Source organism: Bos indicus x Bos taurus, chromosome 2 (genome assembly GCF_003369695.1).
Source record: "Bos indicus x Bos taurus breed Angus x Brahman F1 hybrid chromosome 2, Bos_hybrid_MaternalHap_v2.0, whole genome shotgun sequence".
Taxonomy (NCBI): Eukaryota; Metazoa; Chordata; class Mammalia; order Artiodactyla; family Bovidae; genus Bos; species Bos indicus x Bos taurus.
Genome location: NC_040077.1, coordinates 46469609 through 46757966, shown reverse-complemented (window position 1 = coordinate 46757966; position 288358 = coordinate 46469609). Strand labels below are relative to the sequence as shown.

General features: G+C 41.3%; 1 protein-coding gene and 1 long non-coding RNA gene across 3 annotated transcripts; one reads left to right on the top strand and one right to left on the bottom strand.

The window, feature by feature from the left end:
• Positions 1-101763: 101763 nt before the first annotated feature.
• Positions 101764-128448, bottom strand: LOC113904262. The gene is made up of 2 exons (XR_003514457.1): positions 128230-128448; positions 101764-103125 (listed from the first exon to the last, which is right to left on the bottom strand). It is a non-coding gene; the product is annotated as an uncharacterized LOC113904262 (long non-coding RNA).
• Positions 128449-128610: 162 nt separating this feature from the next.
• LYPD6 (LY6/PLAUR domain containing 6) lies at positions 128611-262183 on the top strand. 2 transcript variants are annotated; one of them, XM_027561163.1, is made up of 5 exons: positions 128611-128770; positions 222557-222745; positions 235770-235868; positions 255813-255943; positions 257997-262183. In XM_027561163.1, exons 2-5 carry the CDS (start codon positions 222628-222630, stop codon positions 258162-258164), a joined length of 516 nt encoding a protein of 171 aa, XP_027416964.1. In that variant the 5' UTR covers positions 128611-128770; positions 222557-222627; the 3' UTR covers positions 258165-262183. The 2 variants fall into 2 exon arrangements, with proteins under 2 accessions (XP_027416964.1, XP_027416972.1); XM_027561171.1 differs by lacking the exon at positions 128611-128770 and adding an exon at positions 130658-130677.
• The last annotated feature ends 26175 nt before the right edge of the window (positions 262184-288358 follow it).

Genomic DNA, 288358 nt, shown 5'->3' with positions numbered 1-288358 from the left:
AGCATTCAGATGCTTATATCTTTCCTTTTCTCCTTTGCTTTTCACTTCTCTTCTTTTCACAGCTATTTGTAAGGCCTCCCCAGACAGCCATTTTGCTTTTTTGCATTTCTTTTCCATGGGGATGGTCTTGATCCCTGTCTCCTGTACAATGGCACAAACTTCATTCCATAGTTCATCAGGCATTCTATCTATCAGATCTAGGCCCTTAAATCTATTTCTCATTTCCACTGTATAATCATAAGGGATTTGATTTGGTCATACCTGAATGGTCTAGTGGTTTTCCCTACTTTCTTCAATTTAAGTCTGAATTTGGCAATAAGGAGTTCATGGTCTGAGCCACAGTCAGCTCCAAATCTTGTTTTTGCTGACTGTATAGAGCTTCTCCATCTTTGGCTGCAAAGAATATAATCAATCTGATTTCGGTGTTGACCATCTGGTGATGTCCATGTATAGAGTCTTCTCTTGTGTTGTCGGAAGAAGGTGTTTGTTATGACCAGTGCATTTTCTTGGCAAAACTCTATTAGTCTTTGCCCTGCTTCATTCTGTATTCCAAGGCCAAATTTGCCTGTTACTCCAGGTGTTTCTTGACTTCCTACTTTTGCATTCCAGTCCCCTATAATGAAAAGGACATCTTTTTTGGGTGTTAGTTCTAAAAGGTCTTGTATACCTATGGCTGATTCATGTTGATGTTTGACAGAAAACAACAAAATTCTGTAAAGCAATTATCCTTCAATAAAACAAATTTTAAAAATCAACCTGATGTTATTTTAATTGTAATATTAATATATTATATAACAAATATATATATACAAATATATAAACAAATATATAACAAAGCCAGAATAAAGGTTTATTTTAAAAATCCAAGTTAAAACGGAAGCACATGGTCCTTACCATTCTGAACTGAGGTATTTTTTAAAAGCCTCTGTAAACATTTTTAAGACTTGTGTTTATCTAATTGCTCTTGTTAGCACCACTTGCATTCTTTTCTAGAAAGATGACTACAATAAGCAAACAGGTATGTCTTAATATGCATCCTAGTTAATCCTCTGAATTGACAAGTTTAAAATGGATGGAGTATGCTCTTTACAAAAAATGTTGAATGTACAATTAAACAGAACAGGAACACTCTCACAGCCTCTGGGCCACTCAGATTTGGAGTCAGATAATGTCCCTGTCCTTGTCAATTCCACGTCATCAACACCTATCAGAAGGACAATGCTGAATAGTCTTCGAGGGCAAAGTGAAGCAGGAATCCTAGACAAGTCACCCTGAAGATGAACATGGGGGCTGGTGTTATATTACCCCAGCCAGACACAACAAATGGAGCCAGGAAGTGGACTGAACATGGATTGCCTCTCTATGGAAAATATTGTGCACGTGTATGTCTGTGTGTGTGATAACATTTGAGAGAAAGATGAGAAGAGTTGCAAATAAGAGACAACAGAATTGTTGAATAAGGTAAGAGGTTCCTCCTATCGAAAAATGTGAGGTCAGATAAAAGGACTTACAAGCCTGTAGTATGAAAATTCTTTGATTTCTATGGGGTAGAAAGTGAATGAGATCCAAACTGAGATCCAAAAACTCTAACGGTGAGCCCACTTCTTCTGAAAGGTTTCCCTTTGATGGGAACCACTTGCTAGAATACTAAACTTCCTGTTCCCTGTCTGTCTTCCCCAAAAGACTTCTCCACAAGCACCCTAAGGGCACAGCCTATGTTTAATTTATCTCTGTGATCTTACACAGTACCTGAAGTATACAGTGGGAGATAAAAAATGTAGAAATATAGGGTGAAAAATTTAATTTAGTAGGGACAATTTAAATTTTATTTTAAAATAATAAACACATATATACTAGATGTTAATCAAAATTCTTGGCACCTAGATGTTATATGAATAGATTCCTCAATTAAAATATGTCTTATCTGGTAACTACTATGCCAAACCTCCCAATGCATAGGACAAATGGAATTTTTATTGTGTGATTTTTTTATTTGATTTTTTATTATTCCTCCTTCCCTTGGAGGAACCAAGCAGCAACTCCACCTCATCAGTCAGATTCCTAGAGTATAAAAACAGTCATCAAATAATAGCATAAGTAATACTGGCCATCTCGCTAACCAGGAACATTAGACAGGAGCAAGACATAGAATCTGCTCTCATCACTTCTATTCAACATTGTATGATCACTTCTAGCCAAGGTAATTAGGCAAGAAAAACAAAGGAATCTATGTTGGAAAGAAATTAAACCATCGCCATTTTAGATGATCTTGTATATCAAAAATTCTAAAGAACTAACTAAAAAACATTAGAGCCAATCAATGAGAAAAACTTCAAGATTTCAGGATATGCAATCAAAACACAAGAATCAATTGTATTTCTATGCACTATCAATAGAAAATCCAAAAATAAAATCGGGACAGTTTCATATACATTGCAGCAGAAGGAATAAGAGGCTCAGTAATAAATTTAACAAAAGAAGTGCAGTACTTGAACACTGAAAATTAATAACATCATTGAAAGAAATTAAAGAAGACATAAATAACTGGAATAATATTCTATGTTCATGACTGGAAGACACTACTATTGAAATGAATTAATCCTCAAATTGATCTCCAGATTCAATGTAATCCCTATCAAAATCCATACTGGAGTTATTGCAAAAATTAACAAACTAATCCTAAGATTTGTATGGCAATATAAGGGAACTAAAATAACAACAAAAAAAAGAAGAATGAAGAAGATTTATACTTTCAGAATTCAAAATTACTACAAAAGCATTCAAGATTGTGTGGTAGTGGCATAAGGACAGATATATAAATCAATAGACTAGAATTCAAAGCACAAAAGTAATTGTATATATTTATATTGATTTTTGACAGCGTGCTATGACAATTAATGGGGGAAAGAATACTCTTGTCAACAAATAGTGCTGGGACTGCAACACGCTAAAGAATAAATTTGGATCCCTAATTCACATCATATACAAAAATTAATTCAAAATAGATGAAATATCTAAATATAAGAGTTACAATTATAAAACCTTTGAAGTAAACCTCTGTGACTTTGGTTAGTCACTGGTTTCTTAGCCATGACAACAAAAACACAACTGAACAAAAAAAAAAATAGATATATAACAGGATGTTGTCAAAATTAAAACTTGGGTGTTTCAATGGATATTAGCAAGGAAATGAAAAGATAACCTACAGAATGAGAAAAAATATTGGTAAATCATGTATCTGATAGGGTATATCCAGAATATATAAAGAACACTTACAACTCTAAAATAAAAAGACAAATAACCCAAATAATTGGCAAAGTATTTTAATAAACATTTCTCCAAAAATGATTTTAAATGGCCAATAAGCACATGAAAGATACCGGACATCATTAGTAGAAAAATGCAAACTGAAACCCTCAAGAGATACTACTTCATACCACTAAGATGCCTATAAGCAAAAAGATGAACAATAAAACATGTGAACGATGTGAAGAAACTGGAACATTCACACATTGCTGGTGGGAACGTAAAATGGCACAGTTGCTTTGGATACAGTTTGGCAGTTCCTCAAAGAGTCAAATACAGACTTTCGTCATGATCCAGCAAATCTCCTCCTAGGTATATATCCAACAGACATGAAAACACAAAGTCTACATAAAAATTTTTGCATGGATGTTCATAGAAACGTTATTCATAATAGTCAAAAAATGAAAACAAATCTCCATCAAGATGAATGGATACAGAGAATATGGTATATCCATGCAACAGAATATTTTTCAGCCATAAAAAGGAATGAAGTACTGGTTTACGAAACTTAAATCTTGAAAATATTACGTTAAGAAAGCTAGACACAAAAGGCTGTGTACTGAATAATTCCATTAATATGAAATGCCCAGAATATGCAAATCCATAAGGTAGAGAGGAGAGCAGATATTGCCAGGGGCTGAGGGAAGGAGGGAAAAGTGAAACTGTTAGTCGGTCAGTGGTTTCCGACTCTGTGTGACCCCATGGACTGTAGACTGCCAGGCTCCACTCTTCATGGAATTCTCCAGGCAAGATTATTGGACTGGGTTGCCATGCCCTCCTCCTGGGGATCTTCCCAACCCAGGAATTAAACCTGGGTTTCCCAAAGAGGAATGAAAAAGCCTCTTGATAAACGTGAAAGTGGAGAGTGAAAAAGTTGGCTTAAAGCTCAACATTCAGAAAACGAAGGTCATGGCATCCGGTCCCATCACTTCATGGCAAATAGATGGGGAAACAGTGGAAACAGTGGCAGACTTTATTTTTTTGGGCTCCAAAATCACTACAGATGGTGACTGCAGCCATGAAATTAAAAGACGCTTACTCCTTGGAAGGAAAGTTATGACCAACCTAGATAGCATATTCAAAAGCAGAGACAAGGCTATGGTTTTTCCTGTGGTCATGTATGGATGTGAGAGTTGGACTGTGAAGAAGGCTGAGCACTGAAGAATTGATGCTTTTGAACTGTGGTGTTGGAGAAGACTCTTGAGAGTCCCTTGGACTGCAAGGAGATCCAACCAGTCCATTCTGAAGGAGATCAGCCCTGAGATTTCTTTGGAAGGAATGATGCTAAAGCTGAAACTCCAGTACTTTGGCCACCTCATGCGAAGAGTTGACTCATTGGAAAGGACTCTGATGCTGGGAGGGATTGAGGGCAAGAGGAGAAGGGGATGACAGAGGATGAGATGGCTGGATGGCATCACTGACTTGATGGACGTGAGTCTGAGTGAACTCCGGGAGTTGGTGATGGACAGGGAAGCCTGGCGTGCTGCGATTCATGGGGTCGTAAAGAGTCGGACACGACTGAGCAACTGATCTGATCTGATCTGATCTTCCCAAATTGCTTCCCTGGTGGCTCAGACGGTAAAGTGTCTGCCTGCAATGGGGGAGACCCAGGTTCGATTCCTGGGTCAGGAAGATGCCCTGGAGAAGGAAATGGCAACCCACTCCAGCACTCTTGCCTGGAAAATCCCATGGACGGAGGAGCCTTATAGGCTACAGTCCATGGGGTCGCAAATAGTTGGACACGACGAAGTGACTTCACTTCACTTCCCAAATTGCAGGCATTCTATACTATCTGAGCCACCAGAGAAGCTCAAAGGCAGGAATGGGGAGTGATTATTTATGGCATGAGATGTCTTTGTGGAGTCATGAAAACATTCTGGAATTAGGTAGTGATGATAGTTGTACAACTCTGTGAATATACTAGAAACCACTGAATTGTATACTTTAAAAGGGTGAATTTTATGGCGCATGTATTTATCTCAATATAAAGTTACAGTAATAATAGTAAGATACTTTCACATAATGCTGGTAAGAATGTTCACTAGAAGAACTTCTTGAAAGAGAGGTCTGGAAAAGGTTATCAAATTTTACCTAACAAATCAAATTATAAGAATTTATCCTCCATAAATAATGTCACAACTTTAGTTCTAAAGATTGTCTGCAATGTTGTTTATCGGAAATACCCTGAAGGCACAACAGAGATTTTGTTAAACCAATTATGGTACAGCCATTCAGTTTAATACAAGTCACCTATTAAAATTGTTTCCAATATACTTTTAACCAGGAAAAGGATACAAAATACAGTATGAAGTATGATCCTATTTTTGCTTTTTCAAACTATACATGTATGTATTCATGTCTCTGTATTAGAGAAATAATAGAAATGAGGCAGCCTAAACTATAGCCACTAGTGTATGTGCATATTTAAATTTAAATTCATAAGATTAACGAAAATTAAGAATTCAGATCTTCGCTTACACTGGCCACATCAGGTGCTCTGTAAGCACATGAGGACAGTGGCTACTGTGCTGAACAGCACAGAACACTTCCATCCCTGCAGAAACTTTCACTGAAATGAGCTGTTACAGAAGAATACACACCAAGAGGGCTTATGGGTGCTTTTGATTTTCTTATGTTTATTTTCTACTTTTCCTGTAATAAATAGAAATGTTTATGATTCAAGAACATTATTTTTATTTTTCAAAGATTCAAAGTAAACTGAAACAGGGAGAAGGGATCTGGAGAAACACCCACTGGGAGCAGGCATCGCCCACCACAAGTGGAGCAAGTCCCTCTGATCTGGGCAGCGAAGGGCGGGGCCTCCCCCTGCTCAGACAACACCTCTGCACCACAGGGCGGGGCAGCTTGACAGACTGGTGTGATGGATGGGTTACCAGAATGATGAGAATTCTATTTCTGCTCATTTCATCCAGATTTAAAGTTGCTTTCTGGGGAAGAGGATGTGCAACCTCATCACTTGGCCACAGCCAGAAAGAATCCTGCTTCCTGACAGAGATTCTGAAAAATCATCACCTTGGAACTTGGGGAAGAGGCACTCTCAAACTTTAGACGATTAGCTCGTGCTTTCCAGACATTTAAATACATGCCTAAATATATGAAAATATGTCTAAAATATGGATATTGTGGTGCTAGTGGTAAAGTATCCGTCTGCCAATGCAGAAGACATAAGAGACGCAGGTTTGATCCTTAAGTTGGGAGATCCCCTGGAGAAGGAAGTGGCAACCCACTCCAGTATTCTTGCCTGGAAAATCTCATGGATAGAGGAAGTCTGGTAGGCTACAGTTCATGCGGTCGCAAAGAGCTGGACATGACTGAAGTGACTTGGCATGCACACACAAAAAATCACATTCCTTTACATTCTTGAAACTCTTTTCTAAGGATATAATCGTGGATATGCTCAGAGATTTAGCTACAGGAATGTACATGACAGAGTTGTTTATGAGAGCAGAAGGCTAAATTCAAGCTAAAAGTACAAGATGTGGCCTCACAGTGGAATATTATACCAGCTGTTAAAAAATAATGCCACGCAGAACTAGTTAAAGACATGGAAAATGTTTGTAAAGGTTAAGCTTTTTAAAAAAAAATTTTAATATTCTGTGAAAGACATTTCATTTTTAAACAAAAATATATACATACACACATATGCCTAGAAGAAATGAAATGATTAAAACAGTGTCAACTACTATGCAGTGGGAAAATATCTGATGTCGGAGGCAATCTGTTATTTTCCACATTTTCTACAAAGAACATGTACCACTGCAGTAACAAAAGAATAAATGTTAGTGCTTTGAAAACAATAACTTGTCTGATTGAAGACAAGAAATCTTTGTGCTTAGAATTTGAAATAAAATCATCAATATAGTTGAGGATTTTTACATTTAGCTCTGGGCTTCCTGGCTGCCAAGGGGCAAAAGGAAATAACGACTTTTATAGGTCTCTAACGCTTGACTGATCAGTTCTTCTCAGGAGATAAGCTACCATCTTGGCACTGGATTCTAGGAGAAAGGTATAATGTATTAACACATCATAATACCTATCCTATAGTGCAAGGTGGCAAGGGATTACTCACAGTCCTCATCTTTGTTCTAACTACTTTTGTAGTTGCTTAAGAGCTGTGGTCCTCACCTTTCACTAAAGAACAAATACCACCACTCAGTGCTTTTTTAAAAAAAAATTCATAATATACTTCTAGTTCTATTTTCCTACCATGGCAAAAAAGTCCCACAATGAATGCTCTCATAAGACAATAATGATGCAATATCCAGCTTTTATGCAATACTTTGATGGTGTCACTTTCACAAGAATACTCAGAAGAGTGTCTCACAGATGCAGTGGAGCACAAAACGTGGTAGATGCGACATATTTTAAGAATGTACGCTTCTTAACAAAACATTTAAGAGCCCGCTGAGGAGAGAAAGTAGAAAAAATTAGGTCAGTGGCCATGGATGCTTGCTCCCAAAGCTGATGGAAGCCACAGAGAGGCAGCGCTGAACCACCAGCCCTGAGTGGCCCCTGGCAAGCTGAACCCTCACCACGGCAAGAAGCCCCACGGCATCTGTCAGCATCGGTGTCCCTGAGGATTCAGACACTGGGGACGGTGGCCAGGGGAGTTTAGCCTGTTACCTTCTGTTGATGTCTATCCTTCCTACAACAACAATGTAGATTAGAGTTCCCTCTGTATCTCACCTACAGTTTCTCTCAGATCCTACAGATCTAAGTCACTCTGAGAGACAGCAAAGATGCTGTAGAACTTGGGAGACTATTAACAGAGTGTCCCTCTCCTTGCTAAGCTCCCCCACCCCCAAATACCTTCCATTCCATATGCCTGATGCTTACCTTCAAGGTCAAAATCAAGACTTTCCTGACCAGTGGTGTGACCTGCAAGAGAACATAACCCTACACAACTCACTGACACACATCCTGCATGGCATGTGCCCCCGATCAGGCTGCAGGCTGTGACATATTGGGCATCTCACCCAGGACCTGCTATAGTGCCTTGTGCACGAGTACCAAGGTGACAGTCCATCCATTTCCCACTTTGTCCACCGCCCCTTTGGTAGGTTAGAGATAAGGTTGATAGCACAACTGTGAACAAAGCGATGGCGCTAAAAGGCCAAAGTTCATTGACTGGGAACACAGTTTTCTTTTTTAAATTTTTTTAAAATTTAAATTTATTTATTTTAATTGGAGGCTAATTACTTTACAATATTGTATTGGTTTTGCCATGTATCAACATGAATCCGCCACGAGTGTACACGTGCTCCCCATCCTGAACCCCCCTCCCACCTCTCTCCTCATACCATCCCTCTGGGTCATACCAGTGCACCAGCCCCAAGCATCCTGTATCCTGCATTGAACCTGGACTGGTGATTCATTTCTTATATGATATTATACATACTTCAATGTCATTATCCCAAATCATCCTGCCCTCTCCCTCTAAGAATAACTCAGCAAATGAAATTTTGTGTGTTTACTATGAAGAAAAAGAAAGAAATATTCTTTTCAACATCTCAGGAGTTCAGTCTCTTGGAAATTAAAGACTCATATGCAGCTAATTAGAATAACATGTCATCAATATGAAAAAAAGTAAGAGGACACATAAAAGCTACAAAGAAAAGCCATAAGCAATGCTACTCAAGAGAAGGCTTCAATTTACATCCCACTGAATTTGGGCCATGGGAGCAGAAGTGCTATCTACGAAAAAACAAGGGGCCTTCTTTACTCTGAACTGATCTGCCACTTGCAGGGCCCTGGCCTCTGAACTAGGCCATTCATTTGCAGAGGACGCCACATGCTGAAGTCCATCTGGTGCAGGGCACTGGCCAGGGCAGTGAGGAAGCTGAACACAGCTGAAAGAACCAGTACAGCACCAGGCACATGTAAACGCTTGGGGAGCCAGAAGAGCGGTCATGAACGTTTTGAAAGCTTGTCTAATGGAAGATGGGCTCAGTAAGCATTTCTCATCCTACAAGAAACAGCCCACAGTGGGGTCATGAGGTAAATTTAAAGACAGAAGACTTGCAGTAAGTGCTGTTTCATAAAATGCTTGTCATAAGCGTGAGTGTGTGTGTGCACACATGCATGTGCACTGTGTCATGCAAATGGATTTCTTTCAAAACAGTTTGCAAGGCTGTGAAATAGACACAGTAGTATTAGAAAGACATATTTCAATACAGTAGAAGGAAAACACCTCAAACAAGTGAAACTGCCTCAAAACAGGGTTTATTATTATGAATGGCAGACAGCTTCCAGCCTCTGAAAGACTCCAAGCAGCGCTAAAGGGATAGATTGTCAAGGAGGATATTGACGTTGGTGGAGAGTTAAATGTAAGGAATTCTCAGTGTCTGCCCCATGCTATGAGACTGTCAGTCTAGACCACAGGCACTTAACTACTACTGAAGGAACAATTACAAGGGAAACAACTCCACGAAGTCACAGGGATGAATGTATATGCAGCATGACATTTCATTTGGTCATTTATACTGGAATAGAATCTCTGTGAAAGGAAACGTTGTAAATGGTACTTAAGACTGAGGTTCTCAACCTAGACAGACACCAGAATCACCTGGGGAACTTGTAAAAGGTACCCATGCTCGGATCCCAACATATCTCAGTTAAAACACTGGGGCCCAAAATTTGTATTTTGTTTCATGTTCTCTGTTGTAAACCACTGATTTATATGTAAAAAGCATAATGATGATGATTTATAAAGCACAGAGGGACATGAAGATCATGAAAAGAAAGGACTGGAAAACATCAAATGAAGGGTTTTGGATTCTACTCTGGATACAGAGAGCTGAAAAGAGAATCACTCCCATGCTCACAAATAAAACAGATAAACTGCAAGTTCATGACTCTCTTGAGTCTATTAGACAGCTGAGGTCACAGGGGGAACAAAGTAGCCCAGAATCTGAGAGAACCAGGCACCTGAAGAAAGAGACAAGATATGGCACTTCTTTACCCGAGGCAGATGTGCCTGGACACAAGCATCAAGTAACAAATAACAATGGAACCCTGGTGGGGGAGTTGAAAGAGCGTGGACACACATCACATGGAGGCACAGGGCGCAAGGAAGACCCAAGCCTCACACTGAAACAATGAGAAAAGTCCTGCTGCAAACCAGCCCCAACTCTAAACTCAAGGTGTCACTAGAGGAAGCTGAAGTCTGTGGGTCATTGAGAAGAAGTACACCCACAACAAACCTCAAATCCAGTCCCAACCAGAACGATCAACTCCCCACACAAAAGGCATAGTGGAAACACAAAGGCATTCTCATTTACAGGCATAAAAACTATCTCAGTCTCTAATGTCCTACAGAAGATGTCCATGTCTTAACAAAATATTATACAGCATACAAAAAGCAAGAAAAAACACTGCCAAGAGACACAGCTATTAATAGAACCAGATTCAGAATTGACACAGATGGGGAAGCAATCAGACACAGTATTTAAAATAACCATAATTAGCACAAAAAGACCCTAATGGAAAGAAGAGTGGACAACATGAAAGGTCAAATGTATAATTTTAACACAGATAAAAACTATAAGAAAGAATCAAAAGGAAATGCTTGAACATCTAAACACAGTAACAGAAATGAAAAACATTCTCCACAGGCATCAGTTCAGTTCAGTAGCTCAGTCGTGTCCGACTCTGCAACCCCATGAATCGCAGCACGCCAGGCCTCCCTGCCCATCACCAACTCCTGGAGTTCACTCAGACTCACGTCCATCGAGTCAGTGATGCCATCCAGCCATCTCATCCTCTGTCGTCCCCTTCTCCTCCTGCCCCCAATCCCTCCCAGCATCAGGGTCTTTTCCATTGAGTCAACTCTTCGCATGAGGTGTCCAAAGTACTGGAGTTTCAGCTTTAGCATCATTCCTTCCAAAGAAATCCCAGGGCTGATCTCCTTCAGAATGGACTGGTTGGATCTCCTTGCAGTCCAAGGGACTCTCAAGAGTCTTCTCCAACACCATACTTCAGTAGATTTGATGCATCCAAGGAAACAATCGGTGAACTTGAACATAGGTCAACAGAAATTACAACAACTAAAACAAGAAGAATCAAAAGAGTGAAACAAAAACAAATAATCAAGATTTCAGAAGAGGAAAAAGAGTATAGGGCAGAAAAAATATCTACTGAGAATTTTCTAAAAGTAATGACAGATACCAAACCACAGAACCAAGAAGCTCAAAAACACTATGGAGAATAAAAATCAAGCATATAAGCACAAGCTGAAATCAAGATTGCAGGGAGAAATATCAATAACCTCAGATATGCAGATGACACCACCCTTATGGCAGAAAGTGAAGAGGAACTAAAGAGCCTCTTGATGAAAGTGAAAGAGGAGACTGAAAAAGTTGGGTTAAAGCTCAACATTCAGAAAACAAAGATCATAGCATCTGGTCCCATCACTTCATGGGAAATAGATGGGGAAACAGTGGAAACAGTGGTAGACTTTATTTTGGGGGGCTCCAAAATCACTGCAGATGGTGACTGCAGCCACGAAATTAAAAGACGCTTACTCCTTGGAAGGAAGGTTATGACCAACCTAGATAGCATATTAAAAAGCAGAGACATTACTTTGCCAATAAAGGTCCATCTCGTTAAGGCTATGGTTTTTCCAGTGGTCATGTATGGATGTGAGATTTGAACTGTGAAGAAAGCTGAGTGCCAAAGAATTGATGCTTTTGAACTGTGGTGTTGGAGAAGACTCTTGAGAGTCCCTTGGACTGCAAGGAGATCCAACCAGTCTATTCTAAAGGAGATCAGTCTTGGGTGTTCATTGGAAGGACTGATGCTAAAGCTGAAACTCCAATACTTTGGCCACCTCATGTGAAGAGTTGACTCATTGGAAAAGACTCTGATGCTGGGAGGGATTGGGGGCAGGAGAAGAAGGGGACAACAGAGGATGAGATGGCAGGATGGCATCACCGACTCGATGGACATGCGTTTGAGTGAACTCTGGGAGTTGGTGACAGACAGGGAGGCCTGGCGTGCTGTGATTCATGGGGTCGCAAAGAGTCAGACATGACTGAGTGACTGAACTGAACTGAATATGCCTGTATGTGCACATGCGTGCGCGTGCGCACACACACACACACACACAGAGGCTGAAAACCAAAGACAAAAAGAGAATCTCAAAACCAGTGGGAGAAAATGAAACGTTAAATACAAAGGAACAAAGATAAGAATTTCAGAAGACACTTTGTCAGAAGGTATTCAAATAAGAGAAAGAAGCAACATCTTGGAAGTACTGAAAGAAAACTGTCAACCCATAATTCTATACCTAGTGAAAATATATTTCAAAAAATGAAGGGGAAATGACTGCAACAGGCAAACAAAAACTAGAAAATTCACTGGCAGGAGAGTACACTACACGAAATACTAAGGTTTTATACGCAGAAAGAATATGATGCCAGACAGAAATCTGGATCTACACAAAGAAATGATAAGTCCTAGAAATGGAATAAATGAAAGTCAAATACAATCCTTTTTCTGATATTAAAATTGCTATAAAAAAGTAACTGAATGTTTAATGCCAACAGTAAGCAACTATGGCGTGCAAAGCAAAATCCATTCTACAATCTGTTTTAGTATTACCTATGAGCAGAGTGGTTTTTATATTTGTAAAGTGCTGTTTAGGAATAAAAGAAGTATATGTAGCAGAAACCATATATGGCCTCAAAGCAAAATGTTTACTTTCTGGGCCTTTACAGAAAAGGGGGGGGTTGCTGACTCCTGGTCTAAAATAATAATAGTAACAATGTTTTGTTTATAGCATATGTAGAAGAAAAATGATGACAACAATAGCAGAAAGAAAGGATTATAAATATACTGCTGAAAGCTCCTTAGACTACACATGGAACAGTCAATCACTAAAAATGTTAAAGAAGCATAAGTAAGAAGTGGAGATAAAAGGGAATCATAGAAATTCTCAGGTATTAGGGAAACAGAGAGAACATAACTAGCAAGTGGTAGGTTTGTAACTAGCCAAATTAATACCATAGTAAAAGTGAATGGTCCAACACACCACTTAAACACAGATATTGTCAGATTAAAAAAATAAGACCCAACTATCTGAGTTCCACAATGAACCTGTCTTACATATACAGACACAGACAAGTTAAAATTAAAAAAATAGGAACAGATATGGATACAAACACTAAGAAAAAGAAAGCTGAAGTAGCTAAAGTGTGGTTGTTTAGTTGCTAAGTTGTGTCTGACTCCTCTGTGACCCCATGGACTGAGGTTCACCAGTGACCACTGTCCACGCGATTTCCCAGGCAAGAATACTAGAGTGGGTCATCATTTCCTTCTCCAAGTAGTATATTATTAACACCCAAAGTAGACCCCAGAACAAGGAATATTAACAAGGGTAAAAATGAATATTATCTAATGAAAACAGGATCAATTCTCCAAGAAGACACAACAATCTTAATGTATATGCACTGTGGAATTAAAGAAACTTCAGCTAAAATTGAAGTTGGAATGGCACATATGGGGAGCTCTCAGGCCCCTATCATGCAGTACCAATTACTCCAAACAACAAAGTACTTCTGCTGCTCCCACCGCTGGAAGACAGCCCAGGCAATCAGAGACTAAAGCAGCACAACTGATGAGAAGTCTCCATACACTGAACTCCTAGCTTCCTTCGACAGGTGTGTGTGTGCATGCTAAGCTGCTTCTGTCGTGTCCAACTCTTTGCAACCTCATGGACTGTAGGCCACAAAGCTCTTCTGTCCATGGGATTCTCAGGCAAGAACACTGAAGTGAGTTGCCATGCCCTCCTCCAGGGCACCTTCCCAACCCAGGGATTGAATTCATGTCCCTTATGTCTCCTACATTGGCAGGCAGGTTCTTTACCGCTAGCACCATCTGGGAACCATCCTGCAACAGGACTCTTTGGTTATTACAGTCTCTCCCAAGTTCCTGCTTTTACCCATAAAAGCAAGTTCCCCTTCCTTGTTCTTTGGATTTGCCTATGGTCCACCATGGTTCACATATCCTGAATTGCAACTTCTCTGGCTATTCACAAATAAACTTGCCTTCACTGGAAGAATAACTGGCTATTACATAAGCTGCACTTAGAAACAAATGGTCAAAATATATGAATCAAAAAGTGCTAGAACTGAAAACAGAAGTTTAAAATCAACAACTGTAGTTGGAGAGTCTAACATGCCTCTCTGTGATTGACAAAACAAGTAGGCAGTCAGGACACAGGACACTTGAACAACCCTATCAGACAACTGGAACTAATATTTCTGGAACATTCCACCCAACAGTAGCAGAAAGCACATTCTTTTCAAGTGCACACTGAACATTCACCAAAATAAACCATATTTGGGACCATGATACAAACATGAACTAATTTTAAAGAATAAAAGTCATGCAAACTATAATATGGAATAATAATAAGAGAATTAAACTAAAAATCACTAACAAGAAGACTTCTGGAAAATTCCCAACTACTTGAAAAGTTAATGACACACTTTGAAATAATACATGGGTCAAGAGGAAGTCTGAAGGAAAAATTTAAATATATAAAAATGAAAATATACATATCAAAATTGTGGAATGCAGGATAAAGCAGTAGTTAAAGGGAAATTTAAAACATTAAATGCGTAGCTTTTAAAACTGAGGAAAAATCTCAGATCAGTAATATATGCTTACCCCTCAAAAAACAGGAGTGTTAATTAAACCCAAAGCAAAGTGAAGGAAATAAAAAGGGCAGAAACTCAATAAACTTAAAAATGGGAGAGGGAGAGGGTGGGGAGATTTGGGAGAATGGCATTGAAACATGTATAATATCATGTATGAAACGAGTCGCCAGTCCAGGTTCGATGCACGGTACTGGATGCTTGGGGCTGGTGCACTGGGATGACCCAGAGGGAGGGTATGGGGAGGGAGGAGGGAGGAGGGTTCAGGATGGGGAACACATGTATACCTGTGGCGGATTCATTTCGATATTTGGCAAAACTAATACAATATTGTAAAGTTTAAAAATAAAATAAAATAAAAAAAAATAGAAGAACAGGCAAACTTTATGAAATCAAAATCTGTATCCTTGAAAGAGCAATAATGATGATAAACTTCTAGACAGACAAAGAAAACAGTTGAAGACACAAATTACCAATGTCAGGAATAAAAGGGGAAACATAACTACAGACCCCAAAGACATTAAATGGATAAGAGGAGAATACCACAAAAATTCTATATCCATACATTTGACTACTTATGTTAAGACAACAAATTCCTAGAAAGATATAAACTATCAAGACTTATTAAGAAAAAATAGGTGACCTGAATTGTCCTCTATGGATTCAAGAAGTTAAACTGTAGTTTAAAAACCTTCCGTCAAAGAAAACTCTAGGCTGAGATGGTTTCACTAATGAATTCTACCAAACACTGAAGGAAGAAAAAATAGCAATCATACACAGTCCCTTCCAAAAATACACCACAACCAAGTAGAATTTATCCTAGGAACACAAAGCTGGTTCAACATTTGAAAATCAATCAGTGTAACTTATCACAGTAAATATGAATAAATTGCATGATCCTGTCAATAGAGAAAAAGCATTTAACAAAATTCAAAATCTATCCACAATAAAAACTTTCAGTATATAACAGATACAAGTGAAATTTCTTAACTTCATGGGGTATCTACAAAAAAATCTCAGCTAACATCACACTTCATAATGAAAGATTTAGTTCAGTTCAGTTGCTCAGTCGTGTCTGACTCTTCGCAACCCCATGAACCGCAGCACGCCAGGCCTCCCTGTCCACCATCAACTTCCGGAGTTCACTCAAACTCATGTCCATTGAATCGGTGATGCCATCCAGCCATCTCACCCTCTGTCATCCCCGTCTCCACGTGCCTCCAATCCCTCCCAGCATCAGAGCATTTTCCAATGAGTCAACTCTTCGCATGAGGTGGCCAAAGTATTGGAGTTTCAGCTTTAGCATCAGTCCTTCCAATGAACACCCAGGACTGATTTCCTTTAGAATGGACTGGTTGGACCTCCTTGCAGTCCAAGGGACTCTCAAGAGTCTTCTCCAACATCACAGTTCAAAAGCATCAATTCTTCAGTGCTCAGTCTTCTTCACAGTCCAACTCTCACATCCATACATGACCACTGGAAAAACCATAGCCTTGACTAGATGGACCTTTGTTGGTAGAGTAATGTCTCTGCTTTTGAATATGCTGTCTAGGTTGGTCATAACTTTCCTTCCAAGGAGTAAGCGTCTTTTAATTTCATGGCTGCAGTCACCATCTGCAGTGATTTTGGAGCCCCCCAAAATAAAGTCTGACACTGTTTCCACTGTTTCTCCATCTATTTCTCATGAACTGATGGGACCAGATGCTATGATCTTCGTTTTCTGAATGTTGAGTTTTAAGCCAACTTTTTCACTCTCCACTTTAACTTTCATCAAGAGGCTTTTGAGTTCCTCTTCACTTTCTGCCATAAGGGTGGTGTCATCTGCATATCTGAGGTAATTGATATTTCTTCTGGCAATCTTGATTCCAGCTTGTGCTTCTTCCAGCCCAGCGTTTCTCATGATGTACTCTGCATAGAAGTTAAAGAAGCAGGGTGACAATATACAGCCTTGATGTATTCCTTTTCCTATTTGGAACCAGTCTGTTGTTCCATGTCCAGTTCTAACTGTTGCTTCCTGACCTGCATATAGGTTTCTCAAGAGGCAGGTCAGGTGGTCTGGTATTCCCATATCTTTCAGAATTTCCTACAGTTTATTGTGATCCACACAGTCAAAGGCTTTGGCATAGTCAATAAAGCAGAAATAGACGTTTTTCTGGAACTCTCTTGCTTTTTTGATGATCCAGCAGATGTTGGCAATTAGATCTCTGGTTCCTCTGCCTTTTCTAAAACCAGCTTGAATATCTGGAAGTTCACAGTTCACATATTGCTGAAGCCTGGCTTGGAGAATTTTGAGCATTACTTTACTAGCGTGTGAGATGACTGCAATTATGCGGTGGTTTGAGCATTCTTTGGCACTGCCTTTCTTTGGGATTGGATTGAAAACTCACCTTTTCCAGTCCTGTGGCCACTGCTGAGTTTTCCAAATTTGCTGTCAGGGGCGGTGACCAAGAGGAGCTACCCCGTGCCCAGGATCAGGGTCGGCAACTGAGGGGAGCAACCCCACGTCCAAGAAGCAGCGGCTGCGTGGGAGCAGGAGGGCCTAGAGGAGCTACTTATTACACGGTCCTGGCGGCCATGTAATAAGTGACACCTGGGACAGTTAGTGCTTGGGAGGGTTGGGAGGGAGGCCAGGGTAGCCGTCTAATAGATGACACCTGTGCAGGTGCAGGAGGGCCGAGAGGAGCTACTCCACATTCAAGGTCAGGAGGGGCGGCTGTGAGGAGATACCCCTCCCCCAAGGTAAGGAGCAGCAGCTGCGCTTTGCTGGAGCGGCCCTGAGGAGATACCCCACGTCCAAGGTAAGAGAAACCCAAGTAAGATGGTAGGTGTTGCAAGAGGGCATCAGAGGGCAGACACACTGAAAGCATAATCACAGAAAACTAGTCAATCTAATCACACTAGGACCACAGCCTTGTCTAACTCAATGAAACTAAGTCATGCCGTGGTGTGGGGCCACCCAGGACGACTGGGTCATGGTGGAGAGGTCTGACAGAATGTGGTTTGCTGGAGAAGGGAATGGCAAACCACTTCAGTATTCTTGCCTTGAAAACCCCATGAACAGTATGAAAAAATGAAAGATTATTTCTCTCCTATTATAAGAAAAGGCAAGAATGTTCTCTCTCACCATTCCTATTCAACACTGTACTAGAACTCTTAGTAGAATAAGTCAAGGAAAAGAAATAGAAGGTATCCAGATTGGAAGGGAAGAAATAAAAGTATCTTTATTTACAGATAACATGACTGTCTGTGTAGAAACCCCTCAAAGAATCTACAAGTAAACCTCTTAAATAAGTGACTTCAGCGAGGTAACAGAATACATCAAAATGCAAAAATCGATTGTATTTCTAAACATTAGCAACAAGAACAACCTCCAAAATGAAATACTAAATTATAAATCTACAAGACATGTAGAAGATCTATATTCTGAAAATTACTGAATGCTGATAAAAAAATTTAAATAAAACAGAAATAAGGCATGAAGAGATAAGCAATATTGTGTTCATGGATTGAAATACTGGATATTGTAAAGATGTCAACTCTTTCTAAATGAATCTATAGATTCAATGCAATCCTATTCAAAAATCCCAGAAGGATGTTTCGTAGATATTGACAAGCTGACTCTACAATTTACACGAACAGTCCATGGAACTAGGAGAGCCATGATGATTTTGAAAAGGAATAAAATTGGAGGATTTATGCTACCTGTTTTCAAAATTCATTATAAAGTCATAGTATCTAGACAGTGTAGTGCTGGCACAAAGTAGGCATATAGATCAATGGAATAAAATTGAGAATCCAGGAAAAAAACCCTTATGATTATGGCCAATTGATTTTCTACAAAAATGTCCATACAATTCAATAGGAAAAGGATAGTCTTTTCCATAAATGGTGCTGGAACAACTGAAATTCCACACGTCAAAAAAAAAATCTTCACTTGTAGTTTACATCTTATATACAAATTAACCCCAAACAGATCATAAACCCAAGTGTAAAACAAAACTATGAAATTTCTGGAAGAAAATGTAGAAAAGTTTCAAGACTTAGTTAAGCAAAGAATCTTAAGATACAACAAAAGTCTAATCTATAGAAAGACTGATACACTGGGTTACAGAAGTTAAAAGCACTTTTGCCCCGAGAAAGACACTGCTATGGGAATAAAAGGATAAGGCAGAGACTGAGAGCATTTATCTGAAAATCACATTTATGACACAGAATATGTACCCAGATTATGTAAAGAACTGTGAAAACTCAACAATAAGAAAACAAACAACCCAAGAAAAATAGGCAATCAAAATTACCTCTGGGTAACACTTGTATGCTATACATTTGAATTTATTTATTTCCACAGCCAGTCATGAGTCCAAGCTTAAATCTTCACCATTTTTTATTTATACCATATTACTTGACTCTCAAATTAGGCTTTTGATCTTTGTTAACCTTTAATGAACTTCATACTGATCTAAAAAAAATACTATACTGTTTCTTCCTATCAAATAAAATTGGCTCTTTTCACACACACTCCAGAAATTATAACTTTCTGAGGCATCAAAAATTTACAGAGAAACTTTTAAAATAATGAAACCTAAGCATAAATCACTACATTTTTAATCACTTCCTTCTTCCCCTGCTACCAAATCTAAACGATTCTGGACACAATGATGAAAGAAAGGACCCCCACTCTCCCTTTCTTCGTTCATATTTCTTCACTTATTTCTCATCATCATTTGTGGTGGTGGCTGGTGGGATTTAGTTCCTACGTCATGTCCAGCTTTTGCAAACCCATGGATTGTAGCCCGCCAGGCTCTTCTGTCCATGAAATTGTCCAGGCAAGAATAATGGAGTGGGTTGCCATTTCCCTTTCCAGGGGATCTTCCCAACCCAGGGATTGAACCCACATCTCTTGTATTGCAGGCAGTCTCCTGCATTGCAGGCAGATTTTTTACCACTGAACCACTGGGGAAGCTCCATATATCATGTTTCATAAGTCACTGTAAATCATGTTTGGGAACAATGTGAAGTATAGCAAAGAAATTCTGCATAAAAGAAATCCTTTAAGATCAAGTTATTCAATATGTAATCCTCTTCCTCCAAGTGAAGGTCTTTTTTTAGCCCCATACCATGCTGGCTCAGGCCATATTACTCGGCTATAAACCAGAGAGAGCAAACTTTGATGTTTTCCAACACTGTGCCCAGCTTGTTTCCAAGTACTGCAGTCTTCTCTTTTCATTATAGTACTTTTCATCTGACACAGCAGGCAAACAAACATATCTCCTTCCAGTAAAGTGTGAGCTCCATGAGAACAGAGCCTATGTCCTTCTACTCTTTATATTCCCAGAGCAATGTCTGCCACACAGTGGGTATTCAATAAATATGTGTGAATGAATGACTGTCCAAGGCATCTCTCTACTTTATCCCCTCACACTCTTCCGGGGACCCTGAGCAGGACTGCTGATGGAAACAACAAAATATGCTGCCCTCCACTCCCTTCTTTTTTCCAGGATTAGTGACTAGATCTTTCTGCCAAGTTCTATGTTAAGTAGATACTGAGGATGAAGGATCATGAGAAGTAGCACCCTGTGGCCCAATCGAATGCCAAACACCCACCGTGTCCACCATGTCAAATGGAAACAAACAGCAGCTCACTTCAAACTTCAATGAAAACAGGCGAAATGCTCCAAAAGCAGTGGACAGTAGAGGCTGGTTTCCTACTGACCAGTTATAAAGTATCCACTCACTGAGAATCTTTCTCTAATCCAGGACCTGCAACTACCTGCATCTTCACCAAGTCCCATCCTGTTAGTTTGAAGACAGGTAACACCACCAATGGAGAAGGCAATGGCACCCCACTCCAGTACTCTTGCCTGGAAAATCCCATGGACCTCGGAGCCTGGTAGGCTGCAGTCCATGGGGTCGCTAAGAGTCGGACACGACTGAGTGACTTCACTTTCACTTTTCACTTTCATGCATTGGAGAAGGCAATGGCAACCCACTCCAGTGTTCTTGCCTGGAGAATCCCAGGGACAGGGGAGCCTGGTGGGCTGCCATCTGTGGGGTTGCACAGAGTCGGACACGACTGAAGTAACTTAGCAGCAGCAGTAGCACTACCACCAAAGTCATGACTAAGAGTAGATGTTCTCAATAACGGACAGGGAGAGAGTGATGGGGATGCTGGGGGGTGGGAGGCAGAGTGGAACCAGGTGTGAGGCTTTTTCTACCTATACTCAGCCCCGCCCTAAACCACCCACAGTTACCCCCATAGAGTGAGCTACTGTTGCTGTCACTGGGGAAATATGAAAGACTCAAACACATCGCCAGGTTCTGACTGTAAGTTCTTTGAGGGATGGGACCGAGATTTAGGCTTCTTAGTGATGCCCAGAGTGGTTTTCTAGTCTCTACCTACACCTCCAACCTCAGGCCCTTCCCTCCTCAGTCACATCCTACACTTCTGTTGTCCTGAGCTTCTCCTGTCTGCCCACAAGGCCATGTCTTTCATCATCTGTCACCACCTCTGGCAGACTCGGATGACTGCCTACTAACAGCCCGACAGGCAGTTTCACTTTCTGTCTGGCTAACAGAATTCCGATTTTCAGATATGGGCACCAATGTGCTTAGGGAATGTGACCCTTCCCCAGCTCCAGAACATGGCTTGGCCATGACAGTCACAGGCACTTTCTCCTCCTTTCCCAGTGATGGTTGAGCATGGACATATGACCATTCTGGCCAGCAACACAGGGAACTTCTGAGAAATTTTGACTCTTGTTATCTAGAGAATCATTGAGAAGCAAGCTGTCTCCTCCCCTTTTTGGTTTAGCTGTTTAGCATGTGAAGGCATGATGGAGCTCCAGTCACCCTGTGTCAGGGCAAGGAAAACCAAGAGAATCTTTAAGCAGCCAACCCAGAGCTGTGGCCACTTTGAACCACCTACCTCTAGACTTCTTAAGCATGACAGTAAAGTAACCCAAATTATGTTCCTCAGAACAGAAAGTACCAAACAACAGAAAGAGAACAAGCCTGGCAGTCCTATGGGTGCCCCTGGATCAAGCTATACTGCTTGGCCTGGGAAGTCCCTCCAACTTTTCCTCCTCAAGCGGCCCTACTCATCTTCAATTTACAGCTCAATCAGTTTCCTTGAGAAGTCTTTGATTGTCCCCAGTTAAATATTCACAAACTCTGTTATCTGCATATCTGCCTCTCCAACTAGACTGGGAGCTTCTCAAAGCAAACATTTTCACCCTTGGCAGAGGCACTGTTATATGTTGGGGAATAATTAAATATTGAATGAATGAATAGATGGATGAATAAATGAATGAACCAACAAGCAAACAAAAAAATCAAAGGATAAACATGCAGGACACCTTCCATGCCTTGGATAAAACTTGATGACTGACAGATGGAATATGGCACCCAAACCGTCTATCTTCTACCAAAGACTTCCTTTAGGTGGTGGTGAGTAAAGGCCGAAATAGGACAATGAACAGGTCCTATTTTATCTGCCCAGAAATCAGACCTCTCATCAGAGAAGGTGATGGCACCCCACTCCAGTACTCTTGCCTGGAAAATCCCATGGATGGAGAAGCCTGGTAGGCTGCAGGCCATGGGGTCGACGGGAGTCGGACATGGCTGAGTGACTTCACTTTCGCTTTCATGCATTGGAGAAGGAAATGACAACCCACTCCAGTGTTCTTGCCTGGAGAATCCCAGGGATGGCAGGGCCTGGTGGGCTGCCGTCTATGGGGTCACACAGAGTCAGACACGACTGAAGTGACTTAGCAGCAGACCTCTCATTGGGAACTATTCTTGCCCAGTCCCTGGCAGCTGGGATGGGGCTGTCTATCATAGTGGCATCTGAGCCAAGTACTCACTCCTATGGTGGAAAACCACTCCCTGTCCATGGAGATGGCTTGGCCCCACTTTGGTCCAGTATATCAATAAGATTTGCTGTAAGAATGGAGGAGATGAAAAAAGTGAAAGATATCCCTACTAGTCTCCCCACCCACGCCCCAAAGGAGCAGATAAACCTGAAGGTGCCGGTGCTTTTTATCACTCCATACTAAGAACCAGTCAACATGGCAGGAAAAAGAGCCAAGATTGTGTGTGTGTGTGTGTGTATTTAATATATTTGTTGTTCAATCACCAAGTCATGTTTGACTCTTTGTGACCCCATGGGCAGAAGCATATCAGGCTTCCCTGTCCTTCCCTATCTCCCAGAGTTTGTTCAAATTCTTGTTCATTGAGTTGGTCATGCTATCTAACCACTTGCCGCCCCATAGAGAGAGACAGAGAGAGAGAACAAGCCCAGCAACCCTATGTGAGCCTATAGATCAAGCTATTCCTGAAGCAAACATCCTCAGCCTTTTCGTTTATGTGGCCCAGTCAATTTCTATACTGCATAAGGCAATTTTCAAGGGACCAAAACCCAACTCGAAGAAGAATTCTAACAAATGCAGTCAGCAATGATGAAAGCAGACCAAACACATCCCTTCTATATTCAGGACCTGTGTACTATCACCTCTCAAACTTGGCTTCTGGGATACTGTCAGGAAATAAGATAGCCTGGAGAAGACCTGACCATGAACAGGTCAGAGCCGGAAAAATGCCAGCCCCTGACACACACATCAGGGACTTCCCTTATGTCTCAATAATAGAGAATCCATCTGCCAATGCAGCAGACTTGGGTTTGATCCCTGGGTAGGGAAAACCCCCTGGAGAAGGAAACGTCAACCCACTCCAGTATTCTTGCCTGGGAAATCCCATGGACAGAGGAGCCTGGTGGGCTACAGTCCATGGGTAACAAGGAGCCAAACAGGACTGAGCCACTAAACAACACCATCACACATATCACCACCAACACCACCTAAAGGAGGGTAAATCTGAGCTTTCTGGATCTCCCTTCAATTCAGAAATGAGTTTGAACCTCTGGGAAGCACAGAGTGTTACATTAACACACGGGGGAAAATGGAGAGAAATTTCACCAAGCAAGATGCTATGGGCTTTATGAATACCCTATAACTTAAGGCTGTTGTAAATTGGAGAAGGAAATGGCAACCCACTCCAGTATTCTTGCCTGGAGAACCCCGACAGAGGAGCCTGGTGGGCTGCTGTCCATGGGGTCACACAGAGTCGGCCACGACTGAAGTGACTTAGCATGCATGCATGCATGCCATGATTATAATACTCTTTTTATCTTTGAGCAAATTGAGAAACAGTGAAGTAATTGGTCGGGGTCACACAGCTAGTAACTAGAATTTATATTCTAGACTTTCCCCACTTTATCGCTCTGATGGCCAGGGCTTGGGAGATGGGGCTCGACCCTCCGCCTCCACCGCAACTCCGACAGCGCCCCAGGACACATAGACCGGGATGAAAACTGACAGCCTTAGCCCCCTGCAGTCAGAGCAGCCTGCATACCCAGTTTTTTGGAAGCCGCAGGTAACTAACCCAGGTGTCCGTCGGATTCTCAACACCAGCGCCAGAAGTAAAGACTCGGGCAGAAGGAGCAGCGGCACCTGCGCGGGCCCGGGAAGCGCCGCCGAGAGAGAGGCGGGAGCTCGCCCCGGTTTCCCCCGTGGCTCGAACCCTGCGCCCAGCTCCGCGCTCTCCGCAGCAGCCAGCCCCCCTGCTCTCCCCACCAGTGCCCCGCAAACCCTACCTCCGCACTGCCCAAGCCGCTCAGAGACCCGCGCAGCCCAGGTCCTGCCCCTGCGCCCATCCCAGCCCCGGCCTCGGGCAGATATTCGCATCTGTTCGCCCCCAGGCAGCGACGCGACCCCGACCCTCAGCGCCCCCGGCTCCCTTGCTCCCCCGGCGCGCCGGGCAGGGGGTGCCAGCATTGCCCACCGCGGCCGCGCGGTCCCTCAGGAACCGGGCTTGGGACCCACTGTCCCCCGTGGACCGCCGTCCCCAGCGCGGTGCGCTCGCCCCGCTCACCTGCGCCGCTGTGCCCTCTGGGCCTGTCCTCGCGCCTGCCGGGTTCCCGGCTCCCAGCTCTCGGATCCCAATCCTGGGTCCTGGCTCCCGATTCAGGCTCGGTAGGCGCCCACAGGCGACCCTGCGGCTCCTCCCTGCCCCGAGCTACCTGGGAAACCCGCGAAGGGGCGGAACATGGCCGGAACAGGTGGGCCCCGGCCGCCACGAGCAGCCGGACTCTGGCTCCTCGGAGATCCTCCGCGGGGTGGAAGGGCAGTCCCGGCGGCCCTGTAATAAGTGACACCTGGGACAGTTAATGCTTGGGAGGGTTGGAAGGAAGGCCAGGGCAGCCGTCTAATAGATGACACCTGCGCGGGTGCAGGAGTGCAGAGAGGAGCTACTCCACGTTCAAGGTTAGGAGGGGCGGCTGTGAGGAGACACCCCTTGTCCAAGGTAAGGAGCAGCAGCTGCGCTTTGCTGGAGCAGCCCTGAGGAGATACCCCACGTTGAAGGTAAGAGAAACCCAAGTAAGACAGTAGGTGTTGCGAGAGGGCTTCAGAGGGCAGACACACTGAAAGCATAATCAGAGAAAACTAGTCAATCTGATAACAGAGACCACAGCCTTGTCTAACTCAATGAAACTAAGCCATGCCATGGTGTGGGGCCACCCAGGACGATTGGGTCATGGTGGAGAGGTCTGACAGAATGTGGTTTACTGGAGAAGGGAATGGCAAACCACTTCAGTATTCTTGCCTTGAGAACTCCATGAACAGTATGAAAAGGCAAAATGATAGGATACTGAAAGAGGAACTCCCCAGGTTGGTAGGTGCCCAATATGCTACTGGAGATCAGTGGAGAATGAACGGATGAAGCCAAAGCAAAAACAATACCCAGTTGTGGATGTGACTGGCAATAGAAGCAAGGTCCGATGCTGTAAAGAGCAATATTGCATAGGAACCTGCAATGTCAGGTCCATGAATCAAGGCAAATTGGAAGTGGTCAAACAGGAGATGGCAAGAATGAACGTCGACATTCTGGGAATCAGCAAACTAAAATGGACTGGAATGGGTGAATTTAGCTCAGATGACCATTATATCTACTACTTTGGGCAGGAGTCCCTTAGAAGAAATGGAGTAGCCATCATGGTCAAGAAAAGAGTTCGAAATGCAGTACTTGGATGCAATCTCAAAAATGACAGAATGATCTCTGTTTGTTTCCAAGGCAAACCATTCAATATCACAGTAATCCAAGCCTATGCCCCAATCAGTAATGCTGAAAAAGCTGAAGTTGAACGGTTCTCTGAAGACCTATGAGACCTTTTAGAACAAACACCCAAAAAAGATGTCCTTTACATTATAGGGGACTGCAATGCAAAAGTAGGAAGTCAAGAAACACCTGGAGTAACAGGTAAATATGGCCTTGAAGTATGGAATGAAGCAGGGCAAAGGCTAATAGAGTTTTGCCAAGAGAATGCACTGGTCATAGCAAATACCCTCTTCCAACAACACAAGAGAAGATTCTACACATGGACATCACTAGATGGTCAACACCAAAATCAGATTGATTCTATTCTTTGCAGCCAAAGATGGAGAAGCTCTATACAGTCAGCAAAAACAAGACTGGGAGCTGACTGTGGCTCAGATCATGAATTCCTTATTGCCAAATTCAGACTTAAGTTGAAGAAACTAGGGAAAACCACTAGACCATTCAGGTATGACCTAAATCAAATCCCTTATGATTATACAGTGGAAGTGAGAAATAGATTTAAGGGACTAGATCTGATAGAGTGCCTGATGAACTATGGACGGAGGTTCGTGACATTGTATAGGAGATAGGGATCAAGATCATCCCCATGGAAAAGAAATGCAAAAAAAGCAAAATGGCTGTCTGGGGAGGCCTTACAAATAGCTGTGAAAAGAATAGAAGCAAAAAGCAAAGGAGAAAAGGAAAGATATAAGCATCTGAATGCAGAGTTCCAAAGAATAGCTAGGAGAGATAAGAAAGCCTTCTTCAGCGATCAATGCAAAGAAATAGAGGAAAACAACAGAATGGGAAAGACTAGAGATCTCTTCAAGAAAATTAGAGATACCAAGGGAACATTTCATGCAAAGATAGGCTCAATAAAGAACAGAAATGCTATGGATCTAACAGAAGCAGAAGATATTAAGAAGAGGTGGCAAGAATACACAGAAGAACTGTACAAAAAAGAGCGTCACGACCCAGATAATCACAATGGTGTGATCAATGACCTAGAGCCAGACATCCTGGAATATGAAGTCAAATGGGCCTTAGGAAGCATCACTACGAACAAAACTAGTGGAGGTGATGGAATTCCAGTTGAGCTATTCCAAATCCTGAAAGATGATGCTGTGAAAGTGCTGCACTCAATATGCCAGCAAATTTTGAAAACTCAGCAGTGGCCACAGGACTGGAAAAGGTCATTTTTCATCCCAATTCCAAAGAAAGACAATGCCAAAGAATGCTCAAACTACCGCACAATTGTTCTCATCTCACATGCTAGTAAAGTAATGCTCAAAATTCTCCAAGCCAGGCTTCAGCAATACGTGAACCGTGAACTTCCAGATGTTCAAGTTGGTTTTAGAAAAGGCAGAGGAACCAGAGATCAAATTGCCAACTTCCGTTGGATCATGGAAAAAGCAAGAGAGTTCCAGAAAAACACCTATTTCTGCTTTATTGTCTATGCCAAAGCCTTTGACTGTGTGGATCACAATCAACTGTGGAAAATTCTTCAAGAGATGGGAATACCAGACCACCTGACCTGCCTCTTGAGCAACCTGTATGCAGGTCAGGAAGCAACAGTTAGAACTGGACATGGAACAACAGACTGGTTCCAAATAGGAAAAGGAGTACGTCAAGGCTGTATATTGTCACCCTGCTTCTTTAACTTCTATGCAGAGTACATCATGAGAAACGCTGGGCTGGAAGAAGCACAAGCTGGAATCAAGATTGCTGGGAGAAATATCAATAACCTCTTATATGTAGATGACACCACCCTTATGGCAGAGTGAAGAAGAACTAAAAAGCCTATTGATGAAAGTGAAAGAGGAGAGTGAAAAAGTTGGCTTAAAGCTCAACATTCAGAAAACAAAGATCATAGCATCTGGTCCCATCACTTCATGGGAAATAGATGGGGAAACAGTGGAAACAGTGTCAGACTTTATTTTTGGGGGCTCCAAAATCACCGCAGATGGTGATTGCAGCCATGAAATTAAAAGACGCTTACTCCTTGGAAGGAAAGTTATGACCAACCTAGATAGCATATTCAAAAGCAGAGACATTATTTTGCCAACAAAGGTCCATCTAGTCAAGGCTATGGTTTTTCCAGTGGTCATGTATGGATGTGAGAGTTGGACTGTGAAGAAAGCCGAGCACCGAAGAATTGATGCTTTTGAACTGTGGTGTTGGAGAAGACTCTTGAGAATCCCTTGGACTGCAAGGAGGTCCAACCAGTCCATTCTAAAGGAGATCAGTCCTGGTGTTGATTGGAAGGACTGATGCTAAAGCTGAAACTCCAGTACGTTGGCCACCTCATGCGAAGATTTGACTCATTGGAAAAGACCCTGATGCTGGGAGGGATTGGAGGCAGGAGGAGAAGGGGACGACAGAGGATGAGATGGCTGGATGGCATCACAGACTCGATGGACATGAGTTTGAGTGAAGTCCAGGAGTTGGTGATGGACAGGGAGGCCTGGCGTGCTGCGATTCATGGGGTTGCAAAGAGTTGGACACGATTGAGCAACTGAACTGAACCAGGACAGTGCTCGTATAATGGTGGGAATCAGGGCCAGCCAGTTTCCACATAGCCTGTCCTGCTGAGGAAGTGGATCACAGAGAGTGGGGGCCGGACCCTGCCCAGCCCAAAGAAGGGAGGCCAGTCCCTGTCATTGTGGGCTGTAGAAACCAAGAACTGAGACCCTCAGGGTCAAATTCATGTGGCCAAGGGCAAGTCAGAATTGGAAGAACTCAGAAAGGCTTTGTCTAACCGTTCCACCCTCCCCACCCCCACTTCAAATGATTCTTCCCCTTTTAAAAATAATGGCTTTAAACTATAAATAAAGTCATTTCAGATAGTGATGTTCCCCATACTCCACCCCCAAGACTGTAAGCTCCAGGTGGGGCAGGAACCTCTCCTGTCCATGATGAATCACCAGACCAGTGAACAATCCCAGGAGAGTTAATACCTGGTCAATAAATGTGGTGTGATGAGGTCTTTTGAGTCCAGTCTCCTACTGGTCCCCTCCCCCCAACCCAGTCAAGCTGCCTGGTTTCCAGGCCACCTACCCTCTCTGTTCTGCTTGCCTCCCCTCCCAGTGCCCATCTGGAAGCTGGCTTCTAGAAGGTTTATGCACCCTGGGCACATTTGGAAGCTGTCAGGCAAATCTTTACCTCCTGAAGATGTCACAGGCAGAGGAACTCGGACATACAATGATGTCCTGCCAGCCCCACCCTGTGCAGGCACAGCTCACAGTTTGGGCGACTGACCTGACATCCCACAGCTGATAGCAGAGCTGACTGGGGGGCCCTGGTAGGCTGCTGGGCCTTGTGGACAGGAAGTCTTGACCTGTAGAAATGGTCAGGTTGAAGGAGGAAACAGAACAGGCTTAATCTTGAAAGCAGACTCCATCTTGGGCTGGACTGTGTTGAGCTATATGCCCAGTATCTGTGGAAACAACATGCCAACTGGAAAACCAGGCCCCCGGAAGGAAGAGCCCCAGGGCTCTCCATTGCCTAAAAGAATACCCTAATTATCTGTGTAACTGAACAGAATCATACATTCTATTATGCTTATTGGGGTATGACCACAAGCCTATTGAAATTGTCCACTGTTAACTACCTAGGCTTAAGGCATATGAATCACTGGTTAACTTTGATTGTATCTTTCTTTTTCCTTTGTTCAGACTAGTTTCAGGGAAACTTATACACTTAGGGTATATCAGGTTTTCACAAAAACTGGTCGGGGTCCTTGGCTGAGAGGAGACTCTGCCTTGGGCCCGCCGGAGTAATAAACTGCACTCCACTATCTGCATTGTCCTGAGTAAGTTTGTTTGCCAGGATGTGTGGCTACAACAAGGTGTGACCTGAGTCATTTGTTTTTACTAAAGCTGTGACGGTTTCAGTAACAAAGATGTGTCAAAATAGGAAAGAACAAATGTGGTGTATTTTTTGTGTATGTTCCATTAAACAAACGAATGGTCTTAACACAAACACTCATGCGTGTGCACACACACCCACACAGGAGATGATGTGTGAGGCTGCTACTCAGACAATTTCAAGACTCATTAAAGAAATCCATTCCAGGCCTACTGTAAGAAATGCTATACAATCTTAAAGGTGCATGGAGACTATTCTTCCTTGTAACTATGTCAATGCTTCCCTGGTGGCTCAGTAGTAAAGAATCTGCCTGCAATGCAGGAGATGCAGGTTCGATCACTGGATCAGAAAGATATCCTGGAGAAGGGAAGGGCAACCCACTCCAGTATTCTTGCCCAGAGAATCCCATGGACAGAGGAGCCTTGTGGGCTACAGTCCATGGGGTCACAAAGGGTTGGACATGACTCAGTGACTAAACAACAGCAACAACAACAACAAACTATTTCAATACTCTTCAATGACTGCATATTAAACCTCAGAAGCCGTAACGGGAGGCTGTCTGTTAAGGTGAAGTCGGGGCCAAGTGACCTGCCCACCCCTCCCCCCAACAATAGGCTCAAGACTCTCAAGGGGGACCCCATCCCCCTTCATCAGTAAGGCCTGCACAGATGGGTGTTTAAGATTTGGTGCTGCCTAGTTGACCACATCACACTGGGCAAGACCAACCTGGAAAAAAGTCACAGAGGATGCCCCACCCAGTGTGCCCTCCTCCGCTGCACTCCCTCCATGGAGGTTGGGAAGGCTGGTGTCCTGGGTGGGGCTGTGAAGGGGCCTGCCCTTGGGATCTCCCCTTGTATCAGCAGTTAAGGCTGAGCTCCGGAGCCCCCTGGGTCTCACCCACATGAAATGGATCCAGCCCTTCTTGCGTTCAGTTTCAGTCAGTGGAGTGTGTGATCCCCTGTGACTGAGGATCCTCCTGCTGTGTATATGATCTTGGCTGGGCCAGCCCAGTAGGCGATGCCACCCAGGCTAGCCTGAGAATCATCAGGAAAGTAAATATAAGTTGGGCTCTGTGTGTGTGTATGTGTGTGTGTGTGTGTGTGTGTCTCGCTCTCATATCCCTGTCTCTCCCATCAAGGGAGGAGATCCTATCCCAGGAAGCACTTCACGGAGTGGGGGAACAGGACAGGGGAGGGAGCAAATCCCTAGGAGAACTTGAATGAGCAGGTTACCTTGGGCCACTTAGTCCCCCCAGGACCTTAAGAGACACTTGTGGATCATACTTCGGGACTGTCTCCTTGAGGGGTGAGGAAGTTGAGGCATTTATGCACCAATTCCTGGGATAAACATGCCTCTGGGCTGCTCTGTGCATTGACTGAACAACCTCTGCTCTTCCAGAGAGAGCTGCCCAAGGCTTCCTCCTGTGGGAATTGTCTGTATGTCACCTCAGGGTCAGCCAGGGTCTGTGGGCAGGGCAGTGGCAACTTCAGCACAGGCATAGAACAGCAATTCTTCACTTGTAACTTTCTCATTCAATGTCACTTCTCCCTCCGTTTGTCACAAATAGTGTTCTTTCCTCCTTCGTGGACTCCTTCCTTCCTGGGATTCCTCCAAGAACTTCCACAGTGTTTGCTCTCCCCAGGGATCTAGATCGAACTTGATTATGTTCGGCAGAAATCCAGGAAACCTCAGTCCATCAATAGTCCTCTTATTTTGAGAGTAGTTGTCGCTGGCTCTATGCTGTTGAGACACTGATGATCAGGCCACGTGGCACCATGCCAGGCATTGCTGAAAACTCCACAGTGATGTGGTGAAGGGCACAGCATTCAAGTTTAATAACCTGGCGGCCTGGGGTGACGTGTGTCCATTAAAGTGGGAATTTTGATCCAGGTCCTGGGTTAGAGATGAGAATTCTTCAATTGTTTTGCTCATTTAATGTAATTCTGAGCCTCCCCAGAACGGGGTTCCTGAAGTTACCAGCTCTTTCAGGTTTTAAATAAGTACACATATTCCCCAGGCATTCCTATGGTGCCACAGCAGGTAAATGGGTCCGGGGAGCTTCCAGTTCTGGCTACAGACTACAACTAGAATGAGTCCTCAACATCTCAGGCTTTGAAATCAGATGTGACTCTTTGCTTTTCAGTCCCAAGGACTGACATTCTTTCCCAGCCTCTCAGGGTGAATGACATTGTTGTAAGGCTAAGTCTCTATCTTCTCTCCCAGAGATGCGCTGAAGAAGAGGTAGTACTTAATAAGTAAACTTCTACCCAAGACTATCTCCTGCTGATCCTTCTGCACACTTTTCTCTTTACTCAGTCAAGTTCTAAGACTATGAGAGAGCCTGGGATCTAAGGGTGAGGCTGAGGAGTGGGTAGTAAATAAGGATAGAGATGTATGAACTGAGATAACATCCCTTTTGGAGATGAAATACAGACAAAATTGGAAATTGGAAAGAAAGCTGGAAAGGCAGAGACATAGGAGAAAATAAGAAAAAGAGGAAGCATGTCTTTTTAAATCTTTTCTATATTGAGAAAAAGAGGGCTTATGTATATGACAATATCTTAATGTTCACAGGGAAATACATAAATCAGTGCAAAGTAATGTGGCTGCAGAGGACCATACAGGGAATTGCTCAGTGATCATAGATTGGTGGTAGACCACGGGAAGTATATAACCATTGCTATGCTATGCTATGCTAAGTCACTTCAGTCATGTCCAACTCTGTGCGACCCCATAGACGGCAGCCTACCAGGCTCCCCCATCCCTGGGATTCTCCAGGCAAGAACACTGGAGTGGATTGCCATTTCCTTCTCCAATGCATGAAAGTGAAAAGAGAAAGTGAAGTCGCTCAGTCGTGTCCGACTCTTAGCGACCCCATGGACTGCAGCCTACCAGGCTCCTCCGTCCATGGGATTTTCCAGGCAAGAGTACTGGAGTAGGGTGCCATTGCCTTCTCCGATAACCATTGCTACTGTTAAGCAATCTAGTTGTATAATTTTTTTTTTTGAGGCAAAATCTGGATGTTGTCCTTCAAGATTTCTGCTACTGTGATTTCTACATATTGAACATATTGCCAATTCACCATATTTTTTCTTTTTAAAGTATATGTTTGTACATCAAATTCCTCTTCCTTGAACTGATGTACAATTTATCCACTCTTGTTTTCCATTGGACTAACTGGAAAAGTGTTAGTACATACAGTCATACGAAGTGGCAGCCACGAGGAGAGGCCTAAACCAGAAACGTCCAATGGTGCAGGTAGTGCCAACTGTGATATCCGTTTTATTTGTCACCCTAGAGTACGCCAAGAAACAGTATGCTCAGTTTGGTGTTGGTAGAGGCTATTATGACCTGAATGTTGCTGTTCCCTTCCCCTCCATTCATGTTGAAATACCGACCCCCAATATGATGGTATTGGTGGGGGTGGGGGTTGTGCACTATGAGTGGTGAGTAGGTCATGAGGGTGGAGTCTTCATAAATTACGTTGGTCCCTCTTGCTCTCTTTCTGCCATGTAATGGACTTGCCAGGTGGTGCAGTGGTAAAAGAATCTGTCTGCCAATACAGGAGATGTGGTTTCGATCTTTGAGTCAGGAAGTCCCTGGAGAAGCGAATGGCAGCCCACTCCAGTGTTCTTGCCTGGGAAATCCCATGGACGAGCAGCAGTCCATGGGGTGGCAAAGAGTCAAGCACCACTGAGCGAATGAGCACAAACACAAGGATACAATGAGGAGTTTGCAGTCCGCAAGCCAGGAGAGTGTCATCACCAGAGTATGACCATATTGGCACCTGAATCTCAGCCCTTCAGGCTTCAGGTCTGTGAGAAATAGATTTCTGTCATTTATATGTCATCCTGTCTCTTGCATTTTGTTGTAGAAGCCAGGACTAACTTGAACAGAGATCCACTATCAAGTGTCTCAGTATTTCTACAAATGCTGCAAGAACTTGTACAACCTTTTGATCTAGTCAGCTCTTTGGCACATTTTGGCAAGCCAGTTAATTCTCTTTATTTTCTTTGTCATAGAAGCATTAAGACTCTTTCTCAGGGCATTGCTATTCAAAACTTAGTTCTATGAGTAGGTCTGATCATTTTTCTTACTGATGGCGTTATTTTAACTCTTACTTTTCATGAGAAACAGATGGAGAAACTGAACTATTATGGTCATAGATCCTGGATTCAAGAGGTTACAGCTTTAATTTCCTTACCAGACACATTAGTTGTCTTATTTTGATTGTCTACATCCATTCACTCAACAAATTCTTCCCGAGTACCTACTATATGTCAGACACTGAGGGTGTATACAAGATTTTATTGGGCTTTGTAACAATAGGTCCTACCTTAAGAGCAGCAGAGAAGACACAAAAAAATAATAATACAGCTATAAAGATACAAATTTTCAAGAAGTCAGAGTACATGCAAGCAGTATCTATCATATTATAAATGTGATTGGCTTCACCTTCAGGGCAAAGGTATATGAGATGACCACCTTATTGTATTACTTTTTGTAATAAAGAGATTTTAAAATTTGAAACCGTGCTGCAGTTTGCTTGTTTGGCTTGCAAGCATGAAGGAGGCTGGGCTGTTTGCTTAAGGAGTTATGCTGGACACATTGAATTCAAGTTCTAACATATACTGTCCTCTTCAGTATTACTTTATCTGGTCCATAATAAGAAGAGAGCAGAGTCTCTTCAGTCTACACTTACAAATTACATTTGAGTGTGATAATCTCATTTCAAAAGGGCTCTGGGTATGTGTTGCTGCATTGCTCCTGAATAAACTCAGATGCATGCTGATTGATTAAAATAGTTATAAGACTAACTTCTCCTTTAAATTGAAAACAAAATCTCCATCTGTACATTTATTACACTTACTATGTCAACTTGGTTTAGGGATAGCTGAGGAACTTCAAAGCTAGATATATGACATGTGTTAAAAAAAATCTTTGGGCAGAATAGATATAGCCATTGAGGTAGAGTTCATCATCAGCTTGCCCAAGCCTGTGTCAGAGACCTTCAGAAGAATGGCTCATAATTTTCACAAATCATTTTGCTGCCAGAATGCTTTTGAGCTGGAAGGAGCTAAATATTCAGGCCATAACTTTAGAACTAAGTTCTCACCCTCTAAGGGACCTTTAAAACTTGTTCTATCATGTTTCACCCCTGTTTATTTCTGATCCTTCTAAAAGTCTCACTTTCTTTCCCAACTATCTGTCATCACCTGGACTCTTTTCTACATATTGTTTGATACATCTCCTAATTTCTCTCTTCTCTCCAAAGTCCTTTCTCTGTATCCAGTTTACCTTTGGGCTCCTAAAATTCCTCACCTTCCCAAACACTATTATCCACCTGATACCCTAATATCTTAATTCCTCAATCTCCGCAACCTCAAATGCCTCTCATATTCATAGCCTAATTTTCATCACTGTACTGGATATCAGTGCACTCAAGTCTGGGCCTTCTCTCTACCTGTCTGCAAAACTCCCAGTTCACTCCATCCATGTCACCTAATATGGTGAGAAAATCATGAAAATAGTTTTCATGTAACAAACCTTCCTTATTTCCTTAATAAAGAAACTTTCCTACTTTTGAAGACAACTGCTCACTCCCATCTTCCGTCTTAATTTCCAGTTAATTTGCTGCTCTTAATTTCCAGTTGACAATGTGCTTCCTGTTTCACAGAGAAATAAAAATCTACTGATCAGAATTCTGAAATCTCAGGATAGAACCTAAAAGTCGACCTTCATATGAACCTATCTTCTCTTCTTCCCCCTTTTCATCATGGATTTGTTAACAGCAAATCTCTCCTCTTTTTCACAAGATCTTATTTCCTTTCTTTTCTATACCTTCCAACTCCCTTTCTGGGGGCTTCCTTGATGACTCAGCAATAAAGAATCCACCTGCAATGCAGGAGATATGGGAGTTGCAGGTTTGACCCCTGGTTTGGGAAGCTTCCCTGGAGGAGGAAATGGCAACCCACTCCAATATTCTTCCCCTGGAAATTTTTGAAAAATCTAGAACTAAAAAATATAATAATTGCAATGAAAAATTCACTGGGTGGATGTAATAGCAGATAGAAGAGGGTAGAACAGGAAGTCTGTGAAACTGAATGTCAATAAAAAACATTCAATCTGGAGAACATCGAGAAAAAAGACTGAGGTGAAATGAACACAGCCTTGGTGGCCTATCAAACCATGTGATTGGAGTCTAAGAAAAGAAAGAATGTGTAGTATAATAAGTATTTGAGTAAGTATTGGCTTCAATTCCACACATTTGATTTTTAAAAATATTCAAGAAACTCAGTGGTCCCCAGCAGAATAAACACAAAACAAACCACACTTAGGCACATGACGATCAAGCTGCTGAAATCCAAAGACAAAGAGATAATGCTGAAAGGAGCCAGAAAAAGACATCACATTCCAGAGGAGAATGATGATATGAATGGTGACTGGACTCCCTGTCAAAACCAATGGAGTGAAAGTAGCTCAGTCGTGTCCGACTCTTTGTGACCCACATGGACTGTAGCCCGCCAGGCTCCTCTGTCCCTGAGAAGCTCCAGGCAAGAATACTGGAGTGGGTTGCTTTGCCTTCCTCCAGGGGATCTTCCCGACCTAGGGATATAACCCGTGTCTCCTGCATTGCCGGTGAATTCTTTACAGTCTGATCCACAGGGAAGCCCCAAAACAATAACAAAACCCAAGACAATGGAGACCAAACAACATGAAAGTCAGAGAAAAAGCAAATGTCTCTGCTCTGTATTTTATATATACTGATTTTTTTTAAAAAATGAAGGTGGAATAAAGAGTTTTTCAGATAAATGAAAGATGAGAGAATATGTAGCCAGCAAAACCGTATCAAAAAAGAAAAAAAGGCTAAATGCTTCAGATTGAAGAGAAATGAAACTATGTGGAAACTTGGATCTACAGAAAGGAGTGAGAAGCACATAACATGGTAAATGTGTAAATATAAAAGAATATGGGTTTTCCCCTTCTAAGGACATCTGACCCTTTAGAACAAAAATGATAAAATTTTAAGCTGGAGTTTATGATTAATGTAAAAGATGAGACAACAGTGGCACAAAAGACGAGGGAGCAAGCAAAGCGAAAGTATACTGTCACAAAGTTTTAGATTTTCGAGTGGGAAACAGCAAGTGTGGAGCAGTTTAAAGGTGAAATGTGAAATGATAAATACCAATTCTAATGAGCGGTGACGATTGACAAGCTGTGTTCTAAGCTCTCTCCTAGGTGGTTTGATCTATTTCCAAAGCTTTGAAAATCATCTCTATGTTGGTGCGTCTCAAATTTGTAACTCTACTTCAAATCCCTCCTCTCAAACCTAAAATCATATTTCCAGTTGTGTACTTGACATAAGGCTCAATGGCATTTAAAAAAAAAATGGAAATTTTTATTTACTCCCTTTCCTCCAACCTATTCTTTCTTTAGTCTTTTCTATCTCAGTAAATGACACACCATTCACACAGCTCAAACCAGAAAGGAGGAGTCATTGTGGTTTCCTCCTTTCCCCTCATTCTTTCTGATTTATCACATCAGTAAGCCTTGTTATATCTCTAAAACATATTTCCACCACTACCACCAATCTAGGGCAATCCCCATCTAAGCTTCTCCCTAGACACCCCATTTCTACTCAAGTACTCATAGTGTGAATGATCTTTTAAAAATGCCAACCAAGTTTTACACACCTTTGTTTAAATCACTTAAACAACTTCCTGTGACCCCAGGAATAAAATTCATACTTCTACCACAACCTGAATCGCCCCTACTTCCCTCTCTTATTACTTACCACACTCAAGTCACTCTGTCTTGCTTGTTTCTCACTCCCAGGGCTGAGGCCAGTGTGAGGTGAATGACTCACAAAACATAAAAAATTTAAAGACAGGATCAGCGTTGGTGTTATGCTAAGCTGTACTGGAGCTTGAGGCAAAAGGAAAAGTCAATAATACTACACATCTTTCTTTGAAAGATTGATATTTTGTTATCACAGATGGATTTATTTTTACTTTAATTTTGTAAATTTTGCATTAAAATATTACTTTTTGAGTTTTTTGGCACCCCCTTGAATTTTACAACCTAGGTGAATACCCCCTCCTAATTAATCTCTTCTCTGCTCAAACCACCAATTTCATTTCTGCTTCATAATCTTTGCTCATCCTTTTGTCTTTGCAAGGAATCAACCATCCACCAGCTCACTGCAGGTGAGGTTCCTTCTTGTCCTTAGATCTCAGCCTAAATGATACCTCCTTAGGGAAGGGGATCATCCTAGCTCAACAGTAACCCCACCTGGCCCCTATTTATTATGGATAGCACTATTTTTTCTTTTAAGGGGTTTTTCACAAGCAACAATCATTTGGTTTGCTTATCTGTTTACCTGTCTATTACCTATCTTTCCCACTAGCCTATTCTCCAGCTGAGGTAAGGAGTCCAGCATTATTCTCAGATCATAGGAACATTCAATACACACTTTTGGGGGAGCTATTTGGTTTATTGCCACATCTTCAACATTTAAAAGAGTCCCTGGTTTATAAAAGGCACTTAATAAATATTTGCTAAACAAATAAGGGAAATCAATCTTGAAAGGATACACCATACCCTCACACTGCCCTGGGACAGATCCTTCTTACAGACCATTTCAGTGGGAATTCCTGGGTGACTTCAATACGTACTTTTAAATACCCACTTTTAAAGTAAATTAATGAATAGGCTGAACTTGTGTCGAATAATGTTCAGCCCTTCTCTCCCTGGCCATTGCTTTTTCCTCTATTGTGATCTCCCTGTTTAGCCATGAGAGAATGAGGTCTTCCTGAAACAAATACCCTTGGAGTTTTCTCTAAACAAAACAGAACAGAGAGAGGTTACATGGAAACCAAAATACAATAGCTGGGGGACGGTGGATGAAAATCCTCTTAGGCCTGCCTCAGATTTTTATTTGTTTAGGATTATGAATTAGTAATTATTCCCATGATTGCACAAAAGCTTATAGTTAGAGCTGCTGAATCCAATTAACTGCTGAGGCTATTTGGTACATTCAGTGATTCTTTTTTTGTTTTTAAATTTAACCATAGGAAGAAACTCTTATTAAAATTTCAATATAGAGAACTTGGCTTCTAGGTTTTTCCTCTATGTTTCTAAGATAATAATTCTACCAGTGGTTTATTCATTCAATAAATATTTATCGAATGCCTACTGTATTGCAGGCAGCACTTTCAGGGCTGGGCAAACAGCAAAGAACAAGTCAGTCTTCGCTTTATGGAATTTACCTTCCGGCACAGGGAGACAGTGAGGAAACCAGGAAGAGATACTCTTAGGAAGGAAACCGCGAAAGCACCAGGGAATGAAGAGGAGTGCAATGGATGTGAGTAATTGAGGGGACCTTCTTTAAGGATGTGTGTGTGTGGGTAGCTGCTTCAGTTGTGTCTGACTCTTTGCAATGGTATGGACTGTAGCCGGCTGGACTCCTCTGTCCAAGACAAGAATACTGGAGTCGGTTGCCATGCCCTCTTCCAGGGGATCCTCCCAACCTAGGGATCAAACCTGCGTCTCCTGCATTGGCAGGCGGGTTCTTTACCACTAGGGTCACCTGCGAAGCCCACTTTAAGAACAGGGTTCAGTAAAGGCCTCTTTGGGAATGTGCCATCTGTATAGAGGCCATCGATGTGTTTTGCCTTGAAGTGTTTGTCTTGCTCTGTCTTATATTGTATTCCAGTGCATCATGGATTGGATTCTCCGGGAGGAGATGCTGAAACAGACTTTGGGATGCATGATATTAATTAGGAATCAACATCCATGAAAGGAAGAGAAAGGGGAGCAGGATTAGACAGAGGAGGCGACTGAAGCGTCATGATGCCTCTTGACCTGTCAGCACATAGGCTTTCTCAAAACAGCATTTCCTTCTTACAGCTTTATTCATCTGAAAGTTCAAATAATCAATACACTGTTAAGTGAATCATTGAATAAATATTCAATAAACATCAATTAGACACTAAGCACTCTGGTAGGGACTGGAGAGGAACGAGAAGCACATATTCTGCCTTCCTGTCTGGAGTGATGGATGTGCATGTGAATAATTTTAAATTAATGTGGAAACTGCACTTCAAAGGGGCTCTTGCAGTGCAGCAGAGGGCATGGTTAAATGATCCACCTGGAAGTGCATTTTACAGCTAACCAACCTGGCAGGCTCATTGGTATGCAGGCTTCCTCAAAAATCAAGTATTCTACTGGAACACTATTAAAGTTATATTTTGGAAGAGGCAGAAATCTAATAAACCCTGCCCTCAGAATCTCCCAGATCTAGAACATCTCTTCCATACCTTATCAGTCGGGACTCTGGGGTTTCAGCTGATGGGTTTTTGGAACATTTGAACAAATAATGAATAAATAAAACTCTTTCAGTTAAGAGACTAGATCCTATATACTTTTTCACTTAAGCTCTCACAGTTACAGCCACACACAATCCATAGATACACAATTTGCCTACCCTAGGACATGTCTCTGTGAAGGAGCAATATGCAGATACTTGGAAGGTATTTATATATTGCAACACAGTATGTGTAATCTCTTGGTATTCAAGTGAAGTCTAAAAGGTCTGTTCAACAGGACTAAGGAGACAGTTCTTTCGAACTTAAAATGAAAGAAATCTAGGAATCCTAAAGAAATGAAGAAAGTGAAATAAGAAGTTGAGTAAAAATAAACTTATTGAAGGGAACTACATAAAATTTGCATTTATTAAAGTCCAGAAGCTTTATTTTAGAATAAGAATATATCAAAGGCTTCCCTGGTGGTTCAGTGTTTAAGAATCTGCCTGCCAATGCAGGGGTCCTGGGTTTGATCCCTGGTCCAGGAAGATGCCACGTGCTGCAGAGCGACTAAGTCCGTGTGCCACAATTCCTGAGCCTACATGCTGCAGCTACTGAAGCCCTCAAGCCTAGAGCCCATGCTCTGCAGCGAGAGAAGCCACCACAACGAGAAGCCCGTGCAGCACAACTAGAGAGGAGCCCCCACTCACTCTAACTAGAGAAAACCCACGCACAGTGACAAAGACCCAGAGCAGCCAAAATAAATACATAAATCTTAAAAAAAGGGATATATCAACAATATAACTATTGTGACTATTAGTTTTCTAAGCATCTATTTTTCTTCATGCAAATAAAGTACACATTGAAGACTTCTAGGAATCCTTGAAAAATAAAAATACAAATACTACTCCTAACTTACAACCAAGAATAGCTATTCTTGTCTTACAATCTTATTTCTGTGCTAATTGATTTCATTTAATTCTTAAAAGTTGAGCATATTTTTAAAGTCACTACATAATGCAGAGGTGAAAAGAGAACTCCAATCCTGGAATGGAAGTGTTACAAAAAAGCAGGGGAACTATTTCAGCACCATGAGTTTGAACAGTGACTTGACTGTGAAGGTCTTATATTAAATTTTGGCACTGCCTGCTCAAGCCACAGCAGTCTATTTCAGGCTTTAATCCTATAGAGAAGACGATTTCTATTCAGAAGAGGACAGCGCGAACTTGAGTAATGAGAACAGCTGGACTGATTTAGGGGGTTTTGTTTTTAATATAAGAGTGCAGAGACAGTTCAGGAACAAAAACCTAGTTATTAGAATTGTGTTATTTTCTAATCCCTTTCTCTTCAGGGGCCATTCTGAGTTAGGCATGCCTTTACTGAGAACCCTGTTGAGCTAACTACTGCCTGGGAAGCTTGAAGCAAATCAGCCATAGTTGATGAGGTTGGTCCTCAGACTAAAATAATATGCCTGTTTGCCAAGCAATATACAATTGTAGGCTAGATGAATGGCGCATGTTTAAAAGCAGAACATGTTCAAAAGCAGAACATGTTCCTGTGGCTTTTTGAGACCATTATTGAAGAAGAAATATTTTACCTGCAAGTCTGACTATTTGTCAGCCTTTTCATATGCCTGGACAGGATCCTAAGATTGCTTTTTACTTCTGTGCCTTTCTTAAGATGGCATGTTGATACGTGATCTTTGCACAAGATGTAGTGAATTTAGGGTTCACTCTGAGATCATAGCAGGAGACTGTGACAAGTTCACTTTGCAAGGTACTGAATGGAATTCCTTTTATCAGACAGGTACAAAACTGCCTTTTCACCCTTTAATGGCAATGATTTAAATCTAGAAATAACTTTTTCTGCAAAGCACTTTTCTAATATCTTTACTTATGTCATTATTTCTTTTTCATTGAATGAAAAAAGTCCACCATAAAGGGGATTGCTAAAGAGTCAGGATTGCCCTTATTCATTCATTACATGGGGAATAGAATTTTTTTAATTTTAAGTTGATTTTTTGTTTGTTTTTGAACAATTCAATGTGGACCATAATAATAATAATGAAACACTAAAGATTTGGTTACAAATAGACTAGATTGATTACAGTACATACAGTATCATTTGGGAAGAACATTTGTAAGAGTACCAATCCTCCTCGATAAATGGTCACAGGATCCAAAGTCTAAAAATATAGCTGGGTCTCTCTATTTCTTGGGCATGTTATACATTCATGGAAAGGGAGGCGCTTTCCTAACACATTCTAAAAACTTAGAATAATGGGATTTGTTGTTCAGTCGCTAAGTCGTGTCTGACTCTTTGAGTCCCCATGGATTGCGGCATACCAGGCCCCTCTGTCCGTCACCGTCTTTTGGAATTTTCTCAAGTTCATGTTGGTGATACTATTTAACCATCTCATTCTCTGCCGCCTTCTTTGCCTGTTGCCTTCAATCTTTCCTAACATCAGGGTCTTTTGCAATGAGTCAGCTCTTCATATCAGGTGGCCAACGTATCGGAGCTTTAGCTTCAGCATCTGTCCTTCCAATGAATATTCAGGGTTGATTTCATTTTGGATTGACTGGTTTGATCTTCTTGCAGTTCGGAGGACTCTCAAGAGTCTTTTCCAGCACCACGATTTGAAAGCATCAATCCTTCAGTGCCCAGTTTTCTTTATGGTCCAACTCTCACATCCACACATGACTACCATATGGAAAAACCATAGCTTTGACTATATGGACATTTGTTGGCAAAGTGATGTCTTGGCTTTTTAATACACTGTCTAGGTTTGTCATAGCTTTCCTTCCAAGGAGCAAGCATCTTTGAGTTTCATGGGTGCGGTTACCATCCACAGTGATTTTGAAGCCCAAGAAAATAAAATAAAATCTGTCACTGCTTATAATTGTAATGGGATATAATTATGCTAAAATCCAAGAATCTGGTCTGATTTCCATTACCTTCTACTTAATTAGAGGTTTTCAATATTTCACAAGCTGAGAACATCAGCAATTGACATATAGGTTAATTTCCTGTCCTCAGAGATGTGGGAAAGATGCTTCTGGAAGTGGGAAGATTGGGTCTAATTCTCCGTGAGTGACCCAACATCATCCCCTAAAACATGACACTGAAGCACATGCATCCTTGACCAACTTCGTAAGACCATTTGGTGCAGCAACTTAAGATAGGCATCAGACTTATGCAAATGTGAAAAAATTTTCTTTACCCCACTGTCAATTACTCCAGATAAAAATGAAGATTTAATAATGGAAATAATTTTTTCATGCCAAATGTCAAATCCTTGGCTTTTGGACCTTGGCCATCATACTTTATAAAATCAAAGTCTGACAGGTGTGTGTTTCGCCTTTGGCTGAGAACATATTTAACTCAACATTTACAGTCTATAAGGCATAGTACATATGTATTCCCACCATGAGAAACAAAGTCTTGGAACAGAATGTTGATTTTATGTTTTCAGGTGACTCAGATACTGTCAAAAAAGGATGACAAAGGTTTTTATTGCACATCTGTTTTGACTACTTACCAACCTTCTGAATAAACTTTCAGGACTTTGAGGCATTTTCGTTTGAAGGTACATCAAATGATTTTTAAAATGGGATGCTTAGAGATTATATAAGAGGCAATACTTCATTGTTATGACTTGGAGAGTGAAGCTAGAATAAAGTCTCAAGGCATTTATTCTAGAATTCTCAACTTTGAGAGTATAAATGCCATTCAACCCGACATTCAGGCTGAAATATGTCTCCCAACATCAGCATCCTTGCCTGTAGGTGGATGCTCCTGCTTTGAGCTATGAAATGCCTACTCACTGAAAGACTGACTGCGGGCTCATCCCATGTATAGGGCACTGCGCTATGCACTTTGAGAATACTGACTCAAATGGGCAGTAGAGAGTTTTGTGTCTAATATTGGGATTTGTGAGGATTTAAGTCTAGAGGAAGGATGGTTACTACCATGACAGCTCTTCCTCCTCCTGTAAGTGTGTTCTCAGAAAAGCAGTTCTCCTTCTCCATTTCTAAGACTTTAAGAGGATATTTATGTTTACTGTCATGGACCTGGATTAATGGCAGGTACATCACTTTGCTCACAAAGGTCTATATAGTCAAGGCTATGGTGTTTCCAGTAGTCATGTACGGACATGAGAGCAGGACAATAAAGAAGGCAGAGCACCAAAGAATAGATGCTTTCAAACTGTGGTGCTGGAGAAGACTCTTGAGAGTCCCTTGGACAGCAAGGAGATCAAACTAGTCAATCTTAAAGGAAATCAACCCTGACTACTCTTTGGAAGGACTGATGCTGAAGCTGAAACTCTAATACTTTGGCCACCTGATGCAAAGAGCCGACTCACTGGAAAAGACCCTGGTGCTGGGAAAGATTGAAGGCAAAAGGAGAAGAGGGGAAAAGAGCATGAGATGGTTAGATGGCATCACTGATTCAACGGAAATGAACTTGTGCAAACTCCAGGAGATGGTAAGGGACAGGGAAGCTTCGCGTGCTACAGTCCAGGGGGTCATGAAGAGTTGGACACGACTTGGCAACTGAACAACAACAACGTTTTGTTGCTTACTCAATAGCTAAGCCACCTTCTTCCCGGCTAATGGAAGCCTCTATGGGTGGCAGTGTGCTCGCGGAAGGGGAGTCCCTTCCAAACATCCAGAGCTTCTGGGAAATGCTTTCGTCTCTAATAAGTAAGGCAAGCACATATCTCAGTTTTCCTGAGATCGTACTGGTTTATGTGTATTGTCCTGATAAAATTTCTAACAGTACCTTCTTTTACTTTAAAAAATTCTAATTCAAGTGATAAATTATATGGTCTTCCTGTGAATATGAGAGAAATCACTGCTCCACCTTCCGGTCTGTGTCTGGCTATGTAAAATGAGGGTATGATGCTTGGAGCTGAGGCAGCAATTTTATGTCTAGGAGGATAAGAACCAAGAGAGAATCGGATCCAGAAACAATTGATTCTGGATCTGTAGTGCCTCTGGATTTAAGAGTAAAAATGAAAGTTTGTATCTCTTAAGACACATAGGGGAGCACTCTGTTACCTGCAAGGAAAGGTAAGAAGGAAAGGAGAAACAAGGATGAGGCCTTTTCATGGGAAAGATTTTGAATTGCTCTCAGTAAAATTTCTAAGTTTTAGTTAGTATCATGTTCTCCATCCATGTTTAGAAATTCTGGACATTACATTTGTTTGAGAGGAAGTGGTAGAAAGTAGAAGAATCATGGTTTACTGCTCAATGACAAGGTTGGAAATTGAAAAGGAGTAACTTTTTCTTACCCTCTATGGTGGTTCCTTTTGGGGACCAATACAAATTGGTGGCAATATGTTGAAGGATGGGCTTCTCAGGTGGCTCAGTGGTAAAGAATCTGCCTACAATGCAGGAATCATGGGTTTGATCCCTAGGTCGGGATGATCCCCTGGAGTAGGAAATGGTAACCAGTTCCAGTTTTCTTGCCTGGAATATTCTATGGACAGGGGAGCCTGGTGGGATAGTCCATGGGGTCAAAAAGAGTCAGACATGACTGAGCAACTGAACAGACACACGCACACATACACATGTGTGTGTGAGCACACACACACATAGTCTAGGGATAAAGGTTCTCACTTCACACAACTGAGCCACCACCCCGGCCAAAATTGTTACCAATGAGCTTTGGAGACTCAACAATTTGACTTTTACATCACCAAATTAGCTGTGTTCAGAATTTACATTTTCTTTGTGAATATTCTTCAGAGGAAGACATTTGGTTGAGACATTATGAAAACTGCTGTTGATGTTTTTTTAAATGTATAGAATAGAGAATATAGTTCCACCTACTTATTTGAAATCACTTTAGGAAAATGATTACTGAAACACAAAAATTCTTTTTGGCTTTGACTCATTATCTAGCTAACCTACATACACTCAAAACAAACAAAAAGTGCATTTAAAGACTATTCTTGTATTAATAGCAAACTCCTGGGCACTTCCCTGGTAATCCAGTGGTTAACAATCTGCCTTCCAATGCAGGGGACTCAGTTTCAGTCCCTGATTGGGGAACTAAGATCCCACATGCTTTGGAGCGACTAAGCCTGCACACCATAACTAGAGTAAAGCCCATGTGCTGCAACAAAGACCAAAACGCAGCCATAAAAACAAAAACAAAAACCCAAATGCCAGATTGCTCAGATCTCCGCCGTATAGATTAATACATGTCTATTACACCTTGGCAAGTAAAGCTCCTGGCTCCCAAGGGAGAAAGAAGCACATGGAGAGAGGACTAACATGTAGAGTCTTAGCACCATGCCCGGCATGCAGCTCAGTGGGGCATTTCCTTTCTTACTCTTTTCTTCACTGTGTTACTAGATAATGATGCAGTTCTGACAGGTTTTGGCTTAGCAAGAACTAGATACTTACAGTATTGTTTTCTTTGCTTTAGACAGTGTGATCTTCTTAAGTTTGACTCTTCAAGAAAATAACGTTCTTTTAATTTCTCCTTCTCTGGAAGTCCATAGAAGATGCTGCACTTCCTAATGTCAGTTGAAGAGCAGTGGGGCAGTCCTTGGGTATTGATTTCTCTGAGAGTTCAACATCTTTAAACATCTCTGAGAGTTCAACATGTAGTGATCTAGGGGAACTAAAGAATTAGTCTTTCTAGTGCAATTTCCATATCTCCCCTGTGTTGGATCTACCTTGGGCTTACCTTTCTGGCAAGATAGACATCATAATTGGCAGCCTACTCACAGTAAGACTACACAGAGTGAAGACTGTCTAAACCTTGATACTTCACTAACCACATATAAAAGTGCTTTCACTGTACACTTTCAAAAAATGAAGTTTTTTCTTGCATTGAAATGGCAAAGATTCTAAAAAACTAGTCTCTCATCAATCTTTAAGCTATTTTTTCAATTACTGCACAGGCTGTATTTTTCCTATTTCTTTTCATCTTTTTGAATTGCCTGTTCTATCTTCTCACTTTCTATCAGAGTCTATTTTCTCTTTTTACCTTGAATTTCTCTGCATAAGTGAAATTTTTTGTGTGTATGTTCTTAAGACAGTGGCCCTAAGCTGGGCTTAGGCTTGGGGGAGCAATGTCAGTGTCCTATACCTGATGGATCCTATACCTGATAGGGAATAGGAAGCCCAGATATTAATATTTTGAAAAAGGAAGATATTCTGATACCCATCACAGATTAATTAGCTAATAATAGATCCATTAGCCCATTTGTTATTCCACAAATATATATTGAGTGCCTAGTTTCCTAGACACCTTTCTGGGAGTGGAAGACAGCTGCCGTGAGATGACACGTGCTGCCTCCGGCTTACACTGCCATGGAGACAGTACTCAACCTGCAAATAGCCAAGTGACAGACACTAATGTCCAGTGATAATGAGCACTGTGAAGAAAAATACAGCAGAGAAAGAGGATACAGTGGGGCAGCGGTGGGGATATTTTAGATACTATGCCCTTAGCCTCATCATGAACATCATCCTTGTCTTTTGGACAAAGAAGGAAGAATTGTAATTCCCTCCTTCCTCTCCTCTTTCCTTCCCTCCTTCCTTCCAAGCTGTACCATTGCAGTTAGAATAGATAAGGCAGATTTAGTGGGGAGAGTTGGGGTGGTTATTATTTTTTTCTTCTTGGAAAAGCTTAATCCTGGTGAATATTTTAGTATCATTTCCAAAGAGGTAGTTCTTGGAAAACTCCCTGGGTGAAATTGGCTTACACCTGGGATTCGCAGGTAGTGTTAGGGGTAAAGAATCCACCTGCCGGTGCGGGAGACGCAAGAGATGCAGGTTCAGTCCCTGGTTTGGGAAGGTCCCCTTGAGAAGGGAATGGCAACCCACTCCAGAATTCTTGCCTGGAGAATCCCATGGACAGAGGACCCTGGCGGGCTACAGTCCGTCAGGTCACAAAGAGTCATACACAGCTGAGCATGCTCATGCAGTGTCAATGCAATGAATGAATCTTTCAGGTCCCATCAGCCCTCTTTCTGCATTGCTCAGTTCTCAAAAATAATCTGAGATTTGCACTGGGTATGACGTGATCTCAGAGCTTTCGCATGAACATACTCAGTGAATGAGAATTTCTTGGCCTTTGTATACTAGCTCCTCTCATTTTTTGATAGATGTGTAATTAATTTTGAAGCATTTTCCTTGATTCAGTTACAGGCTCATGATGTAGAGTATAAAAATATTTCTTCTAAAATGAATTCATGCCAGTTCACTTCTGTCTAGCATCACCATCAGACCTCTTCTTGAAGCTCACCTCAAACTCAGCTGTTTAAAATTTGCTTGTCCTCCTTTGAGCCTGTTTTCAAGGAGCAATCTTACTTGGACATTTTCATAGTGACCTCACTTATCTTACCTGTGAAGTTCAAATCTTCCAGTGCACTGGGCTTAGTTTACCTGTGTTTGTATACATTAGTATAATGCCCTCAGTGACCCCTTGCATCTCTTTTTCTCTGGAAGTTTAAGCACTGCTTTCTTGAGACTGCTGGAAATGGATCTGAGTATTTGTCATAATTTTTAATATCAAAGTATGAGCCATACTATTAACATGAAAAATGTGCCTGGCACACTAATCCCATCGTCTCCTTGTATGCTCAGTTGTTTCAGTCATGTCCAACTCTTTGCAACCTCATGAATTGTCTCCTTACTTGAGAATAAAGAATAAGAGAAAAAAAGTTAAGTAACAAAGAAAATTAAAGATACCTAATCCTCTTGCCTACAGATTTGTTTCCTGAAACTCCAGTACTTTGGCTACCTCATGCGAAGAGATGACTCATTGGAAAAGACTCTGATGCTGGGAGGGATTGGGGCAGGAGGAGAAGGGGACGACAGAGGATGAGATGGCTGGCTAGCATCACTGACTCTATGGACGTGAGGCTGAGTGAACTCTGGGAGTTGGTGATGGATAGGGAGGCCTGGCGTGCTGAGATTCATGGGGTCACAAAGAGTCGGACACGACTGAGTGACTGAACTGAACTGAACAGAACTGATATCTTCAGAGCAACAGGGTCACAGTCACCTGCAACAATGAAGTCAGACAAGAAGGGAGGTTCTTTTCTGTTCCTTTGCACGAAACATTTGAGGTGTGTATTTTTTCCAACCAATTCAACCAACAATTTCTTTAAATTGTTTCTGTTTGCACTCAAACCTTGATTACTAATGCTAATGGCAGCGGATAATTTAAGAACTTTCTTCATCCAAAAATAACTTAAATTTCGCTTTGAAATGCATTGTGGTGTTTTAATTTTAATATAGGATAATTAAGGTTCATAATATTTCACAGAAGGTGATGTATCCAGTTAGACTACTAAAGGAAGTTACATTCAAGGGGGAGTAGTGATGTGTCAGTGGTGTAGACAGCAACAATCACACCTGAATTCAGAGCAAGGCTCTGCCAATGAGAGATAGGTGACCTCAGCCTGTTTGTTAAACTTGGAATGGTGACAGTACTCACCCACTGGGATATCTGAAGAGATTAAAAGAGAGAAAAGCATGTAATCACTGATCAGGGTCTTCAACTCTGATTACAAGCTCCTGATGTTACTTGTTGTCATTATTCAGATAAGTGTCAACTACCACATATATGTATTGGATTTTCCAATGGCCATAGATTAGGTTTCATGTTAAAATCTTAGAAAAAACCCAAAAACTATTAATATAGACTTTGGGGAAATGTGGGCTTCCTTGGTGGCTCAGACATAGAGAATATGCCTGCAATGCAAGAGACCTAGGTTCAATCCCTGGGTTGGGAAGATTCCCTGGAGAAGGGAATGGCTACCCACTCCAGTATTCTTGCCTGGAGAATCTCATGGGGAGAGGAGCCTGGTGGGCTACAGTCCATGGGGTCCCAAAGAGTTGGACACGACTGAGCGACTAACACTTTCACTTTGGAAAATGTGTTACCAAGGATAAGAAATCAGACTAATGCCAGGAAATGTCAACTAAAAATTACATAAGTACTTTTTTCAATCAGCAAGGCTAAATGTAGACTTGATGCTGAGCTTATATATTTTTAATTCCTTATAATTGTTTTAGAGGCAAGAATACACACTGATGTCAATTTTACAAAGAAAATCAAGAAACTCGAGGACTCTCTAGTGCAGAAGTCCCCAAACTCCAGGCCTTGGACCAGTACTTTCTGTCAGATCAGCAGCAGCATTAGATTAGAAATAAAGTGCACGATAAATGTAATGCTCTTGCATCATCCTGAAACCATCCCTCCCACCCCAGTGCATGGAAAAACTTTCTGCCACGAAATCAATCTCTGGTGCCAGAAAGGTTGGGTAACGCTGCTCTAGTGGATGTATTTCAAAAAGCAAATGCAAGGCTCTGTGAGTGTTCCGAGAATGAGGCAGACAGATGAGCTGCAGTGTGGCAAATACAAATAATGTATTTCTCAATAACTATACAAAAGGTGAGCTAACAGCTTTGATGCAGGTTAGCCAGGCTGGCAATTTTTATATTCCTGAAAGCTGCCCAAAAGGCTCAGGAAGCTGGGCATGCGAGAGAAGGGTGTTCAGGCAATGTAGAGCTCACCCCCTTCCTTAGGATCACGGACAATGAAACTAGGAAAGACTTCATGAACACAGACCTGGTTCAAAGAAAGCTGCTAAAATGCTCGGGAAGCCAAAGTCCAAATCTGAGGGTCTACCCACAGAGAATAAAGCTTACAAGCATTGAATGTGGGAATATGAGTATGGAGAGACTATACAAAATGTACTGATAAAATTATAAAATATGAATGTATACTTATTCATTAACTTCTGGCATACTAGGATGGGTGGGATACCCCTTGAGGCTTGAAAGAGATCATTTAATACAGAGAAGGCATATTTTTCATAGCAATTATGAATATATAGAACTTGTTAAACCAAATAAATAAAAATACTGTAACTTGAAGAAGGTAATAATGGATTATTAGATTAAAGTGTCAGGGCAGGTTATTTGGACAAAAGACAGAAGTTTAACTTAATGATGACTGCACATATAGCATCTTTAATGAGTGTCTCTTGGTTTCCTTATAGGGAACTTAGATCAAATTGTCCATCACTCTGATACAATAAGGTAATTTCTCCATTTTTTTGTATTAGTCATTTTAGTAAAAATCTGTTTTAATAAAATTTTAAAATTGAAGTATGTGTGCATATAGAAAACTGAACAAGTCAAAGTGACAGTTTGATGAATTAGTACATAGTTAACACACTCACATAACTACCTCATAGTCAATAAATAGAACATCACCAAAATCCCAGAAGCCCCAGTGGGCACTTTCCAGTGGGCACTCATTGACCCCTTCCTTATCCACAAAGGTGATCACCTCTCAAAATCTTCTGCATCATAGATTAGGCCAGCTTGATTTTGAGCTTTTTAAAACAGCAGTCATCAGGTACATATTCTTTTCTATCTGGCTTCTGGACTTTATGTTTGTGAGTTCATTCATATCGTTTTGTGCAGTAGTAGTTTATTCATTTTCATTGCTGATTATCATTCATTTATATGAATATACCATAATTTATCGATCCATAAATACATTGGACCTTTGGGTTGTTTCTGCTTTGGGGCTGTTACAGACGAAGCCGCTGTCGCTGTCTTGTACGTGCTTTTGGCGCACGTACAGGTGGCTGTCTGTTGAGCATACACCTAGGAATGGACTTGTTGGGGCATAGGATATGCCTGGAAAAATCCAATGTTGGACACAGGGAAACTGCATAAGCCTCCTCTACATCAATGCCTTGATGTTTTCTGCATGTTGGAAAGTGCAGCTTTTCTGCCAAATGAGCCAATTGTTGCTCCTGGGTCAACCTTAAGGGGAAGAAAACCAAAACCCCACATTTTTGAAGCTGCTGGGTGTTGCGGCTTGTCGAGGAGCAGTTTCAGACCCTGCGAATTTACTAACTGTGGGTTGCCTGCTGCTTTCACGCCCCTTGCCTTCCTCAGATCACAGGATTTGCTTTCACACTTGGATAAACCTACTTCTCATTAGCAGCTTAAGAAATCTTTTCTATTCATCCAGAATTTGTAATGTTTAGAAGTGGACTTCAATATTTTTTCTTTGCCAACAGATACTGCTATCTAATGAAGGATGAATTGCAAGTACCTGAGACTTGAGGGAGGGCTGGCCACCACACTGCATCACTAATGTTGGATGATCAGACATTTGTAAATAGTAAATACTGTACCCTGTACTCAGGCGTCAGCTAAGGGTTTACAGTAGGAGGCATGGATGCCATCTTGTCACTGAATGCAACAGAAGTGCTGCCTTTTAAATTTAACATCCTTCAAAAGAGACTGAGTTGGCACCTCCAGTTAGGGATGCCTGACTCCTACAAGATTGGTATGCCTTGAGCACTTCACAGAGAGTTCATTTAGCCTTCACACTGTGAGTATTTAAGATACAGAAATGGATTGCCAAATTTACTCTTAACATCTGCAATTTCTGAGCATGTGTGAAGTGCTTTACATGCATTATCTCATTCAATTTCCAAGCAATCCTATGAGTTAGATACTACTATTCTCTCTTGTAGATGGGACAATGGAGACTTGTAGAGGTTAAGTTGTCCTTCCCAATGATAAGTCAGTGACATTAGTTGGTGACAGAATCGGAACTCAAACCCATGTTTTATGGACTGCTACTGCAATTACGAACCACTTTATGTACCATCTCCTTACTCATTTAAAAAAATTAATTTATTTGGCTGCATGGAGTCTTGGCTGTTGCATGTGGGATATTCTTGTGTCATGCATGCAGAATCTTTTGTTGCAGTGTGTACTCTCTAGTTGTGTTGCTGGCACTCCAGAGCATTTGGGCTTCAGTACTTGCAGCACCGGTGCTTAGCCGCTCCGAGGCATGTGGGATCCTGGCACCTAGACCAAGGGTTGAACCTGTGGCCTCTGCATTACAAGGCAGATTCTTAACCACTGGACCACCAGGGATGTCCCCATGTCTCCCTATGCTTGGTTTCCTGCTTTGGTCTTTCACTTGTGATGAATCTAGCTTTGGTTAATAACTCTACAGAATTTAAGTCTCTCTCTCTCCCAGGACTGCCATTTACCACATTCATCATTTCTGTTTTCCTTAGGGCATTGCCTCAGAACTCTCTCAGCCAAAAAGGCTGACACTCCATTCATTCTCAGTTCCATCAGATTACAGTTTGGCACTTTTGTGCAAGGCATATTCAGTACATCAGTTTGTCTCTAGAGGCTTCTGTTTATTGGCCAACATTTTAAGACTCGGGCCTCTCCAAGAATGATGCCACAAACTATGGCATATTACTGGTTTGCAGTAACAGATACTTTCATAATTCTCATTAATACCTGAGAATGGGATATGATGTTAAATGGAAAAAACAGAATATAAAGAGGTAAACAACAGCTAGTTTCCATAGAGAATTATATGCCTGCACATTAATAAAGATTGGAAGATAATTTGCATAAGACTGATATTAATTATGATATTCTTCATTGTGTGCTAAGTTGCTTAAGTCAACCGTGTGTGTGCTGCGTTGCTTTAGTCACGTCTGACTCTTCAACCCTATACACTATAGCCTGCCAGGTTCCTCAGTCCATGGGATTCTCCAGGCAAGAATACTGGAGTGGGTTGCCATACCCTCCTCCAGGGGATCTTCCCAACCCAGGGATTGAACCCACGTCTCCTACATTGCAGGTGGATTCTTTACTGCTGAGCCGCCAGGGAAGCCCCTGAATAAGTCAATAAAACTAATAAATAACAGATTGACTTAGAAAAGAGACATAACAATAATTGAAGGAGAACATAACCAAGGCTCATGAGAATTAGACTAAATACCTTTTCTGGATCACACTTCAGAGCTTTTAAAGTGTATTTGCATTTATTTTCTTACTTGAGCCTTGTAACATACTAGGAAATAAGAAACATATATTATTTGTCCCATTTTATAGATAGAGCATCTGAGGCTCAGAGAAGTTGTTTGCATTGCCCTAGGTCACCAGTGATGGGACAAAGATTGATGCCCCGATTTCATGACTCAGGTCAAAATTCCTCTTATCCTACCACACTGCTTTCTTTCACCAGATGTCAGAGCTACCGGCATTAACTACACAGCAAGTCCATTTATCATGTGATGTCCATTAAAATCTAAAACCAAATCAATGTCTTCAAACCACATCTTCAAAGTCATCTTCATCTAAGAAATTCTGGTCAGTTACATACCTCTAAACTAAAGTGAACAAAATCCCAACTCAATTAATTATTTAAGTTATGGAGATAAAAAGACATAATGTGACCTGAATCCAATCTTCCTTAACCCATCTTTTTGGTCAATAAAATAGTTTCTCAAGTGTATGGTAGGTTTCACATTTTTAAAAATTGTTTAAAAATTTTTAATTGTGATAAAATACACATTAACATCTTAATTATTTTCAAATGTTCAGTTCAGTAGTGTTAAGTACATTCACATTGCTGTGCAATTAACCTCCAGAACTATTTTCACTTTGAAAAACTGAACATCTACATCCATTAAACAGTAATGTCCAGTCTCCCCTCTCCCAGCCTCAAGCAACCACCACTGTACTCAGTCTTAGCCAAAAGAATGAGACGTGATCAAGCAACCACCGTTGTACTTTCTGTCTCTATGAATTTGGCCACTCTGGGTACTTAAGTGGAATCATAGGGTACTTGTTTTGTTGTGACTGGTAGGTGTTGCAAGAGGGCATCAGAGGGCAAACACACTGAAACCATACTCACAGAAAACTAGTCAATCTAATCACACTAGGACCACATCCTTGTCTAACTCAATGAAATTAAGCCATGCCCGTGGGGCAACCCAAGACGGGCAGGTCATGGTGGAGAGATCTGACAGAATGTGTGTGGTCCACTGGAGAAGGGAATGGCAAACCACTTCAGTATTCTTGCCTTGAGAACCCCATGAACAGTATGAAAAGGCAAAATGATAGGATACTGAAAGAGAAACTCCCCAGGTCAGTAGTTGCCCAATATGCTATTGGAGATCAGTGGAGAAATAACTCCAGAAAGAATGAAGGGATGGAGCCAAAGCAAAAAAATACCCAGCTGTGGATGTGACTGGTGATAGAAGCAAGGTCTGATGCTGTAAAGAGCAATATTGCATAGGAATCTGGAATGTCAGGTCCATGAATCAAGGCAAATTGGAAGTGGTCAAACAGGAGATGGCAAGAGTGAATGTCAACATTCTAGGAATCAGCGAACTGAAATGGACTGGAATGGGTGAATTTAACTCAGATGATCATTATATCTACTACTGTGGGCAGAAATCCCTCAGAAGAAATGGAGTAGCCATGATGGTCAACAAAAGAGTCCGAAATACAGTACTTGGATGCAATCTCAAAAATGACAGAATGATCTCTGTTCGTTTCCAAGGCAAACCATTCAATATCACGGTAATCCAAGCCTATGCCCCAACCAGTAACGCTGAAGAAGCTGAAGTTGAAAGGTTCTATGAAGACCTACAAGACCTTTTAGAACTAACACCCAAAAAAGTTGTCCTTTTCATTATAGGGGACTGGAACGCAAAAGTAGGAAGTCAAGAAACACCTGGAGTAACAGGCAAATTTGGCCTTGGAATACGGAATGAAGCAGGGCAAAGGCTAATAGAGTTTTGCCAAGAAAATGCACTGGTCATAACAAACACCCTCTTCCAACAACACAAGAGAAGACTCTATACATGGACATCACCAGATGGTCAACTCCAAAATCAGATTGATTATATTCTTTGCAGCCAAAGATGGAGAAGCTCTATTCAGTCAGCAAAAACAAGACCGGGAGCAGACTGTGGCTTAGATCATGAGCTCCTCATTGCCAAATTCAGACTTAAATTGAAGAAAGTGGGGAAAACCACTAGACCATTCAGGTATGACCTAAATCAAATCCCTTATGATCATACAGTGGAAGTGAGAAATAGATTTAAGGGCCTAGATCTGATAGATAGAGTGCCTGATGAACTATGGAATGAGGTTTGTGACACTGTACAGGAGACAGGGATCAAGACCATCCCCATGGAAAAGAAATGCAAAAAAGCAAAATGGCTGTCTGGAGAGGCCTTACAAATAGCTGTGAAAAGAAGAGAAGTGGAAAGCAAAGGAGAAAAGGAAAGATATAAACATCTGAATGCTGAGTTCCAAAGAATAGTTAGGAGTGATAAGAAAGCCTTCTTCAGTGATCAATGCAAAGAAATAGAGGGAAACAACAGAATGGGAAAGACTAGAGATCTCTTCAAGAAAATCAGAGATACCAAAGGAACATTTCATGCAAAGATGGGCTCAATAAAGGACAGAAATGGTATGGACCTAACAGAAGCAGAAGATATTAAGAAGAGATGGCAAGAATATACAGAAGAACTGTACAAAAAAGAGCTTCACGACCCAGATAATCACGATGGTGTGATCACTCACCTAGAGCCAGACATCCTGGAATGTGAAGTCAAGTGGGCCTTAGAAAGCATCTCTACGAACAAAGCTAGTGGAGGTGATGGAATTCCAGTTGAGCTATTCCAAATCCTGAAAGATGATGCTGTGAAAGTGCTGCACTCAATATGCCAGCACATTTGGAAAACTCAGCAGTGGCCACAGGACTGGAAAAGGTCAGTTTTCATTCCAATCCCAAAGAAAGGCAATGCCAAAGAATGCTCAAACTACCGCACAATTGCACTCATCTCACACGCTAGTAAAGTAATGCTCAAAATTCTCCAAGCCAGGCTTCAGCAATATGTGAACCGTGAACTTCCAGATGTTCAAGTTGGTTTTAAAAAGGCAGAGGAACCAGAGATCAAATTGCCAACATCCACTGGATCATCGAAAAAGCAAGAGAGTTCCAGAAAAACATCTATTTCTGCTTTATTGACTATGCCAAAGCCTTTGACTGTGTGGATCACAATAAACTGTGGAAAATTCTGAAAGAGATGGGAATACCAGACCACCTGACCTGCCTCTTGAGAAACCTATATGCAGGTCAGGAAGCAACAGTTAGAACTGGACATGGAACAACAGACTGGTTCCAAATAGGAAAAGGAGTACATCAAGGCTGTATATTGTCACCCAGCTGATTTAACTTATATGCAGAGTACATCATGAGAAACGCTGGGCTGGAAGAAACATAAGCTGGAATCAAGATTGCCTGGAGAAATATCAATAACCTCAGATATGCAGATGACACCGCCCTATGACAGAAAGTGAAGAGGAACTCAAAAGCCTATTGATGAAAGTGAAAGGGGAGAGTGAAAAAGTTGGCTTAAAGCTCAACATTCAGAAAACGAAGATCATGGCATCCGGTCCCATCACTTCATGGGAAATAGATGGGGAAACAGTGGAAACAGTGTCAGACTTTATTTTTCTGGGCTCCAAAATCACTGCAGATGGTGATTGAAGCCACGAAATTAAAAGGCACTTACTCCTTGGAAGGAAAGTTATGACCAACCTAGACAGCATATTCAAAAGCAGAGACATTACTTTGCCAACAAAGGTTCGTCTAGTCAAGGCTATGGTTTTTCCCATGGTCATGTATGGATGTGAGAGTTGGACTGTGAAGAAGGCTGAGTGCCGAAGAATTGATGCTTTTGAACTGTGGTGTTGGAGAAGACTCTTGAGAGTCCCTTGGACTGCGAGAAGATCCAACCAGTCCATTCTGAAGGAGATCAGCCCTGGGATTTCTTTGGAAGGAATGATGCTAAAGCTGAAACTCCAGTACTTTGGCCACCTCATGCAAAGAGTTGACTCACTGGAAAAGACTCTGATGCTGGGAGGGATTGTGGGCAAGAGGAGAAGGGGACAACAGAGGACGAGATGGCTGGATGGCATCACTGACTTGATGGACGTGAGTCTGAGTGAACTCCGGGAGTTGGTGATGGACAGGGAGGCCTGGAGTGCTGCAATTCATGGGGTCACAAAGAGTTGGACACGACTGAGTGACTGATCTGATCTGATCTGATCTGATTTCACTTACCCTAATGTCTTTAAAATTCATCCATTGTGTGAATAACATGTGTCAGAATTCCCTTCTTTTATAAGGTTGAATAGTATTCCATGGTATGTTTGTACCCCATTTTGCTCATCTGTTCATCCGTGATGGACACTTGGGTTGCTTCCACTTTTTTGCTATTATGACTAGTGCTGTTATGAATACGGGTGTACACATATCTCTTTGAGATTCTGCTTTCAACTCTTTTGGGTATACATCTAGAAGTAAAATTGCTAGAACATTTTGTAATTCTATTTAAAATTTTTTTAGGAGCCACTGTATGCTTTTCCATAGTGGCTTTTCCATTTTACAGTCCCACCAGCAGTGCACAAGGGTTCTAATTTCTCTACATCCTCACCAACACTTGGTACTTTTGTTTTTGTTTTTCTCTTTATAGTAACTATTCCTAATGGGGGTAAAATGGTATCTCATGGTTTTGATTTGCTTTTCCCCAATGGCACCCCACTCCAGTACTCTTGCCTGGAAAATCCCATGGACAGGGGAGCCTGGTGGGCTGCCGTCTATGGGGTCGCACAGAGTCGGACACGACTGAGCGCCTTCATTTTCACTTTTCACTTTCATGCATTGGAGAAGGAAATGGCAACCCATTCCAGTGTTCTTGCCTGGAGAATCCCAGGGACGCAGGAGCCTGGTAGGCTGCCGTCTAGGGGTCACACAGAGTCGGACACGACTGAGGCAACTTAGCAGCAGCAGCAGCAGCAGCAACAGTGTGTTGAAAAGCAGAGACATTAATCTGCCAACAAAGGTCCATATAGTCAACAATTGTGAGAGATGGACTGTAAAGAAGGCAGAGGGCCAAAGAATTGATGCCTTTGAACTGTGGTGCTGGAGAAGACTCCTGAAAATCTCCTGGACAGCAAGGAGATCAGATCAGTCAATCTTAAGGGAAATAAACCCTGAATACTTATTGGAAGGACTGATACTGAAGCTGAAGCTCTAATATTTTGGTCATCTGATGCGAACAGCTGACTCATTGGTAAAGTCCCTGACACTGGGAAAGATTGATGGCGGAAGGAAAAGGGGGTGTCGGAGGATGAGATGGCTTGATGGCATGCAATGGACATGAACTTGGGCAAACTTCGGGAGATGGTGAGAGGCAGGGACGGCTAGTGTGCTGCAGTCCATGGGGTCACAAAGAGTCAGACACAACTGGATGACTGAACAATAAGCAACAGTAATTAGTGATGTTGAGCATCTTTTCATGTGCTTTTTGACTAACCATATATCTTCTTTGGAGAAATATATCACAGAAATCTTTTGCCAATTTGTAGTTGGGTTTTGTTGTTATTATTATTGAGTTGAAGGATTTCTTTATGTATTCTGGATATTAACTCCTTGTCAGATATATAATTTGCAAATATTTTCTCCCATTGCATGGGTTGCCTTTTCAGTCTGTTGATTGTGTCCTTTGATGTACAGAGTTTTAAATTTTGATGTAGCCACCTTCTTACCAGTTTTAGGATTGTGTTCCCTCTGAGAAATCAATGAAATAAATAGACTGTCTCCTAAGGAAAATAAAACATAGTAGGCATTCAAATAAAATCTCATGTACGATCTCATAAGGTTTTCTAATTCCCTGGCATCCATCTGGGGAGCTCCAGGGAAGCTTTCATCACTTGACTATTGTTTATGATGACTTGGCTGGGATTAGGGACAGATGCTGAGTGCTGGGGAGACAGTTCCTATTCCGTGATTTGAATCCCGACATACTAGACCCCTCTATTTCTTCTGGTGGAAGGAAATTAGATCTACAGTTCCTGCATGAACAGGAATTTAACTAGAAAGGCATAATGGAAGGCACAGATTTGTGTAGGTGGTGGCTGAAATGCATGCGCATGCAGGTGTGCAGTACAGATATTAGGAGCTGGGGCTAGACAGAAGCAATGTTGTCTTTTAGAAAGATGATTGCCTCAAAGGGGCAACCAAAGTCCATCCAGAAAAATGGAAATCATGGTGAGAATTTGAAACAGAGGGAATTGAATTCAGGGAACTGGTTTTTTTCCAGGAGGTGCAAGAGGCTGAACAAACAACTGAGGAACAGTTGCCAACTCAGAGTCTTATCTAAAGCAGAAAAGTAGGGGAAAAGGAGTCCAGAGAGGAAAGAAAAGAGGAGAAACACATTTTCTCTGGGCAGTGTCTCCCATTGGCTGAACCCATACAGAAACCAACAGACCTGGGATCCTGGGAAATAGAGCAGAGTGGGTTTGGGAAGGGCAGGGAGTCAATCTAAGACAAATAGGCCCCAGAGAGCAAGGTATACATGGGGCACCTGTGCTGTGGGGGATTCTAAAGATCCGCTTTTACTTTATTTGGAAAACCTCTGCTGTTTATATGCATGTCACCTGCTAGGCTTAGCGGTGCCCCTTGAAATCTATTGACTCAGCTGCATGAATTAGGCTGCTATTAGTTGAAAGGGTTATGGCTGTCCTCTGGTTTCTCCATGTAAAAGTGAAAGTGTTAGTTGCTCAGTCATGTCTGACTTTTTGTGACTCCATGGACTGTAGCCTACCAGGCTCCTTTGTTCATGGAATTCTCCAGGCAAGAATATTAGAGTGGGTTGCTATGTCCTTCTCCAGGGAATCTTCCCAACCCAGGGACTGAACCCAGGTCTCCCAAATTGCAGGCAGATTCTTTACCATTTGAGCTACGTGGAAAGCCCAAGGCTGTGAAAATCTGGGACTAATGCAGATGGATGACACAGGAGGAGGGAGCAGCCCAGTGGCCAAAAGTGACTTTGGCTGAACAAGCAACCAGGTTAATTTATAGAAACAAGCTTGGCTTATGGGTTAGGCAAGATCAGGAACAGCATCCTTGTGAAAGTGCATCCAAGGAGAGCAGGGTGAGAAGTTTAATTCATGGGCTACAGTCCATGGGGTCACAAAGAGTCAGACACCACTGAGCAACTGAGTACACAGGCACACATTTTGAAATGTTTCTTCTTCTGCACTCAAGGAAAATAAGACTTATTTTTCATTTTATATCCTTTTGTCAACATTTCCTTCCATATATAGCCCTTAAATAGAGTGAGCCCCAAAGACTTACAGAAAAACACTACAAAAATCATTATACTTCTAGAAGATTATAGGGAGTGGACAGAAGTGATAAGCAGCAAGGCAGAGGGGGAGGGGGTGGGATGGGAGAGGGTGAAGCAGAGGGAGAGAGCAAAGTACAAGATAAGAAAAGGAGGAAGAGATAATGAAAGGATGAGAGCATTGAGGCATTCTGTAGAAGAAAAATGAGAGATAGTTAATAGAGGAAAGGGGATTTAAGAGAGGCAGAGGAATTTTGAAGGGAGCTTAAGTTGAGGTCAATTGTCAGACACATGAAACTAGGCTCTTAAAACTTTCATTCTACAGAGTTTCAATTTTCAAAGTCAATTTTGACTTCCCTGGTGGTGCAGATGGTAAAGACCTGGGTTTGATCCCTGGGTCGGGAAGATCCCCTGGAGAAGGAAATGGCAACCCACTCCAGTACTCTTGCCTGGAAAATCCCATGGACAGAGGAGCATGGTAGACTACAGTCCATGGGGTCGCAAAGAATAGGACACAACTGAGTGACTTCACGTTCACTTTTCCACTTTCACTTTCTAGGTGCTCTGACCTATAACCTATAAACCACCCACCTGTTGCATTCAGCCAGGACAGACTAGCATAGTGGAGAAGCAATTAAAATATTGCTTAACCAAATGGTCTCAGCCCCGAGACATAAACCACTTTTCCCACTTGTCACCCCCATCACCACTTGCTCCCTATGTCTCAGCTCTGTTGGTTTTCAGGAACTTCCTGAAGTTCCTTACCATCCAACAACTAAAGATCTTCAGATCCCTCCTCCATGCTCCATGCTGACTGGTTGGCAAGCATTTTCAATATAATCCTATTTAATGGAATTGTCACCACACCCAGCAAAGAAGGATTATGCTGTGGGTTTCAGCTGGGCTTCCCAGGTGGCTCAGATGGTAAAGCATCTGCCCACAATGTGGGAGACTTGGGTTTGATCCCTGGGTTGGGAAGATCCCCTGGAGAAAGAAATAGCAACCCACTCCAGTATTCTTGCCTGGAAAATTCCATGGACAGAGGACCCTGGTAGACTACAGTCCATGGGGTCACAAAGAGTTGGACACAACTGAGCAACTTCACTTTCAGTTGAACTGATCACAATACTGTCATCCTATAGGTTGGAAGAAACCAGAATAAGAACTAGATGTGGTCTGAAGGCCAGCTCTGGCCTACATGAAAGAGAAAAATTCAGTCACTAACAGACAACTCCCAGATATAACCTTCATTTTGGAGTTAGGTTATATGCATTTTGGAGTTAGGTTATATGCACTAGAGAACTGAGGTTAAGACAAATATGTCAGCTGAGTATAGAAGGGACGGTACTAAGTTCAAACAGCACCATAACCCCTTCTTATCTGATGATTGCTTCTCTTTAAAGTATTCAAGCTATTGATCAAATCTCATTTATAGAAATTTTACTCAATGGAGTTCCAGAACTGAGAAAAGTATATATTAAGGGTTAGATCATAGATTGTTTCTAAGCTTCAAAAGCCCTGACCAAATGTAGGAATCTTGATGTGTCTGTTTATTTTTGTTTGTCCAGTTACTTTTTCCCTCTGCAGCTGGCCATGTCTTATGAGTAAAAATTTACAGCAATCAGTGTTTCCATAGAATCAAAACACACCATTTTCTTACAGTGATACCACCCCAGCACAGCGATATTTGGGATTTTAAATTTAGCTTTTAGTCCCTTTCTTTTTCTCCACCAGGAAATTATCATTTGTTTTACATGATTGTTCCAAATTCACTTTATAAAATTAAGCACTGCTTAATAAATCTGACATTAGCTATGTATTACCTGGGAGTTTTAATAGTTATTTACTTCCTTTTTCTTAATAAAATTTCTTTTTTCTCTAGTTGGGCAGTTTTACTTTCTGTTTGTTATGTGGAAATAGGTGGGAAATCTTGAACTATGTTCTCTTGGGCAGAAAAAGTGACTTCCATCTTGGGGTATGAGTCGAAATTGACCTTTTCACCCCAGCATAGAAACATGGGCCTTAGGATAGGTCTCTTTGAGTATTCAACATCCTTTTCAGGAATCCTGGTGGGAGTAGCAGTTTACAGCTATTTCCCACATGCTTCAGTGTGGGTTACATTCACACTAGTAAAAAAGAAATTCCAAGAGCACAGTTTGACTGCTGTTTCTACACTTCTTACTTGAGAGCCTTCTCTCTCAATTCTGTAGGCCAATTTTGGCAAGCATTTGCTGAACCATCTCTTAAATTGATTGAAGTCACCTTGGTCTGTTCTCCTGAAGAGAGATTTTCTGAGAGACAAGGTGAGGGACACTCAACCACAAATGTAATCTGTCTACAACCTGAGCCCTACTTTTACCTGTTTATTTATTCTTTGTAGGAGGAGGGTGGGAATAGGAAGACTCTGGCAGCCTGAATGTGACGAAGTGCTGAGAGGCCTGGGAGATCCCTACTGTGGCAATGGCTCTGACTGTGTGCTCAGCGGTGCATGTTGCCTTAGCAGGTTCCCATGCTTTGTATGAGACCTGGGCTTTCTGCAGAAAAGGCCCTGCTGAGAGAACAGCTGAAGTTCGCCTCCAGGATCAGAGAGGAAGCTTGTTTAGGTTAAGGTTTCAAAGCACTGACTTTTATTACATTTTAATGATCAGAGTCATATTTTATTCATGGAACTCAAACTGAGCACCCTGAAGTTAGCAAAACACAAGGTTTCCATTTTACATTCAGGCTAGCCTATGGTAAAGTTTGAAATAGAAGGGAAATGTTGGGATTGGACATTCTTTTTAAAAATAAACATCAAGGATGTGCTGAACACTGATGATAAAATGTATAGGGTAACATACTTATGAAGACTTCGATGGTTTCTGTTGAAGACGTCAGTGTGGTACATCTCATTTGCTAGAGACGTAACCTCTCATAAACTTGTATTTTCAGACCTTCACAACATACTTCTGATAAAAACAGAACTCCCCCTAGAATTTCTCACCAACTGTGACAGTTTTAAAATAGTCTGTATTTTACCCTTTCCTTTTTGAAACAGAGAGAGTGAGAAACATTAGAGAGAGAGAAAGAGAGAAATATTGGGTTGTGTTCCATTTCTACGTACAACGTGAAGAAGAGTGAGTGAGGTTCTAATTCATTCTGTAGGAAAGAATGAAGAAGAATTTAATTTTCTCTTTATTCTGCTGCTAGAAAATGATAGGGGTGATTAACTTTTATGTTTCTGAAGCATTTTCACATGAAAGTCATTTTCAAAGAAACAGCAAGTAATCCTGGTAATTTAGAGTGTGTTTGAGGCACTTTTCAAGGGGACCTCTGTATTTCGGGAGAGATTAGGACAATACCCATGAAGGGTGAGATTCAGATGTATAATTGGCATTTGGTTGTGAAAGATTTACCTGTAAATCCACCTTGACCTCTCTGGACAAAAGACAAAGCCATAAGTGTGGCCAGTGTTGACTTTTTCCTTTCTTTTTTACTTTGCAGTTGTTCTTAAACATCAAAGGACATCTCTGGAAAGAGACCCACAGGTGAATGGTGATAACAGTTGTTCAACATCAGTTCAGCAGCATCAGTTTTCCATCATCTGCCTCAAATTAGGGTTCAATTCCTGTATATTTAGCATGTTCCCTATAATTACAGAGTGAATAAATGAATAAGTAGACGAGAAGAGCTTGTGAGTAAAATACTTCTTAATAGCAGATACTTCCTAATTCCAAAAGTCACTTTTCCTGGACATTGCAGAGAACTACACTTTTTAATTTCTATTATAGATTTACTTCTATAATTACATTTTGCTTAGGTTAATACTGAAACTCATGTTTTTAAGTGCTTTCACACTAATTATGTGAATTTACAAGCTTAGAGGGAGCTGCAGAGCAAGGAGACATCAAGAGTAAGCTAAAAATGTTCCAGTGATAATTCTTAAGTGGGTAATCCAGTTAATTCCTCTAAATGCCAGCATGTGTTACCTATGTGTTCCACCAGCTCCTGCTCCCTCCCAAATAACTAGACTTGAAAGGAGGAACTACCTCTCATGTATGTCTTGCACATTGTCAATGCTTTGTCTGATAAAAGGGGAGGAGGTTAATTATAAATGTTTTCAAACTATGTTCTGTAGACTCCTTTATTTTTTAAAATATTGAAATTCTGGAGATTCACCTTAGGTGACAATAGGTCCCATTCTTAAGTTTTAGTTTTCTTCTTTGTGAGTTGGAAATAGGTTGCTGTAAGGATTAAAATAAATAATTCACATAAAGAGATGATTAGTTCTTAGCTTACTACAAACGTACAAGACTACTGGGTGTTTTCATTATTACTCTTGTTCTATGCTCTGTAGAGCTCTATGCTCTACAGGGCTTTCCTGGTGGCTCAGACAGTGAAGAATTCGCCTGAACTGCAGGAGAGCCAGGTTCAATCCCTGGGTCAGGAAGATCCCTCAAGAAGGGAATGGCTTCCCACTTCAGTATTCTTGCCTGAAGAATTCCATGGACAGAGGAGCCTGGTGGGCTCCAGTCCATGGCATTGCAAAGAGTCAGACACGACTGAGTGACTAACACATGACATGCTCTATAGAGTAATTTAGCATGGATTTTGGCTCTTTTATAAAACTGTTAGCAGTTGGATTATCTTTGTCAATACCAAGCACATAGGATAGTCCTTCACAAAATTTTCACCACTAAAAAACTCTCCCTGCTTTTGTGACATGCTAAATGAACTCCTTTTCTTAAGTAATTAAAAAAATTAATCAAAGATGCTTAACTGTCAGTTGGAGCTTCTGACTGACAAGACATAATCAGTGCTATAATAAACTGATATAATTCCAGGTGTTTGGTGAGTTAATACTTTCCTTTGGCCTTTAAAAACTATGACTTATATTAGCTCAAAGATCCTCATAATTACCTACTATACACATAACCATATTTAAAGACCCCAGTTTATCTGCCAGTTTGTATTTCTCTAGGGCAGAATGTTGGACAGAAAAGGGTATAGCAGTAAGTAGTTCAACTGTTTTATTTAAAAGATACAGAACCTGAGTCCAGAGTGGTCATGTGATTTCTAATGTGAGAGACTAGGATCAGATCTTCAAATGCCAGTAAAATTGTTCCTTGGCATCTGGAGGGTATTGGTTCAAGAAGTCTCCACGAGTATCAGAATTCCATTATATAAAATGACATAGCACAATGAATACCAGTTGATTCTTCACATTCATGGATACAGAGCACCAACTGTGCTATACTTTTCCCCATGTACCACATGAATGTCCACATAAAGGGAAACTGAATCATCCTTTGATATCTTAGTGCATTTTTATTTGGAAGGTTGAGAATCAAGGTTATTTGCCCACAATAAAGGTAACAGTCAACAGTGACTGGGCAGTTCCCATGTATAGTCCCAATGCTAATACATATAATGCTTTATATATACAATCTCATTAAACATTTGTAATGATTTCGTAAGGTAAGTACTATCCTTATCTCTGTTTTACAGCTGGGGAATCATGCTCAGTGAGGTTAAGAATTCAGATTGTCAATTGTAAGCCAGGATTCCCAATGAGGCAGCCATGACTCTAGGCTTGTCCAGGGTCTCCTCTTTAACCATTCCACAGAATTGCCTCTACCACCTGATCCTTGTATGAAACAGATGGAAGATAACGTATGGTGTCTATGGTGGCTTACCTCAGGAACTTAGGACAATTATGTAAATAAAGGCAGAGTCATGGATTCCAGCCTGGAAAAATCAAGCAACTTTGGTCTATCCCCTGTTCATAGACAGCATTCTTATCCAAGCTACTTGTCTTGTGAGGGTAGTCATGGCTTAATGGAAGCCCAGTGAAAAGATGGCTCCAGCAGTGAAAACCCTTCATAACCCCTGCACGTTTAACTGACAAATTTAACCATTTAAGAACTGAGAAGGGGGAATAGGGAGACCACAGAAGTACCCAAATAGCCATCGTAAAGCTCTGTCCATGCATCTCTTTATTTAGGAGAATCCATCCAATACTTTACTCTTTCCAGACACATTTCCTTCATGAATTGCTTTTGCCTGTTCTTTGTCTATTTTTCACTCCAGTGGTTTTAAAATTTGTTTGCAAGAACTCTTTACATACTAAGCCTATTAATCCTTGGGCTGTCATAAATGTATAGCTATTTTTCTATCTATTGTTTGCTTTATGACTTTATTATTCTTTACACTTAAAGTTGTTATCGTTTTATGTAATAAAATCAATCCTTTTCTTTATTATTTCTGCTTTGTGTATGATAGAAGATACACTCCTATCCCAAGAAAATATTAGTATTCACAAATATTTCTTCTATGGTTTTCATAGTGTCTCTTTTGTACTTTTAAAACTTTAATTGGAATTACCTTTGGCATTTGGTAAAATGGACTGACTTCCCTATTCCCAAATTTTTAGTCTTTTAATCCAATCATTTGGTGAATAATCTACCCCTTCTGTTTATTTGAAACATTCTAATTTTTGATAACATATAATTTCATCTGCAATTTCTATGGTATTTCATCAATGCATTTCTTCATCAGCATAATACTATTAATAGTTTCAATTATTGTTGGGAATGTACTTAATTTGTACTTTATTTAAGCAATACTGGACTGGGTTTCTCATCTCTGTCCTTGGTAAATTATAAGTAGCAATCTCAAGGCTCTTAAAGGGACTGTGAACACAGCAAGAAATGATTATGTTCAGCCTAACTGAAAGGTGGGAGGCAGAAAACATTACAAAGTAGTTTTGAAGACCCAATCAAAGTTATTTGGGATTACTTAATATAAGTCAAAACTCTTTAAAGATCTTAAAAACCTCTGAGACTTCCACTAAATGATTGATATTAATAAAGAACTCAGGTTATAAAAATATTCCAGGAGTTCCCTGGTTGCCTAGTGGTTAGGATTCTGGGCTTTTAGTGCTGCAATCTGGGTTCAATCACTGGTTGGGGAACTAAGATCCCACAAGCAGCACTGTGTGGCCAAAAATAACAACAAAAAAAATTTCAGATATTTACAGATTCAGATCCAGTCTTTGTACTAAATTGGGTCATAGTGAAGAATGGGGAAAACTCAGACACTGCTCTGTCATATGCAATAGATTTTGGCCCCTATTTATAATATATGCAAAATATAGAAGAAGTAAACTGAAATCAAAATTTAAATCAGCTCACAAAATAGTCAAATCAATTACTTGGCAAGTGTGCATTTTCCTCTTCGGAAAACTGCTTGTGGTAACATTCAAATTTTGTAAAGATAACTCTACAGAATGCGTCGTTGTGAAGTCGTGAAGTCGCTCAGTCATGTCCGACTCTTTGCGATCCCATGGACTGTAGTCTACCAGGCTTCTCTGTCCATGGGATTTTCCAGGCAAGAGTACTGGAGTGGGTTGCCACCTAGATAAACCATGTTACTTTAACCTAGGGTACAACTGGGACAACTGGAATTCTGAAAGAAATAACTGAGCTTTGACATGCTCATAACAACTAATTCTGTCTTTTCTAAAAACTCTTCCCTTCTCTCTTCCCATCAGTGCAAGGTCTAAGGATAAGTAGCAACACCTGATAGAGCTTGAGGGGTTCTTACTCACAATTGTGTGCTTTTTCATCGCTCTAAGGAGAAATCTGATAATAGCGCTGAGTGAACAATGGGCTAAAATGTTCATGTGGAAGAGGAAGAGGCCGAGGCCATGGCCGGTTTTATGTGAAAGTCGTTCAGCTGTGTCTGACTCTTTGCGATCCCATGGACCATATAGTCCATGGAATTCTCCAGGCCAGAACACTGGAGTGGGTACCCTTTCCCTCTGCAGGCGTTCTTCCCAACCCAGGGATTGAACCCAGATCTCCCACATTGCAGATGGGTTCTTTACCAGCTGAGCCACAAGGGAAGCCTAAGAATACTGGAGTGGGTAGCATATCCCTTCTCCAGGGGATCTTCCTGACCCAGGAATCGAACTGGGGTCTCCTGCATTGCAGGTGGATTCTTTACCAACTGAGCTGTCAGGGAAGCCCATTTTTATAGTTTTAGGGAACCCGTCTTATAGTTTTATAGCCATAGGGGAGACCAGTTTTACAGTTCTATTTTAAAATAAAAAAAATTGTTCTCATTCCATAAAACATACAGCTCTTACATGAGTAGCTTGATAAGTTTTGACAAATATGTGTACCTGTGTAACCAATGTTTACATCAAGATATAGAACATTTCTTTCACCCTAGAGAATTTCAGTGTCATACCCAGTTAACCCTCTTTCACTAAAGAAGTATTTTTCTTATTTTCTAATGTTATAGGCTAGTTTGGCTTATTTTTATAATTCAGATACATGCAATCACATTATCATATGTGCTTTTTGGGAAGGAAAGGCTGGCTTCTTTCAGCCAAATGTTTTTGATGTGCATCCACGTGGTTACCTGTGTCAATAATTTGTGTGTGTGTGTGTGAGTGTGTGTGTGTTCAGTCATGTCTAACTCTTTGTGTCCCCATGGACTGCAGCCTGCCAGGCTCCTCTGTCCAGTGGATTTCCCAGACAAGAATAGTGGAGTGGGCTGCCATTCCCTCCTCCAGGGAATCTTCCCGACCCAGAGATCTAACCTGCGTCTCTTGCATCCCATGCATTGGCAGGTGGATTCTTTACCACTAGTGCCACCTGGGAAGTCCAATAATTTGCTGTTTATTGCTGAGCAGTAGTTCATTGTATGAATATATCACTGCTGTTTTATCCATTCACATGTTGATACACATTTAGGTTGTTTCTAGCCAAAGGTTATATCAATAAAGTTCCTATGAATATTGTTGTATGTGTTGTTTTTTGGGCTTTTTTGTGGATATGTGTTTTCATTTCTCTTGGGTAAATATCTGAGAGTAGACATTCTGGATTAAAGGGCAGGTGTATGAACTGCCATCATGATTTCCCATAGTGGTTGTAATATCTTAATGTCTAAAAAGGAATGTGTGAGAATTCATGTTTTGCACATCCTTCCCAATATTTGGTACTGTCAAATTTAATTTCACTGTATCTATTCTAACTGGTTTGAAGTAGTATCTCATATGAGTGCTGAGTCACTTCAGTCATATCCAACTCAGTGCAACCCTATGGACTGTAGCCTGCCAGGCTCCTCTGCGTATGGGATTCTCCAGGCAAGAATACTAGAGTGAGTTGCTGTGCCCTCCTTCAGGGGATCTTCCTGACCCAGGGACTGAACCCACGTCTCTTATGTCTCCTGCATTGGCAGGCAGGTTCTTTACCACTAGTGCCACCTTATGAGTGTTATAAATGCTCTTTCTTCTTGAAAATAGTAATTTGTTTTATGTATTTGGCTGTGCTGTGTCCTAGTTGAAGCACTCAGGATCTTTAATCTTTGTTTTGGCCTCCAGAATCTTTTTAGTTGCAGCATGTGGGATGTTCTTTAGTTGTGGCATATGAACTCTCAGTTGCAGCATGTAGCATCTAGTTCCCTGACCAGGGTTGGAACCTGGGCCCCCTGCATTGGGAGCTCAGGGTTTTAGCCACAGGACCACCAGGGAAGTCCCTAAATGTACTTTCTTAATGACTATGATGATCACATTTTTAGGAGTTTATTGCCCATTCAGACTTTTGCCCATTTAAAAAAGTTGACTATCATTTTATTGTTGGTTTATGAGAAATCTTTACATATTCTGGACACATGTCATTTATCAGAAATATTGCAAATATTTTCCTTCATTCTGAGACTTGTTTAAAAATTTTTTAATGGTCATTTTAGGAACAGAACTTGAAAATTCTGATGATGTTTAAATTCTTAATCCCTCCCATAGTTGATGCTTCTTTTATGCATCCGGTCTAAGAACACTTTGTCTATTTCAAAGTGTTTGTTTCTTCTAAAGGTTTTCAGTTTTGATTAGATGTATGATCCATCTCACATTAATGTATATGTATGGTATGAGTTAGGGATCCAGGTTTACTTTTTTCCATATAAATATCTACTTCCAAATATTGAAAATATTTTACTTTTATTATTGAATTATCTTGATGCCTGTGTAAAAATTGATTGCTAACATGTTGGACTATTTCTGGATCTTTCTCTAGAACTCCAGACTCAGATATCTAAATGCCTTACTTGACAGTGCTACTTAGATATCTAATAGACATCTCAGGTCTCCTGCATTGCAGGCAGGTTCTTTACCAGCTGAGCTACAGGGGAAGCCCATCTCAAGTTCAATGTATCCCCAAACTAAATTCCTTCTTTCCCTTCAAACCTGTTCTACATGTGGCCTTCGCTGTCTCACTTTGTCATAATTCCCTTCTTTAATCATTCAGGCTAAAGAGCTTGGCGTTATGGTAGACACTCTCTCCTGCACCTTATATTTGCAAAGTGTACAAGTTTACTTTCCACGTCTGTAGCCTCCATCATGACAGTACTGATCTCTGCTTCCACCCTTGCCCCCAAGTATCTACTTTCAAACTGTTGGAGTTTCAATAACTTTTGACTTATGAATACTTAAATTACTCTGCTGAAAACACTCCAAGGACTCTCCCTTTGCACAGAAGAAAAGCTGCTGCTAAGTCGCTTCAGTCGTGTCTGACTCTGTGCAACCCCATAGACGGCAGCCCACCAGGCTCCCCCGTCCCTGGGATTCTCCAGGCAAGAACACTGGAGTGGGTTGCCATTTCCTTCTCCAATGCATGAAAGTGAAAAGTGAAAGTGAAGTCGCTCAGTCGTGTCCGACTCTAGTGACCCCACGGACTGCAGCCTACCAGGCTCCTCAAGGACGTGAAAATGATTTCCATATCCTCCAAACCCTTTCTGGCCCCATCTTCTACCTATTCCTATTCCTCTTACTCATCAATAGCCTCCCCTGCCCCATGGCTTGACAGCCGGTGGCTCTCACCTCAGGGTCTTAGCAGTTGCTGTTTCCTCTGCTTGGAATGCTCTTTCCCCATATTTCTTCATGGTTTTGATCAAATGGCACCTTACCAGTGAGGTCTCACCTGATTATTTATTTAAAATTGTATTCCTCCCCAGCAGTTATCACCTTTTACTATCTTAGAAAAAAACATATTTCACTTGTTTATGGAACAGGAATATTTGTCTGTGTCCTGCTGTTTATTCAGCATCCTGGAACACAGTAGACACCCAGTGGATATGTGTTAAACAGGCAAATTAATTCCTTCCCACTAGGGGCTGCAAGGTGTTTTGGGGCATGGAAATAAAGACTCAGACTGAAACAAATTTGCTATTAATTTTGAGACTCTTAAGTCTTTGTCAGAGTACCCTTTAGGACTAATTTCTAAAAACTAAAATAGTAACTGAAAATTCAAGGATTAAAAGTACAGCATTCTTCCCACTGAGTCCCCTGTGCTCTGTTCCTAGTAGAGAACTTGTCTCAGTTTAAAGAAGTAAGACAGAAATGTACTGAACACATTTCAGAAATACAGTCAACTAAAACAACAGAAAATTTAAGGTTTAATACAGATTTAGGCTTCAGTTATTTTCAAAATTTGAGAGTCCCCAGGACAGCAAGGATATCAAACCAGTCAATTCTAAAGGAAATCAACCCTGAATATACATTGGAAGGACTGGTGCTGAAGCTGAAGCTCTATACTTTGGCCACCTGATGCGAAGACCTGATCGCTGGAAAAGACCCTGATGCTGGGAAAGATTGAAGGCAGGAGGAGAAGGGGGCAACAGAGGATGAGATGGTTGAATGGCATCACCAACTCAATGGACATGAGTTTGAGGAAACTCCAGGAGATAGCGAAGGACAGGGAAGCCTGGCTTGCTGCAGTTCATGAGGTTGCAAAGAGTGGACACAGCTTAGTGACCAAACAACAACAAAATTTGCAAAATGTGTCATTTCCAAACAATGCCGGTAAACAAGGAGTTATTATATGCATTATCAGTATGGTTATATAGCCCATTATATAGCTGTTGAATGCCAGGCAATATGCTTAGGACTTTGCATGTATTATTTAAGTTAATCCTCACACCAATACTATAAGACTACAGTACTGTAAGTACATATACATTTTAGACTTGAGGAGCTTGAAACTTACAGAAGTTAATCTGACAGCTGCTTGTATACTTCTTTAAGAGCATCACATTGAAAAATGAACTCTGAATTCCCAATGCCCATTCCCCAGGCAAAGGGTTCTTCAAAACTCCTGTCCCATTAGAATGTGGCCACGCCTAGACTTGCAAATGCAAGAAGGCAAAATGGTTGTCTGAGTAGGCCTTACAAATAGCTGAGAAAAGAAGCAAAGTGAAAGACAAAGGAGAAAAGGAAAGATATACCCATCTGAATGCAGAGTTCCAAAGAAGAGCAAGAAGAGATAAGAAAGTCTTCCTAAGTGAACAATGCAAAGAAATAGAGGAAAACAACAGAATGGGAAAGACTAGAGATCTCTTCAAGAAAATTAGAGATACCATTATTTCATGCAAAATGGGCACAATAAAGGACAGAAATTGTATGGACCTAACAGAAGCAGAAGATACTAAGAAGAGATGGCAGAAATACACAGAAGAACTACACAAAAAAGATCTTAATGACCCAGATAACCACGATGGTATGATCACTCACCTATTTTGGAATGCAAAGTCAAGTGGGCCTTAAGAAGTATCACTATGAGCAAAGCTAGTGGAGGTGATGGAATTCCAGCTAAGCTATTTCAAATCCTAAAAGATGATGCTGTACTAAATATGTCAGCAAATTTGGAAAACTCAGCAGTGGCCACAGGACTGGAAAAGGTCAGTTTTCATTCCAATCCCAAAGAAGGGCAATCCTAAAGACTGGTTAAATCTACTGTTAGGTATTTATTATTTTCTGCCTAACTTCTGACCCCAACTCCCCCACTACCAGAGAGAATGGTGTATAAAAATATGAATAGCAACTTCAGGGTTACCTTGCTACTATCCAACTACTCCAAAAGGAAAATACCCTGGGCACTCTGAAGCCCACAGGCAGATTAATTTTTGTCCACTGATCTCCAAACTGGCATACAGTTGGAAAAGATGCATGTGTTTCAAAAAAGAAAAAAACTTCCAAGATATATTTCTAGTCCAGCTTTAGGACTTATCATAAAGAGCCCTCCCCATACCTCTGATGACACATACAAATAAGCAAAGAGATAAGTTGTACTTAAGCTTACAATGAATTCCAGGATTTACAAGAAAGATCCTGGGCTTTGTGAGGTTGAACAAATGTGCCCTCTGTGAAAGGAGAGATTAATCTGAGGTTCAGGTCCTCTTGGAAGCTGCTGAACCACCCCTGGGAGTTTCAATGTCATGATGTTCTAGTTGGTTCCCTGATATTATCTTTTTCTGATCTTTGCAGCCTTCAGTCACTTTGCCCACAACTACGGCTCAGCCTGTCTTTAGAATCAAATCTGCTTTTTCATGAAACCTCTCCAGTTGGTTCACTGACTTTCGATGATCTCCAATTTCTTCCCAATGTCCCAGAAATGTGCTCATACTTTGTTTTCCCAACACTCAGTTTCTCCCTGACCCTTATGCCAGTAACTATAGCACTGGGGCTTACCCTTTTCCATAAGTTTCTTCCTTTCTTTCCTTTCCTCAACCCTCCTAGGTTAGTCGCTGAAACGGAGTTCCTGTGGCAGCACAGTTTCCATGACTTTTCCTGGGTCTTCTTCAGGTTACCTCGTGTTTGGCCCTTCGTTTCTGGTTGTTCACTAGGAAGTCTTTCAATAACACATTGTTATGAAACATGAATAGGATGCAGAGAAGGCATTCCAGATCAAGGGAGCTACATGGTGCAAAGATAAGACTTAGGCTTTGCAGCACAGGTTGGAGCTCACATGGAGCCCAATGAAATAACTGACACGATAGGAATATGGGTTTGTACTGGAGAATAGTGAGGACTTTGTTGGGGACACGGCTTGATTTCAGAGAGCCTCAGTGATTGGACTGAGGAATTTTATATTTGATGAAATAGGTAGAACCACAGGAAATGATTGTACATGGGGGTAAAAGACTGAAAGACAAGCTTTAAAAAGATTAGTTTGGCTATTATGATATGTCAGATGAATTTGAGGCAGAGAGACTGTATTTAGGAAGGTTTTAGAGCAACAAAAGAATGAAAAGCCACAGACTTTTGGATAGCCACTTACTTTCGATAGCAAGGGGCAAAACCAAGGAATTCTTTGGAGGAAGAACAAACAAGAGATGGTGACAGACAGCATTTCTTTTCACAAAGCTAAATAGCTGGGAGAAGATGGAGACATGAGGTTGAAAACCCAGATGTTCTCAAATACATATTCAACTCTTAAAGTCAGATAAGCCATACATCCACATTTTAAAAATGTTCTTTGTTTTCTGATAGTTGATGGTTAGTTTGTAGAGGGTTTCCCAGATGGTGCAGTGGTAAAGAATCTGCCTGCCGATATAGGAGATGCAACAGACACAGATTCAATCCGTGGGTCAGGAAGATCTCCTGGAGTAGGAAATGACAACCCATTCCAGTATTCTTGCCTGGAAAATTCCATGGATGGAAGAGCCTGGTGGGCTATAATCCATGGGGGTTGTGAAGAGTCTGACATGAGTGAGTACACACACACATTTTGTAAACACAAACATGCCATGCATACTCAGGGTCAACAACATTCAGGAAAAAGTTCATAAATTTTGACTACACTGGAGAGCTTAGTCAGTGTGATACTAAATCGTAAAGATAGTTTGGATAGAGGCCTAAGTAAACTTCAGGAATTAAAGATTGAAAATGATTTTATAACATATTTCTTTCATGGATACTCCTGGAATGACCTGCTTGCCTCCAATCACCTGGGAATAACATAGAGTGGGCCATTAACCAAAAAATGTGAATTTTATTCTTTTGGCCTGGAGAGAGAGTGGGTTGGCAGGTCTTATTTTGTTTCTTGGAAGAGTAGAATTTGTTTAGAGACAGAATGATGTTCTATATTGTAGACAAAACAGATACTTTGAATGCCAGACCAACTCGGGCACTAATTTCATCTCTGCTATTTAGCAGCTATGTAATCTGGGCAAAGACACTTTATCAGTGAGGTGGTTGATTTCTTATTTGCAAAATAAGGGTAATGGTACATAATTCATGAGGCTGTTTGCAACACTTCAATGAGGTAACATGGTATTAATGACTGCTGTATGGAAGGTACTCACTCCCTTCCTCGCAAAACTTTCAGAAAGGTTCGTTTGCATAGCTAAGCCCTAGACAGGTTCAGTTTGATTCCTGGGTCAGAAATGGCAACTCACTCCCATATTCTTGTTTGGGAAATCCCATGGACAGAGGAGGCTGGTGGGCTACTGTCTATGGGATTGCAGAGAGTTGAACATGACTGAGCACTCATGCAGCACAGCAGCAGACAGGTTATCTTGATTAAACCTTAGGGAACTAGTGCAGAGTTTATTGAGGATTGGAACAAATGTACGTGTAACCAATGCTGCTACTGCTAAGTCGCTTCAGTCGTGTCCGACTCTGTGCAACCCCATAGACGCCAGCCCACCAGGCTCCGTCGTCCCTGGGATTCTCCAGGCAAGAACACCAGAGTGGGTTGCCATTTCCTTCTCCAATGCATGAAAGTGAAAAGTGAAAGTAAAGTCGCTCAGTCATGTCTGACTCCTAGCGACCACATGGACTGTAGTCCACCAGGCTCCTCCATCCATGGGAGTTTCCAGCCAAGAGTACTGGAGTGGGGTGCCAGGGCCTTCTCCGGTAACCAATGCTACTTCTTATCAAACTGCTTTAGGGTATTGCCCCTAGTAGACAAGTAAGAACAGAGACAGAGGTGGTGCTTCAAAAAAAAAAAAGTGAGAAACTAAGCAAGGAAATCAACCCAAGGCATCAATTATAAATCCATCCCAAGTTGGAGCAGATTTATTTCCATTTTTGAAGGAAAGTGATTGTATCAGTTAATAGATGGAAGGGTCGACAATACAAAGGTGAAGAAAGGACCAAATCATGGTAATGGGACAATAAATCCAATGCTTCTGAGGAAGCCAAAAATGAAAATATAAAAATCAACAAAAGAAATACGTCTGACTTTGTTTTTGGAAGCAGATGTTTTTGTGGCTAGATGGCAAATCCTCATTCACAATGCGAATGATTGTGTCTTAGGCTGCACAGGAAACGCTGATTTAGTATTTGGGAGATTTTTATTAAGAAATTAAATCTCAGTTTGGTGGAAAACAAGGATGAGTGATTAATAATCAAACTGAAGGATGAAAGGATAACAAAGGGACAAAGCAAGTTTGAATAAAGGAAGAAAAATGAGACAGAAACTTATTAAGGAAACCAGGCTACATTATGTCTTTCAAGTCCACATAGTACCTCCAAACAAGAATAGCCATTACTGAGGTAATGGGCTAGGATTTAGAAAACCAATAGGTTTTTTTCTGTGTATATTCTGGGCATAGATGTCCCAACAGAAAAATATAGAATTACTCATTGGTAAAACTGGAGTTTTACCTTAAAACGGGGACAAATAAAATCCAAATAACTCATATATATCATTTAATTTGTTCATGAATCCAGCCTGAAAGAAGGAGACAAACAAAAGGAGCAAAGGAAGGCGATTTAAGAGGGAACGATTCTTTGAAGACATTTTAGACTGAGATGAGAATCTCTGACTTCATATAGGTCAAGGGAGGGAGCCCATATCAGCTTTTGAGAAGATAAATGAGGGCCATGGAATGGAAGAGAATGATTTCTGAAGACAGTTGTATGGAAAACTTTCCAATTATGTGCTCCTTGAGAGAGGACATCATGTCTCTTCAGTATGCATGAGGAATGTATTTGGCGTTCCCCTTCGGTGCTTTTATCCTAACTCCAGAAATGGAAACCTGAAAGGAGATGATATGAATTCAAAGAAATTCCACTTCTCTATTATTTGAACAATGCTTTTTACAACACCAACTAAAAAATTAAGCCAACTCTTAGGAACTCAACTCTTTGATTTTCCAGATCCTTGCCCCATGCTATCGGTATGTTTTTCTTTCTACTTTTTACCCACTTGACATTGAAAATTGAGTTGGAGGACCATTACATAGACAAATATCTGTGGATTTGTCCACCAATACAGTGTCCTATCTGTGATAAGTTTTATTATTTAGAATTTAAATGTGTAATTAGTGGGGGAAAAGACCTAGAAAAATAACTAAGAAGTTAATCATAAATTAACTTAGTGCAGTGTATATTGAATGAATGGCTGTCAATATCTCCCTTAGCAAACATGAGAAACACACTGAGCCAAAGGCACACTCACCAACCTCCAGGACCTTCATACTCTCATCTCAACCCCCACCAAGCCTCCTTCTGATGTTGGGTGGGCTGACGCACAGGCAAGAAGTAGTGAGGAGCCAGGGGTAAGCCCCTTTCAGGGAATGGAGAATTGACGTTAGCAATCAGACTCAATTTCTAGCTCTCACTAAGTTTATGGATATTAACTGAATTTGAGAGCAAACCCTCCAAGGAACTTAGCTGAAATCATCTCATAAATCTTTTAAGATAAGTTAGGATGCCAGGTCTGAAGAGGCTTCATGATGAATGATAAAACAGAGGCGCCTGTGTGGCATGCCCCTGAGGAAAGCAAGTGAGCAATGTGGAATGAGAACCAAACTCTATATGCACTTAAAGGGCAAAAGACAACCACCCCACAAACTCCTGCAGTTGTTGTTTTAATGGCTTATTTATGGTGCTACAGAGCCAGACGTGTTTACTCTGCCCCGCAGTTAGTTATCATTATACTCAAAGATTCAGCTAATGAATTCTTCCCAGTGAAGAAAAAAAAAAAACCTCCTTGTTATAATGGGGTAGTAGTTTGGCCTGTCATCAGGTTAATGAAGCCAATCATTATTTTCGGGGACTGCTAAAATTATCTAGGAATCCCCTGTCCCCGGGCAGATAGACCCGAAGTTTTCAGCTGACCTTCACTGCTTCTGCCATTACGGCAGTAAATCTCCCTGGAAGGCAGACAGCACTTGGGTGATTTTAGAGAGGGCAAAGGAGCAGAATTATAGGTTGTCTGGGAAGGGTTGAAAGATTAGTCCTCTAGAGGGAAAAACTGCAATGAATCATCTTGAAGGGCAACTACCACTTAGGGTCAAAGTTTAAATGTCTGTAACCAGTGTTTTAGTTTGACTTGCTGCTGGGATAATTAATGCTCTCAGTTCTTGGAATAATTGAAAACAAAGCATTACATTTAGACTTTTAGAATAGACGAATTCATTTCAGAAAACAAAAAGGATGTTCATAAAAAAAAAAAAAAAACACCTGCCTATCAGTTGCTGAGCACATGAACACATGAAGACAAATACTGATGACTTACTTTTCTGAAATGAGTAATTCACCCCCTTTTTTTTAAACCATAAAAGGATACGATGGATTTCTTTAGAACAAGAATGGTGGAATAATATTAGGGTAGAGCCTCAAGTTCTTTTTCTTTAAGTGCTTCTTTTGTGCATATAACTTAATTTGTAGACATGGTAAAGCTTTGGTTTCAAGAGCCACAGAAGATCTTGGAAAGAATCAGTCTGTTGATCATGCTGTCTACAGAGGTGGTTGCAGACCCCGAGCCCGAGGCAACATATCTCAAATGTTTGTCGTGTGTTGTCTCCTGCACACATGGCTTAACCAACAAGGTAGTGCCTTAAAGTAGCCTTTCTCCTCAGCAGCAAATAGCATGTTTAATAATCTAGTTAGATTTTAAATATTTCCAGTTTTTAAGAAATTAATACAGTGCCAGATAACTGGAGAGCAACAATATAAAACATTTTGTTGCACCAGAAAAAAAGCCTCAAATCCCAGTCTTTTGTATTATAGTCTGATTGAGTTAATTTGTCCTGACTTATACCAGGAAATAGATTTAACGTTAATGTTTGAGAATCTTTACAAATTCAAGTCTTCCAGATATTCCTAATTCTCTAAATATCTGTAGTCAATCTGATAATGTATAAAGTGTGAAGTAGGATTTCTCTCGTGGTTCAGCGGTTAAGAATCTGCCTGCCAATGCAGGGGACACGTGTTCAATCCCTGCTCCGGGAAGATCCCACATGCCATGTAGCGACTAAGCTCGTGCGTCACACCTACTGAAGCCTGTGTGCCCTAGAGCCTGTGCGCTGCAAGAGAAACCACCGCAATGAGAAGCCCGTGCACCACAACTAAGAGCAGCCCCTGCTTACCACAACTAGAGAAAGCCCACGTGCAGCAACAAAGACCCAGTGCAACCAAAAGTAAATAAATAAATTTCAAAAGTTTTTAAAAAGTGTGAAGTAGGAGTCTATGACAAAAGAAGGCATTGGTAAATCACAGAGACTTGCAAACATTATTTTCAGGTGTTGTCTGAGAATCAGGTTAACTGAACTGAGCGTCTTTGTGGGTGACTGACTAATTCCAGACGCCTCTGCTGACATGTGCCACTGCACCTGGGGCAGTTGGCTGTCTCAGTGCTCTGATTTGGGGCAAGTAATTCTTGAACTCTGCCTTGGTTTCCACCATTGTCCACCTACTCAGAATAGTTATGCCTTTCAAATGCCCTATGGGAAAATGCAGTGAAAATGCAATCTTTCATTTTTAGGGCTGCTATTTCTCCTCCTAAGCCTTTTCCTAAGGAAAAGACCTTGATGCTGGGAAAGACTGAAGGCAGGAGGAGAGGGGATGACAGAGGATGAGATGATTGGATGGTATCACTGACTTAATACACATGATTTTGAGCAAGCTCTGGGAGGTGGTAAAGGACAGGGAAGTCTGGCATGCTGTAGTCCACAGGGTCGCAAAGAGTCGGACATGACTGAGCAACTGAAGAGCAACAAGCCAGATTACACGAGGAAGTGTGTGGCTTTGGTCATGGTCAAACTAGCTGCCACTAACTATGTCAACTTTGGCTTCTAATGAGATCCGTTTGGATACTGAGAGGGAGCCTGGATGTCTGGTCTGTTGCTATCAAGACCTGGCAGGTGGAACCAGAAACAATTATGCAGGTAAAACTAATCTCTCCCTTGCCCCTGCAAAAAGAAAAAAAAAAAAAAAACCCAAACCCAACAAACAAAAACACCCTCATTTCTGCCAGCTAACTCATCAGGTATCTTGAAAGGAAATATTACAAAAAAATTTTCTCTATTATTGCTATGTCACCTCTGCTTTACTTATTTTTTACATGTTTCATGGAAGTCAGTCCTTGCATCTCCATCTTCAAGGACTGGTAGCCAAAGTAGAGTTTTATGGAGGCCACAGAACAGAGCTGTCTATTTTCTTGTGTGAAGATCCATCTCTGGGGAAAAACTTGGCCCTCACAGTGACCCAAACCAGCTTTAATGATATAGCCAGACAATGACAATGATCTCAGTCCATCCACAGGCTTAAATCATTGCTTGGATGTGTTCAACTGGCAGTAGTAAAGTTTTTTCAACTAGGGTTTCACGTGTATTTCTGGTTCCATCCCTAATCCTTGTTCATCTTGTTATTATAATAACCTTGCCAAGAGCATTGTACCTTCTGCGAATCTAACAGTTAGATCTCCAGATCTGATTGACTAGATCAGCTTGCAGGTTATGTTTGTTTGCAGCTTGCAGAGTTCAGCTCTCTACACTCATTAGAGCTAATTGTACCTGGGCACCTTCTGTGTGTGGCACTTGAAGCTCCATGCCAGGGCTGGCACGGTATGTGCATCCTTTGATAACATGACTGTTGAGGATTAAGAAGTAATTAAAATGACAGTCCATGACAATCAGTATATCAACAACACTGAAGGAAGCGTGCTGTCTTAAAGGCTTAGAACTGTGTGCCAAGCACCTGATGCTTAGAGATCTTCTGGAATGGACAAACCCTCTCCCTTCTCAGAGCGGCGGGTAATGTCATTTGGCTGCAAGTCGGTCTTTAATTATGGTGAGACTGCTCAATGCACCCCAGTGGCCTTACTGCTTACTCTTCCCCATTAATTCTGAAGTTGTAACCCAAGTCCAGAGCTGTTTTGGTGTGACCCTGAGGTTACTTGAGTTTTCCATTTGTGTTTAAGTAAATAACTGTGATCAGTAATTTCCCTCTGGAACTCTTAAAGTATGGCAATTACATGAAACCTGCTTGGCTCTGTCACACACTCCCAGAGTTAGAAATAAGTGCATCAGGCATTTGGAATGGTAATTTCCAAGATATGCTTGAGCCCCTCAGTAGTTGTGTGTTCCCTCTTTGCCTCATCAATATTCCCATTGTCGTTTTTAATTGCACAAACTCAAGGAGATAAGGTAAATTGAGAGTATATTATTTTAAGCCACAGAAAAGAGATGATTTCTATTCTCTACCACTAAGCTAAAACCATATATTTGCTCCAAGTATAAAAGCTAACGCTTGGGGCTATATTTTCTTGTTTGACTATCTTTTTTTTTTTGGCTGAAAAAGTATATTGATATTTCTAAAGTAAACTATACTGTAGTTGGCTAGGAGACAGGCTGAGTTGGGAAAATGAATTAAATAAAGTGCATGTCTGAGTACCCATTTAGAAGAGTATTCACATTCTCAATAGCTCTTAAAGAAAGGCAATACATAATCAATAATGATGTACTGCTGGTTTTTCTAAAAACCAAACCCTCTGTGTAGCCAATGTGTAGCTCTCTGAGAAATCAATGGACATTAATTTTACAGAACCACAAGTCAAATTTATAAGTGGAGAGAAATAAAAATCTTAACACATCAAGTTCATAAAAATTAGGTAAGTATTTAATTATGCAGCCTATTTTGCTGCCTTGTAGAAATTCTAGAATACAAATAGTACTATAGAGTTTTATGATGACTAAACCATAAGCGGATGTTATAAAGTCCAATAATTTAAGAAATGACAGAGCATGATAAAGTGGATAAAATAGGCAATAAAGTTGAAAGGCTCCAAATCTTCTAAAAATAAAACTCTGTCAAATTTCACCATGTAACTTCATAACTATCAGACACTGAGCAAGTCCCTTCATATCCCTGAGCTTCAGTTCCTTCATTTGTGAAACTGAAATTTTACTCAGGTCACAGGGTTACTGTGGAGACAAGTGAAATATTTATGACATTGTATTTAAAAACCATAATGCACAGTGCAAATACTATTCTAACAATATTTTTCATCACATGGCAAACGTTCTTTAAGGACTGTAACCTTTGCTATTACTATGAAGAGCTCACTAGAGTGCTGGCCATGGTTACATTTAAAATTTTTTTCATAGATATTTCCGCCTATAATTTGGATCAACGGTCTATTATGGGATATTAGTGACTAGTTCAGTTTAGTTCAGTCACTCAGTCATGTCTGACTCTTTGCGACCCCATGAACTGCAGCACACCAGGCTTCCCTGTCCGTCATCAACTCCCGGAGCATACTCAAACTCATGTCCATAGAGTCGGTGATGCCATCCAACCATCTCATCCTCTGTCGTTCCCTTCTTCTCCTGCCTTCAATCTTTCCCAGCATCAGGGTCTTTCCCAATGAGTCAGTTCTTCGCATCAGGTGGCCAAAGTATTGAAGTTTCAGCTTCACATCAGTCCTTCCAATGAATATTCAGGACTGATTTCCTTTACTTAGCTTCTTATAGATGTGGATAATAAGAGTTAAATCAAGAAGCTTTCCTACACATATTCTTCCTGGAAATGAATCAAAATGGAAAACTACTAAAATAGCCAATGTGGCTAGAACTCAGTGAGGCACAATAGAAAGACCAGTGCACAGTGTAGGTAGTAAAGAGGATAAAGATGCCTTTCTTGTTCTGATATCTTCTAAATCCCTTCTAATTCCCAGTTGTCTGTGAAGCTTGATGAAGACAAGGATCATGGTTATGAAGTGATCTTTAGAAAAAATTTATTAGAGAGTATGAAGGGGGAAAAGCTGGCCAAGATGGGGTTCCTATAAAGTTGAACCCTAACCTCATGACTATTCCCTTCGGTGAAGGGGTTAGTGAGACATGAGAGGGGGCACCTGTTAGCCCTTAGTGGGTAACACTGCCAGCAGCCAGGGTGGTGGGCACCAGCCAGCCAGCAAAGGGCTCCCAGGTGGGGCACCAAACAGCATCTACCACAACTGCTGCACACTTATTTTACAAAAAGCTATTCTTGGGACCTATCTGGTGGTCAAGTGGTTAAGACTTCATGCTTCTACTGCTAAAAGCATGGGTTTAATCCCTGGTTGGGGAACTAAGATCCTGCATGCCACCCAACATGACCAAGAAAAACAAACAAACAAACAAACAAGACCTATGCTCTGACAGAAAGTCAGATACATGTGTATTACAAATTCTCCTGAAAGTCACTTTCTGCTTTTTGTACCACTCGGTCAAATCACTTTGGACTTTGCCTTAGAACCCGGTAAGTAGGCTTATCTTCCTCACGTACATCTAGCCCATGGCCGTTTCACTAACAATACCATCTTGGTTTACAGAGTCTTCACTGAAAGGAAAATGTGAAGTTGATTTAAGTGGCTTTGACAACTAAGATATTGCTTCTTCTTTTTCATGTTACCTTCCCACTATCCATTTTCTGTAAGTATCTGATTTACTCTCTGATCGACTGTCTAGGGCCAGCAGGGTGAAAAAGGTGTCATTAAAACTAGGCATTAGGCATTTAATTATGTAAATGTCAAACCCAAAATATGTAACTAATAGTGAAGCAAAACTCAGACTGCCTTTCTCAAAGAGCCCCTCCCTTCATAAAAAATTTCCAGAAATATGGGTTTCTAAAGCTAAATAACTTTCCTTTGAGACATGCCACACAGTTGATCTTGCTCTGAGAACTTTGTCATCAACATTCTGTAATTAATTAGTTCCTTGTTTCCTGTTTATTGTCTGCCCTCCGCCGGACTGTAAGTACTGCAGGGGTAGGTGTCTCTACTGTTCACCATTGTATCACCAGCACCCAGCCCAATGTCTGGTTCCTCATAGTGTTGAACAATTATTTACTGGAAAAAAAAAATTACTATGTTTAGCCTCTTGCAGCTTTGAAAATTCTTGAAGTAGTGAAACCTGTTTAAATGGGTTAATTCAGTGTTTGTTAAATTAAGTTATACACAGACCTACTCTTCTCCCCCATTTTGGGAAATAGTACCTTAGAGCAAGAAAAGACAATTCAATAGAGGTTGGAATTTGGCCTTGCCTTTGGTCTAGATGGTGACTGTGATGGCATTCACCTTTTGCCCCTTCCCCAAATCCATTCTCCACCTTCTTCTACCCTGACCTTGTGCTGTGCTAAGTTGCTTCAGTTGTGTCCAACCCTATGGACTGTAGTTGGTTGTGTCGCAACCCTATGGACTGTAGTCCACCAGGGTCCTCTATTCATGGGATTCTCCAGGGAAGGATACTGGAGTGGGTTGCTATGCTCTCTTCCAGGGGATCTTCCTGACTCAGGGACCAAACTTGTGTCTCATACATCTCCTGCATTGAAAGGTGGGTTCTTTACCACTAGCACCACCTGGGACCTTACAGCCTCCATAATCTGGGCTTTATCGACCTCTGGCTTCTTGTTGTATTTGGCCAATGTGAGGCAATGCAAGAGGTCAAAGGGCAGGATTAGAGAAGTATTTCTTTCCTTCTCGCTGTGCTTGGTACTGCAGTCTGTTCATGGATACAACCTTCCATGATAATTGCTCCTCCGCAGTGAATCCCCTTCCATTCTTTAACCTCATCCAGGCTCCAGTGACACTTACCCTTCCTTCTCAAGGGTCAGCTCTCAGGGCGGTAATGACTTCCCCTGGTGCCATCTATCTTAGGGATCCTCAAGTTTGCCTATGCATGTGGGCTAAGTCAATTCAGTTGTGTCTGACTCTTTGCGATCCCATAGATGGTAGCCCAACAGACCCCTCTGTCCATGGGACTCTCCAGGCAAGAATACTGGAGTGGGTTGCTGTGCCCTCCTCCAAGGATATTCCCGACCCAGGGATCAAACCCGAGTCTCTTATGTCTCCTACACTGGCAGGCAGATTCTTTACCACTAGTGCCACCATTTCACATGCCTACAGGCTTCCTTAGCCACACTCAAACTTCCCTAAATCATCTCCAGAATCCCCCCCAAAAGCCTTCTGTTTCCTGGAGGCCCCTGAATACACACAGATGGCCTCTTCAGTCTGGAATGGCCTGTGAAGGGGAAATTGAACACCTTCCTGGCAGAGTTAGAGCTTCACCTTGTGGTTTCGATATTCTGACTCAAGTTTTATGAATTCCCAGAATTTCATCCATACCTGTACAGGTTAGCACAAAAATAAATCCCAGAACCAAAGTAAAGTATTCTTATAAGTTATTCATCTTTTCAGTTCACAGTTGGAAGGTGAACTATGTACTAGATGGTTTTAATCTATTCCTCACACAGATTCTGAGCTTCAAAGAAAATAAGAGCTTATTCCTTGGGGCCATCACTCCTCATTTTTCATATAGTTCAGGACACTGTGGGCACTCACTGCATGTTAATGTAACTCATGTTTTTCTTTATATGATGGCCACAGCTGCTGAGAGTAGACAAAGTGGTGGCATTATCCATTGGATTCAGACTAGAGGATAACATCTGACAGAACTGTGGACTGAGGGGTAAAGAAGGTACCGTGAAGAGAAGGTATCAAATCCCCAGGTGTCATGTTTAGCACCTTTTTATGTTATATAAAGATGGGGCTAACATACTTACTTTCTATCATAACAGACTTGGCAATAATTAGGATCTATTCAATAGTGGTAGAATAATAGGAATGCCCTTTGGGTCTATGAGCATATGCTCTGGAGGTAAGGGTGACTGTACCATTGCATGAACTGTTGGTTTTCTTTTTTTTTTTTAATTTTATTTTTAAACTTTACAATATTGTATTGGTTTTGCCAAGTATCAAAATGAATCCGTGACAGGTATACATGTGTTCCCCATCCTGAACCCTCCTCCCTCCTCCCTCCCCATACCATCTCTCTGGGTCATCCCAGTGCACCAGCCCCAAGCATCCAGTATCGTGCATCGAACCTCGACTGGCGACTCGTTCCATATATGATATTATACGTATTTCAATGCCATTCTCCCAAATCATCTCACCCTCTCCCTCTCCCACAGAGTCCAAAAGACTGTTCTATACATCAGTGTCTCTTTTGCTGTCTCTTATACACGGTTATTGTTACCATCTTTCTAAATTCCATATATATGCGTTAGTATACTGTATTGGTGTTTTTCTTTCTGGCTTACTTCACTCTGTATAATAGGCTCCAGTTTCATTCACCTCATTGGAACTGATTCAAATGTATTCTTTTTAATGGCTGAGTAATACTCCATTGTGTATATGTACCACAGCTTTCTTATCCATTCATCTGTTGATGGACATCTAGGTTGCTTCCATGTCCTGGCTATTATAAACAGTGCTGCGATGAACATTGGGGTACATGTGTCTCTTTCAATTCTGGTTTCCTCAGTGTGTATGCCCAGCATGGGATTGCTGGGTCATAAGGCAGTTGTTGTTGATCAGTCACTCAGTCGTGGCCGACTCTTTGTGACCCCATGGACTACAGTGTGCCAGGCTTCCCTGTCCTTCACTATCTCCCAGAGTCTGCTCAAACTGATGTCCATTGAGTCAGTGATGCCATCCAACCATCTCATCCTCTGTCACCCAGTACTCCTCTTGTCCTCAACCTTTCCCAGTGTAAGGGTCTTTTTCAATGAGTTGGCTCTTCGTGTCAGGTGGCCAAAGAATTGGAGCTTCAGCATCAGTCCTTCCAATGAATATTCAGGACTGATTTTCTTTAGGACTGACTGGTTTGATCTCCTTGCATTCCAAGGGACTCTGAAGAGTCTTCTTCAATGCCACAGTTCAAAACCATCAGTTCTTCAGTGCTCAGCCTTCTTTATGGTCCAACTCTCACACCCATACATGACTACTGGAAAAACCAGAGCTTTTGACTATATGAACCTTTGTCATCAAAGTGATGTCTCTGCTTTCTAATATGCTGTTTAGGTTTGTCGTAGCTTTTCTTCCAAGGAGCAAGTATCTTTTAATTTCATAGCTACAGTCACCATCTGCAGTGATTTTGGGGCCCAAGAAAATAAAATATGTCACTGTTTCCACTTTTCCCCCATCTATTTGCCATGAAGGGATGGGACTGGATGCCAAGATCTTCATTTTTTGAATGTTGAGTTTTAAGCCAGCTTTTTCACTCTCCTCTTTCACCTTCATTAAGAGGCTCTTTAGTTTCTCTTTGCTTTCTACCATTTAAGTGGTGTCATCTGCATATACCTACTAACTAACTATAGTAGGTATATTTGCCTTAGAAATCAATGGATACACCAAGTCAAATAATATTGCAAAATAAAGGTCCCTAAGATGGTTGGATGGCATTACCGACTCGATGGACGTGAGTTTGAGTGAACTCCGGGAGTTGGTGATGGACAGGGAGGCCTGGCGTGCTGCGATTCATGGGGTCGCAAAGAGTGGGACATGACTGAGCAACTGAACCGAACTGAATATGTGTGAAGAGAAAACTTCCTATTCTGATGAATAGCTTGCAGAAATCCATACCTTGTAGAGGCCCCCATTGGCCCTAAGAGCAGTAGGATGGTGATACAACTAGGGGAGTACTAGTTACAGATGTGTCCCTTCAAACAAGTCCCTAAAGCTGGTCAGATAGCAACCTGCTATTTAGCATCTCAGGAATCCTCCAGCAGCATTAATATAAATATGTGACAGTCAATTAGAGTTGTTTTTTTCCATCAGAAATCTTGTGATCAGAAATCATCAGAGATCTTGTGAAGTGTAAACCCAACATAACCACTGCTTCTGTTTTGATCTCTTTTGCTCCTTAGCTCACTTCTTCTTGGCATAGTTTTCATCACCTTGGAAATTATTTTGCAGGGTAAAATGGTTGCTTCCTAGTTTTATGGGTCCTTGATATGGGTTGTATGTTTCCCTTCTGTGGAACTGGTTTGTAGGCTTTCAGGCTAAACCTGTTTGGGCAGCCAAACTTGTAATGAAATAATAATAACCCAGTTCTCTTGTTCTTGCTTTTAATTATTTATTTTAATGATCATTTGTTTGTTTGCTTATCTCCTTCTCAAAGTATTAATTCCTTGAGAGCCTGACTCTTTCTTTAGTCTTTATTTTATCCTAGGAATTAACTCTTCCCAGGACCACTCAGTGGAAACAACATATCTCCCCAGGGAAAGCCCAACCCTGGCCTTTTATCTCCACCAGAAAAATGATATCAGAATCCATTCGTATATTCCCCAAAGTCTCAGTTGTGTGCGTGCATGCTAAGTCACTTCAGTCATCTCTGACTCTTTGCAACCCTATGGACTATAGCCTGCCAGGCTCCTCTGTCCACGGGATTCTCCAGGCAAGAATGCTGGAGTGGGTTGCCGTGCCTTCCTCCAGGGGATCTTCCTGATCCAGGCATCAAATCTGTGTCTCTTATGTCTCCTGCATTGGCAGGCAGGTTCTTTACCACTAGCACTGCCTGGGAAGCCCTAACGCCATCAATAGTCAAGGGTAAGCTTTAGCCTGGTCCAGAGGTGACAAATGATACTCTTCCTGAGTGAGACTAGGATGTAGGCTTGTACCATTTTTGCTTCATACTTTGAGGTCCCAGCCCCATATCTCTTCAAGCGTTCTCTGCTTCTGACATGGGTAACATTTTTTTTTTCCTTTTAACAGTTTAGCAACATATAACCAGAGAATCTCAAAGACCTTGTTTCTAGTAATGGTGCCTACCATTCGCATGAATCACTGCTCTTTTTTAAGCTTTATTACTGTAAATGAAACACAACAATTCAGTGTAGTTCTCCATTATTCTGCGTGGGTTGATACTGTGTTTCTGGTGCAGTCTGTATTCTGGTAGTTTTCCCAGAGCAAACTCACAGACTGAACCAAGGTGGATCCAGTCTCCAATACCTGCCAGTTGAAGGAAGCTTTATTTTTCATTCCTAGTATCTCCATTAAGATTTCAAAGATTCTGTAGATATGTTTCAGGCAGATGATAAACCCAGGTGTTCTGTGTTTCCTACAGTAGCTTCATATTTGATATACTAATGTAGTCCTTGAAAAAAACAGATAGACCATGGCGAATCATGGAGGACCTCCACAAACTTAATAACCTCAATCACAGTAACTGTGTGGGATACAATGTTTTTACCAGAACACAGCACCAGAGCGTCTTGTATTTGGTATGTAACCATTTATTAGTACATAAACCCTTCAGGCTGCATCAGGAAGTAGAAACCCAGAATATTTCATTCACCTGGGACAAACAAATCACTGTAACCAATAGATTCTTGCCCAAGGGCTACATGCACTGTTCAGATCTCTGGCAGAATATAATCCAAAAATATCAATTGTATTGATATTTCGCAGAACATCATACTAATGCACTGCTGCTGAGTGTGTAGGGCTGCTGCTGCTTGTGGTGCAGTAGGTAGAGAAAGGAGTTACTAGAGTTAAATACTTACACTGACACCTTGATGGGATATGGTTACTGAGAAACATGGGGGCAGACAGAGGTGTATCTGAAACCCAAGAAATTCACTGGGAAAACTTTTCTACACCTAACACCATGAAAGGATGTCCCTGGGCACACAATATTCCTGCAGAGTTCTATTGCAAGACCTGGTGCTTTCTGTCTGATGACTTTCCTCTTACCTCATGCATGAGGCAGGTCAAAATGCCAAGCATCGATGTTCCTGGGAACAGATCTCAACCAATGATAGATGGAAGTTGGTGGGTACATATACCAGCTTCCTTTCACTTGGGAGGGAACCAAATATTGCTTTCAACAAGCTGTTGTTGCAGAAATTTAGAGAGAGAATAACCACAGTGGTCTGAGTAGAAAAGGCTTCATGGAAGAGATAGAACTTGATCTCCTAGTGAAAGTGAAAGTGAAGTCATTCAGTTGTGTCCAACTCTTTGTGACCCTGTGGACTGTAGCCTACCAGGCTCCTCCCTCTATGGATTCTCCAGGCAAGAATACTGGAGCGGGTTGTCATTTTCTTCTCCAGGGGATCTTCCCAACCCAGGGATTGAACCTGGGTCTCCCGCATTCCAGGCAGATGCTTTAACCTCTGAGCCACCAGGGAAGCCCTAGAGGCAAGTTCAAATTTTGCCAAGTGGCAAAGAGAAGGGAGAACATTAGAGAGGGGGATGATATGGGCAAAGGTCTAGGAGTGTGAGGTAGAGTGAGGAGAGAGATCCCACATAGGCCATCAGTGTTTGTGTGTTATTGTGTCCGACTCTTTGTGGCCCCATGACCAGAGCTCACCAGGTTCCTCTGTGCATGGAATTTTCCAGGCAAGAATACCAGAATGGGTTGCCATTTCCTGCTCCAGGGGATCTTCCTGACCCGGCGATCAAACCTACGTCTCTTGCGTCACTTGCATTGGCAGGTGGATCCTTTACCACTAGCACCACTTGGAAAGCCCAGGAATAATAGCTTTCTTTTATTCCAAGGGGGGGGGGGCGGGTAAGCTAATATTTCTTGTTCTCCCTTATATACACCAAGCACTGTGCCAGGTTAATTACCTACTCTATTAAGGAAGAAGAAGTAGATTGATTTGACTGAGGGTATTTAAGGCCAGAATCTTCAAAACGTTAAAAAACAGGCATGGAAACTTGCATTTCATCTACAAGCATCTGAGGTATATAGATGGGGCTGGTGGGAATGAAATGTACATTTTAGAAGCTAACTTGATAGCATGAATAGCAAAGGCTGTAGTAAAATGATATTGAAGGGTAGGAGATTAGTTGAGAGACCCTTTGTAATAGGCTAGAGAAGATACAGCCTCACATGACACGGGCCTTACCAGGATGATGCCATATGGAATGGATGGGAATGTTTAGATATGAGCCTGTCAAAGATATGCTTTAGGGAAGAGGAAGAAATCAAAGACCTCAAGGTTCCCTACCTGATGGTGAAGGGAGTGGGGAGATGGCAGATATCAGAGGATAGTCTGGAAAGTGGAAGAAATGACCAGCTTGCTCTACCACATCCTCTTCCTCTTCCTGAAAAACCCTCATAGCTAGGAGCTTCTGAAACCTAATACCAAAATCAGTTTTTCAGGATTAGATTCACTAAAGGAGGAAGTGTTGAACCAGATTTTTAAGCCTCCTTGAGCTCCTGCCTCTTGTATTCTTCATGAGTTGTAATACTTAATAGCAGGGGAACCATACTTTATAATTCCCAATTCCACTTTGCTGTCCTCATGGAGAATCTTATTTTTGCAACACTATTAGACATTCTAAATTGGGAATTTCCCAACTCCCATAACATACATGATAGTTTTAATGTTTCTTAAATATAGTGTTTGGGCATTTAATTATATTATGCAAAATTGGTAAACAGCTATTTCAAGACAGGGCTGATTAAACTGAATCTGCAAGATGTGGTATTTCCTAGTATTGTATTTTCAGAACCAAGTGATACAGTGTCCTAGCTCTTGAAGTTGAAAGATGAGTGGCGCCTAGAAAATGATTTAACAGTGATGATGGCTGGTGTTTAATCAAATAGTTGTTTTGATGATTTCTCAAAGAACTGATTAGACCCCCGAGGGGTTGGCTGAGACACACCTGTACTCTCCTTTTTTTCCTTTCCACCACTCACATGGCCCTGTGGACACACCTCACCCATTCCAGACTTTTTGCTCTTTTTCACATTGCTAGATGTTGTGTCAGCCAAAAGAGTTGCTGACCAGGGAGAACTCCAGCACTGCAGATGCTGTACACGAAGATGACTGTCGACAAGGGACCAAGGGATTGTGGATGGAAGATGATGAATGGAAATGCTGAAAATAAAATACATCTTTCTGCTGCCATGATGGCTTTTTCGCATTCATTCTTCTGTCACGTGACAGCCAGTCTCCTGTCTACTGTGCTGCTATGTTGATTTCCGCAGGTTTTTTTTTAAAAAAAAATAAGGTGCCCATGGTAATATATTCTAAAATCTTTTTCATTCTCTGTACATTCCTTCCTAGTAGTCTGTCCCTCCTTATTTTTAAGGGATTCAGAAGTGAAGATACGCTCACTACTGGATGGTTTCTGGTCTATGAAATCTGTCTTCATTTAAAGTATTTATCTGTAATAGGATTCCACAGCCAGGCTGTTGTTCCAGAGACTGACTGGTGAGGTAGCAGTTTGAGGCCTGATTTAAAACTTGTGGTAAGACCTCACCAGACTGCATCTCAAGATCATCACCAACGTGGAGAGTCTTTCTTTCAGTCTGTGACCACCCTGGGTATTAGGTGGAAAACACTGCTAGTTTGATCATTTATAAATCCTGCTGGTAGCTTGCTTCAGGGAAAGTTGCTGCTCTTGGCCTATTTGCCATTCCTGGAACATCTAAGAATATCTTAAAATATAGATATCCTGCATAGAAATGCAATTTTCAGGGCATAATAGAGGACAAATTAAAAATCTGTGAATTTCATATGCAAGACTTTTCTCCCGGCATCTCAAATTCCAGTCTGAATAGCCACCTTTCCTCCCCTGGAGCTGAAGGGAGTGACACTGTCTTCAGTTGTATATCCCAGGGCTTCAGCTCTGGGAATCATTTTTATACCTCTCAGAAACCACAGGGATCGACTTAGTCTATAGTATATTTTCAACCATATGCTTGGCTCTTTGGTTATTTTTGAAATCACAACATTTTAATTTTTTTCTGCTTTTTGTCATCCCTTTTCTTTTCCCCCTTTTTTCCTATTTTTCCTTCTTCCTAGTTCCTCTGCACAGGTATCTGCATATCTGTATATCATCTTCATTTCTACTGGTAAAGCTTTTGGTTAAATTTTCAGCTATTTATATGCTCTTCACTGAAAAAGACATGTTGCTTTTTGTCATTCTGGCATCTTTTCATTTCAGGAGCTAGCTGCCCTTCCTCTATTGGGGGGCACTCTCCAACCACTGTTTGCACTTTTCCCTTTTCTATTTGCTGTGAAAAAGACCCTGATGCCAGGAAAGACTGAAGGCAAAAGGAGAAGAGGGTGGCAGAGAATGAGATGGTTGAATAGCAACCACCTATTCACCGATCCAATGGAACATGAACTTGGGCAAACTCCAGGAGATAGTGAAGGACAGGGAGGCCTGGTGTGCTGCTGTCCATGGGGGTTACAAAGAGTTGGACACGACTTAGCGACTGAGCAACAACAACAACTCTGACCACATAGTCTCACCTCCTCTGGTACCCAGCTCTGGCTGGCCCAGTCCTTTAGCTTGCACCTGATTGGTTCAGGTGTGGGCATGTGACCTAAGCTAATCACAGTCCTCTGCAGGATATTTGTGAGAGCTTTCAGGGACATAGCCCTTTTTAAGGCTTCCTTTGAGAATGTTAACTGTAAGGTGAGTAAAACTTAGGACTGGCAAGTATTATCTTTGTCACAGGAGGAGGGGTCTCCCTAAAAATGAAGCCAACACAGAGAAAAGCAAAGCCAGGAGAGAGAAGGCTGCACTGGGTCCTTGACAGAGTTGAGCCCCAGGCTCCCAGCCACTCCTTTTCAGGTACATGGGCCAAGAAGTTTCCTTTTCTGCATAAGCTACTTTGAGTTTCTGTTCCAGCATCTAAAATTTTTGATTAAACCACAGAATGCTAGTTTTAAGTCAAGAAATGTCACCTTAAACAAGAGGTCTCACTAGTCTATGACTGGAAATATAATTTCATGTATATTGAGTAATGCGTTGTAATGAGAGGGACCAGGTTCTTGTCCTCTGGGGACAAGAAGCCCCAGTGTCCCCAGTTACACTGGGTCCTGCTGAGTGCTCTTCCACCACTGCTGAGAAACGGGTCCCTAGCACTTTTGTGCCTTATCACTTTTAAAGCCTCAGGGCTCTGTCTCCTTCAAGTCACTGCATCAAACACCAGTCTGGCCTCATGAGGTGGAATAGAGGCTGCTCGTCCCTTTACAATTCCTTCTCAAACCTGAAAGAGGAGCCTTTTCTGCCTCTGTGAGCAGAGCCTCATGTACCTGTGTGTGGGCTGGCACAGGCTCTGAGTTCGGTAGGTGTGTCCAGCAGTCAGAGCCAAGGCCCAAGGAAGGCATGCAATTTCTAGTTCCTGAGTCTAAGGCCCACCTCTCCAAGCCTTACTTCCTGTTCCAAAAGCAACCCAGATTGTTAGCAGTGCCTTCTGAGTGTGGAGAAAGCCTACCCCCCACAAGAGTGAGGTCTTGCTCACTGGCCCTCGTGGCACAATGACTCAGGGTGTATTGGCCAACACCAGTGCTTTCAACCTTCTGTGACACCGTGTGGGAGAGAGCCAGTCCAGTCAGTCCTGTTGAATTGCTACCTTCAGTGCCTTTTTCCCAGCAAGAGGTGGGGATCAGCCCTTTAATACACACCACAGTCTTCATGTTACCTAGTTCAGACACATTCCTTAATGCCACATAGAATGGAGTTCAAGGAAAAAAAAAAAAGGAAAGAGGGTGCAGTGCAGAGAGTAAAGGGAATGTGTGTCAGGAAGTATTCAAGTACGGTTGACAAGGAAGGAGTATATAAATGGGAGATATCTAAGCTGGTTCCTAAAGGATTAGAAGGACCCAGGAAGAGAAAACAGTATTTTCCCAGATGTGCAAAAGACTCACGGTTTCCAAAAAAGTGAAGGGGAGCCAAATACAGCAGGAGAGAGAGAGGGAGAATGGCAGAGAAGTTGGCAGGCATCACCTCATACAGACAGTTCATAGACATTTGAATTTTATTCTAAATGCAACGAGAGAAGCCATTGAGGAGTTCTACACAGGTCATATGCTTTATCAAATTTATATATTTAAAAGACTAGTTTGGGGGACTTCCCTGGTGGTTTACTAGCTAAGACTCTGAGCTCCCAATGCAGGAAGCTTGTGTTTGATCCCTGATCAGGGAGCAAGATCTCACATCAGTTCAGTTCAGTTCAGCTCAGTCACTCACTCATGTCCGACTCTTTGCGACCCATGACTGCAGCACGCCAGGCTCCCCTGTCCATCACCAACTCTTGGAGCATACTCAAACTCATGTCCATTGAGTTAGTGATGCTATCCAACCATCTCATCCTCTGTCGTCCCTTCTCCCACCTCTAATCTTTCCCAGCATCAGGGTCTTTCCAAATGAGTCAGTTCTTCACATCAGGTGGCCAAAGTATTGGAGTTTCAGCTTCAGCATCAGTCCTTCCAATGAATATTCAGGACTGATTTCCTTTAGGATGGACTGGTTGGATCTCCTTGCTGTCCAAGGGTCTCTCAAGAGTCCTCTCCAACACCACAGTTCAAAAACATCAATTCTTTAGTACTCAGCTTTCTTTATAGTTCAACTCTCACATCCATACATGACTACTGGAAAAACCATAGCTTTGACTAGATGGACCTTTGTTGGCAAAGTAATGTTTCTGTTTTTTAATATGCTGTCTAGGTTGGTCATAACTTTTCTTCCAAGGAGCAAGCATCTTTTAATTTCATGGCTGCAGTCACCATCAGCAATGATTTTAGAGCCCAAGATAATAAAGTCTGTTATGGCTTCCACTGTTTCCCCATCTATTTCCCATGAAGTGATGGGACCAGATGCCATGATCTTAGTTTTCTGAATGTTGAGCTTTAAGCCAACTTTTTCACTCTCCTCTTTCACTTTCATCAAGAGGCTCTTTAGTTCTTCGCTTTCTGCCATAAGGGTGGTGTCATCTGTGTATCTGAGGTTATTGATGCTTCTCCCGGCAATCTTGATGCCAGCTTGTGCTTCATCCAGTCCAACATTTCTCATGATGTATACAGCTTAAAAAAAAAAAAAAAAAAAAAACTCCTGCATGACACAACTAAGATCCAGTGCAGCCAAATAAATAAGTAAATAAAAAACAAAAGACTAGTTTGGTTTCTGTATGGAGAACAGATTAGAGGAGGCAAGATGGTAAAGAAGGGAGTCTGGTTAAGAGGCTTTTGCAATGGTTCAAGTGAAAGATGATGGAGGCTCAGGTAGGGTGTTGAAATAGAGAGATAAAGACTAATGTGAGATGTATTTTGGAGGCTTACCTCCAAAAACAGGGTTGAGCCTCAGGTAGTTTTACTGACATAAATGTTGTAGGGGTGAGGAAAAGAGGCATCAAGAATGATTCCTAAGTCTCTGGCTTACATCATCAGATGGATAGTGGTATCATATATCAAGATGGAGAAAACTAGGGGAGGAAAGGTTTTTGAGAGGTTGTTATGCAGATGACACCACCCTGATAGCAGAAAGTGAAGAGGAACTAAAAAGCCTCTTGATGAAAGTGAAAGTGGAGAGTGAAAAAGTTGGCTTAAAGCTCAACATTCATAAAATGAAGATCATGGCAACTGGTCCCATCACTTCATGGGAAATAGATGGGGAAACAGTGGAAATAGTGTCAGACTTTATTTTTCTGGGCTCAAAAATCACTGCAGATAGTGATTGCAGCCATGAAATTAAAAGACGCTTACTCCTTGGAAGGAAAGTTATGACCAACTTAGATAGCATATTCAAAAGCAGAGACATTACTTTGCCAACAAAGGTCCGTCTAGTCAAGGCTATGGTTTTTCCTATGGTCATGTATGGATGTGAGAGTTGGACTGTGAAGCAGGCTGAGCGCCGAAGAATTGATGCTTTTGAACTGTGGTGTTGGAGAAGACTCTTGAGAGTCCCTTGGACTGCAAGGAGATCCAACCAATCCATTTTGAAGGAGATCAGCCCTGGGATTTCTTTGGAAGGAATGATGCTAAAGCTGAAACTCCAGTACTTTGGCCACCTCATGCAAAGAGTTGACTCATTGGAAAGGACTCTGATACTGGGAGGGATTGGGGGCAGGAGGAGAAGGGGACGACAGAGGATGAGATGGCTGGATGGCATCACTGACTTGATGGACGTGAGTCTCAGTGAACTCTGGGAGTTGGTGATGGACAGGGAGGCCTGGTGTGCTGCAATTCATGGGGTCGCAAAGAGTCGGACACGACTGAGCGACTGATCTGATCTGATCTGATCTTACTGTGCTTAGTCACTCAGTCGTGTTTGACTCTTTGCGACCCCATGGACTGTAACCCACCAGGCTCCTCTGTCCATGGGGATTCTCCAGGCAAGAATACTGGAGTGGGTTGCATGCCCTCCTCCAGGGGATCTTCCCAACCCAGGGACTGAACACAGGTCTCCTGCATTGCAGGCAGATTCTTTACTGAATGAGCCATGAGTGAAGCCCTTGAGAGGCAGGAGAGGAATCAAAATCTCAGTTTTAAGGAGGACAATTTTGAGATCAATATGGAGATATACTAGGAAGGGTTTCAGAGCCTGAAGATTATTTGGGAAGCATTAGCATTTGGTGATATTGTAGCCATGAAATGGGATGAGTACACCTGAGGACAAGGTAGAGAAGAGACCCAGGATTAAGTCTTAGAAACTGCAATAATTAATTGTGAGGTAAAAGAAGAGAGGTGGCTTTCCTGGTGGCTCACATGGTAAGGAATCTGCCTGCAATGCAGGAGACCTGGGTTCAATCCCTGGGTTGGGAAGATCCCCTGGAGAAGGAAATGGCTACCCACTGCAATATTCTTGCCTAGAGAATCCCATGGATAGAGGAACCTGGCAGGCTGCAGTCCACGGGGTCACAAAGAGTTGGACAAGACTGAGAAACTCAGCATCAAAGGAAGATAAGTTAGCAAAAAAGACTATGGAGAAAAAAAAAAAAAAAAAAAGACTATGGAGAAGCCGCTAAGGGGAAATCTGGGAGAATGCAGGCTCTGGAAGGAGAGTATAAGAGTATCTGAAAATTAAGGAGAGCTCAGCTGTGAGATCCCAAAGGTGAGATCAGAAAAGTGATCATTGAGTTTTGCTATATGGAGGTGATGAATGACTTTCACAAGGGTTGTTTGGGTGGAATAGAAGAGGCAGAAGTCAGATTGGGTTCAAGAGTGAATGGGACAGGAGGAAGTCGAGACAGCAAATGTGGAGAATTAATTCAAGGACTTGGTAAAGGGAAGCGGGGTAAGGGAGTAGTCATTGGAAAAAACATGGGCACTGGAGAGTTATTTTCTTAGATAGGAAGTACTAGATGGTATTTACTGATAGGAATTAAGGAGTTAAGGGAAAAGTAAATGAAGACTCAGGAGACTGAGAATGACAAAGTGAACAAAGTTCTTAAGAAGGGGTAAAGTCAAGAGCAGTACTCTTCACATGTTGGTGGACATGGGCCTGTTACACCCCTCACCCCACCCAGGGAAGCTTGTTAAATGGCAGACTGATTCAGCAGGCCAAGGGGGAGGCTGAGATTTTGCATTTCTAACAGTTTCCCAGGTGATGTTGATGCTGCTGGCCCAAAGACCATCTTGAGTAGCAAGGGTGGAGCAGAAAGGGATACGCTTTTAAATGAGAAAGTGGAGAAGAGAGAAGAGGGCATAAAAGCCATCTCTGAGAGGGGAAAAGTAAGCCCTAAAGAAATGTAGTTAAATTTGGGTGCAGAGTTGAGGGCCCTTTTGAGATTTTTAAGTATGAACCTAACGTGATACCAGTCTACATTTAGTAACTTGGCTGCCCACAAGGAGATGGGGATGCTTGGATTTCTCCAAGCATATAGTTGGGGTTTTGTCAATTGAATATGAGAGTGGAGTGGGGCTTAGAGAGGAAGGTCATTTCAAAGCTGACTGTAATGATGATCATAGAATCTAAACTGGATAAGAATGGAAGCAGACTTATTGTTCTTGCCAAATGTATGTCAGCTGTGATGGCAACATTAATTTCTGTGAAGAGACATGTCAAGGTCATTCTGGAATAAAAAATATTGGCTCATTATATAAGTACATGCTGTTGTCTTAAAAAAACGATTCTTATTGAGAAATGAAAGGTAAAGCAGCTATGGGTTTCCCATGATTCCTGTGTATTAGCTAAGAAGGTGTTTAGCTGTAAGAACAGATTACTCAAAAGTGGCCTAAATATCAGTAGCATCTACCATAACAAGAAAGCTTGATGTAGAACCATTGTTCTTTTTAACTGCTCAGAAATGCCATTTGGATCTAATTTATTTGTATTCTTTTTGTCCTCATAGTTATTTCCTCCTCTTTACAAGATGGCTGCTACTGCTCCAGACAACCCTTCCACATTCATGTCAGGAAGAAAGAAGGAGATGATGATGTCAGCTGCAATTGTCCCTTTTTATTAGATATGCAAAAGTTTGAACAGGAACATGGAATATACTGAGACCTGTTATTCTCTGGGCCTGCAGTAACCCTTAACTGGCTCATGTACCCAAGATAATTTAGTGGTTGTTTAGGAGGAAGATAAAGTAAAGAACGGCAATGTTTAATAAATGTTTGGCAACTTAAGAAAGACGGAAGAGTATGAATTACAGAGGCCCCAAAGATCTATCTACTGAAATATAACTCTGCCATCATTCCTTTTCAAATAACAGAGACTGCACATTTATTTGGATTAAAATTCAAAATGTTATATATGCAATTTGTAAGTCCTGCGCTTCACACAGGGATGGTTATATGTGTGTCACATTTGTAGTAATAGCTTGAATCTCAATGCTCCAAAGCCCCTGCCTGCCTAACTGGCAAGGCACAATCCTTCCATGATCTCCTCCCATGACCCTCTCTTCTCTCCTGGTAGTCGAGAATCTCCAACTGTCCTTCAGTTGTCCCTGAATGTCATTAGCCTTTCTCGTGTATACAATGCCCACGGTCCTTTTATAAGTTCCAGAAAGGAGATAGACTTTGAAAGCTCTAGGAGCAGAAACTTCCATATTGTAGCATAGACAATAAATCCCAAAGATAGTGCACATGCAGCAATCATACCTAAAGCACAGATTCAGGAGCCAGACTGCCTGGGTTCAAGTCTCTGCTCTGCCACTTGTTAGATATGTGATTTCTGCCAGTTTACTTAATCTTTATGTGTCTCAGTTTCCCCATCTGTAAATTGGAAAGAATACACATCTTTCCTAGAATGTTGTTTAGATGATTGAATGACTTAATACATTTGAAAATCTTAGAGTAGTGCCTGGCACCAAACAAATGCTATAGAAGTGTTTGCTATAGTTATTACTACTATTGCTACTAATACTACCTGCTACTAATACTGCTACTAATGCTGTCCTTATTTATATTTTTAATAACCAGCTAGTGCCTTGCACCTTGGACACTAGAGGCATTCAATAAATGTTGAAAGGAAGGAAGGAAGGAAAATGATGGCAATTAGACGGCAGGTAATAAAGACTTGTGGTATTTATTAAAAGTGGTACTAATTTTTAGCTCAAGAAACCAAAATGAGTAAGAAATTGTACATGACTGCCTTACAGAGGATGTCTCCTTGGTCTCCAAACTTAGATGTCAGTCATCTGTATTCAAAAAAATGAGATCCTGTGTTGCCACTTCCTGGATTACTAACACCCTCTAGAATGGTGTCTTTCATGCCTTCAACCCCATACCTTTTTGGAAGCCTGTATGGGCTTCTCCGTGGGGAGAGGAGGCCCCCTGCTCACGAGACTCCAGCTCAGCCAGTGAGAGGTCACTGTCAGCTGTTATATATATTGTGGTTTCTTTGCTTCAGGAAGTTTTTTTTTTTTTTTTTTTTTTAAAGTCACCACACTAGATGAATGAAGGAAAGAGGACATGCCATTGTCTTTCAGGATTTCTAGTTCAGCCGACCCAACCCCAGAACATTATGCCATTTCCTGGTAGGTCTGAGTCGAGCTCTGTGTGAATTGCCCTCTGAGTCAAAAACCAAGCGAATGACATGCTTGTCCGAAGACTTTCTTCTTGCCCTCGCCTCACTTTTTATTCTTTACTGTCCTTTTGTGCACCTGTTGTGCTATGCATTTTATTCTTATGTTTTTCTGACTGCTGGGGTTGCTTCCAGAAGGATACCCTAAGACGGCAGAGAAATTAATGCATCCAGGGACTTCAAGCAGAAAAATCCATCTGACCTGGTGACAGTTGGTAAGCATTAGAGAAAATCTCATTTACTTGAGAACCATAAGTTTGGCAATTTCATTTCTGCTTACTTCACTGCCCTACCCAAAGCTCCAGGTTCAATCAAAGAGAGGAGGAAAAAGCAACTTCACCCAATTTGGTCATAGAGAGGGCTTTAAAGCCCATAGCAAGTCTGTTCAGAGGAAAGGAACTATAAGAAAAATATCTCATTGTTGTTGGTCCAAATCCGACTTCCGGATGCCCTATTGCATTTTAATGAAAACCTGAAGCCAGGTCCCAGATTTCCTTTTCAGCTGATGGATGCGGTGTTCCGCTGCAGAAGAAAGCACACATTCTTTCTGCCTTTTCTCCTTCCAGCTGCTTTATTGGGTGCTTTATCTCAACCACTTACCATTGTTTTATGATGAAGGCTGCATTCCAGCTCATCTCCAAGTGGTTTATGTTGTTCCACAGGGGCAGGGCCCAGCAAGAATGTCTTTTTCAAGAGAGGAAAAGTGGAATTTGTCCGTGATGCAAACCAGACAGGAGGGAAGGAAGGAGAGACTGGCTATTCACAAAAGAATTCGAAGACACCAAAAAGTGAACCTGACAGATTCAGTCAGCAGCTGAGGTCATCTGCCCACAATTCAGTGATCTGGTCTCTAATCACTGAGCTGACAGGATCCGGGGCCTGTGTGGAGCTGGGCACTTTTCTGTGCTTTGAAAGTTGGGACAAACACTGAACGTTTCATCAGGCAGGGTGAGGAAGCCTCTCTCACAGGAAGACCTTTGACCTGGTCTTGTTCTTCGTATGGTTAGTCTTCCACCTGCCCCAGATTTAACTCTTCCACGCAGGCCTGCGAAATGGTTCTATCCTTCTTAAATCCAATTTAAGAACTCAAATTAGAACTAAAGCAATTCTATGTCAATGTGAATATCCATTTTAGCTTTGCTCTTCTGTGATGCCATTATCTCTCTGGGGGTGATGACACTTTCCAGACCCATGTTTTCTAAAACAGACTTTTAAAAGAAAAAAAAAAATCACAACAAAGATACCACAACAACTAATCTTAATATTTTACAGTACCTCTGAGGCTATATCTAATTTTGAAGGAAAAAAAATCTAAGAAGTAATGCAGTTTTGTTTATTTTTGATGTATGGTTTAAACCTAAGAGTCAGGGTCTTTGCTGGTGGTCCAGTGGCTAAGACTTCTCACTCCCAGTGCAGTGGGCCCGGGTTCCATCCCTAGTTCTGGAACTAGATCCCACATGCCATAACTAAGAACTGACACAGTCAAATAAAAAAAAAATAAAAAAAAAATTAAACAGACCCTTAGAGTCAAGTAATTATTGATTGTATACCTGTATAGGTATTAGGTACATAGGCGTTCTCAAGTGACACGAGTGGTGAAGAACCATCTGCCAATGCAGCAGACGTGGGTTCCATCCTTGGGTTGGGAAGATCCCCTGGAGAAGGAAACTGCAACCTACTCCAGTATTCTTGCCTGGGAAATCCCATGGACAGCAGAGCCTGGCAGGCTATAGTTCGTGGGGATCACAAAAAAGTCCGACCTGACTGAGAGATTGAACACACAGAGCACAGGCCTCTTTTAGTTATTATGGTATGCCAAAGAGTTTCAATACTTTCTGTTCATAAGATGTTTAAAATTTAGTTAGCGAAATAAAATAATCTCAAATAGCAGTTAGTGAGAAGACAGCGTGATAATTAACTGTATTTTATACAGGCAAAATAAAGTGTCAAAGAGTCAAGTATAGAGAACAGAGTTGGGTAGAATGAGGTGTTAATTGCATAGGATGGATTAAAAGGCAAAAGCAGTTACAGAGGGACCACTATGGTGCCGCTTGCTAGGGAACTGAGAAGAAAGGAGCATTAAAAAAGTCCCGAGGACTTCCCTGGTGGCCCAGGGGTTAGAACGCAGGGGCCCTGGATTCTATCCCTGAGCAGGGAATTAGATCCTGCATACCACACCTAAGAGTTTGCACGCTGCAACTAAAGATCCCACATGCCTCAATTAAGACCTGGCACAGCCAAATAAAAGTTTTAAAAAATCATTCTTGTTCCTGGTTGTCTTGAATGGCTCTGCAAGGTAGTTTATGATTCCTGATATCAGATGTTATAGCTACCTTAATGTCTGGAAGAAAAGGAACATACAAATACTTCTGTAACATGTTAGGCAGAATTTGAATATTCCTGGGAAGGTTTACCCGGGGAAAAGAGTATGCGTTTAAGTTTTACAAGATAGCTTTTATCCCATGTCTGAACTCACTCTTTTCTCTTAAAAATGTTTCCTAGCTTTTCCTAAAATGTCTCACAATGTTCATGAGGACTAGTGCCAGGGGGCTTTTAAAAACAGTAGATTTTGTTACATGAGTTCACTTAGCATCAACCATGTTATCACTTTAAGTGGTGTAAAGCTGGGCCCTTCATCTCACACACTCAAAGCCCCAGGTGTGTCAACATTTCCTTTTGAGTAATAAAGCTGCTTCTTCAGCTGCTTTACACTCTATTCATTGGGGAAGCTGAAAAACAGAAAGCAATATGAGTAACACATGAGCCTGTGGCAGCCCGTTAGAAGAGTTCACATTAGTTAATGCTACCAATGAGACCACCAAAGGCTTTTCTTTTACACTAGTCTTTTCTTAGACTCTGTCTCATCTCATGCCCTTTTGGCACCTTTTCCATCAGGGGCTTCATGGTAAGCTTTGGTTTATTATAAAGCAGCGGTCCCCAATCTTCCTGGCACCAGGGACTGATTTCATGGAAGACATTTTTCCACAGACCTGGGGGCGTGGACGATTCAAGTGCATTACATTTATTGTGCAGTTGATCTCTATTTTTATTAATACATCAGCTCCACCTGAGATCATCAGGCATGAGATCCCGAAGGTTGGGGACCCCTGTTGCAAAGAACTCAATAAAGGGACTGCTGTGAAAGTAATACTTAATCTTACATTTCCAATTTGTGAAATGGGTGGGAACAAAATTGCTTGGATGTTGTTTTTCCTATGAAACTGGTTAAGCACAAGCAGATGATTTATGGGGTACCATTTGCTATAGATCATACTAGGAGAAACACCGCACTAGGGCCATCAAGGGGATGGGCCACGTTGCCCAAAAGAGAATCAGATGGGCACCTGATGCCCTGTGGATGGATGAAAGAAGAAGCCTGAGCCTGTAGGGTGGTTGGTTTTCCTGAACCTGGACAGAGGCATGAAGCAGCCTCAATGCAATATTCTAGAGGTGGTAGAACCTCAGATGGGAGTGACTCTGTGCCTATGAAACTAGGAACCATGCAGATAAAACATGAGGGTCCCAGCAAAAGTTTCCTTGGCTGAGCTTGATGAGGGTGTGAAGGATTGTTTGATGTACTGTCAGCAGTACTAGTGGTTTTTTATGTCTTTAAAGGCCTGTGAAATAAGGAAAATACTCCACCACAATTGGGTTAGTCTCTATTTTCCTGGAGTCCAGGGTTCTTGTAAGATCCAAGAGTGGTAATGAAGCCCTGATAACCAAACTTCTCATTAGCCTTGGTGAAGGAGTGTAGGAAGCAGATTTAATTTTATTCAGAAAAATTAAGAAATATAAATGCTATTGCATTCCAGATGCCATGGGGATAATTAAGGTCTGTTACAAGTCTTCAACAGAGGAGCACTGAAAAAGAGACCTATTTCTGTTGGCATATGGATTTCTCTAATCTTGTTTGGGAACTGGTTTCACAGAAAAAGCAAATTTAACAAACAAAAGTGCAAGCCAATTAGGAATTTACTAAATCCACACCCCTATTTGGTAAAAAGAAAAAAGAAAACCTTAACTAAACTTGGATATAATGGAATTCATCACTATTTCCAAGCAAAAGTGACAAGTAACACTGAATACTCTGGAATTTCAGTAACTAAATATGGGGCATTTTTTTTTTTAATTGGAGAATTACTTTACAGTGTTGTGTTGGTTTCTGTCATACAACAATATGAATCAGCCATAAGCACACATATGTCCCCTTCCTTTTGAACCTCCCTGACACCCCTCACCCCATCCCACCCCTCTAGGTTGTCACAGAGCACCAGGCCGAGCTTCCTATGTCATATAGCAAATTCAATATTGGGCATTTCAAAGAACTTTGGTGGTCCTGAGAATTCTTGTGAATGTCCCACTTACAACATATCAAGTATATTAAAATGAACTGATATCCATATTTAATTAAATGCATATAGAAATGTAAGAGTTGGCTTGCAGTCACAGGTTCCATATTGCATTTAACAACAACAACAACAAAAACCCTTAGTTTTAATTTTGTGATTCTCTTTTTAATATTTGGAACCAATTCATTTTCCCCCATATTTTTTTGAGATGTCAAAATATTTATTTGACAAATATTTGATAAATTTCCATGGACATTTTGAAGGCCCCAGGAGATCGAACCTATGGTGTGTATTAAAGGACCTGCACAGATGGACAGCTAGTGGTCAGATGTATGCTTTCTGTGACAACTGACCTGTCCTCATAAAAACAGTTCCTCATAAAAGCAGCAGTTTACAAGGGGAGATGGCTTTAAGTCAGTGTTAGATTCTATCACTTCACATGACACAGCAACCCTTTCCTTAACCAGGTGAACTGCAAATGTATTTCATTTCAGTGGAAGGAATGTGAACACTTTTGTGCCTAAAGTGTCTATAAAGAGGTTGAAAAAAAAGTTTTTATAATGATACAAATAAACTGAACTAGTGGATGTGTTTTATGACTTCTAAATGCAAAGGGATGAGGATTTGATCAGGTATATTTTTATAAGAAGATGAAATTTCTCCTTTTTAATGAGCAGCTTTGGGGTAGCTTAAAACAATGAAATAATGGCAAGAATCCTGGACACGGGGAGAGAAAAAGTGAATATGGTTTTACTTTTCTCACTAAGGAACTATGTGAGCTTCACTGCATTTTGTGGCTCATGGAGGCATCAGTTATTTCCCTTGTGTAGTGAATGATCTGGAGTGAATAGATATTTTCTAAACTTTGGTCATTTACAAAGCACTTTCATGATTTTTTGCCATATTCATGTGATATCAGGCCAATAATTTTGTAATATTTTCATTTGTATAAACTCCATTCTTTAAACCTGTGCTTGAGGAGACGTCTGTTTCTGTCAAATGAAATAACAGGGAGCAGGTTTACCCTCCCACATTAACAACTAAATACACAAACAAAAGTCAGAAAGCAAGAATTGTCAAGGCACTGGACATCAGGCAATGAATGCAGTGATACATGAGAGAGAGGAAACAAATACAGTGAACTCTACAATTGCCCCCATCTTATTGTCCAAAGAGAGTTTCTAGGTCTTTCTAAGCAATACATTGGGGGCAGTTGTAGGTTTCACCTCATTTGTTTCCAGTTGTGGTACAGGGAAGGGAGATCTCAGCAGAGCCTCAAAGTTTCCCCAGGGTTGAGGAAACAGAATGGGAGTCAGAGAAGTCCATGGGACTGGAAAGTGAACAGCTGCACAGAGAAAAAACTCTAGTGCTAGAGAAGGTTTCCCTCCAGGATTCAACTGAGTTCTGAGCAGAGCAGTGAGGAAGCTATGACAGGCTGGGGAAAGAACCATCTGAAAGTATCAGAGATAACAATCAGCAGTGCTCATACAGGGCAGAAAATAGGGCCTAGTCTTGTAGATCTTATAATTCATGGAGCATTAGGTATATAGAAGGGTGTTGCCTCAACAGTGAGGAACATGAGCTCTGGACCAAACTCTGCTCTGGTTTCACCTAACGAAGCTTAAAAGGAAAACTTGAGAGGGTTAGTTTATTTTCAAGTAACCCATCATCCTAGAACACAGTTCATTAATATTTATTTAAAAGGAAATTATAGACACATATACCCCTATGTCCATTGCTGCACTAGTACAATAGCAATAAAATGAAGCAACCTAAATGTCCTTTGACAGATGAATGGATAAAGAAGATGTGGTACATGCATATGATGGAATACTACTCAGCCATAAAAAGGAAGAAAATTGGGTCATTTATAGTGATGTAGATGAACCCAGAGTCTGTCATATAGAGTAAAGTAAGTCAGAAAGAGAAAAATAAATATTATATAGTAATACATATATATTTGGAAATGGTACTGATGAACCTATTTGCAGGGTAGGAATGGAGATGCAGAAGTAAAAAAACAGACTTGTTGATATGGTGGGGAAGGAGAGGGTGGGACAAATTGAGAGAGTAGCATTGACTTATATACATTGCTATGTGTAAAATAGACACTGGGAACGTGCTATATAGAATACGGAGCTCATCTTGGTGCTCTGTGTTGACCTAGAGGGGTGAGAAGGTGGGGTAGGTGGGACGCAGGCTCAAGAGGGAGGGGATATATGTACACATATAGCTGATTCATGTTGTTGTACAGCAGAAACTAACACAACATTGTAGAGAAATTTTATTCCAATTAAAAATCAATTTAAAAAATAATAAAAATAAAAAGAAATTATATCCAGCACCAAACGAAGTAGAATTCTAATTTATCATATGCAATTAAAAAAAAAAAAACCACCAGGAATGCAAAAAGCAAAATGAAGAGGAAAAAAAAAATCAATCAAACCACTCCGGAACTGACACAAATTATAGAATTTGTACACAAGGATATTAAATCAGCTCTTATGACCATATTCCACATGTTTAAAATGCTAGAGGAAAGATTAAAGATTTTAAGTAGAGAAGTGAAACATGAAAAGGATGCAAATTGAACTCCTAGAGATGAAAACTACAATGACTAAGGTAAAAAATGTATTGCAAAGTATTAACAGCATATTGGACATCACAGAAAAAAAGACTAATGAACCTGAAGACAAAAAGACAAACCATCCTGAATGAAACATAGAGGGGAGAAAGGATTAAAGTAGTGAACAGAGCTTCAGGGAGCTGTGGGACTACTTCAAGCCATCTAATAAGTGCATAGTAATAGTTCCTGAAGGGCAGAGGAGGAGACAAAAAATATTTGAAGGGATAAAGGCTGAAAATTTTCCAAATTTTGGGTGAACTATAAAGCTGCAAGTCTGACAGAATTATAGTTCTGTCAGAACTATAAGTCTGACAGAATGTGGTCCACTGGAGAAGGGAATGGCAAACCACTTCAGTATTCTTGCCTTGAGAACCTCATGAATAGTAGGAAAAGGCAAAATGATAGGATACTGAAAGAGGAACTCCCCGGGTCGGTAGGTGCCCAAATGCTACTGGAGATCAGTGGAGAAATAACTCCAGAAAGAATGAACGGATGAAGCCAAAGCAAAAACAATATACCCAGTTATGGATGTGACTGGTGATAGAACCAAGGTCTGATGCTGTAAAGAGCAATATTGCATAGGAACCTGCAATGTCAGGTCCATGAATCAAGGCAAATTGGAAGTGGTCAAACAGGAGATGGCAAGAGTGAACATCGACATTCTAGGAATCAGTGAACTGAAATGGACTGGAATGGGTGACTTTAATTCAGATGACCATTATATCTACTACTGTGGGCACGAGTCCCTTAGAAGAAATGGACTAGCCATCATGGTCAACAAAAGAGTCTGAAATGCAGTACTTGGATGCAATCTCAAAAACAACAGAATGATCTCTGTTGATTTCCAAGGCAAACCATTCAATATCATGGTAAGCCAAGTCTATGCCTCGACCAGTAACGCTAAAGAAGCTGAAGTTGAATGGTTCTATGAAGACCTTCAAGACCTTTTAGAGCTAACATCCAAAAAAGATGTCCTTTTCATTATAGGGGACTGGAATGCAAAAGTAGGAAGTCAAGAAACGCCTGGGGTAACAGGCAAATTTGGCCTTGGAATACGGAATGAAGCAGGGCAAAGGCTAATAGAGTTTTGCCAAGAAAATGCACTGGTCATAGCAAACACCCTCTTCCAACAACACAAGAGAAGACTATACACATGGACATCACCAGATGGTCAACACTGAAATCAGATTGATTATATTCTTTGTAGCCAAAGATGGAGAAACTCAGCAAAAACAAGACTGGGAGCTGACTGAGGCTCAGATCGTGAACTCCTTATTGCCAAACTCAGACTTAAATTGAAGAAAGTAGGGAAAACCACTAGACCACTCAGGTATGACCTAAATCAAATCCCTTATGATTATACAGTGGAAGTGAGAAATAGATTTAAGGGACTAGATCTGATAGACAGAGTGCCTGATGAACTATGGACAGAATTTCCTGACATTGTACAGGAGACAGGAATCAAGACCATCCTCATGGAAAAGAAATGCAAAAAAGCAAAATGGCTGTTTGAAGAGGCCTTACAAATAGCTGTGAAAAGAAGAGAAGCAAAAAGCAAAGGAGAAAAGGAAAGATATAAGCATCTGAATGCAAAGTTCCAAAGAATAGCAAGGACAGATAAAAAAGCCTTCCTCAGTGATCACTGTAAAGAAATAGAGGAAAACAACAGAATAGGAAAGACCAGAGATCTCTTCAAGAAAATTAGAGATACCAAGGGAATATGTCATGCAAAGATGGGCTCAATAAAGGACAGAAATGGTATGGACCTAACAGAAGCAGAAGATATTAAGAGGTGGTAAGAATACACAGAAGAACAGTACAAAAAAGAGCTTCATGACCCAGATAATCATGATGGTGTGATCACTCACCTAGAGCCCAGACATCCTGGAATGTGAAGTCAAGTGGGCCTTAGAAAGCATCACTACGAACAAAGCTAGTGGAGGTGATGGAATTCCAGCTGAGCTATTTCAAATCCTGAAAGATGATGCTGTGAAAGTGCTGCACTCAATATGCCAGCAAATTTGGAAAACTCAGCAGTGGCCACAGGACTGGAAAAGGTGTTTTCATTCCAATCCCAAAGAAAGGCAATGCCAAAGAATGCTCAAACTACTGCACAATTGCACTCATCTCACTAGCAAAGTAATGCTCAAAATTCTCCAGGCTTCAGCAAAATAAGCCTCAAAATAAGTTAGGCTTCAGCAGTGCGTGAACCGTGAATTTCCAGATGTTCAAGCTGGTTTTAGAAAAGGCAGAGGAACCAGAGATCAAATTGCCAACATCCGCTGGATCATTGAAAAAGTAAGAGAGTTCCAAAAAAACATCTATTTCTGCTTTATTGACTATGCCAAAGCCTTTGACTCTGTGGACCACAGTAAACTGTGGAAATTTCTGAAAGAGATGGGAATACCAGACCACCTGACCTGCCTCTTGAGAAACCTATATGCAGGTCAGGAAGCAACAGTTAGAACTGGACATGGAACAACAGACTGGTTCCAAATAGGAAAAGGAATACGTCAAGGCTGTATATTGTCACCCTGCTTATTTGACTTATATGCAGAGTACATCATGAGAAATGCTGGGCTGGAGGAAGCCCAAGCTGGAATTGAGATTGCCAGGAGAAATATCAATAACCTCGGATATGCAGATGACACCACCCTTATGGCAGAAAGTGAAGAGGAACTAAAAAGCCTCTTCATAAAAATGAAAGAGGAGAGTGGAAAAAGTTGGCTTAAAGCTCAACATTCAGAAAACTAAGATCATGGCATCTGGTCCCATTACTTCATGGCAGATAGATAGGGAAACAGTGTCAGACTTTATTTTTTGGGGCTCTAAAATCACTGCAGATGATGATTGTAGCATGAAATTAAAAGACGCTTACTCCTTAGAAGGAAAATTATGACCAACCTAGATAACATATTGAAAAGCAGAGATATTACTTTGCCAACAAAGGTCCATCTAGTCAAGGCTATGGTTTTTCCAGTGTTCATGTATGGATGTAAGAGTTGGACTGTGAAGAAAGCTGAGCACCAAAGAATTGATGCTTTTGAACTGTGGTGTTGGAGAAGACTCTTCAGAGTCCCTTGGACTGCAAGGAGATCCATCCAGTCCATCTTAAAGGAGATCAGTCCTGGGTGTTCATTGGAAGGACTGATGTTGAAGCGGAAACTCCAATACTTTGGCCACCTCTTGCGAAGTGTTGACTCATTGGAAAAGACTCTGATGCTGGGAGCGATTGTGGGCAGGAGGAGAAGGGGATGACAGAGAATGAGATGGCTGGATGGTATCACCTCCTCGATGGACATGGGTTTGAGTGAACTCTGGGAGTTGGTGATGGACAGGGAGGCATGGCATGCTGCAATTCATGGAGTCGCAAAGAGTCGGATACGACTGCGCAACTGAACTAACTAACTAACTAATAAAGCTGCAAATGGAAGGAGCTCAAAGAATGAAAATGATAAGAAAAGAAATAGAACCACTTGAAGGCACATAATAAATAAAATGATCAAAACCAGTGATAAAGATACAATCTTAGAAACATCCAGGGAATAAAGACACATTACAGACAGAGGATCAAGGATAAGATGAAATCAAATTTCTCAAAGTGAGAAGACAGTGGAGGAATATCCTTAAAGCGTTAAAAGAAAAATCATCTATCTAGAATTCTATACCAGACAATATTTTTCACAAAATAAAATAATTCTATACCAGACAATATCTTTCACAAAATAAAAGCTTTTTCTTTGAGACATACAAAGTGGGAAGATTCATCACCAGTAGAATCACAGAAAATATCACAGCAAGTCTTTTAGACAGAGGAAAATGATATTAGGTAGAAATATGGATCTACATAAAGGATTGAAGAGCACCAAAAATGGTAGCCATGTGGGTAAGTATATAATGCTTTTTCTTATTATTTATTTATTTTAAATGAATAATTGACTAAACAAAACTAACATAATATGGCATTCTTAATACAAGCAGAAGTTCAACATATGATAACAATGGCACAAAGCCTGGGAGGGGGGGAAAACTGCTTTTGTTAAGGCTCTTATACATAAAACAGCATTATATCAATTCAAGGTAGATTTTGATAAGTGAAAGATGTATACTATGAACCCTAAAGAAACCTTCAAAAAATGAAACAAAGGAATATATCTAAATAAATGAAGAGAAGATAAAATGGAATCATAAAAATTAATCTGAGAGATGGCAGAAAAGAAAAAAAGAGGAAAAGGGGGCAAATAATAAGCAAATAGCAAGTCTATAGATTTTAAACCTAACCATATCAATAATCAACTTAAATAAAAATAAATGTTCCAATTAAAAGGTAGGGATGATTGGACTGGATAAAGCAAACAAGATCCAACTATATGCTATCTGTAAGAAAAGCATTTTGAACATAAAGACACAAACAGATTAAAAGTAAAAGGGTAGAAAATGATATGCCATATTAATTAAAAGAAAGCAGGGCTGGCTGTATTAATATTCAGTTCAGTTCAGTTCAGTTGCTCAGTTGTGTCCGACTCTTGCGACCCCATGAATCACAGCACGCCAGGCCTCCCTGTCCATCACCAACTCCTGGAGTTCACTCAAACTCACGTCCATCGAGTCGGTGATACCATCCAGTCATCTCATCCTCTGTCATCCCCTTCTCCTCCTGCCCCCAATCTCTCCCATCATCAGGGTATTAATATTAGATAAACTATATTGGAATGTTTTAAAATCCCTAGTAATATAGTAATAATATTAGATAAACTATATTACTAGGGATTTTAAAACATTCCATTTCATAATGATAAGCATCAATTCAACAAGAGAATATATCAACTCTAAATATTTTTACACCTAATAATTAAGCTTCAAAATACATGAAGCCTAAACTGATATAAACTACAAGGAGAAATGAACAAATCCACAATTATGGTTGCAGATTTCACCACCTTCTTTCTATAACTGATAGATCAAGTAGGCTGAAGATCAACCAGCCCCAACCCATTTAACCTGACTGATGTTCACAGAACATTTCACCCATCTACAGCAGAGCACACTTTCTCCTCAAGGGCACACAGAATATTTGCCAGCAGAGATCATATTCTGGGTGTAACACAAATCTCAATAATGAAAAAGGATTCGGGTCATATACACTGTATTCTCTAACCACAAAGGAATTAAGATAGAAAACAAAACCAAGTACTGATACCAGACAATCCTGGTACTGTCTGGATATCAAGACAATCTCCAAGTATTTGGAAAAGAAGAAACATGCTTCTTCATTATCCATGGATCAGAGAAAAATTCAAAAGGGAAATTACAAAGTATTTTGAACTGAAAAAAAATGAACATAACATATTAGAATTTGTACAATTCCACTAAAGCAATACTTAAAGAGAAAATCTATAGAACTTACCCCCCTATATTAGTACAGAAGAAGGACCTCAAAGCAATGACTTCAACTTCTATCTAAGGAACTAGAAAGGAAGAGGGAATTAAACCCAAAATATGCAGAACAAAGGACTGGGCTTTTTTTCCAGCAAAGTTCCCTGTGTCAGGACCTGGGCCAGCACTGTTCTCTCTGGTCTTGCCTGGTTTAATTGCTTGACAGATGAGGACTGTAAACAATATCAGTATTCACCAAACTCAGGGCCTGCCACATGGGAATCATAAGCAAGCCTGTTAGAAACATTAATTTCCAAGCCATGACCCAGATTTTGTTGTTTAGTTGCTAAGTTGTGTCCAACTCTTTGCAACTCCATGGACTGCAGCCTACCAGGCTCCTCTGTCCATGGGATTTCCCAGGCAAGAATACTGGAGTGGGTTGCCATTTTCTTCTCAAGGGGAGTCTTCCCGACCCAGATATCAAGTGTCTCCTGCATTGGCAGGCGGATTCTTCATCCAGATCGGGGGAATCAAAATTTCTAGGTAAGGCATGAAAACCTGTGCTTTTTATTTTATTATTTATTTATTATTATTATTTTACTTTACAATATTATATTGGTTTTGCCATACATCAACATGAATCCACCACGGGTATACACGTGTTTCCCATCCTGAACCCCCCTCCCACCTCCCTCCCCATACCATCCCTCTGGGTCATCCCAGTGCACCGGCCCCAAGCTTCCTGTATCCTGCATCGAACCTGGCCTGGTGATTCGTTTCTTATATGATATTATACATGTTTTAATGCCATTCTCCCAAATCATCCCCCCTCCCTCTCCCACAGAGTCCAAAAGACTCTCCTATACATCTGTCTCTTTTGCTGTCTCGCATACAGGGTTGTCGTTACCAGCTTTCTAAATTCCATATATATGCGTTAGTATACTATATTAGTGTTTTTCCTTCTGGCTTACTTCACTCTGTATAATTGGCTCCAGTTTCATCCACCTCATTAGAACTGATTCAAATGTATTCTTTTTAATGGCTGAGTAATACTCCATTGTGTATATGTACCACAGTTTTCTTATCCATTCATCTGCTGATGGACATCTAGGTTGCTTCCATGTCCTGGCTATTATAAACAGTGCTGCAATGAACACTGGGGTACACGTGTCTCTTAAAAAGCACAGGTTTCCTCGGTGTGGGAAACCTGTGCTTTTTAAACACAGAAGTGATAGGAATATCTGGACCTGTGTCCTTCTTCTTGGTGGCATTTTGTTCAATGCCTTGGCTTCTGAGGGGATGTCAGCAGCCCTAGACAGGAGGCTCTCAGCTTCAGGGAGATCCCTGCACATAACTCAAGTAGCTGAGTCATCATGGGGAACACAAGGGCCTGCACAACGAGAATATTAGCAATGACCGGGATGGACTCACACCAGAGCTCTTCCATTCATTGTTGACATTGCAGAAGCTTCAGATTTCTCAGTACTCGGTAGGTGCAGAAGGCTGGTTATGACCAAGGTTGGCTCCTCAGCCCTTCTAGCTTAGGGTATAATTTGATTTGTTTCATTTTCATTTCATTGTACCTATTTATTTCTATAATTTATTTATTTAATCATAAATGCCTTTCTATATCTCTTTGAACAATCTCAGCAAATGTATGCTGACATCTTTTCAGATGATTCTAATATGAGTTTCACTTGGTGTGAACTATTCTTCCAAGTCTTATTTCTTGGCTGTCCTTGGAGAAATTAGTCTTCCTGTGCTTTGGACTTTTGTTTGCAGGCTGATTTTGAGTATCCCCTTCAAATTTCTTCCTTCCAAACAGTTCAGAAGTTGACTCCGCCTAGCCCGGTCCTATTCCCAAACCAGAACCAAATTTTACAGTTGAGCATAGGATGTCTTCCCTGGTACCTCAGACTTTAAAGGATCTGCCTACAATGCGGGAGACCTGGGTTCAATCCCTGGGTGGGGAAGATCTCCTGGAGAAGGAAATGGCAACCCACTCCAGTATTCTTGCCTGGAAAATCCCATGGATGGAGAAACCTGGTAGGCTACAGTCCATGGGGTTGCAAAGAATGGGACACGACTGAGCGACTTCACTTTACTTCACTATCGGATGTACTGCCCCTGGAGGCCATTGAGGGATGTGGCTGATTCATTTACAGAGCCGGTAGTTGGCTCAGTTTCAGAGAGTAACACATGGTCTTTGCCCTTCATCTCCCAGGCTTACAGCTTCATCTGAAGCCACAGTCCCAGCAGAGTGAGAGTAGAGTGAAAGCCCTGTCTGCCTCTGGCATCAAACAGGAAGCCTGGCTCTGCTCCAGGTCTCATTTACACTTAGAACTCCTTGTCCTCCAGGGACCAAGCTCCCAGTCACAGGTGCCTACTTCCAAAGCCTAGACAACCCACAGTTTGTGTTTTCCCTTTGTGTCTGGTCCACAAGATCTTATCCTGTATTAGAAACTGGTTGAGTCTTCCTGGTTTTCCCCCTTTCTCTCTCTCTTCCCTCCTTCCTTCCTTCCTTCTTTCTTTCTTTCTTTTTCTGTCTCTTTCTTCCTGCCTTTTAAATATTTCACCTGTCATTGCTATGTGTTCTGAGCAGAAAGGTGAACTGACTGCCCCTTGATCATTATAAAAGTCTGAATTAATTCATTTGAAAATGGTAAAGAAATGACATTTTCCCCAAGTCACTGGAGTAAAACCCACATCCTGTATCAAGACTGACCCTTATTTACTCCTCCCCTTGACACAGTCCGAGCATTTGAATCTTCTGTTAATGCCTGTACTGTTATACAATTTGGTACTTATTGATTTGTTAGAAATGTTATGTGTGTGCATGTCCTGTTCTCCAAGATAATCTGCTAACTGCTTAACAGCAGAGACCATGATTTATCATTAAAGTATTCCCCAAATGGAACACTTTCTGATAGCCACACACAGAAAACCTCAATAAATACCAATTGTCAGGCTGATTTACCCCACCCATTTCAAATTTCCTTACTTCCTCCATCGAGTGCACCATGATATTAACAAAACACTTACATATCCAAACATAATGTTGAAATACAAAAGTGGACAGCTATATTCCATATACAAATGTGTACACATTTGATATTTTCAAGTTTTTTCTTTTCCTGCTCTGTGCTTTGAGAGTTCAGTTCAGTTCAGTCACTCAGTCCTGTCCGACTCTTTGTGACCCCATGAATCGCAGCATGCCAGGCTTCCCTGTCCATCACCAACTCCTGGAGTTCACTCAGACTCACGTCCATCGAGTCAGTGGTGCCATCCAGCCATCTCATCTTCTGTTGTCCCCTTCTCCTCCTTCCCCCAATCCCTCCCAGCATCAGAGTCTTTTCCAATGAGTCAACTCTTTGCATGAGGTGGCCAAAGTACTGGAGTTTCAGCTTTAGCATCATTCCTTCCAATGAACACCCAGGACTGATCTCCTTTAGAATGGACTGGTTGGATCTCCTTGCAGTCCAAGGGACTCTCAAGAGTCTTCTCCAACACCACAGTTCAAAAGCATCAATTCTTTGGCGCTCAGCTTTCTTTACAGTCCAACTCTCACATCCATATATGACCACTGGAAAAACCATAGCCTTGACTAGACGGACTTTTGTTGGCAAAGTAATGTCTTTGCCTTTGAATATGCTATCTAGGTTGGTCATAACTTTTCTTCCAAGGAGTAAGCGTCTTTTAATTTCATGGCTGCAGTCACCATCTGCAGTGATTTTGGAGCCCCCCAAAATAAAGTCTGACACTGTTTCCACTGTTTCCCCATCTATTTGCCAAGAAGTTAGTGCCTCCTAAACTTTCAACTTGGAAACAGTGCATAGTTGTCTACTATCAGTTTCCCAGTGTGACAGAGAAAAATTCCCAGTGAGACAGACAGAGAAAAGGGCCTCCAGCTCTGCCCATCAAGAAGTCAGCTACCTGTGACCAGAAGGTGAGTACATTCTTTCTCTGAGCAGGTGTTAACCCACCCCAGCTAGTTAAGAGCCTGCAGGGCCTCTACTTTGGGGAGATAAAAGGGCAGCCTGCGTGGGGTCCCTTCTCCTCCCCAACAGAGCCATTTGTTACTGGGGATACACCCCCTCCAGGAATCTTTCAGTGCTCTTCAAACTGTGGGCATGCACAATGTACCTGACCTTGTTCAAAAGCAGGGGCTGCCCTGCCCCGGGCAAAAGAGTGAAGAAATACAGAAAATCACATCTCTTTCCAATCTCTTTCACTCTGTTGTATTGAAAGGCTCCGGCATTTGTCAACCAAAACACTTATTAGTTCTCCATTTTTTTCCTTTCCACTGTGTAATGTACACCATCAGCTGTTAACGATTCAGCAAGAGGCATTACTTTGATAAGACGCAGCCAGTGGGGGAAAAACGCAAAACTATGTATTCTCTATACTTTAGCTCATTCATTTACCTCTGAAAAGAATGCTCTTTATGTTCCTTCACTGAATTAGGAATGGACTTTGTGTGAAACATGTTTTATCCTGTAGAAAGGCTCTTTGGAGAGTGGCATTTACTCAAAGGGAACAAATGCCTGCAGGGTGTTCTTATAGAGGCGGGGGTGGCTGGTGACAAGGTGTGACATCTGCAGAAGAAATACAGTCAAGTACTCGAGCCACCCAGTACCTCCCAACAGACACAGGGCTCACTCACAAAACAACAGGAGACATGTGGCTTATGTTCGAAAGGCTGTTTACTCAGAACTCTATCCAACTGACGGTCCTAGCATTTTAACTATAAAATAGAGAAAGGGCTGTGAAATCTGTGTGAGGTCACCGCTGCCACTATACATTCCTTCACACATGGCCAATTCCTGGCTTAGAGCAGCAGACTATAAATCCACGATAAGACATGTGTGCTCATGTAGCTGCATAAGAAAAAGAGAGATACTTAACAAAAATGTAATTTGCTAAGTAATTGGAAGGTTATCCTTAAGCTCTGGGTTTTCTTTCAAGTTTTAACTTGGCCTTTTCAAGACAAAGTAGAAAGTTGGTACATTCCTAAATCCCTGTAAAACAGACTTAAAACGGAGTGGCAGATTTTAAAGACACATATGGGTTAAGGGTGCAACACCAGGAAATGTTTTTCAATTAAGTACTTCAAGGTGAAATATATTACTCTGTGTAAGAGTAGTCATAGAAAAGAATACTGCAGAAAATGCTTGCCAGAGGTTTAGATTCAAAAAGGGATAGACCTGAAATGCAGGGTGCCAGTGCTTCTTGACTTGAGAAAAACCAGGGGCTTGGAAGAGTTCAGTGAAGCCCACCACCTGATCTCCTAGAATGGAGTGTTACAGGTTGAGTCCTGCCCCTTGTTGAAGTCTTGATCCGTGAAGTCCCAGAATGTAACTTCATTTGGAAACACGGTCTTTGTAATTAGTTACAATGAGGCCATACTGAATTAGGGGGGACCTTAATCCAATGGCTGGGGTCCTGTCCTCTAAGAAGGAAAAAGTATTTAGAAGACACACAGGAAGAATGCCTTGAGATGATGGAGGCAGAGATGAGAGTGATACATCTACAAGTCAAGGAATGGAAAGGATTGCTGGAGGCACCTGAAGCCAGAAGGACACCTTGATCTTGGACTTCTACCCTCCAGAACTGTGAGAGAATACATTTGTTATTTTAAGACACTCAATTTGTGGTACTTTGTTATGGAAGTCCTGGAAAACCTACACAAGGTTAACAAGTGTAGATATTATCTGATTTTTGGTTGTTCCCACTGGGAGGGTAATTCAGTCCCACCTGTTCCGTCTTAGCTGGAAGCAGAGATCTACTAATGATTTTTTGATGAGTTTTTTAATGTCTTGTTATGGATACCTTCTGCATGGATGCATTATATGAAGAAGACTGGTGTTTGATCCCTCACGCACACCTTCTGAGACTTGCCAGTTTTCTCTGTTAACACTCTCATATTTCACATTTACATGTTAGATTATTTGATCAATGACTTTGTCCCTCACTAGACTGAAAGCTCAGTGAGACATGGCATCAGCTATGTTTGTGTTTTGCTCATCACTGTCTTTTCAGCTTCTGGTACGTACCTTTTGTTGAACATGTGTTTGGTAAAAGAATAAGTTTGCTCTGTCTGCAAAATGTATTGCTATTCTTTTAATACAGGATTCCAGGAAACTTTAACACTTCCTAATTTAATTATTCTATGTACTTTCACAGTGTCTGTCCTAGGACACCTCTACATTTGTCCAATCTACCAGTCATGGAGAATGTTGGCAAAGGGGCACTTTTGTGTTAGATTTGCAAGACTGTGCCCTGTACCTTCCCCCCAAAGAAGAAGGAATGGCTTCTGGGATCCCAAAAGCCTGTGACATTCAAGGGTCTCTCAAGGTTAGAGTGCACCAAGAAGAGACATGTTTCTAGAGAACTATGAAATCTTTTGGGAGAATTCTCTCTTCTTGTTGGAGGTAAACACTCATTGTAAAAAAGGGGAAGAAGATAGCTATATAACATGAAGCGTAGATATGGACTGTTCACTGGTAACTCTTCAAAAGACCACCAGAAACACTTGCAGATGAAGCAAAGGTCCATTTATGAACTCTACTGCAATGTGGAGAACATCTGCTGCAGTCTTAGTGCAGACTCTAAATCAGAAAAATAGGAAAGGACATGGAGACTGAATGTACAAATGCACAATGACCGGATCATATATAACAATAGAATTCTGACCCACAGCCTCTGCAACTAACAGGTCAGGAAGCCAAACCACAACCTTGTCAGCAATTAGCCTAAAATGGTCAAGCCTGGTCAACGACTGACAGCTCCCCTACTTCTGCCCTGTCTCCCAAACCCAGGATTAACTAGAGAAAGCCAAATATGATCCTCAAACCAATCAGACAGGATTCCCTGCTTCTGGTCACCCGAGTACTCCAGCCACTCCATGATAGCAACACATACCAGAAGTTGTCTTTTTTTTTTTTATTATAAAGTTTTACGACTCTTCTGTTTGTGTTCAGTCGCTGCCAAATGCAAATGATGGTGGCTGAAATCTCTTGCTCTAGTAAACTCTGAATACACAGCTCCTGTTCTCATTTGAGTTCCTTTCACTTATTTCCATAGGTATTTACGATGTTTTTAGAGTCTGAGCTGGGATTTCTAGGCAAGTCTTGAAAAGCAGGGACTGGTTGGAATGGGCAGAGTCTATGACATAACATTTTTGGTAGGCACAGGTAGGAGAGAGTCTGGAAGTACTCACATGATGAGAAGTTAGCCTTAAAATGTGAACAGTTTAATAGGCTCACAGTTTACTTTCCAGAGGACTTCCCTGGTGGTCCAGTGCTTGAGCCTCTCTGCTTCCAATGCAGGGGGCACAGGTTCAATCCCTCGTCAGGAAACTAAGATCCCACACGGTGCGTGGTATGGCTTCTTTGGTAAGTCAGCTGGTAAAGAATCCACTTGCTATGCAGGAGACCCTGGTTCGAGTCCTGGGTCAGGAAGAACCCCTGGAGAAGGGATAGGCTACCAACTCCAGTATTCCTGGGCTTACCTGGTAGCTCAGCTGGTAAAGAATCTGTCTGCAATGCGGGAGACCTGGCTTCAACCCACGGTTTGGAAAGATCCCCTGGAGAAGGGAACAGCTACCCACTCCAGTATCCTGGCCTGTATAGAGAATTCCATGGACTGTATAGTTCAGGGGGTCACAATGAGTCGGATACGACTGAGCTTTCCAGAAGGAAGTATTCTCTGGAGCAAAGAGCTAAGCTATTTTTGTTTGGTTCCAGTAATACTTAACATAGGGAGGGAAAAGTTATGCTTGGTCTAAGACATGGTTAATTCAAGGACAGAGAATTACATTGATTCCAATTCTTGGGATTGGAGGGAAAGAAATTCATTGAAAAATTTATGAGGGAAAAAAATTTCACTTTTAAGTTCATTTTTGTATTTTTTATTTTCCACCCAACTTAGACAACAAGGTTGGTCACTTGACTAATACCCTCACTAGCATAAACAACTTCCTTAGCTACTGCCCTTTGGTCCTAACCCACAAGGTGCTAAACCTGGATTAATCTGACACTGTGGGATATAACTGTTTTTCTTCTTTTGTTCCAACAACTATCTGTTGGTGGTGGTTAGGAGGAACAGTGAGCTCAGAGGGTGCTGAAGCCAAGTGAGGTCTCAGAAGGAACAAGCCCATGTCTGCTATGTGCACAAGTGGAGAGAGGAGAGAGTTTAAACTTAATACTTAAGTCTCAGAAATGTATATCTCTGTTGAGCTTTGGGCCTGCATATCCAATGAGCTCCTGGGTAACGTTATAAGGATATTCTACAACCAATCTGCATATGTCCAAAATTGAAATTACAATTGCTCTCCTTCACCAAAGGTTTGCTAATCAATCCATCAGATTGGCCTTGTGATCCTTGTTGGCACTGCATTCCAGGCAACTACTACCACCACTCAGGTTAACACACAATTCAAGATAAATCCTCTTCGCGATCTGGCTAAGGAAATTTGCCCTGATTGTGGAATTACAGGCATCAGCAATGGGATGAGGAAAGATGAAAACATAACCTCTTGAAATTTTATCTCATTTTTTCTTGGCCCTAAGCACAGAAGTAAGATCACAAGCAAAAATTCAACCAGTCCTGAATTATCCTAGGTACAGTGACAGACACTGGGGAAAATAAAGATAATGAGACTTTTAGACCTTTTTGGATTTATTCTTTACAATATCCCATTCAGCTTACATCTATCTGCCCATCTCTCACGACTTCCTCTCCTTAACCTCTAATATTTTCATTGTCAGGTGGTAATTAGGTACTTCTTATTTATGGGAAGGATTACCATGTCAATTCTATGTGGTTTCCGTGTTTATGCAAAAAGTGCTCCCTGACAGAAACAGGTATAAAACTGATTGATGGGTTAAAGCAACTGAGGGGTCTTTCCTAGCAGCCAAGATTACCGTTTCCTGGTAGAAAAACTGGTAGAGAAAATTGAGTTCTTTTAATAAATTCCATAATTACTTAGCTGTGAATGATTTTTTAAAAGTCACTTGACTGTGCAAACTGGTTAGAGTAGAAATATTTTAATGATATTTCAAGAGCTTAATGTCAACCATCAGTGTCCAATAAGTGAAAATTACTTTTAGTGATACATCTGGAAATAGGATGGTTTTTTGAGCCCAAATCTCTCAAGCTTTGCATAAAATCTGGATTTTCATTTCTACTGTGTGCCTGTTATATAAACTTCTGATATTTGTTATAGAGGAAAAAAAGATAAACCAGACATTACTTGGAATATTGAAAAATGAGTAGAATGTTAAGACATGTTAAATTTATTGTTTGCTCATTGAGAGAAAAAAAGTGAATAATTCATTTAAGGGAAACATTGTTACTTAAAGACAGGGCAATATTTTAATAAGTAGAAGGAGGAAGGTAATATATTTTGAAATAGGAGCTGCATCACTGGAATGAAAAATGTAATGTGACAAAGTAGCTACTTTGAAGAAGAGAATACTCATCTGAATGGAAAATTTTGTTATAGTCCTGTAAAATTTCAACTTTATCTTCATTCTTATCTGTTCATTCATTTAACGGGTATTTATTGAGAGCCTACTCTGTACTGGCGTTGTGTGAGGCATTGCTGATATTTTGGTAAATAAGACAGTCACAGTTTCTTCTTTCACTAAGACTGTTTAGTGAATTTTTCATTAATGATTAATTAATGCACTCACTACATTGGGTTTTGAGCAAACTCTGGGAGATGGTAAAAGACAGGGAAGCCTGGTGTGCGGCAGTCCATGGGGTCGCAAAGACACGGGCATGACTTAGCAACTGAACAACAATAACATGAAATTAGGTACAATGAGCTTTAACTCTGTGTGACAGGAAACTTGAATTAACAATGGTTTAAACAACTGTCTCATCTAAATATAGATCATCCAGACCTCAAATTATTTTGGGCCCATCATCATAAAAACCTCAAGTCTTTTTATCTTGCTGCTCTGCCATTCCTAACTGCTGCTGCTAAGTTGCCTCAATCGTGTCTGACTCTGTGAGACCCCATAGACGGCAGCCCACCAGGCTCCCCCGCCCCTGGGATTCTCCAGGCAAGAACACTGGAGTGGGTTGCCATTTCCTTCTCCAATGAATGAAAGTGAAAAGTGAAAGTGAAGTCGCTCAGTCGTGTCTGACCCTCAGCAACCCCATGGACTGTAGCCCACCAGGCTCCTCCATCCATGGGATTTTCCAGGCAAGAGTACTGGAGTGGGGTGCCACTGCCTTCTCCGGCCATTCCTAACTAGTATATACATTAAGCTTTTGAGTCTTTTTCTTTCACTTACATAGTGCATTGGGATATAGAACACTGTTTGTATCAACAGCCTGTCTGTTTTCATTATCAAATAGTATTCCATTCTATGGATGTACTACATTTTTATTTAGCTTTTTCCCAGTTGACGGACTTTGGAGTTGTTTCAAGATTTTAGTGATTAAATTGATATAAATATTTATTTAGAGGATTTTGCATGAATATAGGCCTATCATTTCACTTTGGTAAATATCTAGTGGAAAATTGGGCCATATGGAGAAGTGTATATTGAATTTTACAATATCTGTGAAACTGAGAGTTGCAGTCCCACTATGCACTCCCGTCAACAATATACAAGAATTCTGGTTGCTCTGCATCCTCATCAGAATTTGATATCATCAGATTTTTCCAACCATTATATCAAGTGTATGATAGTATCTCATTGTGGTTTTAATTAGCATTTTACTAATGATTAGTGGAACTGAGATAGATTAGTATCTTCTGCTACAAGTCCTGTGTCAGACATATGATTTGGAAATATTTTCTCCCAGTCTGTATCTTTTTATTCTGTCAACAGTTTTGTTTGCAGAGCAAATGTTTTTAATTTTGATAAAGCCCAATTTATTTATTCTTTTATAAATTGTGGTTTGGATCTTAAAATTGAACATTTATATGTTAAAAGCCAAATTTATAAAAAGAACAAAAGAATAAATTCCTCCTAACAACAACAGATTATCTACAAATAGTATATTAGCTATGTCTCCAAAATATGACATCAAACAAGAAGAAATTAGATAATTTTTGTTGGGAGAACTAGATTACAGTTATAAAAGATGAGACAAGGATCTAATAATTTTAATTTTTAAAACACAGAAGTAAAGACTTTTAGATTCTGCATGATCAGATCGGATCAGATCAGTCACTCAGTCGTGTCCGACTCTGCAACCCCATGAATCGCAGCACGCCAGGCCTCCCTGTCCATCACTAACTCCCAGAGTTCACCCAGACTCATATCCATCGAGTCAGTGATGCCATCCAGCCATCTCATCCTCTGTCGATTGTAGTATGTAAATAAATGAAATGCTTCGTGGAGGCTTTGAATACCCATTCACTTATTTATCCTTTCATTTCTTTAAGAATGTTTACTGAGCACCTAGAGTGAGCCAGGCACTGTGTTCTGGATGTCAGTACATAGATGAATATGATGGGCACTAGAGCTCTGGACAAACAAATCAACAGGTTAGAGCACAATGTGGTAAGAACTATAGTTGGCATTTGTTCAAAGTAAACCATGCTTCTTTTTGCACAGGTAGCAGTTTCATCACACTTATCTCAATTTGCAATTATTTATTTGTGTGACAGGCCTTAATGTTTGTCTCTCATAGTCTGTTCCAGCAGTATAAATACAATGTATGTTTTCTTCATAGTGACTAGAACATAATAGGAGCTGGATAATCAATCGTTGAATAAAATAAGTGTTTGCTATTGAAGTATAGAGAGGAAGAGTTGCTAAATCTGCTCTGGGATCTCATTTAAAAAGGTGACATTTGAAGTGAGTCTTGAAGCAGAGGTAGGAACTTACTGGTGCAGCGGGGGTGGGGCTGGAGAGGAAGAGAAGGGCATTGCAGCACTATACAGTCTTAGCCATGGGGACTCGAAGTCACATAACATCTGTGGGAAGGACAAAAAAGTCGCAGTAGGGTAGAATCATCCTAGGTAGGGAAGTGTAGGGCAGCATGAAGCCAAAATGGAAGGCAGGGATTGGGACAGGAATGAAAGGCCTTGTCAACCAAGGTAGGTTTGAACTTCACAGCAATGGAGTTGGGGAGGGTGATGGATCTTAAGCTTTTAAGTGACATGATCAGTAGAGCAGTTAAGACTATGGCTGAGGCCCGGATAAGAGATGATAGGTGTGGCAGTGGCAGTTGAGATGCTGTGGAGAGACAGATTTGAATGCTATTCCAGGAGACCAAATTTATGGGACTTGGTGACTGAAAAGATGTGAAGGGTGAAGTAGAAGGAGAACTTAATATTTCAGCTCTTCTGATGCCTGGAGAGTACTGTATGTAGGGAATTAACAAATTATATTTTTTCCTGATTAATAAGTATTACATATTTTTTAGAAAATTCAGGAAAGTATAAAGAAGAAAAAAATTCATCTGTTGTCGCAGTTCACAGAGATAAACCACTTCCAATATTTTGAGTGCCTATTGTTCTAAAATAGATCCTAAGGATGCTATCCCCACAAAGAACTTAAGTCTTATGAACAGCATTAATATATTGAACTTAATTTTGAGCCCAAATGTTAAGTTTTGACTATACTGCGAGCTGAGTCAGTTTAAAAAAAAAAAAAAAGTGAATTAGGTACATGGATGTGAACTTCCCAAGATAGAATTTCTTCCCTGGAAACTAAATAAGGCAGCGATGACCATCCAGGACACGTTCTCATTAGTACCAGATTCCCACAGGTAACCTCCCGGGTCACTGAGGGACATTTCCAGGTTCCGCCTGATTAATTCATGTTCAATTCATTCAATGTGCTGAGCCCTGCAGGAAGACAGCACACCGTAGTGATCACCTCCCGTGTCCAAATTTTCTAAAGGAGTGATAATTATTTTTGCCCACTTGAATCTAGAGCTTGTGTGAACCTGTGCACATCAACTATGAGTAAGAGAAAACTTTCTGAGGTCCAGAAGCTGTGAATAAAAAAAAAATTATCTAAAACCCTTCCAAATAGGGGAAACGGGAGGGAAGTTTAAAAAAAAAGAAAAAGAAAGGATATTTTTATATTGAGCAGGAGTAGATTACGAGGAGGGGCAGAGGCAGGCAGGTTCAAAGGAGGTCTGCCTGAAAAGAAGCTCAAAGAGAAAGGCCAAGGAAGCGGGGATATGGGGGGTGCGGGGGTAGGGGGCTCGGCTGAAAGACGGACAAACAAATGTAGCCACCGGGGCGGCCGTCCTAGCAAAGGCAGCCTGCAGGTCAGGTACCTGGCGGAGGTGGGGCAGCTGGGGGCGAGCTCCCGGCTCGCAGATGGAGTCCTTCCTTCAGACCTTCCCTGGACACCATCAGCTCCCCTCCCCCCACACCAAAAAACAAAACAAAACAAAACAAAACAAAACAAAAAAACCCCAGTCCCCGCCAGCCCTCGGCGGAGCTCGGAGGGGAGGAGGGGGAAGTGGGGCCGTGCTCAGCTTCCACTCTGAGGCTCCGGCTTGAAAAGTCCCCGAGAGTCAAACATGATTTACACCAGGGAAGAAAAAAATCAATACCACCAAGGGGAAGGTGGGCGGGGGGTGGGGGTGGGGGGCTCTGAGAGAAATGTTTGGCAAAGGAGGGGGAGCTTTCCCCACCAAAGCCCAGAACGCGACTCTCGCTTCCTCAGGAGGATCGGCCATCACCACCCCGGCTCTCCGCCCCTCCGTCGCCCGCCCCGAGGGGTTGCTCTTCTGTTGCACACGTCAAGAGGTCTAGGTTTGCCCTGGGTTAGGTGCTCGACTAAGTTTTTCAGCTCGGGTTCTTAGGTGCATCGGGTTTCGCAAAGCCTGGGAGTAGGCTTTGGCTGGGGCCATTTTTACACGGCCGGGCTTTCCCTCATTCAGCTACCGGCCAGGGTAAGGGAGCGGCGCAAGGGTTCCTTAACAGGAAGGGGTCGGTGCAACCTGAACAAACACTGCTGGTTTTGAACGCTCACCGCGAACGCGTTTCAAGAGCAGGTCTCACAGCCTCCCGGTTCCGTCAGCGGAACTCTGCGGACTGGACCAGCAGGTCAGAGCGCGGAGCCGGGAAACCCCACCTGCGCCGGGGAGACAGCTCCGGTCGGCGGGAGTTTGCACACTGGGCTCTCAGGCGGACTCTCCCAGAGTTGGGTCGCGCGCCCCGGGCCAATGAGCGCGCCCCGCGGAGGGCTCGGTTACTCGCCACCCCCAACACACACACCCGCGCGTTGATTGGTCTCCCGGCCCGCGAGGCCGGGCTGGCCGGCTGCGGCGGCGGGCGGCGGCGAGTGCTGGGCGCGAGTGGGAGTGGCGCGCGCGCCCCCCGCCGCCCTGTCACTCCCCGCCGCGCTTCCTCCCTAGTCCCCTCCCTCCCTCGCTCCCTCTCTCCCTCCTTGCACTCCCCGGCTCCGGCCGCGCGCTGGCGGGGCTCCGCATTGCACACTCTGGGGGCGCCGCAGTGTTCGTGGGATGGGGCAGCGGGCTGCCGCTGGCGGCCGGAATCCGCGTGCAGCCGGGGTGAGTAGAGGCTGGCTTCCCGGGAGAGCACAAAAGGAGAGGGGTTTCCTGCTAGCCGCCCGATCTACTGCGGGGCCTCGACCAACCACGGAGTGACCTGAGTCCCTGCAACTACCCTCTGCTAGGACAGTCCTTTACCCCCACACCCTCCCGGCCCCCTGGTCGGCGGAGCTGAGATCCTCGCTTCTGCATGCCGCTCCGATGTTTTGCCTCCGAGTGGGTAGCCCGCACTGCGCGCAGCTTGGGCAAGTCCGGAGGGGCGTGTGTGTAGTCCCTGAGCGCTGGGGGTGGAATGGAAATGTCAGGAGCTGCCAAGTTCAACGCTGGAGGAATCTTCCCCAGAGTAATTCAGCACCTTCCCAGGGCCAAGCGTGCGTCCACCAGGAACTCCAGCCGGAGGGAGAACCCCGGGCGGCGAAGTGGCAGCACCCCACATGTTGCTGCGGGGTGGGCGGGGGTGGGATGGAGATGGGGGTGGGCGGTGGCCCGGCTTGCGCCCATCCAGAGCAGCTGCCGAAGGGGCGGTGAGGTGGGGCGCTTCCAGCCGTTGCGCGAACGCCCAAGGCCCTCCGATCACCCACTCGGGGGGAGTTTTGCGAGTGGGTCATTCACCCACGGAGCCAGAGCTTCGCCTGGGCTTGACTTGGCGACCTGCTTTTCTCTCCAGTAAGAGCAGTTCCGTTGATTACATTTGGCTAAACAGGCTAGCCTAAAGCTCTGGTGAATCTGACTCGCTCTGACTCCCCGCCCCAATCCCACTAGTTTCACGTCCCCAGCTCCTGCCCTCGGCATGGGGCATGGATCCTATTCATCTCCACGAGGTTCCAAACTGGATGTTTGAGCATGGTTGTATCCAGCGTGGGTCCCGGCATCTGAAGTGTCACAATGATTTGCCATTTCCTAGGGGATTCCAAAGACTTGTTATAATTTGGAGGAGGGAGTGTGGGGGAGAGGAAAAATTGAGGAAGGAGCAATGTTTAGGAGGGAATTTGTTGGTAGAATAGTGTTGATCTACCAGAACATATGACAAAAAGAATGTTAAGCTTCTCCCTCTGGTAACCTACCCAAGGTGTGACCTCCAAAATTCAATTTTCTTTGTCGGAGACTAGGGAGTTTAGATTCTCCAGGGGGAAGCTTATTTCTTGTTAAATTGACTTACAGTGACATCCACTCTGTTCTGTTCTGCTCTGGCCAGCCATTTCAGATGCCTTGATATTATTAGAGCAATTCCCTTAAAGACATTACATTTTCTTTCAGTGAGAGGAACTGGAAGTAGCTCTTTAAAATTTTGGATCTGCAGCTTATTTCTCTAGAAGACACTAATGGTTACTGTATATGTGTTCATGTGTACCAAGTTTGCAAAAGATATTTGTGCAATAGTCCATGAAATGGCTTAATACACATTTATGTTAAACCCATTTAAATGTAAAACATCTATCTGTTTTCAATTTTAGTTTCCACCTTGACCAAAGGCACCAGACTGAAACAGGACTTAAAAGAGGCTTCCTTGTTTAAAAAGAGATTTTGCAGGACTCAAGTCATGAGAACAAACAGTAAGCTTTCTGAGCTTGTGGCACACAAATGCTGTTAAAAATTGTGAATTAGTTTTTTGAGTTAAAAATGTCAGAAGTGCTTCCAAGCCAAAAAAGGTAGTTACAATGCATGGGTCTACCTTTTGAAGCTGTCCACAGTCTTTATGAGATGAATGTTTATAGCACAGAATGCATAAATGGGACTGATTATAGCAAATGATGCCAAGTAAAAAGCCATACTTTGCATCATGTTGTAAACTTCACAAGGCACACTGAGATCTACTATTAAAGTATCTGTGAGGAAGTCATATTTTCATCACCCCTGTTTTACAGGTGGAACAACTGAAGCTCTCAGAAGTTGAGTACTTTTCCAAGGTGAATAGCAGAGTTCAAGTTTTTTCCCCAAGTTCTTCCCTCTGTTGCTCCCTCTCTTCCTTCTTTCATGCTGGGCTTCCTTATTTCCTGGTTCTGATTTCTGTAGCTTTTTTTTTTTTTTTTACTATTCAACCCATGGCTACGGAACCATTATGTACCATTCTCAAAAGGCTTTTCTCTGCAAAGTACCACTTAGCTCCCACTGGATATGTGGGCTGATAAACATTTAGGGAGAAAGCTAATAATGGGTTTTAAGGAACTATGTTTTTCAAAGGGGCATATTATTTTTATTAATGAGTTGTTAAATATACAAGTAATCAAAACCCTAAAGAATGATGTCCTTATGGTGTTTTCGTGCTAAGTCACTTCAGCTGTGTCTAACTCTGCAACCCCATTGGCTGTAGCCTGCCAGGCTCCTCTGTCCCTGGGATTCTTCCAGGCAGGAGTACTGGAATGGGTTGCCATGCCCTTCTCCAGAGGATCTTTCTGAACCAAGTATCAAACCTGTGGCTCTTATGTCTACTTCATTGGCAGACAGGGTGTGTGTGTGTGTGTGTGTGTGTGTGTGTGTTTAGCACTTGCACCCCCTGGGAAGCCCTGTACTTATGTTGTGTGCTAAGTCACTTCAGTTTTATCCTCTTCTTTACCCTATGGACTGTAGTCTGCCAGGCTCCTCTGTCCATGGGACTTCCTAGGTAAGAATACTGGAGTGGGTTGCCATGTCCTCCTCCAGGAGATCTTCCCGACACAGGGATCGAACCCATGTCTCCTTGATTGCAGGCGGATTCTTTACTGCTGAGCCACCGGGTACTTAGGGTAATGCTTCAGAAAAATCAAGTGACAGTGGCAGAGATGTTTGAGAAATATGTAGGTCTGCAACTCTGTAAGTAGAAACTCCTCATACGTTTAATAGACAATTATAGTGAAGCTCTAATAAATGATTGTTTTGTTAGTGTCATTTGAATTTTAAAAAGAATTGAACAAAACATTACTTAAATAAACCCAGAACCACTCTGGGGGGTGGGGAACCCACTTATCAAAAGTCCTGAAATCCTCATTAACTAGTTTGCAAATGCAACAGAAGACATTGATTAAAGAGAAATCATGTTTTTACTTGCATAGCTAGCAATAAGGAGCTTACAGTTATCTGCCTACATGATTATTTATTAAAAATCCATCATTTGCAGATCTTTTCTTGGACAACTGTTGTTCAAGATACATTGCATAATATGTTACATAATATTTATTAAGATGAGTAGTATTAATTTTGTTTGCATTAATGTAGGCAGAAATATTTGAAGGGTCAGTTTACTAAATTAAGACAGTGGAGGGTGACAGATCCCAAACATACTAAAAATGAGGTAGCCAAAAATGAATGCGGACAAATTCTTGCAATGGATCCCCAAAATAATGATGAAAGACTCATATATTGTGAAATGAGAATTGTAGAAGTACCTGGCTTGCAGTGTACCAGACATACACTCAGATATATAAAAAGAGAACACAATGTAAATGAATTCTTAGCTTCTGCTTTTGCTGAATAATATTCCTATACCCAGGCTTTCTCAGGCAGTAAATGCACTGTAAATAATAGATTGAGAAATGGCAAGTGCCAAGGATATTCTCGACCTAATCAACAGACTAGATACTAAGTCTCCAAGATGGTCATCATCCAAGTGTGTTGAACCTTAGTGTGTAAGTGACAGCTCTCCAGGGCATTGGCTGGAAGACTTGAGGGGCTCTTGTCAGGGGAGGAGTTTCAGGGAGGACCCTGAAGCCATCAAGCCAGATCCATGTCCCTATGGACAACTGTGAGATCAGTGTTCAAAGTGAACATAGATTACAGTAATATAACTTATTTTGGAGAAAGGGGAAATCACGTGTTAAGAGTTTAAGGGAATATATTTGTAGCTAAAGTGTTGCAGAAAGGGTATGTGTTTTAAGCTTTCAGAAAGCTTGACTAGATTTCAAATCCTGGTTCTCTCCCTATTCAGGACTTTTTTGTTTGGCCAAGGAACAAGAAACAAACTGGAGATAAATAGACACTTTTCTGAGTGGACAGGTAGGCTCTTCTGGGAACTAGTTTGGGGATGGTTTTATTTTAACTTTTATAAATGTCTACAGATGGTATGTAGTTCTTAAGAGTAAGTGAAAACTATGCTGATAAAGTTGAACCATAGGAATAATTTAAAAGACAACCTAAATGGGAAGAAAAATAATAGAAGATTAAAGTCAAAATGGAAGATTGAAGATAAGTGTACTTGGGAAAAGCAATCCCAAGCACATTTGTAGGAAATGGTTTTAAATTCCATTCCTGTCAGCAGTCAAAATAGCTGGATAATATTCTCACAGCTCTCTTTTGAAAGATATGTCCACCAAGTTAAAGTCAATGTTAAGAGAAGGATATAAAATTTTATATTAGTGTGATACTATTAAAATGTGTAGTTGAGTAAGTTTGTATAAATTCTCTGTACTTATCTGTTCATCTTTCTATATAGAAAGAAATGCATCAATACATTAATAGTAATTGTCTCTGGGTATTATGAGATTATAGGGCTTCCCTGGTGACTCAGGCAGTAAAGAATCTACCTGCAATGCAGGAGACCCGGGTTTGATCCCTGGATTTGGAAGATCCCCTGGAGAAGGGAATGACTATCCACTCCAGTATTCTTCATGCAGAATTCTATGGACAGAGGAGCCTGGCAGTCTACAGTCCATGGGGCCACAAAGAGTCAGACACGACTGAGCAACTAACAGTACACTACTAGTGTGTATGAGATTACAAGTGTTTTTATTGTCTTCTTTTACTTAAGTACTTTCCAGATTTTCTTCAATGAACGTGTATTGCTCTTAGTAAAAAAGTATTATGAAAATAAGATATAGTGTTGTAGCCTATAGATTTCATATAGTCTTAAGAAAGGTTCATCTGATTATCATTTTTATGTCTTCTGCAAATCTGTAAGTTGAAAAAAGTGCCTCTATTTGCCCCATGAATTCCCTATATATGAAAGGCAGCAAGTTTAAATTTTTTTTTTTTTGTATTTGGTACTAAGAAAAAGTATGACTGAAGATGAACACTGTGCTTTCTTTAGATAGTGAGAACTGGGAAATGAAAAGACGTTCCATTTTTGCCATAATTATCAGGATATGAGAAGGACATGGCAACCCACTCCAGTATTCTTGTCTAGAGAATTCCATGGACTAGAGGAGCCTGGTGGGCTACAGTCCATGGAGTTGCAAAGAGTCGGACACGGCTGAAGTGACTTAGCACACAAGCAGGCACAATACCCTCTTCCCTGGGGGAAGGAAATGGCAACCCACTCCAGTATTCTTGCCTGGGAAATCCCATGGACAAAGGAGCCTGGCAGGTTACAGTCCATGGGGTCGCAAAGAGTCAGACATGACTTAGCAACTGCACCACCCACCACCGTCAGGATATGACGAACCAAGTTAATGGAAGTTGATATCTCTTGTAACAGTTGTGTTGACAAAGCTTCCAGCATCTCATAAGGGATGTGTCCAGTTTCCAGACTCGTGACCCTCAAAGAAGCCCAATGTATAATGTCCTCATTAGATAATTTTAGTTTTCTCTCAGTCTACTCATAATATATAACTGGTGACTAGTTACCATTAATAAGTAGGCTAATTGACATTTTTACCCTCTTGAGGTTGCTGCAAAGGAAGAGCTAGACATACCAGAAGTCAAATTCTCATGCACACAGTTACGAATACAGTGAACTTGGATTATTTTTCATGAAAATAAAAAACTAAAACACATCTGTTGATATTTGAAAGCAAGGGGGTTCAGACAGGAAGTAATAAGCTCAAAGACTATGTGTTAATAATACCTCTATCTCCTGTCCTACATCCCACTCACTCATCCTTACTCTCTCTTTCGCCAAGAGAGGATGAAGGCTAAAATTAAAAATAGATTCCAAAAAACATTGAGGTGTATGCCTAAATGATTACCACATAATGGACTGTTGGCAAAGCAGAAGCATTACAGAAGCATTGGGTGTGAAATCTTCATCTTTTCATAGACCTTTTAAAAACCATGGGTATAAGAATTCTTAAAGCCAGGATTGTCCTATGTCTGACATTTAAAAACAATCATGAATGTTACTTGAATTATCAAGTATCTCTAAGCATTCTAAATGATTAAATACAATACAGTTAGTGTGTTTGGGCAGTAGTATTTGGGGTGAACATTTTCAAAAATATATTGCTTAATATTTTTATGCTCTAAAAAGCAGGATAAATAAAGATTGCATTGTCCTTATCTTATTTCCCTCCTTCTTAAAAAGTACCAAATAGTATATAAACTAGCAAATGTACACATTGTTTGCATCACGATGCCTAGAAATACTTGTTTCTTTATTCCACCACCACTTCCCTGGTGGCTCAGACGGTAAAGCGTTTGCCTACAATGCGGAGACCCAGGTTTAATCCCTGAGTCGGAAAGATCTCCTGGAGAAGGAAATGGCAACTCACTCCAGTATTCTTGCCTGGAAAATCCCATGGACTGAAGAGCCTGGTAGGCTACAGTCCATGGGGTCGCAAAGAGTCGGACACGACTGCGGGACTTCACTTCACGTCACTTATGCCATTAAAGCAATTTAGATAATATACACTTACTTGCACTTGTAATAATAGCATTTATTACTCTACTTTTTATTTGTATGGCTTTTCATCTACAGGACTCTACCTGCTTATGAGGGATTATTGTTAGTTTTCCATTGGGAGAGAGAGCAGTGTAGAACAACCTTAGAAGCCAGAAATCTCCCATGTTGAAATTCCAGCCCCACCAGTTGCCAGACCTTAGGCAAGTGTGTCCTTAGGCAAATTATATAGTTTCCTCCAATTTAACTGGTTACTATTAACTAGCTGACTGACCTTTAGCAAGTTAGGCACCCAGTGTCTGGGCTTCATTTGCTTCAACTATAAAATCAAGGGGTTACACTAATTAAATTCCCAGGTGAGTAGGAACCAACATATATTTTTTGACATTTAAAACTACCCAATAATACTGATCTAATAAAACTGTGCCTTAATATTGGTATTTAGAAGAAACTGAGTTAACAAGACAGAGTTCTTGGAGATCTGTAACAAGAAATTTAAAACATCTAACATATCTCCCTGGAATTTGTTTTTTTCTTACTATGTAGATCCTTCCTGTTCTTTGACTTGATTATCCATGTAGAATACATTTAATTTCTTAAATTTTTTTTGTCTTAAAGATAGAAAAGTTGACTTTCAAGTGTTCTAAAAATATTAACTCTTAAAAATAGTGACTTTAATAGAAGTAATATTCTGCATTGATGTAGGGTCTTTCCATACAAGATCAAAGGAATGGTATTAGAAATACATGGGTTTTCTTTTATGTATAACTTCATAGAAAGATTTTCCTTGATGGAATTCTTTTAATTCATATTCCCAGTCACCCAACTGAATGGATCCACAGAAACTTTTGTAGCAATTCTAACTTGTCCTTGGTCAGACGTGTCCTTGGTCAGGAGTGTCCTTTCGTCCATTACTTCCCAACTGACAGTTCTTTTCAGTCCTTCAAGGCCTAGTTCAAACGCAGTCCTCCCAAAGAAGTCTTTTCTCTTGATTTACATCAATGTACATTTTTCTCTTTTACTGTATTTCATAATAGCGTACTGATTTTTACATTCTAGCTTATGATATACATCATGTCTTATTTCTGTTGAATGCTTGCATGAGTACATTGTCTTGTACAGAGTAAGCCTTCAATGAGTGTGTTGAAGAGACTTACTGCTTTCATAGAGAAAAAGCTATAAAGTTTAGGGATGGGCTGGGGGGTAGGGAGGAGGAAGAGGGGGAATTGCAGAAGATTGATTTAGATGGAAGAGATAGGTTGTGGTTTTGTGTGTGCTGTGTGTGCTCAGTCATGCCTGACTCTTTACAAGCCCATGGACCATATCCCATCAGGCTCCTCTGTCTGTGGAATTTTCCAGGCAAGAATACTGGAGGGGGTTGCCATTTCCTACTTCAGGGGATCTTCCCAACCCAAGGATTGAACCAGCCTCCCTTGAGTCTCCTGCATTGGCAGGTGGGTTCTTTACCACTAGTGCCACCTGGGAGGCCCCTTTGGCTTTGTAGTTTATGACAATTGCCATGTGCCTTTAGTCCCTGAATGTCTACCAAGAGCAAACAAATACTGCCAACTGTGACTGTTCTCCTCAAAGACCCTTCCTTGCTTTTGTTTCCTAGGAATACACTCTAGGTATTGAGGGTCTTTACAGAACAGACTCTAAGCCATCAATCACTATGACCAGGACTTGAGAAAGTTAGATAAGCCATCTGCTCACCTGAAAATAAAAAGCTGGCTATTTCACACTTTCACACTAAGCTGTACCATGCTTTTTAGAAGTGTATAGAATTAATTTCTGCTAAACAGAAAAGTTCAAGGAAGAAAATAATCATTTCTTGTCAGCCACATTTAATTATTCATATCTAATTCCATACTACCTTATTAGCATTCTTTTTCTCTAGCTTACATGGTGGCTACCTAGCTATATGTATATAGCATATGTTCAGTGTGTTTGATCTTTATCCTTAATAGAATAAAACAGAAGACAATATATCAAACTTGCCATATATAGGTAAAGATATACAAAATCCTTCTTAGCTATTGAAAACTCTTTGAATGAGTTTTCAACACATAATTAGGGCTGATACTTTTTAAGTAGAGAACCAGACAAGGCTAGATCTGTTTAATCTCAAATAGCCAGGGTTCTTCTTCCTGTTCCATTGTCATATGTTGGAATGACAGCCAGCTGACTTAAAATGTGGTTTTAGGTCCGTCTAGTCAAAGCTATGGTTTTTCCAGTAGTTGTATGGATGTGAGAGTTGGACTATAAAGAAAGCTGAGTGTTGAAGAATTGATGCTTTTGAACTGTGGTGTTAGAGAAGACTCTTGGGAGTCCCTTGGACTGCAAGAAGATCCAGCCAGTCCATCCTAAAGGAAATCAGTCCTGAATATTCATTGGAAGGACTGATGTTGAAGCTGAAACTCCAATACTTTGGCCACCTGATGGCCAAAGAACTGATTCATTGGAAAAGACCCTGATGTTGGGAAAGATTGAAGGCAGGAGGAGAAGGGGATGACAGAAGATGAGATGGTTGGATGGCTTCAGGAACTCAATGGACATGAGTTTGAGTAAACTCCAGGAGTTGGTGATGGACAGGGAGGCCTGGTGTGCTGCAGTCCATGGGGTCGCAAAGAGTCGGACACAACTGAGCGACTGAACTGAGGTAAGATGTGGCTGGATTAGCATCAACTCCACCCAGTTCTGAGAAACAGCTCAGGGTTCATTTTCTACTGCTGCCAATAGTGTTATTCTTTGGTAGAACCAAACCAGGCAAGTAAAAATCAACAGGATTCAAAAAATGTTTTTCCCATCAAAGCTGTTTAGAAGCTCAGCTTTCTAAATGACAGGCAATGTGTATCCTATAATAGAATAGCAGTTTAAAGAGAGGTACTGTTTGTAATGGAAGTTTCTTAGCTTGAAAAGTATGTCATAGAGACCATTGTTAAAGGGGGTAATTTTCAGCTAGGTTAAACAAATTTAAGAAATGTTGTATGCTGTAGCACCTACAAGACGTTGTAGGCAAATGGGTAAACTCATTTCTACAGCTTCTGGGCAGTTTTGACATTGCACGAGGGCTTCAGATCTCTCCTGGAACAATGTACTGTATAAGGTTGAACATGGGAAATGGGAAGCAGAAAAAGAGTACAGAAAAGAAGGAGCTGGAGGAATTACAATAAGGAAAGGATCACCTACTTTATAACCAATTGAAGAAAACTTTCCAGTCTTATCTCATTCCAGTCTTATCTGGGGAAGTCCTAAAATAAACAGAAATAAAATTGAAAAGAGCCACAAAGTTCTGTCTGCCTTAGGTTATCTTGTGTTCCTACCATATCCTCCATTAGGGCAATTCTGGTGCTGAGTCAGTCTCAACTCTAGAGTCTAAAAGATCACTGTTAAAAGGCTTCCATGAGGATTTCTCTGGTGGTTCAGTGGTTAAAACTCCATGCTTCTAACACAGGGGGCACAGGTTTGATCTCTGCTCTGAGAACTAAGATCTCACTTGTCGCAAGGCATGGCCATAAAATCAAAAATGGCTTCCCTGAAGCACATGTTGGCCAATCAATGAATCCAGCATATTGGTCAAATAGACAAATAAAAGTTGAGGGAATCAAAGAGTCCAAGGTGATTGAGACAGAGATACAGAAGAGGCGATGATTTTGTGGTGAGGTATGGGTAGAAACAAAAAGATGTTGGGGTCTTTGCATGTTTCCCATTTTTAATTTAATCTCTCATCTGGCTATTTGCTGAATTATCAACCACTAATTCCTTCCTGTCAAGGCTATGGTTTTTCCAGTAGTCATGTATGGATGTGGGAGTTGGACTATAAAGAAAGCTGAGTGCAGAAGAATTGATGCTTTTGAACTGTGGTGTTGGAGAAGACTCTTGAGAGTCCCTTGGGACTGGAAGGAAATCCAACCAGTCCATCCTAAAGGAGATCAGTCCTGGGTGTTCATTGGAAGGATTGATGTTGAAGCTGAAACTCCAATATTTTGGCCACCTGATACGAAAAACTGACTCATTTGAAAAGACCCTGATGTTGGGAAAGATTGAAGGTGGGAGGAGAAGGGGACTACAGAGGATGAGATGGTTAGATGGCATCACTGACTCAATGGACATGAGTTTGGGTAAACTTGGGGAGTTGATGATGGACAGGGAGGCCTGTTGTGCTGCAGTTCATGGGGTCGCAGAGTTGGACACGACTGAGTGACTGAAGTAAACTGAATTCCTTCCTGGGTTTTGGCCAAGCCAGGTAACTTCTTTGAATGTCTCTTTTCTCATTTGTAATATGATTGTACATGCACATCTAGAGCAGGGTCTGCAGGAAGAGATACTGGTTCCTTGGGATATCTGGCGGGGGGAAAAGTACAATGGTCAAAAATGTTTGGGATACAATGGATTAACTGCTTTTCAACTGTAAGACTTTTCAGAACTTTTAGTAAGTAAATCATCATTCTACATACCTGAAAGGAGGTGTACTCTTCAGTGAATCCCAAACCTGTTTGCCAATGGAACCCATTGAGAAGGTGCATCTTTTGAGTCAGTGTCCTGTGCAACAATACTGGACTGGCTGTTGCCTGAGATTGTTCTCGGTTTTAAATTCTGTGAATGTACAGCTATGTAGTATGTCTTTCTTTCTGTTTCTTTTCTAGCTAACTCCTTGCCTCTCATCTTGAAGAATTTTTGTGTTGTATAAACCTTTTGATCAGAAATGTACTGTTAGAAAAATCCCTGCATCTACTTTAAGATCACATTGAGACAGTGCAAACCTGCAAGCCGTGCACTTTCCCCAAACTTGTGTATTTTAGATGACATAAAGTCACAGGCAGTCAGAACACAAAGAACAAATTCCCTCAGTACACACACCCTAACAAAAATATTGAAATGTTTATTAATAGAGAAGAATAGAGAGGGGATATTTCACAAAGGAACAATTTATAAAAGACCCAGATTTCATCCTGGCAGAGGCATTTCTGAGCAACGCAGTGCAATTAATCTCAGAGTTGTAGCATAAAGATGAAATAATGAATACTGAAGGTATATGAAATGTACACTGCCCTTCCCCTCCTCTTCAGGATTACAGGCAACGTCTAGCATACCTCTCCTCGCCAGCAGCAGTCTTGGACTTTCTGTTTGGCTCCTGCCAGGTTCCTCCTTTGCTGGATGAGGAGCTGGTAAAAGGCACAGTTATTTGGGGAGGCAGAGGCGGCCGGAGCCCAGGGTGCAGCATGGCTGGGTCTGGATCCTTGTGCTGAGGTAACTCACCTTTCAGAGGTTGTTAGCGGTCGGGGGTAGAAGGGGGAAACAGGACTTAATTCTGGGTTAGAAAGCAGTAATAAGGATTCACAATGTTTTTTTTTTTTTTTTTGTCATCATTGCACTTTGTGAATTCTCTGAAATTAGAATTAATCCAAACCTCTACAGGTAACCCACAGCAGACAACTTTCAGTGGGCTCTGAATTTAGTTTTCTTTCTGTGTTTTTAAAGAAATAATTTATTAGATAATGTTAGGATACAAAAGCCAAAATAGGATAATAATTTCTCTTTTACAATTAAATTTACATGTGGTTTGTCTATCCTCCACCCTTATTTAAAAATTTTAAGAATATTTGTCAAATGTTCTCTTATTTGAATTCAGGTTTATCTCTGATGAAACATCAATATTCCTATTTAGTTTTTCTTGTCTTGTTAAAAGAATTGGAATTAGTTGTATGCATTTAATTATATTTTTAAACTCTAAATTGAGATTTGAAATTTGGTAAAGAATTTCTAACTATTTTTTCCCCAAGTGATAATATACATATTATGATATTGGCTTGACTCATAAGACTCACGTTTCCTCACCTTTTTGAGTTGTCTCAGTGAGGATTCCAAGTGGCACTGTGCCTAGATTTTTTAATTCAGCTTTCTCATATTTAGAGGCTGTCTTTTCTCTTCCCTAAACATTTGAGCAGCACTTTAGTTCATTGCACATTGCAAGCACTAGCAAAACTAGATGCTCAGCAGATATCTAAAGAGAGAGAGTCTCCCTACTCTATCAGTGTTTGCTGAATAAATAAAACAGATTAGTTAATGAGCAGTGCTTCCTGTAACTGTCACCACTGTCATGCCAGTAATGTAACCATTATCTACTATACAGGCTGTTTTTCTTAACAATTAAAAGTAAATTTTTTATACCCTGCCAACATAATGCTAATTAGTGTTTAATGTTCATTTTCCTGTTTCAGAAGATACATAGATAAAAGAATTCTACTTAAAAAGTTTTGTACAGGTTTCACCAAACCAAACAGATGTAGTTGGTTCTGTACTGCAGCAGCTCAGTGAAGTTTGGAGGAGACCTGAGTCTTCCCCATAGGAATGAGATGCTCTCTGCAGAACTGAACCTAAGGGCCTTCAAACCACTGAGTAGGGTTTGTTTTGGCATGCTACTGCATTTCCCCTTTGGAATGCTCAGTCAGTTCAGGTATGCTGATTTCCATAAAGCTTTCAGCATAAAGTTTGAGTCATCTTTTGTGAAAAAGAATCTCGTTTGCATTGGGTCTGTACTTGATTGTTGATATTGTATAGTCTGTGCTGTGGATGTGTAGAAAGACTAGGCATTTTTTAGACTTCTTGACTAGTAAGTCTCCTTTGTTAAAGATTATTTGTTTGAAAAAGGAAAAAAACTCATAGATGTAGAAAAAAAAAATACTAGAGGTTACCAGTGGAGAGAAGGAATGGGGAAGGGGCAGGACAGGGGTAGGGAATGAAGAGGTACAAACTATTATGTATAAAATAAATAAGCATAGTCAAGGCTGTGGTTTTTCCACTAGTTGTGCATGGATGTGAGAGTTGGACTATAAAGAAAGCTGAGCACTGAAGAATTGATGCTTTTGAACTGTTGTGTTGGAGAAGACTCTTGAGAGTCCCTTGGACTGCAAGGAGATCCAACCAGTCCATTCTGAAGGAGATCAGCCCCGGGATTTCTTTGGAAGGAATGATGCTAAAGCTGAAACTCCAGTACTTTGGTCACCTGATGCAAAGAGCTGACTCATCTGAAAAGACCCTGATGCTTGGAAAGTTTGAAGGCGGGAGGAGAAGGGGACGACAGAGGATGAGATGGTTGGATGGCATCATGGACTCAGTGGACATAAGTTTGAGTAAACTCTGGGAATGGACAGGGAGGCCTGGTGTGCTGCAGTCTATGGGGTCGCAAAGAGTCGGACACGACTAAGAATGACTGAACTGAACTGAAACAAGCTACAAGGTTATATTGTTCAACACAGGGAATATAGGCAATATTTTATAATAACCATAATGCAGTATAACCTTTAAAATTACTAATCACTCACTGTGTTGTACACCTGTAACATATATTGTACATCAACTATACTTCAATAAAGAAAAGAAACGAGAGGGTATATAATCCTTCTCTTTTGAAACAGGATTGGGGAAAAACTCCTCCTTTCTCTGTTGCATCCAATATCTGTAATTCCCTAACAGTTTGTCTAGGACATTACCAACAGCATCACTTGGCACAGTGGAGTTGATTTATTAAAATCACCTGCTTATTTTAATAATCAAGTTAATAACAACTCAAATGACTTGTTGGGGGCTTGGTATAGAAGTTGATTTTATTTGCTGTAATTTACCCAACAAATGACAGTATTAAGGTTCCCTTTCCCATCTTTTTTTGGGTAGGTGTTTGTGTCATTTGGGGGACAGCACTTAAGAAACTGTCTCTTATTGGTGACTTTGAGAATTGTTCACACTTGAATAGATTATAAACTTAAGTTTAAATAATGTTGAAATCGTTAAAAAATAGTTACATTGTTTAATATTACATCAACACTGTCTACATTTAACAAGTCCAAACATTTGAATGGCTAAATATTTTATACTTGCCAATGTGAACATGGTGATAATCAGGCAACTAGTGCTTCTTTTCTGGGCCCTACCCAAGATATAAATAGAAAGGGTTAGATAGGGCAACTGTCTTCATGGAACTCGGGGTGTTTTCTCTCTCTGTCTCTTTAAATATTTGAGAAACAAGTCATACCAATTACAGTTCACAGGGAAAACACAATAGTGAGTGAAATAAGCAAAAGTTTTTGGGGATAAAGTAGTAAATAACTCTCACAAAAATCCTTGTCTTCATAGATCTTACATTCTAGAGGGTTGGGGCAGAAGGTAAGGACATAAATAAGAAAATATGCAGCATGCCAGATGATGTTAAGTGATTCGGAGAAACTAAAGTGGAGGGAGGGAGAAAGTATGTCAGAGGTGAGCTGGAGGCAGTTGGTAACTTTAAGTTTGGTGGCCAGAGGCCCCACTCAGAAGGTGTCACATGGGCATCTGGACTAGGTAAGGGAGAGAGCCTTAGGGACCTCTGCAGGAAGGGCCTTCCAGGCAGAAATGCAAAGGTGCTATTTTGGCATCATGAAGTCACTGGCCCTCAAAACAGCAAGAGACCAATGGTGGGAGTGGAGTAAGCCAGGGAGAGAGTAGTATAAGGTCAAAGGCATAAGAAGGCAGCCCTTCCATCAGGCAGAGTCTTAGAAGATGTTTTCCTCCTTCCCTCTCTCCTTTTCTTTCTTTCTTTGGACTGAGAGAGTTGGGCCATTGGAAGAATTTCTACCAAGGAATGACCTGATTAAATGTATGATTAGGAAGGAGGGGGTAAGGCTGAGGGAGGCTATTGCAACAATACAGGTGACTTTGGTTTAGATCCAACATGGAGTGGAGGTTGCTGTGGAGGTGGTAAAAGGGGGCATCCTTTGTCTGTTTGAAAAGAATGGAGGAGATAGGATTTACTGAAAGGTAGGGTGTGGGGGCATGAGTGAGGAAGCCGAGTTGAAGATGGATCCAAGGTTTGAGATCAGAGAACTGAAAGGGTAGGGTTGTCACGTACTGAGATGGGAAGGCTGAGGAGGAGCAGATTTGCAAGAGGAGCCCATCATCCAGAGACACCTTACATATGAGATGCTTATCAGGCTTCCACATGGAGACAGTGAGTTGCTGGTTGGGGATATGACTGTGAGTTTAGGAGAGAGATCTGGGTGAAGATATAATTGAGGGGCTTCACTCTCTCTGTAAAAGCCAGGAAATGTGAGCTACCCATATGGGTGAGGAGATCAGATTGGTCTGTCAGGGCAGAATGAGGATAATTAAGTGACCATTATAAGGTCCTTTATTTTTTTGCTATACCTACTGAGAGGAGTGAGGAATATGTGGGCCAGAAGAGATGAAGCAACTTTCATAGAAAGTGTGAAAATGGAACTGGTCTTTGCAAATGGGTGATATTTGAAGGGTTAGAAATAACGAAGGGAGGGCATTTGGTTAAAAGGTAAGAGGATTAAGCACTTGCCCCTTAGCGAGAAGGTAGTAAGGGGAAATTTATCAAGATCAGGGTAGAATTTTCTCACTAGTGGAAGGGGTGAGACTTACAGTCTGTATTCTATTTCCCAGGGCCACAATATGCACATGATAGAGTCTTGAGTCTCATTAAAATCTTGAGTGTTTCTTGACACTTAAGCAACAGCTTCTTCCCCTTATCCTTGCAGCTGGTGCTGCCTTATATTATGAATAACTTGAAACTGACATGTGGGGAATTTTAAGTACATATGTTATCAAAACAGATGTTTCACAGACTTTATAGACTATCTGGAGGTCAGCTCATCTTTCAGAAAGCAGCTTGGAATCTGAATTTAGTTCCTCTCATAATTTTATGTTCTCCAAAGTCACTGTGTGGGAAATTTTAAATTTATTAGCAACTTTCTCTTGTTCTTGAATCTTAGATAGCAATTTCAGTAGGTTGGAAAAAATTGTATGCTGCATTACATAGAGGCAGATATTGAATGACTTTACTTGCCTGGTGATAAATCTAAGGCTTGTATTTTAATGCTTTCATTGGAACTTTGGAGTCATGTTTTATAAAGGAAAAAAAAAAGACCTCTGCCTTCTTTTTTGATGCAAAATGATAATTAAAACAAAAGTGACCATAAAATAATACAAAGGATGCCAATTTGAGAACAAATGGTGAGAAAAATTTTGCCTCTTGTTCCCTCTCCTTCTACTTTTTACTAGAATCTAGATGAGGATCAGGTCTCATTTTTATTCTGGGTTAAAGTTGCTCATGAAGTTGGGAAAGCTGAGGACTTTGGCAGAACTCCCTGAGGAATGAGCAAGTTATGCATTTCTTTGTTCATTTTACTTAAAGAATGCCTTTAAAACAACGTGGTGTTAGTGGTTTGGCATAACCAGGTGACATTTCTGTATCCCCACTTTTTCTTTGGGTTTCAGGGAGGTACAGAGCAGAGCTCTAGTAGACTGTGACAGTTCATGAAGCCCCCTAGGTGTTTGGTGGCTCAGACAGTAAAGAATCGTCTGGCAATGTGGGAGACCCAGGTTCAATCCCTGGGTCTGGAAGATCCCCTGGAGAAGGGAACGGCAACCCACTCCGATGTTCTTACCTGGAGAATTCCGTAGTCAGAGGAGCCTGGAGAGCTTACAGTCCCTGGGGTCGCAGAGAGTCGGACACGATTGAGCAACTAACATACACAGGTTTTGGCTGGACAGTAGTGATCAGTGAGCAGTTCAGTGGACTGAGCACTGTCCAGTAGAATGTTCTAGTCTCTCCTGTGATGACAGAAATATTCTGTGTCTGCACCGGTCAGTATAGAAGCATTGACCACATGTGGCTACTGAGTTACTGACATGTGGCTGATGCAGCTGAGGAATTGAATTTTAAATTTTATTTAATTTTAATCTACTTAAATTTAAGTGGCCACACGTCGCTAGTGTCTGCTAAATTGGACAGCACAGCCAAGTTGATGGTGGGTCTTGGGCTTCCTGGAGCGTGGAGTGGGCAGGTGCCCACCCTTTCCTTGCTGGGGCCTCTCCACCACCCTGATGAGAGGTACACAAGCAGATCTTTCTCATCCAGACACAGCCCCCATGATAACTTCTAGTGACTGGAATAGGCCAGGACTTCATGACATACCTCCTCCCCATCCTTCATGGAAATGGGGAGAAGGAATATAGAAAGGCAGAGTGATGCTGGAAGAGATAAGTCATTGTTATAGTCTTAAAGACCTTTGGTACTAGAAAGTATGATATTAAGAATAGCCTATTTAAATCATGAAATATTTTATAACTGATTATGAAAGAGAATTATCCTAGGGTGATATTTAGAGGTAATGTTGTGAGATAATAATCTCACTAGTTATTTGAAAGTAGGGATTCTGTGGGGGACCCACTTTCTTTCCCTGAGGATGGCTGCTTAATTATAAGCAGTGCTCTTAAAGTTTTTTTTTTTCATTTTTTATTTTAATTTTAATTTATTTTTTATTTTTTATGTTTAAGAAATCATTTTAATAATTCTTTATGGATATTATACTTTTGTGAATAAGATGTACAGAATATATATATATAAAACATTTCTTTAAGACATTTTTTATTGGAGTCTAGTTGATTTATGATGTGTTTCTACTTCATAGCAAAGTGAATCAGTTATACATATATTCACTCTTTTTAAGATTCTGTTCCCATATAGGTCACTACAGAACATTGAATAGAGTTCCATGTGCTATAACAGTAGGTCCTTGTTAGTTTTCTATTTTATATATAGTAGTGTCCCCATGGACAGAAGAGCCTGGTGGGCTGTAGTCCATGGGGTCGCAAAGAGTTGGACCCGGCTGAGCGACTAAGCACAGCACAAGCACAGTTTGTATATGCCAACCCCAGTTCCCCAGTTTATCCCCCACCCCTCTACCCCTTGGTAATCATGTTTGTTTTCTACATCGTGATTCTATTTCTGTTTTGTAAATAAGTCATCTGTACCATTTCTTTTTTTACACAGTGGAAGTTTCTTTCTTCTATTATTTTAAAATGTTTTATTTATTAAAAAATTTTTATTCCACTTATTAATTTTAATCTTTTGGCCATGCCACATAGCATGTGGGATCCCAGTTCCCAAACTAGGGATTGAACCCATGCCCTCTGCACTGGCAATATGGAATCTCAACCACCGGATCACCAGGGAAGTCCAATTTGTACCAGATTTTTTTTCCTTTTTTAAAATTCCACATCGAGCAATACACACACCATTGGTATTTATATGAAAACACATAGTAGACATTCAATAATCGACTCTTTAAAACTTTCATTTTTAAATTAGTAGTGTATTACTCTGTGGTGGGGATTATTAAGGAGAGGGATACAGAGCACAAGATATTAACATGACTAAATTAGGGCCACTGTTGGCCAAAAAGAGGGACTGAGTGTGTGACCAGGACCCCAGTAGGCCCAGTCTCAGAACTGTCAGTTGGGATGTTGGTGTTACGAAGCATGCCCCGTTAAAATGATACTCCTGGGTCCTGATGGGTGGTAGACGAGAGGAGAAGGAGGGCTTTTGCCTCTCAACAGTCAGTGCTCACTTCAGAAGAATTCCACATACCAGCAGTCTTCCCACTGCAGTGAGGAGCTGTCCCTTTTGAATTTGTGGAGAAAGGTTTTAAAACAGATTTTTTGATTGGTATTTCTGTGGTCATTCTGTCACTCTTACTCGTAAAACCAAATGGAGCCTACATGCCAGGGACTATGCTTCAGTTGCTATCTAAATGAGGAGGAAAAATCTATGTAGATGGCTGAAGAAAACTAACAATAAAACATGCTGTGAGAGAGATCCCAGATGAGTGTCAGGCAGTGAACGTGTCCCCTGCACTTGTCCTCAAAGACATAAAGGGCCGTCAGGTGGAAGAGGTACCATACTTCCCCTCTGGGGCTCCAGAAGGCAAAACCGGTGGTTATTTTCTAACTAAATGATTTTGAAGGCCTGTTTGTGCAGAGCCCTCTGGTGAGGGAGAATGATTTAGGAGTGGAAAGCTGAGCAGAAGATGAAGATGTGACTGTGGCTGCCAGTTGTGGGGAAACTCATTTAAGTCGAGAGAAGAGAAAACTTCAGAAAGTAGAAGAGGCCACATGAGCGGATTAGTCCCCTTTGCTGGAGGGGTCCCCAAAGAGACTTCCTGCATCTTGAATGGGGAAGAGGGAATTCATGCTGCTAGAGCATGCAGGCATGTGTCCGTGCTCAGTCATGTCTGACTCTTTGAGACCCCATGGAGCATAGCTTGCCTGGCTCCTCTGTCCATGGTATTTTATGGGGAAGAATACTGGAGTGGGTTGCCATTTCCTTCTCCAGGGATCTTCCTGACTCTGAGATTGAACCTGTGTCTCTTGTGTCTCCTGCATTGGCAAGTGGATTCTTTAATCACCCTACCGCCTGGGAAAGAGGGTACTCATGCTGCTGGAGCAGGGGTCAGCAAATTACTGACCTTGGGCCAGATCCTTTCCCTACCTCCTTTTATACATTTTTATCAGGACCCAGCCATGCCAGTTAAGTGGACAGGGCTGCATTCATGTTGTAACCATAGAGGTGAGTACTGACAAGACCATGTGACCTACAAAGCCTAGATTATTTACTATCTGCCGCTGTATAAAAAAAGTTTGAGGGTCCTAAAGAGGGGTGGATACAGTGATACATAAAATCCTTTCTAATTCTCCAAATGTAAGGGATTGAGAGAGAAGGCCATTGGATTGGCAGAGGGATTGACAGAGAAGGCCATTCCATATGACCACTTGGGCAGATCTCAAGGGGAGTAAGTCAGTGTACCTGGGATGCTGCCAAAAGACTCATTCCAACATCCATTCATTTGTTCGTTCATTCATTCTTTTTGCCTCCAACGTGCTGTTGGCCAGTGTAGACAGTAAACTTAGCCATTTTTTGCCTGCTCTTGGTAAAGTAAGCACAAATTCTGGCATGAGCTGTTGGCATTTTGATAAGAACTTGCCCGTATGGAAATACCCATTAAGTTCAGTGTTTATAATCAAGTTTTATGGAGTTATTTTATTTTAAGTATAATAGTTTCACCTAGACACAACTTAGAATTTATTCACGTGTTTGGTTTAATCATAGGATGCGAGAAATGGTTGTTCTAAAATGAAAACCTCACTGTATTGGCAGAAGATGCAGCTCCTGGTGTTAAGAATAGGATGTACATTACTATTCATGCCTTTTTAATTGATTAGCCTTTAAGGCTTCTGGAAGCCTTTAAAAGTTGTTTTGTCAACATTAGACCAGCTGCTGTATAATTATGGTAGCTCTTCTTGCAGTTAAATTCTTTTAATAACGTGTTCAATCTGCCGATGCCAAAGTGCTTTGAACCTGTGATATATACTATAGAGAGCTTTTGTTTTTACTTACAGATGGTTGGTGCCATTTTCTGGGCAACTCTGTAGAATTTTCACAGAAATTTTAAAGATGAATTACTTCAAATGGGAGGCAAATGAATCTGAACATCAGGTTCCTCCTCCCCCCTATAAAAATTGTTCATATGTGACTTGAATTTTGAACTTGAAACAACCTAAATATGCTCATTAAAATAAAATCTGCTCCTTGAGACATTTTAAAGGCTCTTTTCAAGCCTGACTCTAAAGCTTGTAAATCAAAACTTTCTGGCACTGGTCAGATGATGGTAAAAGCAGTGGGGCTTGTGATAAAGATCGTTGCTTAATGAGGAACCAGGCACGGTTGTTCTGCCCTCCATGCAGGACACGGAAGTTTCACTCAGAAAACCAAATTCAAATTTAGCAGTGTGTTTTGCTATTTTTAAAAGGAGTTCTATCCTGAAGTCTGGCATGAGAAGGTATAACTAGGTAGGTACTGGTGTCCGAAAGATGCAAACAGAAGATTCTGGGCTTCTTTCCTCCTGATCCACTCTCTTCCCTGCCCACTTTGTGCCCCATTTCTATGGACAGATGATACTGGTGCTTAAGGGAGGTGAGAGGTGCAGGTGGTGATGTGGGTGGCTATGGAGGTTGCTCCTGACAGCTCAAGCATTTTGGGTCACTTCTTCCCTATGGCATTTTAAGAGAAAAGGCAAGGTAGCACCTGGAGGAACAAGAGACTAGATGGGGCCACAGCTGGCTCTCTCTGGCCTCTTTGTCCCTTGTTTGTTAAGGAATGCCTCTATGTTGGTGGAAAACTGTGATATGAATCCCTCAATCACTTGTGCTCATCCTTTCCCTCCACTTTGTGGTTAAGGGGGCTGGAAGAGAAATTGACACTTTATGAAAAAACTGGTCTGTTTCAAGATTAAGTAGGTGTTCAGGAGTATTAATAATCTGCTGAATCTGGAGAAGAAGTTCTGGATAGTGTTGGCTTTTATAATGGTAGAGTCTGCTGAAAATTATTTCTTCCATTCATTTACTCAGGAAGTGACGATTTGTTTGCCGTGGGAGCTCTTGAGCCCTGAGAATTGACAGATTTGGGAGGTTTGAGAACCCATGGACAGTGAGATGTTGGGCATTTGTGTGTTTTGAAGTAGCTGTTGAAACTCGTTTCTGAAGAGAACTAGAGTTTGTTTAATTAAAAGTTGCCTAGATTAATTATATTTTTTCCTGTGGGACAATGTTCATTCCTGGTAAATGGCTTCATCTTTTCAAAGGTATATTGAAATGTTAATACAGGATGTTTTTAATGTTTCAGACTGCTAGAATAGGCTACCCAGATGTGACCCAAGAAAACTAGCGTGAGTCTTAATGTTCTCTCTCTAAATATCAAAACTTGTTACTATCATTATGTATTTTTGATGACGTCACCTTTTGTGAAGGTGCATAGTTTTTATTGATATGACAGGAATTAAATCTACTTACCAGTGTCAATTCTAATTGCTTGCATGAAACCTCGTCTTCTAATCAATCTTATCACATCAACATTTTATTTGCTTTCACCTACAATGCATATCGCATTAGCATTTTATATGCTTTCTCAAAGTCTCACATACAGTTTTAGAAAATTAAAAACTGAAAATTTCTCAGAGCTGCAAAATTGTTCCACAGTCCACTCACATCATCTCGAGATTGCATTGAATCAGGGAGCGGAGATGTTGGGTTTAACTTCTGGTGCTAAAACTTGATAAGCATAAACCTACATGTATATATATGTGCATATATACATACACGAGTGATCAGTTCCTAAAGAATCCCACAATCAGCGAGACAAAGGACTTGTGCACACTCAGATGGCTTTGGAATCTTAGAGGTCTTTGCTTCTCAATCTACTCATCCCTCTAAGGCTCCTATTATATTCATAGGTACTCAGGCATTAAATCTTTTTATGATTTTTATCAAATATTTTGATTCTTGTTTACAAGCAATGAATATCTAATTTTGACTCAAATATTTAATATTAACTAATAAAATAACTCAAGTTAATTTAGAAAAAAATATTTTTCAAGGATTATCTTGTGTGTGGAGCAGAATGGATCTTTTTCTTATCCCTACCTTATTCTTTTTGGACTCTATAAGGATTTGCCTTTGCACTCTGGGACACTAGTGCATTTTTATGGTGTTGGACTGTGTCACCTCCCCCTTAAATTAATAAATGGAGGATTAATTAAAGGAAGAATCAGTCAGTAAAACTGCTGAAAGACCAAGGCTATACAACTGGGTCTCACCAGCAAGGATTTGAGTGTATCCAATATTCTCTTCCTATCTCTTGGTTTCTCTCACCTTGTTTTGATTCTTTCTTACTGCAGCCCAGGTGCAGAGAAGGTGACCTCAGATGCTCCTGAGATGTATACATCTCATAGTTTATGCCACCACGTGGGACTGACTCATACTCTCTCTGTTCCCAGAATAAGTAGTCCTGAAGAAGAGAGCTGATTGGTGGAGCCTGGGACAGATGTCAACTTGGACCAATCAGCCCTGGGTAGAATCACATTGTACTTGTCATTGGTGGCTCCTTTTCTTTCAGTTGGTAAAAGGAGACTCAGTGTAGGCTGGGGAAGCTTGAACCACGTGAGATGTTTTCCTTCCCCCATTTGTTGGCCCATCACCTTTTTCTCACCAACCATGACCACTGGCCTCTTCCAGATGCCTTTTCCTTCCTGTCACATCTACCTCGCATGCTGTTGTTTTTCACGGTGTAGGAGATAACCTGGGACAAGACATAGTGGGAATAGGAGAGTTCCTGGGTCAGTGGTTTAGAGCAGGTCTCTTCTGGTCTTTTCCCTTGAGTCCCAGTGATGCCCCTCTTCCTTTTCAGAATGCCGAGAGAAGTGGCAGTGCAGGAGAAGGCAGATGAAAAGGTCAAATGATGAAGTTCACAGTGTGCTTTTGGCCCAGGAGATAATGTCCTTTTCTAAAGGCTAAATGTTTTCTCAGGATGAATAGATCAATCATGAGTCCAAAATTTCATGACTACCTTAGGAGATATTTGATTCTTTATGTATGTATATCATATATCTATGTTGGAGAAAATGTACTTTGGGTTTTGCTATATTTCCTAAACTCCAGGAGTTGGTGATGGACAGGGAAGCCTGGCGTGCTGCAGTTCATGGGGTCGCAAAGAGTCGGACATGACTGAGTGACTGAACTGAACTGAACTGATATTTCCTAATTTGTTTTCATTATCCAAATTCATTTGCACATACTTTTTAGGCTAAGAAAAATTTCTAAACCCACTTAACATGTGACTCTTCAAAATTTTAGTGGGATCCTCTGTGTGTTCACTTAAACAAGAGTCATTCTTTTGTTCCTCCAAGTTAATGGTGCTCACTCAGCTCACTTATGTTCTGCTTCTGACAGCCATTCAGCAGTAATGCATCCCCAAAGGAGTTGCAGTTGATTTCTAAATCTTGTGTTTTCAGCTGCTGCCTAGTTATCCTGCCCTGATTGGCATTTTAACCATTGAATTAGATTTTTCTCCTACTAAAGGGAGCTTTATGAGCTTTAACTTTGAGTGCCTGTATCACAGTCTGATGTTTGCGTTATAACTGACACTGAGTAAGTACTTTTTGCTCAAAATTGCCTTGTCTCCTAAGATTGAGGGAGGGTTTAGATGCAGCTCCCTGACTCTCTCAGGGTTCAGTTGAGTGTGCTTCAGGGTGGCTCTGTAGGTGAACACATTAGTAATAGTCTCACCCAGCACATGTTAACATGTTCACTTTATTTCTGCCATCAATGGTGATCATACTCTCTGAGAACTGCTTCTCTGGGCTTGTTGACTGATACGACCATAAATATATCTCTGAAGGCTAAAGCTGTAGCTGTTTCAGCACAGATGGAACAAAAATAAATGTCCCACTGTGTTAGTATTACAAATTATCATCCAACAGTGGCATGAAATTTAAGGTGGTGATAGTTTAATTCTGGGCTTGCCAGGCGGCACAGTGGTAAAGAATTCACCTGCCAATGCAAGAGATGCAAGAGACACAGATTCGATCCCTGAGTCAGGAAGATCCCCTGGAGAAGGAATATTAGGCAACCCACTCTAGTATTCTTGCCTGGAAAATCCCACGGACAGAGGAGCCTGGCAGGTTACAGTCCATGGGGTCACAAAGCGTTGGACACGACTGAGTGCGTACACACACACACATACACACAAACACACATACAGTTTTAATTTCTACTCTTTTTTGTTTACATAATGGCAGAATGACTAGAATTAAAAAATATTAATCAAATAAGTTTTGCTGACCATATTGTGTACATGGTTCATTGTTTGCCCTGAAAGTTATGAAACATTTTATATTTAAAAAACAGCACTACCTCTGGACATTCTTACTTCTAATTATTGGTAATAAATAAACAAAATTGTTCTCTGGGTCTATAAATGGATTTTGAGGAAAGGAATATATCTTTGCCTTAGAGATACCAAATCATGATGTTTCTTCTTCTTCTGTTATCATGTGCATCCATTCAATCAACAAATATCAATTGGGTACCTACCTTTTTTACTTCTGAAAACTTAAAATTAGGGATATATGGACGAATAACAAACTTCCAATAAAGAATTACAGACCTGAGAGAAGGTGCAGTAGAACACAAAGAAGGGAGTGGTGAAGATCAGGGAAGACTTAATTAGAAGATGACAACTGAAGGGGGCCATCTGTCCTGGGAGGACAAGAAGGAAGAAAGAAGAATGTAAGTCAAGACACAGGCATGAAGCAGCACGATCAACTGAAAGAGGTCATATGTTTGAACAAAATTACGGTGAAGGGCATGTGTGGCTATAAGTGGAACATGGAAAAAGTAGCATAGAGGCCTCACCAGGGAGTGGTTTTACATATATATTAGTATATATAACATATATGTCTTATTTGGACACGTGTGTATATGCACATATACATGTGTATACATACATGCACACATACATGTGTGTACATACATACACATGTATACATGCATATATACACATATGAACATACTTGTGTGTATCCAATTATGGAATATTGATTTAATTTTTAATATTAATATTTTCAGTCTTTTTGTTACCTGTTCCTAAACTTAAGAGGACATGAATTCTCCTGTCATCTTGCCTGGGGGAAGTATAAGAATTTTGTGGGGTAGAAAGGAAGGGTGAATCCATAGTTTGAAAAACCCACAAGATTACTGTGCTAAATCCCTGTGTCCACCCCACTAAGAATCACAGCTAAACCCAATAGAAGCCGCTGAATAGTTTTAAGTTATTTTGCCTTTTAATACCAGTGAACTCATTAGAGTACTATCTCAATTTATTATTCTTTGAATAAAAGACTTTAAAAATTACTTGCCCCCTCCCTTTCTAGGCTCTCATGATCCCCCATGTAATTTTTCAATATCCAGTAAGAAAACACATTTTTCCCCTCTTGGCACAAACGCATTTTTAAGACTAATAGGAAAGGAGTATTTTGGGGACAGAATATAAAAATGAAGGTGGAACAGAAAGTAGAAGCTATTATTTAGTTTCCCGTCTTTGATTTTCCTGACACGGTTCATTTCTAGGATGCCTATGGGAGTGTCCAGGCCAAGTGGGAGAGGCAGTGTGGGGAGAGTATGGCAGGCACAGTACCGTGCACAGAGTAGGCCTGCAGTGGTTGTTAGTGCCCTTGTCCTCCCTTTCAAGCTCTAGCCATTTTCTTTTTAAAAATCAGAATCCATCAGAGTCTCTCTTAGTGGCTAATATCGAGTAACTGGGAAAAGTGTTTGAGAAGAAAATAATGACTCAGATGTTAGACCTGTATAAGTTAGAATGAGAAGGAAATTGAAGGATTATCTAATACCCCCACCTCTCACTTTGTTGAGAGGGAAACCAAGGTCCTGAGAGTGTGAGCAACTTATCCAAACTCATAGAACTGATAAATATGGGGAAAGGACCAGAGCCCAGGTCCTCTGACTCCAAATATCGGATCTTTTCAGTCTCTCAGGCATGTTGATGTTGTATTTGCATGCTTTCCATTTTCAGTAAACATTCAGAGTTACCCCTCCGTAAAGGTTCTAATCAGTGCGTCTGAAACACATCCCTCCATTAACTGCCCTCTTTTTTTCTGGTTTTTTTTTTTTTTTGACCATTTATTGGTGTCAATATCCACCAGCTGCCTGAGCTAGTCATTTCAGCATCTCTTTTGTCTCTATCTTGTATTCACCTGGTCCTGTTGATTTTACTTTGGGCATGTGTTTGAAATCCACTTTGCTTTCATTTCCTGTATTGCTTCCTTGATTGAATCTTTCTTCTTTTCTTCTCAGGACAATTCAAGGAGCTTGTAAGCTAGGTCTGCCTTCTGCGATTCACTCTCTGCACTGCCTGCAGAGTGTTTTTTGTAAACACACATCTGAGTGATGGGTTCAACAGCTTTCAATGTCTTTTAGTTCCGTAAAGGCCCTCTCTTTCGCTGTGGCCCTCTATGATATGACCTTAGTGTCTCTCTTCAACATTTCCTTCTGTCATTTTCTCCACCTTTTGTCTCCCAGGCTCTAATCACACCAGTCTGTTCAATATTTCCAGCTTTTTCATGTGCTTTCCTGGGATGACCTTAACCACAAATTTAAGCACATACTGATGCCTGATTCTATATGTCACTCTCATGAGGCCCTCTCTTCCTTTCTTGCTTGAGATACATGGATCCGTCCTCTGTTAATCCAGAGCACTTTGTTTATACTTCTGCAATAGCCCTGAGTGGTGGTGTTTGATGAGCGCTAAAATTTGTTTTCTTTTTTTAAAATATGCCTTATCAATATTTTTTAAAATTAAGTTTTATTCAATAGTCTGTGAACTCCTTGAGCTCAGCAGTTGTATCGGATTCATTGGCACCCGAGGCAGACTAAATAGTGATCCCTCAAAAATGTCCACGTCTTAATCCCTGGAGCCTGTGAGTATTACCTTCCATGGCAGAAGGGATTCTGTAGATGTGATTAAGGATCCTGAGATGAGTGATTGTCCTCATAGTCCTGGTGGACCCAGTGTAATCACAGGGTCCTTATAAGAAGGAGGCAGAAGGGTCGGGGCAGAGAATGTGGTGTGATGAGCAAGCAGAGGAGAGCAGAGATAATTAATAGAAGCAGAGGTTGGAATGATGTGCTTTGAAGATGGAGGAAGGGGCCACCAGCCAAGGAATGCAGGTGGCTCCTAGAAGCTAAAAAAGGCAAAGATTCTTCCTTAGAGCCTCCAGAAAAAACACAACTCTGCTCACCCTTGGTTTTAGCTCAGTGAGACCTGGTTCAGACTTTATACCTCCAGAACTAAGAGATAATAAGTTTGTGAAAGTGCTGTGAGATGTATCAAGCACACAGGTATGCTGTTTATCATTACATATTTTGTTGCCTGTATATTGTCCACATCTCATGGACCAGGGTTACATGGCTCATTAGCTATGATATCTGAATCATTTGATGAGTATGTGCTTAACCTACTCGATGAACACATTTGATAAAAATAAAAATACCCGTTTGCCCTCTGAGTTATCATTCTTATATTTTGGATCATTGATACTAAAAACCTTGAGCTCACAATTTAGTCTCTGGCATAGAGCTTTTTTTTTTTTAAATGAATCCTTCTCATTGCTCTCCTGAGGGAATGTTGGTATTGTATAGCCTGCAGGAGGGTAGGGCTGGTAAAGGCTTGCATAGAGATTTCAGCAGCTTTTCAGTGGGGTTCTTTGGGACAGTGAAAGTGAAAGTTGCTCAGTTGTGTCCGACTCTTTGTGACCCCATAGACTATGCAGTCTGTGGAATTCTCCAGGCCAGAATACTGGAGTGGGTAGCCTTTCCCTTCTCCAGGGGATCTTCCCAGCCCAGGGATTGAAGCCAGGTCTCCCGCATTGCAGGGATAAGGGAGCAATGAATCCATTGAGGATGCTTGTCATTTGTGGTGGAGAATCCTAGGCTGGGGCTGAATTGCAAGTCCTGGGGCATCCTAACTCAAAGAGATCAGCAGTTTACAAAGAAAGCCGGTGAGGTGACTGTGACTGTTGTTTTCTGCCTGTCCTGCCTTTGCCTACAAGATTACTTTCCTTTATGGTGCTTTAATTGCTCATTGTCTGCCATTTGGTTTTGAGGTGAGTTGAGATCATCAGGACAATGAAAGGCTAAGATGTGACCTACCCAGACTTACTGCTTGGCAAGTTCTCAACTTTTTGAAATACTGATGAGCTGCAGGATGTCTGGTTGGGATTGAGATGATACCTGTCTAAAAAGGAGCATCATTTTTTAATGATTTATTGTTTCTTTTGTTAAACCACCCATAGTGTATGGTCTACAGAGCTGAAGTGTTTGATACACGTTCAAGGCAATTCCAACTATACTGAACGGGGTAATATCCCAACATAAAATGATAGTGTGATAGGCATCCTTAAGTGTACATTTTTGTCCTCTATTGGATTCTTTCCTTGGGATGAATTCTTAGATGTAGAATTAGTCAACCAAGGGGATGAACTTTAAAACAAAAGCAAAGTAAAAACCAAACAAAATAAAAAATAATTGGTACATATTAACAGATTGCTTTCTTTAAAAACTGTATTAATTTACATTCCCACTAGTAGTGTATGAGAATGCTTATCTCACTGCAAGCTTGCCAACGCTTACTTACTCAATTAATATTTATAGAGTTCATACAATCTGCCAGGTTCAGATATTTTTGAAAAGTTTTCAAAAGTGCCGCAGGTGATTTGAAGTGTAGCTAGGCTGAGAACCACTGGTTTGCTTGATGGGAAAAGATAAGAAAGGAGATTTTCTCTCATCACTTCTCTGTGGTCTGAATGTCTCTTCCTATCCCCTTAAAATAGATCAATTTCATTAGGTCATTGCTGTTTTATTTACATAGGACACAGTATTCCTACAAGCAGCCCTTTCATACTCAGTCTAACATCATCTTGAAGATTCATAGTAGTCTCAACTATGGGCTTAGTAATATAATCCTCTGCCCACACAGCTTTCCAATATTCAAATATGGTGTTACCTTTCAACTGAGCAGCAGCTTCTTGTTTGCAAAGTGCTTCACCAATATGATCTCATTTAACTATTGCAATTACCTTGTGATTCTGGCATTTTTTTCTTTTTACAGAAAAGGAGAAAGACCATAGTTAATAAGTAACTTTTCCCTAAGGTCACACAAGTGGTGATCATGTGTTAGGTGCTGACTCAACGCAGGTCTTCTGACTTTAAGCTCAGAGTTTCTAATGCTGTGTCATAACCTGCCATTGGGATTTCTCTAGTTCTGCTCCACAACTGGAGCAGTTCTGGAGCAGAACTGGATCCTAGTTTATTCCAGGATCCAGTTATTGGGTTGTTTTAGGTTACTTTATTGAGTGTTTGCAGGTTTCTCTGTGCTGTCCTTTGCTCATTTTCTTGCCTGTGTGATCATCTACAATTCTAAGCATCTAGAGTAGTGTTTCTCAGCTTCTTTTTTCATTATTTCTCTCTCACCAAGGGGAAAAATAATTTAAATTTTTTCTAATGAGAGAAATTAAATACTAAAGAATAAGATCTTATCAAGTAGGATTAAGTTTTGGAGGGCCATTACCTATTGTTATATGTAAAATCTTTTTTGCCTCCTAGAAACCAATTATCATCTTGGTGGCCCAGAAATACTGTTAGTGGACAAACTAACTTAGATGACCTTAACCCTGACTGTCAAGGCAGAGGTGGAACTTACAGATGGAACTGGCATATGTGTGTTGTTGGTAGTGGTGGTTTAGTCACTAAGTCGTGTCCGACTGTTAGGGGCATATATTAAACTGACATTACTCTTTACCAAAGTCTGTTTCAGTTCAGTTCAGTTCAGTCACGTCGTCTGACTCCCTGTGACCCCATAAACCACACAGGCCTCCCTGTCCATCACCAACTCCCGGAGTTTACCCAAACTCATGTCCATCGAGTCGGTGATGCCATCTAACCATCTCATCCTCTGTCGTCTCCTTCTCCTCCTGCCTTCAATCTTTCCCAACATCAGTCTTTTCAAATGAGTCAGCTCTTCGCATCAGGTGGCCAAAATATTGGAGTTTCAGCTAGAAAACTACAAACAAACTAATCACTTAAAAGTCAGCAGTGCTTTCATATGAATTGCTAATGATTTAAATACACATTCCACGTGATCCAACCACCTGGATATCAAACTTGTCTTGGTTTTCCAGATGCTGTTAGGTCATGTAAGATTATGTCTTCCCTTTCCACCCACTGCCTACTTTTTTATGAGCTTTGAAAGGGCTGTTGTCTGCCTGTTGCCCCAGCTCTAGGCTCAGCTTTTAGATTTATTAGTTTCAGATTTGTGGCAAGTACCTATGTTTCCATGGACAGAGAAGCCTGGCAGGCTGCATGGATTGCAATCCATGGATTGCAAAGAGTTGGACATGACTGAGCATGCACGCACATATGTTTCCATTTATAATGTCAGAGAAATAAATGCTGTCATGTTCAGAGACAGGAAAACACTGTATTGGTAGATAAAGACTGTCCCATGTTGGGCTTGACTGGCTGCCACCAGCTCTGGTATCCTCTGACCTTTGGCAAGAATGTAAGTGGGAATCAAGGGCTCCAGGTAGCTTCTGTTTGTTTTTGCAAGAGAGCCAGATCTGAGAGGTTTGAGAAGATGCCAGATTTTACAAACACAGAGCCAAAGAAAAGAACAAGGATGGCAGGGAGGGACCAGGCATTGGGGAGGGAGGAGTAACTTGCAGGGAGTAGAGGTTGGCAGAAAATCAGCTTTCATTTATTTCTATGGGTAGAATCTTCAAGATTAACGTGCTAATTTCTTTATTGAAGTCCAACAAGATTTTAAGTCATTTATCAGGATTCATAGAGTGCCTATTTATAGAAGTCCGAATAAAAGTAAGTGAACCATGAATGGTAACATGCATCTAAAAAATTTAATAAGATTTAAAGGTTAAATAAACCAATGGAGCCTGCTGTTTTCTCCAGAGCCCCTTTACAACTTTTAACCTGGTTTCCTTTTTGTTTTTCGCCTCTTCATTTTACACAGTGTCTTCTGTGACTTCTTTAGCCTCAGCTTTTAGAACATTAAAGCTTGTTTTTAGAGGAAATTTCATTTTTAGTTGTGATACTGAGCAACGGACTCATATGCCCATGGGGTGTAACCAAACTCTAACAGTGGATGTTTGTGGCAAAGTAAGAGAAGGGAATGGCAAACCACTGGAGAAGGGAATGGCAAACCACTTCAGTATTCTTGCCTTGAGAACACCTGGAACAGTATGAAAAGACAAAAGATAAAGATGAACTCCCCAGGTTGGTAGGTGCCCAACATGCTACTGGAGATCAGTAGAGAACTAATTCCAGAAAGACTGAAGAGACAGAGCCAAGGCAAAAACAATACCCAGTTGTGGATGTGACTGGTGATGGAATAAAGTCCGATGCTGTAGAGAGCAATGTTGCATAGGAACCTGGAATGTTAGGTCCATGAATCAAGGCAAATTGGAAGTGGTCAAACAGGAGATGGTAAGAGTGAACATTGATATTTTAGGAATCAGAGAACAAAAATGGACTGGAATGGGTGAATTTAACTCAGATGACATTTTACTGCTACTGTGGGCAAGAATCCCTTAGAAGAAATGGAGTAGCCATCATAGTCAACAAACGAGTCTGAAATGCAGTACTTGGATGCAGTCTCAAAAATGATAGAATGATGTCTGTTCATTTCCAAGGCAAACCATTCAGTATCACAGTAATCCAAGTCTATGCCCCAACCAGTAACACTGAAGAAGCTGAAGTTGAGAGGTTCTATGAAGACCTACAAGACCTTCTGGAACGAACACCCCAAAAAAGATGTCCTTTTCATAACAGGGGACTGGAATGCAAAAGTAGGAATTCAAAAAATAACCTGGAGTAATAGGCAATTGGCCTTGAAGTACAGAATGAAGCAGAGCAAAGACTAACAGACTTTTGCCAAGAGAACACACTGGTCATAGCAAACACCCACTTCCAACAACACAAGAGAAGACTCTACACATGGACATCACCAGATGATCAGTACCGAAATCATATTGATTATATTCTTTGCAGCCAAAGATGGAGAAGCTCTGTATAATCAGCAAAAACAAGACTGGGAGCTGACTGTAGCTCAGATCATGAACTCCTTATTGCCAAATTCAGACTTAAATTGAAGAAAGTAGGAAAACCACTAGACCATTCAGGTATAAAATAAGTCAAATCCCTTATGACTATCCAATGGAAGTGACAAATAGATTCAAGGGATTAGATCTGATAGGCCGAGTCCCTGAAAAACTCTGGATGGAGGTTCATGACATTATACAGGAGGCGGTGATTGATATCATCCCCAAGAAAAAGAAATGCAAAAAGGCAAAATGCTTGTCTGAGGAGGCCTTACAAACAGCTATGAAAAGAAAAGAAGCAAAAGGCAAAGGAGAAAAGGAAAGATATAAGCATCTGAATGCAGAGTTCCAGAGAATAGCAAGGAGAGATAAGAAAGCCTTCCTCAGTGATCAGTGCAAAGAAATAGAGGAAAACAATAGAATGGAAAAGACTAGAGATCTCTTCAAGAAAATTAGAGATACCAAGGGAAATTTTCATGCAAAGATGGGCACAATAAAGGACAGAAATGGTATGGACCTAACAGAAGCAGAAGATACTAAGAAGAGGTGGCAAGAATACACAGAAGAACTATACAAAAAAGATCTTCATGACCCAGATAATCACGATGGCGTGATCACTCACCTAGAGCCAGACATCCTGGAATGTGAAGTCAAGTGGGCCTTAGGAAGCATCACTATGAACAAAGCTACTGGAGGTGATGGAATCCCAGTTGAGCTATTTCAGATCCTAAAAGATGATGCTGTGAAAGTGCTGCACTCAATATGCCAGCAAATTTGGAAAACTCAGCAGTGGCCACAGGACTGGAAAATGTCAGTTTTCATTCTAATCCCAAAGAAGGGGCAATGCCAAAGAATGTTTAAACAACCACACAATTGCACTCATCTCACACACTAGCAAAGTAATGCTCAAAATTCTCCAAGCCAGGCTTCAACAGTACGCGAACTGTGAGCTTCCAGATGTTCAAGCTGGATTTAGAAAAGGCAGAGGAACCAAAGATCAAATTGCCAACATCTGCTGAATCATCGAAAAAGCAAGAGAGTTCCAGAAAAACATCTATTTCTGCTTTATTGACTATGCCAAAGCCTTTGACTGTGTGGATCACAATAAACTGTGGAAAATTCTGAAAGAGCTGGGAATACCAGACCACCTGCCTCCTGAGAAATCTGTATGCAGGTCAAGAAGCAACAGTTAAAACTTGGCATGGAACAACAGACTGCTTCCAAATTGGGAAAGGAGTACGTCAAGGCTGTATATTGTCACCCTACTTATTTAACCTATATGCAGAGTACATCATGAGAAATGCTGCTGCTGCTGCTGCTTCTAAGTCGCTGCAGTCGTGTCCGACTCTGTTCGACCCCATATACTGCAGCCCACCAGGCTCCCCCATCCTTGGGATTCTCCAAGCAAGAACACTGGAGTGGGTTGCCATTTCCTTCTCCAATGCAGGAAAATGAAAAGTGAAGGTGAAGTCGCTCAGTCGTATCGACTCTTAGCGACCCCATGGACTGCAGCCCACCAGGCTCCTCCGTCCATGAGATTTTCCAGGCAAGAGTACTGGAGTGGGGTGCCATTGCCTTCTCCGTGAGAAATGCTAGGCTGGATTAATACAAGCTGGAATCAAGATTTCCTGGAGAAATATCAATAACCTCAGATATGCAGATGACACCACCCTTATGGCAGAAAGCGAAGAAGAACTAAAGAGCTTCTTGATGAAAGTGAAAGAAGAGAGTGAAAAAGTTGGCTTAAAACTCAACATTCAGAAATCAAAGATCATGGCAACTGGTCCCGTCACTTCATGGCAAATAGATGGAGAAACAGTGGAAACAGTGAGAGACTTTATTTTCTTGGGCTCCAAAATCACAGAAGATGGTGACTGCAGCCATGAAATTAAAAGGCACTTGCTTCTTGAAAAAAAAGTTATGACCAACCTAGATAGCCTATTAAAAAGCAGAGACATTACTTTTCCAACAAAGGTCCATCTCATCAAAGCTATGATTTTTCCAATAGTCATGTTTGGATGTGAGAGATGAGCTAGAAAGAAAGCTGAGCACTGAAGAACTGATGCTTTTGAACTGTGGTATTGGAGAAGACTCTTGAAAGACCCTTGGACAGCAAGGAGATCCAACCAGTCCATCCTAAAGGAAATCAGCCCTTAATATTCATTGGAAGGACTGATGCTGAAGCTGAAACTCCAATACTTTGGCCACCTGATGTGAAGAACTGACTCATTTGAAAAGACCCTGATGCTGGGAAAGATTCAAGGTGGGAGGAGAAGCAGACCACAGAGAATGAGATGGTTGGGTGGCATCACTGACTTAATGGGCATGAGTTTGAGTATGCTTCAGGAGTTGGTGATGGACAGGGAAGCCTGGCGTGCTGCAGTCCATGGGATCACAAAGAATCGGACATGACTGAGCAACTGAACTGAACTGAGGATTCTTTTGCAGGGTGCCCAGCAAAGGAGAGGCAGACAAGCCACAGAACCACTCCACCTTGGTCTTGGAGTTAGGGATATTTTAAAAGGGAAGAAAAAAGAAACGGGGGTTAATCACATCTTGTGATATTTCTGTGACAGTTCTTAATTGCAGCTTTTGGAATCAGGATATTTCTGGCTTACGATTCTCTGTCCAGGTCGGCTCATCTTGCCCTGGAGAAGCAAACTCAGTTTATACCTTAAGGATGATATCAACAATAGCAATTTTAATTATCAAGATCAGCAGTCTTCTTCACAGGATTGAAGTCAGAGAGGACAAGAAAGGAGTTGGGATCCTGGCTCACACGAGTTTACTCTCAATTTATAGAACAATCACTGCTGAAGAACATAGGTGAGAATGTCTGGCCCTGCCTAGGGCTTTCTCTTCTACCCATGGCTTCATTTACCAGAGGATCTGGAAGATTTTTCCATGCATCTTGCATGTGTATGCACTCAGTCGCTCAGTTATGTCTGACTCTTTTCAATGCTATAGACTGTAACCCACCAGGCTCCTCTGTCATTGGGATTTCCCAGGCAGGAATACTAGAGTGGGTTGCCATTTCCTTCTTTAGAGGATCTTCTTGACCCAAGGATCGAACCTGCAGCAACTTCATTGGCAGGTGGATTCTTTACCACTAAGCCATGTGGGAAGCCCTCCATGCATCTTCAGCCAGGCTAAATGAAGTTTACCAGCGCAGTGGTTCAAGGGACATTTATGTAGAGAAAGGAAGAGAAAGTAGATTTATTTGCTATTACATAGTCTAAAGAAATAGGTTTCTTTCCCTGTAGGAAGTATTCTGGTTTAGTTCATCAAAGGAGGATGGGGTGATGATTTTATCCACAAGGCTTTCTTATCCTCCTACCCTCCCAACACTTCACACTGAAGAGTAAGCAAATTTTCTTTAAAGTTTAGGAAGTAAAACTATGGTTGATGATAATTCCTCCTTCGTATCAGTAACCAACATTTTTTGAGTGCCTTTTGTGTCAGAAATCATTCCAACAAAACCATGACTGCCACTTAGCCAGCATCAGCAAGCCTCATCAGCTGACATGTTTAGCTGAGATGCCAAAGGGTGCAGAGTGCAAGATTCTAGTAACAGAGATGCTTAGTAAGACTTATTTTGTCAACCCTTCAAGACTTCAGTAAATCTTCAAAATACTCCCAGTCAATCCTAATTTAGGTTTGGGATTTCTCTTCTTGATCCTGGGGAATGGTATTGGACCATTGAGGGAGCAAAAATGAGCCCCAAACACTCTGCTTCTCGTGCAAAAAGGCTTTAGAAATTCCAAACCCTGGGAAGGTGTCTCTTTGGACTTCAGGTCTCAGGAGAGGCTGACGTCCCAGGGGGCTGACTTCCCTAGGCTCTTTATTGGAATTGGCCCTTATTCTGGACAGAAGACAAATCAGGGATTTTGCCTTAAAAATAGAGATTTAATAACCTTTCTCCAGGGTAAAGTTACAATGGTGAATGGGTGCCGGTGAGGCTTTATCCAGATTTAAGCTGCCCCACCACAGCTCATCCTTGTTAATTCCTGATACTTGTAGCACAGCTCACCTGGTAAGACCTTAAGCCTGATAAAGTCCCACTCCACTATGAAGACTGTAACTGTACACTGTGCTCATGCCGTCACACTTCTGTCAGGTTGAAGTCTCTCTTTGGATCAAAAGAGTGCCCTGAGTGAATCTGCCTGGCAGATTAGTTATCCAGATTGGCTCAAAGCCCATGAGTAGAAATGTTCATCCCTGTGTTGTCTTAAATACCTAGGGACAGTTCATGGGGACAGCTTAATCTGGAATGCTGTGTGGATTTCATTCTCACTTGTTAATTAATAAGCTCTTGTAGGGACTTGAGACTCTGGAGCTGAACACCTGACTCAGGTGACTACAGGATGTTACCGTCTTAAAGCTGGTCTAATCATTAACATACAGGAGCATTTGAAGAGTTTCATATAGTTTAGGAAAAAAATCATCTCTATAAGTCAATTTGTATGGTGTTCAAGAACAAGCAAAATGAGTCCACTGTAATAAAGGCCTGAAAAGAGATCACCTGTGGAAAGAGTGGGGACAGGGCAGAAGGTGAGCTTTCTGGAGTATAAGAAATGTTCTATATCTTGCTCTGGGTGGGAGTTACATGGGGACATACATATATACAAATTCATGGAGCTATACATCAGTGCAAAAGAAAAAATAATTCTCATCTAAGAGTTTATGCCATCATTCTCCAAGCTCATAGATTTTGTTAACCACTCTCAGAGTAAGCCTTTGGAAGGTTTTAAGATTGTGTTTAAGATTTGTACTTTAAAGAGCTCTCTTTGATTGTTGCTGGAAAAGAGATGGGGTGAATGCAGCAACAAGGGCTTGGGAGGTTAGTGCAGTGGTCCAGCAAGAGAGTGGGCATTTGATTAAATGGTGGTGGGGAGAGAAAAGGATGGGGTGATGGGTGGGGTGTGGGAGCTACAGGTGTTGAGGATGACCCCCAAGAATCCAGAAAGGTAGTATGGATGGAGGGGCCATTGCCTAGAGATCAAGAATTCAGCTGAAGGCAGGTTAAGTTTCAGATGCTTGTGAACCAGCCTTAGAGATGACAAATAGGTAATTAAGTAAATGAGTCTGGAGCCAGTAAATAGGTCTAGGCTGAAGTTATAAATTTGTGAATTGCTGGTGTGGTATTTAAAGCAATGGGAATGCATGAGATCACTTTGGGTGAATGCACAGAGTTGAAATAAAAGAGATTTCAAGACTGCCCTGGGGAGTTGCAGCATAGAGAGGTCAGGTGTGGGAGAAGTCAAAAAACGAATCTAAAAAGAAGTGCACAAGAGGTATAAGGACAGCAAAGAGATTGAGATCCTCTAGTAAGGGAAGACTGCTCTTAGAAGCAGGGAGTGGGAAGCTGTGGTGGATGCTGTCAAAAGTCAGGTAAGTGGAGGATTGACATCCTCAGGTGGACTTGGCAGCGTGGAGGCCATGGTCACATCAGCAAAAACAGCTTACATGGATAGGTAGTAGCAGAAGCCACCATAAAGACAGACTTTTTTCTTTTTCCCTGCAGGACTTCTATTGCATTAGCTGAATAGTCAAAATATACATCCTTTATATATTTAAAGGATGGATATTTAAAACCTTTATATATTTAAATATATAAAGGTTTTATATATTTAAATATATATATATATATATCCTTTATATATTTAAAACCAAAGATGATGGGAATTTCAAAAAGCCCCTGATAGGTTCTCAACTGGTGGTTCAGTGGTAAGAATCTGCCTGCCAATGCAGGGGATGAGAGTTCAATCTCTGGGCCAGGAAGATTCCCCAGAAGAAGGAAATGGCAACCCACTCCAGTATTCTTGCCTGGGAAATCCCATGGACAGAGGAGCCTGGTGGGCTACAGTCCATTGGGTTGCAAAAGAGTTGGACATGACTTAGTGACTAAACAACAACAACAATTGTGTAACAACATTTAAAGTTTAATTCTAGAGCACAATGTAAAGGATTAATTATGGTCCCACTTTCTTAGTTGTTTTAGTAGAAAATTTGAATTTAGAATATGCTGTGGGACATTATTTGGGAGTTCATATATTTACTCAGTAGGGTTTTTGAAGAGATTATCTGCACGGTCCATTCCTGCCCACATACAGAAATGAACTCCATGATATCTGAGTCATGTTGCTTTAAAGGACAGTCTTGAATGAACTTTCTTTGGACATTTAGAATTTCTCCAGCTAATATTGGGGCTAAGTATCCTACTAGGCTAAAATGACCAGCATCTTTTCTTAAACCAGTTATGGAAGTCCTGATAAAGGAAAGAAACCAGGGAAGTTAGGACTCATGCCACATTATTTCAGAAGTCAAAACATACTATTTTGGCTTAGAAAAAAATACACATAGCTGTCTAGTTTTCTCAGCACCACTTATTGAAGAAGCTGTTTTTTCCCCACTGTATGCCTTCTTTGTCAAAAATAAGTTACCCACAGGTGCATGGGTTTATCTCTGGGTTTTCTATCTTGTTCCATTGGACTATATTTCTGTTTTTGTGCCAGTACCATACTGTCTTGATGACTGTAGCTTTATAGTATCGTCTGAAGTCAGGAAGTTTGATTCCTCCACCTATATTCTTCTTTATCAAGATTGCTTTGGCTATTTGGGGTCTTTTGTGTTTCCATATCAATTGTGAAATTTTTCGTTCTAGTTCTGTGAAAAAATGCCATTGGTAATTTGATAGGGATCTCATTGAATCTGTAGATTGCTTTTGGTAGTATAGTCATTTTCACAATATTGATTCTTCCAACCTAGGAACATGGAATATCTCTCCATCTGTTTATGTCATCTTTCATTTCTTTCATTAGTGTCTTACAGCTTTCTGTATACAGTTCTTTTGTCTCCTTAGGTAGGTTTATTCCTAGATATTTTATTCTTTTTGCAGTGGTGAATGGGATTGATTCCTTAATTTCTCTTTCTGATTTTTCACTGATAGTGTATAGTAATGCAAGTGATTTCTGTGTATTGATTTTTGTATCCTGCAACTTTGATAAATTTACTGATTAGCTCTAGTAATTTTCTGATAGTATCTTTAGGATTTTTTATGTATAGTATCATGTATCTGCAAACAGTGAGAGTTTTACTTCTTTTCTGATCTGGATTCCTTTTTCTGATTCCCATAGCTAGGACTTCCAAAACTATGTTGAATAATAGTGGTAGTGTGGGCACCCTTGTCTTGTTCCTGATCTTAGGGGGAATGCTTTCAGTTTTTCACCATTGAGAATGTTTCCTGTGGGTTTATCATATATGGTATTTACTATTTTGAGGTAGGTCCTTCTAAGCCCATTTTTTTGAAGCGTTTTTAATCATAAATGGGTGCTGAATTTTATCAAAGGCTTTTTTTCTGCATCTATTGAGATTGTCATATGATTTTTATCTTTCAATTTGTTAGTATCATGTATCTTATTGATTCATTTGTATATATTGAAGAATCCTTGCATCCCTGGGATAAATCTGACTTGATCATGGTATATGATCTTTTTCATGTGTTGTTGAATTCTATTTTCTAGAATTTTGTTGAGGATTTTTGCATCTGTGTTCGTCATTGATATTGGCCTGTAATTTTCTTTTTTATGTGTTGTCTTTGTCTGGTTTTGGTATCAGGGTGATGGTAGAATGAGTTTGGAAGTGTTCCTTCCTCTGTAATTTTTTGAAGGAGTTTTATAAGGGTAGACATTAACTCATCTCTAAATGTTTGATAGAATTCACCTATGAAGCCAGAAAAAAAATGAACAATGAATGTCTCAAAATTATGCCCAGGTCTTCCATGTAGGAAGTAGTTTGTGAATAAGATGCTTCAGTTAATAACATTGAAAAGTGCAGAGAAGTATAGCTCTTACATCCTGGAGGGTTGTGGTGACACAGGCCTCAGACCTAGGTGTTCTGAAGTTCTGAGAATGAAGGCAAGGATTTGAGTATGACTGAGAGCCCAGAAAGTAGTGGCTTCCCAAGGGATATATTGAATAATATTATTCCGAATAGAAAACCCGCCCCTGACAATCTCCTTTTTCTTGCTTTCTTTCTGAGTCTTAGGTTCTTAAGGGAAATAATATGTATTAAATTAATATTTTTATTCCACTTAGGAGGGTCTGCTGAGAACTACAAGGTCACAACTATAGTGAGGTTCTTGTATACTTATGTCAAGGGGGAGAGCCTTGACATCCTATTTAATGGCAAGGTGGCACATATTAGGCTTTTTCTATAGGTGGTTTATATTTTAGGATGAAATTTTATTTTATAGCATATTCATATTTGTAAAATATTATATATAGGTTTGTATATATATTTGTATAATATTTGTATAAAATTTGTATAACATTATATATAGACATATATATATATATATGTGTGTGTCTATCTGTCTTCTTCCCTCTACTCCTCACAGTTTTTACACACATCTCCTTTCCATACACACACACATATACCATTTTTAATTTGGGATCCATTACTCCCTCCATGGGCTTCCCTGGTGGCTCAGATGGTAAAGAATCCACCTGCAATGTGGGAGATCCCTGGTTTAGGAAGATCCTCTGGAGGAGGGCATGGCAACCCAGTCCACTATTCTTGTCTGGAGAATCCCCATGGACAGAGGAGCCTGGTGGGCTACAGTCCACAGGGCCACAAAGAGTCAGGCACAACTGAGCGACTAAGCACAGCACTCCCCCCCATACCCCTTATTGCTGCCAAAACCACATGGGTTGTGGGCTGGGCTGGATGGACAGACACCTACCTCCCTCTACCCTTCTGTGTGGGTTGGAAAACTTTCTGTTTATTTTTTTATGAATAAAATTGATTATACTAACTAAAGAAAAAATTATTATATAATGATATGCCATATAATTATGTAAAAATGATGTATATTTGGTTTTTCTCTTTTACATGTGCTGGGATGACCAAGGAGAGACAGTAGTGAAGAGCTTCATTAGTTCTGGAACTTTGCAGAATTTCAGGGGATGTTGGATGTCCAGCTTGGTCTGGGTAAACTTCAGTCATCTAGGGATCTAGAGAGACTTGGGGGAGTGTCTGTAACTCATCTGAAGAGCTGGTTCACAAACTGCAGTGTTTATTTTAGATTAGAATGCACATCTTTCTTAAATGAAGGTAGGGATGTGTGGATTTATTTCAGAGCTGGCCCAAACAGGACTTGTCTAGATATCTTGAAGATTTTTTATTAGTGTGAAAGAACCTTGTAACTAAGTACTGACATATATGGCACTGTGATATTTTGACATACAGGTGGTATCCAACTAAATTGTTCTGAGACTTGGTGAGGCTGAGTCATGGAGCTGTTGGAGGTAACTGTGGGTGTGAATGGGGAGAAACTTGAGTGAGAGGTTTCCTTTCCTCTGAAGCTAGTTGATGATGAGAATGATGCCTACTGGATTTTGATTATATGTTAAAAATGTGGCATGTTTTCTGTCTTTGCATGATGAAAATAAAACTCAGAAAATTTATGTGTGTTCTATGCCCATGGGGTTCCAACAGTCTCAAACAAGATTTAGAACATGCCAGAATCAGGAAAGCAGAGGTCTCCTGCTGCTTGCTCTTGGTATTTTGTTATTGTTCAGTCTCTAAGTCATGTCCCAACTCTTTGAGACCTGGTGAACTACAGCATGCCAGACTTCCCTGTCCTTCACTACCTCCCAGAATTTGCTCAAACTGATGTCCATTGAATCAGTGATGCCATCCAACCATCTCACCCTCTGTCACTCCCATCTCCTCCAGCCCTCAGCATCAGCATCTTTTCCAATGAGTTGGCTCTTCCCATCAGGTGGCCAAAGTATTGGAACTTCAGCTTCAGTCCTTCCAATGAATATTGAGGGTTGATTTCTTTTAGGATTGACTGGTTTGATCTCCTTGCTGTCCAAGGGGCTCTCAAGTATCTTCTCTAGCACCACAGTTTGAAAGCATCATTTCTTCGGTGCTCAGCCTTCTTTATGGTCCAACTCTCATATCTGTAAATGACTACTGGAAAAACCATGGCTTTGTCGCCAAAGTAATATCTTTGTCGGCAAAGTAATATCTCTGCTTTTTAATACACTGTCTTGGTTTGTCATAGCTTTTCTTCCAAGGAGCAGGGGTCTTTTAATTTCATGGCTGCAGTCACCATCCACAGTGATTTTGGAGCCCAAGAAAATAAAATCTGTCACTGTTTCCACTTTTTACCCATCTATTTGCCATGAAGTGATGGGACCAGATGCTGTGATCTTGGTATACTCTTATTAATATTCTTCTCCTCTCCACCATACTTTCTTGCTGACCATCTGCTACAACTGATAGACTTTTAAAGTGTTGAAAGTGTTAGTCGCTCAGTTGTGTCTGACTTGTTGTGACCCTATGGACTGTAACCTGCCAGGCTCCTCTGTCCATGGAATTCTGCAGGCAATAATACTGGAGTGGGTAGCCATCCCCTTCTCCAGGGGCTCTTCTTGACCCAGGGATCGAACCCAGGTCTCTTGCATTGCAGGCAGATTCTTTACCATCTGACCCACTAGATTTTTAAAAGTCCTTCTCAAGTGCCAGGAAGGTATCATTTTGTTATTATTATTGCTGCTGTTATTCTTGCTATTATTGTAGAGAGGTGAGGAATGAGTTTAACAGGTGGGGGTGGGGGGACTCTAACAAGAGAATGTGGCTGGGTGTAGAGAAGCCCTAGGGCTAAGATGTGACAGAGTTATGCAGGATATTACTAATGAGAACAATGCCATAAATATGTAAAGCCTACAGAATTGGGCATCTGGTTCCCCAAACGCTACCACTGCAAAATTACAATTGCAGCATTTTGTTAGTACATACGCCAAGTGTTATTGTCGCCTGAGAGGAGGCAGCTGAACTGGAGATAGTGAACACACCTAAACAAACATGGCCCAGGACGGAGCTGCAAAAACAGAAAAGGGGCTGCCTGCTGGCATGGAAAGCGCCTCAGGCTGAAACAACAGAAGCTGAGGTTGCAGTGTTTGCCTGGGATGTGTCGTTCACCCTGGCTTTGTTGTGGAGGCCTTGGGAAAATAGCCCTACAGATAAACTTTCCAGATTTGCAATCCAAAACCTGTACAATAGAAACAGCTCTCTCTAACTTGGTAATATTGAAGAGCTTCCTGGCTGCTCAGTCACATTATGCAATCTCTTTGTAGGTCCCGAATTTCATCTGAATATTATTAATATAAATAGAGATTGTGGGCCATCACCTACCCCACACCAACCCCAGTACTTTTTCCTTCATTGCCTCTGGACTCTTCTGCTTAGCAGATCAGCCCCTTCTAATTTGGAAAACCCATGGGAGAACGTTTAAAGGACCATGGCTTGAGTCAGATGAGCCTGAACCGCCATCTGTGAAATGTTGTTATTGTTGTTCAGTCGCTAAGTCTTGTCCAACTCTTGAGACCCCATGGAATGCAGCATGCCAGGCTTCCCTGTCTTCTGTCTCCTGGAGTTTGCACAAACTCATGTCCATTGAATCAGTGATGCTATCTGACCATCTCATTCTCTGTTGCCCCTTCTCCTCCTGCCCTCAATCTGCCTAGCATCAAGGTCTTTTCCAGTGAGTCTGCTCTTCACATCAGGTGGTCCAAGTATTGGAGCTTCAGCTCTAGCATCAGTCCTTCCAATGATATTCAGGGTTGATTTCCTTTAAGATTGACTGGTTTCATCTCCTTGCTGTCCAAGGGACTCTCAACAGTCTTCCCCAGCACCACAGTTCAAAAGCATCAGTGCTTCAGTGCTCAGCCTTCTTTATGGTCCAACTCTCATATCTGTACAGGACTATTGGAAAAATCATGGCTTTGACTATACAGACCTTTGTTGGCAAAGTGATGTCTCTGCTTTTTAATACACTGTCTAGGTTTGTCATAGCTTTTCTTCCAAGGAGCAAATGTCTTTTAATTTCATGGCTGCAGTGACTGTCTGCGATGATTTTGGGGCCCAAGAAAATAAAATCTGCCACTGTTTCCATTGTTTCCCCATCTATTTGCCATGAGGTAATGGGACCAGATGCCATGATGTTTGTTTTTTGAATGTTGAGTTTTAAGTCAGCTTTTTCACTCTCCTCTTTTACCTTCATCAAGAGGCTCTTTAGTTCCTCTTATCTTTCTGCCATTAGAGTGGTATCATCTGCATATCTGAGGTAGTTGATATTTCTCCTGGCAATCTTGTGATTCATCCAGCCCAGAATTTCACATGATATACTCTGCATAGAAGTTAAATAAGCAGTGTGCCAGTATACAGCCTTGACGTACCCCTTTCCCAATTTTGAACCAGTTCATTGTTCCATGTTCATTTCTAACTTTTGCTTCTTGACCACATATAGGTTTCTCAGGAGGCAGATAATGTGGTCTGGTATTCCCATCTCTAAGAATTTTCTACAGTTTGTTGTGATCCACACAGTCAAAGGTTTTAGCCTAGTCAATGAAGCAGATGTTTTCCTGAAATTTTCTTGCTTTTTCTTGATCCAGTGGATGTTGATGATTTGATCTGTAAAGTGTTACTATAACAACTCCTCAGAGAAAGCCACAGTTGTTGAACAGGTTCTGGGTTGTAGTGGGCACTGTGTACGGAGCTGCTCTATCAGACTGTAAGGGCGCTGCAGGAGGCAGAAGCACTTCTCACAGACATGGGCTCTCACCTTTTTTTTTTTTTTTTTTCTTTTTTAACTTTACAATATTGTATTGGTTTTGCCCAGGCCCAGCAATATGAGTGTAGAAAAGCAAAGCCAGGGAGACTGTATTAGGGCACCTCTGGTCCTTTCAGTCATCTTTACTGGCTTTGTTGTTTTTGCCCTGGAGTCTCCCTCAGCCTTTGCATTCACTCATCACACACGCAGTGGGTGTTGCCATGCACCAGACCCTGGGCCAGACCCCTGGGGATCCAGAAAGACACAGTTCGTATCTACAATTTGCCTCTTCTTTTTTCTAAAGCTTGCACTTTCTTAAGCTGGTGATGCCTAGTTGTACTCGTTCCTGGGAACAACTCACCTAATTCATAATTAGACTGTGTCTAATTCATAGTACGAGTCAAGGGAGCTTATTTGAGCAAATTTTAATAATAGTACTTGTCCTGTAGTTTCATTTTAGTTCTCTTGTTTTTAAGTGGTCACTTTATTTTTATTTATTGGCTGTACTGGGGCTGCATGTGGACTTTTCTCTAGTTGAGGCAAATGGGAATTACTCTCTAGTTGCAGTGCGTGGGCTTCTCTTGCACTGGCTTCTCTTGTTGCAGAGCATGGACTCAAGAGCACAAGGGCTTTAGTAGTTGTCGCACTCAGGCTTAGTTGCCCTGTGGAGTGTGGCATCTTCTTGGACCAGGGATCAAACCCCTGTCCCCTGCATTGGCAGGAGGATTCTTAACCACTGAACCACAAGGGAAGTTCCAGGTGGTGCAAATGCCCTGGGTCAGGAGACTGTTGTCAAGTTTGAGAAATAGCAAGCCGTGAAATGATCAGAGTGGTAGGGAGTGAGATCAGAAAGGTAATGGCGGCTGGATTATTCTGAGTCTCGAAGGCCTTTGCAATACCCCTGGAGTTTACTCTGGATGGAAGAGAGTCCCAGGAGGGTTCTAAGCACGGGGAGGATGTTAACTGGCGTCTTTTAAAGCATCACTACCTACTGGGAAGAGACTGTGGAGGCCAAGGGTGGAGGTGGGGAGACAGGTAGGAGACAGGTGGGAGGCTATTGCTACATTCCAGATGAGAGGTGATGGTGTCAGGGAAGGGGTGAGAAGAGATCAAAATCTGGACATATTCTGAAGATCTGCTGATGCGTAAGCTGTGTATGTGGGACCAAGTGTGGAGGGAAGGATTTTGCACACATTTTGGCCTGAATGGCTGGACACATGGAGTTGTCATTAATAGATGTTGGGCACCCTGAGAATACACTAGACACCTGGATCAGTACTTCCATGTTATGTTAGACTTTTTAAGTTCCTATGTACATAAGACCTCTAGTAGGAAATGTTGAGTAGACAGCTGGATGCAGAAGTATGCAGCTCAATGGAGCGATCAGAGCTGAAAATATTTTTTTCAAGATGATTTACTTATGGCTGCACTGTGTCTTCATTGCTGCATGTGGGCTTTGTCCAGTCGTGGCGAGTGAGGGCTGCTATCTAGTTGCCGTGTCCAGGCTTCTCACCATGGTGGCTTCTCCTGTTGCAGAGCACAGGCTCTAGGTGCACAGGCTTAAGTAGTTGTGGCACACGGGCTTAATTGTCCTGTAACATATGGGCTCTTCTAGGCCCAGAGATCGAACCCATGTCCCCTGCATTGGCAGGCAAATGCTTTACCACGGAGCCACCAGGAAAGCCCTGAAAATATTTAGTTTTAAGTCATGGGGCTTCTCGGGTGGCTTAGTGATAAAGCATCCGCCTGCCAATGCAGGAGATGCAAGAGATGCAGGTTCGATCTCTGAGTCTGGAAGATCCCCTAGAGTAGGAAATGGCAACCCACTCCAGTGTTCTTGCCTGGGAAATTCCATGGACAAGCAGCTACAGTCCACAGGGTTGCAAAGAATTGGATAAGATTGAGCTTACACACAAGCAAGCAAGTGTGAGCCTGTAGATGGTATTTAAAGTTGCTTGTAAGAGATCTCCAAGGGATAAGAGAATATTAGAAAAGAGGAGAGGTTTAATAGTTGATCTTTGGGACACTCAGTATCCTGAGTCTGGGACATGAGGAGGAAACAGAAAAGGAAAAAGCAACCACTGAAAAAAAGAAAAATCAAGACAAGCAGGTGTCCCTACAACCAAGTGAAGAAGAGTTGTGAGGAGGATGGGATGAGTTGTGTCAAATGCTGGAACTGGTCAAGTAAGATGACAACTGAAAATTGAACATTGAATTCAGGTCCCTAGAGGTCCCTGGTGGCCTTGATGCAAACTGTGTTGGTGGGATGATGGGGCAAATTCTTCTTTGGAGGGAGTAGTAAGCAGAATGGAAGGAAAGAAACTGGAGACAAGGATAAATGACTCTTGAAGATTTTTGCTGCAAAAGGAAGAAAACATTAGGTTGGTAGTTCATGGGGGAACTGGAGTCAAGATGACTTTATTTTGTTGTTATTTCAGATGCATAAAACAGCAGAAGGTTAGTTTGCCAATAGTGCTGATCTGGTGGAGAGCATACAATTAATGATTTTGAGGGGAAAATTGCCAGAATGCTGATGCTGAGTAGATGGAAAATGATAGGCTCTACTGGAGAGGATGTCCTATTTTAGGAACAGGGACATTTCATCCCTATACTGGGAAGAAGATTAAGTGTTGGTTGGCACAGACTCTGGTGGTGGGTAGAGGTGTTGACGAAGCATGGGGAGGCTCTTTTCTGATTTCTTTGGGTTTCTCAGTGAAGTGAGAAACCAGGTCACCAATAGAGGGTGATGCTAGAGTAGGGAGTCGTAGATGTTTGAAGAGAAAGAGAAGGTATAATGTTGTCATTCAGGAGAATAGGAGCAGGATTGGACTAAGATCTAATCCTGTGGACTAGTTTCTGATGCTGGTTTTTATTACCAGGATCAACACACATTTGTCAGTGCTGTTCCATTTACCGAGTACTTTCTCATATGCTGATGGTCCCAGAAACCCTAGGAAATGGCAGAGAGAGAGTGAGGTATGCAAAAATCACACAGCTTGAAGTCAAAGTGTGAGACACAAGTCCGTCTCCTGAACTGCAGTCTAGCATTCTTTTCCTTAATAAAGCGTCTGTTTTTTTTAATTAGTGTTAATTAGTGATGATTTCCAGGTAGGAAAGTACTTCACAGGCTCCGTATTTACCCTTTTGTGCTTTGCTGCTGTGAATAGTCCTAGAGAGAAAAGATTAAATTAAATAATATTTGTCCATCACTATTAAGGGTTGAGTTTCATTATCTTCAGCCAAAGTTCACCATATAGCAAGTTTAATGGTGAGAAAAATCCTTGCAGAACTTAAAAATGAAATCTACTTAATAGGAAAAACATAGCCTTGTTAATGGAAATTCTGGTTGCTTTCCAGATCATAAATACATTTTTAGAAATACTTTTGTTAACATGGGAAATTATAATTTCCTTAAGTGCAAAGTATTGTTATAAATAGGAAGTATGAAATTCTTCTTCTTACCCTGTGGTCATATCTCCTATGATGCTAATTGTGCCACATGCTTAAGTAATACTAGGGTAAAATATCTTTCATTTTCCCTCAGGTATGATTAGACCTTCTAAGGTAGAATTGATTATTTTCCTGTTGTATAAGAAGTGGTTTAATCAATTTTGACATCTCCATCTCCTCCTCAAAATGTCAACTCTTTAAAGCGAACTCATCAACATATTCCACCTTCTGAATTTTTGCTTCACCTTCTTTTCACCCTCTTTTAGATCTGGATCTGCAGCACCAAATTATACTTGTGAAACTCACATTGACATCAGTCAGCATCTCAGGCCAGTGTTACTGACTATACCATAAATTACTAGAGTTTCTAAATCTTTCAACAGCTGGATTCACATCTTGTATAAGATTTAGTTAATGGCAGAACAAGTTAACTATGCACAAATATTAGTCATACATAAAAACTATATATTGAATTGGAATAATTTTGGAATGTCTCTAGAAGAGTAGCAAATACTCAAATTGATCACCTGTTGCAATGCTGTTACTTTGTTAATTTAAGAGACAGTTACAAGAATATTGTGGACTGACTTCCTCTAGAATTCTTTCAGCTAAACTAGGTTTTCTTATTTTGATAATACTTTACATATTGGTTTTGCCTGGACACAAGGCAATAGACTTTTAGTTAAAGAGAGTCTGTTAGCAAGAGCGTCTTTGATGATCTTTTAAAATATTCTCCAAGGAAAATGGTAAGAATAAAAAATCTTGAATGTCAGTATCTAGTTTATAAAGAAAATATCCCAGTGGGTGCTTTTTGGGGTATTTTTTCTTTTGGTAAAAATCCATAACATAGCATTGACCATTTTGAAGTGTACAATTCAGCAACATTAATCATATCCACAGCATTGTGCAGCCATCACTACTATGCTACTACCAAAATTTTTGGTCACCCTAAGCCCAGTAAGTGTTTTCTTTTTTTTAATTGCATGAAAATATTAAGTGCTTTCTGTACCAGCTGACTCACCTTGAATAATGCCTCAAGTTTTAATAGGTCAGTCAAAAACTATCCAATATGAGTGCTCATTTTGTAATATGCTCATTTCTCACTAGGCTGAACTTAGCCACATCTTTGGCCTCCTTGATTATTGTTAAAATTCAGCTTCTCAGGTAAGGTGATTGCTTTCATGGGTCTCCCCCTAATCCTTTTATCAAAGTGCCACAAAATTAAACTCGACATCTGTTAGTTTAACATCAAAGAGGTTTGACGATCATGTGTGTTGCCACATGTACAGTTCGAAGATTAAAGTCAGTTCAGTTTAGAGACCCTGAGTAAAACAGATGACCAAAGGAAGCAGTGCATGGAAACTCAAATGAGAGAAACATTTATCTTATTCAGTTATTATGGGTCAAAGCCTTCCACGAACTGTGTAAATACCATAGAAGGGAATCCATTTGTTAAATTATAATGAACTCAGTCTACTTTGTGCAAATAAATAACTTTTCAATTTAAACCACTGATGCATTTACTTTTAGATAACAGGGTTGATGGTTTTCTAGAAACTGGTGACATAGGCCAGTCGATAATGAGGCTAATTTTCCCAGTTATGATGTGCTTACTATGACTCACACTTCTTTCTCAACTTATAAAACAGGTATTCATCCTTAAAGGATCCAAATGAAATGCTACTTCTTTTGTGAATCCTTTCCCAACTCCCATAGACTATCATTGAATCTTCTTTATGGTCTAACAGTACTCTGAAAAAAATCCACGTTGGAGCAAACATCACATTAAATTCTCATTTCCTGTACACTATAAGCTTCTCAGGGTAGGGAGCATGTCTTATTCCTATTTGTATTTCCACTGCAGTTTCCAGCACAGTGGAAGCCCATTGAATATTTGTTGACTGACTGAATGTGTGAACTAATCAATCTAAGCATCCATGCTGGAGTTTTCATTTTTTAACAGTGCCTTGATTTTACAATGTTTATATTTTATTTACTAAGGCAATTGGCAGAATATATATAAGATCCAATTTTATATGTTGACATAAACTGAAGACAGAAACTTCCCTGGCAGTCCAGTGGTTAAGACTTTGCTGTCTAATGTAGGGGGTACAGATTTGATCCCTAGTTGGAGAGTTAAAGGAAGACCCTGTGGCTCAGAGGGCATAGAGTCAGCTTGCAATACGGGAGACCCAGGTTTGATCCTTAGGTTGGGAAGATCCTCTGGAGAAGGAAATGGCAACGCACTCCAGTATTCTTGCCTGGAGAATCCCCATGGACAGAGGAGCCTGGTGGGCTACAGTTCATGGGGTTGCAGAGTCAGACACAACTGAGCGAGACTTTTTTTCACTTTTTGGAGAGTTAAAATCCCACATGCCTTGGGGCCAAAACATCAAAACATAAAACAGAAGCAATGTTATAAAAGATTCAATAAATCCTTATAAAAAAATTAAAACACTGCAAAACTGAAGACAAAATATTCTTTCTGATCACAAACTCTTGGACATTTGCCCTTGACCATAGAAAACTCAAAATGGCATCCTCTATAGAAAATTTTCTAGAGGCTTCCCTGGTGGCTCAGATGGTAAAGCGTCTGCCTGCAATGCGGGAGACCTGGGTTCGATTCCTGGGTCGGGAAGAACCCCTGGAGAAGGAAATGGCAATCCACTCCAGCACTCTTGCCTGGAAAATCCCATGGACGGGGAGCCTCATAGGCTACAGTCCATGGGGTCGCAAAGAGTCGGACATGACTGAGCAACTTCACTTTCACTTTCATAGAAAATTTTAGATGACTGTGTTTGTTTGTCATAAGAATTGAGAAAGCAGCAGCCAGGAATATATCTCCTCCAGGTCCTCTATGGCAGAGTGTGACATCTCCACCATCTGCTTTGTTCCTGTGTGAAGGCCCAGCGCTGGTCCCAGTCAGGGACACCAACTAGGAAGCATTCCGCATGACATGGTTCTTGCCACAGTTGGGTATCAGTGTTGACCTTGCAGCTGGCCCCACAGAGGAAGTTGCAGCCCAAAGGGAGCAGCCTGTCTTGAGGTATCACCGTGGATGTCTGGGACTAGGCAGTGGGGCTTCCCTCCCTTCTCATGAGGCTGTGTCCAGTGCAAGCACTGAATCCCTCTGCCTTCCTGTGGCTTCCGGGGACCCATCCTCTCATTTCTCTCTCTCCACTTTCCTTCTCTTTTATCCCTCCTTTGCCTGAAGGCGATCTCGTGAGGTTCTAGGTGGCAGAGTGTGTGAATAAGTGAGGACGAGTATTCATAAGCTTTGTTTCATTTGCACAAACTCGGCCTGCCAATCTTACAGCCCTGCTGTACAGCATTCAGAGCAAATGAATCTGAAAGGCACATTGCTTTCCCTAAGCCCCCAAGAGGAAAAGCCCAGCAAGGACATACTGAATTTATCTGAATTGAACAGTATTAGTTAGAGATAAGCCCTGTTGTGGAGAAGAAACGGGCCATTTGGATAACTAGCAACAGAGTCCTAATAGCCATCATGTCTGCACAGGGCTACCTTAGTGACCTTTTTGTTAAGAGCTGAGTGACTTAACTGGTCTTTTCAGCAAGGCAATTGGGGAGATTTATTTTCTTAAACTGAAATGATCAGTGAATTCAGTGAAAACAATTAGACTGGCTCTTTACGGATACTGAAATTTTCCTTTCCTCTGATTACCAAACAGAGAAATCAAGCCTTGTTTGTATGCTTGCCAGAACAGAAAAGCTGTGGGAAAGGGTGGGAAGAAAAGGTTGATTTTTCTCTGGCACTTAGGAAAAAGTTCACATATATACAGAGAGTGTGAGGGGATAGGGGAGAGAGAGAACAGGAGAAACACCTGCTTTATGGAGTGGGGTGGGGTGGGCTCCTTTTCCAGATTTTGAACAATTAAGGCAGCACTTGGCTCTAGAACATTGTCACTGTTCCCTAAGCCACTGTTCCCCTGGCTCAATGAATATATCTTGGCAAAAGGTCAAGAATTTCCCCTCAGACTTGTAACTAACCATTATAATTGCCTATGTTTTCAAAAATGAAAATGTCCTTAAAACCAAAGCCATCTATTTTAACCTTTTGAATCTTCTGTAAAAAGATAAATGGCATGTGGGGGAAGGTAGCTCTTCCTGAAGAATGAAGACAAACCTGAACTTAGTTATAATTATAAGGAAAGGCAGGTCTTCAGAACAGTAATGGCAGGGTAGGAGGTTTTGCTTCCTGTCACACTTGGAGTATCTTTGTTTTCATTACAGCTGCCTAGGAATTTCCCCCTCTTTGTAAAGGTGATTTTCAGATTTCTCATCTACCCTGTGCTTTAAATTGTAATAATGCTTATTGACATGGAGGGTCTGGATTTTCTGCTTCTCAGTGATCTCATCCTCTTGCCTTCAGCTGCTAGAAACTCTTCTCCAAGAGAAACCTGATTGCAATGCATAGCCTTTGGCAGTGAGTGTAGAAACAGGTCCTTTATTATCAGGCTCAGAGTTGAGACGGGGATGCCTGCTTCCCAGGTGGAAACTGCGGGCCTTGCTTAAAGACATATTCCAACCTGCTGACAGGAAGGAAGCAGTTAGTGCAGGATGGTACCAGCGGGAAGAACCACACCTTCTATTTTAGCAAGAGCCATGACTCAGAAAATAGACGGTTTTGAACAATTCTGAAGACTCATGTAATTTCTGGAAAGGGAGGGAAGGGATGTAAGTTGCACTGCGGTCAGCAATGACTGGGGAGTCCTGCTAGTCCTAAGCTGATGTCCCCTCTCTGTAAGGCTGCCTGCTGCCAAGCAGCAAGTGGCTGCATGCAGTCCGTGACGGTTAGCTACATGTTGAGTAAAAACAGTGAAATAAATTAAGAACTTACAAAGATGTGTTTTATCAAGATTCCAGGTGCCTCCCAATCACCTTTGCTTGGAGTGTAGGAAATCAAGGCTTATCCACCAGCCGTTTCCCAGTTACAAAGACATAGCTCCCTGCTTCCAACCCCATCATAACCTCAGGATGTTGTATTTCTGAAAAGGCTAAGAACTGACTGATAATGGATGAGAACAAGTGGAGAAGTCTCAGCAGCCCCAGTGTGACAGTGACACTGCCCCTCCAGCCACACTGAGGTGCTCTTCCAGAAGACCAATGACATCTTTAATTTGAGACTCTCTATTTTTGTGTTAACGCTCAGTTCCTATGTGAACATCTGGACAGAGTGTTTCTTTGAAACGAGTAGAATCAAAGACAGATGTAGGGATTGAATGTGGATAGTAAGAGAGGGAAGAAAATGTTTTAATACTTCTAATTCTGTGAATTTATGCCTCCTATTGTTTCTCTCTCAGGCCAAATCATTTTGAGTAATCAGTTGGGATCAACCCAATCCTTGGTTGGGTTGCTGATGGAAAGAAGTGAACTGGCATCGAATTGCATTCCCTTTTGCACCTTGCCCTTTATTCAAATAGTGCTAACCAATGTAAGTTCATTTTGTTGACTCATTCTTTCATGTATTTAACAAATGTTCATGTAAGATTTACTACAGGGAAGGCACTGTGTCAGATGCTGGTGATGCAAAGGTAGGTAGGAGAGGTCACAGGCTGGAGGGGCTCCTGGTGGCTGTGGAGGCAACAGTACCGCATGCTCTGAGAGTGGCCTTAAGGAAGCCGGGAAGAAGTGAGCAGCTCAGAGGGGAAAGAGGGGAAGAGTTCTCAAGGGGGAACTTGCTTGGGCTGAAATGGAATGATGAACATCTCTTGGGCAGGTAATGAGAATGAGACACTCCCAGCAAGGAGAACAAGACAGGTGCTAGGTAGATGAGAGAATGGAGAAGGAGCCATGAGTATAAGTATTGGAATAAACTGAGAAAATTGAAAGATGTTTTTATCAAGACTTGGAGCATCTTCTGGATCATCTTTGTGTGTAGTACACAGAACCAAGGCTCATCCATCAGCCACCCTTGACCTATGGTCTAGACTGCAGATGGCACTCTAAGGAGTTTGGATTCTCTCTCTATCTCCATATATATATATATATATATATATATATATATATATATATAATATATATATTAACAATATAGGAGAAAGAGCTTTGGGGTAGAAGTGCTGGTTGGCTGTGAGTTCTCTGGTTGGCTTTGACTGAGCACGTTCCTATTTGTGAACCAATCATTGTAGCTATGGGGATATGTATTCTGTCTTGGTCTGGGTCAGATGCCACCCCTTTTATAGGTCTTTGGGGAATTAAAATTTTCTAAACTACTTGGGATAGGCTTTCCACTTGACACAGGATCCTGTGCTTTAACCACAAAAGAGGCAATGGGAAAGTAGGAAAAATTCTATCTACCACATACCACCACAGTATAGAAGAAGGATGGAGAGGAAAACAAGTAAAAGAATAAAATTGAAATACTCTTGAGTGGGCAGCCATTCCCTTCTCTAGGGGATCTTCCTGACCCAGGAATTGAACCCTGGTCTCCCTCATTGCAGGCAGATTCTTTACTGTCTGAACAACCAGGGAAACCCCTTCTTTCTTCTGGATGTTCCTAAATGATGGCTTCAGCTTTATTTAAATAATTAAATGTGTTGAACTACCTTTCACCTTATTTTCTTCTAAAGCTAATATATAAAGACAAAGAGGATTAAAAGTTTGAGTGAATTTCTGTGAAATAGAGGATAGCATTAATCGATACTCATAATGTACCATGATACACAAAGCTGTAGGTTTAACCTGGTGCAGCTTCCTGAACTGTTCATTTACATAAATTCAGAAACCCATTGCTTTATGTGAGAACAGATGCATTTATTATGGCGTGCTAAGTTGCTTCAGTCGTGTCCGACTCTTTGCGACCCTATGGACTGTAGCCTGCCAGGCTCCTCTGTCCAAGGGATTCTCCAGGCAAGAGTACTGGAGTGGGTTACCATGCCCTCCTCCAGGGGATCTTCCTGACCCAGGAGTTGAACCAGTCTCTGGCATCTCCTGCATTGCCAGGCGGGTTTTTTACCATTAGCGCCACCAGGGAAGCCCATATATTATGGAGTAGAATGTAATTGACACTCAAGAGAATAAAACATGAGGCATCAAATAGATTTCTACTTGCTACCTTGGGCTGGATCTCAAACGCCCTTGAGTAGGCCTTTTTGCTTTACAACTGGGGGTAATTAAGAGAAGAAAGTTGAGAAGTACTAGGCTTCATCTTCCTGAACTAAGGAAATTCACACACAGTGAAGTCCTCGTGCAAAAATGATAGGTCAGGAGAACCTCTCTGAGAATTGGCTATGCCTCTGTAATATTCACAACTTAACAGCAGGTGTGAGGAGGTCGGGAGGTGAGCTAGTCAGAGGGGAGATGAAGAGAGGGGGAGAGAGGGAGAGTCATGAGATTCCTGCCTGAATGTTTGGGTTTCTTTTTATAAGACCATTGGTTACATTTGAAATCTGGTCTTCACATACAATAGTCCCTTTGTATTCACAGGGGGATTGGTTCCAGGACCCCAGTGAATACCAAAATATGTGGGTCCTTAGGTCCCTTATATGAAATGGTGTAGTACAGTCAGTCCTCTGTATTTATGGAGGCAGCACCCAGGGATGTACAATGCTGACTGTAGTTTTAGCTTCGCTGAAGTCAAATACCTGTTTTCTTCTCTGTGCTGGTGCTTTATGAGCCGCTCAACTAAATCTGTTTTCAATAACATTCAAGTTATAATGTAAGTACTATGACTTATATTAAAAGGAAGATTAAAAATTCTTAACAGCCTGGTGAACTTAACCCTTCCTAATGCTAGGCACATTATCTTTCTTCTTTCCTGAAGGACTGGGAAAGTTCCAGAAAGTTCTTTGCCCAACAGAATGGGTTAGTACTGTTCTACACACTGTGTTACCCTTTTCAGTGGATGTTGTCAAATCAAGTTGCAGGGCAGGACATAAAGGTCAACTGTACATGATTTTAGGGGGAGAGGAGAGTGGCTGGGAGGTAAAATATACCCTAAGCTTTGGCTTTTAAAGACTTATGAATTTGTAGTTGCTTTGTGACTCTCGACTGATCACTCTTTAAAACATTTTTTTAATTTATTTATGGTTTATTTTTGGCCGTGCTGGGTCTTCTTTTTTCTAGTTGGGAAGAGTGGAGGCTACTTTCTAGCTGCAGTGTGAGGGCTTCTCTTTGCAGTGGCTTCTCTTGTTGCAGAACACGGGCTCTAGAGTGGATGGGCTTCAGTAGTTGCAAAACATGGGCTCAGTAGTTGCGGTTCCTGGGCTCTAGAGCACAGCTCAGTAATTGTGGTGCACATGCTTATTTGCTGCAAGGCATGTGGGATCTTCCTGGATCAGGGATGGAACGCATGTCCCCGATATTGGCAGGATTCTTTACCTCTACTGAGTTCAGGGAAGCCCTGATCACTTTTCTTAGTTTTCATTCTGATAAAAGTCTCCCTATCCTTTTCCCAAGAAGCTCTTCCATAGCAGACACCCTATCCTGAATATGCCTGAGAGAGTTGGAGCCAGTTTTATGGGGTGGGGGACCAAGGTGGGGACCCCTCTCTCTTTGAATTGATTTGCTAATGTTTTCCTGGGTTTACAGAAACAAGACACCTGAAAAAGTTAACATTTTAGGACAAAAATCACAGCTAGGCATAGTCCTGACTTCAGGGAGAATGATCCAATAAGAGGACGAGAACCAAATTAAGGAAATATGAAAATTAGAAACAGAGAAGCCAAAATGGCTTCATGTATTAATGAATGGCCTGGAGGCACATTTGTGCCTGCCTGCTTCTGGGCTTACAAACTCTATCCAGGCATATTTTCATAACAATGGCTGTATTTGAATAGCAGCAAAGGTCACCCAGATGTAGAGTTTTGACCTGACACTACAATGGGGCTTTGGTTTGGTGTCTTTATTTTTGGTTTGTAAAGTTTTTTGTTCAAGGCAAAGTTCATCTCTCCCAGTGCCAGCCTATCTAGAATGGAGGTGGACCAGCTTCAGGTTCCCAATTAGTCCCTCCTCCAGACCCTGACTTGTGGCTCTCTTGGGGTCATGCTAGCACACCCCCTGCCCATCCTGGCTCTTGATTCGTTAGCATTTAACCTCCTAGCATTACTCTCAAACAGAACAATATATGTGTAAACACTCTGAAAATCATCATAAGCTTCTTATTAACCAAATGCAATCAATTATAATAATTATTTTGCTTTGACTTCCTTGTCAGAAGATATTCCATTCAGGTAGTTCACTCATATTTTGGACCTTCAGTCATTTTCAGAATGCTCTCTGTTGAAAATCTGAAACAGGCTCTGGCCAGTTTTGAAAATCTTTAGCCTTGCAGCTCTACTGTGTAATCTGCTTTCTGACCTCTTCCTCCCAGCACCCTCTTACTTCATTTATACTTTGACTTATCTCTTGTCTGCCCTTTGGGGAGGTGGGAGACACCCTTGTCCTCAGGGGAGATGTGTACACAGAGGGTAGCTGTGAAGGTATGTGCTGTGCTGGCTACTTCGGACCAGTTCAGCAAACTTACGGAAGCCTCGCTTGTCTACTGTTCCTCTTCTCTACTTACCCAGCACTTCCCATGGTCCTATTTTATTGCAGATTTTCATGTTGACTCATTTTTATGCTGCTTTAGTAGCTCTCTGCCCTGCTTTGAGACAGCCTACTTTTCTGGAAAATTCCTTGGGACCTTGCTATTTGGAATGGGTGCAGCCAAGCCTACTGCCCTCAGCGATGCAGGTCCTACTACTTGACCTCAGGCCTCATTTCCTAGTTTATGTTTTGAATCTCAGGATATGATAGCTGACTCTGTTCTAAGTACTGTGCATCATTCATGTCCAGCACGAAGTATCACAGTCCATTAAGTCAGTAGACAGTAATTGAATGGAAATATTGTTAGATGTAGTTTACAGATGATGAATAGGTTGTGACATGATGTAGTGCATGTAATTGGATTTAAACATGCACTCTTGTTTGGAGATACTCATCGATAATAAACTTTCTTTGTTGAGCATATACACTGTATTGGACAATGCTTGAGTTGCCTTACATGATTTTCCTCTAACATTCATACAAGCCTGTATAGTGAGCATCAGTATCCCCATTTTACAGATGAAAGAATTGAGGCACTTGCCCGAGTTGAGTGGCAGAATCAGTGTCATCGTGCAGGTGCATCTGACTTCACAGCCAAAGCTTTCCATTATGCCAGGTTGCTCTGTATTTACAAAGAAGAATCCTAGAGTGAGTGATTTTTATTCACCCACCCTCAGCAGGAGAAAACACCTTCAAGCATTCTCTTGAATGTGGCACCATATTTGTTCACTGAATGAATGAATGAATGAATGATTTTTGCTATGTGCCAGATACTAAAATGGACTTTGGAGTATTAAAGGTGAATACAACTCAGCCTTAGACCCTGAGACTCTCATGATCTAGTGGGGGAACCTCTTTTTCAGTGTCACTGAATTAGTGTCTGATGTCTGGTATAGACAATGGCATCCCACTCCAGCACTCTTACCTGGAAAATCCCATGGACGCAGGAGCCTGGTGGGCTGCAGTCCATGGGGTCACTAAGAGTTGGACACGACTGAGCAACTTCACTTTCACTTTTCACTTTCATGCATTGGAGAAGGAAATGGCAACCCATTCCAGTGTTCTTGCCTGGAGAATTCCAGGGACAGGGGAGCCTGATGGGCTGCTGTCTATGGGGTCACCCAGAGTCAGACACAACTGAAGCGACTTAGCAGCAGCAGCAGTAGTCTGGTATAGAAGGTTAAGTTCTTAAAATTTCACCTTTAAGCTTTCTCTTATTCAAACCCTTTAAAAAATGATTATGGATGAAAGTGCTTGCCCTGAAGTCACTTGACTTAGGGAATGACATGGATTATTATAGATCTTTGTATTGTTTGTATGTGGCTTTTTTAAAAAACTGAATTTTTTTACTGAAGCTCTTACTAACATTTTACATAGAAGTCAGATTCCACAAAAGAAACTAATATTGTGTGATTATGTTTCACCTTCATGGGGCCCCTCACAAACTACACAATGCTTTCAAGGTACATTATTTTATTTTATGCCCTTTTAAGGGCAGCTCTCGGTTTCACAGACGTGACTCTCAGAGGCCACTCAAGTGTGTTTGTTGGGCTGAATGTGACCCTGTGTTTTTCACCTGTGACACACCAGCTTTCCAGTGGGAGGAGGGGGTGTTGCTGATAAAGGAAGCTTTCTGAAAGAAGAGAAGGGACATCGACTAGAAGGAAATGTTATAAACCTCTTGACTTGTCTGTAGGAAGTGGAGAATCAGGGATATAGGGATATGCTTCAGGAGGACACCTGGAATTAAAGAACCCAGCACACAGAAACCACAGGAGGGGGTCGGCTCTGGCTGCCATCACACGACCCCACATACTGGACGGCATACACAACAGATGCTGATTTCTCAAAGTTCTTGAGACTGGGAAGTCCACGCTCAAGATGCCAGCTGATCTGGCTCCTGGCGAGGACCTTTTCCTAGCTTGTAGGTGGCCACCTCTTCCTGTGTCCTCATATGGGAGGGAGAGGACAACAAGCTCCGTGGTGTCTTATAAGGACACTAATGGCACCCAAGGGCCGCACCCTCATAACGTCATCTAAACCTGATCACCTCCCAAAGGCCCATCTCCACACACCATTTACATGGGCAGTTAGGGCTTCAACATACGAATTCGGGGAAGGCTGTTCAGTTCACAGCAGGGTGTGTGGTGGTGGACAGGTAGAGCTTACAGAGGATGAGCTCAACTAGGCCAGTCAGGGTGTGGTATGTGCATGTGTAAGTGTGGGCATGAGAGGCACAGTCACTGTGCTTGTAGAAAACAATTTCTCCATGGGCCTTTGAACTGAAAGAAGGAGGAGAGTGGAATGTGTGACTCCTGGGCATACTCCAGCCTTTCAGCATCTTACAGATTAATGCAGTGATTATCAATCCCTGCAACCCCCAAGGAAAAGGGAAGCGGTGACTGCATAGTGTTTGCATGCTCAGTCAGTTTAGTCACTCAGTCCTGGCCAACTCTTTGTGACCCCATGGACTGTAGCACGCCAGGCTTCCCTGTCCATCACCAGCTCCCAGAGCTTACTCATACACATGTCCATTGAGTCGGTGATGCCGTCCAACCATCTCATCCTCTGTCATCCCTTTCTCCTCCCACCTTCAATCTTTCCCAGCATCAGGGTCTTTTCAGTCATATCCAACTCTTTTGCGACCCCCTGGACTGTAGCCCACCAGGCTCCTCTGTCCATGGGATTCTCCAGGCAAGAATACTTGAGTGGATTGCCCTTTCCTCCTCCAGGGGATCTTCCCATCCAGGGATAGAACCCATATCTCCTGCATTGACAAGTGGCTTCTTTACCACTGTGCCACCTGGGAAGCCCCATGTGGTTTCATAGTACTGTTATTCCATGTATATAAGCAGAATGCTGCCATAAAAAGGCAGTATGTCATTTTTTGAGGCAATACAAAGGTCTTGAATATGTACCCTTTTGAAATCTTTTAGATCCATATTTCACCCCCTGGGAAAGTTTCCTGTCAACTTTGTGTGGGACATCACTAGAAAAATAGTCCTTGCACGTTGTCTCAGAGTGTGTGATGAAAAAGTGCGTGGTCTTAGGTTCTTTTGATTCACCTGATTCAGGTAGAGCCTTGCATAAGTCTTTTCTTACTTCTGAAGTCAAGATGATTCCAGGATAACTATAAAAACCTCTTTTATGGTAATTATAATCAGAGTTCTGAATACATTTATGCATCTACAGCTTTTCAGTTTTACACTTAAATAGATTCCATCAGAAGTATTTTTGAGGGCCAATTTACCTTGGAGAGTTTTCATTAAAGCCCATTCTTGTGTTTCTAGTATTTTCAGCAGCAGAACAAGTCGGTCTGGTCATAAATGCCTATGGTGAGGGAATGAGTCAAAGGTCTTCGCTGTGTGAAGATGGTGTTATTTCCTCCTTACAGTTACAGAAGCATGCATTTTCAAAGAAAATAACCTCAGACTTGCTCTTTCAGGATATTAGACGGCACTGAATAACCAATTTATGAAGAATTAAGGCCCGTTAAGTTAGAGGGTGTCGGGGACGGAGGACAGGCTGAGCAGCCTCACCAGGAGTGAATTGAGACAAGTGTGCCTCTCTCCTACTGTGTGGGCAGCTGGCAGACTGCAGGTGGAGAATGGCTTTTGGGAGCTGCCTTTTCGGACATGGCATTGCTTGAACATCAGAGACTATTATGCACACATCTGAGGAAGATTAAGGGATCTGGGTTGCAGTGTACCATGAGAGAAGATGAGATTAGCTTTCTCTAGCCAGAAAGACTGGTTACATTTTACAAAGTACTTTAACCACAGAGATTTCTAAATTCTCCTGGAATCTATTACCATCTTTTAGCTACTGGGGCTTTGAAACATGGGCTGCTAGATTCATGGTGGTAGCAGAGTGATTTACTTTCCTTTGTGGTGGGGTTTGAATACCAAGGTGCCAAATGAGACGGGAAAGGCGTCTCCAGACCTGATCATGGAGGTAGGGAGTTACTACACAAAGCCTGCTTACAAATCAGGTGGCCTGACGGTCTCCAACAAAATGTGTGATAATCGGCTTCGACTGCCGCATTTCCATCAGGATGACAAGAGTACTTAAGACCCTCTGTTTGGAAACTCAGAAGCCAGTGTTTTTGCTTCAGTCTTAATTCACAGTGATGTCGTCTCTCCTTGGTGTAAGGAAATGAATGGATATTCCTTTTCTTCTGTGTGTGTGCATGTGTTCAGTCACTCGGTCGTGTCCGACTTTTTGTGACCCCGTGGACTGTAGCCCACCAGGCTCCTCTGTCCACGGGATTTCCCAGGCAAGAATACTAAAGTGGGTTGCCATTTCCTCCTCAAGGGTATGTTCCTGATCTAGGAATTGAACCTATATCTCTAGTGTCTCCTGAATCGCCAAGGAGATTCTTCACTACTGAGCCGTCTGGGAATCTTATTTTCCTCTACAGGAAGTTGGTTTTAGAGCCATTAGTGATGCTATGAGCTTCCCTTCACTCTGGGTCGCTGAAGTTTTACTTTTGCTACAACTAGACTGTCAATAGGTGACCTAGAAATTCCTGGAAATAGTGGTAATAGGAGCGATAATTATTCTATGTTCATGCTTGTGCTATGGGCTTTCACTCTCCACATTGTTTAAACTTCAGAAAAAAGAATTTGAAGACTCTCCTACCTGGCATCCATTTAAAATATAGTATTTTAAAACTAAATTTATATCCATACATTTATATTTCATAATTTTGAACCCTTTTTTGAAAATGAAATTTACTTTTTCCTGATCATATTAAGTAGAAAAAAATCATCCAAAATTCATGCCTCTGTGATAACCACAAATTACATTTCAGGTCTTATCCTTTCATCTCTTTCTCTCTCTTTTCAAACACACTGTCATGTGTATGTGTATGCATACTAATAGATCTTCACAAATTAGATCACATGACACAGTCTGTGTTCATCGTGCAACATTTTCAAAATGTATTTGTTCCTTCCCTCCCTTCATATCCAGGACTCCCTGACTCCTTCACTGTCAAACAGTGCTGAACAACCTAGTTTATGTCTTCACATGTCTCTCCATGTATTATATAACCATCTGTGAATATTTATATATTTATCTTTTGTTCTGTTCAGGGAGGCATCCTCCATAGCAGTGTTGGCCTGGTGTTCAGGATTCATGATCCACAATTCTAGGTGATGGACAAGACATTCCAAAAATAGGGGGATTCTTATATCTTCTCCGAATTTTCTGTTTCTTAAGAGCAGTACATCACAGATTTCCCTTCTTGAGATAGTGCACAGCTAACTGTTCTCTTCTGTTGTTTATTCTCATGCCATGATTTGATTTTAATGGAATTAAGTCTGGTATGGCCCTCACTATTCTTTTTCACAAATTTCTTGGAAATTTTCAGACATTTTATCTTGCCAAAACATTTATCATATCCACTTTAAGAACTGGAGATTCTAATTGGCATTGGACTTAACATATATATGAACTTTGAATTTACATGCTTATCTCTAAATTTTCTTTTCATTTTAATGCTATTATGCTTTAAAATTTTCCATTGCAAATATTAAGAAAAGCTCTGAACTTTTCCAGCCACTTGAACAAACTCCTTCATTGATTCTAGTAGTTTTCATTTGAAAGCTGAAATTAGAATTTCTAGCTATGTAAACATATCATTATCAAAAATAGAAACTTCTATCTCCCCATATACTATTTATATTAACTATTTTCTTATCCTCAGTTTATTGTTGAATTGTAATAGGAGCAGATATCCTATTTTATTCCTGACATTTGATTGTTTGGAATGACGTTTGCAATTGGTTTTCAATAACTCAAAATAGGTATTTTCACATTCAAGAGGTTTCTTTAATTTATATTTTACTTGAAGTTTTATTAAAAATGGCCAATGAATTTTACCAAATGTTTTTTTAGAACCTATTGATATAACCCATCGCTTTTCCTCCCTGCATTCATTGTTAGCATGAATGATGCTAATGGATTTGCTGGTGCAGAAACTTGTTCATTGGCAATATTCATTTCATCTCCTTTTGCATCTACTTGCTAATATTTTATTTAGAATTTTTGCAAATATTTATAGGTGGGATTGCTCTGTAGTTTTCTTTTATTGTACTACTTTGACCACTTTTGGTTTTAAGGCTAAACCACTTTTATAAAATGGATTTAGGAACTTTATATTTCTGTAGTCATGAATAATTTAAATAACATTTCTATTCTTTATAAGTTATGTGAAACTAACTCTGAAATCATCTGTTTCTGCTCTTTTTTAATGGTAGGAATTTAACCACTTTCCCAGTCTCTCCAATGGTAATTGGTCTATTTGATTTTCTACATGAATTAGTTTTGTTCATTTATATCTTGCAGAAATTCATACCAAGAACTTTAGATTGCATTCATTTCTCTCTCTTTCCCCTGCCTCCAGACTTGCTCCTTCCCAACTTCTACATTTTCTTTATTTCTTGACAGTTACTATAACCTTGTAGTTTGTCTCTTATTTTGGAAATCTTCAACATTTAATTTACATACTCTTAGGCAATGGCACCCCACTCCAGTACTCTTGCCTGGAACATCCCGTGGACGGAGGAGCCCGGACGGCTGCAGTCCATGGGGTCGCTGAGGGTCGGACACGACTGAGCGACTTCATTTTCACTTTTCACTTTCATGCATTGGAGAAGGAAAGGGCAACCCACTCCAGTGTTCTTGCCTGGAGAATCCCAGGGAGGGGGGAACCTGGAGGGCTGCCGTCTATGGGGTCGCACAGAGTCGGACACAACTGAAGCGACTTAGCAGCAGCAGTCATCTTATCCATAGTACCTTAGATTTCACAATACAGTCACAAGATGCGGTTTTCACCACTGTTTTTTCTCCTTTTTCTGTTTCCTCTATCCTGAGGTCTCTTCTTTGATGCATTTTTATTATAGCATTAGAGTCTTTCTCAGTATTTTTTTACATATGAAGAATGTGGCTTATTTATTTACTTATTGAAGCATGGTTGATTTACAATGTGTTGGTATCTGGTGTACAGCATAGTGATTCAGTTATCTACCTATATATAAACATATATGCATATATTCTTTTTCATATTCTTTTCCATTATGGTTTATTACAGGATATTGAATAGAGTTCCCCTGAGGTTTATTTATTTTTGAATCCTTGTATTCCTTCAAGGATTTTTCTTGCTTGCTGTATAACCTTGAGAAAGTTATATACTTTTTCTGGGCCTCATCTCTTTATTTGTGAAATGAGGATATTAGTATAGTTACTTCTTGTGAATGTTGTGAGAGTAAATGAATTGGTATAAGCATTCTGGTTATCTGTTGGTATATAGTGAACTAACCCCAAACAACAGTATAAACTGCAGTTTGTTCTTATGTCTCATGGTTCTCTGGGTTGGTCGGGCTTAGCCGGGCAATTCTTACTTGAGGTCTTTCATGTAGTTGGACTCAGACAGCAGCAGGGGCTAGAATCACCTGAAGGTACAGCTGGACTGGATGTCCAAGATGGCTTTTCACTCATGTCTCACCTTCTCTCATATAACCTCACTCTCTATCAGAGAAGCCTGGATTCCTTACGTGGGAACACAGGGCTCCAGAGGCAGAAACCTGACAGTCTTCATGAAGTCTTGGCTTAGAACTGATACAACACTTCTACCAGATTCTGTGAGATGAGAGGCTAGACTCCACCTTGAGTTGGAGGAATAGCTTGAATGGAGAGAGAGGGAAGGAATTAATGACAGCCACCTATGTAGACAAATTAAGATAATAAATGAAATGCTTAAAACTGAACCTGGAACCAAATAAGTGCTATGTAAGCATTAATTCAACAATACAATTGTTATTGTTATCAAATTACCTTCAATATTTCCCTTTACTATTGGAGTTGAATATCTTTTGTCAGTATATAATTCTGGGAATCAAATTCTTTTTTTCCTCTCAACAGTGTGCAGATGAAATCTGATGCCAGTAACTTGGTTTTGTCTAGATGATTTCAAGATTTTTCACTAAAATGAGAAATAAGAAAGCTACTACCAATTGTTGGGCTTCCCTTGTGGCTCAGCTAATAAAGAATCTGCCTGCAATGCAGGAGACCTGGGTTCAGTCCCTGGGTTGGGAGAAGGGAACGGCTACCCACTCCAGTGTTCTGGCCTGGAGAATTACATGGATTGTATAGTCCATGGGGTTGCAAAGAGTAGGACATGACTGAGCGACTTTCATTTTCACTTTTCACTAACCATTTTTAACAGACTTTTGGAGGTTCTGGTTTCCCTTGTGGCTCAGCTGATAAAGAATCCACCTGCAATGCAGGAGACCTGAGTTGGGAAGATCCCCTGGAGAAGGGATAAGGCTATCCACTCCAGTTTTCTGGCCTGGAGAATTCCATGGACTGTATAGTCCATGGGGTTGCAAAGAGTTGGACACAGAACTGAGTGACTTTCACTTTCACTTTGGAGGTTCTAGAAAATATAAGAAAAGAGTAAATATTGAAGAAGAAAAGGTGAAATTTCCTCTTTGAGCTGTTAATTACTTTTAGAAAATCCAGGAGACTGTATTAAAAAAGCTAGATAGAATTAAGAAGAGAATATGATGATTTATTATAAAATGAGCAAAAGCAATAGCTTTTCTCTCTTCTAGCATGTATCAGAGTTTGCACTGATATGTCTTTTATAAGTATTCTTAACTTGGAGCTGGGGAAACTCTTTCAACCTGTCAACTGAAGTCTGTTTGAAAAGTAGGGAAATTTTCCTGTATGATTTCTTCAGTTTTTGCTTCTCCCCCATCTGCTGCTGTATCTCTGAATATTCTTATTATTTGCATGACTGTGATATGCCAACTGCCTTTTCTTGGGAAGATTTGCCTTTCTATTATTAGGTTCTAATCTTCCAGTTTGGGAAGATTGTCCTTTGTTTATGTGAAGGACAACATGTCATATCTTTACAATAAGAATGGCAGAAGGTGGTTCTGTGTGTAAGAGTGTGAGAGGAGATAGTTCATAATTCTCTTTCTGTAGGATGAGAGGAACAAATCTTGTTTAAACTCTGAGATTATGTATTCATGTGAACATTTTTAGAGGAAACTGTAAATTTAACTGGCCATTGTAGCTTGTTATTTTATTAGCTCCTGATTAATATCATATTTAAACTTTCTGCTAACATAGTTGTTAATAGTGTTTGCACTTCATTATCACAGAAGTTTTAAAAAGTGTCAGGATAGCCTTCATTTCATGTTTTGATAAAAGTGAGGGATTCAGAGTTTGCTTTTGGATGTTAGGGTTTGTGCTAAGATTTGGAGTTTTCCCCAGAATATGCAAACAAATAAAATAAGAAAATACTAATGTATAATAGTGCTGTCTACATGTATGAGATGAGTTTCTGTTTCCATACAGCGGGGTGCATCCTCCTGCACTCAGCCAGGATTTGCTTTTCTTAATACCAAGGAGACTGGAAGTAGGTAGTCTGCTCCAAGTGACCAGGCTCGTTCCATTTTTCCACCCTTTTTGGTCCCCCAAATAGTGGCCCCACATTGGGCTTCTCATCTGTATTTCAGGCAGCAAGAAGGGTAACGGGCAAAGAAGGAAACGTGAAAGTTGTTCAGTTGTGTCTGACTCTTTGCAACCCCATGGACTGTAGCCAGTCAGGGTCCTTTGTCCATGGAATTCTCCAGGTAAGAATACTGGAGTGGGTTGTCATTTCCTTCTCCAAGGGATCTTCTCAACCCAGGGGTCAAACCCAGGTCTCCCACATTGCAGGCAGATTCTTATTCTTCGAGCTACGGGGGAAGCCCAAAGAAAGCAAAGCAAAAGCCAAATGTGAGCCAGAGGCTTTCTCAGAAGCCTTCCTATGACTTCCACTTCTATCTCATTAGGTGGGAGTGCGGCACATGGTCACCCTAGCTATAAGGAATTCTAGCAAGTGTATTTTGAATCAGGCTAGATGCCATCCTGAACAAAACTGAATTTTTATTTGTAACACATAAGGAATGATTGGATTTTGGATATACATCCAGCAGCCCAGCCCCAGGATTCTTCACTGTCCCCTCTGTCTTCATTCCAGATGTTTCCCATTCATGTGCAGGGTTCTATCTGTGTCTTCTCCTCCAGGAAGCCCCCTGGGAGCCTCAAGAGGGGCTTGATGGCCAGTCTTTGAGTATTGATGGCATCTTTTAGCCATACTGTTAAGACAACAGGTAACTTAACCTATATCATCTGGAACTAGCTTTATATGAATGCCTCCTCATTATACATCAGAGTAGGTTTTGTGTCCAACTTTAATTCCCAGCTCCTAAAACAGTGCTTGACTCATAGTAGGTGCTTAATTACAGTTTCTTAAATGGAACTTTTGATGACAAGTTAAACTTACTGAAATGCAGGGATCTCGGAGTACTCTTGGCTTTTTAAAAATACTTTTTTCCCTTCTTTTTAAAGTATATTTATAAATGAAGTCTATTTAAAATACTGTTGGGTATTTTTTAAATCTTGTTAAACATACTGTGTGTTGGTTCTGTCATGTGTGGGTATTTGTGTGGACGTGTGATCTGTATCTGGGTGCGGTTACTAAATACACCAGTTATTTCCTGTGACACCGAGTGCTTTGACAACCATGAACTAAGTAGGGATTAGAGATTGTGGTCTCAGACAGAATTCCCATGATATGAGGAAGGTACAGTCTCCCTCCCCTCTTTTCCTCCCCTGCCCAGGGATTTGGAAGACAAATGAGGTTACTTACCTGAAAAGTATATTGAACTCTTACCTCTTCAGGAGAAGGATCCCATGTTAATTCCTAGTATAGTTAATCCTCCATTCCCCTTGTCAATAAGAAAAAACAACAACAGAGCACAGATTGTCTCAAGGTCATTGATTCTTGATTTTGGAACTGAATTATAATATATTTTAGATGTTGGCAGGAGATCATCCTCCTGTGTGGGTAAAATGAAACTATTGTTAATGTGAGTCAGTAGTTCATGAATTTGCATTATCAGCTCTGTCTGACCAACCCTATCAGAATCGAGTGATGTGGAATACATTTGTATTAAGAAGGGCCAAGGTATGTGTAATACATTTATATCTATGGCTGTTCCCAAGTTCCATCTTTTTTTTCTGATTAGGTCATAAGAAACCATATATTTGGGCCTCGGTAGCTTTAAAATTTCACTGGGTTATATTTCAAAGTTGTCTTGCATTGCTTATATAAGGAATATCTCCAGATTGTCAATAGAACTACCAATGAAGTCATTAACCATTAAATATGAATGAATGAATGATTGGTCTAAGATCTCAGTGTTACATTTGTGGTCCCTGAACAGCAGCATCTACTATCGCCTAGAACCAGTAAGGAATACAGAGTCTCAGGCCCTACCCTGATCCTACTCAGTCATAAACTCTGAGACTGGGACCCTGCAGTCTGTGTGTGAAGAGCCATCTGGGTGATTCTGATGCAGGGTCAAATCTGAGAACTGAAGGTCATAAAATCAAGATGTTTTCAAAGTGTCTTGTATCATATCTCTTAGAATTTAGCACCAGGTAGAAATGTCTCCTTTGATAGATGGGCAGGAAATTTCCCAGACAAGGAGAATGATATCACCCACTGTGTTTCTATTTTTGCCTTTTCCTTTGGGAAACTTGGAACTGTGCTAGTTGCTCGGTCATAGTCAATACATTTGTCTGGGCTTTTTATTTCCCTTTCCTTTCCATGAATTTTATTTCCTTCTTATATTTAAGTGTCTTACCAAGAGTCTGTTATGATAGGCATCCCCAAATCCATTTTACTAGTTAAGTGGGTTGGGAGTGTGAGTAAGATATAATTTGAAATAAATTGACTCACTCAGCGATTGACAGGTGAGGTATTTGACTAAGAAAGGTACTGGATAGTAAGAGACGCTAGCATGGAATTAAACATGTCCTGCAGGAAGCACCATGCATGCCCTTGGATACTTACTTATACGTGATAAGAAAACGTAAACACTATAAAAAGATATAAAATGCAAGTGTCAGCTGAAAAAAAATGCACAGAATGAGAATTGTGAGTTAAGTTTTTTAATGGGACCAAATCAGGACTATAGCCAAGGAGATAATCTCTTGGAAGCAGTTCTCTGAGGAACTGCTCCAAAAAGGTAGGGGGGAGGTCAGTATACACATGATTTTAGTTAAAAGTGTACATGAAATCAAGCACATATTTTGGCAGAAAGTCACTGCTAGCCGTGAGGAACAGATGTCTTGGTTAATGATCTTTTCTAGATATGAGAAGATGCAAGAAATTGGGCTCATAAAATTTTCAGAAAATATCTAACTATTGGAAGGCCAGTCCTGGCCAGTTTTTCCCAGAACACAGGGTGCCTTATTCCTGATCTCTGTCCTGAACTGTTTTTAGGGTGTGTTGAAGGTCAGTGACTGCTGGTGGCTATTGATTTCTTTCTTGTAGAACCAGATGACAGGTGACAATGTTTACTTTGCAAAAGTAAAAAGTAAAAAGTGCCCTCACTCCATGAAGGCCATCTCCTCAAAAATAATCATTAACAATCTCTTGGGTATCTTTTAGAAAAGAAAGGCTGTTTCGTTTTTTGTTTTTGACCATGCTGCCTGTGGGCGCTCAGTTCCACAACCAGGGATCAAACCTGCACCCCCTGCATTGAAAGTGCAACGTTTTAACCGCTGGACCACCAGGGAAGCCCCCAAAGTTTATTTCTATAGAAAATAAAGTTTATAGGGCCTACATATATCTACGTGTTTATGCATTTTCCTTTTAAAAAGCACTAAAAGTTCTGGTCACCAGTTATAGAGTATATGCAGAGGGTGGGTGTTTCCCCATACCAACAAGCAATGCTCTGACACCAGGTGGATGATATCCTGTGATTCAACTCGCTTCTAACACTGTGTACCTGTAGATAGCTTGAGATCCTACAGGTTAAGGGCTCAATTCTACAAGATTGTCTCGTCTTGAACTAGAGTGGCTCACAGAATTCAAATAAACATCTTACTTACCAGAATACTGGTTTATTATAAAAGTGTATAAATCAGGAACAACCCCAAAGAAGAGATGCCTAGGGCAGAGAATGGAATGGGGAAAAGCAGGAGCTTCCATGCCACCTCCAGGCCTGCCACTCTCCCAGCATCAACCTTGAAGCTCTTTAAACTCATCCTTTTAAGTTGTTCAAGAAGCTTCATTGCCTAGGCATAATTGATTGATTCATTGGCCATTTCACGTGATTCACCCTTCAGCCCTTTTACGCCCCCAGGGGTTGAGGGAGTCCCAACCCTCCCAATCAGATGGTTAGTTCTCTTGGCAACCAGCTGACATCCTTAGATGTGACAGCCTGCTCAATTAGCATAACAAAAGACCCCTTTACTGCTTCACTTAAAAAATTCTGAGGGTCTAAGGAGCTCTGTGTAGGGATGGGGGATGAAGAACAGATATATATTTCTTATTATAAATCACAGTATCACAAGGACCTTAGTGAACAGTCTCATCTGTATCTTTTTTTTTCTTTATATCTTATGGATCTTCTGTCTTTAAAAGCTATACAATATTCTTTGATAAGGTTGCACTTTAACTTATAAACCTACCTCCTATTACTGAACATTTAGATTATCATGAACATTCTCACCTATGATATCTTGGCACAGATTTGAAATACAGCTGCTAGGTGGATTCTCAGAAATGGAATTTTGGGGTTGAAGAATATGCACATTTAAAAAAATTGGTAGATAGATACTGCTTAATTACCTTCCAAAAAAAAGAAATGAATTTACTTCTCAAATGAATTAGTCTCTTTTCCCACACATTCTCTAACATGGTATATTATCCAGCAAAGTGTTTTTGCCAATTTTATGGTGACCAAACTATATTTCTTTGAATCATTGTTTTGATTCACCTTTGTTAACTGATAAGATTGGACATTGTAAAATTTTCTTTTTTTGTGGAGTGCTATTTAGGAATGATGTTCATTCATGTTTTTCATGACCTAATCCTAAAGTTTTCATACCTGGATTTGTTTGGTTTTTCTAGTTCTGCTTCAGACTCCCTGAGTCTGTTTCTCTAACAGTATACTTTATTTCTGATAGCATACTGTGTGAATACAGTGTCCACGAGAGGTTGTGCACACAGGTAGTATCTGTGCTCTCTTTTCCAGTTAACAGGAAGTAAGTATTCCATATTTCATTGTGGGCACCATCACTGTAGGCCAAAATACTTTGTCAACTACTTCCCTGGTGGTTCAGACAGTAAAGAATCTGCCTGCAGTGTGGGAGACCTGGATTCGATCCCTGGGTCAGGAAGATCTCCTAGAGAAGGGAATGGCTACCCACTCCAGCATTCTTGCCTGGAGAATCCCAGGGACAGAGGAGCCTGTTGAGCTGCTGTCTATGGGGTCGCACAGAGTCGGACATGACAGAAGCGACTTAGCAGCAGCCGCATATCGTTAAGCATCATCCAACGGTTTTTATCCAAACACAAGGCAAACTGACAATATTTAGGGCTGCCCAGATGGGTCCTTCAGCACTCAGGAACCCTTAACCTGACACCCTTGCCACACAGCCTTTTCTTGCACCAGCGAAACTAGGGTAGGGGGAAGAGGAGATCCAGTTTGTGAATTTTTGGACACATTTTCTTCCAGCTCTTCATTTATCACAATATTATGCAGGAAAACAGATGAAGAGAAGAAGCAGCCCAAATTTTGCCATGTGTAAAGAAAAATGAAACTTGATTAGAAAAATAAAAAGGAATTAGGAAAAAAAGAATATCATCTTTCTACATTGTTATAGACTTACCAAATCCCAGTTTCTATGGCCCAAATTCTTTCAGAGGTTCTGATCCTGTTTATTTGATTCTCCTTGCCTACCTCATCTCTCTGAGATTTGCACTTTCCATTTGTTCTTGAAATCAGTTACCAGTTAATCTATTCCCTGGCATTCGGGCTTCCCCTGGGAGTTTACCAATTGACTGGCCTTTTAATCCGGTTGTTAAGATTCTCCCAGTACTCTGGCTCGGAGCAGTTTCAGTTTGTGTGCGTTAAAGTGTTGGCCAGGGTCGTTAGGAAAGTGAAGTTCACATACCTGCTTTGTGGGGCTGGAGTGGTGCCAGGAAACTGAATTTGCACTGTGACTGTCGGCTTGAGGGGGACGAGGAAAGAGGTGTTAGGAATAGCTGACAAGTCTGTGCTAACTCTGGGCCCCATCCGACCCATACCTTACAGCACAGTGGGAACACGTTTACACCTGGTTAGTGCAGAAGTGCAAGAGTCAGAGACAGGGGCAAGCCAGGGTCAGCTGTTTATAATGTATAGATGGGCCTTCGGCAATCAGAAACTCTATGACCAAATTTCCCTGGAAAGAGCTGGTGTTGTATTTGTGTATCTTTACGAATTTCTATCACTAGCAATAGGATTTCATAAGCAATAGAACTTTGATAGAGTAGGTGTTCAGCTAAGAAAATTGTATTATACTTTGTTTTCTTCTCCCAAGTTAATTTGTGCTTTTGGCCAGTATTCAAAACTGATTCAATTTTTGAATCTTTTTGACCAGATTCAAAAAGAAATCTCAGAGTATGGGAATGAGGTGCAATTTTGATGTGACTTTTATTAAAGCACTTATGTATTTATGTTTATGTAAATATGTACATATTAATAAATATGTATTAATATTTTTTAAATGCTCATGATCTGTATTTCCTACATCCACATTTACTTTCTACAATTTTATAGTAAAAAGATGTCTCATGCATTAAAATCTTTCAAATAGCCAGGTTATAATTTAACCTGGCTAAGGCATTTTTGGAATAATTTTTGTTTTTTCTTCGAAAGATGTCAATTTTTTTGAGAAATCAAGATGTTCACCTTAAAATAGAAATACACAACTGAAAAAAGAAAAAGATGTTTGCCTTTAAGTAGGGAATAAACGTGTTAATAAAATTTGTGCTGTGCTGTGCTTAGTCACTCAGTTGTGTCTGACTCTTTGTGACCCTATGGACTGTAGCCCACCAGGCTCCACTGTCCGTAGGGATTCTCCAAGCAAGAATAGTGGAGTGGGTTGCCATGTCCTCCTCCAGGGAGGAGGGATTCCAACCCAGGGATCGAACCCAGGTCTCCTGCATTGCAGGTGCATTCTTTACTGTCTGAGCCACCAAGGAAGTCCTAATAAAAATCTACTTATCCTCAAATAATATATCATGTACCTTTACATTTCTGTCTCTTCCTCTTTGTTATGATTTGCATGAGGATAAGGGCTGACTCTCCTTCGAATCTGAACCTCCATATTTAGCACAGGGCTTAATGCATACTAGCTCCTCAGTAAATATTTTTTTTAATAAAACAATGAATTAGTCACCTGTTTGGTGAGGTCAGTACAGTCTGCAGTAGCATGGGGTTATGAAGCACCCCACACAGGCAGAGGGAAAGAGAGGTTCCTAGGAAGTACTTACCTCATCACTTTGTGATACAATTCCAGGGAAGGGAAACCCTCAGCTAGCCTTCTTCCTGGTCCGCCCAGTGTAAGCCAAAGTCCTTTTGTTTCCTTTATTTTCTATGTCACAGTGTTTATTCTAAGAAAATAATAGGGAATATACCATGTGATGTAGCAGCAAGGATGTTACTCACAACATTATTTGGAATACAAAAATCTGGAAGCCTTTAAAATGGATAATAATGGAGGATTGAAGGAGGGGAATGTAGTCCCTTAAAATTACCTACATTTTGAGTCATAAGGATAAAATTTTACATTTGAAGCAAGCTGGATTAGTGACCAGCTGTCATCAATAGAAATATTTCCTCAAATTCTCTCAGGACTTGTGCTGTTTTTCACATCTCATCCACAATCTTGCCTTTGACATTAGTTACTTAGAAAGAAATCAGTAGATTCAGAGAAGGCTTGGGGAAAATGGCAAAGTGAGTCTCCCGGGGCCCTGGTTTCCACGTTTACTTCTGTCTCTTCGCTCTCCTCATTCTGTGGGCACTGTTCTCGTGTTTCCTTCTTAAAGCTGAAATGACCCCTTTTTTCTGAAAAGGCACAGTTTTAGTTAGTATGTCCAGGATACGTAGAGCAAGCCAGCCTCCTCTCAAAGGTAGTTCTCTTATTTACTCTAACTTCTAAATTACTGATGGCTCTTCAGAGCATGGTGTGTGAAGCCAGATTGCATGAAATCCAGTGTCCACTCCCACACTTTCTACCCAGGTGACCTTGAAGCCATTGACTTCTCTTCCTAAGTTTCCTCATCTATAAAAATTGGGATTAAAAAATACCCCATAAAGTAACTGACATCTTGTCACATAAGAAGCTAATATTTTCAGCCGTCAGCTAAAAGTGAAATGCAGGAGGAAGTAGACTTTGTGGCAGTCCTGAAAATAGGATCCTTAGGGCTTTGTTATTTCCTTTTTATCCCCTTTGACCCTGGCACCAATGGTAAGGCCAAAAGTGCCTCCATATAAGCAGCTGTGCTGTTTTTTTATTTGATGTAATTAACACTGTAGTAAAGGTACCCAGCTGGGTAATCATCGTTCTGCTTTACCCTGGCCGTAATTGGTTCTGAGGTCACAGCTTCAGTCACCGGTTTTCATTTATTTATCGCTAAGTTAGAATTCCACCCTCTAGTACTATAGCCACTGTCCACATGTGGCTATTTAGTTTCAGTAACAATTAAATACATTAAAATGAGCTTCCTCTGTCATACATTTCAGTTGCTCCGTAGGCAGACTTGGTAGTGACTCCTGAGTGGGGCAGCCCCAGTGTACAACACTTCCATCATTGCAGGGACCTGGGTCTGGCAGGGTGACTTAGACCATCAGTTTTGCTTGTGCACATAGAATGGTTGGAGCATTTACTGTTACTACTTTTAGACTCCTTTGCACAGACAGGCTGGCTAGAAGTTTCACATCACTATAATCATGAAAACAGGAATTGGAACAACCTGACATCTCATGTCAAATCCTTTCAAGATCTTTGATCCAGTTCCTTTGCTTCTTGTAGGATAATTGTCTACAATAGAGAATTGTTTCTCTACAATAGAGAATTGCTTGGTTTCGTTTTTCCATCCATAGTAAAGACCTGGCAAAATACAACACAACTGCATAAATTGTTTGCTTTAGATATTGCAACTATGTTGTTCTCACTCCGGGCTTCCCTGGTGGCTCAGATGGTTAAGAATCTGCCTGGAATGCAAGAGATCCGGACTCGATCCCTGGGTCAGGGAGATTCCTTGGAGAAGGGAATGGCAACCCACTCCAGTATTTTTGCCTGAAGAATTCCATGGACAGAGGAGCCTGGCAGGCTACAGTCCAACAGGTCGCAGAGAGTCGGACACAACTGAGAGTGACTAACACCTAACAGAGTGAAATTACGATGAATGTATTACACCTCTTCCTGTTTCTTCCCAACTAGGTTACTTGTATTTGTTCCCTTTTGTCTTATTCTCAGTCCTGCTTTCTTTCTATGAATCATATCAGAACGAGTGACTAGAAAATCAGAGAAGATAGAAAATTTGCCACCACCAGAGATGGGAGCCACTTGATAATCAAGCCTTTACCTCAAGATCATAGTCGCTCAGTAGAAATGTCAGGGTGTGGGGTCCTGATGAGTTGAAGGTATTTTGGTGTGTTAGTGCAGATGAAAGGCTGAACTGCAGGGCAGTTTTCTTGTTCAAGTTCACACGGCTCTTTGCAGCAGAGTCAGACTTTGACCTGAGGTTTGCCTTGTGCAAAAGCCATTCTCTCTCCATCACTCCAAGCTGCCCCTGAAAATGTTGGCAAACTCTGAAAGTGTTTCCTTTCTCAAAAATTCACATCTCTCTGGCTGCCTTTGGAGGAATGGTTGTGAGAGGATTTTGATCTTAGGAGAGGCCTTGAAACATTGTCTGTTTTATTGTCGTAAAAACTTAAGTGTGCTAAGTTGGAATTGTAGTATGCACTTCACCCCGGAGCATTTCAAGGGCAACAGGAGACAATCCCTTCATCAAGAGAGTGAAAATTACTTTCTAGAAGTGATTTCCAAGGAAGCCAAGAGAAGCCTGGCAGCTTTGGAGCCAGAGCAGTGAAGAAGTCAGGTGGGAAGCTGTGGTCATTTTATAAGTCATGTCCTGCCCACTTCCTATCCCCAGTGCTCTTAGGAGCCCAGGAAGGAATGAGAGAGGGGACCTAGGGGAATAAATCACAGTGATTATGTTGGACTGCTTAATAGTTCTGTAACTGAGTGCCACGGGGAACTTTTCTGCGTGGTTTGCTGGTACCCGTGGATGAACGGAACATGTTCAAGACTCTTTCCTTCCACCAGCAACTTGTAAGAAGTGTAATAAAGTTTCTCAAGTTTTGCTGCAAGTTAGAAACACCTGGAGGGTTTTTATAATCTCAATACCAAATTTACACTCCATGCCAATGACATCCTAGTGGGTGAGAAGGGCTTCCCAGGTGGCTCAGTAGTAAAAAAATCCACCTGCCAATACAAGAGACACGGATTTGATCCCTGAGTGAAGAAGGTCCCTGGAGAAGGAAATGGCAACCCACTCCGATATTCTTGCCTGGGAAATCCCATGAACAGAGGAGCCTGGCGGGCTGCAGTCCATGGGATCACAAAAGAGTCAGACACAACTTAGTGACTAAACAATAAGTGGGTGAGAATCAGCATCAGGAGTTTAGTTTAACAGTGATCTCCAACCTTTCTTTCACTAGGGACTTGTTTCGTGAAAGACAGTTTTTTCAGGGACGAGGACAGGGGTGTGGTTTGGGGATGATTCAAGTGCCTTATATTTATTGTGCACTTTATTTCTATTATTGCATCAGGTCCACCTCAGATCATTAGGCATTAGATCCCGGAGGTTGGGGACCCCTGGTTTATAAAGATCCTGGATGATTCTAAAGTGCAGCAAATTTGGAAACCTTTTTTGACCTCTCCCTTCTCCCTCTCCCTTACACTTTCTCCTATTATCCTTTCTCCGGCTCTTCCTGTCTCCGTGTATCCACCTTAACTGTTGATCCCCAAGGAGGGCCAGCGCCTGTCTCCTGGGAAGACAAGCCAAGCCCTCTACCCCACCCAGATCAAAGACAAAAAGCCACCAAGTTGAAGTGGTCTTTGGTGGCTCCTCCCCACCAGCGGGAGATGTCCCTGATTTGGTATCCTTCAAGTGCTCACTGAAGTTTGCCCCAGGTCTTTTCTGGGCCTGGCTCTTCTCCATCACCCCATCCCTGGTGAGCTGCGTGCCTCCTAGGTCAAGGCTTCCCAGAGCAGTGTCTGCAGATGAGTCTTCAGGCACCTGCCAAATCTGAAGAAGATTTGAAAATGTGTGTCCTTATTTCTTGGTGCTTTGGTTAGAAAATGGGACAATAATAATATATACTTCACAGTGCTGTAGGTACTACAGATAAGAAATTGCCATCTTTGTGGGGCAGAATGATGGAATAGTGGCAGGTTCATAATGTTCAACCCTATTGTAAGTGCTCAATATATGTTATTTTCTGTTTTATTTAACTGTCATCTAATTTGAATGTGATTTTATTTGTACTGGTACTTTTTGTTTAGCTTTAAAGCTATGACTTGGGCTTTAAAAAACTTAAAACCAGTCTTCTGTTTATATGTGAGCAGCAGTATAATTATTATAATGAGGATTAATTAGTTGACAGTAGGGGTAGGAGAGGTTCTGTCTATAAGTCTTTTTCTATTCGAAGGAGAAAGCATTTTTCAAATTTGAGAAATCCTGCCCTAGCCCTTCCCTAGTCTGCTTCATTTAATTCACCTGCCCCGTGTCTTTATCCTCATGGCAGGATGTGGATCATAGTTCAGGATCAGCTAGCAAATCTGACAAGCAACCTGGGCTTTTAATTTCTCCTGATAGAACACAACGTTGCATAGGGGCCTTTTTGAAGACCTTTCATACCTCCCTTCTGGACAGGAGATCAGACAGTTCTCAACCAGCATGTTGACTCAAAGGAGAAATTGGATGCCTTGCTAGGCCACTAGAGGAGGATTTTGAGAATTATATTAGCCAGCAGGCATGGTTCAGAGTGCTTTATGTGTATCATCTCGTTTAGTCCTCATAAGAGCCCTATGACATGGGCAGTATGATTTCCCCCATTTTGCAGATGAGGAAACTGAAGTACAGGGATGTTAAGAAACCTGCCTATGGTCAATCAACTATCAGGAGCAGAGTCAGCATCCTAACCTGGGCTGGCTCCAGAACCTGTGCCCTCAGCAACTGCTCCATAGTCTGTCCAGGCATTATTTGTCCTCAGAACAATCCAAGGTGGTAGGTAGAGAGGTCTGGGGTCTTCCTGGCTCTGGAGCTGGCACTCCACACACTCACCATCCTCTCTGCTCTGTTGCCCAGTGCCCGGTCAGCCCTGCACGCCCCTGCTGACTGTGGCTGGGTGGTTCCCCTTAGACTGGCCTCCGTTCCAGTTCCAGTGCCTCTGCACCTCCTGCAGGAGACACAAGAGACGTGGGTTCGATCTTTGGGTCAGGAATATCCCCTGGAGTAGGAAATGGCAACCCATTCCAGTATTCTTGCATGGAGAATCTCAAGGACAGAGGAGCCTGTTGGGCTACAGTCCATGGGGTCACAAAGAATTGGACACAACTGAAGTGACTTAGCACACGCACACACAAGTGCTGGAGGACCGGCAGAAGGTTGGAGTTACTTGGTTGGTTGATTGCTTTTTCCAGCTCTGATATCACTTTCCCTAGTTTTGAGGGGGCCTGCCTCTGTGAGTGTGTTGGCTTTCCTTCTTTTTCATTTTCTTTTTTTCCTTTCCATGAGAGCGGAATGACAGCATGTATTTTTATTCATTAACCTAATTCCCTCAGGGAAAATGCAAGAATATTATTAGGAGTAGTAAAAGTTTTTGACTTAGCATTACGCTAGCTGAGCCAGGTTTTTAGCAAAGAGCTCTCCTTAAGGAATAGAACACATGAATTGCAATCCTAAATCTAGGAAGGACTCTTGGCAGGGGCCCATGCAGTAGGGACCCTGAGGTTTACCCTTCACTGCTCGATGAGTTCACCTCTGGCTATGACACTTGGGAATTTTAACATCTTTTGTTTTCTCCAATCCCTCTAGTTCCAGTGCCCTATTATTATCAGTATACTTATATGATTGTTCATATGAACCTAGAGATTAACTGGATCTTTATAAAGTGAAATGTGTCATACCTGTCTCCATTTCTTCCTTTCTTCCCTTTTCCAGTTAAGCTGCTTCCATAAGGAATATGGACCTCTAATTGGATTTCATTGTTCAATGTCTTATGACCTCCTGCCCAGAGGGCCTGTGAACGGGTGGTGCAATGATTGTTACCTGTCTCCTCTGCTTGGCATCTTACAAACACGTAGCCTTGGTTGTAAGGAAAGAAGGTTAACATCACACCGTGATCACTCTTGACTAAATGACTCAAAGATGCATCATCTGTCTTTTTTAAAAGACTTTTAAGAATTGCATTAATTTTTTACTAATAGAGTTGAAAATTTTGTGTATTAAACTGGAGCTATTAACAATAACAAGTGTAACAGGAAACGTTACGTACACCCACTTAGATAACTATGGTGGATGGTGAATGAATGAATGAGTTAACAAGTGAAATAGAAAACAAGGGGAATGAATGGGAACAGAAATAGGAAAACAGTAATAAGGAGAAGGGAGGGGAAACTCACTCTCACATGGCTGAATTCAGTGTCAGCAGTCAGGCAGCAGAGTCTGTCTAGATAGCTGCATTTCCTTATACACAAGAAGCTACTCAGCAATTTTTTTCAGTAAGAAGAAAATTAATTTAGATGCAAAAACAAAAAAATTTTCTGTTACCAAGGATAATTTTCTTTTATTAATAATTCCCATATCCTTTTCTGTCTGAATGAATACTATGTAAAATCTTATTAGAATCTGTTCTGCTACAGTAGTAGACTTCTTTAATAACCATTATTTATGGAGACTTATAAATGAAGATGGAGTGTTACAAAGGAAGAATGCTACCTCAATGATATAGAGTTAGAGAGTCATTTGATACATTCCTTTGCCTTCAAACCCAGAGTGAGGAAATCATTCCTTCCTCACAATGACTGTGTTAATCTGTTAAGTGTTCTTAAAAACTCCAGTTATAGTTTGGACTCTGAGTTTTAGCAGACCCCAATACCCTTTCACAAAACCAAAACGGATGATTTTTGAGTCATCGGGAGAGAGACATACTGTGTGTTGCTCAAGGTATTGGTTATCAGAAACTTGGAGGATGAATGCATGGATAATTTTGTTTTTAAAAACATACTACTTATTAAATGAGAAACATGGGGTAAGATTTAGTACATGTCTTCCTTGACTTATGATGGGGTTAGGTCCTGAAAAACCTATAAGTTAAAATATCCTGAAGTCAAAAATGCATTTACTACACCCAACCTATGGACCATGATAGCTGAGCCCAGCCTGCCTTAAGCAGAACACTTGCATTAGCCTACAATTAAGGCAAAATCATCCAACACAAAGCCTATTTTATATGAAGGGCTTCCCTGGTGGCACAGTGATAAAGAATCTGCCTGCCCAAGCAGGAGACGTGGGTTCGATCCCTGGGTTGGAAAGATCCCCTGGAAAAGAAAATGGCAACCCACTCCAGTATTTTTGCCTGGAGAATCCCATGGACAGAGGAGCCTGGTGGGCTGCAGTCCATGGGATCGCAAAAGAGTTGGACACAACTTAGCGACTAAACAACTTTACAATAAAGTGTTGAATAGCTTGTAGAATTTTTTGAATACTGTACTCAAAGTGGAAAACAGAATGGTTGTAAGGATATATTAATAGCATGACTGTTGTTTCAGTTTTTTACCCTCATGTTGGCGTGGCTGATGGGAACTGCAACTGCTGCCCAGCATCGGGATGGATTGTATTGTGCATCACCAGCCCCATCAATCAATCACCAACCTGGGAAAAGATCAGAATTAAAAATGGATTCTACTGATTGCTTACTGCTTTTGCACCATTGTGAAATTGAAAAATCATTAAGTTGAACCACTATAAACTGTGGGGGTGGGGCTGTCTATAATTAGCTGCAAAGAACCCAGTGATTTGAAAAAAGTATAGCCATAGCGTTTTTACATAAGCCATTGTTTTGATGTTGGCTATTTGATTTTTTTTTTCCATTTTTCCCACAAGAAGAGAGAGCAAGGCTGTCTTTCCTACACTGTTAGAAATCCTGAAAAGGCTCTCCACACCTATCAAACTAGCAGTTACACAGTCTTCTTGAACTTGAGTTATCCATGGCTAAATGGAAACAGTCTTCAAGGCCTTTTTTGACAAAAACTTGATTAGGATTCCTGGAACCCTGGGCAAAACTCTATTCCATGCAAGACAGGAAATAAGACTTAAGATTGGTTGATTCTTCTGAATCTTGGATGAAAATCAAGATTAGGCCGAATGCCGTTAATGGTTGATGGTGGGCTATATCCTTAATATTCTCCAGCCACTTCACAACAGCTACAAGGGCAGCTGGTTTAGCTTTTGAGATGAGGAGGAATATCAATTGAAGAGGAAGAGCAATGTTTTGTAGGCTGCAGTAGAAGGGAGAGGAATGTTGGCTCCCTCCTGCCCCAGGATCCATGGAACTTGGGTAGATGAGCACCTTCCACCAGAAGTCTCCAAGAAAGTGTTTTTTTTTCCCTCTGTGAGCCAGATTTGAGTCAATCTTAAAGCAATAGAAGGAATATTTCATGAAGAGGTTAGAGCTGTGGGGTCTTTTGTTTACATCAGGCTTTCTGATGTGTGAAAGGAGGTGAGAGAGGCAGAGAGCACTTAATGTGGGTGAGCATGGTAGTGGCCACAGCCAACTGGGAGGGGTGACATGAAGAATTAATAGGCCTCAAGGTCTCAGAAGGAATCCTCACACCAGGTCTCTAAAAGCAAAGCAGAGTGGCCCCAAACATCATGCAGTGGTCTCTGCCAGTAAAATGTGCTTCAAACACGGCAGAACGTCCCCATGGATTCACAGTAGGCAGTGTCAGCTTTATAACTGATTATTAGGGAAGTTTTGGAAACACTCTAAATTATCAGGGGAAAGATTAACACACTACTCCAAATACAAAGAAGACTGCCTCTGTATAGAACCAAGGTAACTCTTCTTTGATCTAAATGTTGGATGTGGAACTGGGCTATTTTGAACCCAAGAGCAAATGCGTTTGCAATTAAATCCACTTATAACTATCATATAGTTTCTTTCTTTTGAAAAAATATTTATTTATTTATGTGGCTGCACAAGGTCTTGGTTATGACATACAGGATCTTTAGTTGTGGCATATGGGCTCTAGTTCCCTAAGTAGGGATTGAACCCGGGCTCCATGCATTGGGAGTGTGGAGTCTTAGCCACTGGACCACCAGGGAAGTCCCTATAACTGTCGTATTGTTTCTGAGAATATTTTGAACTTTCACATTTTTGGAAGGTTTCTAAGATGAAAATTCCTAGAAAAAATAAAATGTAAACACAACATTTTTAAACATAGAGAAACATATAGTGAAAAACACAAAAGCAAAACTTTCTCCAAATTGCTACTCCCTTCTAAGTAAATAAAAAATTGGCAGACTAGCTGAAATGTACCCAGTGTCCCATTCTTGCCCAGAGAGTTCTTTGACTTTATCCACTTATGGCTGTGTGTATTTCAAAACCAGCTTGTCAGTTCTCTAGTACCTTCAAATTGGTAGAGGAAGCAAACAAGCATATGGCCAACAAGCAAAAGAGACTTAATACAGCATCTTTTAGAAACACGAACATACTGCTAGATGTATTTGGCCAGCATCGTTTATCCTTCAAAAATTGAAGCGTTTTTGATGCAATTGACCTCTAAATCAGCTTAGAGCAAAATAGAAAGGCAGCTTTTCCCTATAACTCAAGCTCTTGCCAAGGGGTTCCTGAAAAAGAAATACATATTTCTTCAAAGCATTGATTTTTATGCAAATAGATCCTCAATTTAAATTGGGAATATGTGAACATCTATCACCCTTTAGGCTATGGAAATGAAACATCAGTATCTATGAAGTCTGAAAGAGATAGTTCTCTATTACTGACATTTAAAAAACCAACTCTAACCTTTTAATTGATAAGTGCATGTTTTAGTTGATAAAGTGCATATTTATCGCAAAGCAAAATTTAACCTAGTGGCTGGACTTTGGAAGACTCTTGAGTTGGTCAGAGCTCCTAATTTCAAGGGACAGAAAGCCACTTCAAACTAGCTTGGGCAAAGTGGTCTTTATTGGATGGAAACTGAAGCATCCAAAGGAAGAGTTAAAAATTGATCAAAAAGCGAGGGTTGTACATAGCTTGGCTTTTTTCTCTATCTCTCCTCTGTCTCTCTTGGCCAGCAAGCTTCATTCTCTTCTTCTCCCTCCTTCCCCACGTTCTTCCACATGGGGAAGAACAGGACTTACACATGCTCCTGAGTTTTGCTTCTTGGGGGCTTCTTTTTCAGAGAGGGCTGATTAACAATGTCCTGTAGGATGGCTCATGAAAGAACATTATGCTTGCCAATAGCAACGCATGGTGTGTGTGAATCGAGGAGCCATTCCATTCAGTAGGGGAAAGTATAGGGCAAAACTGATTCCATATGCCCAAATGAACCGTCTTCACTGTTTAAACCTTATATTTGATTTGAAAGTTGTAATGGAGTAATGTTCCATTTTTACAGAAGTAAATCATGTCAGTAGGTAACCTCTCCACCTTCTGGCATTTGCCGAAATGTTCATGTGAGCTTCCATTCATTTTACTTTGCACTTCTAGGCTAATGAAGTTACTTAGAAGTCTGTGTTATTTGTTGTAGTGGACATTGGTGTAATTCTATTAGCCCAGCATCCAGTTTTCTTCTTCAGGTAACACCTAGATTTTCCTGTGGGAAACCAATATATCTATGTGATTTCCATGAAGTTGATGCTATGTGTTCGTCTCAGTAATGTGCTAGTCACCCAGCCCTGGCCAGTTAAGGTTGAAAGATGAAGCTCACTCCTTTTTCAGGCTTTGCCTGGAACTGATGGGGAAGGGCCTCCCTGGAAATGCTTCTGAAACTGCTGATGGTTACAGTTTGAGAAGACCTGAGTAAGAATAAAGGCAAGAGAGAGGACAAAGCAGAAGTCCTCTCAGAGGGATGGAAATTTCTGATAATGAGATTAAAGTCCAGCTGTGTCTGAGCTGAACAGTCAAGTGAGACAGTAAAATTCTGCCCCTCACCCCTTTCCTGCAATTTGGGTTACAGCTTGTTTGATTTGGATTTCTGTGCCTGCCAACCAGTGTGAAAAGCAGGACTTCTTGAGCAGAACTGCAGTTCCTAATTAGATCTCCTGCTCCAGTTCCTTATGTTCCAGACATCTATTTCTGCATGATAAACCACCCAAAACCTGGTGGCATAAAGCAGTAACCATTATTTCGTTTATCTCATGGTTTCTGTGGGTCTGGAATATGGGAAGGGCTTGGCTGGGCAGTTCTCGCTTGGAGTCTCCATGCAGTGGCAATCGGACGGTGGTTGGAACTGGGGTAGAGGGGAGGAGAGGGAGCTGGAGCAGCTAGGGACCAGCAGGCAGCTCTCTCTCTTCATGAACTCTCAGTTGCTCTGTTTGGACGACTTGAGCTTTCTCACAGCATCTCACCCAAAGTACCCAGACTGCTTGTGCAGCTTCAGCATGAGTGTTTCAGAGGATTGGCTAGAAGTTGAATCACCTTCTATGACCCAACTTTGAAAGTCACATGGTGTCATTTCCACCACACTCTGGTCAACTGGTCAGGAAGTTGGCCCAGAATCAAGGGAAGAAGTAGATCCCACTTTGTAACAGTGACCTGTCTACAGATTTGCAGACATATTTTAAAACCACCACATATTATGGGCAGTCCCCAGATCGTGAGACAGGTACTATGGTCAGAATTATAATATTTAAGTGGACTTAGTTTTGTGACATCATACCTTTAATTTATACTTTTGGGAGCTGGACTAACTTTTTCAGATCATTAAGGCACCAAGCCTAATCTATATATATTGACAATTGGATCAAGAATTGTAATGATTTTTCAGGTTTTAGAATTCCATTTTGTTCTTGTATTAAGGCAGTTCAAATTTTAATATAAGTAGCATTGAAAAATATTTATATTGGGTTAGTTCTCTACTTTACAATTGCTTATATATTAACTTAGTATTGAGGCATGTCACTTGGTACTTAGTTAATATATCTGTAACTTCCAGAAGTGCTTCATTGTTATCCACTAATCAGTTTAAGGAATAGGAAGTAATCTTCTCTTATGGATTCTATATGAAATAGCAATTAGGATGTAGATTTGTAAAGTTTGATCTCTGTTCTGACTCTGTTGCTTTAACTCTCTGACTAGAGTTAGAAATCCTCCTTAATACCATCTAGTACCATGGAGTAAAAATCAGAATGTCACTCTTTTCAACTTTCTCCCAAGTGGAGGAAGTCTAATAGATCTTGAACTAACTTTTTTTTTCTGTTTCAGAATGTAGCAAGTAATCTGTTGGAATAAACCCAGCAGTTGAGTAACTCATGCAAAGGTAATTTAGAGCACAAATTAAATCTGTCAGAATGGTATTAGATTTGCAAAAGCTCATAAATAACAAATGAAAGGTCACAGAGCTGTGAAAATGAGAGTGTACTTCATAAGAGAGCTGTAGTCAGGGATGAATCCTCAGCACATATTCAAATAGCAGTGCACCAAATGGAGATGCAACATCTTTTCTAAATCTCTAGAACATTCCAAAGACACAGCGGACTCTAGGGAAAAGCATCAAAGTCCTAGAAATGACCGTTCATATCAATGAGTATGTCCAGCATGGTATTTGTGGGGATCAGGGATTAGAGCTCCATAAACTACTGAGAATCTGAATAGAAAAGATACATCCCTGTCAGCAGAGCCCATATTTCAGTAGCAGTTAGACTAATTGTGAATGCCTGCTGCTCATCTTTCACTTTTCATCTCCTAGAAAATACTAATAGAGTGAGTGGTGCTTCATGATTTATTGCAGAAATGTAAGCAGCTGGTGATATTAATAGGTAGTCCTGCCCATCCTGTTTTCTCATGGAAAAAAAGATGGAAAAATAGCTCTGGCTACTATAAAGTAGATGAGCTCTTTTACTGTGCATTGTATGCACATCTTTTTTGTGTGTTGCACTGTGTTGCACTTGACTTGTGTAAGGGAACACAATCTCTGTTTATAGAAAGCAATGTGTGGTCTTCATCAAAATTTAAAACCTTTGCTTATCAAAATATGTCATCAAGAAAGTGAAAAGTCAGCACAGAGAAAAGGAGAAAACAGTTGCAAATCATATATCTGAAAAGGGTCCAGAGTCTAGCATATAGAAAGAACTCTTATAACTCAGCAATAAAAAGATAACTCAATTTAAAGTGTGTGAAGTGTTTGAATAAATATTACTCCAAAGAAGATATACAAATGACCAGTAAGCACATGAAAATATGTTCAACTCAGTAGTCATTTGGGAAATGAAACTCAAAGCCACAGTGCACTTTATACTCTCTAAGGTGGCTGTAATAAAATGTTTTGGTGAAAGTAAGTGAAGTTAGTGAAGAAGCAGAGAAATTTTACTGATGGGAATGTAAAATAGTGTAGTCATAGTGTAAAACCATTTGGAAGTTCCTCAAAAAGGTAAACATAGTTACCATCAGATCACATCAGTTGCTCAGTTGTGTCCGACTCTTTGCTACCCCATGGATCGCAGCACGCCAGGCCTCCCTGTCCATCACCAACTCCCGGAGTTCACTCAGACTCATGTCCATCGAGTCAGTGATGCCATCCAGCCATCTCATCCTCTGTCATCCCCTTCTCCTCTTGCCCCCAATCCCTCCTAGCATCAGTCTTTTCCAGTGAGTCAGCTCTTCACATGAGGTGGCCAAAGTACTGGAGTTTCAGCTTTAGCATCATTCCTTCCAAAGAAATCCCAGGACTGGTTGGATCTCCTTGCAGTCCAAGGGACTCTCAAGAGTCTTCTCCAGCACCACAGTTCAAAAGCATCAGTTCTTCGGTGCTCAGCCTTCTTCACATACCAACTCTCACATCCATACATGACCACAGGAAAAACCATAGCCTTGACTAGACGGACCTTTGTTGGCAAAGTAATGTCTCTGCTTTTGAATATGCTATCTAGGTTGGTCATAACTTTCCTTCCAAGGAGTAAGTGTCTTTTAATTTCATGGCTGCAGTCACCATCTGCAGTGATTTTGGAGCCCAGAAAAATAAAGTCTGACACTGTTTCCACTGTTTCCCCATCTATCTCACATGAAGTGATGGGACCGGATACCATGATCTTCGTTTTCTGAATGTTGAGCTTTAAGCCAACTTTTTCACTCTCCTCTTTCACTTTCATCAAGAGGCTTTTTAGTTCCTCTTCACTTTCTGCCATAAGGGTGGTGTCATCTGCATATCTGAGGTTATTGATATTTCTCCCGGCAATCTTGATTCCAGCTTGTGTTTCTTCCAGACCAGTGTTTCTCATGATGTACTCTGCATATAAGTTAAATAAGCAGGGTGACAATATATAGCCTTGACGAACTCCTTTTCCTATTTGGAACCAGTCTGTTGTTCCATGTCCAGTTCTAACTGTTGCTTCCTGACCTGCATACAAATTTCTCAAGAGGCAGATCAGGTGGTCTGGTATTCCCATCTCTTTCAGAATTTTCCACAGTTTCTTGTGATCCACACAGTCAAAGGCTTTGGCATAGTCAATAAAGCAGAAATAGATGCTTTTCTGGAACTCTCTTGCTTTTTCGATGATCCAGCGGATGTTGGCAATTTGATCTCTGGTTCCTCTGCTTTTTCTAAAACCAGCTTGAACATCAGGAAGTTCACGGTTCACATATTGCTGAAGCCTGGCTTGGAGAATTTTGAGCATTACTTTACTAGCGTGTGAGATGAGTGCAATTGTGCGGTAGTTTGAGCATTCTTTGGCATTGCCTTTCTTTGGGATTGGAATGAAAACTGACCTTTTCCAGTCCTGTGGCCACTGCTGAGTTTTCCAAATTTGCTGGCATACTGAGTGCAGCACTTTCACAGCATTATCTTTCAGGATTTGGAATAGCTCAGCTGGAATTCCATCACCTCCACTAGCTTTGTTTGTAGTGATGCTTTCTAAGGCCCACTTGACTTCACATTCCAGGATGTCTGGGCTCTAGGTGAGTGATCACACCATCGTGATTATCTGGGTGGTTAAGATCTTTTTTGTACAGTTGTTCAGTGTATTCTTGCCACCTCTCCTTAATATCTTCTGCTTCTGTTAGGTCCATACCATTTCTGTCCTTTATCAAGCCCATCTTTGCATGAAATGTTCCTTTGATATCTCTGATTTTCTTGAAGAGATCCCTAGTCTTTCCCATTCTGTTGTTTTCCTCTATTTCTTTCCTCTATTTCTATAGTTACCATAAGATCTAGCAATTCCACTCCTAAGAATATACCCAAGAAAAATAAAAACATATGTTTTTACAAAAAATGTACATGAATGTTAATAATAGCCTTAGTCACAAATAGACCAGAATCGGAAACCATTCAAACGTCTATCAAATGATGAGTGGTATAACAGTGAAATGTTACTCAGCGATAAAAATGAATCATGTGCTGATTCATATTGCAACATGGATGAATCTTGAAAACATTATACCAGGTGAAAGAAGCCAGATACAAAAGACTATATCTTGTATGATTCCATTTACATGAAATGTTCCCAATAAGCAAATCCATAGTGATAGAAAGTAGCTTAGTAGTTGCCAGGGAGTGGGGCGAGGAGAGAATTGGGAATGACTGCTAATGGGTGCAGGATTTCTTTCAGGGGTGGTGGAAACATTCTAGACTAGATGGTGGTTGCCCAGTACTATGAACATACTAAGAGCCCCCACTAAACTGTATTGTTTTTAAATGATGAATCTTATGTGATATGAATTTCATCTCAATAGAAAAAATTTTAAATAAAAATAACAAACCCTGAAACAAAAGCTTGTGGCATTTACAAGGATTAATAGCATGTGTACTAGGGACAAGCCTTGAGTGTTATCTTAGATTCCTATGGCTGGTGCCTTCTTTCTCTTTCTTGGTCAGAGGTGCATCCACATGGGGTTGACCCTCCACTCTGACTGCTGAGATGTCGAGGAGTGAGTTCTTTGTGGAGTGAATCTTGGTCGGTGGGAGACAAGAGACAGAACGGCACCAGGCAGATAAACTCTCCTTCCTTTCTTCCTCCCTGGACCACACTGACTGCAGCTGCTCCTTGGGATCATCTCTTTGTGGCTTGTTATGAAGTGGTGAGCAGCATAGTAACATAGGATCACATTGCTTTATATTTTCTAGCGTCATCTTACCTCTGTCTATTTCGCCCTCCTGTTCTCTCTTTTTCCTTTACCCTCATTGTCTTGGGTTTGTTCCTCCCATTCTCGCTGTTCTATCCTTTCTATATATAATAGTTTTCATCTACTAGCCCCAGCATCCCACTCCATCCTTCCCAGAACCCCCTCCCCCTTGGCAAACCCAAGTCTGTTCTCTAAGGACAACTTGTAGTACACTTTTTAATATAATTTTATTTATTTATTTATTTTTCACTGTGCTGGGTCTTTGTTGATGCATGGGCTTTTCTCTGGTTGCAGGGAATGGGGGCTACTCTCTAGTTGCGGTGCTTTGGTTTCTCACTGCTGTGGCTTCTCTTGATGTGGAACAGGGATTCTAGAGAGCACGGGCTTCAATAGTTGCGGCACGTGGACTCAGCAGTTGGGGCTCCCAGGCTCTAGAGCACAGGCTCATTAGTTGTGGTGCAGGGGCTTAGTTGCTCCATGGCACGTGGGAATCTTCCTGGACCAGGGACCAAACCATGTCTCCTGCACTGGAAGGCAGATTCCTTATCACTGAGCCAGCATAGTACAATTTTAAGGTTGGTAGTTTTATCCTCATTTTGCAGATGAGGAAACTGGAGCACAGAATTGTTAAGTAACTCGCTTAAGGTTGCACAGCAAGAGAGTACTGGAGTAAGGTTTCAAATTCAAGTGTCTCACTCTTCCCCTCTATGTGTTACTCATGCATGGTCAACGCAAGCTGTGAAATGAAGGCTCTTGGCTGGGTAGCCATGCCAAAGAGGTTGAAGTAAGGTTAATTTCAGATGACATTAAGTAATGCTTGATGCTTATGCAAGGACTGTGCAGAGGGAGGCAATTTAAATCAATAACTGGAAGGAATACTGTGGTTGAAAGATGCTTTAATGAAAACGAGCCACTTGCAGCGTTTGGTATGTGTTGACATCAAGTTTCAGATTAAAAAGAACTTAAGATTGGCAACTTGTTGATATTTAATGTTAAATTATTCAAAATAAAACCAGAAAGCTTTCCTCACCATCCCTCTCGAACTGCGCCCAGATTGTGAGGAGACTGGTGTCAGCGCGATTCCTCCTGGGGGTCCAGGGGGCGCTGTGCGAATCTGTCCCTCAGATGCTGCCTCACCCGATCTAGTGCATGTACACGGAAGTATTCTTACCCCCGTTTATGAGGTAACGTTTGTGTCTGTCACCCATGGAGGAAAAGAAATCCTTGATACTTGTGTTCTCATCACATTATTTAACCAAGTGCCTAGCACAGTGCCTGGCAGTCACATTATGAAGTGAATGAGCCACTCCTTCCCTTTCTGAATGCAAACCTGTTTGGGGGAACCAAATTATAAATGGAAGAGGGTGTAGTGAGTGTGAAATTGGCAAGGCTGGCATCATCAGGCTGTTACATGGTGATAAGGGTTCTACTCCATTTTCTAACAATTCATCTATTTAAAACAAAAAAACACACCAATCCATTTGGAGTTAATTTGAGTGTATCATGCATTGCTTGGTGTCAGTTAATCTTTTTCACAGTTTTTAATAAAGTTATCATACTATTATTTAATATTTTCCTATTCTGTGATTTTGAAAAATTGCTTGTACTGTGAAATAGTTCTATGTCTGAGCTCCCTAGAGTGTTGTATTTTCTGAAGTCGTTTTTATGCTTTCTCTCATTCTGTTTTGATTAATACTACTCTGTACTGTGTTCTAATATCTGATTAATCCATATTGATTTTCTCTATTGATTTTGATTTGTAATATATTTACTCTTGTTTTCTGTTTGTTTTGGCAGAATAACTTTAGGATTGTTTTGTTATGCTGTTTTAAAAATCATTGAATATTTGTATCAGAATTCGTGAACAAAATGTCCAAATTATCTTTTAGCCAGGTTAAAATAAAGTGAATATCTAACTTGACCCATTGCATGGGTGCTCAAATGATGGTATTCTAAGTAAGTAAAGATTTTACTGCTATCAATTTAATTGAAAAGAATAGAGTCCAAATAAAGGATAGAATGATGAAAACTTAGTGTTACAGTGACACGTTGATCTCATTTCTTCAGGTTTTGTTATACACCATGAATCAGTCTTTGGAAGAACACAGTATCACCTAATTTTAATTGTGGTCTCAATGGCCAGACTGGGTGTGTGCTCAGTCACTCAGTCATGTCCAACTCTTTGCGACCCTGTGGACTGTAACCCACCAGGCTCTCCTGTCCATGGGATTTTCCCAGAGTGAATACTGGAGTGGGTTGCCATGCCTTCCTCCAGGGGATCTTCCTGACCCAGGGATTGAATCTAGGTATCTTATGTCTCCTGCATTTGCATGCAGCTTCTTTACCAGACTGCCTGGGTTTAAATCAGCTCCTCTACATATTTGCTGGACTTGTTACCTCACAGTGGGATGGTAATGGTGCCTATCTCATAGGGTTATGAGGAGAATCAGCTGATACATACCAAGGACTTCAACAGTAGGCAGCCAATAATGTTAGTTGTGTGAAGGAGATTTCAAGCTATAAAGACACATTTTGGTTCATTGGAGAGGCCAGTTTACCTACGTATCTTTTTTCTTCTCTAATCTGAAAGTCTAGCCTGTACAGGTTTGTATGGGCAGCATGACCCAGTACGGCTGTACTCTCATCCCTGGCGTTCGCTGTTATCAAAGAAATGCTTCTGAGCTTCTGCACCTTACTTATTTATTGTCGATTCTGGCAGCCATCCCCTGGCCTCCTGGCAAAAATAGCTGGATTTCATTAAAATTCAGTCTCTCTTGATATCATCTCTGCTGGATATTAGAAGGGACTGCTAGCAGTGGAGCTTTAGCAACCTAATTAAGAATGGATTTGGGTTGAAATTTTCTAAGTGCTCTAAAATTACAGTCTATGAAGTTCCTCTCCCTGTCTACCCACATCCTTGCGCCCTGGGCTCCCTGTTTCTCCCCAGCTCATCCTGCCAGCATAAGCTGGGCCGAATCTCTGTGGCTTTCCCCATGTAGACACTGAGATGACTCTGGCTTCGTATTTCAGGTGCAAATCCTCTTTCATCGTCCGGAGTTCCCGCTCCCAGGTCCCCTGGATGAGTGAAGCCTCGGTCTGCCATGGAAGCTGGCCCCGCCCTGGCCTGGCTCCTGCTACTCAGTCTTCTGGCTGACTGTCTGAAAGCCGCCCAGTCCCGGGACTTCACCGTGAAAGACATTATCTACCTCCATCCTTCAAGTAAGACTCCCTTCTCTTCGCTGCAGAAATGTCACCTGATTTCAAATAAGATTTGAAAGCTGAAAACTGGCCAGGAGTAGGCAGCCTTCCATGTGGGGGAAACCTGGTGACTTATTGTTGGGAGTGTACATGCTGGGCTTCCCAGGTGGCGCTCGTGGTAAAGAACCCACCTGCTAATGCAAGAGATGCAGGTTTTGATCCTTGGGTCAGGAAGAGCCCCTGGGGGAGGAAATGGCAACCCACTCCAGAATTCTTGCCGGGAAAATCCCATGAACAGAGGAGCCTGGTGGGCTACAATCCATGGGGTCGCGAAAGAGTCAGACATGACTTAGCGAGCGACTGAGTATGCACACATGTGCATGCCACCAAAATATGCTGTGTGTGTTTACCTCCCCCTTTTACAGGGTGTTTGTTTTTAAGTAAAATATTTGGCTTGTTTGCTCTGTTCCCTGCACCATGGCTCTGATTCTGAGCCCTCTTCTCTCTGACTCTGCCAGATCTCAGTCAGTTATCAAAGTAAATGACCGAGTCCCAGAGGAAGGTGTTAGTAAAAGATCAGGCCTTTATAAGCAAGATAATAGCTGGCCTTCCTGTCTGTGCATCTAATTCTCAGTTTCAGCATAATTACCTCTCACCACTTCCTATTGCCTATCACTTTCAGTTTCCTGTGTTTAAGAGTTATCTTCAGAGTGCAGAATAATGTGTGTCCCAGGTCCCTTCCCCGGAGTGTCTGACTGCATGTATCTGGGGCGGTCCCCATGGATTTTTGCTTTCAGCAAGAATTCAGGTGATTCTGCTGCTGCCTATATTCTAAGAATCACACTTTGGGGAACACGGCAGCTTAGCTTCCTCTGTTGGTCACCATCTCTGTATTTATCTCATCTTTTATATTTGCTTGACCCTCTACTGGATTGCCAGTGTGGTGGTGAGTGTGTGTTAGTTGCTCAGTCTTGTCTGACTCTTTGTGACCCCATGGATGGTAGCCAGCCAGGCTCCTCTGTCCATGGAATTCTCCAGACAAGAATACTGGTGGTATGAGAGGCGGGTATTTAGTCTGTGGGCTGACCTTTTAGCATTTGCCTCAAGGTGTATCATTCTTTTCAAATGTTCTGTTTGACAAACTTCTTGAGCATGCACTGTGTGTGTCAGGCGTTGGGATGTGATAGGCAGGAGAGATGTAAAGGCAAACCAACCATAGTCCTTGCTTTGGAGGAACTTGCAGCCTGCAAGGTAGAGGCAGTCACTTGGACTCCTTTGATGCCACATAGTTAAAATATTTAATGTCTTCATGTTCTGGTTAAATGAGAGATGGTTCAAGCAATGCACTGGGGCTTGGACTCTACCTGACCTTGGGTGAGCACCTCGGTCAGCTACTTCATAGCCTTCTGACTTGAAATAAATTCTCTACCTTTGTGAAGAGTAAGTAAAAGAACACACACAAAGCACTTAGCACTGTGAGCCATGTATGTGTGAGGAGTCGCTTCAGTCATGTCCGGCTCTGTGCAGCCCTATGGATGGTAGCCCATCAGGCTCCTCTGTCCATGGCATTCTCCAGCCAAGAATACTGGAGTGGGTTGCCATTTCTCTTCCAGTGGACCTTCCGGACCCAGGGATTGAACCCATGTCTCTTGCGTCTCCTGCATTAACAGGCAGGCTCTTTACCACTAGTGCCACCTAGGAAGCCTGTGAGCCATAGTAAATGCTCAGTAAATATGAGGAGAATCTTTTAAAGTTTGATCTCTACATTTCTAGCATGGTTAGAATGATGTATACCCTATAGTATTGTATTGTGGACTAGAAATAATATTTGTAAAGTACTAGACCATTCAGGTATAACCTAAATCAAATCCCTTATGATTATACAGTGGAAGTGAGAAATAGATTTAAGGGCCTAGATCTGATAGATAGAGTGCCTGATGAACTATGGAATGAGCTTCGTGACATTGTACAGGAGACAGGGATCAAGACCATCCCCATGGAAAAGAAATGCAAAAAAGCAAAATGGCTGTCTGGGGAGGCCTTACAAATAGCTGTGAAAAGAAGAGAAGTGAAAAGCAAAGGAGAAAAGGAAAGATATAAGCATCTGAATGCTGAGTTCCAAAGAGTAGCAAGAAGAGATAAGAAAGCCTTCCTCAGCGATCAATGCAAAGAAATAGAGGAAAACAACAGAATGGGAAAGACTAGAGATCTCTTCAAGAAAATTAGAGACACCAAGGGAAAATTTCATGCAAAGATGGGCTAGATAAAGGACAGAAATGGTATGGACCTAACAGAAGCAGAAGATATCAAGAAGAGGTGAAAAGAATACACTGAACAACTGTACAAAAACGATCTTCACGTCCCAGATAATCACGATGGTGTGATCACTCACCTAGAGCCAGACATCCTGGAATGTGAAGTCAAGTGGGCCTTAGAAAGCATCACTACGAACAAACCTAGTGGAGGTGATGGAATTCCAGCTGAGCTATTTCAAATCCTGAAAGATGATGCTGTGAAAGTGCTGCACTCAGTATGCCAGCAAATTTGGAAAACTCAGCAGTGGCCACAGGACTGGAAAAGGTCAGTTTTCATTCCAATCCCAAAGAAAGGCATGCCAAAGAATGCTCAAACTACCGCACAATTGCACTCATCTCACATGCTAGTAAAGTAATGCTCAAAATTCTCCAAGCCAGGCTTCAGCAATATGTGAACCATGAACTTCCTGATGTTCAAGCTGGTTTTAGAAAAGGCAGAGAAACCAGAGATCAAATTGCCAACATCCGCTGGATCATCAAAAAAGCAGTTCCAGAAAAACATCTATTTCTGCTTTATTGACTATGCCAAAGCCTTTGACTGTGTGGATCATAATAAACTGTGGAAAATTCTGAAAGAGATGGGAATACCAGACCACCTGATCTGCCTCTTGAGAAATTTGTATGCAGGTCAGGAAGCAACAGTTAGAACTGGACATGGAACAACAGACTGGTTCCAAATAGGAAAAGGAGTACGTCAAGGCTGTATATTGTCACCCTGCTTCTTTAACTTCTATGCAGAGTACATCATGAGAAACACTGGTCTGGAAGAAACACAAGCTGGAATCAAGATTGCCGGGAGAAATATCAATAACCTCAGATATGCAGATGACACCACCCTTATGGCAGAAAGTGAAGAGGAACTAAAAAGCCTCTTGATGAAAGTGAAAGGGGAGAGTGAAAAAGTTGGCTTAAAGCTCAACATTCAGAAAACAAAGATCATGGCATCCGATCCCATCACTTCATGTGAGATAGATGGGGAAACAGTGTCAGACTTTATTTTTCTGGGCTCCAAAATCACTGCAGATGGTGACTGCAGCCATGAAATTCAAAGACGCTTACTCCTTGGAAGGAAAGTTATGTTCAACCTAAATAACATATTGAAAAGCAGAGACATTACTTTGCCAACAAAGGTCCATCTAGTCAAGGCTATGGTTTTTCCTGTGGTCATGTATGGATGTGAGAGTTGGTATGTGAAGAAGGCTGAGCGCCAAAGAATGTATGCTTTTGAACTGTGGTGTTGGAGAAGACTCTTGAGAGTTCCTTGGACTGCAAGGAGATCCAACCAGTCCATTCTGAAGGAGATCAGCCCTGGGATTTCTTTGGAAGGAATGATGCTAAAGCTGAAACTCCAGTACCTTGGACACCTGATACGAAGAGTTGACTCATTGGCAAAGACTCTGATGCTGGGAGGGATTGGGGGCAGGAGGAGAAGGGGATGACAGAGGATGAGAAGTCTGGATGGCATCACTGACTCGATGGACATGAGTCTGAGTAAACTCCGGGAGTTGGTGATGGATAGGGAGGCTGGCGTGCTGCAGTTCATGGGGTCGCTAAGAGTTGGACACGACTGAGCGACTGAACTGAACGGAACTGAGGCACATACATAACATGAAATCAGATGCTTATTATTTATGCTATTGTAATTGACTCAGATAGTAAACTGAGAATGCTAAATATACATCACTAATTTTTTTAACTCCAAATATATTTTTGATTGGCAGCTAGTAGTTTCTTTAGATTTATTGTTCTCACCAGTATAGACTGATGCCTACTAGTTAATTGTGTGGAAAGCTTATCTGGCTGCTTGTTTTTGCAAGGCAGTTTATTTTAGTAACATTCATGAAAAGAGAGTGCTTTGGTAGTTTTTCTGTTTTCTAGGATTGCATTGTGTTATTTTCTCCAAGGGCTTCCCTAATGGCTCAGATGGTAAAGAATTTGCTTGCAATGCAGGAGACCCTGGTTCAATCCTTGGCTCAGGAAGATTTCCTGGAGAAGGGAATAACCATCCATTCCAGTATTCTTGCCTGGAGAAGTCCATGGACTGAGGAGCTTGATGTGCTACAGTTCATGGGGTCATAGCCATGCTTTTTTTAACTGGAGTCAGTGAGGAAAAAAAAAAAAAGCCTAGGTTCCGGTCTCTTATGTTTGATTGCCAGGACTTAAAGCTTCTGTGGGATTATTTGTCTGCTTCAGTGGCAGACTCAGAAGTCACTAGGCCTCATAACAGACCCATGCCTGGCCTTCTCTGAGGCTGTGACTGTACACAGAGTAGGAAGGAAAGTTAAAAGGGGTTGATTTAAGTGATCAAGAACCAGACAAACCTACCCACTGCTTCTGCTTCAGAGGTATGATGTGTCAGTGCTGGTGTTGGATGGACCTCTGTTTATTTGTTTCTTTTTGGCTGTGTTGGGTCTTTGTTGCTGTGTGTAGGTTTTCTCTAGTTGTGACAAAGGGGGGCTACTCTTCGTTGTAACTTGGGTTTTTTTTTTTTTTTTTTTTTTGCAGTGGCTTCTCTTATAGCACAGCATGGGCTCTAGGAACATGGGCTCAGTTGTTGTGGCTCTTGGGCTCAGTTGCTCCACTGCATGTGGGATCTTCCCAGACTAGAGATCAAACCCATGTCCCCTGCACTGGAAGGCAGATTCTTAACCACTGGGATACCAAGGAAGTCCCAAATGGGACCATATTTGGAAAGTCCATTTCAGAATGGGATCTTTGAAGGATGACCTTTGAATAGCACACGAGGGGCAACCATCTGTGCTGTTTAGAAATTGATGGAAAATTTCCACTCAGGTGACCTATGTTACTTGATGCTTTTGAACTGTGGTGTTGGAGAAGACTCTTGAGAGTCCCTTAGGCTGCAAGGACATCCAACCAGTCCATCCTAAAAGCAATCAGTCCTGAATATTCATTGGAAGGACTGCTGCTGAAGCTAAAACTCCAATATTTAGGCTACCTGATGCAAAGAACTGACTCATTTGAAAAGACTCTGATGCAGGGAAAGATTGAAGGCAGGAGGAGAAGGAAATGACAGAGGATGAGATGGTTGGAAGGCATCACCAACTTCAATGGACATGAGTTTGAGTAGACTCTGGGAGTTGGTGATGGACAGGGAGGCCTGGCATGCTGCAGTCTGTAGGGTTCCAAAGAGTCGGACATGACTGAGAGACTGAACTGAACTGACCTGACCTATGTTAATTGAATAGAGCCATGGCCTGATTAAAAAGAGCTCACTATACAGAAAGAAATGCAAAAAGGCAAAATGGTTGTCTGAGGAGACCTTATAAATAGCTGAGAAAAGAAGAGAAGCTAAGGGCAAAGGAGAAAAGGAAAGATATACCCATTTGAATGCACAGTTCTAAAGAATAGCAAGGAGATATAAGAAAGCCTTCCTCAGCGATCAATGAAAAGAAGTAGAAGAAAACAATAGAATGGTAAAGACTAGAGATCTCTTCAAGAAAATTAGAGATACCAAGGGAACATTTCATGCAAAGATGGGTACAATAAAGGACAGAAATGGCATGGACCTAAAAGAAGCAGAAGACATTAAGAAGAGGTGGCAAGAATACACAGAGGAACTATACAAAAAAGATCTTCATGACCCAGATAACCACGATGGTGTGATCACTCACTTAGAGCCAGACATCCTGGAATGTGAAGTCAAGTGGGCCTCAGGAAACATCACTACGAACAAAGCTACAGGAGGTGATGCAATTCCAGTTGAGCTATTTCAAATCTTAAAAGATGATGCTGTGAAAGTGTTGCACTCAATATGCCAGCATATCTGGAAAACTCAGCAGTGGCCACAGGACTAGAAAAGGTCAGTTTTCATTCCAGTCCCAAAGAAGGGGCAATGTCAAAGAGTGTTTATATAACTGCACAGTTGCACTCATCTCACACACTAGCAAAGTAATGCTTAAAATTTTCCACGCTAGGTTTCAATAGTATGTGAACTGTGAACTGTGGACTTACTGATGTTCAAGCTGGATTTAGAAAAGGCAGAGGAACCAGAGATCAAATTGCCAACATCTGCTGGATCATCAAAAAAGCAAGAGAGTTCCAGAAAAACATCTACTTTTGTTTCATTGACTACTCCAAAGCCTTTGACTGTGTGGATCACAACAAACTGTGGAAAATTCTTCAAGAGATGGGAATACCAGGCCACCTGACCTGCCTCCTTTGAAATCTGTGTGCAGGTCAAGAAGCAACAGTTAAAACTGGACATGGAACAATGGACTGATTCCAAATCGTGAAAGGAGTATGTCAAAGCTGCATATTGCCATCCTGCTTATTTAACTTATATGCAGAGTACATCCTGCAAAATGCCAGGCTGGATGAAGCACAAGCTGGAATCAAGATAGCCGGGAGAAATATCAGTAACCTCAGATACGCAGATGACACCACCCTTCTGTCAGAAAGTGAAGAAGAACTAAAGAGCCTCTTGATGAAAGTGAAAGAGGAGAGTGAAAAAGTTGGCTTAAAACTCAACATTCAGAAAACTAAGATTGTGGCATGCGGTCCCATCACTTCATGGCAAATAGATGGGGAAACAATGAAAACAGTGAGAGACTTTAGTTTTTTAGGTTCCAAAATCACTGCAGAGAGTGACTGCAGCCATGAAATTAAAAGACGCTTGCTCCTTGGAAGAAAAGTTATGACCAACCTAGACAGCATATTAAAAAGCAGAGACATTACTTTGCCAACAAAGGTCTGTCTAGTCAAAGCTATGGTTTTTCCAATAGTTGTGAGTGGATGTGAGAGTTGGAGTATAAGGAAAGCTGAGCACGAAACTGATGCTTTTGAACTGTGTTGTTGGAGAAGACTCTTGAGAGTCCCTTGGACTGCAGGGAGATCCAACCTATCAATCCTAAAGGAAATCAGTCCTGAATATTCATTGGAAGGACTGATGCTAAAGCTGAAACTCCAATTCTTTGGCCACCTGATGAGAAGAACTGACTCATTGGGAAAGACCCTGATGCTTGGAAAGATTGAAGGTGGGAGGAGAAGGGGACGACAGAGGATGAGATAGTTGGATGGCATCACCATATGGTAGACATGAGTTTGAGTGGGCTCTGGGAGTTGGTGATGGACAGGGAAGTCTGGTGTTTTAAAGTCCATGGGATCACAAAGAGTCAGACACGACTGAGTGACTGAACTGACTGATACAGAAAGAAGTGATGGAGTTTTCTGATGTGATTTTGGAATATGGAGAAGGGCAGAGGCAGTTGTTCGTAAGGTACATTATATGTTGATTCGCCCACAGGTCTGGCCTGGGTTCTCTTTCAGAGTCTCCATAACTGGTCACAAGGAATATAAGTTTGTGCTGGATTCAAGTTCCTGCCCATGTTTCCCACTTGCCCAGAACTTGGTTTATTCTGCACACTTTAAAGCAGAGTTAACTTCACATTTCTCTGCACTATTTCAGAAGTTTTTGGTGTATTTTTGCTTGTTTTTACACTTGGATTTTTTTAAATGGTCATAGTTGTCTGCCCTTGAGCAGCACCTAGTAGACTGAATTTAGATAAAGCTATCTCTCCACAAATAAGCAGGTTTCTATAGAACATAGATAATAAAAAATAGATGAGGGAAGTGTGGGATTATTTTGATTTTGAATTATTAATATAATCACCTCCCTTTGTAGATGGAGGCACAGATAGCTTTCTTGGGGTCAGTGAGTGAGCCTGATTCCATTAATATTAGATACTGCTCAGAACCTGCCCAAGGAGAAATACAGTGATGCTTGAGATGTGAGAAGACACGTTTTCTACACCAGACAAACACGAACTCTTTTCTCCAAGACCCCAAACAGCCCTCATAGTTAGCAAGGTGTGGGACTGGAACCTGGGTTGGCAAAGTTTAGCCTCCCATGACTAATCTCCTTTGCTCTATGGTTCCCTATAATCTTTGAAGTTTCTAAGCCTTTAAAAGAAATAAACTTAATGGCTTTCAAACTTAAGGCACTGTCCTCAATAACATTCTTTTTCATCATTTATATGTTTTTTCTTTTTCATGTGAAAAATGATGGATTTCTTCCCAGCCCATAATTAAAGTACCACAAGCCTAATAAAAACCTTTAAAGCAGGTGTTCATTTTAAGAGACATGGAGCTACTTATTTGGTTGTTAGACCTCATACATAATAGCAGAATTTAACATTCTAAGTGACTTCAGCCTGTTCTTGGCCTCTTTTCTGTCCTTATAATAGAAACCTTTCCAGAGAAATCCTCTGGTTGCATATTCTGTAGCTTTTCTTAATCATGTGGACCAGAGTTCTATCTCTGCAGGTGCCTTGTTTACGCCCAGATAGTGAGCCAGTGAAAATTTTCCATAATTCTACTTTACAAGAGGGCTTCCCTAGTGGCTCAGAGATAAAGAATCTGACTACAATGACAGAGACTGAGGTTCAGTCCCTGGGTTGGGAAGATCCCCTGGAGAAGGGAATAGCTACCCACTCCAGTATGCTTGCCTGGGAAATTTTAGGGAGTATGAAGACTGTTTAGAAAGGTCCCAGGAAATGCATTTCTATCAGGAGTATATTCGTGGTATTAAATTATACTGACAACATGTTGTTGCCTCATGGACAGAGAAGGTCAGTTTATTAGATTTCTAGAAATTTTGTGTTTGCATCCAGTTTCTAAAACCAATGGTAATTAATTTAGCAAGAATGAAAAATAAAAGTTTGGATACATTATACATCAGTATACGTTTTAAAACAAGACTCTCTTCTCACCATGGTTTTGGTAACTTAAGGCCTGTATCCAGGCAAAATTTCCAAGAGATGGAAACAAAGACGAAATCTTTTCTGATGCCTTACAAATGAATTATGGGCGGTTGAACTATGGCTGACCAGGAAAGTTAATGGACAGATTATATTACAGGGAGTAACTGGGCACTTTGGCTTTTCTTTTTTTCTTTACAATCACCTTCTCTTGAGGGACCAAGGACTTATGCCCTGAAATACAGAGTACTAAGCTTATTAACTCTGTGATCAAGAGCCAAATTAGATTCATTCGCAGCTGGGACCACAACAATTTGAAACCCTACTTGCTTTGTTATGCTTTGAAGTAACAAAGAAGAAAATAGCACATCTCTTAGGAACCTCTTTCTGTCCTTTTTTTTTAAAAAAAAAAAAGAAAACAAAACTTTTTTATCAGATGCAGTATCAGTTAGCAAGTTAGTGGAGATAATTGTTCATCTGTAGACCTTGCGTTTTAGCTAAATATTTCCAGGATGGGGAATTTAACCATTACATAGCATTGTGCTGTGATTATTGACTGAAAGCTGAGTCTGTTTTCAGAGATTTGTCACCGAAAAGGATTTGATTATTCACTGATCACTGCTACCTGCCAAGATATAAATACAAGTTCCTAAAAGTAAATGTTAGACTGTCATTGTTGAGAATGCACACAGATATGAAGTTGTGGATTCAAAAACCAAGCTCACCAAAAATGAGATCCTTTGGTTAATTGTCAAACACTTTCAGAGCTAAATGATTTTAAACAGAGCGTCTGTTGCTATCCTAGTGTTTTAGCTCATATTCCTGTTTAAAGTTTTATATGCTCTGAGTTAATTTCAGACTCTAGGCCTACTCATATAAGAAATGGCAGTGTTTAATATTGTCACTAGTCTTGCAAAAGATAATTTTAAGACTCTATTAATCCAAATTTGGGGACGCTACAACTCGCTAGTGCTAGGCTCTCAATAAGTTTATTTTTGGAATGGCTGGATCATCAGTCTTCGTTCCAAGTTCTTAATTTATCTCTTTGATGGGAAAGTTTCCAGAAATAACTAATCCAGCATTCCAGCTAAAAATCTTACTGGCTGCTGTGACAGACAGATAAAATTGGATACTCTAGTGAATTAATCATGCAAGCTGAAGTATTATGGTTAACTTGGCAGTCATAAACCTTGGTGAATATGATCATTTTTTGAGAAATGCTCTTCTTTGACAAATCATTTACATCTTTTTTTCCAAAACTCCTTCTTTAATAATTCTACTTCAAATCTTACAAAGTTCTACCCGTTACACTTTTTTATATATTGAATCCCTTAAAGTAGGTAGCAAAACTATATTTAATGTATCCGATCAGGATAATTTCCTAAAATACTTTGTATAGTTTTTAATGATGGTATTTATAAAAATAATCTAGTTAAAATGTCTGTAAGAATATTGAATGCCTTTTGGAATATGAGAATCTATTTTAAATTCTTTAGGTGTATACTTACCTAAACCAGAATCTTTTTACTTGAGTGTAACCCACCTATCTAGGCAGTAGGATGTAAAGATAGAAAAATTTTCTATATGTAGTTTTACAAAACAATTGACTTCTGCTTTATTATAATTACATGATAGCGAGAGCATGTTTAACCAGAGTGAAATTTTCTCTCTGGGAATGTAGTGGTTGGATGGCTATGGCTAGGCTGCCTTCCATTCCTCATTTTTTTAAGACAACCCATGCTCTCAGAATCATTCTGCTTATGAACTTGAGTTACCAGTCACTAGGAGGAACATAGAACTCTCAAACGGGCCTGTTAAATGTTCCAGTTATCTGTCTTTTTTAGACAGTTTATAACTTTTGATCATGTTAGCTTATTGGATATTGTCAGAGTCAGCTCTGTGAAATATTGCAAGCAAGATGGGCAGCTATTCTAGGCAAGGTGAAAATCAAAGTTATATCTGGCCCATAATTCTGGCCTTAAGCTGCTGCCTCCTCCTTCATTTATTTTTGATAACATACTTAATTGGTTCCATGTGGGCAAAGCAATTTACCCTGAGATGATTATTTCCGCCAGTGGGACATGCAGGCTCAGCCATCTGCGAGGAAGAACAGTTGGCTGCTGCAGATGAAGTGTTTGCGTGTTTGCAGCTTTCAAAGAGGCCAGGTAGTTTTACAAATTAGAACAGACACACACACACACACACAAGTTCTGTCTATGAAAGGCAAAACTCTAAGCAACAAAGCAAGCAAATGATTAGAACTAAGCAGCAAATGAAAATACATCAGGGAATAGGACAGACAGCCTCGCCTGACATTCCTTATGGATCCTCTTCCTTAAATGCCAAGGAGAGCCTGGTGTGTGGTGCACTCTAAGAGCCTGACTCTCATGGGTGTATCCCACCTGAACACAAGTGCAAGGCAAAGAATACACGTACTGGAGGACAGCCCCTTCAGAAGGCAGGAAGAGGCAGCTCAGGGATGCGGAATGGAGGGGATGGCTAGGAAGAGCTTCCTGGAATCATGAATCCCTGAGGCTGGAGCTAGGATCCCACAGTGCACCCACACCCCAACTGTGCCTTCAGCACGCTGCCCCTGGCATTGGCTGTGGGCTCCCAGGCCTTGTTAGGAGGGTCACCTCTGCACAGGCAGCATGTATTTTAGCAACAAAGACTATTCTCTTAGCTGACACGTACTATCCCCCGGGATGCTTAGTTATGTCATGTCCAGCCCGATAAAAATTTTAGATTGAGCTAAAGAAATGATGATCAAACATCAATAAAGTTTTAATGATTGAGCCTAGGATTTATATTTGCCATGTTAATATGTCTACTTAAGTTGACATATAAAAGTCAGTGATAGGAAACCTAGAGTGCCCTTTGTTAATCGATATTTTTACTGAGATTATTATGGCTGCATCAGCACTTATAAGAAATTATAAGTAGAGATTCCATGTGTACTTTGCCCAGTTTACCCCAATGGTGGCATTTAAAAAGCTGTAGAATAATAGCACAGCCAGGTTAGTGATGCTAATACACTAATCCACCGGTTTTATTCAGACTTCCCCATTTTACTCGGGTTCGTTTGTGTATTTTTGCATGAGTGTTTTTGTGTATTTAGTTCTACATAATTTTATCACATGTAGGTTTGTGGATCCACCACCAAGCCTAGACACTAGACAATTTCAGTAGCACAAAGATTCCTTCTGTTGGCCTCATTCACACCATGTCCCTCTGACCCTCTCTCTCCTACCACTCTCATCCCCAGCCTCCTTACCACCACTAATCTTTTCTCCACCTTCTAAACTTTTCTCATGTAAAAAAATGTTACATAAATGGGATGTTACATAAATGGAATCATACAGTATATAACCTTTGGGGAATTGACTTCTTTCACTCAGGATAATTTCCTAGAAATTCACCCAGGTTGTTGACTATGTTAATATTCATTATTATTGCTGACTAGTGTTCCATGGTATGGATGTACTGCAGTTTGTTTAACCTTCACCCATTGAAGGACATCTGGGTTGTTTCCAGTTTGGCAATGTTACAAATACAGTTGCTGTGAACATTTGTGTACAGATTTTTGTGTGAATGTACATTTTCATTTCTCGGGGATAGATGCCCAGGAGTGCAGTTGCTGAGTCATATGATAGTTGCATGTTTAGTTTTTTAAGAAACTGTCAGGCTATTTTGATAATCCTTTAAAAAAAATTTTTTTAATTCCTATGTGCATTTCTATATAACACCTAAAACTACAGGCTCCACACTGTTACATTGCTGTTTTTTTATGTTTTGTCCAGCATTTTACAAATTCTCAAATATAGGGCTAGTTGCCAGTTAACACTTTCAGACTCTTTGAAAATAATCTGTGATCTAATAATCCTTTATTGTTATTTTTAATAAAAGAAAATAAGAAATACAAATAAAAGTAAAAAATAAAAAACTTCTCACTTTACCATGTAGGCTTTTATGCTCAATCTAAAAACTTAATCTTCTCTCTTGATTTTTTTGTAGCCACACCATATCCTGGTGGATTTAAGTGCTTCACCTGCGAAAAGGCAGCAGACAATTATGAGTGCAACCGATGGGCTCCCGACATCTACTGCCCTCGAGGTAAACTCTCAGTAGGCACATTGGACTGCCCAGAGCTGTCCACGAGTGCAATGCCTTGTTGACCATGTGTGATGCATGTATGAGAGAGGCATGCTTGCAGTCTTAACTTCTCTTGTCTAAGGCTGTTAGTACATCTTTTATGCCACATCAGTAACTTATCACCAGCCACTGTCAGAGCTATAAACTGATCTGTAGGCTTATCCCCTTTCTTATAAAGCATCGTTGGAGCTCCAAAAGAGATAAGTGATACTTCTTTTACCCCCAGGCCCAACAAACGCTGGACAAGAAGAGAAAAACCAGCCTGTAATCCACTCTTGGAAGCATTAGTCATTGCATAGGAACGTCCTTTAAGTAAAAATATGAATTGCTGTTCATATAAAGATCCCATTTATTACATATCTTGCCAGAGGCTTCTATCCTGAGACTGCATGAAAGCTAGAATTCTAAGTGTCATCATCACACAAATAAAAACCCTGAGCTTTTTAAACTATTAAGTCCTCTTTGAAGGATGAGATGGATGCCCTATGGAAGCATGAAATTTTGACTCAAAGGCCTGTTTCAAACTGAAGTAGATGTTTCATATTCAGGTCTCTTGTATCCTATTGAATCAAATAAGATGGTTATATTTTTACATGGAGTCACTGTTAACTGGCTCTTTTAGGTTTGAAGGAAAGTCAGTTCATTTGATGGGGAGATGATACAGACGGGGTATTTTATTGACAAATGTTTGAGCGTATAGTAAGATGGACTTCCCTGCTGATCTAATTCACTTGTTTAAATGACTGAATATACCAACACTAAACCTGCTATTTTTTCAATGTAATGCAAGAGCTCTTATACTCACCCCGGTGGAAGGCATGCTGTTTCTCCTGGAGGACTGGGCATCAGGAGAGCATGGAGATTGTAGTGAAGGGCAGGTGTTATCTCCCCAAGCCAGTGCTATTTATGTGATGCAGGAGTCTCTACCCAGACTGCCCAGCAGAAATACCTGTGGGTCTTTTCAAAATCATCTGGACCTGTGTCCTTCCTGGACCAGTGGTTCTCAAACTTCATCAAGACCATCATTCGCTGGAGCACTTATTAAAATACAGATTTTGGCCCCCACCTTCACCTCCCCCTCCTTCCTAGTTTCTGATTCAGTAGATCTGAGATGGGGCCTGAGAGTTTGCATTTCTAAAGCAATCCACAGTGTTACAAAAGCTGTTGTTCTGGAGGTCAGGCATTCAGAACCACAGCTCCAGACCAACTGAGCCAACAATTCTGAGGTTAGGGCCTTGCATCTGTGTGTTTAAATATCCCAGCTGATTCTAATGAACAGTCAGGCACAAGAACCACTGGGAGCTCCTCTCCCCACTCAGAGAGCAAAATGTAGTATTGTCATTTCTAGATTCTTGTTTACTTTGATGTTAGTTGAGTTTCAAAAGACCACAGGGAAGAAGAAAATATGGAAACACTGAAGATCAGCTTAATCACAAGCTAGGTGTCTAGTCAGCCAAGTAATCAAAGAGAAGTCCTGTCTGCACTGCCTTCTGCAGTCAGGCATTCATTCCAGAATCAGCAGTATTTTCTAATATTACTAGAGTGAATTTGGGTGGGTTGCTGATGGACCTGGTTAAAGCATGGCTTCTCAAACTTGGCAGCACACTGAAATCAGGGGAAAACACTGATGCCTAGGCCCATTCCCAGAGATTCATATTTAGATGGTGTGGGTGCAGCCAGGCATATGAATTTTTGAAAGCTTCCCCAGTAGTTCGAATAGGCAGCAAAATTGGAGAATCACTGTTAACAGTGACTTTGGACAAAAACAGGATGATTTGCTTGTGTAGCCAATAACCTTTGGGCTGGTTCCTGCTGGGACAAAGCTGGCAGATAAGCTTTTGAAACCACTGGCGCTGGTCAGAGGTACTGTATGGGAAACCCAACAGTGCTTCTCTCAGGATGACCCTGGCAGAGACGATGCAGAGGAAAAGGAGGGCTTGTGAACTGGTGCTCTCTTGGGCTGTGGGCTGTATTTCACAGAGGCCCTGTCTGAGTCAGGAGGTGTACAAGTTTATTCCTGACACAAAGGGAAGACAGGGAGCGCTAGAACTCTGCTTGAATTCCTCTCCGGACACAAGAAAGTTCCATCTTCATGCTTTCTTTCAAGGTCAGAATCTATCCTTCTAAAGTACAGATACCTGAATATAGCACAGGTCCTTACACAATTTCTCCTTCTCCCTTTTTTATCCTGAAATTCATAGGGTTAAATGGAAAGTGATGCCCTGAGGTTCATGACACAGAACCACTTATGCCAAACCCTTTGGGGGATTATATGGTGAAAGATAAGAATCAGGTTTCTTCTTTCAAGGAGCCGGCAGTTTAGCCAAGGAGATACAATCTGAACATATCAAATGTCAAAAATAGCAGGACAAAGGCTAATGCCAAAGGCAGCATGGCACTAAATGCTATGGGGGTTGAAAGGGAAGAATTGCAGTTGGGGGGCTGAGGTGACCGCTGACAGTGTTATGGGCTGGGGATATGGCTGCAGCCTGACAGGTGAGCAAGGAGCGGGAGGAAGAGTGAAGGGGGCGTGACTTCTAGGAAGTCACTCGGAGCAGAGGCATGGGGTGTGCCCTTGTGGGCTCAGCGGACCCTGAAAGACCTGAAATGGGTATAGCAGAATGTGCTGGGGAATGGTAGGAGCAGAACAGAGGAGCCATGCTGTTTTGTGGGGTCTTGAGCATCAGGTAAGGAGTGAGGACTGGAGCTGTAACCCGAGGAAAGATGATTCTTTCTTGCGCAGCCATGATTCCCATGAACCATCGACCTTTTTTCTGGGTTTGCTCCAGATTTTTCTAAGAATGAAAACAATGCCATCATTACTAGTGCATGATAAGTCACTTCACTCGTGTCTGACTCTTTGCAACCCTATAGACTGTAGCCCAGCAGGTTCCTTTGTCCATGGGATTCTCCAGGCAAGAATACTGGAGTGGGTTGCCATGCCCTCCTCCAGGGGATCTTCCTGACCCAGGGATTGAACCTGAGTCTCTTACATCTCCTGCATTGGCAGGTGGGTCCTTTATCACTAGCACCACAAAATGTAAAATATGTCTACTGAAAACTACTCATTAAATCTACATTTTCCACCCATTTATTAGTTTGATTGAAACAGCTATAGGACTACCAACAGGCATGGTAAGGACAGCTCAGTAGTTTCTTCTGAGACATTCCTTGTTTTCTGTTGGCTTATTTTGTCATCTATTTAACTAGGGTTCAATTAATACCTGATATGAAAATAACTGGTTGAAAGTGAAAAAAAACCCAGTTTGTATAAATATCAAATTTTATCCCTATGGAATAAACTTACATCCCAGATTGCTTAGGAGATTGATTGGATTTCAAGTTCCTCTCATTCTGACTTTTGAAATGTGTGTTATAAAAGTGCTTTCTCCTCAATTGCATTGGTACTGCCTTTGGCACTTAGAGATTCATGGGACCATGTTCCTTTCCAAGACATGAGAATTTAGGACAGCCTCCATCATGGACCGCCATTGTTCACCCCTCAGCTTGCTTTAGTCCCTGAGCACTTCCTTTGGAATAACCTTAATTTCATCAACTGCTCATTATAAATCTATGTAACTTTCTTATCTCTATGAACCAGAATGGGAAAGGATCATATTATATGAGGGACCAATTGAAGAAACTGGTGAAGGCAAACAAGAATTGAGCATTCTGTGCTCAGAGGCACATGTATTTGCCTGTGACTTTTCTCTGTGCTGAGAGATTAAAATCTCCTTGAGACAGGGACTGTCTTAAGTGTTTATTAAGAATTTGTAGAATTAAATATCAAGTCAAAAACATTGCAGTTTTTTAAAAGGCTTATTCTGTGGGAGATACCTAAGCCGCTAAGGATTTTATGTTCCTTCTTAATTATAAAGTGCAGGTGCCTCCCTTGAGGGCAAAATCTTCCTTGGAAATTTCTGCTGATATAAAGTCTGGCCAGAATTTTGAGATAGAGGGACATATCCTTTTCATTCCAGCTTCTCTGCTGCTCACTGTCTTTCTGGGAAAGTAAAGAAAAATCTGAGCGTGTCCCTTGGCAGCTCTTACTGTATCTGTTATCTCGTTTAAACAGGGAATACAAATGTGATCCCCAGCTCAACTGAAGACAAGCCCCACAGTTACAGATTTTCAGGAAAGTCTTCCTTATGGTCAACTTTTTTCAGATCAAGCCCAGGCTAGACAGACAGTCTTTCTGTTTACTTAACGGTGGATTTTTTTTTTTTTTCTCTTTCAGACAGTCTTATTCATAGGACATAGCCCTTCAGGGTTCCTGCCCTTATGCATGAGTCTGTACCTCTACACCCCTTGAGGACCCAAGGCTTTGCATCTTCTTATCTTTTATCTCTTAGCCCTCCCATCTCCCACCAGTGTAGAGAATTCAGTGCTTTTCTGTGTTGGCTCCTGGGGTTTCCCTAGCTTCCTGGAGAGTTCATTTGTACATTTACAAAAGGTATTGGTTATCTGTTATCCAACACTTCTGGCTGCTATGTAATGAGGTAGTGTTCAGGTGATCTATGTTTTCATATTGCTTAATGAAAGTCTTAGATTTCATCCTTTTAAATAAAAAAAAACCCACCTTTTTTTATTGCAGTGTAATTACTTTGCAATGTTGTGTTAGTGTCTTCTGTACAATGAAGTATGTTGGCTATATGTATACAGATAGGTTCCCTCTTGAGCCTCCCTCCCATTTCCCCATCCTACCCTTCTCGGTCATTGCAGAGCACCAAGCTGAGCTCCCTGTGCTGTGAAACAGCTTCCCACTAGCTAGCTATTTCACACATGACAGTGTATTTATGTCAGACCTAATCTCCCAATTCATCTCACCCTCCCCTTGCCCTTTGTGTCCACACATCTGTTCTATATATATGTCTGCATTTCTATTCTTGTTTTAAAAACAAACTTTTAAAAATTAGTTTAACATACATTCTGGAAAGTGCATAGAATGCAGTTTGTTGAATTTTCACAGCATGAACATGCAATGTATCTGCTGTTCATGTTAACTCACAGAAGTCATAGTGGCCCAGAAGGCCACTGAGGATCCTCAGTCATTGCTGTCCATCTCCCACAGGTAATACAGTTGTGAGTGTTGTGCAGTTTTATATAAATGGAACCATACAGAATGGCCTCCTTTCTTTCCCACCTTCTGTATGTGAAATCCATCTGTGTTTTTGTGAGCAGCAGTCATTCTTTCTCACAGAAGCACAGTAGATCGTTCTATGAATGTACCAAAACCCATCCATTCCACTGTTGGTAGGCATCTGGACTGCTTCCGTGCACAGCATTTTTGCATGTGTCTTTTGGTGCACCTGTATATGCATTTCCACCAGGTCTATCCCAGGAGATGGGGTTGCTGGGCACACGGTACTCATGCTTTGGCTTTCCTGGATTTTGCCTAATAGTTTCCAGAGTCACTGTAGCAATTTCAGCCTCTCCAGCAATGTGTGAGAGTGCCAGTTGCTGCACAACCTTGCCAACACTTAATATGGACAGAAACAATAGAAGCTAGAAGTGGATGGAATGACATTTCCTAAAGCACTGGAAGTACATAACTGCCAACCTATAATTCTATACCAAGACTGTCAGTCTCCCTCCTCTGTACTCCCTTGTCTCCTGGCTGCCCGGCTCCTTCTGCATTCCTGTTTGTGCCTCCCAATTAAGACAAAGGCTCTGCTTAGCTTCTCCATCTCCCAGCAGGGTTTTCTGCCTGGCTTCTCAGCCTCTTCACCTGTGTATTAGCAAACGCCTCGAGGGCAGAATAGGTATAGAGTGTCAGGTGAAGCTTAATGCATTGTTGGTTTAGCTGGTATCTTACTCATCAAATCCTCTCTGCCTTGGTAGCTCACCTATGCTTTCACAAGATTTCGGTTGTTGTTTTAATATTATCCAGCTATTTTAGTTTTATGCTACCATTTCTTGGTTCATCTCAGGTGGCATTGGAATTCTCAAAATCACTCTTCAATTAGAACTTTCCAGCAACTTTTTAACCAAAAGTTCTGCTATCAGCATAAGCAAGATTTTTTTTTTTTGTACCCTTAGAACATCTGAGGTCAAACTGAAAATCAGATCGATTATATTCTTTGTAGCCAAAGATGGAGAAGCTCTATACAATCAGCAAAAACAAGGCTGGGAGCTGACTATGGCTCAGATCATGAACTCCTTATTGCAAAATTCAGACTTAAATTGAAGAAAATAGGGAAAACCACTAGACCACTCAGGTATGACCTATATCAAATCCCTTATGATTATACAATGGAAGTGACAAATAGATTCAAGGGATTAGATCTGATAGACAGAGTCACTTAAGAACTCTGAATGGAGGTTTGTGACAAAGTGCAGGCTGCAGTGATCGAGACCATCCCCAAGAAAAAGAAATGCAAAAAGGCAAAATGCTTGTCTGAGGAGGCCTTACAAACAGCTATGAAAAGAAGAGAAGTGAAAGTCAAAGGAGAAAAGGAAAGATATACCCATTTGAATGCAGAGTTCCAAAGAAAGGAGAAATAAGAAAGCCTTACTCAGCGATCAATGCAAAGAAATAGAGTAAAACAATAGAATGGAAAAGACTAGAGATCTCTTCAAGAAAATTAGAGACACCAAGGGAAAATTTCATGCAAAGATGGGCACAATAAAGGACAGAAATAGTATGGACCTAACAGAAGCACAAGATATTAAGAAAAGGTGACAAGAATACACAGAAGAACTATACAAAAAAAGATCTTCAAGACCTAGATAACCATGATGGTGTGATCACTCACCTAGAATCAGACATCCTGGAATGTGAAGTCAAGTGGGCCTTAGGAAACATCACTATGAACAAAGCTAGTGGAGGTGATGGACTTCCAGTTGAGCTATTTCAAATCCTAAAAGATGATGCTGTGAAAGTGCTGCACTCAATATGCCAGCAAACTTGGAAAACTCAGCAGTGGCCACAGGACTGGAAAAGGTCAGTTTTCATTCCAGTCCCAAAGAAGGGGCAATACCAAAGAATGTTTAAACAACCACACAATTGCACTCATCTCACACACTAGCAAAGTAATGCTCAAAATTCTCCAAGCCAGGTTTCAACAGTATGTGAACGGTGAACTGTGAAATTCCAGATGTTCAAGCTGGGTTTATAAAAGGCAAAGTAACAAGAGATCAAATCGCCAACATCTGCTGGATCATCAAAAAAAGCAATAGAGTTCCAGAAAAACATCTACTTTTGCTTCATTGACTATGCCAAAGTCTTTGACTGTGTGGATCACAACAAACTGTGGAAAATTCTTCAAGAGATGGGAATACCAGGCCACCTGACCTGCCTCCTGAGAAATCTGTATGCAGGTCAAGAAGAAACAGTTAGAACTGGACATGGAACAATGGACTGATTCCAAATCGCAAAAAGAGTACATCAAGCCTGTATACTCTCACCCTGCTTATTTAACTTATATGCAGAGTACCCTCTTCCAACAATACAAGAGAAGACTCTACACATGGACATCACCAGATGGTCAACACTGAAATCAGATTGATTATATTCTTTGCAGCCAAAGATGGAGAAGCTCTATACAGTCAACAAAAACAAGACCAGGAGCTGACTGTGGCTCAGATCATGAACTCCGTATTGCCAAATTCAGACTTAAATTGAAGAAAGTAGGGAAAACCACTAGACCATTCAGGTATGACCTAAATCAAATCCCTTATGATTATACAGTGGAAATGAGAAATAGATTTAAGGGCCTAGATCTGATAGATAGAGTGCCTGATGAAATATGGAATGAGCTTCGTGACATTGTACAGGAGACAGGGATCAAGACCATCCCCATGGAAAAGAAATGCAAAAAAGCAAAATGGCTGTCTGGGGAGGCCTTACAAATAGCTGTGAAAAGAAGAGAAGCCAAAAGCAAAGGAGAAAAGGAAAGATATAAGCATCTGAATGCTAAGTTCCAAAGATAGCAAGAAGAGATAAGAAAGTGTTCCTCAGCGATCATTGCAAAGAAATAAAGGAAAACAACAGAATGGGAAAGACTAGAGATCTCTTCAAGAAAATTAGAGATACCAAGGGAACATTTCATGCAAAGATGGGCTCGATAAAGGACAGAAATGGCATGGACCTAACAGAAGCAGAAGATATTAAGAAGAGGTGGCAAGAATACACAGAAGAACTGTACAAAAAAGATCTTCACAACCCAGATAATCACGATGGTGTGATCACTGACCTAGAGCCAGACATCCTGGAATGTGAAGTCAAGTGGGGCTTAGAAAGCATCACTACGAACAAACCTAGTGGAGGTGATGGAATTCCACTTGAGCTATTCCAAATCCTGAAAGATGATGCTGTGAAAGTGCTGCACTCAGTATGCCAGCAAATTTGGAAAACTCAGCAGTGGCCACAGGACTGGAAAAGGTCAGTTTTCATTCCAATCCCAAAGAAAGGCAATGCCAAAGAGTGCTCAAACTACCACACAATTGCACTCATCTCACACGCTAGCAAAGTAATGCTCAAAATTCTCCAAGCCAGGCTTCAGCAATACATGAACCGTGAACTTCCAGATGTTCAAGCTGGTTTTAGAAAAAGCAGAGGAACCAGAGATCAAATTGCCAACATCCGCTGGATCATGGATAAAGCAAGGGAGTTCCACAAAAACATCTATTTCTGCTTTATTGACTATGCCAAAGCCTTTGACTGTGTGGATCACAATAAACTGTGGAAAATTCTTCAAGAGATGGGAATACCAGACCACCTGACCTGCCTCTTGAGAAATTTGTATGCAGGTCAGGAAGCAACAGTTAGAACTGGACATGGAACAACAGACTGGTTCCAAATAGGAAAAGGAGTACGTCAAGGCTGTATATTGTCACCCTGCTTCTTTAACTTCTATGCTGAGTATATCATGAGAAATGCTGGGCTAGAAGAAGCACAAGCTGGAATCAGGATTGCCGGGAGAAATATCAATAACCTCGGATATGCAGATGACACCACCCTTATGGCAGAAAGTGAAGAGGAACTCAAAAGCCTCTTGATGAAAGTGAAAGTAGAGAGTGAAAAAGTTGGCTTAAAGCTCAACATTCAGAAAACGAAGATTATGGCATCCAGTCCCATCACTTCATGGGAAATAAATGGGGAAACAGTGGAAACAGTGTCAGATTTTATTTTTCTGGGCTCCAAAATCACTGCAGATGGTGACTGCAGCCATGAAATTAAAAGACGCTTACTCCTTGGAAGGAAAGTTATGACCAACCTAGATAGCATATTCAAAAGCAGAGATATTACTTTGCCAACAAAGGTCAGTCTAGTCAAGGCTATGGTTTTTCCTGTGATCGTGTATGGATGTGAGAGTTGGACTGTGAAGAAGGCTGAGCACCAAAGAATTGATGCTTTTGAACTGTGGTGTTGGAGAAGCCTCTTGAGAGTCCCTTGGACTGCAAGGAGATCCAACCAGTCCATTCTGAAGGAGATCAGCCCTGGGATTTCTTTGGAAGGAATGATGCTAAAGCTGAAACTCCAGTACTTTGGCCACCTGATGCAAAGAGTTGACTCATTGGAAAAGACTCTGATGCTGGGAGGGATTGGGGGCAGGAGGAGAAGGGGACGACAGAGGATGAGATGGCTAGATGGCATCACTGACTCGATGGTCGTGAAGTCTGAGTGAACTCTGGGAGTTGGTGATGGACAGGGAGGCCTGGCATGCTGTGATTCATGGGGTTGCAAAGAGTCGGACACGACTGAGCGACTGAATTGAACTGAACTGAGAGTACATCATGAGAAATTCTGGGTTTGATGAAGCACAAGCTGGAATCAAGATTGCCAGGAGAAATATCAATAACCTCAGATATGCAGATGACACCACCCTTCTTCAGAAAGTGAAGAAGAACTAAAGGGCCTCTTGATGAAAGTGAAAGAGGAGAGTGAAAAAGTTGGCTTAAAACTCAACATTCAGAAAACTAAGACTATATTAAAAAGCAGAGACATTACTTTACCAACAAAGGTCTGTGTAGTCAAAGCTATGGTTTTTCCAGTAGTCATGTATGGATGTGAGAGTTGGACTAGAAAGAAAGCTGAGCTCCGAAGAATTGATGCTTTTGAACTGTGGTGTTGGAGAAGACTCTTGAGAATCCCTTGGACTGCAAGGACATCAAACCAGTCAATTCTAAAGGAAATAGCCCTGAAGATTCATTGGAAGGAGTGATGCTGAAGCTGAAACTCCAATACTTTGGCCACCTGATGCGGAGAATTGATTCATTAGAAAAGACCCTGATGCTGGGAAATATTGAAGGCAGGAGGAGAAGGGGACGACATAAGATGAGATGGTTGGATGGTATCACGAACTCTATGGACATGGACTTGAGTAACCTCCAGGAGTTGGTGATGGACAGGGAAGCCTGGTGTGGTGCATTCCATGCAGTTGCAAAGAGTCGGACACGACTGAGCGACTGAACTGAACTAAGAGTATCTGACCTACTCCAACTCAGTGTTTTTTCCGAAATATTTTCTGTTAACAGAATTGCCTCAGATAGGAAGCATTGATTTGATGCTTTTGCGTTTCGCTTTGATTTTACCTATTGTCCACCATAAAGTTCTGTTTATCCTCACTCATGTTGCATCCTTTTCAGTCACCTTCTTAGTCTTTGTTGGAGATAAACGCATCACTCTCTGAGTTTCAGGGATTTGCTTTAAAGCAGAGATTCCTGAAGAGTGTCACTTGTCCTTAAGAACTGTGGATGGTGTTTTTAAAAATGAGAGAAGTAACCGTTTAGTAGTTTCTTCAAGAGATGCTGACTGCAGGGTAAAGGAGAGCAGTTATGACTCAATCTGGTTGAAAAGTACTTATTTACTTTTCCTTTCTGCCTTGAGACATGTCTTACTTTGAAAAAGAAAACAGTATATTTTTACAGGCCTGTGGATAGCAGTTGATAGGACTAGGAAAGCCATGAGATTAATCAGATTCCTGGACACCAGAGGAGAGCATGTGAACATTCCTAATTAGGGTACACCTTAAATAATTCAGCTTATCTGCAACTCATTTGTAGTTCATCTTTCTCGTAAGTCTATTTTCCTTCATTGTGGATTCTTTTTTTCTTTCACTTTCATTTAACGGAACTTAAAATTGAGATATCCATACAGAATAGTGAACAGCATGATGAATTTTTACAAACTGATCTTACCATGTGTGTGGCACCCAGATTAAGAAATTGACCGTATTCCACACCCCAGTACGTTCTAGCATGTCTGATTTCAGTCACTGTCCCTACCACCAAGGGCCCTGTTATGGGCTGAATTATGCCGTCCACAAATTCATTCCAGTACCCCCAAACGAAACTGTATTTGAAGGTGTTATTGGGGTAGGTTCTAACCCAATATGACTAGCGTCCTTATAAGAACAGATTAGGGCACAAATATGCAAAGGGAAGACCATGTAAAGATATAGAGAGAAGGTGATCATCTATAAGAAAGGTAAAGAGGCCTCAGAAGAAATTAACCTTGCAGACATCTTGATGTTGGACGTTTAGCCTCTAGACCTGTGAGAAAATAAATTTCTGTGGTTTAAGATCCCCAGACTGTGCTACTTTACTATGGCAACCCTAGAAAACTAAGGAAATTATCCTCCTGATTTCCAATAGCATAGATTAGTTTTGTTTCTTATCAAGTCTTTTAATAGGAGTGGAATCATACAGTATATACCATCTTGTATCTGAGTTCTTTCACTCAATATTATGGGAGATTCATTCATTTTGTTAGGTCTACTTCTAGGCAATTCATTCTCATTGCTGTGTGAGTATATGCCATAACTTATTCATTCTACCACTGGGCATTTTTGTAGTTTCCAGGGTTTTTTTTTTTTTGTATAAATAACTTTTCCATGAACATTCTAGTACTTATCTTTTTTGTTGGATGTATATCTAAGGGTGGATTACTGATTCCTAAGATATGCATAAGTTTAGATTTAGTAAATCCTGGCAAGCATTTTCCCAAAGCAGTTATACTATGTGAAGGTTGTGCTTCTGATTGAAATATACTATTATTTCACTTTCAAATTTGAAGAGCTCACTCAAACTACAGAAATGGAATAGATGTTATAGATATCGTTGCTAAGTCGCTAAGTCGCTTCAGTCGTGTCCGACTCTGTGTGACCCCATAGACGGCAGCCCACCAGGCTCCCCCGTCCCTGGGATTCTCCAGGCAAGAACACTGGAATGGGTTGCCATTTCCTTCTCCAATGCATGAAAATGAAAAGTGAAAGTGCAGTCGTTCAGTCGTGCCCGACCCTTAGCGACCCCGTGGACTATGGCCTACCAGGCTCCTCCGTCCATGGGATTTTCCAGGCAAGAGTACTGGAGTGGGGTGCCACTGCCTTCTCCAATAGATATCATAGAACTAAGTTAAAGAGTTGATTTGGTTCAACCTTGAGTTGAAGAGACCAGATATATATATATATATATTCTTTCCACCCATCCACCTATATTCTTAATACATTAAGCACCTGTTATATTATGCAAGGTCCTGTGCTGTATATTGGAGTGGGGGTGGGGAATGCCAACATACTCAAGAATGCACCTTAATCTCAAGAAGATTGTAATCTTGAACAGTTTATCTTAACTGAGAGTGGTTTTGCCCCTCAGAGGACATTTACTAATGTATGGAAACATTTTTGGTCATCACAGTTGGGGATGCTACTGGCATCTCAGAAGAAGGGGCCGCAGATGCTGATAAATATACTACATTGTACAAGTTAGTCTCCCAACCCAGAACTAGCTAACTCAAAATGTCAGAAATGTTGAGGATTTTTGGAAAGACAGGGCAGATGTATTTTTCTATTCCTCCTGCTAAGTACAACTAAATTCCTGAACATTATATATATTGGTGAAAAGAAAGAGAGAAAAAGGCAGATTAGCTAAGGTCCTCATGACCCAAGAAGGTGAGTTCTCTGGGTTTTGTTTTTGTCCTATATATTCTAGACTCGGAGATGACAAAGCTGGAAACCTGGAAATACCACAGGCACCAAAATAATAAACTCCAACAAAAGTAATCTCTCTGTAGCCAAAGGACCAAGAAGGAGGCAGCCTGGAAAGAACAGAAATCTAGACAATAACCACTCCAGCCGAATACCACAGAGATCAGTTGTAGGTTACCACCACCCCCACGGTAACAAAGGCTTAGACTTCCACCATGAACAAGCTGTAATGAGACATACTAACCTCCCCTGAGATTCCCCTTGGGTGGTAATGAGGCCTCCCCCATGGTGTCAGTACAGACCATGTCTGGGACCTGGGCTTCTACCCTTATCCACAGTAATGACGTTGTTCTTCCCCCCAGTCCCTGTTGGGACTATGTGAGAGGAGGCCAAGTGGAGAGTCAGGACTCCACTAGGGAGTGTGTGGTAATAAGGCCAGACTCCCATTAGTAGAGTGGCATCAGTTGAGGCCATGTGGGAATCATTAACAAGGCACTCCTACCACTCTTAGTCAAGAAGGTATCATAGGAGACCTAGTGGGGAGCTGGAAATCCCACCCAGAAGTAATGAGGAGAGCACTCTCAGTTGTGAAAGGAGACAGTAGAGAGCCTGGACTTGACTGCTAGCCAGCAGTAATGAGGCTGCAGACCCCCTCCCCCTACTGGGACTGAGTCAGAGGAAGTTAGCTAAAACATAAGGTTTAAATAAGATCTGAAATGTTATAATACCAAAATGTCTAGGTTTCAATAAAAAAATCACTTGTCATACCAGGAAGATCTCAAACAAAATGAAAAATGACAATTAATAGATACTAACATCCAGTCCCATCACTTCAGGGCAAATAGATGGGGAACAATGAAAACAGTGAGAGACTTTATTTTATTGGGCTCCAAAATCTCTGCAGATGGTGACTGCAGTCATGAAATTAAAAGACACTTGCTCCTTGGAAGAAAAGCTATGACCAACCTAGACAGCATATTAAAAAGCAGAGACATTACTTTACCAACAAAGCTTTGTCTAGTCAAAGCTATGGTTTTTCCCGTAGTCATGTATGGGTGTGAGAGTTGGACTATAAAGAAAGCTGCTGCAGCTGCTGCTGCTGCTGCTGCTAAGTCGCTTCAGTCGTGTCTGACTCTGTGCGACCCCATAGACGGCAGCCCACCAGGCCCTGCCGTCCCTGGTATTCTCCAGGCAAGAACACTGGAGTGGGTTGCCATTTCCTCCTCCAATGCATGAAAGTGAAAAGTGAAAGTGAAGTTGCTCAGTCATGTCCCAGTGGGGTGCCATTGCCTTCTCCCAAAGAAAGCTGAGTGCTGAAGAATTGATGCTTTTGAACTGTGTTGTTGGAGAAAACTCTTGAGAGTCCCTTGGACTGCAAGGAGATCCAACCAGTTCATCCTAAAGGAAATCAGTCCTGAATATTCATTGGAAGGACTGATACTGAAGCTGAAACTTCAACACTTTGGCCACCTGATAAGAAAAAATGACTCATTGGAAGAGACCCTGATGCTGGGAGAGAATGAAGGTGGGAGGAAAAGGGGACAACAGAGGATGAGATGGTTGGATGGCATTACTGATGTGATGGACATGAGTTTGAGTAAGCTCCTGAAATTGGTGATGGACAGGGAAGTCTGGTGTGCTACAGTCTGTGGGGTCACAGAGTCCAACATGACTGAGTGACTGAACTGAACTGAGTAATGAGATAGCTACAAAGATGTTTGAATTAGCTAATAAAGATTTAAAGTAACCATAACAAAAATGTTTCAATGAACAAATACAAACACACTTGAAACAAATGAGAAATAAAATCTCAGCCAAAAAAAAAGAAAATATAAAGAAGAACCAAATGGAAATTTCTAAATGGTTAATACTATAGCTGAAATTAAAACAGCGTGGATGAGCTTATCAGTAGAATGGAAGAAACAGAGGAAAGAATCAGTGAACTGGAAGGTGGAACAATAGAAATTACCAAATTCTGAATAACAGAGAGGAAAAAAAAAAAATTCCCTCCCAAAACAGAGCCTCAGGGATCTGCGGGAGTATAACAAAAGATTTAACAATGTGTCATTAGAGTCTCAGAAAGGTAGAAAAAGGGCAGAGCTAAAAAAAGTACTCAAAGAATTATGGATGAAACTTTCCAAATTTAGCTAAAGATGAAATCCTGCAGATTTGAGAACTTGAGTGAACGCCAAAGAGGATAAAACTAAAGAAATCTACACAAAGACACATAAGTCAAACTTCTGAAACTAAAAGAAAAATACTGAAAGATGAAGAGAGAAAAAACACCTTGTCAGAGAAAAATTATTTGACAGAAGTTCTCATCAGAAACCATTGAGGATGGAAGGAAATGGCACAACATTTTTCAGGCATTAGAAAAGAAATAATGCAGAATCCCATATCCAGAGAAAATTTTGTTTGGGAAAGACAGGGGAAATAAGACATTCTCAGATGAAAGAAAACAAAGAAACTTTCTCACCAGCAGACCTACTCTAAAGGAATGGCCAAAGTAAGTTCTCTATACAGAAAGAAAATGATGAAAGAAGGAAACTTGGAATATCAGAAAGGAAGAAAAAACATGGTAAGCGAAAATATGTCTTTGATAGTACGATATGACCATACTTCTACTCTTGAGTTTTCTAAATTATGTTTGATGGTTGAAGCAAAATTTGTAGTGCTGTCTCATGTGGTTCTAAATGTATGTAAGGGATTATAGAAGACAATTATCTTACAAACAAGAGAGAGTAATAAGACATGAACAGAGGGAAGATTGCTATGCTTCACTTGAACTGATAAAATGATGCCAGCAGACTGTGATAAGTTATGTGTGTAACAATACCTGAGCAACCACTTAAAAAAAAAAAAAAAGCTATAAAAAGAGATACATCCAAAAACACTGTAGAAAAATCAAAATGGAATTCTAGAAAGTGTTCACAGGAATGGAGGAAAAAGAAAATAGAACAAGCAAACACAAAGCAGAACAAACAGAAAAGAAAAATTTAAATGGCAGAACTAAGTGCTACCATATAAATAATTACATTAAATGTAAAATTAAAGAAATGGATTGGCAGGGTGTACTAAAATACATAACCCAACTTTATGCTACTGTAAGAGACTGTGTGTGTGTGAATTTCATAAAAATTATGTTTTGTGTTTTCCTGTAGTTGATCAAGTTCTCTTACCCACTTCTGATTTTAGCTGAATGCCTTTGAGTATCATAGTAAAAGACTTTTGTTTCACCACCTCTGGGAATTCCATGCAGTTGTGGAATACGAGATTTTAGAGGCTGAAACTAACCTGGTAGAAATTCAAATCCATCTTTTATCTTTTAGATAAAAGTCTTTGAAATCCTTTTACTGTGAAGTTATCAGCAGGCTTGATTCTCATGTAACCTCATTACTAACCCAAGGATTATTCAAAATGCATAGAGAGCAGGGCTCTGGGGCTGAATTTTTATCAATCCTACCATCCAGTGATAAGTCACATGTGGTCCACCTAGTTCTGCTTGGGAAATTCTGCCTGCTTGCCCACCCTTCGCTCCTTGGAGATCGCGATATAAATTCAAGGCTTTCATAAGTTATCCACTAAAGAAAGCTGTTCAACTTTGAGCATTTCCAACACTTATTTAACTCCCGAATCCTTTTCCACACTCAGTTCAGTTCAGTTCAGTTCAGTCGCTCAGTCGTGTCTGACTCTTTGCGACCCCATGAATTGCAGCACGCCAGGCCTCCCTGTCCATCACCAACTCCCGGAGTTCACTCAAAGTCACATCCATTGAGTCGGTGATGCCATCCAGCCATCTCATCCTCTGTTGTCTCCTTCTCCTCCTACCCCCAATTCCTCCCAGCATCAGAGTCTTTTCCAGTGAGTCAACTCTTCACATGAGGTGGCCAAAGTACTGGAGTTTCAGCTTTAGCATCAGTCCTTCCAAAGAACACCCAGGACTGATCTCCTTTAGAATGGACTGGTTGGATCTCCTTGCAGTCCAAGGGACTCTCAAGAGTCTTTTCCAACACCACAGTTCAAAAGCATCAATTCTTTGATGCTCAGCTTTCTTCATAGTCCAACTCTCACATCCATACATGACCACTGGAAAAGCCATAGCCTTGACTAGACAGACCTTTGTTGGCAAAGTAATGTCTCTGCTTTTGAATATGCTATCTAGGTTGGTCATAACTTTCCTTCCAAGGAGTAAGCGTCTTTTAATTTCATGGCTACAATCACCATCTGCAGTGATTGTAGCAAAAAAATAAAGTCTGACACTATTTCCACTGTCTTCCAATCTATTTCCCATGAAGTGATGGGACCAGATACCATGATCTTCGTTTTCTGAATGTTGAGCTTTAAGCCAACTTTTTCACTCTCCCCTTTCACCTTCATCAAGAGGCTCTTTAGTTCCTCTTCACTTTCTGCCATAAGGGTGCTGTCATCTGCATATCTGAGGTTATTGATATTTCTCCCAGCAATCTTGATTCCAGCTTGTGCTTCTTCCAGACCAGTGTTTCTCATGATGTACTCTGCATGTAAGTTAAATAAGCAGGGTGACAATATACAGCCTTGATGTACTCCTTTTCCTATTTGGAACCAGTCTGTTGTTCCATGTCCAGTTCTAACTGTTGCTTCCTGACCTGCATATAGGTTTTTAACATTTCACAATTCACCTTGGATTTCGTGTTTTAAGAATGGATATTTCCAAGGGATTCACACTTCATATCTGAAGTCTCTATGGCTACAAGTAATGGGGTGTTCTCAATGTATCTTTGTTTTATGGATTGGACTTGTTGACATGTAAGAAAACAAATCTTAACCAGTCTCATCACTGATCACCATTTTCCCCACAGAATGGCAAGAATTGGCTTATTACATATTGGGCTTTTGCATATTGTCCTGAAAAAAAACCAAACAGGTTCATCAATTGTCTCTACTTTCATTTAATTATTCCAGTTAATAAATAAAAGAGTTTGTTATAGATATAAAAATATGAACAAAAAGTAGTAATATGAAGTTTACCCATTGTTATTTTAAGGCTTCCTTAAAACAAGATAATTTGATACTTGAGGGACAAAATCTAGTTTCCCAAACTGAAACCATGTAATGATTTACTTAGTCCATAAATGTATGATCTTATCTGCTCAGATTTACATGTGGAGCAATAAAACCTCTGGCAGCTGTTCCTGGTTGTCTGTGGGAAGAAGAGACAGAAGATAAGAACATTCCTGTTTTTATTGCTTTCTTGAATGTCTAAAAGTTGGGGTAGGGGCTGAGAAAGGCATCTATTAACATGGCCATAAACATCCAAGTCTGGTACTAAAGTAAGCCAGTCCTCTTTGGAAGATGCGGTAAACCTCTCAGGGCACTGGCTTCCATTTGTTAAACACTGCTAAAGGCTTAAAAAATAAGTAAAAAATCATGCCACTTCCTCTTCATCAGAAAAGCAACCATTTCAATTTTAAAATATTTTAGAACTTTGAGAGAACCATCGCCAGCTGCAAAACTTTCAGATTTTCTTGTGAGCTCATAGGGTGACCTTAGTTTTACCTACTCCAAAGAGCCCCCAGATCCTGAGCTTCCCTGACCTGGGACTAGGAACTTCCCTGACCTGGTCCCAAATGATGAAATTCTGGTTGGGTGCAGTGTGAGAACAGCCCTTGGGGGAGGGCATTGACACAGACTCAATACAGGTACCCGCACCGATGTTGGACACGTTTTTACCCTTAGCAAGACTCAAGCAGGCCACTCAGATTCTATTGGGTGAGGGTGTCTGGGAAGAATATTAAACCCCTGATTTTTATGACCCCCAGAATATGTCAGTGTGGTATTAGTTCATTCTCTGGGCCTAAAATTCCTGAGCTTTCTTCTTTTGACTTTAGTACTTTGGTGAGGGGAATTTTTATTGCCTAATAAATAATATCACAGAAGGTCATAATTCTATTTTAGCCACTAAATATCCAAAATGTATAAAGCATGCAAAGTTGGGTCCAAGATATGGATGAAAAACAGCTCGGTGGCATTTCTTGAGTTATTATTATTTTTTTCAATCTGACAGTGAAGCAGGAACATTCTCCTAAATCCCAGGCTTAGAAAGCTGAACACTGCCTAGAGGCCTTAAAGAATTACATTGACAAAGTCATTTTTCTTTATTCTTTAAATTCCAAGTTAAACAATTCTCCATGGAATTTTGGAGGAAATCTCAAGTTTTCAGACTCCTAAGTTTAGAGGGACTCTGAAAACTCACTTCATGGTGTCCATCTGCCTTTTTGGAAAGAAACTGAAATCGCCCTGGGGAAAGATGACTCTTACTGCTGGATTAGTTTTCTCCTGTCATGAATTGTAGGATTCAACTGTGCTCATAGGCTAGAAGTTCTTTCTTTTGGATGAAATCATTTTCTCCAGATACAATGAGTGTGTTTTTAATCATTCTGTCATACTTGGGAATAGCTGTTTCCCAATCTTGTATATGGGCACACACATAAGGACACTTATACACACACTTGGATGGACACACACACACACACACACCAGTCTCTGCTATAGTCTTTTCTTTCCTTGAAGATCTTCATTACCTGTCTCACTTTTTTTCTTTTAACCTTGGTTTCTTTGGACTTTCCACCCCTTCGTCTTCCTGAAAATTATATGATTCCCACATCCTAAATCATTCCTCCAAACCTCTCGTGCCCTAAAAATAAAAATCAGTACCGTGGCAAAGTTTGGCAGTGGCAAAATTTGTTGGAAGACAGAGTAATACCACAAGGTCTTGGAGTATGAGGATTTTATGGGAGAGCAGTGTTATTCAGAAGGTCTCCTTCTGTCACAGTGAAGTGGATGTCTCCAAGGAGGTCTTGGGATTGGATATCAACTTAACGCAGTGTATGTTCAGGGTGCCATTAGATCTTAGTGTTGACATTCCTATTGTTTCATTTTCATCCAGGTTGGGCTAATGTTTCCCATCTCAATTAACACCTGTTTTCCCTATTGACAGAGACTAGATACTGCTACACTCAGCACACCATGGAAGTCACAGGAAATAGCATCTCTGTCACCAAGCGCTGTGTTCCACTGGAAGACTGCTTGTCCACTGGCTGCAGAGACTCCGAGCATGAAGGCCACAAGGTCTGGCAACCAAGCAAATGACGGGACACCATAGTCAGGCTTCCTCCTATCCAGATGCCCACTAGGGCTCATGAGCTCCATGAGCCTACTCCCCCATGTAGGCTGACTTTTGACAGTCTTCATACCATTATGAAAAGATGCTTCCTTTCATGTTGGTGCTAAAAGAATAAAAACTTATATCAGGGTATAGGGTAACCAGTATAAATTATATAAACACAACACCAGGAAAGTATTGAAAATTATTAAGTTCATTTAACTGAAGATGGACAAGGCAATTTAGCTTTGATAACTTTCTGTAAAGTGGAGCTCATATCTTTATTGGGACGATGATTTGGAAGTTATCTGCTGGCTCCTGGGGTCACAAAGTGTCGGACATGATTGAGTGACTAACACTAAGACATTGGCTCCTGAGTCGTTTGAGCCGGTGACAGGAGACCCTGCTGTTTCCTGTGGGTTTACTTTCCTTAAACTCCATCTGGTCCCTGGACAGAAGCACTCAGTATAGAACAGACTTCAAAGGCAGCCTTGAAGGAAAATGGCAAGACTCAGAGAAGGGCAGCCAGGCTCAGGATTGGAGTGGGGGAACACCTCTGACTCTCCCGCCATTCATGCCAAGCTAGCTGTACAGGTCTTGTATGTCAGTCCTTGACCTTGGAGGCTGCCCTTTTCTCCCCACTGGGCCACCTTCCTGGTGGCTTGAGGCAGCCCCCACTCTCACTGTTAGTGGGGGCTTCTTTCTCCTAAGACAACACTCAGTTTTCAAGTGACTTGTGAAATACACTAGGAATTCTTTTCTTTTTTTTGGTTTATTGAGAAATTATGGTCATAAATAATAATTGAAATATGAAACATAAACCCAAGGGTTTTACTTGACCAGACCCCTCTATCCCACTCCAAGCTAAGCTTGGTTTTCAGATATTATGGTGACACTTTACCAAGAAGGAAGCTGTAGGTCAGAGAAGTGATTCATGTGCTCAGGTGAATTAGTGACAGACAGAATCCAAACTCACTTCTGACCTTTGGTCTCTCTCTTCAACATCATGTCTTCCTAGTTCATGTCACCTATGACCAAACTCAGATCTCTTTAAGATAACAACTGTGTAAGATATTAAACATCAAAGAGCTTTTCAAACATTACTGTGCATATGAATCACTTGGGGATCTTGTTCAAATACAGATTCTAAATTGCTAAATTTTGGGTGAAGTGTGAGATTTTGCATTTCTAGTAACTTTGCAGTTGAAGCTGAGATTACTGTACATTGGGAGCCATGGCCTAAAATAATTTCTGTCAATGTCTTTTGGGTTTTTTTCCTTATGCTGCATGAGGAAAGCAGTATAAAGCAGGAGTAACTGCATAAATGAAAGCCCTTCAAATTTTAACTTACCCATGGGAGTGGAGATAATTATGCAGACAGTTCTAATGAAAGCTAAATAATTTTAAATTAACTCGGTTGTAGGCATTTCACTTTCACTGTGAAAACATGGCAAATTAATTATTATCTTAACAGCTTCCTCAAGTAGTCAGAGAGCCTCTCTGACAAACGTAAGTTTTACAATTCCCATTTCACAGATGGAATAACTGAGACCTTGGAAGGCTGTAAAATGGTATAATAGCCACATGTTGTGCTCAGTTGTGTCTGACTCTTTGCGATCCCATGGATGGAATTCTCCAGGCTAGAATAATGGAGTGGGTTGCCATTCCCTTCTCCAGGGGGATCTTCCCCACCAGGATTGAACCCAGGTTTCCTGCATTGCACACAGATTCTATTACCATCTGAGCCACAAGGGAAACCCATAAGAACCATTTGGTAGGATGTGAGAAACAGAACGCATATCCCTAGAAGTTTAGTCTGGGCAGGAGGTTTTATTTTGATCACAACGCTTCCAGGTGAAATTTCATCCCACCCACTTAAACACAGAGTTGGTGTTTCCTTTGTAGAACAGGTAATTTTCATTTGCATCTTGCTGTGAAGGAGCCAATTCCTTCAAAACTCTCTGCCCCCTTCATCTGCCAGCTCCTCATCCCCCTTCTTTTTCTCTTCCTTTCTTTCAGGTCTGCACTTCCTGTTGTGAAGGAAATATCTGTAACTTGCCGCTCCCCCGAAATGAAACTGATGCCACATTTGCTACAACATCACCCATAAATCAGACGAATGGGCACCCACACTGCATGTCCGTGATAGTGTCCTGCTTGTGGGTGTGGTTAGGACTCACATTATAGCAGCTCAGAGGCACCCTGTAGTAGCAATCCCTGGGGGCCTTGAGGGTCCATAGTCATGCATGAGGCCTTGGCCTGACAATAGTCACATATGTGAAAACACAGCACTCCGGATGTCTTCACAGCCAAGCACTTCTACTTACCACAAGGAACAAGCATTGCTTCAATGTAGTCATTTCAAGACCTCATCAAAGCAGCCTGCCCCCAAACAACGTCTGAATTCTATGCCATAAGCATTTGTTTTCCCTCCAAAACATAGTTTTTCGTTTACTGAGATCTGGGGCTCTTAATTTGCAATACATGCACGAACCACAGAAGTCCTGAGACCCTCTGAGATGTTGTGTGTGCTCAGTCACTCCGTCGTGTCTGACGCTTTGTGACCCCATGGACTATAACCCACCAGGCTTTTCTGTCCGTGGAATTTCCTAGGCAAGAATACTGGAGTGGGGTGCCATTTCCTACTCCAGGGGATCTTTGCAACCCAGGGATTGAACCTGAGTCTCTTGTCTCCTGCATTGGCAGGTGGATTGTTTACCATTAGTGCCACCTGGGAAGCCCCAATATGTTATATGGACGCATATAGATCTGTGTTCTTCAGGAGAAAGGTCAATGACCACTGATTTAGGTGGTCCAACCATGAATTCACTTATAGCTTTAGAGTTTTAAAAACTTTGATTCCCAAATGAATGGACAGTTTCCTTGGCAATTCTGATCTAAGTCCCTAGAAAAATAGTAAGCAGTTTGTCCAATCTAATTGTCCCAATATTCTTCTCCCAGTGATAGGAATCATACTCCCTTTTTTCTGCATGGGATAAAAAAAGGCAATCATAAGGTTTTTTGTATGAGAGGAGAGGTGGCTGGAAAAGGATTTTTCCCAACTTAATTGAATTAGCATTCATAAGGTGGCTGTTTATCGCTTCATAAAATTGGTGAGATTAGCCTTGACTGGCACCTAATTTTGCTCCATGAAATTCTGGATTCTACTTGGACTAATAGTATCCAAAGTAGCTGACAGCAAGATGGGCTTATTTCCTCCAAGCGTCAGCTTCTATTCAGGCATGGCTAATCGAGACAGAGAAATGATTTCAGAATGAAAGGAAGACGTGTGGAATTGATTCGTTTGTGAGTGGCCAGTCAGTGTCTCTGCCAAACCTTTCATCTGCAATTTACACTGCCCAAGAGCCTCCTTTGTTCTTTCTCTTCCAAATCCCCCATGACTTCAGGGAGAGGTTTCTGCATTATGTTGTCTCCAGATTGATAGGGAAAGAAGTCGTAATATCCCAGGATGAGAAGCAGGTGGGCCAGTAGGTTCATGATGAGAATAGTACAAAAACCCAGAGAGAAGTTTTTCTTGGTTTCAGATGATTGCTTTTGAAGTAAATGGTAAAACTTTCACCATCCTTCCTATTTTTTTGGCACCTCAAGTTACAATTTTTTCTTCTTCCTTATAAATCACTTATATAATATTTATTTTTGTATGGCATAACTAGAAACTAAGGTATATTGTAAAAGATTCTTTATTCTGAACAAAACAATCAAATCAGAATGCCTATTTTTCAACAGTGGTAGAGCTTGTAATATATGTTCGTTGAAAGTTACCTATAATACTTGCACCAGTATTGAAAAAACTTATGAAAAAGAGTAACGTGTTGGCCTCAGGGTTTTTGCTCATGGTTTCCTCAGTGGTGCTGTCCGAGAAGTATTCAGGTGGTGACCATCACTGGTATGAGTTTCTCAGCAGGGTTGGGGCATATCTTTGCATGGACTTCGGTGGAATCATTACTGATTAGGAGGACAGTTGTTGGGGGCCATCTGCCCTGCACAGGAAGAGATCTTGAACTCATAAAATGAGATACCCCTCACCCCCGAAGGGACCAAATGGAAACTGACATTAGAAACTCTGATACAAAATCATTTTAATTGCATCAAATGGCCTTAATTCTGAGTTTGGTAGGCTTATCAATATGTTGCTTACAGTTGGGGTAGGGGAAGTAGAGGGAGAGAAAGCAAGACATTTATTTACTAAGCACCTCTTAGGTGCCAGACGCTAGGCTAAGCACTTTACTTGAGCTGGGTCATATAAGCCCTGTGAGAACCCTGTAAGGAATGTTACTAGTATTTACACTTGACAGATGAAGGTACTGAGGCTCTAAGAAGCTTTTCCTTCTGGTTTAGATTATGTGGGATGAGGCAGGATGGAAGAGAAAGGGAAGATAGAATTGCCACCCCTAGGAAAACTTCCAGGCCTAACATCATGGGTATTTTTTCATCTTATATGTGGAATTTGTTTAGTCCTGCTTCTACAGGATGTCATTTGTGTGTGACCCCAGACAGTGTTTCTTCTTTGGGGGGTGAGGTATAGCTTCTTCATTCATTCCTTTTGCTGTCAAAGAGGAGGCAGGTTGGTCCTACATCTGAAGATGGCATAAGACAATGACAGTTTGATGTTGTATATAGCTACAAATACATTTTCATGCATGGGTCACTCTCCACTGACACCTTCCATGTACTGCATGTGATTAGAATAAGAGATAAAGTCCAAATCTTGGTTCTTCGTAAGAAGGCGCCTCTCCAAAGCCTCCCTGACTGGTGTGGAGGGACCGGGTCCGCAATGGTGCAAACTTACCTGCCGCCCAAGGGGTCACTGCAAACTCCACATGGTATGGCTTTGTGCACCCATGTGCCTATAGAATGGCTGGTATTTCACTCTCTTCAAAGAAAGTAGTTTACTCACCAACCCCAGCCTCGAGGAGCCAAGGAAGGGCTATTCATGTGGAAGGTCCAGGACCAGTCATCCATCTGAATTTTCTACCACCTTAAATCTCATTAAACCCTACAGTTGGTGATGAAGTGCAAAGAGCTGCAATGTGTCTATGAACCTACGTGCCATTTATTTATTTTTAGACTTCTCACAGCATTCACGTCAATATGGGATTTAATGCCTAAATTTTGTAAATATTGTACATATTGTAAATCAATGAATAAAGATTTTAAGTGTATCTCACCAGGCTCCTCCCTGCAATGCACATGCCAACCAATGACTAAGGCACCCGGGTTACGTACAAGGCATTGACTGGGCTCAGTGTTGAAGGGAACTTCCTTCCAGGAGCTCACTTAGTTGTATAGGCAAGAAATACATGCACGAAAAGACACAAGACAATTCACCCATGCCAAATGTTTCATACAGACAATAAGTGCTGCAGAAAATCAAAGAAGGAAAGATTACCAGACCCTTCAATCAGATGTGCAGTTTCCCTAGACAATTTCTTTGTTAAATCAGGAAATAGAAAAAGGTGTGTGTGTGTGTGTGTATCTATATATTTAAGTGCTATCCCATTACCTCTTTATTTTCAAATTTTATTTTATTCTTGGGGTTGATTATATTAGTGATGATGCAATAGAAAACATTTTCCCTTGACAGTATCTTCTGCAACAGGAAACAAATATTTAAATAGTAAAAATGTCATTTTTAGCTATGCAACACTTTTATTGCATTTTTCTTAAGTAAAATGATAGACATTGAAAATGACCTTGAAAAACTCCAGCTCATTTATGATTCCTGGTTATTCTTTAGCACCCTTTATTTTGAAATTTCCAGGAAAATACATGTTTTCCCCAAAGTTAGAGATTTTCTACTAGGCTCTGGATTGGTGATGTGGTTGGTGCTTATTAAGGTGTCACACTTACATGAATATAGCTCTTATTACTAACCTCTGTGAAAGGCTCTGTGGGTTTAAGGTTAACAGTGCTGTAGGTACACTGTGCTTTTATAGAAAATCTGGTTTTGAAAACATAGGTTTACGTGGTAACCCAATTTGGAGTTCCAAAAAGGATCCTTTGCTTTATAAAGGCCTTTTATATCCCCTTCGTAACACATTTATAAGATTTTATTTACAAATAATGTTCAGAGCGTATCAGGTATGTAAAGCTAGATGTGGTATCTTAGTTGCATTATGGTCACTTTTATCTGAAATACCAAAAGGGCTTTCACAAATATTTTAAAATAAATTACCTTTAACTTTCATAACTAGAGTGAAATATGTGAAAACTCTGAGCGTCTGCTATCAATCCACATTGTGACTGGGAGAACTTGATCTTAAGAGATCGAGCCAATTTTCTAAGCTTGCATAGCAACTCGGGAGCAGGACTAAAGCATGAACATGAGCCAGTATGACTTTAGCCTGGTGTGTTCTTCACTGGAATCTGCTGAAAAACAGGTCTCTGAATTTTTTGAACATAAAATTTCTAACTTACAACTTAACATTACAAAACCAAGGCAGATTTCCAAAGTGACTTTCAAATCAAGCCTTCATTTTCAGGGGTTACTCTCCGTAGCTCATTTTAGAATCATGGCTTTTCCCATTAGCAAATTACTATTGTTTTGTTATTTCCTTTCACAAATTTTAATTCATTGCAGTTGTTGAAATTGGATGGGGGACAGTGGGTGGGAGGAGGAATATCTATATAGTTATATTTTAAGCTGACTAGAGACTTAAAATTCAGAAGCTGAGAAATGGTTTCTGAAAGAGACTTTTTGCTATTCTCTTAATAGCAACTCCTGATTCTTTGTATTTTAGTTTATCGTCAAAGCACTTCCAACAAATCATTGCTTCAGTTAGTCAACATGACCTCACTTACAGCTTTTTACAGCTAAGACTTTAGAGTAGCTAAGGGAGGTCCAGCTGGTAGTTTCTACCACAAGGACTTTGCTCCTGATCCAGGACTCTCTTCCACACACACTTGTCACCAGGATGTCATGAGTGACAGCTCTACCTTTATCCGGCACTTTTACTAAAAAGCCATCTCTCAGGTCACAAAGTTAGAGATGACTGGGAACTTAGAAAACATCTAATCCACCCCCTTTATTGTATAGGTGTTAGTTGCTCAATCGTGTCCAACTCTTGGCGACCCCAGGGACTATAGTCAGCCAGGCTCCTCTGTCCATGGGATGCTCCAAACAAGAATACTGGAGTGGGTTGCCCTGCCCTCCTACAGGGGGTCTTCCCGACCCAAATATTGAACCCAGGTCTCCCACATTGCAGGCAGATTCTTTACCGTCTAAGCCTTCAGGGAAGCCCACTTCTTTGTATACAGGAGGGGAAAAGAACCCAGACCATTAGTCTCTGAGAAAGCTATATTGCTTGTGCTTGAGTTAATGCTAATGCTAAGTCACTTCAGTCGTGTCCAACTCTGCGAGACCCCGTAGACGGCAGCCCACCAGGCTCCCCCATCCCTGGGATTCTCCAGGCAAGAACACTGGAGTGGATTGCCATTTCCTTCTTCAATGCATGAAAGTGAAAAGTGAAAGTGAAGTCACTCAGTCATATCCGACTCTTAGCGACCCCATGGACTGCAGCCTACCAGGCTCCTCCATCTATGGGATTTTCCAGGCAAGAGTACTGGAGTGGGGTGCCATTGCCTTCTCCATGCTTGAGTTAGAGAAAAGGTAAACTCATCAAAATGTTCCTTCTTTGCTGCTCAAAGTATGACATAGGTAATGGAGAACAGCTTTTAGAGGTCTCCTCTTCCTTCATTCAGCTGTGAGATGGCCAGGGCCACTAGGATTACCAACCTAGGGAAAGGCAGAGAATAAATTTAGAGGTAGCAAATTTTAACCAAAAAAGCAAGCTAACCTGATGGAAACATAGACTGTTCATTCTCAATTGAGAAGAAAAAATGTTCAGTGGGAATAATCATTTTCAGAATCATGGCCTAAAAATGTAGGATTATTTTTCTAAATTAGAGATAATAATTTATTCAGAAACAGTTTTCTCAGGGTTTTCAGCACATCAAGTGTCAAAAACCAGCTTCCAAAGCCACGTTCAGGCTAGGAATTGAGGCCTCCACTGTGAATGTGGGGAAATGTATGTGACAAGAAACTCTGTTGAAGCTAGGCAAAATGGAAAAAATACTGTCAGAAATAACCATGAGGCAAAAAAGAAGGGCTAAAAATAAGTCATACTCTCAACACATCCATTCATCTTTCAAGAAGCATTCAAAAGCGACTTACTGTCCGGCCTCTAATCTCTCTAGAGAGGAGCGTCACTATCTGGGTCATGGGGAGTCTGCGCCCAGAGCTTTGCCTTCCCCACACTCTGCCTGCCTTCTCCCTGGTGTTCACGGGCCCAAGGCTACTACTGGTCCAGCTTCCTAGCTGCCCATCAGTTTAGCTTTGCCTTGACCCCAGCCTCTCCCAGCAATAATAACACAGGCCTGAGTGAGCAACGAGGTATCACACATGGTGGTGTGTGAAGACAAGTTGTTTGAGCACAGGGGTCATGCTTAAGGTACTTTGCATTGAGGTATCTGGGTGAAAAGGTTCAGAGAGAACACATTTGGGCTCACTCATGACTCACGCTTGGCCCCGGGAAACATTCAGACCTGGGAGTATCCCTACCTTGAAAGTCTTTCTCAGTGCGTAAAGGATTGGGCCCATCCCTAGCTTTATTATCATATTTAATTAATTAATGACCCTGCGTGTGCATGACCTAAATACCAAGTGTAACCATGTAGAGACGCACCCTCCTCCATGCAAGACAGCCAAGATCAACACACAATGTGCAATCAGACCTCCCAGGAAGGTCTCTGTCCTCCCAGATCTCTGTCCTCAAAGCCAGGTAATTTATCAGAAGGTCTATTTGGAGTATGAGAAGTCTGGGAGAAAAGCCTAATGGTAGTGTTTAGGCAAGGTTAGAGTTGAATGTGTTGAGACTAGCCAACATGAGCATCCAGTCCAATTAACTGGCCTCTCATCATTTTCATTTTCTGAGAAGGGGACAGGGAATTCTTGCTGCTCACCCACCTCAGGACCTTCAAGCCACCTAGGTGGACTACTAGGAATCTGATTTGCACTAGGGAACCCAGGTACCTGGTTCAGAAGTCCTACCCACTGAGCAAATAGGGTAGACAAATACTGCCTCAAATTCTTAGAATTTGAACTCACCCTTTGGTACACAGAGGTGAACGTTCGACTTAGCTGGGAAATGCTTCTTTTGAGCATGAGCATGGACACTTCTACTTTGATATGTGTAGCCTGGTACCTGGGGCACTTTATCCCTGGTATTTAAAGTGGAAAGAACAGGGCAAAGTTTGGAAGGCTCAAGAGAGCAGATTGAATGAATGATTGTAGATCTCTGCAGACACAAAATTCTTCCAATGCTGTGAGCAGCAGGGAAGAAGCATTGAGAGAGCAGCTGAGAACACACTGCCTGCTGCCCCACTGGCCAGAACAGCCACAAAGGCCTCGGCAAGGAGGGTAGGAGGATGGACGGGCGGAGTACCTGTAAACGAACTAGATGAGGATATGAGGCCCAAATTACTGAGATGCATGCAAATGTCATAAAAGGAAGAAGCAAGAGCCTGTTCAGACTCAAACGCATGTAAGAATTCAATTTCTCAGACCTGGTGGAAGCAGGAATTCCCTGAGGCGTTTGAAGGAAGAGGGTGGAGCTGAGGGATACAAATGCTCCTGCCCTAATTCTGAGATCTGAGGTTGGCCGTCCTGAGGGTTTGCACCAGTGCACCCACTTCTCCCCATGGCAGAGGGGGCGGGGAGGTGGGGGGGCGGGGGATAAGGGGGGTGGGGGCGTGGGGGTGGGGAGCTGGGGGTGGGGGGGTGGGCCTCATTGCCAGCTCCACATTAGAATCACCTGGAAGCTTTCTAAATAATTGCCAGGCTCCACATGGAGTGATTCTGATGTAGCTGGTCTGGAATCCAAAGGACTTGAAAGGCTAAACATCCATCAGGGATGATCCATAATCACAGAAGCAGCCTTAGTGAAGGTGAGTCTGGGAAAAGAAATCATGACCACAAAACTTTCCAAGTTAGAGTCACTTACAGCTAATTACCAACCTCTCCCAAGATTGACCTCATACCTTTCTTAAGATGTAATGTCCATGACCCTTTGATGCTCACCCCTCCCTACCAGCTAACTCTTTTCACCTACTCATTTTTCATGTCTTAGACGCATCCCTGGCGTCTTCTCTTGAAACAGCAGGGCCTTATGGTCCTTGAGCCTCCACCATGACCTCTGCCTGCCTTTTGTCTGTGGAAAACTTTAGTCAAAGAATAAGTTTAATCAGAGAAGCAAGAAATGGGGAAACAAAGGAAAACTGTCACAGAAGACTAAACAATAATACTGTAGTCATTAAGCATAGTCAAGGACCTTTAGTGTCTTCTCAGGAGCTAGAGATAATATTCAGAGCCATATCCTTATAGATACTAAAATAAAATACCAGGTGGAAAAGTTAATTGCATGATGACCAGACTGTACCCAGGATGTGAGCTGCCACAATTCCAAGAATTGGCCTCAGAGAAATGGGAACAAATGGACTCTGGAACTGAAGATTGGTGGTGGTTTACTCGCTAAGTCATGTCTGACTCTTGTGACTCCATGGACTGTAGCCTGCCAGGCTCCTCTGTCCATGGACTGGAGTGGGTTGCCATTTCCTTCTCCCGGGGGGTCTTCCTGACCCAGGAATCGAACCCAGGTCTCCTGCATTGCAGGCAGATTTTTTACCAACTGAGCTATGAGGGAAGCCCTGGAACTGAAGATTAACTGTATCTAAAACAACAAAGATGAGGCTGGTCAGACCACCGATGACAAATTTGAAGATGACTGTTAGAGATGACTGTGCTGTTTCTGCATGTAGTTCTCTCCCCCTGCCCCCGACCCCACACACTTTCATATATAAAAGCTCTTTCCCTCACTGGTTGCCAGTGCAGGGGAATCAGCCTTTGGACAGATGTCTGCCACCCCTCCTCTTGTAGTTACTGGCATCTGAAATAAAGCAAACTTTCCTTTCCACCAACTTGGCCTGTTTATTAGCTTTTGAATGGTGAGCAGCTGGACCCCACAAACATACGTTTCGATAACATATTCACCTCTAACATAAAGTGGAGCCCTCTTTCTACTGATTGCTATGCATGCGCGCACGGTCAGTGGTTTCCGTTGTGTCCGACTCTGCGACCCCAGGGACTGTAGCTTGCCTGGTTCCTCTGTCCGTGGGATTCTCCAGGCAATAATACTGGAGTGGGTTGCCATTCCCTTCTCCAGAGGATCTTCCCAACCCATGAGTCGGGCCTGCATCTCCTGAGGCTCCTGTATTGGGAGGTGGATTCTTTACCACTAGTGCCACCTGGGAAGCCCACTGATTGCCACAGAACTAAACTCCCTTATGATACTTGGCTCACTTATAATTATTTAATTAGTTATTATTATGAGTCCCCACTATACTGTAAACTCCATGGAAATGGGTAATATCTCCTTTTCATTCTCAGCTCTTTTCTTAGTATCTGGCACCTATGGGACACAGAAGAGACATTTATTACTTAACCAGATCAAACTGATACAAAAGGACCTTGCCTATACAGTATTCGCTGTGGATGTTATGCCTCTGAAAAAGCCCGATCTTGGCCAAGTTTATGCATAGGAGTTGGAGGGTTTTCTTCCACCAGCTGATCCTGTCCAGTGATATCAGCCTAGCCCACAAGGAAGAAGTAATTCATTTAAACTGAGTTATTGAGCAACAGACCTAAGACATAGGCAGGGAGGATTAAAGATGTTTATTTTCATCTGGTGCAAAGATCTTGACCTAGAGGTCCTTGCCTTACCAGGACCAGGCTGTAGAGCCACCTCAACTCTCAGCTTCCTACAACACTGTGCTTTATCTGTATCTTGGAACTCTCAGGCACTCTCTGCTGGAGAACTTCATAAAGTATTTACTCTTTTCAAACCTCCAGCTTTCTCCTCGTCCTCCACAGGTGAGATTCTCCTCCTACTTTACATGAAAAAGAAAAATGAGCAATAGGGAACACCTCAACTTACTGCCGCCAAACCAGGCACCTCATTCCGTCCACACTGATGGTCTCTGTCCCTCCCATTATGTGTTGTGGACAGGGTTAATACCCCATCTGTGCACAGGATCCTCAAGGACCTCGCTGAATAGACCACTCCCCAGCCCCCATCTTCAGGTTCTTCCACTTCATTGTGTCTCTCCCGTCCACACTCAATATCATAAAAGCAACGCAAAGCAGAGTTCACTTGGACCCTACTTCCCCCTGCAGCTACCCCCTCTCTCTTTGCTGTGTCCCACAAGCCAAACTTCTTGAAAGATGGTGATGCTCATTGTCTTCATTTCCCTGTTACCCACTCACCCCTCATCACATTTGCATCTGTCTTCTGAGCCCACAGTGAATCCGCTGAACCCACCAATGAGGAAAAAGCCGCTCAACCTGGTGTCACGCCCCAGTCCCCTCCTCACCCAACTTCTCAGCATCGCTCAGCACTCGGACTACTCCTTCTGTCCTGAATCATTTCCTCAGTTCATGTTATGGATGAGGTCATGGATACACAGCGAAGTTATGTCACTTACCCCACATCACACAGTACGTGGGACTATGGACTCAGCACTAGGACTCAGCCCTAACCCCCTTGACTCTAAGTTCAGTTCCCCCTCCTGCTGCGATACAACCCCTCCCAGGGTTAAGGTCATCAGGTGGATGGTGAAAATGGGAAATAGACACCAGGCAAAAAAGGGGTAAAGCTGTTTAGAGCAAAGGGTGGGGAACAAGAGAGAAGGAAAGGAAAGAAGAAAGGAGGAAAAAGGAGGCAAAGAATTTGGGTGGGAGAAACCAAAAAGAGAGCATTCATGCCAAAGGCAGATGATATACTGTAAAAGAGCACATCCTACCTAAAGAAGAATTTCTTCTAAAGAAGCTGAGATGCTGTTTGTCACTAATATTCCAATAATATTAACTAAGGTTCTAAAAATTAAAAGCGGTCATTGTAGTCATGTATTTCTGTTCCTACTTTAAAATGTGGACCTATGATAATTGGAAGTAAGGATAATATGTCGAATTCTCAGCAGCATATGCATGTTTGGTATTGAGAAAGCTATTTTGATAAACAGAGTGTTCCTATGTGTGCTGAATAAAACGATGCACTGATTCTACTAAAATTAAACGGATACCGCTCATTTCACGGTTCCAGGGTTTACTTTCTATTGTATTGTATCCAGCATTTGTGTTGTCGTCCCTAGTCAGCTTCTGTTTCCTCTGGAAAATCACCCCTGCCAAGAACCACGTTCCCATGAAGCTCAGCCTTTTTCCTCTCTGTACCTGTGATACTCTGGTCTTGCTCCTAAACCACAGGATAGCCATAGGCAGACTTTGGGCTACACCCACATTCAAGAAATATTTAATGAAAGTCTTTCTATTTTCCTGGAGAGACCGTTGCAGGTCACTAATGGCAAAATCAATAGGAAAAAAATTACTCTAATTTGGGAAATTCTGGTTTCTCCAACCAGTGATACAGAGAAGACAGGAAATAATCTGCTCAGTTCAAACAGCAATAGTGATTCGCAACCAGGCTAGAAATGTTAAAGAGTTGCCTAGAAGTTAGGGGGACCCTGGAGCTGGTTCCAGACTCAGAAAATTCTGGACCTTTGAGATGAATTGAAAAAAAAAAAAAAACAACAACAATAAACAAGAGACTACTTGTCAACTTGTGTACCAGAAAGAGAATATGTGCTGCCGCTAACTTCCAGAAAAAAAGAGGCCCGGCTATAGCAAAATTCCCTCTCACCTTCTACAGAGACCTTGCTGTTGGTAGCAGAGAGGAGTTTGACCTGGTACCTACTGCATGGGGACATATTTTTAATTTATTCTAATTTTAAATTCACCATCTGTCATCTTTTAATAGGTTATGACGTGGTAAGCAAAAACCCTAAAATCTTAGTGACTTCACAAACAAAGGGTTTTTGTTTCATTTTGTTCGGTTTTTCTCCTTGCTCACATTATGTATCAGCTGCAAGTTAGCTCCCTGGATTTTCTTTATTCTGGAATTCAGGCTAAAAGGGCAGCCTCTTTCTGTAATATGCTGTTCTCTTGGAGGCAGGAAAGGTGAACAAGCTGACTAGAGGAAAGACCAATGCCTCTTGGAGCTTTCTTTGGGGATTGGCACCTTTTGCCTCCACTCATGTTCCCTGGCCAAGCTGCTGCCCACCCGGGAGGGCAGGGCTCTCCTCCATGGGGGCTCCAAGTCATGGACAGGGCAGGCGGAGTGTAGGGAGGGACAGTGAACACTCAGGAAGGACTACACAACCTACCACATGGTCGCAGACTCAGCTGTTTGTCTGAGTTCTGGAAACAACATCGCATTACTCAAAAATCAGAACAGAGTTCATGGCCCTCTGGGTTCTAGTTCCCCTGCCAAGGATCGAAACTGTGGCCGCTGCAATGGGAGCACGGAGTCTTAATCACTGAACCACCAGGGAAGTCCCTGAGTTTATGCCTTTTAACATGTTCTGACCAGTAGTTTTCAAGCTGAGGGCATCACTATTAAGTTATAATTTAAAAACTAGAAATGAGTTAAGGTCAAGCTTGACAGGAGTGTGGAAGAGAGGTTTTTTCCCCATCCATCTTTTCACCATTACTTACAATGGGTGGGTCTGATGTGGTTCCAACATTTTCCAAAATTGGACAAGATGGCAAAATAGGAAAATATCTGTAGGATGTTTTCTGTAGGGCTGAGGCTTGGCTATTTTATGTGGAAAACATGGGGGATTTTGAGTGGTAACTATAAAAGAAAAATCCAATTTTGAATGATTTCTGAGCCAACTTTCCCTACACATATGTTTAGATAAAGCAAAGAGGAAAAGCAAGCCTGAAGATCAGCTGCTTTTAAAAAATTGAGTTTACATTTTTTTAAAAATGAAGATCAGCTTCAGACATCAATGATTCTGAAATGCAAATCCAACTCCAGGCAAAAGATTTTCAGTAGACAATTTGCCTACTAGTAGATTATTTCCCTCTGGCATCTTCAGGCATTCAGCACCTTTATTCTGCTCTCTGCCAGCAGAGAGCCCTCTACAGCACCAGTCTGGACCCAAAATCTATAAAATCATCAAAAATGTAGGAAGCATGTAGACAGGGCTGGGAACTGTGCCAGCTGGAGAGCTCTTGATGGTTTCACATAGCCTCTCCCTAAGGAGTCAGCGATGCCAGAGTGGGAACAAACAAGTAAGTGGGAAGTTGTTCTAGAGTGCTAACTGCAGCAAGGTGGAACACACAGACAGCTTGTCAAGTGCAATGGAGGGGAGTAGGACTCACTCGTGCAAAGTAGGAAAAGAGGTCCTGAGAGAAGGAGGTGTAAGGTGAGAAATGAAAGGTGAGGTGGAGATAGATAGACAGGTGATGGGGCTTCCAGCTGCAGATGTCGAGAAGATGGAGTGAAATGGTGAAGGGCCAATGTGCCTCCCCGCCCACCTACCATCAGTGCTAAGGTTTTGAGCAGCATTTGGGATCTTAGTTACCCAACTAACTATTGAACCGGGGGCCCCAGAAGTGAAAGTGCAAGGTCCTAACCACTGGACTGCTGGGGAAGTCCTTGTGCTGAGCTTATGGGTGGCTGTGCCCTGTTACAGCATTAAAAAAAAATCTCAATTCCAGTTTTAGTGTTTTCAAAAAATACTTATAAACTTTAATAATTCATTTTTATTTTGAAAAATAATCTAACCAAAAAGTTTTTCAAAAAGATAATAAGATACCCATGCACATGCCTACCTAGAATTAACAAATATTAATATTATGTCACATTTTATCTGTGTCACACTTAATTTTATTATCATAAAGTTAATGTCTTCTATAAATCTTTCCCTCAACACAATTTCTCCTTATTCCTCTCTTTACAGGTAACTGCTGTCATGAATTTTGTGATCCCAGTTCTTGTTTTTATGTTTTCTAAATATAGATTAATAAACAACACATTATTTTATGAGTGTGTAAATTTTATGTAAATGATTGACTGGACTATAAATAATCTTCTGCAACTTGAATATTTCTCAACATTGTGTTTTCAAGGTCATTTTTATATGAATGAAGTCAATCATGTAAATATACCAAAGTTATTTTGGCTATACCACTGCTATGAACATATAGGTTGGCTTCAATTTTTGGCTCTGACTAGAAGGACTGCAATAAAAGCCTTTGTATGAGGTTTATTTATCTATTTGTTTATGTTTACACATTTCACTAAGGTACTTACCTGAAAATGCAGTTGCTTGGCCATTGAAATCATGTTTTAAATTTTGCTAGAAATTAATATCTCTTATAATGAACTATCAGTTTGTAGCTATTTCCTTTCTGAAGCCTTGGTGAGGATATTTCTTTTCTCCTGATCCTCGGTGATTGTTTGAAAGTCCCATGTTAATTTTATTTAATTTGCAAATTCTATTTAATTTGAAAATTCTCAAATGAGGGAAGAACTCTGCAGATACACTCTGTTAAATGATTGGATGCGTCCCTTCTCACCTCTGGTCCCTCTGGCTTTTTTGAATTCATTTCTCATATCTGTAGATCCAGCACTCTCTCCTCTCCACACTCCATGTGGATGACTTCGCTTCTTTTCTTCATGGAAGAAATAGAAATAATTAGAGGAGAACGACCTGGTAAACCGTCTCCAGCTTTGCTGATGTCCCGTGTGTGTATATCCTACCTGCCTTTACCCCAGTGACACATGGAAAATGTCCCCGTTCCTCCTTCAGGCTGGCACCTCCACTTGGAACCTAGCTTCCAGCTCTTGTCTTCAGGTCCATTATTCCTCAAATTTTTTCCTTATCTTTTATAATAAGATTCAGCTTACATTTCCTGTAAAGAGCCAGATAGTATGCATTTTAGGTTTCATGGGCCTAATGTTTTTCCAAAGGAACTTTATTTGTAAATGTAGGCAGACATCTGATCAGGCTGGCAACAGTAGCTTATCCATTCCAGTCATTAATAAATTCTCCAGACTGACTGAGTTTACCCCCCAGCAGTCGATGGTGGTGCTATGATATCACCCATGTTAATAAATGCTCTTTATACTATGAAACATCCTAATTTCTCTACTGAGTTAAAATGCAATGAGAATCTGTGTTGTAAAAAGGAAAGTGCATTTTTAATTTTGTTGATCTCAAGAAAGCTTTCCCCTACCCTTCACACTGGCTTCCTATCTCACTTTCAAGTCCTCAGGAGGACTTCCTCCTCAGGCCTTCCTACACTCCCATCTCTACTCTTATTCAGATATAACTTTCTTCATAGCACTTGCTCTTGAGTAACAACATTTGTTTTTTATTTATTTTATTTCCCACTTTGCAAGTAAGTTCCTTGAAAGCCAATTATTTACCCAGTGCCAAGACTAGTGTCTGGCATATAGTAGGTACTCAGTAAACACTGGCTGAATGAATGAATGATTTTGCCCTTGAAGGATTTTATGCATAGCTCCAAGACCAGTTCCTCATACCCCACACATTTTCATCCAGTGTGGCTCAACTGAACTGTGGCAAGATGCTCTGACACTCAGAACATCCAAAATAGGTGGAAATGTACCTCTCCCAGCATGCAATGCTCTTATTGCCTTCACACACTCATATCCTGCCATCAGCATCATCAGTCCATCCCAACCCATCTCTCTCCACCACCTGCGTGGTACAGAGACAGTTCCCGTATCTCTGGGTGATTCAGCTTTTACCTGCTGGGCCAGGGACAACAGGGAGGGTGGTAGAAGGTTGTTCAGATTTGCTCTCTTTCTAAAGATGAAGAATTAGAAGACCACAGAATGTGTTTCTCAATCCAATTCCACCATCCTTGTAGTTCATGGGAATTCCTCCTAGATTCTGGCAATAGCTCGACTATTAGTACTAGCTCTAGACAGTGTAAAAAGTTTACATCTATTTCTGGGTTTTATGAGATTTAGTGGAAAGTTGGGAGAGAAATGCAGTGGGGGTGGGGGGTTGTCTTCAAACCACATTCTGTTGTCAAATGGCACTTCCTCTCTCCCATTATTTTAAAATGTGTAACCCCGGTCAATGAATATGTTTTTGCCTTCCTCCCCGGCCCTCTTATATCTGGAAACTAGAACGCAAAGGTAATGAGTAATTAGGCAGAGTCTATAATTTTCATTATAGTGTTTATTTAGTCATTTCTTGAAAGCTACCTTTGAAAGTGTGAGGTTTACACTAAAAGAAAGTTAAATCTGAAGCTCACATTTTTATGATTCTAGATATGAATGGAACACATTTCGTGAGAATGTGAAATGACAGGCAGCCCTTTCTATAGAGACAGGCTGTGTTTCGGCCTGCTTGTCCCTCCTCACCCCTAGCCCCAGCTATGAATATAGCAGCTCTGCCCTGTAAATACATATGACAATTAGAGATGCGGTTCTTCCAGGCCTCAAGACATGGCTCTCCAGCCATGGGTGCCTTTCTGCAGCTGGGCGTCCAGTTGAGGGAGGGGGCAGCTCATTGGAGGGGAACAAGTTCTGTTGTAATGGGTTTGGAATGTAGACGTGGGATCTGTCAAAGGAACTTCTCTGTTCTCCATGCTGACAGCTTATGCTCGCTCCATGACACGTGCGCTGCAGAAACATGACCTGAAACTGATGTGTCTTGGCAGAAACAAGCTGGGAGCTTTCAACCTCTTGCTGTCTGCCTTTCTCTTTCCTCCCCAATGGTACTGAACTGTTGAAGGGGTGGAGGGGGCATGTAACTGTCAGAAGAGGGTTCCCAGCTTCACCATCAAGCCAGTTCTGTAGCCACTAATTCCAGGAGAAGGCGATTCCCTGGTTCTTGGAAGATAATGTTATCTGCATGTGGGAATTTACTAAACATCATAAGAACTCTGGGATGAGATACCTGCAAAATATGAACTGAAACAATGAAAAAAACAAAAGGAACTTTGTAAACACAAGTCTAAACATTTAGATAGCAAGTAGTACAAAAAAGGAAACAATGACGTGGTTATTCAGTTCAATATACACACTCAATTTTGATGTTGGAAGATAAAGAATCTATTATGATCAGATTTGATTATCTATCCAATGAAAGCCTACTCTTTTCTGTATACCTTTAAATTTTGTTTTGGGGAGTGAGGAGAAATGAAGTTTAGCTTTTGAAAATCCTACCAAAGTCATCCAGTGGTATAGTCATCAATTCTCTCAACAAATATTTAAAGAATATTTACTCTTTGTTATGTCCTGGGAATGCAATGGTGTAGAGGTAAAAGATGATTCCCAAGGGGGCTCTTCTTTATCAAAGGCAGAGACTGATAAAAACAAGTATGGAAATAAAATATCTGATAAGTTGTGAAGTATAAATATATATGAAGGAATCCAGTGAAGGACTGAGAAAGGATATGAGTGAAGAGAGAGAATACCTTAAGTGGGCATGAACTTTTAAGGTGAGATTCAAAGGATGAGACAGTCCTATGAGAGTAGTAAGTGAGGTGGAGGAAAGAGCATCCAGGTAGAGGAAAGAGAAGTTTCAAAGGCTCTGTCACAGGAAAGAGCATGATTTGTTCAAGGAATGAAAGGAAACCAGTGTGGCAGAGTTAACCAGGCTGAGAGAGGTGAAAAGGGAGTTGAAGAGACACCCAAGGGCAGAATCTCTTTTATATAAAGTTAGCTATTAAACCCTCTGAGCTCACACACATTTTTCATTCATGCTGCTATAGCAAATATATGATTCTTCTCTTTGATTACAGTTAATTATTCAAAATTAAGTCCTCTTTTCTTAATTGTGAAGTTCTTGGGGGCAAGACCTTGACTGATTCTGACATGACCATTTCTATGAATCCTACATCATCCAGCAGCTAGTACCTAGCAAGTTTGTAAAGTAGGAGAAAATAATAGTGGCTGACAAGGTTGTTGTGAGGATTAAATGAGATAATACATTTAAATAATGATGGTATAACTAACCTTTATTAAACTTTGTTCTACAGTTGAATTAATTGGCTTAAAGTCACACAAATAGTAATGGGTACAACATAAGAGATGTAGGTTTGAGCCCCGGGTCAGGAAGATCCCCTGGAGAAGGAAATGGCAACCCACTTCAGTATTCTTATTTGGAAAAGCCCATGGACAGAGGAGCCTGGTGGGCTACAGTCCATGGGGCTGTAAAGATTTGGACATGATTTAGTGACTAAACAACAACAACACATCCAGGACTCAAACCAAGCCCCACAAGCTTAACCATCACATTAATCTGCCTCAGTTAACTGCTTCACCCCTAGGAAGCACTCACAAATTTGTGACTATTATTATCACTTTAACAAAAGGGTGTTGGATCAAAACTGAACAAATGACTTGGCAAAAACTATAGATTATATGTAAAAGCCTTTGTGTTTAGGGATAATTCCATTCATCATTCTATTAGTTTGCTATTTAATCTGTTGTTTTATTTTTCCATGTGAGTGGGCTATGACTATATGATTAAAAATCACCAGATCAGGAAAATGAATTTACTGTCTTCAGTAGACAGAAAACCACATCAGATTAACTGCAAGACTAATTCAGCTATGCACAAATTAGATGTTAAGATAGATGAAAAGAATCCAATTTGACCAAGAAAATGATTTTGAGACTGTATAGATCAAACTAAGTTTCTTCCTTTGTGTGATTCAGTTCAATTCAAACCTTCAAATATACAGTGCAAGGCACGGCAGGGACAACAAGAAAAATAAGCACCATCCCTTGTTGCCAAGGAGTTCATAATCAAGTTTGACGATCTTGAGGGTGGGGGTGGAGGGAGTAAGATGTTACACAAATAACCCTAACATAAGGGAGGCTAAGATTTGTTTCACGAGGTTTCAATGAATCCTGAGATTCTCAGAAACAGATTGTTTATCCAATGAGGAAATTATGGAGAGAAGGAGAGTTGTTGAAAGGCTGGTGATGGGCAAGTGGGATACTGGTTCTCAAAATGAAGAGGATGAGGCATTTTTTTCCCTACACTTTCTTGGAAATATGATTCTAAGTAAGATTCTAGGATTACTTATTAACAGGATGGTAGGGAGAGCTGATAGGCTTCCCTGGTGGCTCAGTAGTAAAGATACACCTGCAACGGAGGAGATAAGGGTTCACTCTCTGGATTGGGAAGATCCTCTGGAGAAAGAAACGGCAACCCACTCCAGTACTCTTGCCTGAAGAATCCCATGGACAGAGGAGCCTGAAGACCTACAAGTCATGGGGTTGCAAAGAGTTGGACACGACTTAACAAGAGAGAACTTATACATGGGAGGAATCTGGTGATTAATAAATATCATTGAAGAGGTAATGTCAAATGAATCTTTTTTTTTTTCAGGTTGTCATGGTTATTAAATTGACAAAAGTGAAAAATGTGATACATACAGAGCAGCCAGGTTGCAAGATAGGCCTGGGGACAAAACAGAAGAAAACTGAGGTACATTTAAATAGATGAATTGAACAATTGTATTCAAAAGATGCTAATTAACAGAGATGTTACTCTGAAGGATGCTCTTTAGTGTCTTTTCATAAGTCTCTAACTTTTACACTGTTGTATTCATATTTAATAAAAAAAACTTGGATAAAGATATAGAAGACACATTCATTAATCTGCACGTGACCTGGAGCTGGGAAGAATGGCAAACAAATATTGACAAAATCAGGATCGAAAAAGATCTTCATCAGGTTGAAATGTGGAGAAGGCAATGGCACCCCACTCCAGTACTCTTGCCTGGAAAATCCCAAGCATGGAGGAGCCTGGTGGGCTGCCGTCCATGGGGTCACGAAGAGTAGGACACGACTGAGTGACTTCATTTTCACTTCTCACTTTCATGCATTGGAGAAGGAAATGGCAACCCACTCCAATGTTCTTGCCTGGAGAATCCCAGGGATGAGGGAACCTGGTGGGCTGCCATCGATGGGGTTGCACAGAGTCAGACATGACTGAAGTGACTTAGCAGCAGCAGCAGCAGCAGCAGGTTGAAATGATGGCTCAGATATACTAAGATAAAGCTCAGTAGTTTTGATCTTGATCCAAAAGGTCAACAGCATGTGAAAAAGATGGTTGAGAGGTTACTTAGCAGCAGTAAAATAATTTTCTAGGTTTAATTAGTTGACTGTGATGAACTAACAGTATTACATGATCCCTGAAACCATCACTACCATCACCACCACCACTACCTCAACCACCATCATGAGTACCAGCATCACCATCATTAAAACAATTTAATAAGGTCCTAGGCTGTGTTCCGGAGAAGGCAATGGCACCCCACTCCAGTACTCTTGCCTGGAAAATCCCATGGATGGAAGAGCCTGGTAGTCTGCAGTCCATGGGGTCGCTAAGAGTCGGACACAACTGAGCGACTTCACTTTCACTTTTCACTTTCATGCATTGGAGAAGGAAATGGCAACCCACTCCAGTGTTCTTGCCTGGAGAATCCCAGGGACGGGGGAGCCTGGTGGGCTGCCGACTATGGGGTCACACAGAGTCAGACACAACTGAAGCAACTTAGCAGCAGCAGCAGCAGCAGGCTGTGTTCATGGAAAGACTGGCTCTTGGGGGTTGGGGAGGATAGTTCCACCAATCACATCACACCTAGATCAATGTGTACAGTGTGGTGTACCACGTGTAAAACCTGAAGAACTTTCATGGAGAGGGCCATGAAACGAGAGAGTGAAAGTGAAGTGAAAGGCACTCAGTCATGTCTGACTCTTTGTGACCCCATGGACTATACAGTTCATGGAATTCTCCAGGTCAGAATACAGGAGTAGGTAGCCTTTCTTTTCTCCAGGGTATCTTCCCAACCCAGGGATCGAACCCAGGTCTCCCGCATTGCAGGCAGATTCTTTACCAGCTGAGCCACAAGGGAAGCCCAAGAATACTGGAGTGGGTAGCCTATCCCTTCTCCAGGGGATCTACCCAACCCAGGAATCGAACCAGGGTCTCCTGCATTGCAGGTGGATTCTTTACCAACTGAGCTATCAGGGAAGCCCTGAAATGGGAGAAGGAGCACCAAAATGTGTTACGGCAGAAAATGAAAAGGCCCTGAAGCTGGTTAACCTGGAGTGGTGCTGACTTAGCAAGAAGATGATAAAAGTTGCTAAATGGTCCAAGAGCTGTCATATGGATAAGCAATTTGACTTCTTTGTAGAACTTCAAAAGGCAAAATGAGAACTTGTAACATTAATTAAAAGAATATGGACTTCATATTCACAAAATATGAATTTTATATAAAATTCACTAAAAAGTATTCACACAGCTAGTGTTGTTTATGGAGAACGAAATGACAACCCATTCCAATATTCTTGCCTAGAGAATCCTGTGGACAGAGGAGCGTGTTGGGCTGCCGTCTATGGGGTCACATAGAGTTGGACACGACTGAATCGAGTTAGCATGCATGCATGTGTTGGAGAAGGAAATGGCCACCCACTCCAGTATTCTTGTCTGGAGAATCCCATGGACATAGGAGCCTGGTGGGCTGCCGTCTATGGGGTACACAGAGTCGGACACGACTGAAGCGACTTAGCAGCAGCAGCAGCAGCAGTGTTTTTTAAAACTGGAAGCAGTGTTTCCTATTGCCAGATGCTCAAGTATAGGCTCATCCCTCTTTGGGGTCTTCGGCTAGGGGTTCAAGCATGTGACAAGTGGTTTGCATTTGGCCGTTTTAATTCCTAAGCTGACCTCACTGAGCACGGTGGGAATCTGGGGGCTCAGGGGAGAGACTGCCGAGACAATCTCCTAGGTAGTTGGTGGAGCCATCAAAGGAGGCAGCTGAGGAGGAAAGGCAGTGGGATCATGATCCGGAGGTGGGTGTAAGGAATTTTCTGAGCCCAGCTCCGGACCTGGAGATGAGAGAAAAGGAGAAGCAGACACATTCCCCACTGTTGATGGGGATTAGAGGGGAAGGCAGATTTTACTGGAAGGTACACATGGAGAAAAGTGTGATCACATAGGAGACTGTTTACAACAGAATGGAGATACAGGAAGTAGCTGAAGAAGGGTGGAGGGCTGTGCAGTGGGGGTGCTGTGGAAAGTTTGAGGGCCTGGAGCAGGTGGAGAACCTGAGACAGCATTCAGAAAGAATGAGAATTAAGAAATCAGGGGCTGACCACAGACAGAAAACAAACTGTGGTTACCAAAGCGGGGGGTGGAGGAATAAATTAGGAGTTTGGGATTAACATATTTACTGTATAGCACAGGGAACTATCCTCAATATTTCACAATAACCTATAAGGGAAAGAATCAGAAAAGGAATACCCACACACACAGACACATATCTGAATCACTTTGCTGTACACCTGAAACCAACACAACATTGTCAATCAACTACACTTAAACTTTTTAAAAAGTTATAATCCTGGAGGGGGAATGAGGTGCTATTGTTTAAAGGTACAAAGTTTCAGTTTTGCAAGATGGAAAGAGTTCTGGAAGAGTGGTTGCACAATATGAATGCATCTAGACGGAGGGGGTAATGGCACCCCACTCCAGTACTCTTGCCTGGAAAATCCCATGGATGGAGGAGCCTGGTGGGCTGCAGTCCATGGGGTCGCTGAGAGTCGGACACGACTGAGAGACTTCACTTTCACTTTTCACTTTCATGCATTGGAGAAGGAAATGGCAACCCATTCCAGTGTTCTTGCCTGGAGAATCCCAGGGACGGGGGAGCCTGGTGGGCTGCCATCTATGGGGTCGCACAGAGTCGGACACGACTGAAGCGACTTAGCAGTAGCAGTGCCACTGAACTGGACATTTAAAATGATAAGATGCTAAGTTTGATGTTATGGGCTTCCCCAGTGGCTCAGTGGTAAAGAATCCATGGGCTTCCCCAGTGGCTCAGTGGTAAAGAATCCATCTGCTATGCAGGAGCTGAAGGAGACATGGGTTCAATCCCTAGGTTAGGCAGATTCCCTGGAGGAGGGCATGGCAACCCACTCCAGCATTCTTGCCTGGAGAATCCCATGGACAGAGGAACCTGGTGGGCTACAGTCCATGGGGTAGCAAAGAGTCAGACATGACTGAAGCCACTGAGCACCCACGCACACATAGCTCACCACAATTTTTTTTTAATTCCTTAATAAAAGAGAAAGCATGGGTTGGAAGGCCACTTTGAGTGCCATGGAGGCAAAAAGATAAGTGTTGACAGCAGGGTTTAGTCAACACGGGTGCATCCAGGACCCAGTCTTCCGTGCGTCCCAACCCTCACCTCTTCTCCTACCTTCAGTTCCCATTTCTGCATACTAGGACACTGGGGCTCGCTTTGTATCAGTTTGCACAGTGCTCTGAACTCTTATGCTGTGTAAATTCCAGAACAGAAAGCTAGCTTCAGGGGCCTCCCTTCCTTCTGTTACAGGATTCACACTCGCTCTACACGAGTGACTTGCCGTTCCCCAGAAAGCTGACTCCCACTTGGCCATCTCTACCGGCCCCATTCTGATTTGACTTGAAACAAACATGGTCTCCACCATCATAAACACTAGACCTAAGGCAAATTTCTGTGCCTGAAGCGTAGATTCTGAAACAAGAACTCACAAGTAAACAGGATTTTCAAATCACGAGAAATTTTGACTTAGTAATAACTGCCTTTTGTAGCAAGTAGGAGATGTTTGAGATCATCCGTCTCAGAAAGATCTCTAAACACTTTAACATACCCTTGATTGTCAAAATTCCTTGTGCAATGTGTGATTGCAAAATAGCTGAAGGCTTGCTGGAAACCATCAGTAGATGGCATTTAAAGAGAAGTTGAATTTTCTTCTCACATTCGACATGGAGCTCAATTCTTCTTAGCCATAGGGCAGCATTTGCCTTCTTTGCTAAGTAGCATTTTTGCTCATCACAGAATCTGAAGTAAGATTACTTTGGGTACGACATGTAATGTAGTTATCTGAGACTTTAATACATTTTCTTTAAAGTACTATTTTTACAGATTGTTCCCGTCATTCTTATGGTCTCAAATTGTCAAGTTTAAAAGTACAGACAGATTGTAGGAAGACCTTTTGTCATTTTAACTTTCTTCAAAAGCTGCTTACGTAAATACTTCACAAGGGCATTCTGTTCCACGTGTTGGGCAGGTGGGAATACTTGCTTGGCTGTTAGGGAAAAAAAATTAACATTTTTCTTTATGTGACTCTGCCACTGATAGAGCAAGGACAGTACAAAAAGTTACCTCTCTTCCATTCACGCTCTTTGCAGTGAAAGAAAGCCCTTTTCTCCTGTTGTCCCATATTATGAACACTAATCGTAGCACGCTGTGGGCATTCTGCCCATCACTCTACACCCCAACTGCCTGCCTGGTGCTTGGCACTTGGTAGGTCTCGAGTAACATTGATTTATGTTGAGGGACTCCTAAGAGATCAGGTTCTACCCAGAGGATCTTCTCTGATTAATGGAGAAGCTCTTTTCATTATTTGTTGTTGTTTAATCGTTGAGTTGTGTCTGACACTTTTGTGACCCCATGGATTGCAGGCCAACAGCTCTCTCTGTCGATGGAATTTCCCAGGCAAGACTATGACGTAGGGTGCCATTTCCTCTTCCAAGGGATCTTCCCCACCCAGGGATTGAACCCACGTCTTCTGCATTGGCAAGCGGATTCTTTACCACTGAGCCACTGGGGAAGCCCATTTCATTATTAGATTTGTATGAAAACTGGACTCCTCATGAGACTTACAAGCAAGAAAAGGAATATTTATCCTCTTACACAGGTGGAGTCAGAGAGGCCTGACTTGGAATAAACCTAATAAATACCATCCCACATGAAGTGCCTTTGTTGGTCGTTACTTTGAATCATCTTGGGACTGCTAGATGGGAACCCGAAGCTGCACATGTAGCAAGAGCCTAATAAGACAGATAACAGGGAAGCAGAAAATCTGATTAGACAGACAACCCTGTCTAATCAGAAAATAACCACATAGGCTGAACACAAACATGCTGCTCTCAGCTGTTTGCTGTCGGAAGCTGCTTCCCCTGGAGCTTTTTTTTTTTAAATCTTAATCTCCATCCATTTTCTTTCTCTCCCATTTTCTCTCTTGCTCAATATCCTGGTTTTAGGTTTCTAAGAGAGTTGGCCTGTGATCACTGTGACTCTGTTACAAGATGCAAACGCAGTCCTGGCTGCATGCAGGGCTAAACAAGACATCTGTGTAAATATGTTTGGATTTGTCATCTCAGCCCACTCCCCAGCCTACAGCCTTTGATAGGATTAACTGAAAGACTAGTGCCCAGGTAAATCTGCACTGGCTAAAACCCGTGCAAGCCCCTGGCGGGTTAATCAGACCATTATACTCAGGCCTGAGAGCTGTGCTCTTCGGAGTGCAACGTGGGGGAGCATTCTCTTTGTGTGAAGTGGGTAGAATAACCAGGGGTGAATGCCACGTCTTTCATCACTGGGTCATTTTCTGAAATAAACCACATGCAATGTGATCCAGAAAAGCTGGGAAACAAGCTGAGCTATGCATTAGACCATGGCTAGGGATGGGGGGCTTCCCAGGTGGCGCTAGGGTAAAGAATCCACCTGCCAATGCAGGAGACACGAGAGACGCAGGTTCCATCCTTGGTTGGGAGGATCTCTGGAGGAGGAAATAGCATCCCACTCCAGTATCCTTGCCTGGAAATTCCATGAGTAGAGGAGTCTAGCAGGCTACAGTCCATGGGGCCGCAAAGAGTCAGACATGACTGAGTGACTGAGCACTCAGGAATGAGGAGTGTTTGCTATCTAGCAGGTGCAGGGAGCCTCTAGTTCAAGTAAGAGGGGATAGGTTCGCTAGCACAGGTGGGCCCTTCACACAGCTCCTTGCTGAGTGCCTCCTGCACTGCCATCGACAGAAGGGCACTGGATTTCCTGGTAGTTGAGTGAACTTGGGTCACAAATAACATCTTAATGCCTTGTCAGGCATCTCTATAAATGCCCATCAAGTAGGAGAACCGGCACGATGATCTAGATAAATCATAGCCCCAAACAAAGGTCTATTTCTTGCCATATCCGATTAACTGAGAGTTAGCTAAGAGCGATCAAGGGCCTAGTTATCCGAGCAATTGTGTCTTCCTTCAGGACGACAGACGTGCTGACTCGAGGGCCCGTGTTCCAAGCTGCCCACCCAGGTCTGACCTTCTGTGCTACTTAGAGAGCTGACTGCGGCTGCCAGGAGAATGCTGTGATGGAGGGAATGATGACTCTTACAGCTACCATGTGCATCCGCATCCTGACCTCACTCCCTGGGAGAGGATTTGTTGTGCCTTCGGCCTCTTGATTGAAATCTTGTTTGCAGGACACATTCAGCTTTATTGGATCTGAAGCTTACACCATTTCAAGGATTTTCTTTAAGAAAAAGAATATAAAATCGGATACAGGAGTTTCTAATAAAGTTAAATACTCCTACTCTGCAGTTTCATTCATAAGGATATACCCAAGAGAAGGTTAGCGTATGTCCATAAAAAGACAGTAAAAAGAATATTCGTAACAGCTCTGCTCATGATAGACCCAAACTGGAAATAATCCAAATGCCCATTAACAGCTGAATGCATAAACAGAAGACATCTAGCTATACAATGGAATACTACTCAGCAGTAAAAGAATTAGAAATAACTACTGGTACGTGTACTGACATGAATGAATTTGCATACATTCTGCTAAGCAAAAGAAGCCAGACAAGTGATTCCATTTGCAAGCATACCTTGTTTTATTCACTTTGCTTTATTGTGCTTTGCAAATATTGCATTTTTTACACATTAAAGGTTTGTGGTAACCCCCTGGGTCAGACAATTCTTTTTTTTTTTTTTTTTCCAGACAATTCTTTTGGTGCCATTTTTCTAACAGCCTTTGCTCATTTTGTGTCTCTGTGACACTTTAATAATTCTTGCAATATTTCAAACTTTTTAATTGTTTTATCTGTTATGGTGACAGTGATCTTTGATGTTACTCCTGCTGCTGCTGCTAAATCACGTCAGTCGTGTCCGACTCTGTGCGACCCCATAGACAGCAGCCCACCAGGCTCCCCCATCCCTGGGATTCTCCAGGCAAGAACACTGGAGTGGGTTGCCATTTCCTTCTCCAATGCATGAAAGTGAAAAGTGAAAGTGAAGTCGCTCAGTCGTGTCTGACCCTTAGCAACCCCATGGACTGCAGCCTACCAGGCTCCTCCATCCATGGGATTTCCCAGGGAAAAGTACTGGAATGGGTTGCCATTGCCTTCTCCAGATGTTACTCCTACTGCTTGCAAAAGGCTCAGATGATGGGTAATATTTTCTAGCAATAAAGTATTTTAAACTAAGGAATGTACACTGTTTTTTTCCGACATAATGCTATTGCACATTCAATAGACTGTAGCATAGGCTCAATGTACTTTTGTGTGTAGTGGAAAAGCAAAAAAGTCGTGTAACATTTTATTACAATGTTTGCTTTATCACAGTGGTCTGGAACTGAACCCTCAATATCTTCAAAGTCTTCTGGTATACGATGCTCTAGAAGAGGTAAAAAATAATTCATACGATGTGCTAGAAGAGGTTGAAAAATAATTCATGGCACTCTGTATTAGAATGGCTATATTATTTAGAATGCTAGAACTCTGGTGGAAGTATAAAATGGAATAGTCACATTGTAAGATATTTTGACAATTTCTTGTAAAGTTAAATACACGCTTCCCACACAACCCAGCAATCCTACTCCTTATTTATCCAAGGGATAAGAAACCTCCGCTCACACAAAACTCTTACATGAATGTTTGTTGTTGTTGTTTAGTCTCTAAGTCGTGTCTGACTCTTTTTCGACCCCATGGATTGTAGGCCTCCAGGCTCCTCTGTTGGAGAAGGCAATGGCACCCCACTCCAGTGTTCTTGCCTGGAGAATCCCATGGACGGAGGAGCCTGGTAGGCTGCCATCCATGGGGTCGCACAGAGTCGGACACGACTGATGTGACTTATCTGCAGCAGCAGCAGGCTCCTCTGTGCATGGGATTTCCCAGGCAAGAATACTGGAGTGGATTGCTATTTCCTTCTCTAGGGGATTTTCCTGACTCAGGGATCGAACTCGTGTCTCCTGGTTTAGGCAGGTAGACTCTTTACTACTGAGCCACCTGGGAAGCCACGTGAACGTTTACGGCGGTTGTATTCATAGTAGCCAAAAACTGCAAACAACCCAAAGGTCCCTCACTGGGGAATGGATATACGATGGGATGTGATTCAGCAATAAAAAAAGGAATGCATTGCCGATAGTTGCAACAAGGTGAGTGAAGTTTACATGCTGTATCTTAATGAAAGAAACCACATCCAAAAACAGATGTATGTGCTCCATATTTCCATTTATATGAGATTCTAGAGAAAACAGATTAGTGGCTACAAGAGGCTGAGGATTCAGGGTGAGCTGGTTACAAAGACTAAGGGGAAAATTTTTGGAGAGACAAAAATGTTCTATATCTTGAACATTGTGATGATGTTCATTGACTCTGTTCATTTATCAAAACTCACAGAATTGCAGCCTTGACTTTCTGGGTGTTAATCCTTTAGCAGAAGGTGTATACATCATAGAAACCATGACAGAAACAGCCTTGTGAGGGGAAAAAAAAAATTAATGAATTAGATACACGGAAATATCCACAGGAGATTTAGCCACTAGCATTCACATCGAACTCTTTGCTGTATCTTTCACTCTCTGACTCTGAAGGCTGGCAACAGTAAATAGCTGTATCCTTTCTTTCCAAGAATTCTCCTCATGACTTGGCAGTCGGGACATCTGTTTATTAGATTAGGAAAATCATCCCTGTTGGCTGAGAGAGACTTAACTCTAAGGGAGAGAATTCCTCTTACATGTCAGCTTAGACTAAGTTGAAGGAAGAAGCAGACCAAATATGCAATGGCTCACTGCAGTGGAAGTTAGCTAGCTCACAGACAGACGGCTCTTCTGAACAAGAAGGGATGCTGTAAAAGAAGTTGAGGTGTGTTCCCCCAGTAAAGGGGGAAAATGGATTTTGGTGGCCAGTTAGCAGTCTCCTTTCACACACAAACCATCTGGAAAAAAAAAAAAAAAAAGAAAATTGTTACCTTCAGCTGCTTTGCTTATCAAGGATTTGGCTTACATCTGGGTAGCTATTTACATCTCTACTATTTTTTTTAAATCAATGGTTTTGATAGAAAGATAAAGGATACGGGCAAGGAAGGTGTAAAATGTAAAGAGAATGTTCAGTAGTGAGAAATCTTTTATGTAAGGGCTTCAGTGAGGCTGGTGAATTATTTGTGGGCTTAATGATGACATAGCTCTTGTTGTTCTCTACAATCATAACTCATTGATGTGGCTGAAAAATTATTGGTCCAGGCTAAATTCTTATTCGATGTGATACTTACTAGGTGAGTAAAGAACTACAAGGTTTAGCAGCTTTTTGAGTTGATTTGAACTTAGATGGCAGAATAGGATGAAATCTTCCAGACAGTAAGATGCTAATCAGTGAGATCTTTCTAGGCTTTGCACAAGATTTGTAAAATGTGAAATGCATTTCAGTTTGAGTGGATGTCCTTGGTGGCTCAGACAGTGAAGAATCTGCCTGCAGTGCAGGAGACCTCAGTTCAATCCCTGGGTCGGAAAGATCCCTGGGAGAAGGGAATGCAAACCACTCCAATATTCTTGCCTGGAAAATTCCATGGACAGAGGAACCTGGCGGGCTACGGTCCATGGGGTTGCAAAGAGTTGGACAAGACTGAGAGACTAACACTTGCAGTTTGAGTAAGGGGAAGGTCGTGGCACTGGGGGAAAAGTATCTGAAGGAGTGTTACAGGTAGATCTAAACACACAGGCATTAATTTGGAACAATTTCAACAACAAATAGTGAGACTATTAAGTAAACAGGTATAGTTGCAATGAAAGACCAAGAAAATACAGGCCCTTGTTAGCATGAGTAGTGGAAATGAAACATACAGAATTACCTTATCTTTGCATCAAAATATAGAAGTCTATACCACTGGGAGGTGCTGGCTGCCAATCAGTGAGAAAGACTATGCTGCCGGGGATGTACAGGTAAGAACCAGTAGATAAGCAAGGAGAAAAATCGTCTAGAATATGTATGTGAAGGTAAACTACAACAAAAGAAAGTAGAACTTTTTGGTCATTATGAGAAAGTGCTCAATAAATATTTATTAAATAAATGCATACATGAATCAATTCTTATAAGTTGTGGAACACAGATCTATTAACCAAATACCGGAAGCAGGGATTAAAGAGATAAATTTAGCACACTCACACAAAAAAAGAAGTACTTTACATAATAGTAAACCTCTTTCCTTAAGCAGCAGAACATGAAAAAATTAGTGGAAATGTAATAAATAAATCCATGGATAACATAGTACTAATTCCCCAGTGGCTCAGTGGTGAAGAATCTGCCTGCAATGCAGGAGACTGGGTTTGATCCCTGGGTTGGGAAGAGCCTGTGGAGGAGGAAATG

What these genes read in the sequence shown, in the direction of transcription:
- LYPD6 (XM_027561163.1), top strand. Translation starts at nt 222,628, where the DNA reads ATGGAAGCTGGCCCCGCCCTGGCCTGGCTCCTGCTACTCAGTCTTCTG. An exon ending in TATCTACCTCCATCCTTCAA is followed by an intron (nt 222,746 to 235,769) that starts GTAAGACTCCCT and finishes ATTTTTTTGTAG; the next exon opens with CCACACCATATCCTGGTGGA. An exon ending in CCGAGCATGAAGGCCACAAG is followed by an intron (nt 255,944 to 257,996) that starts GTCTGGCAACCA and finishes CCTTTCTTTCAG; the next exon opens with GTCTGCACTTCCTGTTGTGA.